This window comes from Haemorhous mexicanus, chromosome 2 (assembly GCF_027477595.1).
Source record: "Haemorhous mexicanus isolate bHaeMex1 chromosome 2, bHaeMex1.pri, whole genome shotgun sequence".
Lineage (NCBI taxonomy): Eukaryota > Metazoa > Chordata > Aves > Passeriformes > Fringillidae > Haemorhous > Haemorhous mexicanus.
This window is the reverse complement of record NC_082342.1, coordinates 19,918,899-20,164,174: the sequence shown is the minus strand read 5'-3', so window position 1 is coordinate 20,164,174 and position 245,276 is coordinate 19,918,899. Positions and strand designations below refer to the sequence as shown.

Genomic DNA, 245,276 nt, shown 5'->3' with positions numbered 1-245,276 from the left:
CCAAGATTACTTCCAACAGAAGAAGGAAAGGTTTTGGCTGTCCTTCCTAATAAGCCAACTGAATTTGTTATTCAGCTTCACTTTGAACACAGAAAAAGTAAAATACCTATACCTTCAATAAGCATGTAATAATAACTACTGTGGTATTAGTAGTCTGCGAAGATCTGCATACACACAGGCAAGTCATTAACATTTGACTACATCTCTTCCACCCTTGAAGACAGAACCAGCACACAACAGATGCTATTTCAATTTTTTGAAAGCTGAAATTGTGAGCAAGATGAAGTGATGCTTTTATCAAAGTATGAAAGTGGGTGGCAATTGATTACTAAATACTAAATTATTAATAACTGTCTAGTAATACATATTTCAGTATCAACTTTGAACCTCTTTTCCCCTCCTCCACTGAATGAGTACCATGTTGCTTGCTCTCCAGGTCTTTGTCATCTAGAAATGCAACTATAAACACAGTGCTTGTATTGATTTTTCTTCTCCTTGACCTCTTACTCAATTTCTGATTGCTGACAATGCTTGACTATGGACTAGAGGTCTCTGATGTAACAAAACATTTTCCAACAGACAAAATCACTTTGGAAATTACAGGCAATTGAACTGCCTTCGAGAATCCAGAAACAATACATGCATACATAACTGCCATTGGCAGAGCACATCACCTGAAATGAAGCAGTTGACCATCTTGCATAGCAGTGCTAATAGAGCTATTTCATCTCAATAACAGACTGAGAATATCTTAGTGATTTGCATCACATCAATTTAAATTAAATTTAAAACACTAAGTGAGCACGTCTTTTGGACACAACATCCATTCATCAGTCTGTGCCATTTTAAGGACAGCAAGCCCTGCTATTTCATCAGTTAATGGTCTTGCACTGTTCAATGCTCATTGGTGCCACTAGCTAATTTTACTCTCCATTTCTGTCTTGCTTATATGAAGTTGCTATGTGTAGCAAGGCAAGTAACAAGTCAAGCAATACTGACATAGCATACATGTAATAGTGCTGGATTAAATATGACTTATTAGAACAATCACAGAGGTATGAAACCTGCTGTGTTTCAAATAAAATAAATACTACAAAAAATAAAGTTTCTGCAATAATGAGGTTGACCCAGCTGAAGTAGCACTGAAACCAATAGTAACAGCCTCTACAGGGGCCAAATTAGGGCAGCTCTTCAGCCAAGCAAAAGCCACATTTGTAGCTTTTCAGGCGCTTTCCTGATGCGCAACCTCCCATCTTTCACACTGCTCAGTGTCGTGTGCTTGGATAGGTCAGGCCTGAGCAGAGTCTGACAAGCCAAGTCAAAGCACTTTTACTGGTGAAAGTCTCTGTGCCTGTCCCTGAAAATCACACTTCAGTTGGTGACCTGGCTCTTAATTGGTTAAAAGGGAACAAAGATAAGATTTATAAGGTCATGGCTTCAGCTTGTAGGCAGTGCTGTACAAAAGCACTGGTCCATGAGGCTAAGACCTCCAGAAATTTTTATGGTTAATGGATACTCTGTTCTCTATCACCAAACCCTGTGTGCCACATGGAAAGCAAAGAGGAAAACATCCCTTCTCTCACTTTCTTAGCAGTCATATCTGTTGACACAATAGATGCCAGCCTATGTGAGTCTAATGTTTAGCGCAAGCAAACCACAAACATCTTACTCATGCTTATCTCCCCAGGAAACCCAAAGCCCCATGCCAGCCTAGCCTGAGTGTTTGCCAAAGACAAATGCCCCTACAAAATGCTAATGTAATCTACTTGTTCTGCCTTTCTACCGTTGCATTTTCCTTGCAATTAGGCAGAGAACATCTGGGATACCCTGATAGAAGACCAGCACTGAAAGTTTAACTCCTTGTCTTCCCTCCTCTTTCTTTCAAAACCTACCCATGCCATTTCCTTTCATGTTTTGATTATTTCTATTACTCTGAGCACTTTCTAAGTAGGAGAACAGACCAAAAAAGCCTGGAGGGGAAAACCCCAACAAATCAAACCAAAACCCAATCCCTAGAGTTTTTTCTGCTTTATTACTTTTACCTAAAAGACTTCAGGAGGGCACTGATGCCACCTGTGATACTCTTATTTCTGCTCTATCAGTCCTTCCATGTTATGATCCAGGCAGGGAGAAAATGGCAAGCACATACAACTTCAAACTGTTAAGGAGCAATACAGATTTTTTCTTTCCTTTCAAAGCAAGTAATTTAAACAAACTATTTTACCAAGTCTGGTGAGTTTGGAGTTTTAGTTTCTTTGTTCAGGGGTTATGGGGCAGCTCGACAGTGAAGAGTGGCTCAAAGTGACTGACACTGCTGTTGTCATCCCTCTCCCACTAAAGATTTTGATAAGCAGAGTACCCAGAAGCCCTGAGATTAAAGAGATTAATTCAAGAACTTAAAAACCTACTTGACAGGGAGGGACACCAGGAAGTTAATCCACCTAATTTGACAAAGAAAAGTTTACACAGAAGTATTTTTAGTATTTGAATAACATAACTCTGCTATTCTCAGATAACTTATAAGGAAAATCTGGTTTTCAGAATAAAAACCACATGGAAGCACAGACAAGCCTGTCAAGATGAACTGCTCATGAGGGCTGTTAACCATGAATATCATTAACCAAGATTTGCACTGGGTTCAATTGACCAAACTGCCCTGTTGAAATTTTATTTTTTTTTTCAAGAGATGCTCTTGACGCTCTACCTAGGTCACTGCAGTCTTCTCTGACCTTGACATCTTTGGGTACTAGCAGGCAATTTCTTTTTCTCAGCTGCAGGGATGCTAATCTTCATTGGAGGTTGATCACCAGCAGAATACCTGCTCGTGCCCTTGGGCTGAGTGACGGGAAATAACAGACAGAAAGTTAAGAGGATCTGGACTGATGGAAACAAATGGAAGTTTAAGATAAAACTTGTTACTGTGATCCACACATGCTGCTTTTTTTCCCTTGCCTGCTTCTAGGTTCTGCATTACAGAGATTGCTGTTGGTAATAGAAGCAGGACTTCAAGGGTTGGATGTGGGCATGTTCTATATATGGCAATGTCCTTACACATTCACTGCCCTGTGAAGAAATTGTAAGAACTAAGGAACTATAAACAGGAGGGACCTACAGCCCTGTCTGCTTCATTTATAGTATAATAATTTTCAAAAAATTTAAAATCTTAGTGTAGTTTGAACTAGAGCTGAAGGGATTTGGTTTTGTTTCTGTGTTTTGTGTCTGCCATGTGGAAGGTCAGCAGAGAGAAATACCATTTCCAGCTGCTGTGCTATGGAGGTACAGCCTCAACACAAAGAGCTTGTGAGCCTTTCTTCAGCATCATCATGTTATCCAGCTCCATCAGTCAAAATCTCACAGTAACCCCACTTGAGCCAGCTTTTTGGACAAAAGCTTTACCTGGGATTTAAATACTGTATTATCCCATTAGCAAGTCCTATCCCATATTCTTTCAAGAAGCTTCAACTCTCCCAATGTTAGAGCCAATCACCTTGTGAAAGGTAAAATGAAGTTAATCAAGATCATGGGGGAAATCAGTCTTATCAGCAATTTGCCAAATCAGGCAAGCCACCTGGGATTTGTTTAAGGCTCAGGTGAATATCACAGCACACAAGCTGATCACACATGTACAAGCACAGTGCCTAGTAAGGGGCAGCTGGTCACATAAGCTGCACCAGCCTACTGCAGCAAAATTTCAGTAGCCTTTGTTATCTGGAAAACATGGGATAAGATCCCCACACTAAATCCTTTGTGTACAGTAATGTCAGAGCCTGCAAAGACTGCACTTCCTGTATGTAACACAGTAGTGCCAAATGTCTGTGTCTCTTGACCTTCAGACACAGGGAGCTCCCTAGATTCACTTCCATGTTGGCTACCTACCTACCTTTTGCCTGTCCAGACCTAGTGGATTTATTTTAACAGGCCAGATAGATTCCTTATGGTGTTTTGATGAGTCAAGAGCAGCAGAGAGCTAACTTAGGATCACCTGAGATGCTGGTAGAGCCACCTTTTATACTGCCAGGGCCACAAAACAATATAAACAAGACAAAAATCGCCTACAGTTCTATAAGGACAGCCTGGACCCTTCCTCACACAGCTCAGAATTTTGTGCACCCTCATGTTGTCTCTGCTTTTAGTTTTGCAAGCGACATGCAGGGCTGTCAATATTTCTCCTCCAGAGTATTCATTACACACTGAACCCATCACATGGTTGGGATCCTGTTCAAGACAAATCTTGGAGCTTGCCTCAGCCTCATAATTTCTCAAACTTCTTTCTCATAAAAATTTAAAGAATATATTTAACTTCAATTTCCCTTTGGGGGTGGACGCGGGGAGGTGAGGACATGACACATAACTGTATGTATATGATTTCAAATTGGTTATAGATATTGTATTTTTCAATGGGTCTTCATAATACCTTGCATTTTCAGTGCAGCCCACGTCATGATGATTATAAAGAACTCCCAGACACAATAATAGGAGAAGCACTGAGAATTGTTTTGCATTTGAAATGAATCCTAAGGGAGGAAACATGATTCATTCTGTAAAACACTGAGCACCTGGCAATAGCCACATCCTCAATCCCAAAGGACAAAGTGTAGTTAGAAGCACCCAGCTCATAAGTGATGTTCTTTACAGAATTATTTTTGGAGTTAGTTTTCCTCACTCCAAGGAAAAAAAACAGTGTTCTTAAAAATCAAATTTTAAATAAAATATTCTTTTTCATGTCCTGGTCACCTTTTGATAGATAGACACTAATCCATATTGGAATAAAAACCACTTTAGTCAGAGCACTGTCTTTTATTTCTTTGTGTTTTGAGTAGCTCCTGCTGGACACAGGAACAGTTTTTCCCAGTGCAGCAGCTCTGCCTGCACAGAGGAGAGGATCTGGAGACAGCTTGTGCATTTTGCTGTGCATTCAGTCTTATTTTAAGACAGCCAAGTAAACAAGCAAGTGCCAGTTCTCTTTAAGCAATGTACATTATCTGTGTCCGCTATGAACAACTTCCCACTAAGGTGAATAAAGATCTGCCTTCCCTCGTTCCCAGCCAAGGTGACGGGACTTGCAGCTTCACTTGCTATATATAGATTTAAATTAGAAGTATTAACTGAGCCTATACAAACATTGACCAAAGGAACAACTAAAATTTGAGACCCCTGGTGACCTTTGATGACAGAACAGATGGTATTGATGACATTAAATATGAGTGGTTTATGTTTCCATTTGCAGAGGTAATTAATCTCCATCTTCTCCCAAATGAGGGAGATACTCCTTTTTTTTAAAGGAATAGCTGGTTACCCTCCACTCTAGTCTTTTGTTCCCAAGAATTTTATTCTGCCTTTATTTTCCTGGGCTTTATGGGTTATATTTTTCTGTATTTCATTGGTTATTTCAAGTCTGCTCACAGGAAAGACAGCTTTAAAACAATTTATTCTTCCAACTTTTTCTTTCTAATTTGCAATTTTTTTTTCCCCTACAGACCTACCACATGTATAAAACAGGCAAGTTAGCAGCAGGAAGGTTTATTTGCTATCAGACTGCATTTGCTCCCCTTTTCAGAGTCAAGCAAGGTACCCAGAAGTAGGAAGAAAACTAACAGCAACAAAAAAACCCTCTCTTGTTTGCTCTGCCCATTAGAGGGTGTTATATCCCTCAGCCCCACCTAGCCCAGCCATGACCACTGCAGTTCAGTTCCCTGCAAGCTTTGCTGACCACACAGCACTCTGTAAGGGCTCACACCTCAGCACCATGACACAGCAAGCAAAAAAATAAATCCAGCTGTTTCCGTCCCGCATCTTCTCATACTCTAAAAATATCACTGAAAGGTTTTGAAGTTTAAAGCATACTAACTGTTCTCTGCTGGCCTTGCTCACATGTGTTATACCTACAATACAATTAAGCTAACTATCATTTTTCAGTTGTTCTCCTAAGCACAAAGCTAAAATGCTCCTTTCATTTCAAAATCACTATAAAGAAAGTAACAGTTTCTGCAATGCATTATGTTTAAAACTAAAGATTCATTCTAGATGTAGATTAAGGTTTATGATTCATCCCATTATAGCTAGTACAGAGCCTCTTAAAGGAAGAGGACAATGTTCGGAACTAAAGCCTCCTTCCTTTATCCCTCCTGTTTTTGTAAGAGCCAGCATTTACACTTAGCTAAAGGGCAAGAGCATCACTGCTCCTGCAGTAAAGTGCTCCCTGGGCCCATCTATCTCCAGCTAATAATTCCGATTTGCCTGGATGTACTTGACTCCAGTAGGAGTGCAATTGACAGAATTGCAACTGCAGAAGGTAGTTCTTAAGGGACTCATCATATTACTCAGAGACAGGCATTTCAAATAGAGAACATATTCTGTCAGAGTGAGGTACACTCATATAGCCTGCTTCAGTGACATGGCAGTACTATGGCCTGCTTTATTTCACAACTCCCAGTTAAAAAGAAAGCAGCACAAAAACTGTTTAATCATTCATGGATTAATTTTACAGAATGCAGAGGCTGTAAACAGTAATTTTGTTTTTGATTTTCATTCTACACCAAGTATAAAGAAAGTGAAAAAGATAGAGGTAATAAAAAAATAAGAAAAATAACCACTTACTGTAAAAGCATCACTCTCTTTTTTCTACTTACTTTGATTCAATGTGCTACAGGTGTCTCACATCCAGAAAACACAGAAATATACCACAACAATCACTTTCACATAATACTTCTCTTCATATTCTTTCTTGAAAGGCTATGGAAAAGCATGACTTAGTAATGCATAACCCTGCCCACCACCACCACCACAAAAACAAACAAACAAAATCTCTCTGTTCTAGCCATTGTATTTGGCACCTCATGATCCAGCTGACATTATGGCAACGCTTCTGGGGGAAGGATTTACATGATTAAACATGTCACAACACAAAAAGATTTATGCTTTTAAGCAAGACCTCAAGAGCCAAGTAAATTTCTTACAAAACACAGTATGATTTCAGTGTATTTTTGGGACGCCAGCAGAAATGTTTTTTAATTGCAGTAAGAAGCCCTAAATATCTCCAAGAAAAAAGGTAGAGAATGAAACTGAATGCATAGGAGCCTCAAGAAAAGAAAAAAAAAATTCCCAGTACTCAGAAACTGCAGGTCTGTTCCCTAAAATTCACTTCACGGTGGCAGGCCAGCACTGTGAGCAGGCTGGACTGGTGCCAGCTCAGGCCTCAGGACTGATCCCTGGCACAGCCACCTGCAGGGCTCACCTTCAGCTGTGCCACTGCTCTGGTTAACAACAGCCCCATTGACATCCAGCAACAAACCACACTTGGTAACAAACAGCCAGGGAGGATTAGCAGCTGCTTTCTACAGTCGCAGGAACGCTTGCCCCTGCTGAGCCCTTCTAGAGTTCCCTAGAGCAAAATGCCCCACAAAGTTCACTCCAGCTTACACACATGAGGCTGGGTGTTGTTTACCTCACCTTCTCTCTGCTCAGGAAGGGCTGAACCTTCCACTGCAGGTCTTTCTTGCACTCCAGCTACCAAATTCACCTGGCTACAGCTCAAGCTCTTGCTTTTCAGTAGCAAAACCTTCTTCAGCTGCTATTTGCATGGGGGCCCAGCTGTAGCTCATCTTCACAGAATCATACAATCATTTAGGATGGAAAATACCCTAATATTGAGAATTTTAATTGAGTCTGACCATTATCTATGTTCCAAAATACACTTCTGAGGTAGGAGAATCTAAGAAATACTGCTTTGATTTAACACCACTGTCAGAGCTGTCATGGCAGGTCTGGGGAAAAGGTCTTTTTAAGAATGCCAGGAGATGATGAACATGCCTGGCACATGCACGGAGTCCCTTGGTCTCCCACTTGCACCTTCCAAACCTGAATTACTGATTTTTCCTCCTTCAATCAAAAGGTTTAGCTATTCTCCTGGAAAACTAATGTTGCCAGACCTGAATTTATGTGATTTTTCCTGAAGATGAGGAAGGGTATTTGCCCCCTTTAACCAAGAATGACACCAACAAAGAACATGTCCAGTGCTCAGCAGCCCTGGGAGTGCTGGGGCATGCACTCTGGTGCATGGGTGTAAGCACCAGCACATTTGAGAACCTAGTCAAAACAGTGTTTGGGCTGAGTCCTGGAAAGAGCTGGAAGCAGCAGTTACCCTTTATGTGTGGGAGGTAATAGAAAGATAGAATGAAGTGTTGACTCATAATGACACTAATGCAAAACCTGCTCCTAGAAACAAACCCTGTTCATTTCTGCTGGCCTTTCTGTGTCTTGATAAGAAATGAGAAAAACAGACCATTTAGTTGATTCTTGTGCAAACAAAAATGCTTTCATCGACCTCACATATTTGCTGACAGGATAACAATTTTCTTAAAATTCAGTTTGAAAATACCCAGCAGTGATGCCTGAAGATTTTTGCTTTTCATATATTTTTCACATACTTATAGTTTTGTAGACTGTTAATACATAGTTATATAGCTTCTAGTACTTTTCCTGCCCTTTCTTTCACATTTTAGAAAAATAAGCTAACCCTGTCTAACATGTTCCTAAAATTTTGTTCAGTCTTATTTTGAAGAAGAGGAATTCTAACAAGGACATTGTTTTGCATTAGAACTTAGAAGACATTACAAGAAAAAGGGCAAAGACATCCCTGGAACAACTCCAAGGTGCAGACCCTAAGGGTAGGTTACCGGGGCAACTGGTCTCTTATTGGATGTATCTGCTAGATATACTAATTAATTAACTTTATAAAATTTGTAGTAAATCAATTGTGCTTGTGCACAGAGCCATATATGTGCATCTGAAAGCTTTCATTAAAGATTTGCTTTTAATATAAGCACTCTTAATAATGTTTGGAAATTTTGGTCTTTGATTTTAGGCAACAGCAGTCCACCAGCCTGTCTCAGACACGTGCTGCTGCCAGCCCCCAAAAGCCTGAGGCTGCCTGCTTCTTCCCTCTAGCACTGCCTGTCCCCTTGCCAGGAAGCTGGGCCCTGCAGATCTCAGGAAAGTTGAACGCTCTCCTGAGTTTCTGGACATCACTTCTTCTGAACCTAGACATAAACATTGAAGCTGCCACATGGTCTGCAGAGCACTGGCTCAGTGGAGCATAAGATTTACTGCTGCCCAATAACAGAGTAACATTTCGACCTGAGTCCTTTAACAGAAATTTCATTAGGGAGAAAGGTCACCTTTCTAATATCCCCTATAAATGCAATAGTACCACAGACAAATCTATTTCTACATCTGAGGAATGGCATTATAACTTCACTTGAATGTCACAGCAACACACACTGTGTGGTAGTGCAAACAATGCAGGTGAAAGCAGAAGAGCTTCCTTCAAACCAAGGCAGTGATTTTCCCTCTGTGGTAACAGTCAATATTTTTTTTTTTGTCCCCCTCTGCCATTCTATCTCATTGTTTTGTGCTGCTCAGCCTTAGCTGTAGAACTGTGGTGGTTTTATTTTGGAGATTCATGTGCAACCTCAGCAAAGTTAAAATAGATGCATTGATTTTTTAGGGTGTGGAGTAGTGGCTGCTTCTGAATGTTTTCCTGTTAGTGGCTTGTGCTGTCTTCTTGCCTGCCCTTTCTGCAGGATGGCAAGCCCCATAGAAGAGGAAAATGGTTTGTTTCCTGTCAAGAGCATACTGTGAACAAAACTCATGTTGACAAAATTGTCTGTTACTATGTTTGGTGACAGCGTTAAATGTATGGTGTTGCAGATTGTTTCCTTTGGTAGCTCATGCATGCATTAAAACAATCAGTTTTTATGTTTCTCTTAAAGTTTGTAGAAGACAAAATAGCTGTAGGAAGATCTGTGTACACAGGCTTATCTGCAGCCTTCGTAACTCCTTGCTCCATTGCTCAGGACCTACCATGGCAATCACAGAATCACAGGCTTAGAGTAAATGACTGAATTTCTTTCCTCTAAAGGTACTCCTCAACATATTTAAAGCTTATTTCTAGTTAGGAGACATTACCATTTCAGGGATGCTATTAATATCTGAGTTGTTCAAACCACCACTAGTGTTAGTATTTCCCATTAGAGGAATGGAGATAGCCAATCCAAACAGTACAGCCAGAGCCAATTGCAATCAACTACAGACATGGAAATGAACCTTTTATCTCCTGAGTCCTTATCCTTGCTCCTTGGGGGCTCTGTTTGGACCTAAGAAGTCAGTAAAACAAGAAAGTTTGGTCTGAATGTATTGTGGCCTGTGAACAGCCCACACAGCCAGCTCCCAGGTGAAAGAGACAGGGCTGCTGCTGCCTATTGCTGCAAGGAGCACCTTCCTTCTACTCTCATCCCTGCTGAGTGTGGGAGATGCTGTTTAGCACAGGCATCTTAGAAAGTGATGCTGTGGGCTGATTTACTGGAGAGCGAAGCCTCTTCATGCTATTCACCCTCATTGGTTTTTATTTTAAACAGATCTTATGTTTGCCTGACAGCCCTCAAACTCCAGCTTAATTGAACTGGCTGAACTTAATACTTTCTGTTCACCGTATTTTCTTTCTGCTTTTCTTGTACATGGAGATAAACTTGGATCCCATACTCATGTATGCAGTTCTTCCTCCCTCACAAAGTTGTTGAGCATCCTTTCAGAAGGCCATTAGATGCCAATTTAATGTTAAAAAGAAGTTATTTAGGAATTGTCCATAATGAGATCACAGTCTCAAAACCTCTATAAAGGCAGATAAATGTCATTTACTTGTCTAGAAATATGGGAAAATGAAGCTCAAGGGTGACAATATTTAGGTGTTTCTGGTCAAGCCTGTTCTGATGGGGCTTTCTCTAGCTGATGAAGGGAATGATATTACAATGTTTTTTATTTTTAATCACAAAAATATTCTATTCTATTCTATTCTATTCTATTCTATTCTATTCTATTCTATTCTATTCTATTCTATTCTATTCCTGGGATTGCTCATCAAGTTACAACCAGGCTTCAAACAGGATTATAGGCAGTGTGTGGGGAATCTTGTTTTAGCTTGTCCTTGCTGTCAAACTGAGTCCAAAGCCTTCAGTGAAATGCTGTTCATCATCTGCAGGGGAAAGTTCCCCCTGAGCATTAGAGAGCTAGGAGAGGAAGCACATAAACACCTCCTCCCAAACACACACTCTACCCCTCAGTGTTCAAAGCTCTTGTATGACTTTATTCTGTATATCAAGGCTTTTAACTAGTAATAATACACAAGGTTGTCACATAAATTAATTAGCCGTCTGGGAGACCTGCATAGGTGCTTTTGATGCAGTAGACGCCAAATTTCAATGGTTTATTGCTAATATAAAAGAAGTGATGATGTTTTCTGTTAAGTTGGTGGCAACTAACTTGGTACTGCATTAATTTACTTCTTAGCTTAGGATAAGCTAAGAAGTAAATTAGTAGTAAGGATATTTTAATAGAAGAATATGCCAGAGCTGGCTAATATGCCAGAGCATATTTGCATTTAATTAACAGTAACATTACTATTTCTATATCTGCCATATGGGAATATAAAAGGATAAAGCTAACTCCCAGAAAAAAGTATACTTTGCAGCATTGACTGCCAGGTACTAACAGCTAGATTAGTTTGATGGATTAAGGTAGCGAAAGAATATGTTATGATCTTAGGCATTGGTTGCAAAAAATAAGATTCTGGGGAATCAGTATTTTTGGCCATTGTTCCTACACCAACCAGGTCCTGTGTCTGGAGCTACATGGGATACATTTTCTTTCCTGGAGCACTTAGCTCTTTTTCCCTAATAAAGTTGGTTACTTTTCCTTTTTTTTTTTCCTTTTTTTTTTTTTTTAAATATGCAAGCACACAATGTTTTCTATAACTTCAATGTCTGTTAGCATCAGAAATAGGGAAAGCAATATATCCTGGGAATTTAATTGTCATGTAGCTCTTAAAAATGGTGTTTTCAGAGAGGAAATATGAATGGAAAACTGAATGAAAATTCTGCAGCCAGAGAGGGGAGGCCAAGGTCACCAAATTTGGGATCGATCCTGCAGGCTGCGTCCCCTGTGAGGGTGGTGTGGGGCAGAGGATCAGGTTCGGACCTCTCAGACCTCTTATCTGCCTGAAGGCAGTTCTTCCAGCTCCTTTCATCCAGCCATTTCGCCCACTATGGCTATGACTTTGTAGTTTCTATTAGAGGATGGTAGCTGCTGTTCACATTCATCAAGATGAAATTTCTGGTGGCAAGCATTTGTCTTGCCATCAGCCCAGATTTCTTTAATCAGCTAAGAAAACCTGCTGGTCTCTTCATGCTACAACTAATGTCATATCTAGGGGGAAGTTATGTACTATACTTTGCACTGAACTACTGCCCTACCACAGCTGAAATGTGAGCTCCTCTGTCTGAGATGCACCCTCTGGAGCTGTCATCTGTGCTTCTGCTGAGCTAATTCACCTAAGTAACAGAAGAATAGCCCTGAATAGGTAGTAAACACAAACCAGTGTCACAGTAGTACAGTGGAGGAGACAAGATGCCCTGGAAGCTGTAAGAGGAGGTACAAGTGGGGACAGGACCTTTTCAGTGGCAGCTACTGCAGATCCACTCAGCCCCAACAACATGACCTTCATATCACTTTCTATGCAGTGCTTTGTTGAAGCAGGGAGATCTTATTCTCTTCTCCTGACAGGGAAGATAGAGCTTCCCATGGGCTGGAGGAACCATCTTTTCAGTTTACTCGGTGGTTGAAATTTTTGAAGCCACATGAACCTGTGTGTGGCTGGCCCTAGGGCTATTTAGTAAACACCTAGCTGTCAGCATGTATCACTGGGTTAAAAGCCAGACAAAAATCACCCCATCTATATATGTAGGCACTTAGAGAGCTGTCAGAACAGATTAATCTTCATTTGTTACCTGCCTAGATATTACGTTTTCAAGCCTTCTTGGAAGACTTTCATTAATTAAAAAGAAAAAAAACAAAGAACCCACAGCATTCATTTATCATGTTTCCCTTCCCTCTTGCTTTAGGGGAAGAGGTGAATGGGCTTTGTGAGTGAAAGCCCAGAGATAGTCAATAGCAAGGAAACCTGCATAGAAAATAGTGTGCATCCCTCAAGTATGTGTGGGGAACAGCCCCAAGGCAGTTGTGCTGACTGGCAAGTCAAGTACTCAGAGAATGCTCTGTTAGCCTTTGGTGGCCAGGTGACTGTGTTAGCCACTTCTTCTCTTGACATTCCAGCAAACTGTCTCTAGCCACATTTACAGCCCTTCATAAATGAGCATAATAGACTATTTGAATTTGAATGGTGGGTGTTTTTCAGGTCAGAAGCATTCTGGTACTTTATTTCTTGCTTTGCATTTAAAACACAACTTGTTTTGTTCTTTGCTTGGTATAGTGGTATAGTAGCAACTATCACAAGATGAAGCCTGTTCTCACCTCTGTCTGACAGACTGTTTATTCACAGTGGAGAATTCCCTAAGTTTGGAGACTCACCTGCTGGTGGGTGTACTGAGTTTGGCTGGGTGTTGTGCTTCGGACTGGGGACTAAAGAAGTTGATAACTCACCAGCAGTGGCTACTGCTGAACTGCCTGCACAGTACCAAAGTCTTTTCTCTTTCTCATTCTGTCCCCACAACTGTGAGTGGGCAAGAAGCTGGGAGATGCACAGCTTAAACAGCTGACCCCACCTGGCCAAAGGATATCCCATACGTATTGTGTCATGGTCAGCAGCAAAAACTCAGGGAAGAGGAAGAAGAGAATAAGTGTGGTGACAAGTAACCACCATGCATGCTGAGGCCATGCTTTCCAGGAAGGAGATAAATGTTTGCCTACCAATGGGAAATAATGAATTAATCCTTACTTTGCTTTGTTTTCACACACGGCTTTTGCTTTCCCTATAAAACTGATCTTAGCTTGCTCCACAAGTTTGTGGGCTGTAGATGACGCAGCATACTAGGTCAAGAAAAATCTGAGTTAAATTGGCTGGGACTATATGAATCAGACTCAGTGGATAATAAAATTTTTCTTCTTTTTAGGAAAATACTTTGGATGTGCCTTTAGACAAACACTAAATTGAACATGTAAAACAGACTGTAAACACTGTAGCAGGGAATCACTCAGAGAGTGCTCTGGGTTAAAGATAAGAGAGATTGACCAATGAAAATATTTAACTCATCTGCACTGTAGCATGTGGTTGGTTTCAGTTTTTACCTCCTTTAAATAATGAGTCTTTGAGGTATCTTTATTTTGTCTTTATTCTTCAGTCAAACAATATCATCACTGATTGAAGAACGAGGCTACTGGTTGAAATACAAGTGCAGTGTGAGACAAATATGGAAGATAACACTTTGCAAATAAATTAATACAGAATAATTGTCTTTGCATAGTTCAGAAGTGAAAAGTAGGAGGCAGCAGTGCGCACGTGCTGTGAACTGACACACACCACCACAAAAACCCAAGTTCCTAGGTGAACTCTTGCAGCTGCAAAGAAAACAAACCAAACCAAAAATACCCCAAACCTTAGAGAGCACTAACTATTAAAAACCAGGCAGAAAAGGAACTAATAAGCATTTTTTCTTTTTCTTTTCTTTTTTTTTTTCCTTAACAGACCATGCTGCAGAAAGAGTGTTTTCTCCACAGACAGAGATGCTTTCAGATAATCTGCCTTGGCATCCCATAGCCTGTCATACCCGACTGTGATGCTCCTTTGTTGCTGCCCATCTGAAGGCCTATTACATTCTGTCCCTGCCGAAGCTGCTCTTCTGAAAATCCTCGTCGATTCTGCTGTGCTTTCCTGGTCAGATACACACAAAAAAAGCAACATACATACATACATATCATCATTCTGTGTAGGATCATCAAATCACACAGGGATTGAGATCATGAAAATCAATCTGAAATTGGCTCATATCCCTTGTAATGCATTATGTCATTTGCCCCATCCTATGTGCTGGACAGTACTGGCTGGGCTAATTGCTTTCCTGCAGATAGAAGTAATGCTCTAGTCAAACCTACAATACTTTAGACTTTTACTGTCCCTGTTATAGCAGAACCCCAAGGGACTTCCCCAGAAGGTGTGACATGTAAGCTATTTATGCAATGTTGTATATAAAACACAAAACAGGGTAAATTTGTGTTGAGCACTATAGCTCTTAACAGCTGTAGTCCATGGGATCTGATCCATGAGACTTACCTGTGCTGTACTACAAGTTGATACCCATCTAGAGCAACAGTAAAAACTGTTGTAATTTAACTCAGTGGAGTAAATAAGAGCAGCAGTGGGTCAGAGAAGGGACTTGATCATTTTTGCAGAGGGGACATTGATTGTAGGCAGGACAGAATGTTTGCCTTGTTGCTATTTCCAGATCTCTCACCTCCTAAGCAATAGGCTTTGCCCATTGCACCTGTGTCTTAACTGTATGACAGTTCCTTACCTTCTGTTAAAACATACTGACCACTTTTGTTCAGTGTCCCTGGTCTCAAAAGCCCTTTGGATCAATGAACCTTTGTTGGAACATAAAATAAGCCTTTTTCTCCCAGAAAATAGCATTGAAGGCCAAAGTGGCAGCTAGGCAGAAGAAGAAAATTTTGCACTCTGCTGCCTTGCAAGAAACTGCTCATCTTGGATTCATCTTTCATTTCTACTAGGTGGGGAAAGCAATTTACAATGGAGAAGGATCAGCCTGTTGTTATCGAATGAGCCATATGAATCGGTAGAGTCCCAGACTGAGGGAGGCTTTTCATCTACCAGACTCTACTCCGACATGGGTAGAATCTATTTTCCAGCTTTGTCTGTTTGTCCTGTGATTAGGTTACAGGTTATGCAGCAATATGGCATTGAGTTATAGTTCCCTTTTCCTTCCCCACCCCTCCACTAGATGAGAATACTAGGTTAGGTACCTGCTGTGATTGAAAACCATCAACATGATCCTCTCTATGAGGGTGAGATCCTGCACTGTGCTGACAACCCTGGCTCAAAAAGCACTTAAACCCTCTGTTAGGCTCAGGGTGTTCAGGAAATTGCAGGAGACGAACTCACATCCACATGAAAGCCCAGCAAAGTGGAAAGGGGACAAAGATCCACAGGACACCAGGGCTGACCAGTCATTTTCCAGAATGAGTCCTCAAGTGGTGAAGTATAGATTAGTAAGAGGGCTTATAGAGGCCCAACACAGGCTCTCAGATCCCACAGCTCTTGGCAGAAAACTCACAGTTTTGGGGGAGGCACACAGAACTGCTGTGCCTCAGAAAGCAACCCCCTCTCACTGCCGCTTAATTTTTTTCTACAGAATACTTACACAGGCAGCAAAACTACTGCCAGGATCTTCATGAGAGAATGTTTTTAGAACAACTCCTATTACTTAATTGAATCTCAGGTTCACTGTGTCTGCCTCTATTTTAATTTAAAAAAACAGGAAAGTATTCTACTGTTCTTTTCTCTTTCCTCCTAGAATTTTTTGCTATGTTGATAAGTATTTCCACAGAAAGTCAAAAAGTAATTAAACCAGGGGAAAAAAGAGAACTGCAAAGAACTGCAAAGAAGAAATAAAAGGAGAGACTAAAGGATAGCCTGGATAGGCTAATAAAAGTTAATCACATATATGGCTTGGACCATATAGTGTGATTTTTACCATCACAAGCCCCACATTTAGTATATGATGGTCTTACAGATAACATGTACGAGATTTGTTTTCAGATGAGTGAAAATGGCCTTAACTGAGACTAAGAAAAGAGATGAAGGCAAGTCTACTCACCTGCCATGTCTCACACTATGTCAAGTTCCGTTTGGCCTGTCTAGCATCACTCTTACCTAAAACTGAGCCCACCAGATCTGTCAAATTTTTGTGCCAACTTTACACTAGTGGTTGTGTTTGCCAAGCCACAGAATAACAAACAGCTATGGATCCATGAACCTTGCTATGCGAGGATGGGGATATCAGTCTGATGGCACTGGGAATGTCAGACACTGGCAACAGAAAGTTAAATGGCTTACTTCAAGTGTGGCATTATCCTAATCACTGTAGATCCCTGCACGGACACGCTTGCGTCATTTGATACTGGTCTCTCAATTCAACTTAAGGTGATTAAGAATCACCCTGAAAGCTCTGATTTATGAGTAACACTGGGTGGCAGTGAGCTGGTTTGGTCTGCCTGAAGGGATAGGGAAGCTACTCAGGAAACACCTCCTGACTGGCAACATGCTGTAACACTGGCTTTCCTTGAGGCAGCAACAGTAACATGGTATTTCACAGGGACTGCAATGGATATGGGTTGGCTATCCAAGTAGTTTGGGCTGAACAGACAGCTAGAAGAGAAGGGAGGTGATCACATCTTCATGCCAACAAAAACTTATCCCACCCCACAATTAAGAGTCCAGATGAAAATTAAATTTTCTATGTGGGGCTTTGTTTTAGTTACATAAAACAAATAAGCCCGTCTGAGTCATAGTGATTTCATGTCTGGTTTATATTAAAGAATGTAACTGGATTTGAAATAAATTTTAAACTTAATTATATTCCATAAATATAAATCTACTTGCGCGGTGTATTAAGTAAATGTAACCTGATTTCATTAAAACAATGCACAGGAGTTTGCATTTATTCACCTGATATTCAAATCTCAGATTTGGTTTAACCAGCTCAGTGGTTAAGACAAACAAAGTGAAGTTTGCTTTATTTTTGCTGAGCCTCACCTAGACATCAGAAAATTCAAGCAAAGACAAGCAGTCAGAACTCTTTTTGCTAACCTGCCTTTGACATTTCTGTGTAAAAGATACTCTTGGATGGCAGAAACTTATGTCAATAATATGCGTGTGGGGCAGGAGAGTAACTGCAGGAGGATTTCCTTTTCTTTCTGTACCTGCTTTACAGCCTCCCTAGCCAAAATAAATGGAACTTCAGAACAAATAAACAGCTTTGCCAAGACAGAGACTTCTTCACAGATAAGCAGTGGTCCCCAAGAATAAAGAAGGCTAGGAAATGAAATAATTTTGGCTGGATGAAAAAAGTAAAGAGACTTCATGCCTTCTCTTGCTAAGTGAAGGGGTTGCTACTTGGGGGTTCATAGACATCCTTAACAGCCTTGTCTTCCTTAGTCTTTCTGCCTGCTATCTGATGTGAGAGAGCAAACCTGATGAAAAATGTTTGCCCTTTGCACCTTCCATCTTCCCATCTCTAGCCTCCAGAGAAAAAACCCTCCCTATTACAAGGAAACTTGGGAAATATTCTTCCCTTCCTTTCCCAATAAATTTCCTTAAAGCCTAAAGGCAGATGATATTACCAGCTTCCCAGGGAAGACAGCTCTGAGCAGCTGAGCTCTGGACTTTACCTGTGGAACCAGGACGGATCTCCTTTGTAACAGCCATCATCCTTGGTGACCGCCAAACTGCCCAAAGCCATTAAGGTTCTCTGCACTGCTGCCATGTCCTTCCCTAGAAAGCCAAACAGTGAAATTAATGTAGGAAATCCTTGCTCAACAAATAGCTTGGCACACTGAAAACCAGTTTTATCTAATGTATTAATTAACTCCCCCAGGTCCCTGAAGATGTGCATTAATAGAATTATAAATGCTATGTTACCATTGCTGAAAGGAAAGTACTGACATGCAAGAGCTCATTAAAGTCAACAAAGGGATGGAGTTAAAGCAAAACTTAATTTTTCAGGCATTTCCAGGTTTTCAGGCCTTTGATTATTTTAATGCCTTCCTCCATACCATTTTAAGTCTGTAGAATCACTTTGACAAAATTTTTTCCCAAGGAGAGATTATTTTGGTATGCAAATAATGGTAATATAGTCAGTAAAGTGTGGCTGAAGGAGAATAGTGTGTTAAATAACAGCTTATTCAGAGTCAGTTTAATCCCTGTGCTAACAGAGCTCACAGAAGTTCTGGGAGCTCCTGTGCAGGTAAATTCTATCAGTCCTTCCCAAATTCAAAGCATCTACTTAAACCTTCCTACTTACTATGATGCTATTCAATTTCATACCTTTAATTTCTCCCATTTGGTCCATTATTTTTCCATGTTCTCCCTCTGCTATCTTACTTCATTCCTCAGTTCAGAAAGTCAGGGCTTGTCTCAGCTTTAGCCAAATAAAAGTTACATAACTCATTACCCAATCCAGACATGCTACCTTTTGGAATACTTTCTAGTGAAAATAAGTTGCAGCAGGTATTTCCATTTGTGTGAGGTAGTAAGTTACTGGAAATCTGCCTTTTGCTTCTCCCTTATGAAATCCTTCCACAAGCATTTCTATTACTCCCCTCACCTCTTTCATTCCAGTTCTTCCTCTTTCCTAAAGTAATGTATCTAGTTAATAGATCTGATTCTGGCTCTTCACATGTGAAAACAAGCAATTCAGAAAAAAAGGAGACACCGGAGACACGATGATAACAGAACTCAGAAATACCTCCAGTGGACCAATATTAATGGGCATCACTGTAGATGAGTTGGAGTGTAGAGGGAAGGGAGCAGTGCACACTCTGTGTTTTTGTAGTGCATCACCCTGATTACAGGCAGATGCAGTCCAGAGCTCTGTAACACAGTGGTTGAAGTGAGGACAGCACACTAAAGCTGAAAACATCTATCAGCTTCCAACTGTGGCTGTCATAGACTATTAAAGTTTATAGAAATCCTATCTGCAGGGGCCCATTTGCTCATAAAATAAATTGTCAGCCCTCCAGAACTGATGTATTTTACTGTATTTAAGGCAGACTGCATCAGAGGGATCCTTGCTGGGGAGGGCAGCCATAGAGCTGACATTCCCCACATGCACGTCCACAGGCGCACCCAGAGGAGCATAAAGCAGGAACCCTGAGAGCTCCCACAGCAGCAGATGTACCATATGCTGTAACAGATGCTACATACAACGTCCTTGGGATGCCTGCTGTATAGCAGGAGAGCAGTGACTGCCTGGGATGAAAAGAGATGCAGAGAAGCATTTAAAAGTGAATCAGCTGAATAATGATGGCAAGCAAAGCAAAAAAACAAAAGGAACAAAAGACAGGCAGTGAAATATGATGATCAGCCTTGCAGAGCCATCTGGCAGCCCCCCCACGCTCTGTGCTCAGCTCTGCTTTATTTGTCACATTTGACAAGTGGGAGATGCTGTAGGGGGAAAACGGAGTAAGTGGGAGCTGAATGACACGTGACAAAGCAAAGCCACAGCTCTGCCCTTCAGAGACTCCTTGCTACATATTATGAGTGCTGTGGGTGAGGGAAGACCTGAATCCAAGTGGTCTTGTGTCACCTGACCTCCTCCAGCAAAGGATACAAAGGGATTGATGGTCAGCATAAAGAAAAAAAAAAAAAAGCAGGGAAAAATTTTAAATTTTCAGTGCAGTCACCTGACAGAAGGGATCACACACCTGAAGCCAGGTTCGACTCTGGTATTGCAGCAAATTGTAGTCAGTGCTTTCCCTCAGCTCCAGTACTTGTTTATTGACAGCCATGTGGGCACCCACCTGGCCCACAGCTTCAGCCTCTCTTCAGGGACCCACACTGATGACTCTCCTCCATGTCAGTGTCCTCTGCAGTGTGCTTTGAATAGCACAGTCTTGTAGAGGAATTTGGCACTGTTTTTAAGACAAGGAGGAAGGGGTCTCTTCTCACTTCTTGTTCCAAGCCTTTCTCTATAGGCAAAACCTATCTGGAAGAACTGCCTCTCCAGGTCCAGAAAGGAGAAGGTTCAAACAAAGATGGAGAACTGCTCTGCAGAGTACTCCTGAAAAGCTTTTTTGTAAATGTTGAAAAAATACTCACTGGCTCACCTGCCTCTTGCCTGCCTGAAAATATATCAAGGAGGGATCTGTAAAAGGCAGAGAACATGTCTTGGGTATGGATCAGGGAAAGCTGCTCAGCACAGTACATTTATGTAAGAAGGGGCCAAAAAAGAGGTGATACTTCCCCTGGATCAAGAAGCCAAAGAGATGAAGAAAAATGCAACAGATGGACTGAGTGAGTTTGAAACAGCCAACAGCAGGTCATATCCTAAAATATTTTCATTGCTAAGAATTTCAAAGCAAAAGCTCATGGAAAATAATTAGTGCCAGGGGAAAGCTGTTTCTCAATAGCACACTTTTCTTTCTCTATAAACATACATTGACATTTCTCTTTCTAAAGAAATAATGGTGTGAAGTGTAGGAATGCTGCAATTATGAAACAGTGAAATAAAGATTGTCCTTTCTGCCCAGCTAAGGCATCCCTGTTCCGACAATTCAGCCCTGAAGCAGCACAGAGGTCAGAGTTACAGTGAGACACAAAGAGCTCCCCCTACTGGAGAGACATACTATGTCATCCCAGCACTGAAAAGAGCAGCAGGAAGAATGAAAAGGGAGTGGGAAAGTGAGGAGTCACAGATTAGCTCTGGGAAGTCTTAAAATAGCAGTGAAGAAAAGCCTCGTATGTCTTCCTCCTAGGTTGAAAATTGTATTTTGACTTCCTGTCCTCTAGGAGTTACTATCTTTTCACCTTATATCTGCTGAGAAAAGGTGATGAGTGACAGGAAATAAGGAGACAGCCACTAGCAGTAAGAGCATTATGTCTTCAAAGCAAGTCCTTTTCCTCGTAAGGATCAATGTACCATATTTTCATATGCATGGTGGGAAGCCATTATGAGTAGCAAAAGACTGTAAAGAATAACATCTGAAATGAGCAATTGTCATCCCTTACAAGTTAGATGGAGTTTCTCTCCCAACAGTCTGCTAGGCTGAGGGGTGGGAAGGTGCTACTTCAGGGAAGTGAAAATCCCTTCATTTAAGATATGTAAAGATAGATTGCATAAAACACTAAAGAATGAACTGGAAGAAACAATTCTGCCCTTGTGCCAAAGGTATGGATTTGTCAAGTAAATCTGGCACTCTGAGACATTTACAGATCCCAGTAACACCATCTGGAAGTACGTCCTTTCCCTCTAACCCATTCATGAAGAGCTCCCTAGTCTTTCATTTCTCCGGCCGTCCTTCAGAGGAGTGATCTCTTCCACATATATTCCGACTGCCTGTGAAAACACAACCCACATTTTTCTCTTGATATATACTACTACACAAAATATGCTGGCCAGCTTTCTCAGTGGATTGTTTCCTCTTTCCACTGTTTGATTCTCATGGAAGATTTTTGACCCTTTCATATGTGTCTTTCACTGCTCTGCAGCTGTCTTTGATCTGAGCGCTTAGCCAAAGCATTGCATCACCTTGTCCAGGGGGATGCAGGATATACAGTGTGTTTGGTTAGAGCACCAGGATGGGATGTACCACCATAGAAACCAGCCCCATGAATTCACAAATGACTCAGCTCTTTAGCAACTAGAACAAGCAGTTTCCATTTCGAGCCTGGGAGGGAGACAGACTTCACCTGCCTTACTGTAAAACCACAGGAGCACTCTGAGTTTTTTTTTGCTGTTGCCATAGTGACCTCTCCTAAAAGACTGTCTCCTTAGAGAGAGAAGGTCAGCCAACATGGCATTAAGCAGTGAGTTTTGTTTCTCATTAGTCATAAATGAACACTAATAAGCTTCACAGAGGCACATATGCTCCTGGGAATGCATTTCTTAGCTCTTCTTAGGATAATTTAAGCTTTGCTTATAATTTGAAGATTTCAATAAAATTTTGTCATCAGAAAATCAGGGCTTTCCATGTTCTTATTAGGAGCTATTTAATTTGAAATAATTAGCAGAGAGAACAGTTATTTTATTAGGCCTGTGAATTTCTATCAGAATGATGGGGTTTTGGATAACACATGAGCTTGGAAAGGTTCTGTTATGCCCTCAGGGTAATATAAATCCCTCAGAGGAAATAATGCAGCACTGGAAGAACATGGTAATGAGGTAAGGCAAACAGAAACAAAGGATAATTACATTAGAGAAGATAAAATGCACATCAAAGCAAAGTAAAATGAAGACTGTAAACTGACTTTCAGTTTATTATTTTTACCTTCCCATAAATCCACTGTCTGGAAAATATCTGTTGTTCTTACTCCGTAGATTTCAGCAGCTTTTAAGAACTGAGATATTTGTTCCATCTGCTTGAAAGCCATTTTTGATTCAGAGATCTTTGCAATAGGCTCATTTCCCTTTGGATGCAAACTGTTTATTAACTTACATAACAGCTGAGAGATAAAGACAGAAACAGAATTAGAAAGCAGGCACCAAACTAGAAGGCAATTTGTGCTCATGAAATGATGTTGCAAAATGCTTTTGACCTGGCCAGTTTCTGTTAGGGACATAATTTCTTCAGTTAAAAACAAAAAAGTGAATTGATAATAATCAAAGTATATTAGAAAAGCATTAAAGCTTTCATTAACTGAGGCAAAAGCATAACCACAGAAATCCTAATCTGCTAGAAACAACAAAGCAATCACTGGTAGAGGTTATATAACAACTGACAGAGAAGAAGCCTAATGCCCAAGCCAAAAATTAAGCAATGTCAATTGAAATGCTGTTAAAGCCACTTTGGCAGAGATTCAATGATTAGCATAGTCTTACAGCTGCTGCAAACAGCAGCATCTGCCTGTTGTTCAATAAATCAATGGAACAAAGTTTTAGCAACAGAATTATTCCCAAGAAGACAGTTATGACACAATCCTGTCCTTCAAATTTGTTATATCTCTTCGCCTTTCCTTTTCAACACTGATTATTTCTTTAAGATAAAAGTATACATCTTGTTTTAAAAAAAGATCTCATTTAACAGCATGAGAGAAAAAGCTGAAGGAATGAGTCATACTTATATATAAAACATGCATGACTCATAAGAATTATAAATATTGTACTGATCTCAGTGCACTAGTAGGATAATTTATATTCTGAGATTAAGACTCTTGGTCAAAAAGAAATAAATCAGATTCTAAGACATATATTTCTGCACTGACCATGAGCTCTGATCAATTTACCTAAATGAGGACAGAACACAGGAGCACTGTGCAAATAAAAACATTAAAGTGGGCAATTGGATAAAACACTCACTGTTCCATCCATCAACCAGGTCTGAAAATGTTGCCTTCCAGGAGGAGGGTGCTCTATCTGTTCTCCACACTGTACAATAATCCAGTTCACCAGTCTAGACTCTAATTCTGCATCGTATTTCTGTTCAATCTTTTCCTGAACTTCTCGGCTTAAGCCATAGCTTGGTCCTCTGTTAGCCATCTCTGGAAACAAGGGAGAACTTACTCAGTGGGCAGAGTCCCAGTCCATACCTTTGAAGTATGCACAGGAAAATTAAAGGATAAAAGAGTGAGCAGCTTGCCCTAAATGTTAGACAGTTGAACAGATGTTCATCAACACTGCAAGTAACTGTATATGCACTGGGTTATAGCTCCAAAGAACAGGGGAGGGATACAAAAGCACAAATCAGCTACATATCTTTTAAAAGGAAGGAAAAAACAGCAGTCCCCCTTGCCCAACCACAGAAACAGAAAAAAAGCAAGATTTAAAACACAATAGGTTTTAAAGAGATGCTTTTACTACATTTACAGAGATTACAATAGGGTTGTCAGATCAACATTACAGCTGCCTGCAAATCCAAAAGCACTTTAAAATTGCCTACCTAATACTTGCTAATAAGAAGAAGGTTGTGCATGGGATCTCAAGCAATCCGATTAAAGACGCAGTCAGAGTCTTCCTCAGCAGAGATGCAAGGATGGATATCCAGAGATCAGCACACTGAAAAGCGAAGATGAATTTAAGAGATGAAGGCTGCCACAATACCCTGCTGCTGCTGCAGCATCATGGTTTGAAGAACAGCGTATTGATTTGATTTTCCTCACACAGAGGGAGGGTCAGAGCAGGGGCGTTGCTAAGAGCCATTAAAGAGACCTGCCTCAGTCACAGCCCAGGGACCCTGTTTATCTCGCCCATCTGTGGTCTGTCTTCATGCATCTTTCCTCAGCCTTGTACTGCTCACCCCACTGGCTCAGATTTACACCACCTAGACTGCATCAACCCAAATTGCATCAGGCATCCCAGTAACAGGCAGAAACACAAATAGAGGCACTCTATTAAATGCATGTGACAGAAATTACCACACATCTAGTTTATTTTTAGTCATAAGCCAGAAACAAACCTTTTTTCTCCCTGTTCTGCACCTCAATAACAGGCTGAGAGTGTGATAAATAATTTTTCCTCTTCACTGTTCAAATGCTGATAAAAAGTTTGAACAAGGGGACAATAGGATGAAAAGTGAAGGAAGAGAAGGCATGTAGCAGAATATTATTATCGCCCTCTCATCAGTCTTTATTAGGCTATCAAATACTGAAATGGTGTCCTGAAAAACAACTCAAACCCCTGAAATTATGGGGAAATCACTGAAAAGTAGCAAAGAACAAGGATTTTACTTTCTGCTGCTATGAGTCAGCTAACCTCCAGTGATAGAAAGGGAGCTATGCTCATGTACAGTCATTTAAATTTCCATTACATCACTCATACAATGTGGAAGGGGAGAGAAGAGTTAAGACGAGACTTTTCTTGTGGTCTGATTTAATCCTATATTAAATAAAATCACTTTGCTTCTTTCCGAGCTGTGCAAGACTGTCAAATATCTTTCATTCATGCTGCATTATCCACCCTAGTAGGAAATAGTTTCCTTTTAGCAAATGATTCATGTTCAGCTTGATATGCAAGGAGGTTGATAAACCCAAGATGGACACATAATAAGTTTGGTGAACAAAAGTCCTGCTGCTGTATTCAGAAAGGAAAAAAAAGGGAGAAAAGCAATACAGTTCCATGTATATCTGTTTCATGAGGGGCTCTTCATCCATTACTTTCTCATTTTAAGATTCTGAATTCTCAGACTCAGACTGCTGCTGATGTTGCTGAGCTTGAATAGACTCAAGAGATGAAAAATTTAATAGATTACTTAATTCACTGTTGTCCTCCACAGGCATTTCATTTAGTGCTTTCTCTTCTCTGCACTGGTAGTTCTAAACCCCTGTGAAGCACTTGATTACATAACTCAGAGCATGCTACGTGACAGGGCCACCACTTGAGCACTTTCCGTCTCAGTGAGCATGAGGCTGAAGGCACAGTGGATGCGCAGGAACCAAGGCTGCAAGCCCAGCCTGGAGATCAGAGAAGGAACAGGCTGCAGCTGTTACAGGAAAAGGTAATATATAAATTTGAAATCCTTTCCCTTCCAGCAGCTGTTAAGGGCTGGGCTTCACACACTTTGGCCAGTGGCACAACCAATAAACTTTATTTTGCACTTTCAGATCTTTTTGTGTTCTTCTGTTTAGAAGGGAGCTACCTAGGGTGCTTGGCAGTTTCTGGTCATCTGGTCACACCAGGGGGCTCAGTGCTCCTTGGCAACAAGATTTTGTGAAAGTCACCTATCTTTGCATCAGCCTCTGTTTCCTAACTTGGGGGCAGGGATGTGTAATTTAACTCTCTGAAGCTGCAGAGCAGAGGTCTCCCCCTTCACAGATGTTGGCTGTGCAATCTGTTCTCAAGGAACCATTCCACACTGGGAAAGCTTGAAAAGCTTGCCCATCAATATAAATTTTCAAGAAGGCTTTGAAAAACTGGGAAACTGCAGAGGATTGGAAAAATGCCAGCTCCTCACCAGTATTTCCCAAAGTACCACTAAACAAATCATAAGCCTGCTTTCTGTGCCATCAATCCTGGGGAAAACAACAAGAATTTTTTTTTTAAGTGATAATGTTGATGCAACTTACTAAATGCTCTGTAATATATTAGAGTTAGCTACTCCATGACATGTTGACTAGGGAACTAAACCAATTCTGAGGCAACATGAGAGATTAAATCTGACTAACTAGTAGATCTTGTAATATGATTGTAACTGAAAAATCATTAATGATGGTGTATATTTTATTCAGTTTGTACAAGAATATGTTCCCAAGCCTGAATTAGTTAATGTTATTAGAAGTAAACAACCTCCCCCCACCCCCTGGGCTCCTAAGAAGATCCCAGCTCATGTTAGTAAGCAAAAAAAGATAAACTTCTTTGAAAGCAGTCTATGTGAAAGCAGACAAAAAGTGTCTAATTGCAGCCAAAGTCCAGCCATCATTGAAAAAGTACTTTTAAAAATGCAGCACTCTGTCCGATGACAAAACAGACGTAAAAAAAAAAATGCAGAGGGTGATGAAGATGTTGGGTAAGACACTATGATTGAAGGGCTAGGCTGAATAAGCCATGGGAGGTGCACCAACAGCAATGGGAATATCATATCAAGTTCTGGCAATTACTCTTCATAAAAAGGAGTGGAGGAGTAAAGTAAATTTAAATAGTGATTCCAGTAACTGGAGGACTGAAAATTAGTTTATCTCACCAAAAACAGAAGTTAAGAAATGGCAAGAACGTGTGTCTACAAGTTAAAGAACAACTGAAGAAGCTCAGGTTCCTTATGTCACACACAGGCAGATTAAAGCCTGATGGTTAGAAATATGATGTGAAAGAAAGAGGCAGGTTTACAGCACAAAGGTACTACCATTAGAACACTTCACCTACTGCTTCTAATAGATTTTGTCCTCTTATTTTTCTTGGCAACACAACACTAAAATTTATGACTAAAAACTAGGGCTGAAGCTTGAATAATTGAAGAAGCATTTCATGACTGCAAGCACCATGACTCCCCTTATGCTCCCAGATAATCACAATATTATCCTATAAATTGAAAAATATCTTTGTAAGCCTGTAAATAAATGCTGCTAAAACCAACAACTGACATTAACTAGCTCACTACCCACATGTAGACCCAGGGTAACTCAGTAGCTTTCAATGTATTCCAAATAGATTACATAAGAAAATGCCTGAGAAAATCATGCCAGCTGCTCTCTATGGAGAGCTGGGGCTACAACTGATCACCTTCTAAGCAGCTTGCCAGCAGAAACAGTTGCCACTTAGCCCTGGAAACCAATTCCTGTGGATATAATTGTCAGCATTCCCAGTACTCAAGATGATCTTGGAGGTAAATTGTGCATTTGAATTCTCAGGACCTCTTAAGTTTTGTGCTGGATTCTCCTTTGAAATAAACCCGGAAGTCTTCATATCAATTGCTTATCTCTCCCCAACTAAAACAGTACCTCATGAGAACTATTTGGTTTGAAAATTAAGAATTGCAATGTACATTCACAGTAAAACAGAAAGCAAGTAGCATCTTTATTTCACTGAAATATAGGTCAAAACAGACAGCAGAATTTACAAACAAAAACCCCCTAAAAGATCAAATCCTCTAACTACATAAATGCTGCTTCTTACAGTTAGGGATTTAGCTTTGCTCTAAGGAACTCTTTCAAGAGATACTGTCCCAAGGACTAGCAAATTCTGGCACACTTTCTGCTAGCAAGCCATAACCAATTAAGCCCCAAACCCGAGGATTCTTGTACGGTTGAGATCTGATCCTAGGCAGGCTTCAGGGAAAGCTTTTCACAGGCTACAGTCTGGGCAGCCCACCTGCATCACTCCAGCCCCTAAGTATGCTACTGTTCAGCAGACCTTTGCCACTGATACAAGCACCTGCTTCCATCCCAGCAAGCAGCAGTGACCTTCTCATGTTGCAAGTGGGAGGCAAGTAGACAGCATGGTGCAGATCAGAAGGCCCAAAAAGAACACAACCTTTCACGTGCTAGCCTAGAAAGATTTCAAATATGTATTTTAATTTCAGAACCGAATGACTGGAAGTTTTAGGAATTGTCATTTGCTTTTCCTTCCAAATATAAATGCAGAGCTAGCTGAAGCTCCTTGCCAGACACAAATCAAGAGACTGTAGCAGGTTGTAAATGTGTCTATCTGTGAGCTGCAATTACTGCATCATAAGGAGGATGCCCATTCCTCTTTAATGGAAAAGAAGCACTGGACCACATAACATACATATGCAGGACTTGAAAGAGAAATACAAGGTCAAGCCTACAACCAGACTGCAGTAAGTCCTGTAATTTAGATTTACATATTACATGACCAAAGCTGTAACGTTTTTCTGTTCTAGGCAAATATATATTGTAGAGAGATGAGGTGCTACAGTCACAAAGCAAATGTGAGCTATAAAAACTGACCAACATGCAGTAAATCTATGAACAGTGCATTTCCAAAATCTCTTAATCTCTGTCTCTCTTTCCCAACAGTAAAATCTTCCCTTAGAAAATTCCCGTAGAAGCAAAGTGCCATTGACAGGGGCATTAAAACCTCATGCTCAGCAAGCTGGCTGCTATTTAATGTAATGGCTGAGTTCCCCCTGCCTTTCTCATCCCTGCTGGGCTTGAGAACAAACTTAGAAGGGTGAGAGTGCACACTAATGTTTGGTATTTCTGTCTGCACTCCTTACACAGCTGATGAATTTCCACCAAGTGTTGGTGAAATTTTACATTCATACACATCTTAATGAATTTGGTCATCAACACAAAGCAGAGAGATTGCTCATCTCAAAGACAGGTCAAACACAGAGCCCTCTTCTATTTCCCTGGAAGTCTTTAGTATAACATAACTGCAGCATTTAAGAAAACTGAAAAAATGTGAAAGGGTAAGGTAGGTCTCTTTGTAACAGCACAACTGAGTAGCTTAGAAAACAAGTTCAAATCTCATTATTCCCCCGGACATGATTTTCCCCCCCACTTGTTTGGATTTTTTTCCTGCCAGAGGAGAAAGAAAGCGCAAGCATAAACCTAATGTAGAAACTCTGACCACAGCACCGGTTCAGAAATTGTTACAACTCTGTGTTGCATCATGACTGGAGCACTGACAACAGCTGAGCAGCTGCAGACAAGTCACCGGTTGAATATTCCTCTCTAAGCACATTTTAATTTGATATGAAAAGTATGGTACCATAAATCTTTTAGTCCCATTGAGTAACAGCATGTCCAAGACAGCATGTAACCAAAATTAACATAAAAATAAAACAGCAGGAGATGGTTCTTCTAAGGCCTATCCAGCCAGGCTTTTTTTGTGAACACTGCCTTTTTTGCATTTAGTGTTGATGCAAGAGAAAACAGCTTAGCTAAACTGAAACTACATGAAACACTTAACACCAATTAAGTTAACCCCCCCCCAAAACCAAAAACCCCAAATCAGATGGTGTGTAATACAAAGCCAAACAAGAGGAGAGACAAAACAAGTAGAATATTTAACAAGATAAATACATGCATCTAAAAACGTGGAAGTACAGTTCAATACAAACAAAGTAAGAGCACTTGTTTATTAGGAAACAAGTTGAGTTAGCTTTAGAAACAGAATATTTCATGCCAATCAAGCTTATTGTTGAGGAACTGTACACTATATGTTCACAGAATGCTTAGCATTAGTCAACAAATCAGCAGTCTGTTAAAAAAAAACCCAAAACAGAACATAATTAATTACAAAGGACTTTAAAAATCTGCATCATGCAGAGCTTTCCAAGTGTGTAATATCCTATTTTAATACAGTATCTCTACAGAGTAATGAAATATTAGTTTTTAAACATTACTAATATTGAAAATAATTACTATGTAGGCATCTACTGACATAGAAAAAAACAATGCCCCAGGCATTAACACAGAGGACAAAACACTACCAATTTGGAATGACACCATAATATGTGAATACCACATTATCTGAGATTGTCAAAACTTCCTGGTAGGTCAACAGCTGCTCAGAGGTAGGATGTAAATCTCCCTAGTTATCACTATCCCTTCTTTCAGGCATCTGAACATGCAAAGTTGCCAATAGTCAAAATTCTGGTAATTTCCAGCATGAACACAGGGAAAATGCTTATGTTTGCAAAGAAAAGTATCAATGGAATTACTACACCAAAGTCAGAGAAAAAGGTCTGTCTGCACAAGGTCTACCTCTTAATATTAAAGCAAATCAGATTTACAAAAACAAAAAGTGAGCACAGAGCGAATGACACTAGCATTCACTGAATTTCAATACACTACCTGTAATATTGTCTTTATGAAGAAAGTACCATCTCTGCCTTTGCATTTAGACTATATGTAACAAACTTTGGGGGTACCTGTACTGTAAATGCTGACACTGATCTCCATTTAGCCAGCAGAGAATGAAAACAGGACTTTTCAGTAATGCTGTGGTTTCAGCAACCAATGCTGCAGTTCTGTATTCCCAACAATTATGACAACCCTGTTTTACACTGAATTCTGCCATATCATGTTATTACAGCAAAATAATGGAGGGGGCAACAACAGAAAACATTAACAGCAAACAAGGAAAAAAAAAACCCCTGAAAACTCTTTAAACAACTGCTCCACTTCACATTTGCTTTCACCTATCTTGCTCTAAGGCATTGCAACAGACACCTTACCTGTAAAATATAAATTATTTAATAAAGGCTAACATGAAGCATGAATACAATGCAACTCTTTCAAGACAAATACACAGCTACAGTTTATGCAGGCACACAAAGCCTTTACCTTGTCTGAAGTACTAAATTGAATATTTACAGGTATAACTCCCTATTAAGAAAAAAACTCAAAACTTTTCAGTCACTGAAATAACTTTAATATATGTGAAGAAAAAGTATATCTATTACAACTGGTAACTCTTGGCATTAATTAAAAGTAATTACTTTGGAATTATTGCAGTCCACTTGTTTCAGCCTCTTCTTCCATTATGAGCCAAACTAATCTAAGATGTGACAAAACTGGATTTAAAAACCTATCATGGCTTAGGGCATGAAGTTTTAAAATAATTTTGATTTGACTGCCCCTTTAAAACCCACAAAATCTGTTTTTTAGGTATTATCAGATACAAGTCATACAAACACATATAAAGATGACAATTGCTTAACAGGACATAAACATGAACACAGCTCCAACTCCAGGAATGCCATTTGCATTAACTTTCTCAAAAGTTAGAAACATATTTCAGAGGTTTTAAAGCTAAAGTGAATTGCATAGTGATAGAAACAGGAGAACAGTCTATGCCAGAAATACTTGGGAATAAGATTTCATGAAATGTTTTAATTTCCTCAAGAAATTATCCCAATCTAGATCATCCTGGGCTGGATAGAGACTATTTATAAGAGCATGTTGTGACAGAACAAGGGGAAGAATGGGTTCAAACTTAGAGAATAGGTTTAGATCAGATAATTAGGGAAAAATTCTTTAATGTGAGGCACTGGAACGAGTTGCTTGTAAGAGCTGTGGATGCCCTATCTCTGGAAGTGTTCAAAGCCAGGTTGGATGGGGCTCTGAGCAATCTGGTCTAGTGGACTATATCCCTGCCCACGGTATGATGGCTGGAACCAGATAATCTTTAAGGCCCCTTCCAATCCAAACCATTCTATGACTGAGTTAGGGAATTGGTACCCTTGAAGTAGAAAATTTGCATCTCAACAAGAGCCATCTTTTTCTACTCTTATATCAAAATTCAGATTTTTTCATCACAGCTTGTTTTTTGCAAGCCTAAATAGGAACTCATCCAAAAATTTGGTTTTGTTGTTGCTGTGTTTTGGGGGGTTTTTTTAACTTTAGTTATTTGTTTGTGGTGGTTTTTTTAAATTAAAATCCACTACCTTGGCAAAGCCCTGTTCAGCACACTTCTACTGACATAGCTAAAACTGAAAATTACAAACTCTCTAGAAATACCTTACCTCCAGCAGCTCTAGTGTTTTAAGGTAACAATAGTGATGCCATTTACTACTTCAAATAATAAACCCAGAAACAATTATATGCTTTTGACTGATGTTATACATTAAGCCTGAACTATTTCTAGCCTCTCTCTCAAGTGTACTAATGGTACTGTATTTCTATACAAAACCCAGGTAACAGTCATATTTGCAATTAAATCCATTTCCTAATAAATTCCATGGATTTACATTTTAAGACTTATTCAACTATCAAGTTCCATTTACAACTTCTCAGGGCTGGACTCATGCAGCTGAAGAAAGTCACTGTGCACCAAGCAATCCACAGCTCTCAAGTCATGGGAAAGAGGCAACAGTGCTCTGTGGCACTGTACTCCCTACTCTGAAGAAGTTACTATTAAAGTCATCTTACTGATCCAGTTTCAGTCTACACCAAGATTATTTATTGTTTCCTTAACAGTAGGCCCACAAATGAATGACAAATGGCAGCCTGGAGAAGATCACACACATCCTCCTGATAAGCACAGATAAAGAGCTCTTAAGGCTTTGAGGCCCTGCTTTCTTCAAAGTCAAATTCTTCCCTATGTAGTACCTCAAGCACACCGTCAGGGTGTGCTTTCCACTGTTTAATAGCATTTCAGAACTAAATAACCATTTATCTGAAATCTGTTTATTGTGTTTCATGGTACTCACTATTCTAATAACTAACTTCAGTAAACACTCAAGCTGTAGTCTGCCTTGCACAGATGGTTTAGACATAAGATACAATGGTGTTACAGCGGAAGGACAGTAACAGGTGTCAAAGATGAAAATAAAGTTTTACTGTACAGGCCAATAGCAACAAAAAGTAATCAACATGTCAGTACAAAATTGTAGGAAATTTGTGAAAAAAATGGGTAAAATGGTGAAGGAGAGGTTCTGAGCACAATAGCAGCACTCCTTCACACTTTGGACTGTGTGCAAATGCAGCAAGAATACAATTCCTGTATTTACGAAACAGAGGTAAGGAAATAGCAGATAAAGCTCAGTTCCTGCTGTGACAGTCACAGGCCTGCCACCATCTGGGTAAGAACAAGGCTTCTGTTACTCAAGGAAAAGAGTCAGGTTTAGAGTTCATGCACTAATGCTACTCTTCAGCTTATGCTACTGTTGACAGCTTGTCAATTAGATCATCAACAGTATTCACAAGGAGCTTTGTATCCTCCTTGTCACTCATCCGATGCTGGCCAATTTTGCGGAGGATAACATCCACGTCCTTGCTCAAAACACGGTTAGCAACTTGCATAGAGATCTCCCAAGGGACATCCCCATCCTTCATGCCATGGATAAGGCGTATGGGACATGTCACAGGAATAGGACTATTCAGCACACAGTGATTTTCTGCTTCTCTGATAAAGTCATAGGTCAAGGAGTAATATCCTTCCTCATTTTGCTTTGTTTGATACTTCCATTCACCCTTTTCTTCTATTTCTTTTTGTGCCTATATAAAAAGAGAGCAAAGAACAGACAAAAGACATTAGGAGTACTTAAGAGTACCTCATCTTATTTCTGTTCTAAAAGCAGTAAGACTCCCCCAAGCACAAAATTTCACCTTGTTGATTTTTATTATCACGGGTGTATTCCTGTTCTCCTCACAGCATCTGAGAGGACAAATCCCCTACCATGTCACAAAAGCTGCTCTCCAAACCTCTCCTGCAAATTAATCTAGTTAAAATTCACCAATGAAAACAAGTTCCTTAGCCAGAATCTATCAGAAAAGAAAAATATGTACAGCCACCATGAACAGTAAATCTCCTTGGCTTCAATCAGTTCACTGATCCTCAAACAAGGGAGAATCCTAGGGAAAAAACATTGTCCAGTGGTCAGTCTTTTCAGTCTTTGCCACAGTAGGTATCTCTAAACACTATATTTCCAGATTGTTAAGTATTTTCAGATTCTGAGTCCTAAATAGTAATACTGACACTACAAAGTACCTTAGAAAAAACCCAAACAAATTGGGAAAATATTTTTATAAGGCACACATTATTTATTGCCATGTAACACATTTACTTTCCTAAAGACTAGACATTATTACCATCAAGGAAGAATCTCAAAAAGGCAGTTCCCACTACCTAAACCTTACAGTCTTTAAAAACACACTAATCTGAAGAATTTCCTTTCTATGCACACCTGTGTCATACGCATCTCATCCAGTGAAACCTCAACTACTTCAGTGGCTACTTCTCCATCCTTCTAAGCACAAGGATCCAATTCCAATGCAAATATAAGATATTCAAAACTGAAATCTAATGGACTGCAAACAGCAGGGATCTGACTTCACATCCTCTAAACCACAATAATATAAGTACATTCTGGCTAGTGCTCACACTAGTCTCTTAAGCTATTTAATACTGTAAGCTTACATTAATCAAACACAGAAAACTTACCCTAAAATTTGCAGGAAAAGTACAGTTTAAATAACATAATTTCTTAAATTCTTGGTAAGATTTTTAGACTGAACTAAAGCCAACCATCAACATTTACCTCAATAGGAAGCCTCTTAAAAGTTGTTACAACGTGATCTGCTGCTACAGCAACTCCAACCAGAGCAGCTACTTTATCTGGACGTGCTATTGCAGCATGAAGCATCAGCCATCCACCCATGCTGGACCCCACGAGAATCTGGAAAACAAAATTTAAAAAAGAGAAGAAAATACAGTGTTCTACAGGAAATGGCTAATAGATTTTTTTCTTCTTGCACAAAATATCCGTTTTCACTTGGTTTAACTATATAAACCTTGGGCATAATCCTGCTGTCCTTACCCAGGCAGAACTGCAGTCACCTCCAATGGAAATTTTGCCTGAGTAAGCACCACAAGATCTGGTATTTATTATTCTGTGTGGCATGGCTGGTTATTGCTGTCTGAGACTGAAACACTGTAAACAAAATGAGAGTTGAAATAATTCAGTATCATATGCATACTTCTATGTTTCCTTCTCAAGATATATGCACATGGTAAAGACTCAGTGCAGCGAAAGAAGTAAACAAAAGCAATTCATAATACAAAATTTGTTTAAACACAATACTAGGTATATCTAAGTTGCAGGAGATTCCAAGTTTCTCACAGCAATTTCTAAAGTAACTGAAGAAATCCAATGATGCTTCTCCTGCTTATTTAAAGCTATTTGATCATATGGATATCTTGTAATCTTCTTGCAAATACTTTAATTAATGCATCAGAATGGTACAGTGACACACTTTCTCATTAACAGGGCTGCACTGCGCAGAAACAATTCCATGTCACCTGTCAAGTGGCACCTCCACCATGAGGCTTTCTCAGACTCTCTAGGACAACGGCCCTGCTCTGAGTAGGAGATTCTAATAAACAGCCTTCAGGAGGTCCTGCCAACCCATGCTTCCATGATTTTGTGACCTACCTGCCTGCAAAAGAGCTCCTATGAATGTGACCTCTCAAATGATTCAGCTTGGAAGTGAGCAGGTGTCAGCCATGCAGCAAAAGCTACTGCTGACCAGAGCTACTATGACATATTTTTGATGAAGGTTCTACCCTGAGAGAAAAACAGCATTCTATATTTAAAAATAAGATATAACCTGTGGTCCATCTGTAAGTTCATCCAGTATAGACAGAACATCTTTTCTCCACTTCCCAATTGTACACTCTTCAAATTTACCATCTGAACTTCCACATCCCGTATAGTCAAATCTGAAAAAATAACCATCAACACAAAAGTCATAGTACTGTCTACAGCAACACAGACACTAAATAAATAGTACTGTATCAGCAGGGAACAAGATACCACAGTGAGTATTTTCTTACTTGGTCCTATTTATCACTAGGACCAGAAGTCACACAAAAACAGTTTCAATACAACAAACACAACTAAGTTATGCAATGTAGCATTCTCTATCATTTGATAGAACATCATAATTTACAAGAATAGGCAAAAAAATTCCCTTACAGACAAAAAAACCCCATCAGACACTTGAATTTTAAAGGTAGTTTTAAAATGTCCAAACTCTTTCAAACACTGAACCCAAACACAATGACTTATGACACATTCAGACAGACAGCATACAATCTCGTCTATCAAAGGACAGCATCATCAAGCAGGGGCATGTTCTTCTAAACCCACAGAAGCCACAGAGTAACTTAATCAGACTTGGCACGTAAGGACAGTGCTTATAGTGGTAACTTAAAAAACCAGAACTCCAGGTCCTTAATTTTTAATTTTTGCGCCTACAGCCTGATTGTAATAGGTAGCACTGGTTATACTACAGAAAAGTAGAGAATTTTCTGAGTTACTTTCAGAATACCTTCCCCTGATTTACCTCAGTCTCTCCACTAACAGAAATCCTACATTTGGAAACAGAAGAAAGATGTCTTATCTTGTATACAAGCTCCCTTAGCACAGGGAGCATCCCAATCCAAATGCCAAAGTTAATGTATTTATGTTAAAACCCCTTCCCACAACTCATGAGACTAGTTTCATTTTCTCAAGACCAATACTCTTCTATGTACCTGATGAAGGCATGACCTAATGATTTGCAGAAATCTTCAAGGGCAGTTGCTTTCTGACCATTCATATTTGAATTGAAGCCTGGAAGGAAAATAACCCCTGGATTTCTTCCTTTTAGTTTCTGATAAGCAATATTTGGTCGATCTGGTCGAGTGAGAAAGCTGACTGATGACTTCAGCCTGCAAACTAGTAAGAGGAGCTATTTAGTACAATCATGATAACCTTGGCAGAAACACAAGTTTTTATAAACCCAGGGTTTGGCAAATATGGACACATTTTGTGAAAATAAGGTATTTTGGCACAAGAGAGATGAAAAAAGCATCTCCTATGTTCTTTAATGACTGACAAGTACTGATGAACCTGAAGGACAGTTTATTGTGATTCATTCTCAAATCATTAAACACCAACCATGTAAATAGTTCACTCAGCAATTAGCAAAGTGGTTGACTGAAAACAAACTCTCAGGCTTCCTAGACTTCATCAGTCACCATGTTTCATACCATCTTGAACATATTTACTCGTTTCACAAAAAAATCTTCCCATTTACTATTCGCTTAGTTTAAACTTTTATTTTCAAAAAGCATAATTTAGAGACTAGTGTACTCTGTGCAATGGAAGTTTACAAGTACATGAGGTGACAAATTTTTCATTAGAATTAAAACTGAAGGATAAAACTGCACCTTTATCAAAGCCCTGGATCCACACGATAGGGGCAAGTTCATTATCAAGAACTGGGAAAGAATCTTGTGCCTTTTTCATCATGATGAGCGTAAAACAACATTAGCATTGTTTAAACCAAATGAAATAAATAACATCAAACAAGGAAATGAACACAGGAATGCTAACTAATTAATAATTCTGATGAATCTCAACAGCTGCTACAGGATTTAATCTAACTTTAGCAGTCAGTTGTACCTCTACTGCAGGTGAGGACAAGTAATTCATAGCGAGCTGTTAATGAGACTTAATCCACTCTATTATCCAACTCAGCAAGATAATTTGTTAAACTGAAATCTTGGTCAAGTCTTGTAAGACTTTGACACTCTTAATTCTTAGATTAGAACATCACTGGCTTTTCAACAGGGAGGCACAGAAATGATGCAACCCAAAAATAAAATGCCAGCGGTGGATAAATAGTACAAAACCCAAGCCCCCACAGTATCACACCACTTAACTGTCCTGCAGCCTTGAGTTCTGTCACAATCAGAGAGATTACATTCATTAGCTTGTTGTTAAACTTGGATGCGCATGAGTAAGTGTGGATACATAACAAATACAGGGTGCAGCTAGCATTCAGAACTTATCTACAGTCCAACAGAAATGGCATCATTTGAACTATAGATTAAAACCATAATACTGCTCCTCAAACAATGAGGTTATTCTTTAACCTACTGAGGCATGAGTTGTTTATAAACGGGAATGACTTCCACAGGAAAGGTATTCAGATGCATCCACACTGTGGCTTTTGATTTGTGTGTGTCTCTCACTGAGCCAGTCACTTATTCAGGGCCAGTAGAGTGCAAGTGCCAATAAGAGGAGATGAACCAAGAAGTGCTAAATTTATTAGAAAAATAACTGGGAATATTTTTCTCGCCCTTAAGCCCTGATAGCCATCTCTGAAGCCACTTGTCTTCCATGCTGCAGCACCCTGAAGGTGTCCTCAAATTACTTTGACATTGGGCAGGGTTCCAACTGCAGCTACAAGACACAACCACTGTCTAAGCTATTTCGCAAACTATTCTTCCATTTAACAAGTTAATGGAAGCACCAGCAGCAATTCCAACCTGAATAATGCAAACCCCTAAAGCAACCACCGCAGCTAACCCTAAAGCAAGCACAGTGCCGTCACCCTCTCAGATTTCTCTTCGGACAAAAAAAAACCATCAGCAGCTACCCAGTAATTTCTCCTCCTGATTTTAGGAAAGACCTTAGTAAGAGCAGAGCAGCATTTCTGAAGGGTGCAAGGCAGGTATTAGTGTTTATAAAAGCAAGTTACAGACAGAAGCTGATAGCTACAGGAAGACCACAGGACCCTTGCCTGATGGTATCTATGGAATTCTCTTAATATTGAAGTCACTGTGAACTTTTATGAACACCAGAAACTGTGATTGAGACCAGTGTTACATTAAACATCGAAGCCAAAGAAGTTCCCTGAACTCTGGGAATATTCCTGCACTGAGATCTCCCTACTCCCAACAGTAGCAGATTAATGCTGCTGTGACAGGTAATTGACTCAACTCCGTCCCACACTTGGTTTCATGCAACCATTCATATTCCAGCAGGAACTGCTGCTTGGCCTGGTCCCAGGGCACCTAAAGACACACTCAAATAAACAGATACTCTGATAATATTACTATTACAAACACAGAGAAAGGGAGAACAACACAGCAACAAAATCCCACTGTATTCAAGCTTTTATGCAGCTACAAAATGTGCTACTACTACCCGTAGTAGCAATTAAGTTTTACTCATTGAGCAACCTTAGATGAGATTCACCTGTCCAATTAAAGGCACTGAATAAACTCAACAGCTCAGATAAGCACGAGTCTTCTGACACATCAAGAAGGGACACTGCGGGACTGGTCAGAGGCCGAGCTCACTCAGAACTGGACGCCAGCAAAGCTTTTCAAGTGCCTGACGAAGCTTTACAGGCAGGCACGTTTCACACCCGATCAAGCGCTGGCGCACGATTCCCAGCTCCTCAAAACCCACCGAGGCAAGAGCTTAGAGCCAACCAAACACACCTAGGAAAGCAGCTGCCCTGCCCTGCGCACAGTCACCGAGCCCGCCCTCCCCCCTCCCCCCCTTCCCCCCCCCCCTCCCCCCCTTCCCCCCCCCCCCCCCCCCCCCCCCCCCCCCCTCCCAGCGAGCCAGGCGGGGACGGGGAGGAGACGCCTGTCAGGAACACCGTGCGAAGGGAATCGAGTTTAAGATGCCCGTTCCCACCAGAAAGCCGCGCCCCGGCCCTTCCCGACGGCGATGGCGCAGAAGGGGAGGAAAGGGTGCCATCCGCAGCTGCACGAGAGCCGCACGGGTGCCGTCACAGTCGGCACCGACAAATATCCTCTCCCCCTCCGACTGGCAACCCTTCTGCTCTGAGCTACCCGCGGCCATTCCCTTACCCAGGAGCGCCCGGGCCGCCCTCAGCGGTGACAGCGATCCCCGCAGGGACGAGGCACGGCCGGCCCGCAGCAGCAGTCCCGCCATGGCGGCCGCTGGCGCACGCGCCGCCCACCTCCCGCGGGAGTGAAGCGACGGCCGGGGTGGGGTGGGCTCCGGTCTGAGGTCAGGACCGAACCTCCCTGGGAAATTGCAAAGTTTTGTCAATAAAAAAAGCCAAACATTGACCGTGCATTTCCCGGCGTGCGTGTTTCCCTCGAGCTAGCCGTGCCCTGTAGCCAAGAAGCCCAAAGGTGTGCAGTGGGAAGAGCACTGCCAGCAGGTCGAGGGAGGTGATCCAGCCCTTGCGCTCAGCCTTGGTGAGGCAGCTCTGGAGTCCTGCGTCCAGGTCTTGGCTCCTGAGTACAGGAGGGACACTGAGCTCCTAGAGCGGGTTCAGTGGCAGGCTATGAGGGCAATTGAAGCGCCACTCTTAGGAGGAGAGGCCAAGCGAAAGGCCTAAGCCTGTTCAGCCTCGAGAAGAGATGGCTGAGAAGGGACCACATTAACGGGTTCACACCTCCTTGTCTTCTCTCAGCCTTAGGTATATGAGCACAGGAGCCAAAACGACATCTTTATGCACATACATCTTTCATGTGGAGGCCATGGCAGCCACAAAGAAAATACATATAGAATCTCCAAATAATTTTGATTGGAAAAGATCTCAAATATCATTGAGTCCAACCTTTGACAAATACTACCACATCAACTAGACCATAGTGTTATGAATGGACTCAAAAGGAGTGAAATTTCCAATTTGAATTTATTAATTCAGGGCATACAGCATAAGCAAAAGCTTCAGCGCTGGACGGCAGGGGAGTCTCCGCTCCACCAACTGCCGCACCCTCATCCCCAAGGACCCCCCCTTTTTAAGTTCTTAATGCTTCCGGACTTCTATGTCATCTTGAAGTATTCTGCGCCTGCGTTGATTGTTGCTAGGGGGTCTTCTCTCGCCTCCTGGTGGTCGATGATGAAGGTCTTGGTTGTCTTCCTCGGTTATGTCCTTTAACCTGATTCCATATTTAGTAAAAAGCTTCGCCTTTTCTTCTATAAAACTTACTTAAAATCTTATGATTATCACGTGATTATGCAAGCAAAAAAAATTGTGCAAGCTATTGTGCAAGCTACATGAATCAAACAGGCACTTAACCACAATTTCTATTTTTGTAACGAACAAGAGGTTTTCATCTGCTTCAATCCCCCCTTTCTCTTTTATCTTCTTGTTCGTCAAACCTAGCTAATGCGTATCGACTTAGTTCTAAGTATTCTCCTCCTTCGGCTTCTCGCAAATTTTTGTATTCTGAGCGTATCACCATAAGGCGAGCTGCTTCTAGCCTCCCTTTAACAATATTCACTATTTTATTAAAAAGGCAAGGTCTAAACGTAAGTCTTAACATTAACAATATTACTGGTCTTGCAATAGTTGACAACAAAGTAGTAAGCCAGGGGGAGTAATTGAACCAAGCTTCATACCAGCTCCGTTGAGCCTCTCTTTCTTTTTTCTTCTGTTCTATCCCTTCTCTAAGTTTTGCCATTGAGTCTCGGATGACCCCACTCTTGTTGACGTATGAGCAACATTCTTCTCGTAAAGCCATGCATAGCTCTCTTTGTTGTAAGAATAGAAGGTTTAGTCCTCGCCTATTTTGTAATGCTACTTCTGCCAGGGAATCTAAGGATTCTGTAAGATCTCTTATGGATTCTTCGATTCTCTTCAAATCTTCATCTACGGATAGTCTAAGTTCCTGAAACCCTTTATGTTGTTGTACTAATGAGGCTACTCCTGTTCCTGTTCCAATTACTCTGACTCCCAATAACATGGCTACCGTGAGAGTAGTGAAGACTTCCTTTTTTACTAAGTGATGTCCTGGCCCCTGATATTGATCATAAACGTAGTCGGGTGAGTGGTAAGTTATCTTGGGCACGATTAACACTTGAACACAGAATTCACTGGTCCTGTTAAATTTTTCTATATTTATACAAGGAGTGACTCCTAAAGTATTGCAAACCCATTTTGTGTTTATTGCCGGGAGTAGCCATTGTGCTGGCTTTGCTAAATCTCTAAGTTTCTCATACTCAGCACACAGATGATGTTTTTCTGGGGGTACTTGTCCTACACATCTCCCCTTCCCTGTGACTTTTGCTAAAGTTATTCCTCTCTGAGTATTCTCTTTCTTCTACAGGCATCTTGCAGGGTTGGTGCCATTTATTCTCTTAGCTTTTGCCGTGATTCTTATTGCCTCATAAAAAGGGGGTTTGAGTGTGTAGCATAGCCAACAGTCTGATGTCAAATTTGGGTGGGTTTCGTTCAGTACTTTAAATGTGGCTTGCAAAATTTTCCACAAATTGTCATCTCCCATTCCTAGTGAACTGGATGTAGGGGTTGGAAGTGTAAAATTTACATCAATGCTGAAATCATCTTCCTGTTCTGTAACCATCTTATTATTTATCACTCGATTTGGTCCCACAGCTTCTGGTGGGTCATTGGGTATAGGACTCTTCTTTATCAGGAAATGTCCCCCTCTGTCTCTTCTTCTTGGCTCGTAAAGTCTAGCCCCCCACATCTTCCCTAGTAACCACACAGAATCATCAGGATTGGTAATATTGATGTAAATGTGATCACAGTTACTGTCTTCTATGCTTTCTTCTGTTTCTATTCCGCCAATCGGACTTGGTGTCGTGCACCCGAAAGGTCCCCACCCAGTGGTGATAAACTTATCAGTGCTACCCCATCCTGAAGAAATAGTTTCACAACCCCAGTAACTACAGTAATAATGCCCAGGATAATTACAATAACTCTTTCCAGGATTTGAGCTTGGGCAAAAGTAATAGTTATTTTGATTCAAACATGGTTCCATAGGTATAATGTCGCACAATGTAAGCAAAAAGCTAGGTTTTTCTGAAGTAATTTTTGTTTCTAAAACTTTCTGATCTTCCCATCTAATTAGGGACCATTTAAAGGGTTCATGGGTCTGAGCACAGGATATCCTAATCACTATACACATCAGTATTAGCTTTGTCCAAACCGGGTGGTCCACATGGTTGGAATAGGACTCATTTGTTGTCTTTTCTTTTTCCCGTTCCCCTTCCCTTAGTGGTGGCTCACCAATCTTGCGGTAGGACTGCCAGCATCTCCTGAACTTCCCATGGAGGGGTCGAGACTTCCGATTGTCTCCACGGTCTATTACCTCTCTGCCTCGCTCGACGACTCGGTTGCTGCGAGCCTCGAGGATGACCATCTTCTCGGCAGCAGGGGTATTCTTCAGGAATCGGATAATTATGATTGTCTCTTCCCCACCTTCTCTCTAGGCTAGCAGCCCAGTTTTGGTATTCTTGCTCCTACTTCTTTTTACTAGCAGCCCAGTTTCTGGCTTTTATTAGTGGGATATCACACCGTATGGTGGGAATACTTCTCCTGCACACCACTTCGAGAATGTCTAGGATGAAGGGAGCTGGTTCGCTTGAGTGATAACAGAACCGCTCGGGGTTTATACCCTTTGAGAAAATCTCCCACCACTGATTTGACCCAAGCTTTATTTCTCCCGAGTCTATTTTATAATTAAGGATTGTAGAAGTTAGTCTCCTTTCATTAGTATAACAGGGGTTGCAAATGCCCCTAGGAACCTGTCCTCTCCGACAATGAGTCCACCACGGTTTAAAACACAGCTTACAAGAAAAGCATAAAAATGGGTAACAATCACAGTCTAAATAATTACATTTGAGTCTTATTTCTTCACATCTAGCTGACTCCCCTCCCCAGGTTTGTCCTTTATATTCGAGGCAAGGAGACTTAAAGTAAGGCTTTCCCAGTTCGTCTTCTAATCTTTTACAATATCTCGGTGATTGCCTGTTTCTTGTTAAGAGGTCTTGAAGATATTGATTGTCCCCTACCCAGACTATGGTCCAAATCATGAAGTTCGCTTTAATTTAATCGTGGTTTCTCCAGGGACACTGCAGACCTTCTAGTTGTCTGGGGGTTTTACTGGTCCTTTGATCCGGCTAGCGTGAGTCCACCCTTTCTCAACAGTTCGGACTGCTGCATCTGTTGTAATAAGTACTTGGTAAGGTCTTTCCCACTTTGGTATCAAGGGGTTTTCTTTCCAGCTTCGGACCAACACCCAATCCCCTGGTTGCACTTGGTGTAAGGTAAAATCTAAGGGGGGTTTTTGTGCAAGCATCCCTTTTTTCCACAAAGTCTTTTTAAATTTGTTTAATTCTGCTAAGTATTTATTCATGCATTGATCATTAATAACTGAATGCTCCTGAGGTCCCTCAAAATTGTATGGCATTCCATACAGCATTTCAAAGGGAGATATCCCCATATCCACTCTAGGTCTGGTCCGTATAGTTAATAGGGCTAAAGGGACACATTTTACCCAGGACATTTTTGTTTCTATTACTAACTTAGTTAGTTGCTTTTTTATTTCTCCATTCATTCTTTCTACTCGTCCTGAACTTTGAGGATGCCATGGAGTATGTTGTTCCCATTTTATTCCAAGGGCCTTGGCTAGGTTCTGGGTTACTTGAGATGTAAAGTGTGGTCTCCAATCTGAATCTATAACTTCTGGGACCCCATATCGAGGAATTATTTCTTCTAGTAATGCTTTCACAACTACTTTAGCAGTTTCCCTCGGGGTCGGGAATGCTTCTACAAAGTGAGTAAGGTGATCTACCAGGACTAACAAATATTTTATCTTTCCTACTTTCGGAAATCAGTACTTACTACTTTCAGTAAAATCTACTTGAATGTGCGAAAAAGGTCTTTTCGCCAAAGGTCGCCCTCTTTCTGGCAACTTCCTTAGGTTTTTCCTATTTGTTTGTAGGCACAAAAGGCAACCTCTAGTTACTTGTTTAGCTATGTCCCAAATCCCCATACTCATATATTTGGTGGCAAAATAATCTACTAATCCTTGTGATCCCCAATGGGTCTTCTGATGAACTCTTTCTAATAATCTATAGGCCATAACTTTCGGTAATACTTCCCTTCCATCAGGTAGAAACTACCTCCCTTCAGAATTTTCGGTTGCTCTGATTTCTAACAGCTTTTTCTTTTCTTCTTCTCTAAATTTTATAATTTGGTCTTGGCTTTTTAAATCAGCGATGTCTTTGTCTCTCTTCAGGGTCAGGATTCGTAGTGCTGCTCGCTTTGCTTCTTGATCTGCTGCATTATTTCCCCTACTCTGCAAATCTAATCCCCGTTGGTGCCCTTTTAGATGGACTACTGCCAACCTTCGGGGTTTCCTTAGTGCTTTTAAAACTTCTGCAATAAGACTCTTGTGAACTAAATCTTTTCCTTGAGAATTGACCAGCCCCCTTTCTTCCCATATTTTTCCAAATGTATGTACTATTCCATAACAATATTTGGAATCTGTAAAGATAGTTCCCTCTTTTCCTTCCAAAAAATTTAATGCGCGCAGTAAGGAGTATAGTTCACATGCTTGGGCCGACCAAGATCTATCTAGTGGCCCTGACTCTAGTATTTGCAACTCAGGTCCCCTAATGATAGCATACTCTGATTTCCTTGTCCCTTCTATAACCCTTGAGGAACCATCTACAAATAACTTTTCTCTTGTGTCTAATTCTTCCTCTTCCAAATCGGGTCTTATTTTTACTTGTTCCTCTATAGTAATTATGCAATCATGTTCTAATGGTTCTGCGCCCCATTCTCCATATAGGAACTCAGCTGGGTTTTGCAGAGCTGTGGTTTCAATTGTTAAATTTGGGGCTTCTATTAGGATCTCTTCGTATTTGAGGAGTCGAGCATCAGATATCCATTTGTCAGCTTTTTGCTGAAGCACCCCCCTTATGTTATGGGGAGACATTACCCTCAATGTACTGTTAAAAGTAATTTTTCGTGCTTCTTCCACTAACAAAGCACATCCTACCACTGCTTGTAAACACGTGGGCCACCCTTTGCTTACAGGATCTAGGAGCTTAGATAGGTACCCAATAGGTTTCTTTTTTCCTGCCCAATCTTGGGTTAATACCCCGAATGCAATTCCTCCACTTACATTTATGAACAACAAAAAGGGTCTGTTTGTGTCTGGGAGACTAAGCACTGGTGCATGCATTAGGCTCTCCTTCAGTATTTGAAGTTTCTCAGTGTCCTCCTGATTCCATTTTAAAATTCCTTCTTGTGTTAATTTTTGATATAAAAAGGCTGCCTTTGCACTGTAATTATCGATCCATTGTCGACAATATCCTGTTAGGCCTAAAATTTGCCGAATTTGCCTCTTATTCTTGGGGATCGGTAATGCCAAAATTGCCTGAATTCTTTCTGGATCAATCCTCTTTTCCCCTTTTGTCAAATAATGTCCTAAGTACTTGACTTCCTCTTCTACAAACTGTAGTTTCGCCTTTGAAACCTTTAATCCTTTTAGGCCCAGAAAATTTAATAATTTAATGCTTTCTTTTCTCACTTCCTCTTCTTGTTTTCCGGCCAAAAGCAAATCATCCACATATTGCACTAATGTGACTCCTGCGTCTGTCTGATAATCTTGTAAAATTTGTTCTAAAGCTTGCCCAAATAAATTAGGAGATTCCGTGAACCCCTGTGGTAATACAGTCCACCTCAATTGTTGTCTCCGCCCAGTATCTGGATCTTCCCACTCGAAGGCAAAATAGTCTCGGCTTTCCTTTGCCAGGGGACATGCCCAAAAGGCATCCTTTAGGTCTACCACACTGTACCACAAGTTATCTGGCCCCACTTTACTCAAGAGTGTATATGGGTTAGCCACTACCGGAAATCGGGCTACTGTGCGTTTGTTTATTTCTCTTAAATCATGCACTAGACGGTAAGTACCATTTGGCTTCCGAACGGGAAGAATGGGCGTATTAAAAGGAGACATGCAGGGTTCCAGTAGCCCTTTGTCTAATAATCTATCGATTTCAGGTTTTAATCCTTTCCGCCCTTCCAGAGATAAAGGGTACTGTTTTATTCTAATCGGAACATCTGGATTCTTAATAGTTACCGTAAAAGGAGTAATTTTTAACTGGCCAACACTCTCAGGAGTGTACCATACTTCGGGATTGATTTTTGCCTCATCCTCCACTCGCAGGGGACAAAGTTTTATTTTAAGTTCTTTTTCTTCCACATCAATCCTAATTCTTAGTTCAATAATCATATCTCGACCCAATAAATTATATTCTGATTCGGGAACCAACAAAAAATCCCCTATCCCTATTTTTAAATCTGTTTCTATTACTACACCCTTAATAATTTTTACTTCAAATGGTTCTCCTTTTGCCCCAATAACGGTTGCAACCTCTTTAGACAAATTACATCCTTTTGGTAAAAACTGAATAGTTGACCTCTCGGCCCCAGTATCTACCAGGAAAGGTATTTCCTGGTGTTGGGGACCCACCTTAAGTTTTATCAAGGGCTCTTTAGGTGTTTTTCGGGTCCCCAATAAATAGAGCCCCTGACCCCTCTAATCCATCAGGAATTCCTTCTCATCTTTAATCCTCACCCTACATTCCTTTTTAAAATGCCCTCTTTTTCCACAATAAAAACAAATCCTCTGACTTGCTGTCTCTTTGGGCTCTCCCTTTCTGGGATTCCCAAACCTCCTCTCTTCTCTTTCATTCCTCCTATTCTCACTTGTTGCTGCCACCATCAGTCTAACTTGCTTCCGATAGTTCTCATCCTCTCTCCTAACATACACTTTCTGTGCTTCCCTTAAAAGTTCATCCAGCCCTCGGTCTTGCCAATCTTCAATCTTTTGTATTTTCTTTTTTATATCTTCCCATGATTTTGAAACAAAATGTACCTTTAAAAGAGCTTGTCCGGCTGGTCCGTTAGGATCCATACCGGAGTATAGCTGGAAGTTTCGTCTTAACCTTTCTAACCAATCTGTGGGTGATTCATCTCTTTTCTGTCTGTTGTTGAAGGCCTTATCTATATTCTGGCCCCTCGGGACTGATTCCCTAATTCCTTGGACTATAATAGTTCTTAAATCCTGCATATGCGTTCGATGGGCTGGGTTTTGATGATCCCATTGCGGATTTTGCAGGGGCCACTTAGTATCCGCGGCGGGACTCTGGGCATGTTGCGCATCCCAAATACGCATTCCCTCCCTCCTAATCATATTTCGTTCTTCAGCCGAAAATAAAATTGTTAAAATCGACTGGAGTTCTTCTCATGTATACATGTTTGGACCCAAAAATTGATCTACCTTATCAGCTACTCCTAAAGGATCTTCTAGTAAATGTCCCATTTCCTTTTTAAATTCTCGAACATCAGTCGAACTCAGGGGAACTGAAATAAATCTTATTCCTGCCTGTGGACCCCCCATCGGCATTTCCCTTAAGGGAAAAAGCCCCGTCTGTTGTTCCTTAGTTCGACTCCTGGTGATTGGACCCCTGTAATCTGGTTGGTCCGAATCACTATCATTACTTTGAGATGGGGGCACCGGTGCATTTAGCACTGGAGGAGGTGGGGGTGGGACATAAGGAGGGGGTACTATTATAATTTCATCTCCTTTTCCCTTCTTCTCCTTTTTCTTATTTAGTTCCCTATTTTCCTCAGTTAACTTAAAGATGTATACTTCTGGTCTAGACACCCAGATTTCTGCATACTCGCTTTCTTCTAGCGAGGTATGTTCTTTAGAGTTTACCCAAATATTTAATGTCTGTCTTACCCAATCTTGCGATGATCCGAAGATAGGCCAATATACATTCTTAGAAATTTCCTTCCCGCCCCAAACTTCTACACAATAGTGTATCATTTTAGCCCTATCTTTGCTTTCAGTTCCTGGGAGGTGTTTCCAGTTACTAAGCAAGTATCCCAAAGGGCTGTCCCTTGGAATGGGGGGGAGCTTACTCTTCCCCTGTCCCATTCTTCCGGAGTGCCTTCTTACACACACGTATCTTTCGCTTCCCCTCTTTCGTGGCTCGAGCCCTCACGGGTCTGCGGGAACCGCACTACTGGAAGGTCCGCAATCACTTGGAAGATCTGGCTACCAGTCCTCCTCTCATTCACACATCACATCACCGCACTCCGGGATCCCAACCCCAACCGGACAGATCCCGTTCCTCCGGAGTGCCCCCGCACTCCGGGATCCCAATTCGCAAATACTCACGCGTCCTGCGTCTTCGTCCGGACCCTGTGCACAGAAGATTAAGGGGTTCACCGGTGTCTCCCTTTTGCTTATGAGTATAGTTTAGGTTCGTCGGATGGGGAGGTGGAGGTCGTCCAGAGGGGCCACCTAATTAGGTTAGGTGGGGCGCCTCCCTCTCTGGAACAACTTATCCAATTCAACTCCCGTATCCGAGTCACGGCACCAATTTGTTATGAATGGACTCAAAAGGAGTGAAATTTCCAATTTGAATTTATTAATTCAGGGCATACAGCATAAGCAAAAGCTTCAGCGCTGGACGGCAGGGGAGTCTCCGCTCCACCAACTGCCGCACCCTCATCCCCAAGGACCCCCCCTTTTTAAGTTCTTAATGCTTCCGGACTTCTATGTCATCTTGAAGTATTCTGCGCCTGCGTTGATTGTTGCTAGGGGGTCTTCTCTCGCCTCCTGGTGGTCGATGATGAAGGTCTTGGTTGTCTTCCTCGGTTATGTCCTTTAACCTGATTCCATATTTAGTAAAAAGCTTCGCCTTTTCTTCTATAAAACTTACTTAAAATCTTATGATTATCACACGATTATTCAAGCAAAAAAAATTGTGCAAGCTATTGTGCAAGCTACATGAATCAAACAGGCACTTAACCACAATTTCTATTTTTGTAACGAACAAGAGGTTTTCATCTGCTTCACATAGCATCACCTGTGGTCACGTCCAGTCATTTCTTGAATACCACTAACGATGTCCCTCCACCACCTCCCTGGGTCCATTCCAATTCTTGACAACCCCTCCTGATGTCCAACCTCCCCTGGCACATGAAAATGACTGCTAGAAAAGGCCAGTGCCTGCAAAGGGAAGGGTGTTTTCCATTCAAGCACCAGGCCAGCACCTGTAGGTCATGGGACACCGCTGAGGAGGTTTTTAAGAGTCAGACTCCATGGCTTGCAATTGCCCAAGAACCTTCAGGGTAAGCAGGTATTTGACTCCCAGGCAGTTAAGCTTGAAGAACTTTTATGATCAGTGCAGACTAATCATAAACGGGGTGCTTACCACCATGCTCTACTTATGTTGTCTTGATATACACCACTACAGAACCCACGCCACTTCATGATGACGATGATGATGGCAAACTTAGTGAAAACAAATCAATCATAAAACCACACTTTTTTCATTTCCACATGAGTTAATACTCCCATTCAGGTCATGTCTAAGTCAAATATTGGGAAAACTTTGAAATTCTTAAACTCAAGCAGTTTCTGGTTTGCAGAAAACAGATTACATTCTTAATTTCACTGCCCTCTGAAGGATTATTTTCCATAGCTCTTTTATGGAAAATACATGGAATAGCTCAATTAAGTGTTACTGAGAAATACTGTGTTGTTTGTATGACTGTATATAACTACGTAAAAGACAAGCATATATGTCTCAGGATAATGCAACAAGAAAATATTTGAAACAAGTATATTTTTAAAAATGTTTATTGAAACGCCTTCATTGCATCATGCAGGATACAAAAATCAGTATTAGAAAACCTTTATAACTATACTTGGGAATAAAATCAAAATACATCAGGAAAAAATAATAACTATAAACAAAAGCAATTTATTTAATAGCATTTTAAATTAAAGATTACAGGCTGTGATCTGCACAGATGATAACAATTATCTTGCAACAACAGTCTCTTCTATGATTCAAGTAGAAACTGATGTTTGTCATGCTAGAACAACCACATCACCTGTACATACCACAAACCTGTTCATTACAGATACAGGGTTTAAAAAGTATAACAAAAATATTCTGCCAGCATACTTCTATTCTGGTTTCAGTTTATTTGTTCAGTTAAAAGCCATTAACTTTTCATCAGAGAAAAAAAAGGTGAATGTGCTTTCTTCTAGTACACAAACCACAGAGTGTGTAAGTTTCAATTATAATCAAACAGAACCTCTTTTAAGTCATAATATGACACTTTCTTGAAGTTCATTTCAATTAAATAATTTATATTTTTGCAATATTACTCAAGGACTTGGAAGTGATTTTAAAATGGGAGACCACTGCACCATCAGTATTTTTGCTGCTTTACGAATCTCAATCCCTACTACTTCAAACTTTCAGAGTTTTTTATTCATACACTGCTTAGTGTAAACTCTTGGAATTCACCTCTCCCTTTTTGTTCTATTTGACAGCATTATTCTGTGCAGATATACATTAAACAACAAAACAATTCCCTGGGACTGAAAGCTTGGCTCCAAAGAATTCAGACAGGTAGAGATTTTGGTGCTGCTTTAAAGGCAGGCAATATTTGAGAGATTTCAATAGAGTGAAAGATTTCGCTTGGCACAGAGTAAGGTTAGAATGACACTGGGACCATATTATATAAAAGAAAATTGCTGTAGAGTCCAGAATCAGCTTATTCTGTTCAACAGGGGGGATTTAAAAAACCCCTCTTTATGAGGAAGTTAATACATGTGTTTCCATTTCTCATCCTTGTGGAAAAAAATGCATCTTTATAAAGCTATCCCTCTCGGGGTTTCTTTTTTTTTACTTGTTGAGCTCCATAGATGCAAACTTTAAACATAGAGTTGTTGCCACAAAGTGTTTGAACACACAGAATATAATAATTTAATTACATTAAAAGCCATTAAGAGTTTTGGCACTGTCCCTTTACAGAAAGTTAGGTACAAGTAACAATATGAAAATGTAAGGGAATCATTTAACTCTTTGGCTCTGTTGTAACACTTAACTACTAAGGCAAGAACTGTGTGTACCTTAGGGATTCTTTTCTGTTTGTATTTCTATAAAATACTTGACTAAAGGTATTAAAAAGTCACCTAATCATCTATAAATGTCAAATTTTGCATATTAAAATATATGCATATTACACTTTTTTGTTTCACTACTAGAATTTTTGCATATCAATGAGAACACGCACACTTGTAAACTGTTCAGTATAAATTTATGAAGACATTCTCTGTATAAGAGAATTTGTAGAAACTTACAATTCAACCAAGATGCTGTAATTAAAATTGCCTGATTATCCATTTTGGAGCATTACGATTCTCTCAAAAGCTTAAGCTCATCCATTCCTATAAAGATCAACTATAACAGGTAACAATCCCCCCTTTTCAATGCATTTGTAACCTCCTCTCAATCTGAAGTTTTGGGTGCACATCATAAGGAGGACATTTCAGGGTATTCACTGGCTTTTCAGCTGTCACTACCTATGGCTAACTTCATTAGGTATGTTATTGCAGGATGCCCTATTGCTCTCTTTTATTATAACATGAAGTGGGTGTAGCCTTCTGCGCCTGTAACAATGACATCCATCCATATCCTCATGGCTTCTGGAGAAGGAGCAACCATGTAGTAGATGCGGTCATGGGTCTTAACACTGAAGGTCAGCAGCGGGTTGGGACTCTCAAATAAAACACAAAGAAGATACCAGAAAAGTGAAATCAAAGCCATTTATTGGTATCAGAAGGGGATTTGCTTACAGGGATATTTATGAATAGGGTTAAGAAAAAAGATAAAGTGCTGTACTGTAAAATAATGAAGCCACAGGGGCTAGCTTCTTAGCTGGACAGCTGGTTCCCCGTAGGGTTAAAGCGCCCCAGGCAAGCAGTCTTAAGGCCAGATACCTCAGCCCTTTGGGGGCTGAGTGACCTAGCCCCAACTACTACACAGCCATGGCCTCTTAGCAAGCTCAGTGATTGTCAGCTCTTAGTGATATCAGCTCTTTTATGGTTTCAGCTCTTTAGCTTGCTAGAGGCTCTGGCTGGCTATGGCTTCTGGAAGGCAGACGAAGGAGAGAGGAGAAGGTGCATTGGCTGTTCCACGATGGTTTATTCTGAGGGTTTTGTGAAGGGTCTGAATGCAGCTCTTCTGACAAAATGGGCCAAAACAGCCCCTTTTATAGAGTTAGGGGAGATTGGAAACTGACCAATTGTAAGGGTTATGGAAACTAGCCTATGGGGTCACAGAGAGATAAGCAGGCCTGGAGGACCAGAGTGAAGACTTCTGGTTCAATTCCTATGACGCAGCAAATACTTATCTCTAAACATTCCTCCACAGAGCTGTAGCTGGCCCTGTGCCTGCTACACTGTACCACTGCATCTTATATTGCAGCAGAGATGCATTTAAAGTGTTTGTAGCCACCATAAACACATTTTACAGCATTTTTCCAGTAGACTATTATACAGTACTACAGGGCTCCAAGCTGTTGTTTCATGCCCAAATAAGTAACTCCCCCACTCTGTCCAGTGGCTTCCACAAACTGCTCACTGTAGCAGGCACAGGGCCAGCTACAGCCCCATGGAGAAATACTTAGAGATAAGAATATGCTGAGTCATAGGAATTGAACCAGAAGTCTTCACTCTGGTCCTCCAGGCCTACTTATCTCTCTGTGACCCCATAGGCTAGTTTCCCTAACCCTTACAATTGGTCAGTTTCCAATCTCCCCTAACTCTATAAAAGGGGCTGTTTTGGCCCATTTTGTTAGAAGAGCTGCATTTGGACCCTTCGCAAACCCCTCAGAATAAACCATCGCGGAACACTCTGATGCCGCCTTCTCCTTTCTCCTTGTCTGCTTTCCTAGAAGCCACGACCAGCCAAAGCCCCTAGAGCAAGCTAAAGAGCTGAAACCATAAAAGAGCTGATATCACTAAGAGCTGACAATCACTGAGCTTGCTAAGGGGCCACAGCTGTGCAGTAGTCCGGCCTAGGGCACTCAGCTCCCGGAGGGCTGAGGTATCTGAAGGGCTGAGGTATCCGGCCTTAAGACTGCTTGCCTGGGGCGCTCTGACCCTATGGGGAATCAGCTATCCGGCTAAGAAGCAAGCCCCTGTGGCTTCAGTATTTTTACAGTTCACAGCTCATTTAAATTACAATTGAGAGGCAGGGTGTGCCATGAACTGCTGGCACAGTTAACTCCCTCCCTGGGACTGAAGTGTGCAGCCAGCCCTTGACTTGTCCAAGTCGCTGATTTCAGTGGTCTTGCCACTGGACTACAGAACTCCTTGCAGCAAAACTACTTTGCAGGTAGACACTTATCTCTGCTTCCATCAGTATGAAAAAAGCTGCCAAAACAGTGCTAATCACTGATTAGCTTCCTCTTCCTTTTCCTCCACCCCAGGGTTTGTTTTTAAGTATTTGTTTGGGTTTTTTTCCCAATGTTAGTTCTCCCTTTAATTTTACAGCCGCTACCATATTTTAGGTACTCTGTGTGATACATGGTTAAAACAGCAATAACAAAGTTTACCTTATATGCATTCTTCAGATGATCATAATAGACTTCTTCAATAGCTTGAAAATATATTACACCTTTTAATTTAGTTTCGTGTTTGTCTAAAACAGAAGAGAGAAATTACTTCAGAACTGAAATGACCACTAAGAAGCAAAAGCTTAATTTGCATTTCCATATATATTCAGCTGATAAGTAACTGATTTAGCAGTTCTGCTTCTGAAATCCCATGGATACCTTCAAATTTTCTTACTAGTTTGTTGATTTTATTGAGAGATGCATTTTTTACTTTGCCTTCTTCTTCACCTAGTTTCTAAAGATAAAAGCTTTTGTAATTTCCTCATCTATTTGCAAGTCACTCCCTTCACTGAGCTGGCTAAATGTTATGGAGGGTATTAGCCCACAGAAGGACAGATGTCTCTCAGATATATCCAGTCTTCCAATTCCATGAAAACCAGCCAGACTTCACACAGTTCACAGGCTAAGGTCTCCAGTTTGCCTTCAAGAGAAAACTGCAATGACAGTCAAATTTTCAATATGATCTGACAGCAAAATCTTTATATTAGAACATAGTTTGTGCATGTACTTTTTTTTTAAAAAATGCTTCTTCACATGTGAACTTAAGAGTCACCATTATAATTTTTCACAAGGAAAAGGAGCAGGGCAGGGAAGCATCCACCCTCCATTTTCCTGCGGTGGAGAGAGAAATTGTTAAGAAGCATCCCAATTGCATGTGAAAGGCAAACTTCCTTTCACTCCCAGCACTTTTTATTAGAGGAATATAACGTTTTCTGCCCCCAAGTCATAGTATCATCTCAACACTGAACAGTCATGCAGAACATCTTTATCAGTCCCATGAGGGATTCTGCTGTCATTTAAACACTTGGGGAACTCAGCTTACATCCTATGTATAGCTGCAAGGAATTCTTAAAAAATATGATGACAGAATGAAATCCCTGAGAGCAAACGATGCAGCTTTGGGAATCTTCCTGCCACCCCCCAGAGGAGCAGTGCTGAAGCACTGAGATACAGGCTTATGAGATCACAGCACACATTATACTAAGATAAACACAGCACTACACAAAGTGTGCTGTCTGTGCACTACTAGTAAGCAGGGGATCCACTCTCTTTTCAAGCCCACCTGGGGCCTTGGTTACCAGACTATTTCAGGTACCCACAAGCTCCCATTGAAAGTGTCTTGGTAGAGTTCCCTGAATGCTTCAGTTCAGAAAGTGCAGGTGCTTCAGTCACCACACTAAGCTGTCAGACTTCAGGCTAAGTTCTTGGTTCAGTGCACTGTCAGAACTAAAGCATTATCTCAGGATATTCACTTAGATTTCAATTACTCTGAATTTGCAGCACCAATATTTATTTTGGAAATCTACTACATATTTAAAGATCTATAGATTTAAAGATCCTCACTCATACAAGCAGCAGCATATTAGTGCAGCTGAGACTCCTCATAAAACTATGCTTGTTGGCTGGAGTCCTTGAGACATTAGCAAAAGTTTTCTGTGGTAATTGAGATTACATAATGGCAACTATAATGCACTCAAAAGTGAAACCATTAAATGTTAACAGAACTACTAAAAAAAGACAAAAAAAGATCAGTACCACATGGGAACACTACTGTGTGTTACAAGCCTTCCTAACCAATAAACCAGATGTTTAGAACAAAATATAGAATGTTTGTCACATTCCTCATTGTATTACTGCAAACTAGTAAGAAATATTCAGTGGGTAAGTAATGAATGAATGTAATGAATTCAATTTTAAGTTCCTTAGAAGGTGCTGGAAAGGAGTTATGTCAGTAAAGTAAATGAAACTGTTTGGGTGGTTTTTGTACTCAGTGTTTTCTTTTGCGTCTTAGCAATAGCCGTCCTGCATATGCCCCTTTCTGGCCTTTCTGAACAATAAATATTCAGAGCACAATGTTATTTTTGTGGCCTCCTCAGAACTGAAACTTCAAAGTCAAACCACGTGTATATTTGCACAGTATTTGGAAAAAAGTATGTTCTTAAATTCCCCATTTCTGGGTTTACCCTAAGATAACAAAGTAATGTAATGCTTATAATGGCTTGAGATATTGTGTAACACAACTTCATGAACAGAAACACTTTTAGACTATTGCGTATTCTTCATCTGAAATTCCTTACACTTTCAAAATAAGGCAAACTCAAAAAGTCTACCATAGTATGTTTAATTTCCTGAAAACCTTTTCTTCACATTAAGCATAGGACTGTGGAAACATTCACTTCAATTTTCACGGTAAGTATAAATTATATTCTGATATGAAGGGTACAAGAAATCATTCAGTCATTGAGGGAAGTATATAATATTTAAATAATATATAATATTTTATTTAAAATAAAATATATGGAACCATTATTCTGTGTACTTGTAACCTGATCATCTTCCATTTTTTCTCTTGCCTATCTGCATCTCCTCCTTTATTTTGTTTTGTATGCTCAATTCTGCCTTACCTGGCATGAGGATTGAATGCTATAGGGAAGGGTTCACATTACCTCTAAGGGAATGGATGAAATGGAAATCTAAGTTTTATCTGGTTTCCCTACTTGTTCTTAACTCAGCTGAGTTTGATAAAAAAATAGAAGAACAGATGTACCCTAGTAGCAATCCTGCAACTTACCTGCATAATAAGTAAAAGTCCTCTTGTTTCTGTCAAAAACAAACCACCGTTTTTTCCATGTTTTAATTTTCCCTCCCATTTTAATCAGAAAGCCTCGGCAGGTTTTCTCAGTGAGAGAAATGTGATAACAGGTCTCTATGTTGTGCCCAGCTGTTTCAATGTGACTTCGTAGGTCGAAGTCTTCCTTTCTAACGGGCAAATAGCGAGTCAAGGGACGGGCCTACAGGAAAGGAAAGAAAATCATATTAAGAGAAGCCTTATCTTCTCCTACACTTTCTGCTGTGAGGACATATCTGAAAACTCCTCATTAGAGTTGAAGAATAAATGTAAGAAAAATAAAGAGCTTTTACTGCAGCTCTAATATTCTTGAAAAGAAAAATCCTTTAAACTTCTAACTTTACAGTGTTGGACAACTTTGTAAAAGCCAGATATACCATCGAAGTTTCTTGAAATCAACAGCTGATAAGCTGGTAAAACAGAGGCCATAGCACAGAAAAGCTGTCATAGAATTAAGACATTAATCAAATTTAAGGGTGTGTTGCTGCCTTAGATGAAGTCCAAGAACTTCATATGTTAAGCAAACTCTTTATTTCTCTAAATACTCACTGTACAGATGTCACTCTTTAATTTTAAGTTACAGCTACAGGCATTTTTATGCAGACTATAATATATAAATAATAAGAACATGTGCTATAGAAGGAAGCATTAATAATAGGAATGAACTGTAATCTCCAGTTAGTTTCACACATATTGTGGTAAACAAAACAGAATTATTTTCTGCTGAACAAATTAACTGTGATAACTAGTTCATATCCCTCTGCAAAAGATAGCAAAGCAGTGCAGAAGATGGTGCCTCCTTCTTGATTGCAGTTCAAGACCCTGCACCAAGCCTGGATGGTGTCAGTTGGGAGAATAAGCAGGAGGAGATAATGATTTGGTACCTCTGCCAAGTGAAGGAATATTCTTGTTTTTTGTGCCTGGAGGGTCTATGCACAATCACCACCCCGTAATTTTAAACACAGAAGACAGGTCTCCCAGAGGAGGCTCCTGCTGCAGCTGAGGCAGAGGTTTCTTTGGAACAGAAGCTAATTTTAGGTGCTTTCAAGGATCTGTGAAAGGACCATCTCCCTCTCTCTCTCTCCCCCTGGACTCCAGAGAAATCAGTGTCCTGAAGAAAATAATCTGCTCCTGCTCCATTCCTCAAGTTAGCATGTTAAATCCCATTGTGAGTCTCAAATCAAAGGGACCCTCCCTCATTGCATTCTTAAGAGCCTCTTGGTGCAATAGGAGCTGTGTTGCTCACAAGAACTCTTAGCACCCTTCTAAAAGTATGCAGTCCTGTATGATATGAGCTGGCACTGGCTCTGGCAAGTGCAAAGATGGAGTTCCTTCCTCTCGTTTACATTTCTAAGTGTCAAAAGGTGCTGGGAAAAATTGGTCTCACTGTACAAAGGAAAGAAAAAAGAAAAAAAATCAGTCATTTTTGACAAATAAGTTTTTGTCTTCCTGCCAGTTCAGTCCTCTTCTCTCTGCCAAGTCAGACAATTAGCAGTCACTGACAGGACGTTCTATTACAACACACACATGCTCTAGTTTGGGATAAAGATATCAGCATTGCATTGTTGTTTATGCCATACTTGAGTTGTCAACAAATTTCTTAGAAGAAAAGGAGGCAAGCAAATAAAATTTAGCATTCCTGATTACATTTTATATGAAAACAAATGAATGAATATATTTAACTAGAAACAGCTGGTGAAACATCAGAAAAGGTAGCACAGATAAAACCAGAAAGATATTCCAATATGATATGGAATCTTCTGCACTCAAATACTTCTATTAAGATGGAGACATTGTCTTGCTCTGGTACACTAGCAATGACTGCCTAGTCATTTGCTGTACCCCATAGATATTATTGGTTTTGGAAGAATAAACAAATAGGTAAGACACTAAGCCTAAAGAAAACTCAAGGTACCTCTAAGCCCAAAGAAGAAGCAAAAATATGTAGGAGGTAATACTTTTTAAATTAACTAATGTTTCTCATGTTGTACAGTCCCATTAACTTCAGAAAAAAAAAATATTTACTCTGTATGGAAGATGTGGAGCTGAAAAAACTTCCTTATTTGTCTTTTTCCTTTCTGTCAAATGTTTGGAAATAATAATTCACATTTCAAGGCATTTTATGTATTAAAAGAAAAAGCAAAACAAAACAAAGACTCCACCAACTCCACACCACTGGTTTATAAAATTAATACACTCACAAATTTCTGTTGTTCTGGCCAAAAAATTCTGCTCTGCCTATATTCAGTAACAAACTTCATAGGATTAATATTCATACTTTATATATAAAATGCTACATAGATACCATGCTGTTATCTAACTTTAAATGAATACTTGGCTCCAAGAGCCCAAACATACTTTTAGCAACACAATTGCACTTTAGAAACACTAAATCTATCTGTTCAGCTGAAAGCAGTTCTGTTTACCATTGGCAGAAATACACTAAGTCCTTTCCTGTATATGAAGGGGAAGTCTTGCACTTCAAAACCATTTCACATCCCCATATCTGACCTGTGCTCTTTGTTTCTCACGTATTTTGACTTCTTTCTCAATTAATTTTTGCCTCTGGCTCGTTTCTTCCTCCAATCTTTTCTCCAGTTGCTCCCTGCGGCGTTTTTCTTCTTCCAGAGCTCGTTTCTTAGCTTCCATCTCCCGTTCCTAAATACCACAGCACACAGAGAACTTCAATTATATGCAAAACTATAGTTGGCAATGTCATTTCTAAGCTAGGGCTAAATACTTTTTTGTCCCTTAAGTAGGCAGAAATATATATCCAGCACACTGGACTGAAATTTGGCGTAAGAATTGCAAATAGAAATGAAGGTTCTTCTTAAGCAGCTCCCCCAGCAGGTATCCAACCAATGCTGAACAAGTTTCTGGGGATTTTGCCATCAGCTTGTCCTGTGAGATAGCAGATACTGCATATGGGCTCAGGGCTGTAGTGTGAGGTGAAGCCAAGGAGGAAGACATGGGTTTTTTGAGTGTTTACTAGGTATAGCTGGGTGGGTTTCTATGTTGCATTAGAAGAATATTATCCAAACTTACATGCCTCCTCTCAGTTACTCAAAATTACACTTACCCTGGTCTCAAGCAGCCGAGTCTTTTCAGCATGTGCTTGTTTGAGAAGTCTCTCCATCTCCTCTATTCTTGCAACATTTGAAGTGCTAGCACTGCAAAAAACCCCAATATTTCTTATTTAAAATAATAGCTGGTATTTAAAGAAATATTTTGCAGTCCAACATAATTTAAGAATGGAGTTAACAGTGTTCGGATCCAATTCAGTGCAGTAGCCACTAACAAAAAAAGAGGTATCTTTGGTGAGTTGATGAATGACTACAGGAGTTCTGTTTCTTCTGTACTTTGAGCACCCACAAATTTTACACATTTCTACAAAAAAAGAGTTTTTCTCACCTTAAACATGGTAGAATATAACTTATTTTAAATTGGTCAGAACAAAGCATCATAAATTGTTTTCCTTTAAAGGCTCATAAGGCTCGAAAATATACTCAAACACCATCTACAACAGTCTGAATTAATTTTACTTAAGGGAATTTCTGTTAAGGAAAATTAACTGCTTATGTTCCAGAATTTATCAACAACATCAGCTCACACTCTTTTCTTCTTTCACCAAAGTTTGCCTTATGAGAAACAGAAAGATCTGTTGTAAAGGGTCCTTTTTGTGGTTTTTGTATTGATTTGGGCTATTTTTTTCTTTGTGTTGCTTGCTTTTGTTTTCCTTCTGGCAATGCCTGCAAGAGTCAGAGGGAAGCACAAGAGCAAGCAGTACCAGTGAAATTCAACAGGTGTTGGAGTTTCCCAGTCCTGGGCTGGAGACTGGACTTACAGGATGGTAAGATCCTGTAAGTCCATCCTCCTTCCAAATGGTTAGAGCAGGAAGTCAGAGAGAGAAAGGTTTCATATCACTGGCACATTAGCTGAATGCACAGAGTTAGTTCCCAGCCTGTCTCCAACTATCAGAGACTTGTTGATTATCCATTTAAAACAGAAATCCTCAAAACCCAAGTCCTAATGTTTTTCCTTTAAGAAAACCAAAACCAACATCAACCAATGCAAAACAGCCCAAGCAGACCAGCCAGCAGAATGACTGCCAGTGGTATTTTCTAAAACTCTTAACACTGCAGTGATAATGACATTAAAGGGGAAATCAGGGTCTTCCCTGCCACAGCAAACAGATGCTAAGTAAAACACTACATGCTAGCCAAAAAAGCTGTCCATGTGTTCACAAGGTATTTATAGTGTTGTGACAAAGCTGTACTTAATCATCAGCTTCTACTTATGCTTGTGAAACTGCTGGGGCAGGACTGTGAGCAGGAATGAAAGCATTACCATAATGTCAGATATAAAAAATGGACTGTGAGGAGAGAATGTTTGCACACAATTTTGAGACTCATCTGGACTTTTAACACAGATCATGGAAATTCCTTCTATCTGAGAAATGGTGTCGGAGCTGACAGCCTCTGAAGATGAGTAAACCAAGCCTTTCAATGTTATCTCTTCATTTTTACTGACTCAGAAAAGGGAGAGGAAAGGGCAACATGACTTTTGGAGGAAGCCTGAGTGTTTTAGCTTAAGCACCTAGTTGGTTAACATGATGGACTTGTGGAACAGTGTACATCATCAATGGCACATGTCCCTGAAAAATTTCCTGTCGGAGGAAATCCCTTCCCTGCAGTGATCAGGTGAGAAGCACTGATTGCTCTTAAGTGATAATGCTGAAGTTTACTGAAGTTTTCCATAGTTTTATTTTCATCTTTCAATAAACAGGTGAGATGTAGTTAAACCTGATTATGAGGAGCTAGACAAATATGATGCCTGACTAATGATCTTACATTTTCTTAACCAATCAGCAGCATTCATACTCTCACAGTGTACATGTACATAGTCTCTTTTTTCATATGACCCTATGACCATTGCAGGATCAGGAGGAAAGAAGATTTACCTGGAAATATTATCTGGTGAGCATGCTGATATGCTCGTCTCCATGCTGTCAGAGCTGTCTAAGCTTAATGTGTCAAAGGCATGGTCCTTGTAACTACGATCTGGGTAATGGAAACTGTTCAAATACACATTGGATTCTGATGCTGTTCGGCTGTAGAATTCCGGCGACTTCTGTCTTTGGTTTTCACAGATGAGCTGATGGTTATACCCTATAAAGTACAGAGAAACGCTGATTTCACACAAAAATTATGTCACAGGAGCATAACTTGTTAGCAGCACAAGCATTTTGAACATCACCTCAGAATTTACTGCACTGTGACCAAGGTACTACAGTATTACAGTTAATTTTACAAGTTAATCACACTGAAATAAAAGCTTTAAATACCTGTTTTATCTATGATGGATTCAAATATATGCATATTAGTATAACTGACTTTTCAATATATGTTCTTCAATGTGTATTATGAAACTCTAATTTGAAAAAATGATGTTTACATTTTAAAATAACAATTAGGCCTAATCTGGAAAGTAATGTAGTTCAATTCAGGAATTTAGAATTTGACACTGACTAAATTAGAGGGAAAAAAAAAAGTCCTGATATTCAATATTCTTAAGTACTTGTCTGGCTGACTTCATTGAATATGAATTTTTTTTTTGTTTGTTTGGGAAACTCTGCCTTCTGGTAACTGCAATTGGACTTTTAGTTTCAGCTGAAATAATACAGGCTGCTTCTTATAGAATCATAGTTACTAGTATAGAGGTACTTTACTGGAGTTTTGAAATTGCAGTTCATCCTATGGAATTGAAGCAGATCCTTATAGCAAAATGATAATGAAGAAAAATAAGGTTCGTGCAAAGGTTCTTTTGTTATTTTTCCACAAAAACATTTTTTTTCTGAAAAGCCATCCTCCTTGAACCCAGGTAACTTTGTTTGACAATGTATCCTTTAAAAATATCTCTTCACAATTGTTTTTATCTCATGTCTCTGTTGCTCTTTGAAAGTAATGCAGACTTTGAGAGAGGTTTTTGAGCTTGCCTAATGAGGAAGAGTTGTCATTTTAACTGCTGAAGTATTGTACAGTGCCCTTTTAAGGTTCCATCTATGTGATTACAAATGCAACTGCACTGCTCATCTTTTCCTTGAGACTTTCTTATAGTTCTGATTGTTAGGTTTGTAATATTCTCTGCACATTTCTGACCCAAATTCTGAGCTGCTGGCAGAGCTGGAGATTAGGAAGGATTAACAGACTACACAAAACCCTCACATTCATACAGGAAGGCAGCTACTGACATTCCACATATTTAAGATAAACAGACATGGGAAAAATGCAGATGAATGTACAAATGCAGCAAGGTCCAGATACAAATTTTTACTAGACACCATTAAGACACTGATGCATGAAATCATGCTTAAAGCGCAATGTTTTTCTGCCTTATTCTGCCTTATTCTCATTCTCATTCCCTATCTGTGCATACCAGGTTACTCTCTGGTATTTTTTGCCATGCCTGAGCTGGGAGAGTCCCAGTTCAGAGAGCCAACAACTGCAGTTATCTGAAAAGTGTGTCTTCAGCTGAATAATTAAAGCATATCATTAAAGAAACTGTGCCCTACAAGCATTTCCAAGGTAGTTTTCTCCTCACTTCCCTCTGTGCCATACAAAGCTTTCTTGGAGATAGTTAAAGCTGGTTTCCAAGGACCTAATAGGACTCACTTGCCATTTAAAAGAATGCTGAATTTCAATCAAAAATTAGTTGCATCAATAAGTAAAAGAGACAAAAGGGACACAAATACACCTCAGCAGTCATAAATAATAGCATCACACAACACGGTGTTACTGATTCACATGTGTGGTTTGCTTTTTCCCCCTTATTTTGGCAAATGCTTCCATTATTGCAGATAAGCAATTAGCTTTCATACTCAGACCTTTGGAATGACTAATTGCTCCTGTGAAATGGCTATCAAAGAGTCATTACAGAAAGAGAAAAAAATAAATTACTGAAAAAACTTTATTCAAATGCATGTTTTTCTGTTGAGCCCTCTACAAATCCTTGCCTACTTGGAAATTTTAATTCCATATTTTGTATTTCACTGAAAAATAAACCCATCTAAAAGACATAGAGCAGCATAGCAGTGCTACAAACACTCTAACCCTTACGATAAAGAACACATTTTTGAAGAAAACATTTACCAGTCAAATTTATGTAATTCTGCAAATATAACTAAACACTGGAAGAAATCAACATTTCTTAGGTTGCCAAATGAGATTCATTCACAGAACCAAAGCATAATTCAGTGTTCTCATTTTATCTTCATGCTATAAGCAGCACAAAGCTCAAAGCTGAGGATCAGCTGTGTACCAGCACCACAAGGCTTCACAACCAACCTACCTCCATTACAGCCACACCTACATACTAGGCAGGCACAACCTGTTGTTTAAGGAATTTTTAGCTGCTCAGGTGCCTATTGACACACCATGCACTTAGAAATATTAGACTCCTTGTAAGATCCAGTACTTAACTAAAATTTCCCACAAGCCAAGATTTTATCAGTTAAGTCTAACCTGATACAAGAGCTAAAATATTTGTTGCATTGGTTTTACTACAGAGTTCCACTGCTCTGCAGCAAACCTGTAAACTTAACAATGTTGACAGCCATACTGTTGAGAAAAATATTGCAAAAACCCATAAAGCCATGTCATCAAAGCAAAATATTCCAAAGGAATTCCTGCAGAATCACAAAATCCAGGTATACCACCACAAAATTATAGTGAGGGAAGAACTAAAGGTGAAAGCTGTTATTACAAGTTGCACTGTCAAGTATGTAAAAAACCCATTAGTATTTTATGAAAATGATCCCATTAAATTTTTCTTTTCTTTTATTCGTATTCTTTCTTCTTCTCTTTTTTTTTTTTTTCCCCACTTTGTAAAGACTGACATTACCATGTCAAGATACATTTGTTGTGTGGAAACATACCAAAGTAGGAAGCCCAAGTCTGTCTACCTTGTCATTGTCACTCACAGAGCTGCAAAGATTTTTAAATTTTCTGCTCTACTTGTGTGGCTACGAGCAAAGAATCAAAAAATTATGCCTGTGCAAAGCCATAGCTCTGCAGATATTAGCATGAGTCAGAGATTTTGTTGTGACAGGTTATTTGACAGCAGGAAAAAAAGAAGTTTTGAAATGCTGTCATTATTTAACAATTATTTAAAAGTTTTTCAAGAGTCTGGGAACTACTTGACAGTGCTGATGCAACTGGTACTTTTGCAAAAACATCATGTGAGAAATACAGCTACGGAACGGGGTATTTTCATACCTTTTCTTTTTTTTCCTGAGTTTGACAAAAAAAGACTGAAAAACAAACAAAAAAGGCTGACTCCTTTGAAAAGTTTCTAGATTGTTTGTACAAATATCCCTTGCTTGCAATATATTGTTTTTTATATACAGAGCTTAGAAAGGACACAAATAATCATCTTATTGGTACCTATTGGTTCTCTGTCACAACAGCTTTGTTCCCAGCACTGTGTCTGGTCTTACAACTTAACTCCCAGCTAACCATTCCTTCTTTCCTTCTGGAGTCCATCCTGCAGTCAGTGGGACTGCATTGGCTAACCCTCCCTCCTTGTGCAACCTTCTGGCACCCAGCACTCCCTGGGAGCTCCAGGCATCCACCTGTGCAAGGTGAGGTCTTGAGATGGTACCAAACAGAAACTTCTTCACTCTGTCCACAGGAGGTCAGGTTATAAATACAGTCTGTCAAAAATACCTCATGAATGGCTACTAAGAAATACCTTTTCCCACTAATGATTTACAACAAATATGTGTTCTCTAAAACATTTAAGTTGCCCTTAACTCAGGCTGTGATTGCTGACTGTGACTGTTTCTTTCAGTAACAATTCTTGAACTCCTATGACTGACTGAACACGGTTTGGTAATCCTAGAATAAGGACTGTTTATTACTTAAAAATCCATGAAAATATTTATTACTGCATCCAGCCTAAAATTTATTCATAGATATTGCTTGTTCCTGCATAAAGAAAATGAGAAGGATCTCCATGTTAAAACCCAAGAGGCTGTTCCTAATTTCCTGATTTCACTTTTAACTTCCTTTTTTTTTCAGCTCAGACTTTTACAGTTACCTTCTTGGACTGAAATAAGAAAAAATGGAGAAAGCATATTAGAGAAAACTCCCTTTGGACCATGACTAGTTTAGTGATAATATTCAGATAATATCTTTAAACCAGCTGAGCTGCTACTGCCTCCAGCCAGCCTTGAATATACTTGTTTTCAGATGTACATGCACACACCAGAACATCTGGTCTAGAAATTTGCTTAATGCTGTTGAGCTCTAAGGAGAACAGGAAGGTACTAACTAACACCATATCTGGAGCACATAATCCTCTTTGGGCAGCAGTGTGCGGGTCACTGCTTGATAGCCAGGGCTCCAGACGGAGTGGATGAAGTGGCATTTATCACGTGAGACCCTGTCTCCCCACTGAACCCAGTTCCAGTGCACTGGGTGCAGCTCTGTGCCCAAGGTATCAGGAAGCCAAGACGCCCATGTCGTTTGCAATAGATCACCTTGGAAAACTGACAGAGTGAAAACTGACCGGAGTAAAAACCTGTCAAGTGGGGAAAGAAACGCAAGGAAAGCAAGTGCTGACTCATGACGCATGACAGGTAGAGGACACTTTTTATCTATTCATCACCTTTTTTTAGGTGAACAACTAACTTTTGGAGCAGGAAGATTAGAGAGCTTGTATTTATCAGTATAATCAGTCTCCATACATTTACAAAGTTCCACTGATTTGTCAGTAAAACTTCTGAAAAGTATTCACTTATTCTGAAAAGGCAAACCTGATCTACCTGATCTACAGGACCACTGACATAGCATCTGACTTTGTTTTCAAAGATGTGTTTAAAGGTACCTGATGAAGTTAATTGTAGTTACTCAGACTCTAGTCCTGTTGACTTTAGTGCAAGAAAAGTAAGGTTTCATAATTTTAATGGATAATGATATTCCATTTCAGTAGTCCTGTGTGGTGCGTTGAAGCAGTACAACATGTTCAGAACATTATTCAAATCTCATTTTTCCACAGAAATGCACTTTCTTTACCTTTGACTTTGAAAAAAGTTTGTTTTCCTTCCATGTGCTGAGGATGTGAAGTGTGAGGGGAAACCAGAAATCCCACCAAGATAAACCCAGTCCCTTTTCTGCTCAAACAACAAAGAAACTTCTGTTAAGGCTTAACCTGTAAGGCTGAATGAAAGGTGCTTAAAGACTGTTTCTCTGGCCCTCCTGTATTGCTGGATAGAAGTACTCTGGGATCTGACCCCATCCACCTGACTTGGATATTCCTGTCCTTGCTGAGTTCTGCACTGCAGTGTGGAAAGAGCCCTGCAAACACTTTTGTGGTGTGTTACCCGGACAAAGGAGCTTTCCCCAACCTAGAAATATGGCACTGCAGGGCAAAAGCAGTTGCACTCTTCAAGTTCCACCAGTAGCAATAAATTCAAGGAGCTTGAGGTTGAACAAAAAGGGAATGAACACTTTAGTAACTACTAAGAGAGGCCACAAATGATCCTTGTGTTCCTATATCCCTCTTCTTAACAATGCTTTGAAAATCCTGTGACAGTTCAAATAAAGCACCTGTCAGCAGCACTGTTTCCCTTTGGCAAAGCTGATGTTTCAGAAAAGGACATCTAGAGCTGTTCTCTTTCCCAGTACAAATTAATCTCTTAAGGCTCTCCTCATAATTTTCTATTTCCATTCAAACTGCTGGATCTTTCAAAAAATAACAGCCAACTAGTATGACAAGCAGTATAGCACCGGATTCCTCAACAGCATATGAAAAGTGCTATGCCACCTGCCCCAATTAATACATCTCCCTCCTTCTCCCCTGCCTCTATTTTTTGTCAGGCCATAATTCAGTTTTTATTCCTGAAGTTTCTCTCTTTCCCACTCTTAAGACAAGAAATCTGACCCTACTCTTAGATTGTCTTAATTGCACAGTGACAAAAAATTAAACATTAGAAGTTATTTATTTTTAAAACTTTTGCCTGTGTTAGGTTTGGTAACACTTTAAAATTGTGCTTTAGGGCACACTCTAACACTCTTTGCAACGATTTTACAGAAATATTTCCAATTTTAAATACTTGATCTCTTATTAGAGTTTAGCCAAAATATCCCTCTTGATTTTCAGACTGAAATAACATCACAATGATGACTCTGAACATAACTGCCAGCTTTGCAAACACATTACATCGAAGACACTTTCCAAGCCAATCATGAAGCCCCTTTTGTATTGTACCTGAAATATGTAAAGATAAGTTAGCCACAACACTGCAGGTTTGTGTAAGGCCTGCTGCATAGCTAAAGCTCAAAACCAACAAATCACAACAGGATCAGCTCTGGAAAGGAGCACGTCATGATCCTTTTCCAGCTTGCTTGTTCCATCCCTGTGTTGAGTCATCTTGGTGCATATGACTGACCTCAGTCACGACCTTTAACAGCTGCAAGTTCTGACAAGTCCTGTAACAATGGGATGGATCTAGCTCAGCTCAGGCTCAGTTAGTGCAGTTCTACACAAGGACCTCTTGCACTGGTATCGATAATGGTGATGCAGATGCTGGAAAGAATATAAACTGACAGATGGCACTGAGGATACCTCTTTTTGAAGATGGGATACTTACGAATGATATATCTCACTAAAGCAAAAAAATATATGTATCAACTCAAGTCAACATGCAGCAGACACAGAATCCCATTGCTTATAAGATCATGTTTCAGAGGTGTATTTTTTTTCGGATCCAGAATTGCTGTGTCCCTATTAACGAACCCAGCCATCTATCAACAATAGAACAGCTCTCTCCCTTTCTGTTTTGTAGCCCAAATATTTAAGACCACCTATAATACCACAGTCACAGCTTCTCAAAGTTATCTCTCTCTGGGGAATTTATCCAGACAAAAACACGTGCCTGTGAAAAACAATTTTTAAGATCCCAACATTTAAAAAAAAGGGAAGAAAAAGAAAGAACATGTAATATATTGCTTCAAAAACATTCACAGAAATTACCCAGTTAACATAATGTGTATTTTCAATGTACTTTTCTTGTTTACAGGATTGTATTTGGTGACCATGTACTTAAAAACTACACATGTAGCCACATCTTACTTTGCCAGTATCAAAAAATCAGTTACATTTAGAGCTTGTTTTTGTCACGAAGAAGTGAACTTTTATTTTGCAGACCTGTTGATCATAGCAACACCAGTTTCAGGCTTATTTTTGAAAAACTGGACACTGATTTTAGAAAGAAATCCAACAATTAAAAGGTCTTACCTTTGTGCATCCTTCTTGACTCTGACTCTTTGGTCATGGTTGCCAGGCAGTGAGGAAGTACGCTGCCACAGCTGTTGCTCTGTCCTAATGGTAAATGTCCCTGCAGGAAATTTTGTAAATACATGCTTAAAACTGTATTTTGAGATTTTTTTTTTTTATCAGCAATGGCAAAATAATGTGCTTTGTCATGGATATCAGTGTCATGTCATAGCAATCAGCCAGCTGTGTACAGTGTCTATTAGGCCAAAATGTTTTTTCAAAGGAGTACCTCCACCTTCCTTGCTGTTTGCTGACTGACCACATCACAAATAAAGAGTATTTCCACTTTATATATAACTTTATCTTTACCATTTAGAGGCATTCAATAGGAAAGAAAACAACAAGTTGTGTCTCTAGAATCAATTTAAACCAGCCCAAAAATATAATCCTTGATACAGAAATTGTGTATTTATGAATAATGTTCTACAGCACAGCATTTCCAGACATCAGAAGAATGGCCAGAAGTAAAGACGGTTTCACATACATTCCCATTTGTTAATAACCCTCAAGTCATTTCATAGTCAACTTCATGTGTGAATTTGGGGGGTTACATAATGCTTAGGGTGCTACCCAGCCTTCCCTGTAACCCAATGCAGGATTTCCTGCAGAGGCTGGAAGGCTGTAAATAGCAGCAGGCACATACTTTGTTTGCAATGTTGCGTCCCAGCGTGGCACTGTTGAAGTGGGGAGACACGGATGGGGTTGTTTTCTTGCGGGGCAGAGTATCGCTCAGGTACATGCCCTCCCTGTGCTGCTTCTTGCGCTCCTCCAGGCTTCTGAAATGCTTCATGGGGAATTTGTTACAGTTTTGACAAAATGAATTGATGCACTTACGCAGTTATACTCTACATGGAAAATACTGACAGTCTGGAAAAAACAAAATCTAACATACAGAGCACCTCCTGCTTCACAGTGCTTTCCAACACATTAAAATCATACTGATTTAAAAAATGCATTAAATTCATGTGCACATTTTATGTACATGTCCCTGTACCTTTCCTTTTGTGTTAAATATTCAAGTCTAGTGTACAAGTGGAACCCAATTATAAAGGAAAACTTTTCCTTAGAAGTTTTTCTAATGAATTGGTGGCTTAAAACCAATACAACTTTTGAAAGGCATTGTTCAAATGTATATGAAGAATTAGTTTAGGATTTCACACATACATTATTGTTGCAAGTCCTCTAAAAGTTACAATGGGTCCTGAATATTAATATTTGTCTCTGCATTATAAGGTGAATTTTTGTTCAGAAACATTTTATAATACATCATGTTAATCTTTAAATGAGCAGTGCGTTTAAATGCAACACTCTACAAGCACAATCAACTTACAATGTATCACACTAAAGTCCTCATGAATAAATCAACTTTGTGGCCATCATATCAAAAGCAAACAAAACAAAATAATCCCAATTTATCAGCTTTGAATCTGTTACCTGTTGTTGCCTGCAGTGTTTCTTAGCTGGCAGAGGTGGAGGTGTATCAGATAAAGGAATAGGATCTACATGAGTAGCCATGCCCTCAGGCCAATGGACTGATGGAAGTTGAGCAATAGAGCGAGGAGAAAGAGAGTGAGGAAACACAAATCCAGAACAGAGAGGTGATCTTAGCTTTATAGAAAAAAGAGAAATTACACACAGAGTTTTCTTTTGGAATTTCTCAAAAGATACAGCACATAAAAGCTGCAGTTTCAGCACTGTGTTTGTTGGAGTGTTTAGCAGGAAAGGAGGTGTACTCTATTGCAACTCTCAAGGCATACTGAGCTACCACAAGCAGCAAACAAATGCCAAATTCTAAATCAGTTTCTGACTTATTGCAATGCAAAAGTACGTGGATTTACAATTATAAGGTTATTCCATTCCTTTAAAAGGGGATTTATTCAAAATTTTACAAAGAATGAGGAAGAGAAAGTAAGCTAGAAAACAGACTGGACAGACTCCATGGAATAGCTAAGATGGGTAGAAGCTATTAATCTCCCACAACTATTCAAGACATACTTTTACCACCTTACAGGGGGAAAAGAAAAAGAAGCTACAAAACAAAATGAACACCTGAACACCACTAATCAAGTTGTCATAAGCTTGTCCACAGACGGTTTCCCAAAGGTGCATTACATTAGTGTTGGGCAGGCAAAGTTTGACGCTTGGTGCTGCTTGGGTCATGAGAATTCATGTTTTTTGGCCTTCAGGTCCCACCTACCCCATCAAAGACACTTTAAAGCTGGAGCAGTCCTTCAGCTTTACTATTAACCTGTTATCTGACTTGGTAACCGGCATAGGCAGTTTGCTTTAGGGTCAGTTTGTTACATGTTGAATTACCAAAAAATAAAAAAGTAAAGAAAATAAAAAGGCAGCCATGAAAGAACAGTGCAAACAAAGGGAAATGTCTCTCAAACAAACCTCTTTATTTTGTGGCTGGCTCGTCAGCACAGCCGTGGAAGGCTCAGTGGCAACTGCTTCAACATCTGAGGGGGTCTGAGTGGAAGGGGATATATTCGTGGAATTGCCATACAGCTCACTAATTTCACTTACACTGATATAGCCCTAAAAGGAGGAATTCAGAAGTTAAAAGGAGCAAAAGCCAAAAAAGACATGCAAGAGTATTAATGTATCCAGTACAATGAAAGTTAGTTTAAAGTGATTCAGCCAAATATTTGTTATCATTGAAATACTTATTCATAAATAAAAGTACCATCAAGATTTTTGAATGTTAAATACTTGGATTCTGAAAATTGTTCTTCATTTAATTCCGGAAACATTTGTGTAATCAAAATGCAAATGTACGTTAAGTGTCCAAAAGATTTTACTAAAAGGCAAATACCCTTTAGAAATTATGTAGCTCTTTCTCAGGAAAGCAGACTGGGTGAAATGGAAGAATAAATCTTATTTCTGAGATTTTTTTTTTTTTTGTCTCTGCATTAAATAACCTGATTTGTTTCTTGCCTAAATATTAGGCTAATTTGAGTAAATCAAATGACTAACAGAACTGGGAAGAACTTCTATAAGGACAAGCTGTTCTCAGAAATTACACTAACACATCTTCCATTTGCATCGCCTGGAAGACACTTCTAACTTTTATGTGTTACCAGAAGAACCTGGTAAGATGCTGTTAGTGTTAGCCTGCAACCATTACAATTTGCTATTTAATTTTTTTTAGATTAAACAGTCATACAGAAAGTGATGGACTGAGGCATGGCAGGAACATCAGTGTTCTGCTGCCTGCTTGGATTTATGGAAGCAGATTTAAGATATGAGGGCAAAACGTGGTTATTGCATGTATTTAGATGTTAACTGCATAAATGTTTTTTAAAAAGTAGAATATGGATTCTAATCCATTGTGCAGAGAATATCAGGCTGTAAAAAGTCAAATGTCCTAATTTCTAATCCATAGAAAACAAGGCTATACAAAAGTAAGAGTAAATCACTGTTGAAGCAATGCCATAAGAAGAGCTAGAAATATGATTATTTTAAAATCAAGATGTAAGGCTGCTTTCACACTGACAGTGTCTGGCAAGGGCTGTGTTTCTATTACTGCACCAACATATACTTCAGCAATTCTGTAAGAGAAGCCACAGACTGCTAGAATATTTCTTCTATTTAGAAATGCCTAAATTTACCAATGATCATAGAAGACAATTGAAAAGAAATACCAACATTACTATCTATTAGAATAATTTTCAATGTATGGTATCAGTTAGTTCAATCATAGAAGACAATCCTGTAAAATTATGTATTATACAGTGAACAAAGCACTCTACAAATAGGAGGCAAATCTTAACTCTCATATTATTTGATGAGCCATAAATTGAGGAAACTGGCTAAGATACTAAAGTTTATCTCTCAAAGCATATGACTACAGTACAGTAAAATAGAATCCAATATGAATTAACATAAAACTTGCTTAACCATCTTGCAGTTTATCAGTAACCAAAACTCAGCAATTCTGCAAGCAATATTGTGTTAATACTAAAGATATAAACACTTTCACCTTTATATGAAGAAGATTCAGTTCTTACTCACAATGCCAGTGAGGATTTAGAAGGGGAATAAAAAACTAAGTAAGGAACAAATGACTGTTCTTTGCACTAGCTCAGACCCCTGTTACATTTAATTAAATAAATGGTTTCAAGTCAGATTAGTGTCATGGTCTGAGCCTGGCGAAATGCCAGTGCTTCCATGAGAAAACCTCTTTTCCTGGTATCTGCTGTGAGATGTGATCAGAGACAGAGAAGAGCAGGCTCTAACTTATGATTGAAAGGAAAAAAAAAAACTTTATTAACATAGAACTACAGGGAAAAAAAAACACACAGAACACGGGATGAAAACCTTCCAAATTTCCTCCTCCTCCCCCCACCAAATTTCTTAATTCCGCTGCCACCCTTTGGATAATCAATTCTCAGTTCTTTGAGAAGAGAGGAGTCCCTCTTGCACTACAGACTTCACCCAGCAAACAGTCGAAACTTCTCGTGTCTCAGTGTCACGTGTGGCACCGCCCGGAGAACATTTTGCCATCGTGACCTCTTCCTTCCATGTCCAGTGCTCTCACCACTGCACATGGACCAGAGCTGCTTCTAGAGTTTTTCCCTTTAAGGATGCTTTGTCCAGTTCCAAAAAAGAGCACAGTCCCTCTCCTTTTGGGACACCTGTCCCCCCCATGTTTCACCCCCTGGGGCTGAGGGGTCTCTCGAACAGAGATCATCTTCCTCTTCTTCTTCATCAAAGACGGAGGGCACCACCACAACCCCCCTCCACCCTTCGTCTCTGTTCACACACCTTCACATCACCGCACTCTCCTGGCTCTGAGCCATTGCCTCCCCCTAGAATGCAGTCTCTGTGTCACAGGAACTCAAGGGTTCTGTCCATAACTATCCAAGAAAAGTCCAGCCAAAAGCCACTCCATCATCTCTTCCCACCTAGAATTCTTCTCAACTTCTCTCAATCTCACCAACTCCAGGAGGAATCAGCATTTGCAAGGTTTCCATCGTCCCAAGAAGGGTTAAAAGTCCCAGGCTCTGCTGGTTTGGTTCATGAACTCCCACGCCTGGCTGCTCTGCTGGGCACCCCCTCCCTTCTCCTTCACTCCAGCCGTGCTATCACAGGCACAGGCTGCTCTCTCTCTCTCCCTCCGGGGGAGGAATGGGGGATGGCTGCCCGAAGCCCTCACAGTGCAATGCTCCTCCACCCTTCGGCCCAGGCCTGGCCTACCTCCCTCCGGCCGCATGGCTCCCCTCCCCCCTGCCCAGCTAGGAGCTGGACAGGGGAAAGGTCTCCTTTGGTCCAGGGCCGGAACTCAAAAGGAACTTCCAGTGGGAGTTCACAGCTTTTAACCCCTGTGTTCTCAGAGGCGTATCCATGCCCTCAGTGGACAAACCAGGCGCCAATATTAAAATCTGGACACCGATTGGCGTGACCACACCATCCCAAAAAAAACTATTTCCTCTCAAACCACGACAATTAGTCATCCAAGTAATATTTTCAATGCTGAACTTTTAAACAATGCTGAACTTTTAAGCATTGATTTTCCTTGCTTATTTAAGAAGTGGAATAAGCATCCTGCTACATTAACTGAGGCAGTGTTATTCTTGCTGTACAGGCTGTGAGTCAGCTCACAATGGATGGCAGAGGGTTACAAACGTGTGCTTTGGTGAAGAGGGCTGGCAAACATTGGACCACAGACTCGACTGATGCATAGCAACCCTATGGTGAAATGAACTGCAGTTTCAGCAGTCTCTGTAAGCCTGTCTTTGGTGCCTGATTTTCAAAAGTGCCAGGACAGTCAGAGAAGAATTAAACCAGACCAAGACAAACATGACATCTGGCAAAGGTGTTTCTTTTGTAGGACAGAGCCTATGGAAACACTGAGGATGAAACAGATAACCCTTACTGTTCCTTCTCTTATTTGCCTTAGAGTAAGTCCTGACTGATGTCATTGTGGTGATCAGACTGACACCATTGAATAATCCATTTATTTTTAAAAAGAGTGTAGCCTCACTTAATGCAGTTGAAGTTTGAAGTATGCGAATAAACAAGCCATCAAGTGTGTGTGAAGAAAACCAACCAGATAGCACCCACTCTCTAGTGAGAGAATGGGCAGATCCATCTCAAAAGGGAAAAATGAAACTTAGACTTGCCAGATGTCCTGGTGGGAGGTCAGATGTCCAGGTCAGAAACACAACCTAGGACACTCAACGTCTAAGCAAGCAAGGAAGGGTGCTCAATCCCACTGACAAGTGAAACTGCACACTGGGAACTTGGAGATCATATAAGCAAGACCCCAGTTCCCAGGTGCTGAAAGGTTGTGGTTGCGAGAGCCCAACTTCCCAGAGTGGCCCATACATCATTATATGTGGCAGACCTCGGTCAGGGCTTCAATACAAGCAGATCCAGCAAGTTTAGTCAGAACTCTTAAGCAGAAGTTAATGAAGCAGCCATATATGCCTGTCAGGGTATTTTAAATGCTAAATTTTCTGCTTCCTCTAACTGTTCAAAAAAGTGAAATAAATAGCTCAATACATATCTTAGAACCACAACAGCTTGAAGTCTTCTAATCAATGCTTTTTAAAAAGAAGAAAATATACATTTGTCATGCTTTAGTAAAGAGCCTTAGAATGAGAGAGGGGAGGCAATAATAAAATCTACAGTGCAAAAATAAGACCAAACTGTATTTGTACTTGAACAGTTATTCCCAGATCTCAATTTTCTTCACTTCAATGAGGTTTAATTGTCTGTTTTGAGAAAATCAGACATACACGCACACTCCACACACATAAAACCAGTAATTTCTCCACAGCAGGAGATAAAAGCAATACCAGTTACATTTGGAAGAATGTCAAGAGAAGCTATTTTTGCTCACAAGTGAATCTTGCCTTCTACGAATAAGTTTAAAAAATGGTATGAAATTACTTTGTAAGATTTGATGACTAGGACTTCACTCAATACTACATACTGAAGTGCTTTTGAGTGAGGCATTATTAAAATGGTAACATCAAAAGCAGAAAAACTCTTTACCTCTTTCAGACTATTGGGACTGACAGGAAATCCCTTTCCTCCAGAAAGTGTGGAATATTTCTTTTCCAGATTACAGAGATTTTCTTTTTCCTGTTAAAACCAGACATTTTATATTAAATACCAACAGCCAAGCAGTGAAAATAAATGTTAGCCATTTCCTTTACTAAGTGAAGAAACACATGGGGATACAAGACTGAAATTACATAGCATAGCTTCAGCTTCATCCTTTTAGAACAGAACTGAACAAAATTGGAGGTACAGAACAAAAAACAAATGAAATGTTTTATTAACAACCACAGCCAAACCAAGTAAGTGCTCCTTCAGCGTTTTGAAAATTATGATTATGCTTAGTGAGCTAAACATGGTTTCTCTCATGATTAAGAGCAGAACATAAAATGGACATGAAGGATTCATGCCAGCTTCTTATTAACCAGACATTAGCTGATGAGAAGCAGCTCATCTCATCTCACAGGGGCTATTAAAACCAAAAATCTGAGCACTCTGTGCAGAGTCCCACTAGCCACACAGGTAACACAGGCTTCCAGCTTTAGCACGTGGGTGGGTGCCTCTGCTTGAGTCCTTGGGAAAGAAGGCACCTCTAAAACACTCTTGATTATCAAATGCCAGTAGTGTTTTCTCTTAAGAATACCTGCTGACTGACTGCATAAGATTTCCTTTTTTTTTTTTTTAAAGGTGAATGGCTCTCACATTATTACCAACTTGCTATCTTCTGCACAACTGATGCTCTTCTTCTGCTCTACATTCTTTTATTCTATGAAATGCTCTTTTATTGCTAAAAATGTTTGAAAGACAAAAAATACTTACCCTTTGCAGCATCATTATTAAGTTGTTTTTCTCTTTTACAAAATGATCTTGTTCTCTTTGTGCTTGTTGGACAATATGATTGGCTTGTTTCTTGAGAGCAGAAATCTTTTCCTAATATAAGAAAATGACAATTTACGTGATTTATTTTTAAATCTCAAGACAACCTACAGCAAAGATCCTATTCATGAAAGTTCACTTATTCATATGCATGACTAAAAAATAAGTTTGTACAAGACAGCTCACTGTTCTGAAGGAGATAATTAAATAAGAATTAGACAGTAAAGAGAAAACTTATTCAAGAGGCAAAAAAATAATTGCATATAGTCTTTGATAATATAGTGACAAGCGTCCATATACTGAACAGAACTGGTTTGGAGATCCAAACTCTGATTTCTGAAAAAAGTGGTATTAATTGATTGAGATAGCACCTTTCAAACTAATTTTTAAAATTACTGTGTTTTCTTAATTTGGTATTCTACTAGTATTTTAACAAACCATTTAACAGCAAAATCAGTAACAAGCCTAAAATAACTGCAGTTTTGTCCAGAGAGTACAAATCTCCTTTCTTAAAGAGGAAAAAAAAAAACAAAAAAAAAGCTTTGGTACTTTTTTTGAGCAAATTAAAAGGTTATATTTTCATATGAAATATGCAAACAGGGCATGAAAAGTTATTAATTTCTTTCTTCTTGGATAAATGCATTATTTGATCTGTGTGGGATGTCACTGGGCCATTCTCTGCTTCTAAAACTCTTTCAAAGAGGAACGTTTTACATTATTTCTTGCAGATGGGCAGGTTGTAGATCCATTTCCTTGCCCTTATGCTCAACAACAAAGAACAAATTAATCGAGTGTTGGTGCTGTTACCTTTCTACTGACAATGCTGCGCTGATATTCAGCTACTTCATGCAGGAGCTGTTGTGTCAGATTTTCCTTCTCTTCATCTAACCTGCTTTCATGTTCAAGCTGCTGAAATTCTAAATCTTCAAAGTGTTTGCTTTCTATGTCCAGAATATCAGCATCCTTAAGGAAAAAAAGAAAAAGGTAATATAAAAAACAATAATAATGCTTTTGCTGACACGACAGTAGAGGTACTTACAAACAAACAAAAAAATCAACCTAAAATTATATATTTCCTACAACATGTCTCACCAGAATCTCAATATTTTTAATGACCTTCTTGCATAATAAGAGAGTAAACAGGGCTAATTATTGTTTTGATGTTGCTTTCTCAATCACTCCTGCTGTGCCTCTTGCTAAGAAGCACCTGCACTGTAAGGGAGCTGTTTTGCAGCACTCAGAACAAGTGCAGCCTCCTGAGCTGGCTGGGCTTTACTGTAGCCTGGCTGGGACATCACCAAAGCCTGAACCCACCTGGTGAGGTTGTCACATGCCAAACTCAGAGGACATCTGCTTTCCAACCAAAAAGGACAAAGTATTGCACCAGTACCCTGGAGAACTGCACATGGAATTAACTGCTGAAAATTGCTCTCTGTGCAGTTAGGGACTCTAGTCATCCACCCTAGCCAATAGGTACAGACAGTACTTCAGAAAAAGTATCAGCCCGCTTTTTATGCATTCCCCTGAAGTGATACCATGTTTTGTTAGAAAAAGAAGAAGTCGAATGCTGCAGAAATGAACCGAGAAATAAGAACACACCTGCCTTCTGCTTAGGGATGATGAGATAAAACTCATGGTGCTTTTCAGCACAAGAAATGAATGCTAATCTTCCCTCCTGCAACATCTGTGCATTCATAATATGAATTCTTGCTTACAAGTTTCAGAGTGCTGAAGAAAAGGGTGTATTCAATAATTGCAGCATTAGTAAATGGTAAGGCTCTCTAAAACAGACACATGACTTGCTACACAAGAAAACCTACATCCTGGAAGAATGCAAACTTTTTCCTTTTCTTATTTCAACCTAAGGCAAAGGTTAGTGGCCAAGATAAGCTACTACTAAGACAGGTCTCTATAAAAGGAATTCAAAAGCAGATTCCAGTGTACCAGAGAAAGACACAGGATGCAGAAACTGAAGAAGCCAAGCTCCTACATGGAATACAAACATCTTCCCCTTACTCTCCAAAGATGTGCTCTTCACTTGTAGGAGATAGTGAAGAGATCAAAAGCAAAGGTGTTGGGTAAAATTTACAGGAAAGCAGTTATCTACAACACAGAACTAGCCAGACATCTTCAGCACCCCCCAAAAAAACCTAAAAGGGCTTTGCCTGGGCCATGAAAGTCAGTAAGTTCAGCCTATTGTACACAACTGTAATTGCTACTGAGGTGATAGAGCAGACTTCAGAGATGGCAACTGATGATGAAAAAGCCAACTGGGGGCATTTAATGTACACTTCCTGCCCAACAAGGAGAGTATATATGTGTTTCAGGTACAAGGAAGCAAGAATTCATCATTGCCCACTCCAACCCAAACTCCAGATTCACCCTGCAGCCAGCAGCTACAGTGAAATTGTCTGCCCACTCCCCTGGGCAAAAATTACTTAAGCTCCAGGGAACCATCAGGGAATTTGTCTCCTTCATGCCTTCCTAATTGTCAGTAAAGTAGCACAACAGAACATGTTGCAGACTCAGTATTTCACACGATGGTTTGGGTTGGAAGGGACCTTAAAGATCACTTCATTCCAAACTTTACATTAGACCAAGTTGCTCAAAGTCCCATCCAAAGTCCCTAGCTTTAACACTTTCACAATTGAGGAGCCTACAAGTATTCTGGGCCATCTGTTCCAGAGCCTTACCAACCTCTGAGTAAAAAATTTCTCCGTAACATCTGATATGAGCCTCCCCTCTTTCAGTTTAAAGTGACTGGGTTATCACTACCTGCTCTTTTAAAAGGTGCCTCTCTAATTTTGTAGAAGACCCCTCTAGGTACTGGAAGGAGCTGTAAGGACTCCCTGGAGCCTTCTCTTTTCCAGGCTGAATGCAGCTCTCTCAGCCATTCCTCACAAGAGCAGTGCTCCAGCCCTCTGCCCATCTTTGTGGCCTCCTCTGAACTCACACAGGTTCATGTCCTTCTTTTGTTTGGAGCAGCAGTTATTTTTGGGGAAGATATTTTCTCTATTTTGGGTAAAATACTTACAATCATTTCATGACTGCTCTCACATTTTGAGATCAGTTTGAGAGCTACTGGGCACTACTTCAGTGATAACTTCTACTGCATTGACCACAGCAGGCACAGCAAACTCCCATTACAACTGGCCTGGAACAATACTCAATAGAACTAACTGGACACAACCACAACCCCACATTTCAAGTTTTGTCCCATTTTCAAATCCAAAATCATTACTAAGACAACTTGCAAGGAACAAAAATAATTTAAAAAATAAAAAATAAAAAATTTAACCAAACAGATTTCTAGAAGCATCTTGGTGCTCAGTAGAAAAAAGAAAGAGATTTACTACCATCCCACAGCAACAAGGCTGCAGCATCTCATTAATTAATACATTCAAGCATGTGACTGCAGAGGAGAAGCTTCCTTTTCTTTTAATATGTATGAGACATTGCATAATCCTCCCCCTTTTTTTTAAGGTAACACACAAAAGTTTTAACTGTCTCAAAACAAGCAAACTTTCTGTAGTAACTGAGAATTTAACATTGTTGTTTCCAAAGCTGGGCCCTTTTTTTTGCTCTTTGAAAAAACAAAATAGAATTCTGCAAGTAAAACAACATCTAAAGAGTATTTCCTATAAAGCAGAAAAGCCCTTTTTTCATTATTGCTATTACAGCCTTTATTCCTGATACAAAGACCCAAGAAACACCCAAGACAGAAAAAAAGATATAACTTTTAGATGGCCTCTTGAGCTTCCCATACTGATGCTTCTAAAATTATTTCCCCCACCTACTAAAGCTAACTATATGTGCTGTACAACCTGCTTAAGGTTAATGAATACTAAGATTTTTTTCAGAGAAACTAAGGGTGCTTTCACTGCCAATATTCTAATTTTTTGCTTACAAATAATACAAACTAAAATCAAGTTGCAATTCGACTTTATGAAAAGTTTATTTATACCAATGTGACACTGTTGAAAATATAAAACAAAATAAAGCTATTTTAGAAAGTGGTAAAATCTTCAAAATTAATTTTTCAAACTACAGTTCAGGCTAACAGCTAAGTTATATATTGAAAAAAAAAGAAGTTATCCATAGCTTCACTGAGATGGTAATTTACTGGCCAATTCCTGTCTTTGTGCACACAGGTAAAGAATGATGTTCCACCATCCATCTAAACATCACAATGGTTTCCACATCACCCAGCAGGTCTAAAGGGCTATTTAGGCAAAGCTTTAGAAACACTCAACACCAAATGATTTCTAATCCACACATTTTCACCTTACTTGTTTGCAATCGTGCACATAATCTATTACAAGCATTCCACAAAAAAACCCGCAAGCCATAACCCTGTTACAATTCTAAGTTGCAAATATGTTCAGACACTGGATACTTGAAAGAGAAAATGTTACACTTAGCTACAAAAAAAAAAAAAAAAAAAAAAAAAAAATCAATCAACAAAATAAAAAAAAATTAGTGCAATCTTGAAACTTGCTACTGACCCTCTTCAGCTGCTGCTGTAACTGTTCCCTCATGGACTCAGGGCAATTATCAAGCTGCGTCTTCTGCTCGGAGTAAAGCTCCTGAAGCCTCTCTAGTTTTTCCCTCTCAGCATCAAGTTTTATTTTTTCCTGAAGCATGAACCAGAAAATAAAGACAATTACCTTCAAACCCAAGCAGTTGTTAGTGATTATGTCCGTGTGTGGCAAAACCTTCCTAAACAGATGAAGCACGCAGGTCAGAGACAGAAACCTCGTTAGTTGAATTGCAGTGGTGGGATGCAAAAGAATCAAAACAAAACATGCATCATTTTAGTGGGGGTGATTAATTCTCTCCCTCATCACTGTGCTTTGGACCTGTGCCTGGATGATGCTGCTAAAGCCCCCTGTCCAAACACTTGTCTCACCTAATGTAAGAAAAAAAATAAATAAGGGAACTGTAGCCATGTCAGTGACGTAACTGATGAAGCTGAGAAGGAGTAGCTTTTAGAATAAAAAAGTAGATGGAAAATGACTGCAGTTTGGTAGTGAGAGAGAAATGGACCTTCCTAGGAGAATCAATTTCATGCCTGTGCAGCTCTGTACAGACAAATACATTTACCAAGCAGTGAAAAGCCGGAATGAGACAGAGCATTATAAAGAAATAACTCTCAGCCAGGAAATCCTGTTGCAGCAGAAACACCAAGTGATCCAGCAAATTTGCTTCAGAACATAGGAACTGCAACCTGTCCATGGGGATCACAGGGGACAGCTTTCCTGGTCTCCTTCAATTAGTTCAACTCAAACAGCAGTAGTCAGAACACTGCTTCTCACCCTCCTTTGGCCTTTTAATTTTTGTAATCAAATACTATGTGATTTACTGTGCAACACTGCTCCAAAGACTGACTGCATATCACTTAAAGCTTGGCTATAGACTGTTATTTATCTATGAACCAAAGTTTGGGAACCAATAAATCAGAGCACAGAGCATTTTTTCAATGTCTTTCACTGGCTGACATGGCAGATGAATTTTCTCCAATTCAGCAATTAATAAATGGAAAAAACAATTTATGCCTGATATGCCAGGCATAAATAATCAAGTCAGTCCCTGAAGCCAGGCTCTCTGCAATATTCTAGCATCACACCTGTAGAGCTCTCTTTTCCTAGTTTTTGTTCTGTGGTAATGCATCTCCTTCCAGATGATCTATAACTCTCCTTAATACTCAAAAATTAGCAGGATTCTGATTACTCCAAGAACAGTTGAGTTCTGTCACAGCATCTACTCATTTCCACTCTTTCCCGTCCCAACTATTATTTAATTTTGAAATAAAATGTGTGGTACAGCAGGTACTGTATGACTGGACATTGCATCACCCTTTGCCATAGAGACGGAATGTCTTTCAGTAGATGGCACTTGCCATTACAAACTGTGGGAAAACTTCCTCTTTGCTATGCCTGACATGTTTCTCAAACCCTCATGCATGGCAGAGGCATAGTAATAAACATTAGCTGCCTACTTTATTTATGGTTTTATCTCTGAGTGAGACCAGGACCTGGGATTCAGTTCTCCCAATATCTAAAAACAACAGGAAGAATTTTTATACAAGTCCAATATCAACCAGAGTCCCAGCTCCATTATGTTCATTTACACGTGCAGCTTCTCAGTTCATACAATCAGATGAACACTATTCTGAACACAAAAACATTTTATTAAGCTTGCAAAAACAGCAACTGAGCCAGCATATTCTATGACTTGAACTTCCTGTAGTAGCCTCTGTCTTACAACAGCAGCAGCAGGCATCAGAAATACAGAGGATGTACCACAAGGGAGCTGCACAATGAGGGAGAAGCATGCAACTCCTGTGATGTCACCTTCAGACCGTTGTTCCCAAGAAGCCCCATTTGCTGAACCATCCTTACTTCCTATACAGAAGGAAAGCTATGAATAAACTGGTAGTTCCCCTCCTCACAAACTCTCTAGTCCATTTAACATTCAGCCCACAGTCTTCCACCTTGTTCCACACTTGCCTTTTCTGCCCACCTAGCCATCCAAAGCAGCAAGGACTTCTCTGACCTTAGCTGCAGTGCCTCTGAAGCTATAAATAACTCTCTAAATATCTATGCATTGCTATAAGCATGCTCATTCATCAACAAGCAAGTCAAACCTCGAGTGTGAGGAGACATCATCAGCAAGGATAAAACTTCCTGAGAATCCTGCCGGAGATACTGTTACATGCCTCAAGAAATTAGAAATGTATTCCTTTGAGATTGAAATCGATACTCATCTGGTCTATTTATAGCATTGGAAGTGCTAATATTCCACCAGACTGGCTCCCTTCAAAATGTGCAGTCTTAACAGGAAATATCACTTTCAGCAATGAGAGGCATTGCATGTTTTGCAGCTGTGGAGTTAAGTTCACTGATGTCTTAGGCTGTGCACTGGTGAAGTCCATTTGATTCACAAGAAGTATTTAAATGAGAAGAGAGAAGTGAATGAGAAATTTTTCATACAGTGTTTTCTATAAGTGAATCAAGACAAGTTCTTCTAGAAGGGGAAAGATTTGTGACCTTGCAAGCAAAGTGCAAGATGCAGCTGAGGCAGGTCTGTGTCTGACTCCATATCTGTTTGCTCCAGAGCAACTGGCGGCACAGCTGAGAACAGAATCCATGCTCCTGTTGCTCATGTTCACTTAACCGCAGGAGCTAGGACTTGGTTAGTACCTCTCTGAAGAAAGCCCCAGTGTGGATGCCAGAGACACATCAGCTGTAGTCTGGCTGAATTCTTAACATCCTATTTCCACAGAAAACAAGTGCAACATCTGGTCTTAGCCTACTGCCCAACTTGGCCTATGGTCTGCCTCTACATGAACCTTATGAGCAAATGTGGGGTCAGCCCAAAAACAAAGCAGAACTGACTTGGGGTTTGATCATGCTTGGGGCAATGCTTGGATCAGTTTTGGAGGACTTCTGGGAATTGTGGAGGATAGCAGTAAAAAGAATTGATGTGTGACACTGTCCCCAAAGGCAGCGACAGGATGTCAGCAGAGGATACACGGTATGAACACTGACCATAAGTGATCAACATGGGTCAGAAAAGGAAACTGGTCTTTAGATCTGGTGAAATTGATTTTAGGGCAAAGAAAGAAAAAACCAAAAAAAGACTATGTATACACAACACAGCTCATAGAAGATCGTGACAGAGAGGAGAGAAAAGGATGGTATTAAAGGCAATCATAGCCCCTATAGGAATGGGAACAGGAAGGAGAAACAAAATTGCTCCAAGTGTGTCTCCAGTGGTTGAAGATGACTTACGCCTGATCAATGTTGCTACTTTAAGCCTTAGTGGTTTTCCATACCCTTTCTGCAGAGAGCTGCTGCTTTTCAATTTGTCTTTCATCCCAGTCTGCTATTGCATGCAGGCTGGCTGGCTAAAATTGTAGACCAACATGTGGCTGCATGGACATATTCTCTGTGGACCAACCTTTCTGCATAAACTCATAGAAACTCTGAAGAAATTAAAGTAGATTGGACAAAATAGAGAAAACTTCTTGAAAATCCAGCTAGAAACTGGGCAAAAACTCCCTAAACAAGTAAGAACCCTATCATTTTATCAGCTCACTGTGAAATGCATTGTATTGCTAGGTGATTTAGGCTTACTTGCCAATGTTCCAAACATCCCTGTCCTCCAAAACAACACAAAAAACCCCCCAGGACCCCCCAAACAAAAAAACCCAAAATCCCCCTCCAAACCCCAAGGTATGTGTTAATTTCAGAGAGAAATTGTAAAGAAGCCTACAAGGCAAATGAAAGAAAAATCCCAACAAGCTGAATGATTCACTTCTAATACCTTCCATGATCTAATCTGAAATACTACAGGATCTTCCTCAGTCCAACTCACCTATAAATCATCACGTTTTAAGGTAGCAACCTCTCATAAACCACACCAGACTTCAGACATGCACATTCAGTCCCTCTCAGTATGGAATTAGCTAGTCTTACTGAGAAATGCAATTACATATAACTGACCAGAAAACCCCACTGAAATAAAACAGTCTCCTGTGCAAACTCTACATGCTTTCTCTATTTTCTGACTACTCTTTCTTGCATTCCTCCATCTCTTTAAGGACAGATGCACGAAACTTGCCACAATTTTATTCTTTGTCACTAAATTCCAGTCAGTTTCATGACAAAAGCTATTAAGAGAAGAAAATAACAGGTATGCCAGGCATATGAAAAGGAGCATAAGAAGAAGGTTGATAAGACAGAACAAGGTGGTTCATATGAAAAGGAGCATAAGAAGAAGGTTGATAAGACAGAACAAGGTGGTTCATATGAAAAGGAGCATAAGAAGAAGGTTGATAAGACGGAACAAGGTGGTTCATAATAGCTCTTTTTTCTTTTCTCTGTATGAATTTATTACATAGCAGTTTGTATTCAGTGATGGCATCTATACAAGAGATCTCAATAATTTTGTTTCAGATGCATGTATTATTCTACTGTTAAAAGGCATTTTAAATCAGAGTAAGCAATCCCTCTGCTTCAAGTAAAAAAAATCCCAATAGGTGCACACATTAACCTGCTCGTAAGACTATTCCAGTATTTTGGAATTTCTAATAGGCTCATTCTCTGACCACTGCAATGTCTTGTCCCAGTGAACAGATGGAGGGACAAAAGAAAGCCTGTGATTCTAGAGCACTGTTCCTTCATGAGTATAAATGAGGAAACAATCATCCAAACCTCAAGAAAAAACCATTCAAGTTAGACAATTCAAAATCTTATAGTCTTCAATATCTAGATGACACTAAGAGGATTCCCATTAGGGGTATAACTCATCCTGATATTTCTCTCATTAATGTTTTAAAAGAAAGCTCATGAATTTAGGTTTTTCTCCGTGAGTCTTTGTAATCCTCTTTGTGGTCATTAGTGATCTCTCTACAGGATATCCTTATGTGGGTATATCCAGCAGATACAAGTATTCCTCTAAATGTATAATCTTGTGCATTGTGTCTTAAGGAGGCAGATAATGTTATGGACATGGTGGCTCATCCTTTTAAAATACTTGCTTACACCTTGCTGAACTGGAATATAACCAGTAAATATTTAAGAGGATATACTATAAGACATAAATTTGTCACATTCTTCAGGATAAAATCCAGCAGTGGGAATTTTGCATCCAGAAGAGGAAGGATTGAGGAGAGAGGTGACCAGTATATTTAACTTTGCTGATGGCTCATCAGACAGCTGCTCTTTACTTGACTCTATTCTTGCAAGTCTTTGCAGTACAAATTCAGCAGAGGCTGAGCTTCAAATGTTTTGGCATGTCTGGGATATTCTGTTAATGACTGAAAAAATACTTCCACAAAAGCATGTGGACAAAATTAAACATATTCAAAAAAGATGAGTTTTCCTCTGCCAGCTGCTCTTGATTTCTGCTCTTGAAGAGGGACAGGAAACCCGGGTTGTTTAAGAAGTTCCAGAGTACATATTTCTCCATGACGTAAGGCAAAGGTCCTCTAGAAGAAAAGGAATAGTCTCCCTCTCTTTTTAAAGAGTCTTAATTTTTGCATAAATACTTATTTTGAAACTGTCTCCCAAAACCCCCATTTAGCTGGGATTACATCCCACAGCACATCTGCTGAATTCACTACTAATTTTCAGTTATTCTTGTTTATTCATGCTTACTGATCTATTTTTTCTTTCCCTGGCTATGCTATTACTTTCAGCCTCATGCTTTACTTGGAGTCACAGGATGTGGGGAATCATTAACCATCCTTCTCCACATATGCTGGACTGCATGTTTTAAGGTGGCACAGATTATTGAGGCACTGTGTGAAAACAAAGTACATTGCAGAGCTGGATGACATCCAATCAGGCAAATACAATTTTCTCCAATTTCCCTATGGACAAACGTCAATCCTGATCTCATGAGTGAAGGTTCATCGGAAGGAAGTCATGAACATAAACAGCACCCTGGGCCTGAGGTGCTGTTGGAAACAACAGCATCATTATTGTACACTAACAGTACTGCCATGGTAACTACAGGGAGCTATGCCCTAGTGGCAGGGAAAAGGGAAAAGCTTCACCTGCTTGCTTGTTTCGGCTACTGCCCAGCTCAGCTCCCTCTCGAGCAAGCTGCGCTCAAAGTAATTTTGTCAAGATCCGTAACTAAGCTCTTTCCCAGAGAGCTTCAAGCTGTATTTGTCAAATTGTGTTAGTAAGGATTTATCAGGGCTCCCTCTGCATAAATGGAACTTGTGATTAATAGCTTAATAGCTGATATTCACATATGTAGGTCATCATCTTTTTCTGTAGAGAAGAAAGGAAGAAGAAGGGAGGAAGAAGGGAGGAAGAAGGGAGGAAGAAGGGAGGAAGAAGGGAGGAAGAAGGGAGGAAGAAGGGAGGAAGAAGGGAGGAAGAAGGGAGGAAGAAGGGAGGAAGAAGGAAGAAGGGAGGAAGAAGGGAGGAAGCTGTTCTCAAGAAGGCCAGACAAGGAGGCAAAGTTGGACTTTTCTCCAAATCCTAGCATGGTTTCCAGCATAGGCCATGTGAAACAGCTCTAGGAGTAGCTATTCCAGCCAGGACAACTGAGTCCTGACAGCACTTGTAGCTCGTAGACCGGCCAGGTACCACATGAGAACTATCCCAAGTCCAGCAGGGGTGCTGAAAGGTTCTGTCATCGTTTTGAAATGGCAATCACCCATAGCTCAGATTTTCAAAACCCAAGAAAACCAATACAAGGTGCTTCACTCCTTTCAATGCGTGTGGTGGCAGAATCACAAAGGCAAGGTAAATGCTTGCACACCTGAGGGTGTGCACTACATCATCTTCCCCACTGGTTCACTTGTCCTCTTCCCCCATTAGTCCTGCCTCATGCTCTGAGAGGGTTGAGCATGGGACTCGGATGAGACCAGCATGCAGCTTAACATATAATGTACAAACCCACTCACAAAATACACCCCTGCTTTACAAGCAAGGGGCTGGGACACAGAGATATTGCAAAGAGCACATCAAAGAGCACACCGACAGCCCAAACCTGAACTCACTCCTGCCTTCTGACTTCCAGTATGTTTTCCAGTCAATTCTTTTGCCTTGCAAGGACTAAAAATTGTGGCTTTAATACTTTGAAAAAGTTGGCAAAACTTTGTGTCATCACCTAAATGAAATGTGCACAGGGCATTTAAAAAAAATAAAAATTAAAAAAATTCTAAATAGTTAGGTCAAAGGTAGTACAAGAGCTTCTATAAACAGTTCATTTCAAGTACATAACATGGCCCAAAAATTAGATTGTTGTTTATTATCTTTCTTTTTAAGAATTTCACAGGTTTTTCAAACAGGTGTATGGGTAAGGATGAGAGTCAAGTAGGTAGGAGTTTCCTGTCAAACAGTGCCAAGATCAGTGGCAAATTCCATGAGATAATCAAGCTGCTCCAGAGACAAGTGCCATCATATACAGCACTAATGCCCCCACCATCGAATGAACTCTCCCTCTCACCTCCAGATAATGAACACCATGTGGTGTATTCAGATATCACTCTCTTAACCCTGGCAGAAATGCAACCACTGTTCAACATAGGGGACCCCAACAGCTTCTTGCCTTGAAGCCCCACCAAAACCATGACCCCAGCTGTCAGTAGGGGTGAAATATTCAGGCAACTAATAGAAACTCTGACCAACCTGTGGACACCGGGAGACTTGTATAAGCAAGACATAACACAAAAAGCACCATCAGCCCAGTGGAAACTCCTGGTCAAAATCCAAGCCTTAATTCTGTTCCAAGTTTCAAATTATTTCAGCAAAAGGGACTACCAATCACTCCTGAGCCCTCTTTTTGTGGGTGGGGGTTGATCCTATATTACTACAGAGCCAAGATATTGACTATCTTGCAGCAGATCTGCATGGCTCGAACTTCAACATCGATACAATAATCAAGCTTTTAAAAATGCTACTGTTTCAAGCCAGCCAGAGCTTTTATTCCTTGACAGGATCAGTGCCATCTGTTTTGCTGGCTGACACTTCTTTCCCCAGAACACTTCACTTCACTTTATATTTTTCTCCCTTTGTAGAAGCCCATCTCCCATTTCTATTTTCAACTTTCTCTTTTATGCAATGCTTTCAGATATATTCCGCCACCCTCCAAAAAAAAACCCTACCCAACTGTGAGTGTATTCCTGCAAAGATCATTTTAGTATTAATTGAGCCATGGCTTGACATTTAGAGCACACATTCACAGCTGGGTTTCTTTGTTTGTTTAAAACAAAGAGGAACACAAAAGAAAACACAACTAAAATTTTGTAGCTGATCTGACTAGTGCCATGCCTCATACTGAAAAAAAGGTTTTGAGTGAACCTGCCTTTTAAACAAAAAGTGCTTTTTATAGGCTGCTTTCCATGTTTCATTTCACCTGAAAATTTAAACTAGACCTGTCATTTGCTACCTACACACTAACAGGTGGCTGCAAGAAAATTTACATTTCGTCCAGATTTTACAGATACATTTTACATTTCATACAGATTTTACAATAACTTCCATTAGTTTAACTGAACTTTCAGGCTACTGGAAAGCCAATACAAAAGAGCTCTTGATTTCTGAATATGTTACTTATTACCGCTTACCAACCAAAACTTCCAGCAGCATTCTTTTGAAGGGCATCTGGTTGCACACCCTGTCTGCTGATACCCACTTTAATTCATCTTTCTGCAAAAATCGAGTATGAAACATGTCCTGTAGGCAACTTAAAATGTGACCACAGGCAACACTGAAAGCTGAAGGATCAGTGAGGGGTACACAAGCACAAAGAAAAGTGCAGACAGGGAAGTTCAGGGAGGTTCAAACTCAAACTGGATGTACACTGTCTCCCCACAGAGTGGAGATGTGGGAGCACCATTCTCCTTTTCAGACACAAGCTTGATAAGCAGAGCCAAAAAACAGAAGCCAGGCTCCTGACAGGGCAGGCAGAAATTGAGGACAGAAAGCTCAGAATAAAACAATGCAAGCTGTAAAATGTGAATTGAATGGGAACTGTGAACGTGCTAAAACATGCAGCTTTTCTAGGAAAAAAATGCAGACGACTTCCAGATATTTCTGGAAAGCTTAAGAAAAGAAGAAAGACTAGCTAGAGCAATTCCACAAGTGACAGATCTAAATTATGAGGTAGAGCACGAAATTTTAAAAGGAAACAACGCTGGCTTAAATCCCTGGAAAAACTTCCTGACCTTGAGGTATTATTGGCCGTGGCAGATCCCCTGTGGAGAAGGGAACTTCATGCCTGAAGAGACCAGCAAAGAGCCTGCTGGAGGGAACCAGCACTACCTCACTTTAGTGATACAACTTCATCTTGCAGGCCCTTTCCATTTCTGCACTTAAAATCTTCTTATACTGCTATCTTATTTTGGAAATATGTGCCTATCTATTTCTTGTGTAGTTGAGAGCAATTAAGTATGTGACTGTGTATCAAAACTAATTAATTTCTGAGACTTAATTACAGAGGGAATATTCTTCAGTACTTAAATTGCCAGTCAGCAAACAAAACAATTTAATGACTTTAAAATTACATACTTGATGGATGTCTTATATTATATATTCTATATGATATTAGATAAAAACTGCACCGTTTTTCATTTTGCTCCTTTGCTGAGAAAATAATTTCTTTTTTTTTCCTCCAAATTATATAAAGGAGGCTACTGGAACAGTTCAATTAATACTGTTCTTTTAAACAACAGATAACCCAAGTATAAGCCCTACATGGGATGTTTTTATTAATAAAAGTAACTTCACAGTAGGTCAGATCTTTCTATTTTAGCTTACTATACTTTGCTTGTCAATCATACCTTGGAAAACAGTACTGTGAAAGGGAAATGATGGTGAAACAATAATTCTTTTCTTCCATATTTATCAAGCAAATTTACTTACAGGCAGTATTTCATCAAATAAGCTCCATTAATATTAACCATATAAAAATATTTTTAAAATCAAGGGTAACAGAGAACACAGCAGGCTACAATAACTGAATTACCTTTGTCTTTTCACCAATAACATTTCTCTCCAGTTCAGCTATTTTCCTGTTTAGATGATCCAATATTTCCTTTTCTTTCAGCAGCTCTGTTGTTTCAGATTTCTGCTCCCCATCCAAAAGGGCACATTCCATATCCAACTAGAAACATAAAACATCTTTCAGAAGCAGTCCAGATTCAGAAGAAATCTTGATACACATTCTTTTCGGGGGGGGGGGGGGGGGGAATGAGTTGGTTCACAAGAGAGAAATATTTTTTAAAAGGGAAAGGGTAAAAAATAACCCCGTAAGTTTTTCTGTCTCAAAAGTTAAAAAGAGGTCATGAATTTGAGAAGTAAAATTGCAACATAAAATAGTGCAAAATAAAGTCCAAACCAACTTTAGCTTGAAGATTCTTTTTTCCAAAATTTTTTGTTTTCTAACTCTTTGTGCTTCCTCCTGTGCCCAGGCTCTGCAGGAAACCCTTCTGGAACAGCTGCTTCTTTCCTGTTGCTGATAACTGGAGCAGGCACAACCCAAATGCCTGGCCAGCTTAGTTTGCAACTGTGAGATTCCAGAAGCCAACAGGGTGCCAACCTACCCTTGCCACTCTAAAGCCAAGGAGGATTGAAAGGAAGTCGTCTCACTTCTTTTTTTCTTTAAACAGTCACAGGAGATACCACCATAAAACTCCCAAGTGACACAAAGTATTTGGATTGAGTGACCATTAAACAAGAAAGATTGTTCCAATTCCACTTCAGAGTGTAATGGTTACAGCTGGGAATGGCTAATCCAAGCATTATAAACATCTCCCAGCTGGAGAAAAATACCCATTGCAGGAGACTGCCAGGTTTGTGATTCTGGTGAAAAAGCACAGAATATGAAGACCATGCACATCCATGAGTTCCCTCATGTTGTACTTGCTGAACCCATCAGACTTCTGCTATGGAGGCACATGTAACAGCCAAGACATTGAAAACCAGAAACATATTTTCATACCTCTCTTGAGGATTCATCCATCTGGTCATTTAAATCTTTGATCTTCTGCTCAAGTTCTTCCAAGTTATTCAGTATTACTATGCGTTCCTCCTCCAGCTGACTAAGCTTCTGCCTTCTCTGCTCTTCACTGGTGCATTCTGGTATCTGCAGTTGCACATCATAAGAGATTCATTAGAAAAAGAAGCAAATGCTGCCTTTTCTGCCCCATTTCATATGGTTTTCATTTTAGACAAGTATGGCACTGTTGGTTTTGAACCCATTACCTATTTCCTATCTACTATATTGCTATTTCTATATTTAGGAGGTGTACAACAGAAACAAACATGATACTTTACTTCCAGGCATTGGAAGTAAATACTATACTTAACAGTAAATACTATTCATTCTAAAGGAATTACTAAAACTTTACCTTTGAGAAAACTTTACGTGCTGTGCTATTTAGGTTGTGAAAATCCAATTTTTTTCTTCTTAAAAAACCACAGACAGATGAAGATGCTTTTTAGGTAAATTTCAGCTGTTCATTTAATACAGGCCAGGAGGTAGGATAGGACATTTTTGTAACCAGCCATTAAGATGGCTGGCTTCTGTAAAATAAGGACAAAAGTTGGTCCCATCTCCCCAGGTAGCACTGAGGAAGTAGCACCCTTAATGCTCCTCTTTTCATTGCCATTTCCTTACTAGATGCCTGTGTCAAGAATTAAACAAGATTAGGAAGAAAATACCTGGGATCTTACACCACCCAACACTAGATCAAACAGTACTGAGTTTGAAATGCATTCTTCACGTTCATCTGACCCCAGGGGTTTGCAATCCACTTCCTCTGGGAAGGCTGCTGGTTCATTATCCCCAACCAGGATTAGAGGTGGGCTGTGTGCAGGGCTTTGCAGTCACCTCTGGGCCACAGAGCCTTGCTCAACAGAGGCTCAGTTCAGCTACTGAATGGCTACTCTGAGAGAAGGCATTTTACCCTGAACAAATCTGAGCTCAGTATTTAAAGACGAGCTGCACTTCATTAATGCAGTTGCTTGCTGGTGCTTTTTTCAGGGCTTAACAGAACTCCCTTTACAGTGAATGAATGAATGGTATTTCTTGATTTAGCAACAGTAGTCCTAGCAGCAAAGCCTCTTTTTGTCCTGTGTCCTGTTTGGATAATGCTGACATAACATCTTTGATTTCAACTTCCTAATAACAATTTTAAATAGGATCTCTGACTTGCATGAAGAAAGCAACTAACAGGAAAGAAACGACAGACCACAACAACTTGTAAGTGAAATGTGTTACCATCTCTTCAACGTGGAAAGAGCAATTCAAGCCATAATAGCATGTTCCTGTTCTACACAATTTCACACCAGAAGACTCGGCAGACAGAGATCCACAGAGATCACCCTTTGGAAATGAAAATGTGTTACTGTCACACCTCTCTCTTCTTCTACACGCACACTACTGACTCTCAAGTTGTGAGTGTAGGAGGGGTTAAATACAATTCACCTGACGCACACAACCATGCTTAAGATCATACAGTGCGTAAATAACAGTAAATAGAAGAAACAAAGTATTTTGAAGGTGTGAACTTGTTAAGCAGAAACCTGCTTTTATGGCTTTGCTTGGTCTCATTTCACTCCTGACTCCAGTTCTTCAGTCCAGTTATTTAACACACTGCCTGCCACTGGGATTTGCTACACTGCTGCTCTGGCACAGGCAGGAGGAGGCTGCTGCTGCACTAGCATGGAAATTGGAATGCTGTTAGCTCCTTTATTAAAGGACAACTTCCTTTTGGTAATGAAACAACAGTGAGAAGCACACAGGAAAGGAGGTGCAGCTTATTAAAGGCAGCAGTTGGGTTGGAGGGGCAGAAGGCTTGCTGCCACTGCATCATCCCCAAGAGACAACAGCTGGTCTGGCAAGAGGCTCAGGTCCAACCCCAGGAAAGAGACAGGACAGTAAATTTGGCTCAGGCAACTCCTCTTCACCTCCCATGTGAGTGTGAGAAAACATACTCCTCTTACAAGAGCCTCAGGTTGGGAAAAACCAGCAGAGCGTCTCTTCCCTCCTACATCTCAGCAGGATGATAAGCAGGGCTCTGGAAACCTTTATTTAAGTAGCTATAATTGTTCAAGCAATTTTTTCTCCCTTGAAATGTCTTAAAACTCTTCCTGAACAGTACATCCCACTAAAAAAACAAACCAACTTCCAATAATATTAGCTTCCACAAGATATGGAATAATTATTTGGTGGCTGCTACATTTTGCTGGCTATATCTTCTACATTTGATGGCTTATAAAGCTGTATGAGTTCTGAGATTAATTCTCATACCTAAGCCAGCCTAATTGTGGCCCTTGCCAGGACAGACAACTCCTAGATGAGGATTTCAAGCCTGGATTACACTGTCTCCTCCTACAGAGCATTACCTTTGGTGTGATGCTTAGGTAGGATGATTCAGTGGCGTCCTTCAAGAAGCTGGGAGCAGCAAAAGGTGGAGGCTTGGTGCTCTCACTGAAGTGCTCCTCAGCCCTTAGCCCCCGCGAGAGCAGGTAAGCAGCTGTGCCACGGCTGTGGCTGCTCAGCTCCGAGAAATCTGAGTCACTCACAGATGATTTCAAGTGGCTTCTGAACCTTGTTTCCAGATTCATCTGGGAGTCTTCAAACACAGAATCCTCATCAGAGAGTTGAAGTTTTTCAAGTTCTTTGTTAATTTTCTGAACATCAGCAACTGTAGTGGCTGCAGCAGGATCGCTGTCTGATTTGGAGTATTCTGCACACAGATTGAGGATTGTCTCGAGCCGCTGTCGTTCCTGGTTCAGAAAAAGATAATAGCGCTGAATGTCACATGTGAGCTAAAGCTGAAGTTAAAAAAAGTTTGTCTGGATTTTTTGTTTTGTTTGGGTTAGGTTTTTGTTTATTTGTTGCTTTGGGTCTGGTTTTTTTTTTTGTTTTAGAGTGAAGGATTAAAGTCCATCTACCACTTAGAGATAATAAACTGTAATAAATAAATTACAGTGCAAGATGAAGAATCAAAATTAATGTGAAAGAAGATTTTAAGAATATTAAAACTTTCTACATTGGAAAGATAAATAAATGTGAAGACATCTTATTTAACTAGCTATTAATTTCTGTGAAATGTACTTTTAAATTTTTTATTGAGGTTTTTGTGTCTACACCACATTTGTATGTACACACGTCCAGTGATCTCACTACGTAAATCACTAATTGTTCCACTTCACACTTACACTATATTCCTACCAAACTGCAAAATATTGCACAGATTTTCCATGAACTCATGCATTCCTGACTTTTTAGATTTTTCATTTTGTTAACTGTGATTCCTCCTTTCGAGAGAATTAGTCCACATTTTGAAAAACACAGTTTTAGGAGCATTAACAGAAAAAAGAGTCATCACATCTAAAATACAGCATCTGTCAAATGCACCGAAGTGGAGGAAATCTTTATTTACCAGTTTACTCAAATTCTCTATGGATTCATACCAACATTTCAAACTTGAGATTCAGAGTGCCATTTTGACTTGATAAGCTTCAGGTTTTGATAAACATTTAATTTCTGAAGGATTTCTAGATCTTTATGACACCTTTAATCAACTGCAAGTTATATTTGTTTTACCTTACTGTATGCATAGCTTCCGGTAACTTCTATTTCAGATGGATTTTTTTAAACCTCTTCATTTTTAAGAGGTAAAGCATTTATGTAATTTCATGTTACTTTTGTTAAAGAAAAAAAGAAAAATTGCTTACCATAAGTCTATTGAAAATTTTGCTGGAAAAAAGACCACTGTTAGAGTTCCATGCTTGGCATTAGTATCTGCACTAATGATCTAATTTCTGATTTCTAAGAAATCCTTTATAGTAGTAGTTAAAAAGAACGCCAAAAAAGTCCTCAGCCTCCCTCCCTGGGAACTACCAGCTCTACCTGGCACTACATTTGCAAGGAGGATTTGCACAGCAGCAACTTCTGCCAGCCCCAACATTTCCTATGCCCCACAGCAAGTGATAACAAGGATCAAGCAAAACAGGGCAGGCAATGCACTGCCTCAGCTTTCCCTGCAGCAAGCCCTTGCATTGTATGAAAACGCAACATTGGTTACCTGCACCCCGAGTTTTATAGGGCTACTGAGAGATTACCTGGCTGTATGCACCACATCTGGCTGTATGCACTGCAATTCAGACCTCTGAACTAGGGAACCTGTCTGAACCCACCCCTTTCCAAGCACTACCCAAACAAGAGAGCTCTTTTGCCTTTGGGTGGCTTATTCCCAGGTTCCCACTGTAGCTTTCCTTGGAATCCTCCTGTATCGAGATAAGCCACTGAAATACCAGAGCCCAGGGCAGGAGCTGAAAACTTCTGTTTTCCATGAAACAGGTCCAGCAGATTCTCAGACATCCTTCAACCCAAAATGGTCGACATAATTACAACTATCCAAAGCCTTCTTCCCTCCAGGCAACTACTGCCAGAGCTTCTTTCCTTACCCTTCCAACACCTCTATCCTCCCTCTTACCAATTCCTAAAGCCCTGTGCAAGTGCTGGCTGGGACGGTCAGTAATTATGCAGTTCTCCCTGTTGTGATGGCATTGGGCCTGTCGTAATGAGTATAGATGGGAAACATGGACATCAGGACACGAGGGAGGTCCCACCCCTCCTGCAAAACAGGCTGTATCGGGTTCCCCCACACCAAGCTTCCATTCCTTGGGCAATAATAGGAAACGACAAATTTCAAAGCAGGCCACTGCTCATTCCAGCCTAAGTGCTCAGGTGAGGCGCTCTGGCAGCAAACTGTCCCTTTGCCGAGCAGTCAGGGAAAAAAGAGATTGTTCCACACTCCCCCCCACCCCATAAGTCTTGGTTGCTCAGAAGAAGCTTAAAAATTGCAGGAAAACCCATCTTCAAAAAATTCCTGATGGGCTTTTAGACACATTACAGAAATACTAATATTTCTCACTTCAATTTTGACATGTGCTGAGAGGCTTATGGATAGGAAGCTCTGTGGTTATTTTATACACTCTATTCTCATCATTTCATCTCAGCCAGCTCGTTCCAGCTCCAGCACACCTGCATGTAACTGTTTCCAGAATGAATTTCTCACTGAAGAAGCAAGCTAAGAAAGCATCCTTTCAATGAAGAACACTGAATGAGTAGGACATGGAAAATCCAGTCAATAATTTTGCAAGAGATACCACAAACATTATTTGGGACACTGAACACAGCAGAGGGGAAAAACTAGGTATGTCAAAAGCAGGAAATGGATTTAAAATTGGCTCTGGTGGGAGGGGGGGATGTTGAATCAAGCCTTGTAAGCTGGTCAGTGTGTTTCCCCATAAAATGTCTTTTCTAACTGATTTAAACATCTCCGTGTATTTTCTTTTAACATTTAAACATTTCCATGTAGTTCTCTTCCACACAACAAAAAGGGGTAAGAAGTCTTGTGCAGCTTCTGCCTGGCTTTGAGAAAACTACATATCACCTATGGTTGGCTACAAATTTAAGTGCTGAAGGACAAGGATGGGATAAGGAGGTAATACCCTTCTTCTGCTATTGATTATCAATGACATTAAGAGACATCCCTGGTACCCTGTAAAAAAATTTCCAAAATAGCAAAGATAAATATCCCACTTTTTTAACAGCAACCACGTGGTGATTCCTAGATTTGTTCATCTGCTACATATCACATTTATGAATTTTACAAATGTGTAGAAGGGCTTGATATCTGGATATCAAGGCAAGCCTCGGTTAATCAGCTGTGGCAAACAGGAAGCTTTTCAGGTAAGTGCCACTAGGAACTGGATAACCTCAAATTTCAATAAAAATACATATGCAGTCTATCCCTTGTGACAAAGACTAACATGAAGTATGGCTAGTCCATGCAGCCAGGTTCCCTTTGCCTGAAGAAGCTGTTGCACTTTTCAGCTGCCAAAGAAAAATGTTTTCTAATGTTGCTCAGACAGACAAACCACCACCTTTCAGCAAAAGCTGGGAACAGCAGCTAGTGAAAAAGGATGGTGGGGAGAGAGGCAGAGAGACTGGAGAAGAGAGCTGCAGAAAACCCCCAAACTTTCTTTCTCACATGTACATTCACTGCCTCATGAAGGAGAGGCTGGAGAAAGCTTTCTCTTTTCGTGCTACATTTCTGAGGAGCTTATTTCAATGATAAACTTGAACTGGGACTGAGAACAGTTCGCCAAGTGTTCTTTCCCTTCCCTCCAGTTTGCACCAGTTTCTCACTCCAGACTAGTTTGTTTTCTCATTGCCAGTCCTTGTTTTGCTATAGCTAGTGCTTCAGCTCCAAAGTTACCAGCAGTAGCACAGCTTTCAGAAGCAGCACCTGTATTTCATTTCCACTCCCAGAGGCAGCTGTGACAGCAGAGACACCTGCACAGAGAAGCAGTGTGGAGAGGCCCAGGTCACAGCAGAAGAGCAGGTGTGCCTCGTCCTTTCCTTCCAAGAGCAGGCACAGAAGAAACGGACTGGTAAAAGCAGGAGAGAGCAGTGGCACAGAGCAGAGATAGCCTGCAGGGAGGAGCTGAGCAGATGACTTTCCAAGAATTAGCTCCTGTACCCAAAGCACGTGTTCTGCTCCTGAGCTGCCAAAACAACAGCATTGTTCAGCCCTTTTGTCGCTACAGTACCTATGCAGATGCTCCTTTTTGAACCACACTGAGGGCAGGAGCCTGAATACCAGAGTTACAGAGCAGTACTTAAGTTCTGTAAATGAGAACTGGTCTCCTGTAATTTATTTCTTCCTGGACCTAAGTGTTAATTTACATAATATATATAGCTGCAAAAATTAAGCATATGTAATCCAGATTTTGGCTTATTAAAGACTCCACAGAAATGTTTTACAACACAATTGAAACTGAATGTTCCTGGAAAGTTATGGAGTCATCAATATTAGTTATATTTGGCAGGGGGTTTTACCCTATTATACAGCACTTATTTAATTACAAAACTAAATTATATTAAGTAGCTATTCTGTAAAACTATAGAGACTGTCAAATACTAGTGGTAGGAAAAACTACCTTGAAGCTACCCTTTGTCTACTTGGCTTGGGCTCCTTTAAGAGTTAAGCACTTACAGTTTTACACCTTGGGTACTTTATGCTTAAAGGGTCTACAGAAAGGAACAGTGCCAATATAGATTTATAAACATGCATATGAGGTTTTCCACAAACCATATGAAGATTTACATAAGCTCCATTAACCATGATTTTAAAACAGTACCATCTTAAAAACCCCAAAATAGTTTCATTTCATTTTCCCTTTGCATATGCACATCTTACTAAATTGCAAGGCATCAATGCAAACCAGGCATAGTGATATTCTGTATTATTCCTTGCTTCTGAATACACTAATGAAATTCAGTGCTCTTCTGACTGTGATGGACTATGGAATAAGCCCCTTGAATTTTATTACTGCTCATTCAGGCACTGATAACTTGAAACCTCTCCCAGTACAAATCCTGGGTCTACTAAAACTTCATTAACAATGTTTATGTATGTTCACAGATCCCTACAGACAGCTGAGCAATGGAAGGCATCATGAACCTACTGCCCATCTAATTTTTAGGTACCTACCGCCACCTAGAGGAAATACACTGTACTGCCTAAAACCAGCGCTATTTAAACAAGGTACTATCAAAGAAAACAGATGACCCTTAATATCTACTAAATTATGTTGCCTGTGCAGTTCCACTCCCAACCCCCGTATCAGCTGAAGAAAAAGAGCGCCTTTTAGTTCCAGCCGCTACAATTGGGCTTTCATCTCACGGGAAAAACAAGAGTGAGGTTTCCTCTTTAAATAATAATTTAAAAAAAAAAAGCTAAATCACATGGAACATTATTAGATCATAGCAGTAACTTTCTTCCTTGTTTACATGGCTTCTGGGCTAGTGTCAGCAATAGCTACTCCAACTTCTACGTGTATACAGCTCGTATAAACATCCCATGGCGGGATGCGATGTCCAGGTAGCTGGGCTGGAGAGGAAGCAGAAGCAGGTTGTGACCCTGCTACCTGCGCCAGGAGCAGCCGTGGCTGCCCCACCTGCTCCCACAGCCCATCAGCCCCCAGCACCAGTGCCAGGGGGATGGCAGGATCAGAACGCCATCTACCCCTGCTCTTCAAGCCACAAAGGAACAGGCTGGCAAAGCAAAAGTGGCACCAGTCTTCAGCTACTTTATGTGAATCCAGCCACAGACAGCAGATCTAAAGAAACAGGTATGGAACACAACCAAATCCTACACAAGTACTTATGTGTCTTTTGTATTTGGTGCACAGAAACAAATTAAAACTTGGACTTTTAAATAATTAATGAAAAAACCAACCTGCATTTTTTTACCATTTGTGCTTTTTTTTTTTTAATCTCTGGTTATTTCTTTGGGCAATGATGGGAGATCATTTGTTTTCATATGCAGGCTGCAGCAGCAGCTCTAAACGCAAACTTCAGGAGGAGCCTCTGACACTTAAAAAGCAAACGAAACACAAGTAAGACTCATAGAATAATTTATATGGAAAAGAAAAAGTGAAAACAAGTGAAAGTAAACAGAAGAGTTCAAGGGCAGAAACTAGGTCAAATTGCAACGAGTGCAAAAAAAATCCGGAAGTGAATATCAGTGATCAATTAGAACACTTTCAAGCCAGTCTGTGCCAGCAGAATAGCTACAGGGGCAGTGCTGGTGCAAAGAAAGACACTCTCCACTTCTTATCTGGGCCACAGAGCACTCTAGTCCCCTGAAAATGGGTGTTACTTTTTCTGATGGACTTAAGTATTCCTACACTGCTGTTCTCCCTACTGTGCTTCAAAAACCCAGTAGGGAAAATCCTAACACTTGTGCACAGAGAGACTACATTTCCCCTGTCATTTACCTACCAGCTACTCAGCCGAAGCTTTTACACAGTACTGAAAGCTCAGAGCACAGAGTTTTGATATCCATTAATGCTTCTTGGGGTTTTTTATTCACACCTTCCCCAACCCCATAAAAAAAGAGAGACCTGAGCAGACATGGATCCTTTGCCCATGTCAGTATACAAGGGCAAACAAAATTGCTCTTTGGAAGCTCTGTCTGGATATATCAAGACCCTGCTTGGACAGATCCTTCATCATCCTTTGGACAGGGATCCATACAGGACAAAGTAAAATAACACCAGAACAGGACAGGCCCTAATATACAAAGAACTGATGTGTGGATTTTTTAATATATATCTTTCTGCTTCTCAGAGATCTACAAACCTGCTTATGGCTTTTTTCATGCTCTCAAACCATTGGAAGGAGGCACTGTCCTGGCATTTCCCTCTTCTGTCAGACAGCTCTAGTAAATGGAGAATGGAGCAGATATGGGAGCAGAATCTTGAGTATAAGATGAACTGAAGCAGGAGGAAAATCCTTCATGTTCAAATACGCAACACACAAAACATCATCTTGTTTTCAAAAGCTTTGGAAAAACAGTAAGCAAATTCTCTTTTTGAAGAATTGGAACCTAAAGGAAGTCTTGGTGAGCAAGAGGAAATACTGAGGGGTGGGAATGTAGCCATTTCATCCAAATATAAAGCCAGAATGATTATCAGCATCACTGAATACTGAAACAACCCAGTATCTTTCATCCCTCATTACAAATAATAATTAAAACAAAACAAAGAAAAAGGGCTGTTCTCTTTGAAATACAAATACGATGCTTTTATGACTGATTATCTCAGGTTTTACAGCATGACTGCCTGCAAAACCTTCTGATAAGAAGCAAAGAAGCAATCACCACTGCACACACAACACACCAGGATGGGAGAAGATTACTGAAAGGAGCAGAGGAATGGCAGGTCAAAGGCAGCAAGAAGAGGGAGAAACATGTTTCCCAAAACCTTTGTCCTAAGCCACCTAGCCAATTCACTCGCAGCTTTGCCCTGGGAAGCCCAGTGCCTGCTCCTGAGAAGCTGCAGCTTCAAGGGGAGCCAGCAGAGGTTTTGGGGAGCAAAACAGGGCAGGGGTGGACTTGCCCTGACACTCATGGAGTGGGGAGGGGGCAGTGCCTGCCCGCCTCTCACACCTGAGCCTCAACACTACAGCCTTTGAGCAGGCAAAGACTTTTTCACATCTTGTAAACAACACTGTGTATCTTATAAACTACAGTGATCAGTGTAATGGGGAGGGGAATGTGGAGGAAAAGGCAGACTTCTGTCTGAGTAACAGGCTCCTCACCAGCTTGCATCAAGGACATAGATGAGATGGGGAAGGGGGAGACATCTTACTGGATTACAGTTTTTTAGCCTGAACCTGCTCACTCGTGTGGTTCAAGATGAGAACGGTGGCCCTGCATAGGCACCAGGTCATTGCTAGTGGTCATTGACAGGCATCCCCTTCTCCCACATTCCCACTACCCCTGCATCCATCTTCCCCATGGCTTTTTACCTCCACCCTGCCCAGAAAGTGAATTTTCCTGCAGGCTTGCTGTCTAGACAGGTTCAAGAGTATCCTATTGCCATTTTGCTCAAATTCATAAGATGTGAATTAAGGCACACAAATGCAAAATTAGTGTCTCAAATTTAAGACTCAAGAATACCAACTGGCCCATCAATGACCTCTGTTTCTATAGGGATGATAAAATATGAATGCATGTTAATAGGGTCAGAGAATCCCAAAGCCACTTTGAAAACGCTTTGGAAGAACTGTTATGTGTTCTTCCAGAGACAGTTTCAATACAAAACTGTTTGAAACACCTGTGTAGGTTCTGAAGACCTTTTTACTTTTCCTACGCAAAAGTTGTTTCAGTATACATAAATTACATTTTACTATCTAGATAATCCCAAGCTGAGGCAGTATGCACTGCTTTACACTGACTGAGACAAAGAGAGAAACTGCCCCCCTCTGCTACTCTCCATCTTGGGAAGGGGAGAAGCAAGGAGGCCTCTACTTTAATGAACATGTTCAGAAAGAAAAAATAAAAACTAAGGAGAAAACACTCTGCTGATGGCTGTTTAGCCCACACCAATGTATACCTGACTCTACAGCACACAAGGCTGAGCAGAATCTCTTTTTTTTTGCTCACTTATCACTAAACAGCGCCATCATCTAAAACAAAAAGTCTGGCAGGATCCCTGCAGTGTAATTTGTGGGTTTTATGTTGTCAGAGTCTGTCTGAAATATCCTCTAATCTGCCTCACAACTGTCATTGAGAGACTGCTCAGAAGACCCCCTTTGTCCCATTCCTGGCCCTACCCGCCAAGCCAGGGGCTTCGAGACCTGATTGCTAAGTTACTGTTTCCACAGGTGCATTTATCTGCATGCTACACTGAACCCAATGAGAAGAAGGGGACACTGTGCCCTTTTTCCAACAATAGCCTTGGAAGCAGTTCCACCTCTTGGCCTGGCTGAACTTCTCCTGAGCTTTTGAGTGGTCTTCACAGAAGATCCCTCTCGTTCGACTACAACCACCGTGACAGACAAACCGAGACGACAGAAGCCTCTCCATCAGAGGAAAACCCGAGACATCTCCATGTGAAAAGGCTTCCCTCACAATCCCCAAGGACTGGGACAAGAGTCCCCAGCCCGGGGGAGGTGCGCGGGGGGAGGCGAGCTGACCAAAGCAAGATGGATGATTGCAGGTGCGGGCATTGGACCACGAAAATCATGCCCCTCGCCCGCTGCGAGGTGGACTGTGTGTACCCCTTTTCCAAATACCATTCTTTTTACCAGAAGACACAATAGATTCAGTTTCGAAATAATCTCCCTTCCCCCCATCGAAAAGTGTATAATTTGAGTCCAGATGGACTGCATCTCTGAGATCTCCCCAACGTAACAGGCGGACCCTCGACTGGACTGGACCTAAGGACTTCGTCTCTACGTTTGGTAGCTATATTCCCTTTTTTCTTTCTCTCTTTCTGTATCTTTCTCTCTCTTAATCCCTCTATTGCATTTTGCTGTGGTCATTCAATAAAGGTGCATTTGTTTTGATTATTGCTGCAAAACCCCCTTGTACCGTGTCAGTTTTTTGCACCCTGAGATCCCTTACGAACCACCATGAAACCTGTCCGTGGGGACAGATCGTGACATATGTATGCAGACATTTTAACACAGCCTGCAGGATAATTGAACACAATTTACATGGACTCCAACATTTATCCAGGGTGTCTGAATGGTACTGTTTATCCAAGCAGCATGCTTTGTAAGCGTCAGCTTCATGGACTGTGATAATAAACAAGGTATCTGCAGCAGGCTGCATTTGAATTTCGAAACAGAGCAGCTTATTCTTTGCTGTACCTTCCTGATGGCTAGATCTGGGATGGGTGTTTTGCAAATGCTAAATATCACAGATAATTAAGAGGAAGAAAAAAAATTACCAGCCGTTCCATCTCCTGCTCCCGAAGTCGCTCTTCCCTCTGCCTCCTGTGATAGTCCATGAGGTCTTCCCTTCCTGAAATCGAGCTAATGCTGTTCTTCCGCTCTTGCATGGATGTTTGCAAAGAATTTGGTGTCTGTCTGTAACTTTCCAGATCTGCGTCATCAAGTTCCATGGAACTGGTGGAAAGGTTTCTTCTGACAGAGAACGACCTGTCAAAATCCACTGGGGAGAAAGAACTACCAGGACTTGTTCCTGAGCGTCCAAGTCTGTCAAAATCATCAGGGAGATATGGGGAAGAAGGTGCTAAAAGCATTTTTTTAGCAATACGAGGGCTTGCAGGAACACTAAGAGTTGAACTGACATAGGGATTACTCCTGGAGACAGAGTTTGCATGTGGTGAAACCCCTGAGCTGCAAGAAGAAAAATTCAGGTAATTATCAGCATCAAAAGCATTCTGAGGTAGATCTTTTTCTCCAAGTTTTTTCCTTTTACTATTACCCAGAGAGCTTCTGGGGGGCAAACTTAATGGCACCAGCTGGTTTTCTGTTGATTTATAAAGTCTGGGCAGGGAACGACTGTACATTCCCATATGACTTAGAGATCCACCAGAGTATTTCCTCGCCTGTGAACCCAGAGTTTCCATCATCCCATCCTTGTACTTTACTGGCTTTATATGAAGGGCCAGACTGTTTTCAGCATTCATCCTCCTGCCTTGCTTTGGGCTGGAAGGCATGCTGGCTGCCCCCGAATTGCTACCAGGTGAAAGCATCAGCTCATTCCCTGAGCTTCCATTCCACATAGTCAGAAGAGAGCCTGAGATCTTCTTTGATTCCAGCATTCCTGGGAAGTAGATGTTATCATAAGATTTATTTCTCTGACTATACTTCGAGTAGTGAAACTTTTCCATGTGTCCAAGGGATTTTTCATTTTCTCTGCTGGCATAAATGTCAAAATCTGTCCTTCCAGAACTATACCCGCTGAGGGATGGAGACATGCCTGATATGGAACCCAAATGCTTTACAGAGATGCTTTTATCTGGAAGATACGGGCTTTCACAGGGGAACTGCTTGCCTCCTTGAATTTTGTTAATAGAGTGTGTATTTTTAACACTGGTAGAAGGATTAGGCTTAATTGGCATAGGTTGTGAAAGTGTTAAATAAGAGCCAGCATAGTCCCCATTTGTTTTAAATTTAAGAGTTGATGCATATTTCTTTGTGTTGAGGTTTTCCATAATATCCTGGAGACCATTTTCAAGGGAATTCACCACAGAACCCTTTCCCAAACTAGCATTTTGTAATTCCATCTGGTTCTGTGAGTGGCTATAGTCTGCCATAATCTTACTGGAATCTGTAAAGAAGACCAAACAAGAAAAAAAAATTTAGCAAGTAAATAGCCTTGTGCATGTGCATGCCTGCAAAATAATGTGAACAATTTTTGCAATAGTTACTGTGCTTGTAGTAAATGCGTCTCAGATCACTAAGCAAAGGAGGAGACGCACAATTTTCCCATCTGTTTCTGCAAACGATGGGAGACTGAAAAAGAAGGGGTAGAGGCACAAAACCATACCAAAATCAGCAACACAACTGGAGAGAGGCTAGACTCTTTCTTTGCTGTCTTATCATTTTCAGGAGCTTGTGGCTCAGCCTTTATATTCCTGAGCCTCTTGAGATATCCATGAAGTAAGGAAGAATTATTGCCCTGATGTTTTATAGCTGAGGAACTGAGGCACAGGGAGAATATGCAACGCAGATAGCAAAGAACCCAACTCAGGTCTCCCAGGGCCAAAGACATAAAGCACTGCTGTGGATCCCCTCTCCCTTTAATCTGTGCAGCTAGAGCATCTGAGCCCCAACACACTAGTGAGCTCAATTTAAAGCTCAGTGGGAGTTTGTCACCTTTTTGCTTAGTGAATGGTCCTGCAAAGCTTAATGGGAAAGTACAAAATCAAGGCACATTTTTCAAGGTGTTTCAGCTCATTGCTCTAAAAATACAAGGCTGCAACTACATCTGCAAAGAGCACTTTGGTTAAAAGATAACCTTAAGGAAGCAGAATGCTAACTTGCATGACTTCATTCAAAACAACAAGACCACATGTCTATTAAAAATACTGCTGGGGGAAAGGTTACAGATTCTAATGATTTTGCAAAAATCTAATTTATACTCAGGAAGAGAGCACAGACCAAAAAAGCTTTTGCTGTGGTGGATGTTATTGTTCAACAATGCATCAAGCTCTAGCATATAGTTCTGAGCTCCCCTTTGTCCAAAGCAAAGAAAGGAATTCAGCTCCTGACAGTGCCAGTTACTGCACGAGATAAATTGGACCCCCGGTAGGTTTACACGTAGACCTCAGCTGATGTAGAAATGACACCGTTAATACTTACAGCAGCTCCTGGTTTGTGCTAGTCTACACTTTAAACTCCTAAAGCACTCCTGAGTGCCAGCAAGAGTTTCTGAAAATAAGGGTCAAATCTGGGATTTACTCTTGTCTCAGTCACATTTTACCTGTGACTTCAGCTTCCTCATGAAAAACTGAATTTTAGCTTATCACTTGGTGGGAAAATCTAATATGTAAAGTGCCCTTAATTTAATATTATTAATTCATAAAAAATATCCCCAGAGGCAGTACTTTAGTCCAAGTACTGCTTCAGGCAATTACATGAACTAAGAGACAGAATTTGGGACTCCTGTCCGCCACCAGAGCTCACATGACCTGGTTTCATTGAGAATCACTAGCTTCAGATCTTGTGGAAGGTGACAATGCATTCTTCACAGTGGTTTCTGGGACCTTCCTTGCTGATAAGGCACAATGCTACGGAATTCACCACTGTCCAGGGCATCAGCAGTGCTCTGCTGCCCAGGCTTACCCTGCGCCACCAGACATGCAACAACAGCTTCTCCTCGGTTATTAAGGAAAACAGCCCTAAGTTTGAGAACAAAGGTAACCATCACTACTAATGGAATTGAATACGCAGAAGATAAAAGGAGCCAGCATTAGGGAACACAAACACAAAAATCAAAGGAAAATACAACACCTTCTTGACCACAGTGGACCTGGTTAAGCTGTTGTTAAGTACAATCTCTGGTAGCAGCCAAAAGCATTAACTTGCACCTTCAAAACTAAACCTCAAGTCTACCACTACACAGAATTTAATATTTTTATGCTGGCTGTAATTATGGGATTTATATTATAAATATAATTTTAATACACTCATTATGATGATACAACTATCTAAGCTGCCTTGGAACCAGTGAGCTCACAGAGTTCTCCATCACACCATCACCACCTTGAGCAGTGAAACAGCAGTTTCTTATATTGTGATATTTTACTTGACTTTTTTTTAGCTATTTTCATAAATTTTGATAACAGCAATGATGAAGTTCAAATGAACAAAAGGATAAATGTGACCCAAGTTCAAAAGAACTCTTGACAGGACAAGAAAACATCATCTGGATAAATCAAGTATTCATTATATTAGTGGTGCTTTACGGAAAAATATGTAGAATTTATTTAAGAGCCCAGATGTAAAGCACAATGTATATGCCTTTTTTACTTAACCTTTCATTGTGGAACTGACCCTAATTTCCACCTCAGTCTCACTTTCTCCTCCCCTCTTCCAAATCTCTCTTAAAACTGAAATCTAATTTCATATGAAAATTGTACTGTCCAAACCTTAGCTAACACAGCTAAGTTGAAATATTTTTGCATAAATTTCACTGGCTCCTCTATAAATAGCTTGGCAGACATATTAATGGGACATTAATAATTGTTCATTACTCCCTTGCAACAGCAGTAGGACACATTTAATCCTTCAAAGACTGAATGCTTTAGTCAAAAAACAAGTTAGCTCATGGAAACTTTCATGCCTGTTCACCACAGTGAAGCAGTGAAGGGTTCATTGTACTTGAAATCCAAGCAAGTACAGTAAGAAAAGGTCACGATACCTTCATGAAGCCACTCCAGTTCAGCTTTTCTCTATTATCCCTTATGCCTCTATTATCCCTCTATTCTCTATTATCCCTTATCCTCTGTGTTTTTGCTTCCAGTGCCACAGTGCCCGCAGTCATACAGTTAAATCCCAACTGGATGACAGCATACATTTAAGTAAATCATAGCTGCTTCCCTCCAACCAGATCCTGTTTGTTTTGTTTATTTTTAGGGTAATGTTTGAGTAGAAACTTGATGAATATGCCATGATGTGTTACACATCTTGGCTCATGCTGTCTTTGTATGCATCTATAGAGACTGAGGATGGGAGCTTCAGCTTGTGATGTGCCCTGAACCCTCCTGCATCCAGGTCAGACCCAGCTTTCACATTCAGCACAAGGGTCCTCAGTTTAGCAAAGTATTTGCTGCCTGGAGCAACAGAAGGAAATTCTTCCTTTTTTCTTTTTTTAATTTTTATTTTCCCTTTCTCATTCCTTTTCTTCCTTTCCTGAGTTGTTTAGCTGGGTGTCACTGGTATCTATTCCAGACAGGCATTAAAGTGATGGGGGAGGGTTGGCTGTCTGCAGCATATCCAGCTGTGTCTAGTTCTGCCTGGTAAACGGAGCTAGACATGGAATAAGAATAAGAACAGAGCACTGATCTTAGCCATGTGTCAGGAGAATTAACGGGCCAAAGTCAATTAGAACTTCTGAAAGATCTCAGTGCATTACAAATAAACTTCATGTTAATTGATTACCTGATCCAACATTCTGGAAGGAAGAGAGGTTACTTCTGTTTGGCATCATATTTCTCTTCTATTGGATGGTTAAAATGACACTAATTTGAGTGAACCAGATAAATTTTTACCTGAAAATAAAGTAAAAAAGGAAAAAAAACAGCATTCTGTTAAGTGTATCCTGGGAAAATTTTTCAAGTGCATAATATACAACACAATTAGCTTTTCTTATGGTATAATTTCCAGAGATAACTCAAAGAGAAATATGTTAAAAGATATTTAGAAAGGATATTCCACGTTTAATAGGGTGATTGTTAAAAAAAAAAGAAGCGCCAAAACCTGTCTGCAGCTGGTTTATCCTTTTAAAAGTACATATAATTAGTTTCCATAACAAGCCATTATCTATGATCCTGACTCTGTACAGGCACTTACTAGTCACACCTCCTGAGTTTTGTCTGTAATCTTGTGGCTTCCTTAAGAAATCATTAACAAGATTGCACTTTGCTGCTGAAGACTTTATTTGGAAAGCCCATAGGCCAAGTTCACCCTGCGCAACACCAGCATCCTGCAATCACAAATAAACCTATTAAAAACCAGGTATGTGATCCAAAACAAAGAAAATCTGCTGGCATGTAATGATTTCTGAGTTTCCAAAGAAGCCAGACTAGAAATGCAAAGGGAAACCTGAAAGTTTATTTAAGATCAAATTTAAAAATTGATAGTTTAATTGATATTTTAATTGATATTAAATATATACAAGAGAGATTTGGTTTAAAAGAAATGCCAAAATTGAATCTCAGCCACTAAAAACTAAAATTAAATCTAAATCCAAATAAAAGACCTCTAGTGAGTTGCTTTATTAACAGATTTATTTATTTTTTATACACATCTGTTTTTAAAAGGTTGAGAAAAAATTTTTTTAATTGCATCAAGTGACAAAATTAATGATGACCATCTGTAAGTCCTCTGGGCTTAGCCCTGGACAAGCAAATAGAAACGTGTCAGAAAAACAAGTAAAGAATGGAGACAGATGTCTGGGCTGTCTAGAGACAAGCCACCTATTTAATTAACTGCAGTCATCACAGCCCCAAGGTTGCAGGTCTGTAGTGCAGATGCTTTCTTTGCCATGCTTTTTCATGTTATTCTCTTGGGAGGACAGGCCTGGGAGAAGGGAGCTGGCTGCTGATCCTTGCGGAGGGAGGCTCCTTCTCTCTGACCTCTGGCTTTTGCCTCTCCTGCTCCCCACAAGCTGCTCTACCAAGAGAGGCCATATCTTTCCCGCTGTTCACCCAGGAATCTCCCTGTGCTAGCCTCACTTTGCAATGCTTTTTCTTTCTCTGTAGAGGTCATTTCTCAGTCCTAAGGAAAGTTTTAACCACACTGTGCATATTCTGCCCCTCACAGCAAGATGCAGGTTCCTTTAAGATCATATAATCTGCTGTTCCCCGAAAATGGCACTACTCTCCAAGGAGGCAGAAAACAGGAAGCCCCCCCAGAGCACTGCAGCTCCTGAAGGGACTCACCCACAAGTCCAGGCTTTCCAGCACAACAGGACTGAAATTCTCCAGAGGGGGTGATGAGGAAGAAGCTGGGCAGCAGAGAGCTTTTCAACCCAATTTTCATCCTCAAAAGGTTATTTTATTGACACAAGACATTTATCATCATTTTTACCTCATTTGTCTTCCAATCCATTGACAAACCCCTTCCCTAGCTCCTTCCAGCTTGCCACATATCCTACAAACTCAAAGCCAGCACAGCATCCCAGACACCCAGCTTTGCTGGAGCGCAGCTGGGGACGGCCCCTGGACCCCCAGCTCAGCTGCAGCCACAGGCAGCTGACCCCAGCAAGAGGTGACAGCGACTCTCCCACTTGTCTGCAGACCAAACACTGAAGGATCAGGACTCAAATCCAGTTAATACTGCCACTATGCTGACACCTTGGCATATTGTTTGTGTTATCTCTTAAAAGTACTGCACTTTGTGCCATGAAGTCCCCACAAGAAGTCCCCAGAAAAGAACAAAAAAATTTAATTTTTCAGGCCATGTTCAACTTAAGACAGAAAACTGTAAAAAAGCCACAGGGGCTTGCTTCTTAGCTAAACAGCTGATTCCCCATAGGGTCAGAGCACCCCAGGCAAGCAGTCTTAAGGCTGGATATCTCAGCCCTCCGGGGGCTAGAAGCCCGAGCCCGAACTACTGCACAATCGTGGCCTCTTAGCAAGCTCAGTGATTGTCAGCTCTTAGTGATATCAGCTCTTTTATGGTTTCAGCTCTTAGCTTGCCAAGGGGCTCTGGCTGATTGTGGCTTTCAGAAGAGCAGACTGGAGAGAGAGAGAAGGCAGCATCGGCTTTTCCACGATGGTTTATTCTGAGGGGTTCGCGAAGGATCCGAATGCAGCTCTTCTGACAAAATGGGCCAAAATGGCCCCTTTTATAGAGTTAGGGGAGATTGGAAACTGACCAATTGTAAGGGTTATGGAAACTAGCCTATGGGGTCACAGAAAGATAAGTAGGCCTGGAGGACCGGAGTGAAGACTTCTGGTTCAATTCCTATGACTTAGCATTTCCTTATCTCTACCCCATTGTTCTCCACGGGGCTGTAGCTGGCCCCATGTCTGCTACAGAAAACTAGTGACACTCAACATTTCACAGATGTCTGCCACAAAGATGTCACCATATCATTGAACAGAAAAACAAAACAGGGACAATTTGGAATTAGAAGACAGAACAAAGGGTTAAAAAACCAGCAAGATTAATTGTATTTCCCGTGTCTCTAATACTAATTTATAGTAAAGATCAACAAAAACCTCATCCTTCCTATCTTGTGAGGTAACAGCTACCACTTAATCAATGTGACAAACATTAAGGAGAGCACATCTGAAAGGGAAGTGTTTCTATGCAATTAAATATTCAATCTTTTATTCAGTTTGGTGAATACCTGGATTTTCTAATAACCTTTTTTAAGGTTAAATATTTATATGGTTTCATTTCAGGTTTGAGAACTCTTTACACATTGTAGCATCCCTTGAACTCTGTCCCCTTGGTCAATCCCCAAGACCTCAGCCCTAGAAACATCAGTGACTACTCACCTTAGAGTTAGTCCTCCTGTGGGGAAAAACAGACTCCCAAATGGACCTTTTGTGTCACAACTTCCCCTGGTTTCTCCTTCCCCGGTCCCCGGACTGGCTTGGCATCCCTGGTGCCACACCCCTTCCCCTGGAGGCCAGCGCCCTCTGCCCCAGCCCTTAGCTCCGCCCCCAACCCCTTCCCCTTAAGCTGCCTGCTCCAGGCGATTCGCTCCCGCCGGGATCAGCTGCTGTGTTACTTCCCTGGAATAAAACCTTGGCTATATTGCTGAGCCAGTTGTTGTAAGTGTTGAGTGGAGGTTTGACTGCATTGCCTGAATGTTAACTCAGCTTGCTTTTCAACAGGAGAGGTTTGTTGGGGACAAGAGTTAGGCAGCAGCACCTACCATTCTAACACCCGCATTTTCTAACACATCTCCTTTCCTAGAGGATGAGAGATCAGAGAAGTCCTCACTTAGTAATAATTAGATTTGAAAGGGAAAAGAGCTTTTTAAAAAACTTTTCACTCTGAGCAAAACCAAGAAACAATTGATGAATTAATGAGCTAATGTAACAAACAGCTCAAAATCCATAGTATATCTGCTCTCATGAAATCATATTCTTTTAGATGAGGTTAGCAGGGCCTCCAGCAAGGCTGACTCTTGTTACAGAGCACATGCCACACTCTGCCTTGTCTAGAACAAAGCAAAATTATTTCAGCTGGGATTTATAAAGTCATATGAAGAGAATGTATACAGAATTACAAATCATGTTTCATCTCTACAGAGCCCAGGCCAAATTAAGTTTTGTTTCACTAACAACCAGAAGAAACAGTGATTCACAACTCAAGCAGTGAGTCAAACAAAGGATTCCAATTTTTAAGATATTCTAACACTGGGTGGCTTTACAGTAAGAACTCCTTTCCCTTGTGAGGTGGTTTAAGCCCAGCTGGCAACTCAGACCCCCCAGCTGCTTGCTAATACCCACCCAGATGGGGGAAGAGAATCATAAAAGAGGGAAAACATATTAAATTAATGATAGTTTGATAGATAAAGCAAAAGTCATGTACAAAGCGAAGGAAAATAAGGAATTAAACCCTTAGGAAACCCTTTTTCTCCCAGCTTTATATGCTGATTATGATGCCATAGGATGCGGGATATCCCTTGGGCCAGCTGTCCCAGCTATGACCCCTTCGAACCTCCCATGCTCCCTCAGCCTCCTCACACCAGTGAGGCACAAGAAAGTGAACAGTCCTTGACTCAACAGAAACACTACATAGCAACAACTGAAAATATCAGTGTGTCATCAACATTATTCTCATACTAAATCCAAAACACAATGCTGTAGCAGCTAGCAGGAAGAAATGAACTGTACCCCAGCCAAAACCAGGACACTTTATTGTAGAAGCCAAAAGCTGCAGTTCAAACAAGCCACAAGGACACTACCTGTGTACACAGCACTTCCCAGCATTTCATCCATAGATTTAGAGAGAAGTTTTCCCAGCACATAAGCTTCTCACCTATTCTTTACTTCTGCCTGGGCTGATACCTACCATCCTTTAGCAGAGTCTGCTCTGGCACCCACTTTGCTCTTATGTTACCAATCAAGAGGGTTGCAGTGCCTCAGGCATCACTACGACCCTTCTCTGACTGATAATAAACCGTTTTAAACAAAACTCTCAAACTTGGCCATCTATCTTTTAAGGCTTTTTTGCTCTTCATTGTTTTTTCATTTTCAGTTTCTCGCTGAACATTAACAGTGGCTCCCTACAGCTCTTGGCACCTCTACTATCTATGACATTTCTGTTCAGAAACTCCTACAGCAGTGTATTGCCACTACTGGAAAACAGATGAAATCCCAACTGATGGAGGGTGAGGACAAAAGCCCCTCAATGGCACCACCTGCACATCATTAGAGTTTCATTTGTTCTGCCACAAGATCTTCAAATGATTAGGGTCTGTTTCAACTATTCCAATAAAAGACACACTGATGTGGAAGCAAGAAAGCCTCTTGAATTTTCACACTCTAAACAAAATTTGGTGAATGAGAGCTGATTGCTTTAGTGTCTGGAGATTTCATTTTCCCACAGTACAGCACACCTACATGCATAAACAGATTGTTCTATCACCAAGATCATTTACCTTTTCCCTGTGTAATCTGAGGACAATTTACTTACTCCTGATTAAATCAAACCTGGTTTTATTCCTGATTTACTCTGCTTGTTTACAAACGAAAGTCTTGATAGGCTCAATAGCAAAGTAAAACTCACTGGAATCTACTGTTTACCTCTGAAACACTTACATGGAAATCCACCTTTCCCCAAGCCCATTGTCATACTAAAACAATATATTCACAGAAAGGCACCTGCATAATTTGGTGGAGGTTCTGTACCCATGAATGGACACATCTTTATGAGACAGCAAAGTCATCTCTGCCAAAAGCTGGACAACTCAGCAAGGCTGTGATCTACAGGCTGCCCTAAACATCCTTCTTCATTTCCTCCTCCTACCCCACAACATAATACACTAGACCCCAAACTATACCTAATTTCTTGCCAGCATCGTCCTGAAATCTGTTCAGTCCCTGTCTTTTCAAGATATAAATCCTGCAACACATAGGTCTTTGCATGCAAGTGAGCACAAGGTCTGCTTACAGGCAGATTGTTTTAGTTCCTAAAACTCACAGCTTGGCACATTCAGCAACACTAAATAAATTAGAAATCAAATATCTGTGAATCATATTTGACTAAGTCACTCCCTTGCAACCCTGCAGATTTCCGGTGTGGAAAAGGGAGTGGCAGAGGAAGTCGCTTTTATGGCTTACCTCTTTCTCTGAGAAATTATCATGTTGATACTGGAGAAGAAGAAGAAATAAAACAGTGCAACGGAAAACACCCTGAGTAAGATTATTCCACTCATAAACCACATATATTTTACTGTAACAAACCACATGACTACTCCAAAAATTGCACTTAAATATGACATTTTTAATTACCCTGTCTTACTGTTATAACATGATTCTCTCCTATTTGATAAGGATTGGTGTTGCAGGCATTGCCACATCAATTGCTCTTTCCAATAGATGGACATAATCATTTTAATCAGGTCACGACACCTGACAATTTTAAATGTCCATAAAAAATAAAAACATTCATTACCATGTAAACACTATGGCTGGGTGACTACAAACTGAGGGTCGAGCCATTTGGTAAGACAATATATTAGACCACCTACTCAAACAGCATTACTTTAGTAGACATCACTGCCCCTCCTTACCTTAGAGTCACACTAACCACCGTTTCATCGGGAGTAGCTCACTGAGAGAAGTTAAAGGAAGAAGGAGGGCTAGTTCTTTTCTGCTCGAACAAAAGCCCCAGACAGGTAGAAACATACTTGAAGAGATTTCTATTAAAACAATGAACTCCTTTCATCATGCAGAAAGACAGGGTTGACAGAGGACAAGTCAAACTCTAGCCATAGTCATCTTTTCTATTTTGGCACCTTTCTGGTAGCTAAGTTCCACAGTCAGTTATCTGACCCAACGACTGTATCATCTCATGACAGTAGTGACAAGCTCCCTGGTATCATTCTGTTGCTATTTCATTAACTCCTTTCCTGTTGAAAAGTTGAGTATGCTCAAAAGATTTGCAAACTGAAACTTTAAACTTTCACACAGACATGGCAAATAGAAAGCTCTACTGGTGGGCTGTGACTGCTTACTGTGCAGACTAAGAAAACCCAAACCAAACAACATAGCTGGTGTACAAATAAATACACTTAAATACTCTAGACCAATATAATTCTTATTCCTGAAGCCAAATCAATACAGACTTTCTTCACCTAAAATTTCAGGAAGGGTTTTGAGTGCAAAACAATTATGTATCCAAATTCATGTCATACAGGAGCAGAAATTCTGTCTGTACAAGAGCAGAAAGACCTTAAAGAGAAATTTCTCTGTTCCCACCCTACTTGACATGACAAACTTGCCTCTAGGGCACCCCTGACAAATACAATGAGAACAAGTAGGTAAGGCCCAAAAAGTGTAAGCAGATAGAAAAATTAATCAAAACAGCTTCATCCCCTCTTATTCTTTTTTTTTTCTTGCATGTCCTTACCATTTTTCTCCTATCTATTGCATTTTCCCACTCTCAGGCAACCTTTGCCCATGATCTGCTTTCCTTTGTGCTGATTTCTTTCACTGCCACTTTGTGCCTGTCACTTCCTTCCATTAATCAGTTCTCTCTAGTGTCCACTTACTCTGACAGCTTCTGTCTCCTGCTTCGCTCATCCATTTCTCCTCAATTTGTCTCCTTCCCGGGATGCTTGTCCCATATTTCCAAATGTCCCCTCTAGCTCTTTAACGCTTCTTCATTTCCCAGCAGTCTCAGGGCAGCAAGCATGCCCCCAGACTAAATGCTTCTCATCACACATGCTTGGCAAACCCTACCATGACAGTGACAGCTCGAGTGGCACCTGCCGTGGCTGCTGTGCTGCCAAGCCATGGATCTGCCTGCACCAACACGGGGCAGCATTTATCAGCAGGTCCCAGGACTGTGTTCCCTCAGGTGAGGAACAGAGGTGCTACACCTGCAGTTACACTATTTACTATAATAAAGGAAGTTAAATGAAGTGGTTCACTTAAAAACAGACTCCACCAGCATGAGACCTGAGCAAGGAAAAAAACCTCCAATCTTGGTCATATTTACACAGTTCACTCTGCACTGTAGTCCCTGGAGGACCTTCTTTCTATGGGGAAAAATCCCCTTGGATTTCTGTGGCATCTTGGATGTGCTCCACCAGTCTAAAACAAATCCTAAATGAACAGCACCTGCTCAAAATCCCCAGAACATCATTTTATAGCTGCTTGTTTAATTCAGTGGGAAACACTGTTTGCCTTGCTGGCAGTTATTACACACCAGATTTAACCATTCATTTTAACAAATTAAAATGGAAATAATACACAGTGAACAGTGTTAATATCTTCATTAACAATCACCAGAACTTGCCAATACAAACTTGGATTATTTCAGCTTTTCTCTGGATCTTCAAGTGGAAAAGACAAAAAAGATCTTCCCATTTAAACATCTTCCCATCTTTCATTCTTCTTATCCAACTCCAGCCTCAAGATGGATCAGCTACCTTTAGGTCACCCAATCTCCACTTCCTCTCTAAACCCAAAATACTTTAAATTTTTCATGATGGGCTTTGTTGCTTCTCAACAATAGTCAACTGATGCCTTTGACTACTTCCAAGGATATGGTTGATAATTGTATCTGATAAGCATAGACAGTAACTGATATGGAAAAAAAATAACCACTCTTCCTGCCCTGGCTGATGGCAAAGATTTCCATTTCCTCAGTAAAAAGAGACACACTAATGAGTCGATTTAGCATTTGTCGAAATGGAAGCAGAATAAATTACTGACATCCCACCCTTTCTATATAATGAACTATATAGAAAGGGTGGGATGTCACTACTTGACAGCCCTAAAGGTATCTCTTTTTCTGTAACCCGCTTAGTTAAGACTACCCCTCCCCATGACAGCAAAGGTAGGCACTCTCCCATCTTCTCATCACTTAATCTCCTTTCTTTCCTACACTGTTTTCTGCTGTGGGAAAGCAAGCCCATCCTCACCCTTTGCAATTCCATTCTATCATGCCTTACTTCCTCCCATCTCTGATCCTTTCCCATATTAATAACTTATTTTTGAGGACATTATCCACAAGAATATGGAGAATACAAAAACTAGAAAGTTCACTAAACATGAAAATCTGCAAAAAAGGTTGCTCCTGTGTCCCTCTTCCTCCAAGAGAGTGAAGGTGTGGCACAAAAATGAAATATTCACCATGTTCTGAGTGGCAACATGTTCACCCAGATGCCCTGAAGATGCAGACACAGAGGATTCGGGCACATGCAGAGTCAAGGCACAGACGAGATGACAAGTTGAAAAGATAAGCATTTGGGGGAAAAAGAAAATGGTGACAAAAGCCATGTGTGTGAGATCAAGCAAGCACTTGGTGCAAGAGCAGAAAGCCATCTCTTAAGTCTTTATGTTAGCGCAGACAGTCTATTTACACTTCTGCACATGGGTAAATTCCTCAGGCAGCTTTGGGGCAGGAGAAGGAGCGGGGATCGTACTTTCCAGCCCGCTGCTCCCTCTGATCGTGGGCAGCGATACCCAAGAAAAGCTCTGATCTCCAGGCTGAACTCACCATCGAGCGCGGGGCTCCGAGCGCCGCCGAATCCCACCCGGCTGCCGACAGGGCTACAAGAGGGGGAACTTAGGAGCTCTGAATCTGTCAGGGGAGGTGGAGTTCAAACCCCCGATTTCCGTCCGCAAGCCGATCCACCGTATCGCCGGGTTCCTGCCGCTAAACTCCAGAGATGCCGAGACGGCATCCATCGCCGGCTCCGCGCCGGGAACCCATCCCCGCCGGGCACGGCAGCCCTCGCACAGCCGCAGGAGCCTTTTTTATAAGCCACCAGCCGAACAAAAGATCACGGACAAAGAGCGTTGTCCCATGTCTTCCCCTCCACCAGGTAGATTATTTACGATGGAAAACTAAACCAAGCAAAGCCAAGCCCCGCCGTTCCTCCATTTCTTCCTCAGACCTCGGACGGATGTCACCGGCGCCCCCGGAGCAGAGGCTTTGTTCGCCAGCGGGGACGCGGCAGAACCGGGGGGAACACCCGGACAAAGAAGGAGAAGCGTCTGGAGACGATAGGGAGGAAGGGAGCCCCGTCTCTATCAGCTGAGGGGTCCCAGCAGGGCCAGGCGGCAAGGGGGACTCCACCAACCTCACCCGTCAGACGTGCCAAGGGACCGAAGGCGGAGGAGTGGATGGGGGTGATGGTGGCACAAACTCCCTTAAAAGTAGCTCAAAAAACGGAGACGGCTCCAAGCAGCTGAGCCGGCGTCAGCCCAGGCTCTGCGTACCCGAGAGGGACCCCCTTCCCCATCCCGCGGGGCCCCGCCGCCTCTTTCCATCCTGGCGGCCCGGGAGGACATCACCCACCCCGCGGGCGCTTCCCCCGCACTCACCGCCGCCTTCCGCCGCCGCTCCCTGCGCATCCCGGTCCCCGCCGCCCGCCCGGCTGCAGGAGCGCCGCCGCCCCTGGGAGCCGCCCCCCGCCGCAGTGCCCGCCCCCCGGCGGAGCCGGGGCACCTCCGCGGGCTGAATGGTTCGCTCCCCTCAGGCCGGGGTCGCGGGAGCGGGGCGGGCAAAGGGCAGCCGCGATGGGGGGGAAGGGACGGAGCTGGGGGTAGACGGGCGAGAACGGGAAATGGGCACAGGGATGTCCCCAGAGGGGCCGCCGTAGAGCTCTTCACGATCCATAAATATGAATCGCCAGGCAATTTCCTGCCCGCGAGATTAGCTGAGCAAACAGGGCGGCGCTGGCAGGGCGCGGGCCCCGTTTTCCGTGCCTGGGGCGCGCTTTACCTGCGCCCGCCCTCCACCTCATTTTCCTCCTCTTTATGCCCGGGGAAGCCGCGTTTCAGAGGGGGCTGCCCTCTGCCCTCCCGATCCCGGAGCGGAGCCAGGTTGCCTCCGTTCCCTGACTGGGGCGACCCTGCCACTCACCCAGCCCGGGGTTGCCTCTGCCTGAAGTGTCCTGAAATTCAAGATTTTCTCTTACCTGAGAAAAACACACCCATGAAAGTGTGTAATACGTAGACACCCTCGTGTGAAGACACACACGGAGGTCCTAAAAGACCCCCGTCCAGTCCCCATGCATCACTGAAGGATGTAGCTGCCACCACTAGCTCTTTGCTGTTTCCAAAGCAGGGAACGGGCTTTGGAAGACCGGCCAGTCCTTGCTGCAGGAATTTTCACACCAGAGCAATACTACAAACCAGCACCAGCTCGGCAAAGCGTGTTTGCAAGAGCAGCGCGTCTGGCCCGTCCCGTGTTTGGCAAGCGGCTGGAGGTGCCAGGACCCACCTTCAGGTGCTTGGAGCTGTTACAAGGGGAAAAGAAAAGGGAGGGGTCGTCCCTCGCCCGGGAATCACTGGGTGCTGGCAGCCCAGGGCATATAACCAAGCTTTGCTTTCTGAGCGCCTGTGCAGCGTCAGGCTTGGTAAGGAAACCCTGGCGGTAAGAGATGGGAGCCAGCCTGGAGGACTCAGGGCAGTGAGCCAAAGTATCCTGCATAGAGATCTTGTTTCGTCCTGTGTGGCCTCATCACTTTACCTTTCCCCATATGTTTCCCAAAGAGGGAATTCGGGGATAGCAGCACTTACCTGCTGTGTAGGGGTCCTGCTGGATGGGTCAAAAGCTCACCCAGCACTCGGCCAGGTAAGCCACTGCAGCGGCTGCTGCCTGTTCCCGTGTGCCACAAGCAAACGGAGTTTGCTGTGATACACTTCCTGCCTTATGTATTTTACTTGGCTAGAACCATAACTTTACTACAATATAAACCTGGTAATAACTCTTTAGTACCTGAAATCTGTATAGTGATACCCACAATACTAGAGAATATTTTTTAAAAGATGCCCTTGACTGTCCTAGTGTCTACTCTGGTTTACTATAAAAAGAGAAGCGTTTAGACTAATTACTCTAAAAGGCCAGAACCTAGATGGTCTCTTCTGTGATGCCTCCACAAACATCCCAGTGTTTCATTTTCTGCTAGCATTGAACCTGGCTCTTCTGTTTTGTTCACTGATCAAGCAAGGCATTTAAAAAACAAATGCTTGTGTGTGTAATAAATGCAGAGTTAAGGGCATGTACACAGTTGGTAGAACAGAAAATTGCTTTTAATCCTGCCACAGACAGAACCAAAAGCAGCCAACCTTCCCATCATCTCACATGATCTTCCTTTTCCTTTTAAGAGGGAAAAACTGTAAGTAATAGTCTGCAAAAATCTCCCTAGGGAACGTGAAGCCTAGAAGTATGGAAAGCTGTAACTCTGCTCTTGCAGTCAAACTGTTGCTCTGAAGGACTTGTGATATGTCAGCTGAAATATTCCTTCACCTAGTTCCTACCCAGTAAATGAGGAGGCAGCAAAGCTGGATAAGGCAGACCATGTTTCCCCTGCTACCTGTATGCTGTGAAAACTTTGTCTAAATCAGTATCATCTGTTTCTTTTCAGCAAAAGAAATAAAAATACAGAATAGGATTTATTTTGAAAATAATAATAAGTACTCAAAATAATTATAAGTACTCAGCCGTAGCTTAGGTTCTAAAGTAACTTGGTAAGTTGTAATGTTTAACAGGCAAGAGTCTGGAAATATAAAACAACAGCAAAAACTCCATCTTACATTTTATTAGTAGGAAACACTTAAAAATTAGGAAACAAGAGAACCTCCATAAACTATAGAGCTGAAAACTCCTGTTGGAGCAAAAGAAGCAATGCTATTTAAAAAATGTCAGGAAAAAGTATATGGAAACTTGCAAGAGAGCTATGAGTCACAGATGGGTTCAACAGTCCATTAACAGTTTTCATGGCAATTGTACTTCAACATCAGTGGTGCTGCATATCACAGAGGCTTTTAAAATTCTCCACCCTTCAGTATGCAAGCATGCCTGATAAAAGTTTGGTTTCCATGGTAATTCATATAAGTAGAAATCCAATGTGGAAATGTTTACAAAAAGGATGCTTTAATCAGGAGCATTGCAAATGGTAATAAAATGCCATTTTGTTACCATACTTCAATGCCATGCTTCTGTAAAATAGGTGAAATCACTTCAGCTGCTTCAGAACTGAAATAATCTCTGAGCAGGCACCCACAGTCACAACCTCTGCGTTACCTGGTCCCTTACCTTCACAGATTTTATTCACATCAAGTGTGGACAAGACTGCATTTCTGTCAAATGAGCCAGAGCCCACAGCCTTTTGTTACCTGCGGGAGGAGAGGCCATTCCCAGTCTGACAAACTTGGTTGAGATAAAGCTTCCCATTGATGACTGGGTGCTGTTACACCCAGCCTTTTCATTGGTGGCAAAACTGGTCTGGTGTCTTCCATTTTCTGCCTTAACTACTCATTTGGATTCATAGTCTGTGATTTGTTACATTCTTTGGTGGGGTGATCCAATTATTTATTAAAACCAGATCAAGAAAATGATCCAGGTGAAACCTATTCCTTCCCAATGCCTCTATGTCTTCTGAAAAAGGTCCCAAATTCCTTGCATTAGAGTGATTGATGAGAAGAGATACAGCTAGATATGGGCAGTTGTGCTTGAGACTGGATCTTTGTTTCTTGAACCAGCATCACCAACACACCAGTGGATTGTTAAGTTGCACACTTTTTGAACAAACCTGTAACAACAACTGAAGTCATAAGGATTCAGTGCTTTCCAGGATGTAACCAGAGCATTTTGAACCACCTGTCCATAGCTTGAAAACCAGACCTTTGGGTGAAACTTCAGAGTAAGCAGTGATTCCTCCGCTGTAACTTCCTCAAAGACATTTTGAGGCAGTGTAGCAGGCTGGATACTAGGCTATGAAAGAATCGATTTTTAAGGCTTGTTGGGAATCTGCAAAATCAAAAGGCAAGTGGAGAATGACTGCATTCATCAGTACCATTCTGGTGAAAAAAAAAAAAAAAATCACACCCTGTACTTACACTGATCATCCTAGTTAAAAATCTAAAAAGCTCTTAATGTAGCATTCAATAGAAATGTGTATCAGTAATAAAAGAAGTTGGGGTTCAAGCAGTGGAGTGTTCTTGTGACTCATCCTGAAACTTTCTTGAACTGTCACACAAAAGCTATCAAGAAGAAACTGCCCGGGGAAAATAAGTTAAATGAGTAATCAAATCTCATGCTTCAGGACACAAGTCAATTGCTGGAAGGCTCAAAACACTCTTCCTTTTGCACAGTTGTACACAATTAGCTAGATTGTAATTGCAAGGCAAAAAAAGTGATTAAATTTTGCTCGTTTTCTGAATCATCAGGCACTAGCTGCTTTTGCAGTTGAATTCAGAGCTTAAGGGACAGGTCTGGTAGGTGGGCTTTGTTGCACTTCTGTGAGTTTTTGCCTAAGTTTACAGTACATTTGGGAGGATTGCTCTTTATGCTGACTACCCAGCCCACAGTATAACTCTGTTGCAGAACTACCATTAAAGGAACACTAATTTAGACAGCTAATTTTCTGTTAATAATCAGTAGTTACCTTAAAAAAATCTCTCTATAATTGCACAACTCATAATGCCTCATTTAAGTAGCAGCAGTGTTGTATCCATAATGGCCTAAAGATAAAAAGAAGACAAGATTTGTCAGAGAGGTAACCATTTTCATTAAGCAGCTGGACCATTTAATGTAATAGAAGAGCATGCTATTTTTTCATTAAATAGGGTATTTTAGTAATCAAAAGAATTTTTGCTACCACAGTATGGACATTGCTTCAAATCACAAGAGCACTCCCCTATTAGCTTGTGTATGGTTCTCTGTCTTCACAGCTGATTAATTGGTTCCCTTTCCTAGAATCAGTGTGGTGGCTTAGGGCTTCATCAGCCAGCTTTGCTACTGCTGCTAAGCTCTCTACAGCTAGTAAAGCGTTTTTTTCCTGTACACAGGTATATTTTGGGTATACGATCTGTGAGAAAACACGTTGAAAACTACAAGCACTAGCTTAACCTTGGTCAGTGCTCCTCACAGATGCCAAAGCAGTAGGAAAGCAGTTGGCACAAGACATGGTGCAAATTCTGTAGCTACATTGGTTTACAATTATAGTCACAGATTAGGACAGCTAGTAGTTTTGTACTCAGTGGCTGGATACATGGGTACCTTCATTCCATAGCTGCCTTCATTCCCCTTCTATTCTTATCTTTTACCCAGCAAGCAATAAGCTGATTCATAAGTCCTTACATGCACCAAAGTCTGGTAACTCATGATTTCCTTCTGATTCCAAGACAGGGAAGTTTTCTATTCTCCTTTGGTCTCTATCAAATCTGGATGCATATATAACAGTAATGTGGGTCGTGTCAGTAAGACAGTACTTCCTTTAGTAGGAAGTGAGATGAAATCTAAAGCAATTTAAGCTATTTGCCCAAGGTTACACAAGAAATCTCAGTGGGGGCATGGTATGGAACAGAAGAACCAAAGTTACTACTTTAATTTCATAGTTAATCTGTGTAAAGATGCATCTCTTTGTGCTGAAATAAATTCTCAATTGCTTTCTTCCTCCTGCAAAAAAGTATTATTTCTCTTCAAGTGAATTTAAATTAATTAATATGGAGTCAAAAGAGGTAAAACAATGTATTTGTACCAAAAAGAAAGATGGCTGCCAAAACTTCTTTCATTCTGTTTGGAGTCATTTGGGCTTTTGTAAAGGAAAAAGCCTTGTCTAATGAAGTTTAGATAAAATAAATTCTCACAACTCATTAATTAAGCTGTTTTTGCTGACAAGTTTTTATATGTGCATTCAGAAGGGTTGCAGAGGTTTTCTTTTCAGCAGATGGCCCCCAAATGTGGAATTATGTACCATTAGCAGCACAAAGGATGACACAATATTGCTACTACTTTTTTTACAGTAGTAGGGGCCGAATGAGGTGCAGACATAGATTTTAGCCTCGGATTTCTGTTTTTTTTTTTATCTCCTAACAGATGCAGGATTAAAAACATCTGAAAAATGTAAATTATAACAATTCTCTCCCTGCACAGCCCTTACTTAAGATTGCCTTAAATGCTTAGACAAAATATGCTGCACCCAAAGACAAACATGCTGAAGATGCGCAAATACCCAAGGTAAAATCAGCCTAAACCAAAATAGAAGTCAAATGACAACCCACCACCACATGGCTTTCCCACTGCACTTGCACCCCCTTCAACCCTAAAAGTATATCAGGATAGTGGAGAATGTCACAGAATGCAATACGTTCATCTCCAAACAGAATATGCAAGGGAAAGGGGAAGATGGTCCAGCACTTCCCCACAGGTTTTCAACAGATGGGTGCCATACAAGACTGGCTCCTGAGGCCAGGATATATATGCCCCGTGCCAGATTCATCTGTATTCTGTTCTTCCCTTTCCTCCTTACGTCAGCCCAAGTTTGGGTTATCCTGGGGAATAGTGGGGGATCACGCACAGCCATCCTACAGGTACAGCTGTTCCCTGTGCTTGCTGTTGGATGTGCCACCTGTCTCACAGGGTGTGTCAAAGGCCAGTAATGGGACTGGGTTCTGGCAGGCTGGGCAGGGGATGAAACTGTGGGAGGGCTCTGGATCACCTTGCTCTTTGTGCAGGCTGCAAACTGCTGGAAGAGCTTTTGGTAAAGAAAGTAAAGCACTTGGGTACTTCAGATTCAGAGTTCTGCAACTCTCCATCTGCCCAGCCGGTGGTCAGTGGGAACTCTGCTCTTTAACCAGAAGCCAAAGCTTTACAGGGCAGCACACCAGCTAATGGTACAAGGTAAACTGAAAAGCAAATAAACACAGATATTTTGGGAATATGAGTAGTTTGAAAATGCTGTTTTACAGGAGCTGAATCATGAAAAGTCTGCTGTCTTATGCACATGTCCATGTCTATGCTGGTCCCCAGAGAGCACTTGTCCTTGTCCTGCCATGCTGCTCCTGGAGCTTGGGCATCCCTTTTCCACAGAGCCCCACATATGCACTTTGCTCCAGGTTGCACTGCTGTGGCCATGACACCACACGTTTCTCATGAAATTCCCACTGACTGATGTAGGATTAGGCCCTCAGGAAGCAATAAAATATGCTTGCTGATCCCACAGTATCACAGGAAATTAACATATGACAATATTTAGCACATTGTTTAAATAAATTCTAATTTTGTACTGTAGTTTAAAGACCACTGTAAAATCTGAGATAAGAAGCTGGAGGTAGTCTGGCTTCTTTGTCATAATGCCTTGTTTACATGTTCCTTTTTTTTTTCTTCTTTGTACTACTGAAACCTTAAAGAACTCAAGGGGAAGTATCTCAGTATTGGTGAGCAAAAAAACCTTCTTTTTGGTTGCAAGCTCCTCAGACAATCCTGTAAACTAGAAACCCATTCTAAACAAAAAGAGAAATGCACTATTTCAGTGATACACTTTGCCAACAGGACATAAATTACTAAGCAATATGAAATGGCGACCCAAAAGTAGCCCATAGAAGCTGGGCGATTAATGTATAAAGAGAGAGGAAGAATGACTTAGAAACAGTTTGTCATTAGTGTATTTTTTTTAAACTTCAGAATTTTAATGGGAGAAAAATGTTTATTTATGCCTCCAATCTCCTCTTTAGTTAACGGAGGCTTCAGGTTCCCCCTCCCCCTTCTTTTCTGGAGAGGCTGCCAAGTTTTCCCAGAGCTAAAAGCAACAACTTTCTGTTAAACATTACTTCATGCTTCTGGTATTAATCTAATAGGAGGCTGAATGGGGAGGAGGGGGAAGCTGCAATGAAAGCTGATTTCCTGCCATGCAATGGGAAATCCATAGAAAATTCAGATCTAACACTAATTTTAACAGCTGGATGACTGCTTTGGCTTTTACTTGCCATAGGAACATACAACTGCATAGGGTTTTTTTGATTATAAAAACAAACCAGATGTCAAACAAAAGGCGAAATTAAAAGGAGGCTTGCATTTGTAAATGCCCCAATTAACACATCCTTTTCCATTACTCTAGAAATATAAACAAATTTTGCAAATTGTCTCTTATTTCTGTTAACATTTCTAATATGAATATTCATGGGAAGAGTAAATATCCAGGAAAATTGTCTTCCTAACAAATATTTACTTGGGAAGTGCTCCAGCGACCACTTTGAAAAGGGCATTAGTGATTTTGAGAATCACACAATAGAGACATTTGAATAAATCTCTTGATGGAGATGAAAAAATCATCACAAAACCAGTAGATTGTGAACACTCAAAATATAAGTGAGAGAAAACTGTTCTGTAGCAGTCCTGGCCGCAGAGAACATACAGCACAGAACTGTTAGCAGCACATCTCTCAGACTTGTCTATTCTATTAATAATTATTTGGAGAGTGATGGCCACAAACGTAATCCTTTATCTTGACTATTTAAAATAATGTCTCTTTTCTTCTTTCAATGCTTGTTGCTCCACCTGTTTCTTACACACCATATGGCTCCAATCACAACATATTGCAGAAGATTTTTTTACATTGATGCAAAGAAAGCTTAATACAGTACACATGCTGAAACTGAATGCTGTTTTGCAGATGAAGCAGGGCTATAGCTTGTGTATGTATATAAGGAAGGACCTTTACCACAGATTATATTGATTATAAAGCTTTACCTGCCCGCTGATGCATGCAATCAACAGAACATGGCAGCTGTTTTTTATGTGCCTAGCTGTAGCCAGCTGTTAGGCTGAAAGCGTTAAGTCATCCTTTTCATCAGTCCTGGGCTTGCATTAGGCTAACTGGAGGTCTCTCAGGAGCAGTGATGCCTGAGAAATCCCAGAAGCTAACACCCAAAACATGAAGTTATGCTATGTGAGCAGTGAGGCTTCTCGAGGGGCAGATAAGAACAGGGCTGGAACATTTGATAGTCTGAAGTACTGATGGGCAGAAGAGAGGAGGAATGAAAGCCTGGAAAACGAGAGAATGAGAAAAGTTCCTGTGGATATCACATTAGAAATAAGTTTTAACAGATGAAGCTGCTTAGGGTGTTGAAAAGGCAGAGACCTCTAAAAAGAAAATTGTTTCCAGTTTTTTTATTTTGTGTTCCTAAACCCCAGGACATTATGCATAGTTTTAAAGTCAACAGGACTCTTGCCATTGCTCTCACTGTACTCCAAAAATTCCAGCTGCTATCAGGTTTTCCTTGTAATGGAAACAAGCTGGCAGAACTTCAAAGTCTTGATAACAGTTTATACAGAGAAAGGACAGGAACAGTTAGTTATACCTCCCTATTAAAAATGTTGATTTCACCTCTCAATTTTTTTGTAGAAGTTGGATAGAATTTGACAATGAAATGGTGCTACTTGTGTCTGGTCAAAGCTCAGGAAGAGAATGTCAAAATGTTGCTGTATTGGAATTTGTTTGAGAAAGGTTATCTGAGAGCTCAACTTCTGTTAAATATGCCATGATCAGGGGCTATGAGCACCATTTCATGGTGCTCATAGCCCCTGGTCATGGCATATTTAACCATATACTCACCAGCCTTGATCTCAGTTGGACAGCTTTACAATGGCTAAGAAACTGAAATGGAAGTTTGAAAAATAGGGATATATGAGTTTCCTATTTCTTTATTGGAAAGCACATGCAATTCTGATAAACACTAAGACAGTATGAACCTTCCAAAGAACATAGGAAAGTAAGTGAAAAAATGAATGAGTGAAAAAATGCTGAGTAAGCAAAAAAACACTTCAAAATAAATTTGCCTTTGATTAACAAATCCAGTTCAAACAATTCCATCTGAGTCTTAATCTTTTCTAAGCTTTTACCTCTGTAGAATTGTAGCTTCAGTTTCAAAGCTGTCCTAACTTTCCATTTTTACTTCTCTGAAAAAAAAGTTTTTCTTTTAAAAGTAGCATAGTCCCTCATTTATTTTCTCCCCGTCTTTTCTTCTTCCCTGATCATATGCAACAGCAGAAATGGTCTTTGTTAGCTTTTTCTGGGCTGCCAAGAAGCCCAAAGATCCAGCTGACAAAAACCTCAAGTCAGCAATTCCAGTGTGAAGAATGTCCTTTTCAGAGCCCCCGTTTCACAGGATCCCTGTCACGGAGCATCTCAGCAACTCCACACAGAAGAGCCTTGCATTGTCCTCCCTTCCAAGGTGAATTATCCTCGCTCTGTTCCTTGTGTTTCAGCGCTGAGCTCTCAGTTCCCCACCCGTTGCTGCCTGAGGTTTGTGCGCTGAGCTCTGGGGGAGGCTGATGCGACAGCAAAACAAAGCTCCCATCACTGCGTTCGAGAAGCGACTGCAAGGCTCAGTGGGCCAGCTCCTGTGCCTCCTAGCCCTCATTACATCTGAAATAGAGCATCCTGTACTCGAGGGAAGCATCTTGAGAAGCTGTATAAGCCTAGACACAGTAGGGTCAGCAAAAGGAGTTAAACACACGTGTGCTGCTGTAATCCTCACCCACTACTGGATCACTGAGTTTGCACCAAATTTTCTAACACAGAAAGGTCAATAGCTTCACAAAAGTTGCTCTTTTACAGTGTGCAGCACTCAGAAAAGGAGAGCTGTGAACAAACTTAAGGGTCTATCTCATGCTTTAGTTGAATAAGGTGAATTTTGATTTATTTTTCTCCCCCAAGGGAATTCAATGATTTTTGAGGAAACAACACAGTAAAGAAAGACTTCACTGGGCTGTGCAGTGATCTGAACTACAGCTTTGCAGTACGGAAGTGGTACATCATGCAATTACAGCACTTCATTTAATATCAAAACAAGCATTTATTTCTCATGCAGTTTTCTTTCCTGAGTCTTTCTTTAGTGGGCACAAATGAACACTGTGCTTTTTGTTCTTTCTCCTCCCCTTTCCTCAGTAATCCTTTGGTATTTACCTCTTCTCATTTTGGATTTCCTGTCTGTACCCTAGGGAAAGGATTTTCCTGTGAGAAACAAATGTCATGTTGCTGATCTGTTTGGATGCCTTTAGTTCAAGTATATCCTCCATGTGAAGCAAAGCTCTCATCTTCCTGGTGCCAGAAGAGTACTGCTCTCAGATTATTTTTTTTTTCCTGAAACATTTCATTTGGAACTAGCTTTATAGAATCAATTTTCTGGTCCCTAGCAGAGCTGCCATTTCCATTTTTAAAATTAATGTGGATGCAACTGTTTTAATAAGTGAAGACCTAAATTGGATTAAATCTCAAATTCAAACCAAACATCATTTTGAAAACATATATGTACATACATACTTTCTGTAGGGTCCTGCATAGCACATATGTTTTGGTTACTGTATTTGATGTTTTGCTCTGAGAGGGGGAGAAAAGCAAGTGTGAGTACTCTGCATTTCTTCTGCAAATATACAGAGAGCAGGGTGCAGTGACTCTAGTATTGTGATATTAAACACACACAGCTGTTCCTGAAATTGCAGAAGGTGGTTCTGCATAAGAGAAGAAATATTCCTGGCAATTCACACCTAATTATTCATGTAAATAAAAGTCACCAGCAGGACAAGAGAAGGAAAGAAAGCTCTGCATTTGAGCAGCAGAAGTCCCAGAAGATGTGTCTGCACAGGTGGTTGAGACCCAAAACTTTCTTCCCGTCAAAGACAGATCAGAGCTTTTCATTTTTTCCAGTGATCAGAGAGACCAAAAAGCCTTTAGCATCTGGACTGAATCATGTCCGAGGCTGCTGAGCCTTGGGTGACTTGCTGACAGGCCTTGGAAGTGCTTGGGAAGAGAGGTGCCACCTCTCTTCTCTGGCTCCAGAGAGGCAAGAAGACATACCACAATCGTGATATGATTACAGAAAAGTAGTTTTTGGAAGCTCCCTGGGGATTATGTTTATGTACATGCATGCTCAAGTGCAAGGTACAAGTCCTATACTGAGCATGTGTCATACCAACAGAAGTGCAAAAGTAGGGCTAAGGAGTGGAGTATATTGCTAAGTGTATTTTCATTTAGCGGTCTTTAGTGTGTTTGGTGCTTAGGATGTTGAAAATGCCTTAGATTTCTTTGCTATCCTCTTGTGGTATGTGATAAGAGCTGCTGGATTGCTGTGATAACAACTGTGGCAAACAACAATCTGTGTCTTTGAATGGTTGTGCTGTACAACTTCAAGCTGTTACAGAGCACTGGGGAGGGTTTTGTGGCTTGTGGTGTATGCAAAATAGGTGATTTGTAGACCTTCTAGGTCTGACCCCTGTGCTTGTGAGGCATTGGATTGGATGACCATTGGATGACCACATATACAGTGTATGATGCCTCACACTATTTTAAGAGAAATTGTTGTATTCTCACTTTGAAAATTGGCTAAAAACTTCTTTACTTCTTTAATGCACATGAAAGAATGTCTAAATGTTGAACAGTGGGTAATGCATTCTGGAAAGCTCAAAAAACGCAGTACTCCTGCCAGTGCATCATCAGAGAGCTAGCTGGGGTTCAGAAGAATGCAGCAGAATCATGTGCAGCCTTGCTTCAGTCTTACATTGAACCCATTTGCTTTAATGTCAGTATAAGAAGAATCTAAATCTACACTTAGTGATCATTCATGGGACTAACGAAAGGCAGATGCAGACAGTGCTTAAATAAAAGTTAGACTGGGTTGCAGGGGAAATTGTGTGGAGCTTGCAGACACTTTCAAACCAGAGGAACTATCTGTGAAAGGCACAGTTCAGAGAGTCTTGAACTTTGTCTCAAAAACCCATAATGTTTGAAATCTCTTAAGGTCAGACATACAAATAGACTTGTCAAAAGCCTAGTTTTTTTCAAATAAAGACACAAGGGACAACCTTTCTGTCACAGCAGACAACCCATTCACATGCTAAATCTAGTCAACAAAACATTGTGCAAAATCCTTCTAGGCAGTAAGGCAGGTGAATAACCAAGGAAAGCTTGTTTAAGTTCAAGGGAGAGACCATGCTGTACACTTTAGTAATCAAAAAATAAAACTGAACTGTGATCATGCTGACCGTACAGTAAAAAAACAAAGCAAACCCCCAAGTGCAGCTCTCACTTTGCCAGTTCAATTCTGTAACAAGTAAATATTGCTATGTGGAAAGCTCCAGTAGAATTGATTTAGGCTAGGTGGGTCTGGTTTGTGTTTTATTCTGACCTAGCCTTTTCTTTCTAATTGATGCTAATTTTTATTTTCCACACTGGAATCTGGAGTTGCTTTTCAAATAAAAGGTTCACTTGTTCAACTACAGTTAAAAGCAGAGATACCTGCTTCTTTGCCACTGTAATAATGAGATCTACCAGAGCATTGCCATCTAATACTTTTGCATAACTTATCACTTGCAGGTGGACAAGAGCTGGAATCTGGTACTGCATTTTTCTGATACAAAGCCTACTGATTTCAGAGCAACTCATTAAACACGAGTTCTCACATATCACCGAGAACTTCAGAGCCGATAACACCTTGCTTTCCTGAAGCTCCAGGTGCCTGACTTCTGAAAACTCAGCTTTTATTCAGTCAGAGAGAAAGTATTTATTTGGCTGTGAGTTTCTTTATGCCTTCTCTGCATGCGGCCCTGTTGTCTTTCTGGTTTCTCTTCCTCACGAACAGAATTCAGCCACCCGCACGTTAACTCAGCCTGTTGTCAAACCCTCCACCTACACAACATTTTTTAAACAGCTTTGTACATACCCTCATTTTTGGGGTGGTGGCTCCTATTGTTTCTGCTATCTATTCCTTAAAGTCTAATTACACTCTGCAGTTGATTCAAATGAACGATGGTTGTTACACCCACTACCCTCAGCAAGTGCCAGCATCACAAGATATGCATTTTTAGTACCCAGGCAAGCCACTGTGTTTATGGTCCTCAGAACTACTCAGCAGGATACTAACCATGTTAACAAGTTTGCTCAGATACACAGGTCTCTTCCCAGAGAACCTCTAGAGCTGCAGACAGTCTTCCTCTACATTCCTACAGTAATGAAACCTCGTATTTAAATACAGTGGCTCCCTTTTTTTTTGACAAAACTAGACTCTGAGTACTACAGAAAAATGGCCTGTTCCACTCTACCTCTTGCTCTATAAATCATTTTCCTATCCCCAGCTAAATCTATTTTCCACTTAAGTATGCCAACAGGCTGTTCTCTTTGCTGAAAGATCTGGATTTTGTCTTATCTGTAGATTCATAACTTTGTGAAATGCAACTCTACACATTTCAAAATTAACCTGTATTGTCAGCTAGCCTTAATGTGGTAAGATATAGCACAGCCAGAATAAAGAGATTTTTACCTTTCAGTCAAAACTGTCTTTTATGGCAATGAGTAGAAGCTGGCTTTATTCTCTGGAAAGCTCTTGACATTGGGACACCCACATTCAAGTTCCTGCTTTATTTATCTTAGTGGATCTGGAGTAAAAACCTCTGGTCCAACTTGGGCAGAACTTTTAAGAGGGATCCTGTATCAGTGCCTGATACCACAAAACAAATATTTAGGAATTAAAACATCCCATTAGCATCCAAAAGCAAACATTAGTGCAACTGAGTTAACAAGAAAAATATATGTGTAAAAAAGAACATTTCAGACAGTTCTCTTTTCACTCCAGCATTGAATAAACAAATTTCAAACTTCCAATACTGTTGAGGAGCAAGCATTGTACTCCAGCAGTAACAGAACTGCAGCACTGGTAGCAATGGGGTTTGGGCAGAAACCTGTTCATAGGGTGTTTCAGACTTTTGGTTGGTTCTTCGGATACGAGTCTCCTAGAAGCCAAATTGTGCCAACTTGTCTCTTCCCAACTTGTCCAGTTTCTTTACTGCCTTTGCTTCCTGGGCAAAAGCTGACACCTGATGGAACAAAGACTGCTGCCCATTGTAGAGCTTCACAAAGCACAGGATAGTGCTCTGAGTGCAGCAGCAAGCTCTCTTCCCTGCAGTGCTGCAGATCCTCCACCCTGATCCTGCCCTTTGCTATCATCCCCTTTAGCATAGCTTCCGGATGCTTAGCTTTATGTTGGACCACTTCCAAGTCTAAGGAACAACCCTTGTATACCTAATGACACCAGCCTGGCCTAGAGCAGGGATGTCCTTTCTCTGACCCATTTGACAGAGGAAATTTATCAGCTTTGGAGCTTTTCCACTTTAAACAGAGACTTGCTTCAATGCCGCTTGCCAGGACCTGCTCCATGGACCACACAAAGGAGCACAGTGTCATGGAAATAAATGAGCCACCTCCTTGGAATTCTTCAGCCTGGCAGTCATGCCCTGGCAAGAGCCTCACCTGGCACCTATTTTTGTTAACCAACAGGTCATAACCTAGAGGCAACATGCTGCTGTGAACAAGCTGTTCATAGGAACAAAGAAAAGCGAATGCATGGGCAGGCTTTGGAAATCCCATGGAAGTTTTACTGATAAATTACAAGCAGTTTGCAAAAACACTTAGATACTTCTGGGAAGTACCCGATCCCGTAACTGCTCCATCCCAGGAAATTGCCTCATCACTAGGCAGAGCAGTCATGCTACCTCTAGCTTTTTGCTCTGTGCACGATGAGTCTCCTTTTCCTGGCAAAATCATGACTTCACATCCGCAGGTGAGGTGAAGAGCCTCTCTGTGTCAATTCTTTAACTGGGAAAGCCAATTATCCTGCACAGTTGCCTCAGGAAGGGGAGGCAGCTCATGCTGAACTGATTCTCCTGCTTACTGGATGAGAGATTGGCACGCAACTCCAAAGAGAACAGCAAATCCCCCAAGTGACAATGCAGGTGCCTGAGCCCAGGCCATGAATCTTGATTTCAGATAATCCCTCATTTCAAAGTTGTGAGCATGCAATCAACTTGGGAGACCACAGGAATTTTTGACACATTTTTGTTCTTGTCAACAGCCCCTTTTCCTGAGTTGTTTGCTCTCTCCAGTAGAGTATGGCTAGTAGCCTCATTTTGGACGCTTGGACCAGGACTTGGAAATGCAGCCCAAGCACTCAATTTTAAAAAGTTAGACATGTTGCAACTCCATGTTCCCATTCTGCTGTTCTCCAAAATAGCATATGTTCCAGAGTAGACCCACAGAGGAATCACACAGGTGACTGACAGCTGGGAATTTTCTAACTTTCAAGCACTCAGTTCTCTTTTAATGAGATTCTAAAAACACACTTCGATATGTTTCTAAAAGAAAGTTTAAAAAACTGTGGAAATTATATTGCATAAAAATTTCAGAACTTAGTGTGAATCCCTAATCTCCAGGGTTAATGGCAAAGTATGTGCCACATCTCTTCCTTAAAGCATGACGTACTAATATTCCTCTCTGAAAAGGTATGTACATTTCCCAACCTAAGTTGAGAGACTCTCAGTGATATTCTTTCTATAATATTCTGCATAAGCCATATGTCCACTTACTGAATAGTCCATGCTTGACTTGTGGAATTCATAACATCCAAAACAGTCAAATGGAACCCTTAATGTATATAAAGTAGCCTTGAATGCACATGTGTGTATCTGCTCTTTCTATAACAATACTGTGCTGCTCAAGGGATGGCTGACAGAGCATGGATGCTTACTATGCTTCTATAATGGGCAGTCTGGGAGAGAACAAGTTTTTGCAATGCTCAAGAGGAGACAACAAAACCAGCTGTTCAACTTAGCTGGCTTGTCAACACATTGTCCCCATAATTAGCTGTGCCCTTTGCAACATCTTATTACACCAGCTGACCTAAGAAACATCAACATCTCCTCGGACCTGAAAACCGTAGAGTCCCGGTCAAGAAGTGGCATGAGCTCACCTTCACAGAGACGTGGTAATCCTCAAGTGTGAATGACTTCTCAAGTTGAGCTGTCGCTCTCCAAAAGCCGGGGTCAGGCCCCAGGACTTCACTGATGAAGACATATTAAACCCTGTCCAGATCAGAGCACACACACTGAGGCTGCTGAAAGCAGAATAACCATACAGTCAGAGCCAAGTCACACTGATATTGTATGGAACCTATTTGGAGGCTTGGCCTCAATTAGCATATAAATGAAGTGGTACATGTAGTCACAGCTTGCCAGAAAATGAGACAAAATAATCTCCCCAGTTTGGCAGCTCTCTAGAACATTTAGTTTGTGAATGAAGAGCCAGGCACACTTTGAAGCCAAGCTGGGTCCACAGTTTAGAGCCAGTTGACTTTATGTGGTAAAAACACGTCTTGAGAAGTCATGAAGGAGACCAATGCTTTTCCTGCTCTTAAAATAAGTTTCTGTTATAGGAAAGTGACTTTACAGATACTCATCATTGTTCCAGAAGACTGATAGCATTTCACCTATTGCATGCACAGGCCCAGATGAGCTGTGATATGGCCCTCCTAGTGCAGGCTTCTGGCCATTAACAATGCTTGATTTTATTCTAAGTAAAGGAGAAGGAATGGAAAGTTCACAGGAAAAATGATACAGAGAGAAGTGACCACGTAGCTGCTGAGCTTAGACACAGACAGATATTTTACTAAGGGATCTTTATTAGGTAAAGAATAAGGACATAAACACAGTTTCAAAGACCTTCAAAACTGGTGCAAAATAGCATAGAGGGAATGAGTAGCTGTGTTTACTTTAATAGCCTATACAAGCCTTTTAATGTATTTGAATTGAGACAGAAAAAAGAAAGCGTGTTTGTGTGCAAATGCCTTTCACATTCATTAGGGTTTAGTTTTTCTTCTTTAAATATTTTCAGTTGTCAGGGGCCCAGCTCAAACGCAAAAGCAGGGGAATGTAAGCACAAAGGTATGCTGATTTTTCCAAGAGCAGTGCAGTCTTATAAATACATAGTCTGGTTTGGGGAGAATTGGATTTCTAGGAGAGAAAGCAAAATAGATTTAAACGTAGGTAAAATTCAAAGGGAAGATCAGCACTGGGCAAGAATGGTGTTTTTCTTCATACTTTAAACTCTATTTTAAATATAGTTCCTTGGGAAAAAAAAATACACTTTCTATTTGCATTAGCAACCATGGTCAAGCCTACTTTGACTACACACATAGCTGCATCTTGTTCCCTATCCTGGGAAAAACGCTTCTCTTCATTAAAGGATAGAAGTCACAAGAAAACCTTAGAAGTCTCTATTAAAATCCTCTTGGCACCCCTTCAACTAACTTACAGTTTCTTTCTACACTGAGTTTGTCCCTTCCCCTAGTTTTCAAGCTTCAGTTTAGTGCTTTCCTACAGTGCTGTAGTAGCTGTACTCTGGAATTGCACAGATGACTCACACTTTGACAGTGCCCTGAGCCTCCTCCTCAGTGGGGTGAGGTGCTGTGCTATGCTTCTGCTCTTCTACCCGTTTGGCCTTGTAGGCACCTGAACATGTAGGTTCCTGTAAAAATCCAGTCATGATCTGGTCCTGGACTTGCTCTAGCAGTCAGGTAGATACTGCTAGATGTCCCCTCTGCTCCTCACAACCAGGAAAGCTGTAAGTAAGTAACCTCTTTTTCCATGGCATGAAATAGTCAAACAACCTTAATGAAAAGCAGAAATGACAGCGTGCTCGAGCACGAGCTGGGAATTTTAACAACTTGCATTACAGAAATATGCGACATCCAACTTGATTCAGTACAAAAAAAAAAAATTAGATTAATATCACAATACAAGAAACATCAAAATATAAGTACCCCTTGAAAAGCCCCCCTTTGCCCTTCTCATTCACATTACTCACCCCTTGGCAATCTGCTTTCCTGGTGAGCCATTTCTGTCACAGCTATTGTGTAAAAGGAGGTTTCTGATCTTGCACTCTGTAATATCCCATTCAAGTTCCAACAGGGGAGAAATATTTCACTGAGGAATTAGCATTTGATTAACCCATCCTCACAAAAATAAAAAAAAAACAACCAAAAACAACAACAACAACAAAAAAAAGAAACAAAAAAAAAAAAGGGAGCAAAGTGGTTCATCAAAAATGAGTATAGCAGAATGAAATAATCCCATGACTCAGGGCTGAACCAAAGTGCTAATGTAGATCTACTAGTAACTTCAACCTGCATCTGTTCATCAAATTAAAGGGCAAAACTACTGTAATCTTGTTAGGTCTTGTATATTTTGACAACACCACCTGAACTGGAAGAGCAACACAATTTTCCAGTTGTCCGCATTCTTTGCTTTCTTGTGGTCAGGAACCTAAAAGCAGCGCTGGCAAAAAGAGAGGGCTGCTTCCAAAAAATTTTGCTATGTAAATACATTTCTTATTCATGCTTCTAGGCACATAACATCACCTCCAGGATCATGAACCTTTTATAACCATGACCTCTATCTTGGAAACTACAGTCTGTTACAAAATGAAGATGCTACCTCTGTCCTGAACTCACCCACAAAAGGTCCTGCAGAGATTAATTTGTGACTCTTTTCTCTGTCTCTCTTCCCCCCCCCCAAAAATGCAAAAAAGCAAAGCAGCATATCTTAGTAGAGCAGGAATAATGATAATTATGTAGAGCTTTTCCTTGTCTTATTATTTTAGCACACAGTCAGATTAGCCACCTTCCTCTGCTTCATCACCTCGATGGCTGCCAGAGCTGCATCCAGCCCCGACACCAGCTCCTGCCTCTGGTGCAACTTCCAATTAGGAAAGTGTACATGGCACTCTACTGGGGAGATGCAAAACATCTGCAGACATCCAGCCTGAGCCTTGGCTTTTTTGGCAGCTGACATTCACCTTCAGGAGTGACCTTGACAGCATCCAAAGTGCACAGGGGGTTACAGCGTGCCTCAGCCTCTCCCACCACCCCTCATGTCTGTTCTGCCTTTCTGTCCTCACATCCAACTCTTGCATGTTCAAGTCCCTAAAAGCGACAGAGGTACTATAGAGAACCCAGGAAAAGCAATGGGGGTGCACATACGTGTGCTGCCTTCTCCCAGCTTCTGGCCATCCCTCTCCTCTAAACTTCTGCGAAAGGGGTGTTCAACCACCTCCCTCTCTACTTCCCCCATATACCAGAGCTACCCATGTTCACTTACATCATTAATGAGTCCATATAATATAGTCAGACCTGTTGGAATATCTTCTAGAGGTGCAGAGAAAAGGAGGTGGAGTGAGAAGACTTATATTAAGAAGATAAATATGTTAGAAGTGTCAGTGTTTAAAGCTGGCTAAAAAAAAATATTCAAAACTGAAAACCTGAAAAACCAACTGAAAAACTGAAATCTTCTACAAGCTAACAAGTTTCTATACAAAAATCATCGATCAACAGAAATAGCCTAAGGAATGTTCCTATGGATTCAAACCCTAAGTTGTCTGCAGGCTTTATGCAGGTGTATCTCCAGTTGAAAATTGAAAAGACTGGTTTTCTGACTGACTCTTTAATAAAGACTAAAACATATTTTTAAATTGATCAGAAGCAGCTATTCCTAGAGGCTGGGAGGCACTGGGAAGGGGTTCTGGTTGCAAGAGAAACACAAGCTAGATAGCCTAAGCAGGCAACACCTCACAGGACCAGAAAAATGCACAATACTAAGGTCCATCCTCACTCTTTTCTTTAGATTTTGCTCTGTTAATGAAGAATGATGACAGATTAAACATCCTCCTCCAGATTATTAATTCCCTTCACCAGTGAAAGGAATATTTAAACTTACAAGCCAAATAGTCTCAAAAAACCATCTGTAAATACTATCTAACAAGGTCAAATAATCAAGTACCTATGCCAAATAAGTCATCAAATACACATAATCCTTTCTAAGGAGAAGAAATGGCTTGATAAAGCTAAGTTTGTTTAGGCAAGTTCTACTGCTTCTTAAAGACACACCCATATTATCAGAAGTGATGACCCTGGAAAGACTGAGACAGTGAATTATTTACTTATGGATATCAGTGACTCAATGAGGAATAGAAGACTGCTTTTTTCTTCAGTGTTAATATTTTCTCCCTCAGCAACATCATATGCCCTTATGGAAACACTCCCCATATATCCCTTCGCCCTATATATCACCGATGGCTGCAGCAGTATTAGCATGAGACTGCAGCACGTGAACCTCTGTGCTCCATGGATCATCAGAATTTGTTTGCAAAATGGCCTATTAAGACAATGCATCACTTTACAAGATGAAGAATCGCATGCTTAATTGCCTTCTCTGAACAAGAAGAGGTAATTGCAATATCCGGCATTGATGATTCCTCTACAGGTAGGTTCAAAAGGAGAAATGAATGTAAGATGTTTTCACTAAGAGACTACAGAAAGGGGTGACTCTGCAATCAGAGCTGTTTTTCTCATATGAAAAAATGATTACTCAACCAGTGCTGACTGTTTAAGAAGGAAAAATGAACTACAAGGAACAAATGAGCAATACGTTTAGCTGAATACTGCTGCACTCCATTGGAGAAGAGCGAACTTTTTACTCTTAATTGCCTAATCATACAATTTACCCCTCAAGTATAGAAAACCACTTGCATGGACCATTCAGAGACGGAGCCATTTGCCTACAGCTGAGACACTGCAGGAGGTTTATTATGCTTGCATACATCAGACATTTCTAAGACATCATGCAAAGTTGTAGAAATAACCAAAGAGGTCTCTTATAGGGTAAAGTTTAATTTTATTGCCTAATATTATAAAGTTGTATTTTCCTCTTGAAGTTCATGGGATCTAGCAGCAAAATTATTTTTATTTCCAAAGGATGCTAAGGGACTTACATAATTATGTATCCTGCTTAGTTTGTATTTAAAATAATTAACCCTAAAATTTAGGAACCACAAGACTGTATTTAAAATAATTAACCCTAAAATTTAGGAGCCACAGAAATAAAACTAACATCCCAAGGAGCTAGACAGTTAAAATCTTTGCAAAGTGTTGAGCCTGTGCCTCTCTATTGCCTGTTCTACTCAAGGTCTCCTTTGGTAGTCATTAGATCTACTACTCACATGTGAAGAGATGTGCAGACATATGTCAGTTGTTTCTTAACTTTCTTTCATGGATTCAAGAAAAGCAGAAAATGGAAGTCTGGTACCAAAAATGAGAGGCTCACAGCTCAGGCTCCAGGTAGGCTTACAGATGAGGCTCCACATTTCTACATTCAGCTGTAGATGAACAATGGAATTCATTAGGGTTTTCTAGATAAGCTGCATGTCAGATATTACAGAAGCTCCAGCAACCATCTCTTATGTTCATGCACAAAGCACAGAGTCCAAAGCTGCTGCTGTTACCGGCTTCAATAGTGGTGTAAACTAGATTTAAGAACCATACTTCTAAATGAAGATGTATCAGCAAACAATTAGGAGATGCTGGAGGGCAGAAGGCAATAAGGATTTATGTGGGAAGGTGGTACTTGCTGATACCAGTCATGAGAGCTGCCTGGAGGCACAGGTCAGGAGCTTTCTGTGCTTTGTGCTCCAGCCAGTTCACACAAGGACCATAAAAGTGACTGCCAGTGCCAAAAAATGTATTTCTTGAACTAGGTTGATGTGGTGGATTGAATCTTGCATGGACATCAGGTGCCCATTAAAACTGCTCTATCACTCCCCTCCTCAGCTGGGCAGGAGAGAGAAAATACAGCAAAAGGTACAGGCTTGCCACAGGGTTTGCCTGCTTTGGGCATCTACCCACTCTGGCATGGCCTGCTCCATAGGCTGCAGGGGAATATCTGCTCCATCCTGGACCTCCATGGGCTGCAGGGGCACAACCTGCCTTGCCATGGTCTGCAGAGAAACCTCTGCTCTGGTGCCTGGAGCACCACCTGCCCTTCCTTCTTCACTGACCTTGGTGTCTGCAGAGACGTTTCCTCTCACATGTTCTCACTTCTTTTCTCTGGCTGTAATTTACTTCCGCACAATAATTCAATAATTTTCCCCTTGCTTACATATGTTGTAACAGAGGCTATTTTACCACTGATGGTATTACTATTTTACCACTGATGGTGATGCCTAAGGTTTTAGCTTTTATATTTTTTAGATTCTGTACTGCTTTAGTGTTTACTTCTGAGCTTCATATTAAGGGATGGTAAGCTCTCTTCACAGAGTAAGTAGACAAAACAATTCCTTCTCTAAACAGGGACCCAAGGACAACTGATCCAAATTTCAAGCCCAGGAGCATAAGCAACAGTGGACTGAAGTGAGAAAAACAAGACAGATGGGACTTCATAGGCTGGAGCTGTAATTGGAGAATTAGCTCCAATATGCTAATGGAGCAGAACTTATAAAAATGTGAGACCCCATGACCGGTCGTCCATTTTGTGACCATTCTGGGTTCACCTGGGCTGTAGCCCTGGCTGGGCTCTTGTGTTGCCCAAAGGTGGATCTATTGAGGTCTCCTAATAAATACCAACTTTATTCTTTAGCTCCATCTAGTCTCTATTCTAGGTCAGCCTTCACAAGGCATCAATGGGCTCAGCCTTGATCCATGGAAGGTCCATCCTGGGGGCATGTGGTTTTGAGTCCATCAGACATGGGGGAGGCTTCTGGCAGCTTCTCAGAGAAGCCCCACCTGTAGCTCTCCTGCTACCAAACCCTTGCCATGCAAACCCAGTACAGATGAGTTCCTGCTACAAGAAGGAAAGAGAAAAGCAGCCAGGGCAGCAGTGGTGAGTGCAGCCATGTGCATGGCAGAGACCCTGGGAACAAAGCACCACAAAGCAGCAAGAGAGTTCCCAGCATCAGGAACCCAAAGGCCCCTGGCTTCCTGTGGAAAATGATAGCCTGTGACAAACACAAACGCCTGTGGCTAGCAGCAATTTCATCAAATACAGTAGCATGGGAAAAGAAAGCTTAAAATAAAGCATGGCTTTAAAAAGAAACTAAACCCGTAGCTTAATTTGTGTTCATTTACCAGACAAGAATATTAAAGGCTTGAAAATGTTTGGACATTACCAAGTATTTGTAAAGCTGTTCATGGCTCCTAAAAGAGTGATCAATATTAACAAGATTATGAATTTTAGGATGTCTAAGTGCCTTTCCTTTCTTTCTTAAATGCTCTTCTGCCAGTCCATTTTGGTCATGTAGTGAAGAACTAGAAATAGCATAATTGGGATTACTACACCAAGCCCAGAGTACAAATAATCTGAAAAAAATATTAAGCAAACCATATATACACACCGTACAAAAATTACTAATGCCACATACATCTGGAAGAAATTAGAGCTAATTGGAAATAATGAACAAACCAAGTAGGGCCAGCTTTGTAGTCACTATTATTTGTGGTGGCTAGAACTGGCAATAGTCAAAAGATACATCCATATTTGTATGCTCCATTTTTTAGCTGTCACTGCAGCTCCACATAATTAATGCTATCACATCCCCCATCATCCAGACATATTGCATAATATGTAAAAATAAATTGCTGTATTTCTTCTCATCCCTATCCTATCCAAAGCACAGATATCTCCTGCATGCAGCATATTATTAAAACTTTGAGGAAGGCAAAAGTTAATAACTGGTTTCTCCATAGGAAAATATTTTATGCTATGAAGGTATTTATTATCTGAAGCCAGGCAGGCTGCAAAGTCTGCTGATGAGAAATAAGCCCTCTGCCATATTCAACTGTTTTGACAACTGTTAAAAACAAGTGATGACACAGTGGAAATACCTAGTCTGAAACAAGATAAGATGAATACCTCACATTAAATACTTTCTTGTACTAACTCCTGTTTTTGCATGTATTTGCACCACCAGCAGAACAGCACTTGATACAGATGAAAGGAGAATTGGACGTGTAACCTTTAGTGAGTCAGATGTGATTCATAGCTCAAACTATAACAATCCTATCTGTACTTGCTTATTTTGCAATAAACAATGGACCTTTTATATTCTAATTAGCATGGGATCCACAGCCTGGGCCACATGCTGGCCGTTCAAGCCTAGGACAGGGAATGAATGAAGGAAACACTTTTGTTGCTGAATAGGGAGGCTCACTAAAAGACATCCCAAAACCCCAGCCAAATCCCCAGCAGGCCAAACACAGGGATCCTCCCACCTTTCCTAGCTCCCAGCCCAAAGCCACTCTGTTTCTCCCAACATCTTTTCTTATTGAGCAGCTAAGTCACGGAACTGGGTCAAGGAGACAGGTCTGAGGCTCCATCTCACTAGTGAAAATCCCTGTGCTCAGCAGTGAGACTCATCCAGCATGACAACAGCTCTCCAGCATCCCTCCAGAATTTTCTCAAGGACACAGCAGATTGGGGAAAAAATGCCTTGAATGAAAAAAAAATCTCAGTGCACAGACTTATGCTTGGAAAGATATTAATACATCAATAGTATGACAGAAAAGGCAACAGGCAACCAAACTGCAATTTCTTTGTAGGTAGCTTGCCAATAGTCTACACAATAGCTTTCATGAAGAGCATACTGAAATGCTGAAAATAAATTTGTTTTCAAAGGCCAGTAGAAAGCCTCTAAGAGAGAATAGGCATAAAAACTACTTTACTGTTCTAATGTATTTACTGTGTGTCATTTTATAGGCAGGTGAAGAATTCTATTCTCAGATAAACCAATCATGTATTTGCAGCCCACCAAACTAAAGCTGAGATTTTTGTACTGTGTGGATATCTTTAAGTCTAGCTTCCAGGCTTGGCTAGCAGAATGAATTCTTTTCCTTTGATACATACCATCAATATCTCATTAATATTATAACATGTCCAAGTTCAAGCAACTGCAGAGTCAAGTACTTGCAGGCAGGCGATTACAGCGCAGAGCTATGATGGAATTTGTCTTTCTAAATGCAATCATGGGATGCCAGTGCACTAAGATGAAACCACACTTAAAACCAAAGCACTTCACACAGCTGCTTCCAGAGCAGGGCAGTGGCTCTTATGATCCTAGAAGGCTACCATAACTAGTTAAAAAAACATGGAAATTCAGTCTATAAGAGCGAAGCAAGTGAAGAAACAACAGAAAATTACACTAGGTTTTTCAATAAAAACTGGTTTTCAGCTGTTCTCATTCACATATTCTAGATTTACATACCCTATAGTGGGATTTCTCTATGGAGCTCACAGCTCCAATGGCAGCACAGATTCGAAAGAAAGCTTATGCAACCCTAAAGTGAATTTCTCAGCCTTGTAGTGTGAAAAGTACCAGTGTTAGATCAACAGCAAAGCACACTAACTTTTCTATTAGGACAGGGTAGGAGAAAGGGCTCCAAGTCAGTGCATTGCATCTGTATGGCAGATCTGTATTAAAGCCCTGCTGAGGGATGTTATCTATTTTACCATCCTTGAATCTCAAGGAATAAATGGAAGAGGAATATTTCTGCCCTGCCTCACAGAGACATGTAGAAGCAGCTCAGTCTCTGTGCCTGTTCTCTCTTTCTTCATGCAATCTGGAGCAATGAGCCTTTCCTTGCATCCCCCTAATTCAAACCCTGGACAAGGGTAATCACATTTCACACTTCATGGTTTAAACTGATCATCATATGGATTAGGAAAGAAACTGTTTCTCACTGCATATGAAATGATCACAAATGTTCATAGCTCTGTAAGTGGTTTGTTTGCTGTAGGTTCAAAAATTGGGTATTTGCCCCAGAGGGAGATGTGGATGCTGGGCATGCATATCTTCTTGCTGCTTTACTTTTCTAGCTCTGTGTCTCTGTGTTTCTGAAACTTGTCCAGAGCAGAAATTAAGAGACGTTTCCTTGCTTTGAGCTGATCATACCTTTTAGATATTCAACACATTGCACTTTCACATACCAATAATGACTTGCTAGGAAATTCCCTTGCTCTGCTAGTTAGAATGCACTGGAAGAATGGCTTTGATCTCTTCAGATGGATTCAATACTCGGGGCAGATTTATCATTTCTGATTAAGATTTAGCATAGTATCCATAAAGACCTTTGGTCACTTTGGGGTGTTTTGATTTTGGAGGGCTTTGGTTGGCACAAAAAGGCACAGATTTTGCATTTTAAAGCTATTTTAAAGAAATAAAAACTTTATAAAGAATTTTTTTTTTTCATAGTCCACCTACAGTCTTCCTGCCCAAGTGACTGTCCTTTACATGTCTGAGAAACCCACAGGGCAAAACAGCTGAGGACCTTAGCAGTTTCCACAATTTTAGTGGGGAATATAACAGCAGTTTCCAGGGCCTGAATCCATATTCAAGACATGTTCCACCTTCAGCAGCAAAGCCCTCTGAAACAGGGCAAGTGACAGGAGTAACTTCCCAGTTCCTTCCCACCAACCAAAAAGCAAGCAGAATATGGCAGGAACGTTCAACAGAGGTAGAAAGCAGGAGGGCAGAGAAATGGAAAAAGAAGAAGGCTTTTCGCCCATTTCAAACAGCTCTGGATTATTCGGTGCTTTGTGTTATCAGCTCTCAAGCAGCAGAGCTGCCATTCCTTCAGAGACCATGTCCAACAGGAGCCACTTGGCTTCATAACCTGCATCTTTAGCCCCTATATCTCACTCCCTCCCCAGCAACTATTGTTCACATCATCTCACTTTGGAAACTCAAAGACTTTCTTTTCATCATCCCCTTTCCAAACAAATGGGCTCTTTCAGCTATCTTTTCCATGGCTGGAGTTTGTTCCCTTTAGGAAGGCTGCACATACATTTCACACAGTAGGTGCCATCTCCATGACAGCATGTGCTGTCTGCACAAGGAAGAGCCACAAGTTTGCCACATAAATCCTACCATGTAATCGATTTTTGTGCCATCATTTCTGGGTCACAGCAAGCAGTAATGCTTTGGGGAGCTTTTCATAACCAAATTACTTCAGATTGCTCTGCTCTGAATAATCTACTCTGACAATGGTTATTGTTTATGCTTGGAGTGCCAATCAACACTGCCGCCCCATTGATGCCAGATAAATAGGCAGGTAAACACAGCCCCTGCCTGAAAGGACTCGCTGCATAGTTTATGTCAACAAGCAGGCAGAGCAGAGTCTAAGTTCAGGAATTAGAAGCATGAGGTTGAAGAAAGGCAGAAGCAAACACTGGCCAAATAGTGAGACCACCACTGGTTAAGGGTTCCTCCCTCCCCCACCACCTCCCAGCATGATCAGAAGCACAAGACCAAGCAGGACCTTGAATTCACCTCATACAGTCATGTTCCCAGCTGAGCACACAGCACCCCTGATAGATGTCACCTACACGGTTTGAACAAAGAATCTGCAACTTGCCTATTCCAGCCACTGTTACTTTTAGCAAAGCCATCTTAATGCCTGATTTGGCCACCATGGACCAGAGAATAGAGCATTGCTTTTGTCTTTGCAAACAACTCATTTGGTTTCTTTCAGCCTTGCTTTCCTTAAATCCCACAACCCATGTCTTTGTCTTCCCTGTATAGGGTCCCAGTCTTTCTTCTTATTCCTTTCAAGCTCTCCAGCTGGATTTTAGAGGGAGCATGTATTTTGCATGTGTTTATAACCTCTGTCAGTTTAACCTTGTGGAATAACTGACAATATATATTACTGATAAATATATTACTGAGAAAAAAAATTATATATATATATATATATCACCTCACTGATATTTTAAGATTTTTTTCTGCAGAACTGTAATGTATTCATTTGTTTTCCACCTTGTGACCAACTGACCAATTATTGCTTGTTACAGTGAAGAAATTCACATTTGTTTTCCCTGGCCTAAATAATCTGTTTTCAAATATTTTTTTAAATTTCTTTCAGTTATTTTGAACCAGAAACTCATTGCCTAGAAATCCCAAGCCCCACTCCAGCCCAAATATTACTTTATCAAACATATTCAATCATGAGTCACTGTTCTATCATCCAAATCTTTAGGGAAAATGCTGACTTTAGACCTCTCTGATGAATATTTTTATTTGGATGATGATCCCAGCTAGTACTTGAAGAGCACTTCTCTGATCTGTTGTTTAATTAGATCGTAGTTCCCTAGACTTATCAAGCAAGACAATACCAACATTTAGATAGAATGTTTGATTAACAGAGGATACATCCACATTTGGCTGTATCATCTTTTAAAGACTGATGTAAACTACTGTGATGTTGAAAAGGGACAATCAAAGACCTTTTTCCTGCAGAATTCTGACAGAAAACTTGCAGATTAAAACAACTTCAGCAAGCATGAATTTACCAAGCAGAAGAGGAAGTGACAAGTATCCCATGTTCCCTCTTAGAAGACACAGCCACATTTTGCCTTCTCTTTCAAAAGCTGATCTCCTAACATCTTCTCTTCCCAAAGCCTCTCTGCAGCAAATGGGGTTAACCATCACTCATCTATTTCCACCAATGCCATGAAAGACAGGTCCCAAGATGCTCTTCATAGGATTATAGAATGATTTGAATTGAAAAGAGTTTTTAAAGATCATCTCGTTCCAGCTCCTCTGCCATTAGCAGGGACACCTTTCACTAGGCAAGGTTGCTCAAACCCCCACCAACCTGGCCTTGAACCCTGTCAATGATGAGGCATCAACATCATCTTAGGGGAACCTCACCACCCTCATCAAAATGGTCATTCTACGAGAGGACCACAGAGATTTGATTTGCTGCTTGTAGTGCATCATACAAAACTCCTTTTTTCCCCTCTTGTTTAAGGAATTTTTGCTCACAGCCCAGCCCACAGTAACTGAAGAGCAAGACACGTTCACAAGGACCAAGGCCTCCTTGCATGCAGTCACTGCTCCTTGGCACACAAGATCCTGCTCCCCTTTCCACATGCACAGCCAGGCCATGTCTGGTGTTTGTGCTGGGTGGAACAAAAACATTTTTGCTTGCTGCACCCTGCAAAAGGCAGAGTGTAAGAATTGCATTCACAAGTGTAAAGGTCTGACTAGTTTCAACAAAGCCAGGATCCAAAAAGACCATAAAAAGAATAAGAAAGGAACAGTACCAAAAATACAGTGCAGCTCAAGTTGAAAAACATCAGCTGATAGTGTCCATAATCAACATGGTCTGCACATGCTTGGTTTTACTTCCCATTTAATTCCAAGGGAAATATAATAGCACAATAAAACCAGAGTTCTAAGAGGTCTGGATCTAAAAGTATTCTTTGATGCACACAAAACATTCCATCACCTGAGTCCCACAGAAACTCAAAATATCCAGATTTCCAGAACTGCTAAGTTAAACTCTTTTGCAGCAATTTTCTGTTTTAGTGTTCACAGTTGTACTATTCTCTTTCACAGTCAAGCATGGCATTACAGAAACTATTTCTTGACTCTAATAGCATCATCCCTCATAAACACTAATTGGTGGATCTTTCACTTTGAGGACCAAAGTAAGCATTGATTTGCATGAGAAAACAATTATCTTTGACTGCAAAAGGCATCTAAAGCAAGAAATCTAGACACACTTGGTCATAACAAAAACTTATAGAACCTTACAGGTTCAAAAAGATTTAAAAACTGCCTATTGCAGGGGGTTTTTTTTAAGAGATTTTAAAACTGCCTACTACCCTGAGATTTTTCCTTTCACTTGTAAACTTCAGTGTTTCATAAATCTTACAATTCTGCTAAAGCCAAATGTTTAACACTGTTACATATTACTCCATAAAATAATATGGTGAGCACATCACGGCCACAGTGTAGGAAACAGGAAATAAAGTAGTAACTTGGTCTGTTTGAGAAGCTTTAAAGAGAGCACAGCTTTTCCACAATGAGAAGTGTCAGCAGCAAAATTGCCCTTTACACTGTACCATTGCTTCAGCAGGATTTCCTGCCATTGCTCAATATTCCTATTCTGGCCATCATCAGGAATAGACGAGCTCTTTTTACTAAAGAACAGGCTTTATGCCATTTCAATATTGGCCACCACAGTGTGGAATACTTGAAGTTCAGTTTTGTTGAGCATTGTCCCAGCACTGTCACATCCTGCCCTCACACAGTCTATAGGATACTTTGGAGCAGGTTTCTTCCCTGTAAGCACAAAGATGAGATTAAGACCAGCTGTAAGGAAGACTCGGTATCAACACCATGGTCATGACCCAGCACTCCACACTGCTGTCACACATGTCACCTGAAAGCAGCCATGGCCAATCCCCATGGCAAGAAGAATTCAGTGCTCTGAAACTGAGCCCTGCAATGTGATGCTTGAGAATCAACTTAGGCAGGACATTTAAACTGCATCTCCTTAGCAGGTCCAGTCAACAGCTCCACCATCTAGTAACAGGAAAGCAGTACTAGGAAAAACCTGCAAAAAATGTGATACATTTCGCATCTGTGAAATGCAGCCTTATAAAAATCACACACTCTTTTGCACTATCTTTTTCATTTTTTACATATTTACACAACTTTTAAACACAGAGGTAGCCTTTAATCTCTGCAATTTAATAGCCACTACATACTCTAAAACAACAATTCCCAGGTTGGGAATTTGCACATCTTGACTTCACATTTGTTGCTAGAGGCACAGTTCTTCCCCCCATGCCATGCTGTTCATCGCTTAGAAAACTGAGCAATCTCAGCTCTGTGTTTATAGTACTTTGAGTCTGTAATACCTTTGGGCTTGCATGCAAATGTCAGTGCCCATCACCATTGCTACACTCTACCATCTCCATTCTCCAACAAACAGGACTTTACTGAGCACATCACTGTGTGACTATCCTACTAAAACTATTTCCATAAAAATGCTAAAAGAGTAGAGCCTAACCCACTACAAAGGTAGAACCTCTGCAACCTCCCAAGGTGGCTTTCCCTGCCTCAAGGGCTCCTCTGCATGGAATCTCTGGGGTCTATGCAAGATTGTAGTTACCTCTAAGTTCTCTCTGGGGAACAGCAGTGTCTTCTTCACTGCATTTCATTGACAAAAATCAATCACTTTGAATACCTTCCTCCCACTATCACACCTAAAGTTGGACAACAGATAAAAAGAGTTTTCAGGCAGAAAAAGACATGCAGATACAGTACCAAGTCTGATTAAACAGCTCTGCATCCTTAGAAAACACGTTATTTTTTTACTTGCATTAACCCCCTTTTTGCTCCTAGTTTAACCTTTTAAATTTCAGTGTTATATGACTCTTCAATACAGACTTTCCTATTTCTAGGTACAACATGACAATCAGCACTTGATTCACACTACTTTGCAATGCCGTAATATGTTTAAAAATAACAGTGTCCTAAAACATTTCCTTTCACACAAAGCCTTATAAGCCATGCCTCCTAGTTTTATTATTAAACTTACATTTCAGATCATGGCAGTTCTGAGTCACATTTTTAAAATGTGGTACATGAAAAATATGCAACATCGGCTGCAACTGGCTACAGACTGGTGCCAGTTTAAAGTATATTTGCAAGACAGGAATAGACAGAGGGAAATAACTGTCCCAAACCCTACTGAAGAATATGTCCTTTCCCAGGCCCTGTGTTTTGCTCAGCCCATAATAATTTTCCAATCTGCTGGAAGCCAGTGATTCTGCAGCCAGGGAGGCTCTACTGACTCCTTCTAAAGCAAGGTATGCTGGTCAGGGACTTCTTTCCCCTCCTGCTTTGTCTCTCACACTTCATTTCCCCATCACAAACATACTTTTAATCTTTTCTTCTCATGGCTTTTCCATCTGACTGTGGCATCCTCCAGGACCAGTGCAGCACAACGGAAGACCTGCATCCATGTTGTCTTTCCTATGTGTCTGAGGACAGTGAGTGTATCAAGTATAAAAAGAGGTGCCCACAAACATGACGATTTTTAAGTTCTCTTGTGTTTCAGGATGCTACTAAAATGAAGTTCTATTCACACTAACACAGGTGGGGGGTTTGATCTGGTACAGCTTGTCAAGGCAGCACCATTTGGGCTTTTTCTTCCAAGAATCTAAAGCAAGTCAAGCTCAGATGTGATGCTGGGCTGCTTTTGTCTTCTCTGCCTGTTCCATGTAGTACAAAAAGCTCCTGACAAAACACTGTGACTGAAGAGGGGGTGTTATTTCAAGTGAAGAGGTTAGCAGCCTAAATGAAATAATTAAAGCACGAGTGTCCTGAAGGCTGTTTAGCAGTTAGATAGCTACTTGAATGAAATGCTTTATGGTGGATAAGCCAGTCAAGAATCAGGTTTTGTTCTTGAAAATCATTGTGATGTTGAAGAGTAATTCAGTCTTAACAAGCAAAAAAGACTCAACAATTCGCAATTCTAAGACCAATAAAAGTCTTTTAGATTCACATTTCTGATTTTAGTCAAGCAAAACCTTGTGGCAAACATTCTTTCCTCACTTTCAAATCCACCTTAAGATATGCAATGCAGTTGGGGTTGAATATACTCTTCAAGAAACCAAATGAAACACAGTGCTCTCTCAAAACACAGTTGATTAGGTATAGACATTTCACTTTCACCAAACAGAGAAAACAAATCACTTTTTTTTTTCTAAATAATTTTTTTCCAGGATCCACATTTTCATAGAATGTGTTTTAGTTTTGATAAAACCACATTTTCTATTTTACAGAAAATCTTTTCATAAAAATTTTTCCCATCATGTTAAGCTATAATGCTGGGAAAACCTACTAAGGAAGTGCCTCCTCCATGGCATCATCAGTTTCTTGTACAATGGACACCAGTGTTTGCTGGGAGCTGGAAGTACAGCAATTTAATCTGTAAGCTGTCTGTATGCTCTTGACAGACAGCTATTGCGTCTGCATCAACACAGCTGTTATTTGATAATCCAAATCCCTCATTATTGTTTCCAAAGGAAAAGCATGTTTCCCTTCTTTCTTCTCATTTCCTTAAAAACAATAAATTTTGGTTTTTTAGGAAAACTAAAATCAAAACCACTCCCTGATTCAAGAATTCAAGTCAATTATGCACAGAGTTATCTCAAATTAACTGTTCTGATGGCATTCATATTCTACTTTACTGCAGAATAAGGAGGTTTTTGTACATTGCACAAGATCTCATTCCCTAAACTCACCCTGGAAGTCTCCTTTTCCACATGAAGGGCTGTTCCTGTGTCCTGCTCTGGGTTAGGATGATCTGAAGGGCAACTGCTGGGTCCCAACTCAGACATTCCCCTCGCAAGTGTCATGCTTCAGCTGGTGCCACCAACCACCATCAGCCACAGCCTCCAGTTGCCTCAGGGAGATTGGAATTGTGCCTGTTCTTCCAAGAGGAAGCCAGAAGGGTGGATGAGGATATAAACAATGACTACCTTGTAATTAGCAACAACACAATTACACACAAGAAATACTGGGTTTGAAGGGGCTACACAACTGCTTCAGAGAAACCCTTGTGCCAGATGAGCTTATATCCCCAGCTCCAATGTATTTGGCTTATTCATATTTTAAATCAGAAAGCAAAGAAGCTTTGGTGTTACAAAGGAGCAAGGATAACACATCATTCAAACAACTTTCAACTTTGCACAGACACTTTAAACCATTCACCCATGAAACAACATCTCAAAGGCAGCTTCTCAGCATAGGCAAGATGCTGAAAGGGAGGCACATTCCATCCCATAAACATTTAAGCCACCAGTAATTAACTTATCAGAGGCCACGAGAGCCCGTTGGTCTGCCAGTGCCTCCTTCAAACAGACAGGCAGTGGGAGTAGGTTTGTTGGTATGCACCAGGCATTTCAGGCATGAATCCCAGACTTGTCCCAATGTACCCCAGAATGTGAGCACAGGCAGCCGGTGGTGAAAGCCTCAGAAACCATCTTTGAGAATGTGGGTGTTGCTCGGAATCAAAACAGAGGCAGCTTGAACAGAGATAACATCAGTACTACAGAAATCTGATAACTGCCTGACTGAATCTTACTAAAAAGCCCACAGGGGCTACAGGAGTGGTTTCATTCCTGTAGCACACCTTGCCTGAGCTAGAGGAATAGATTAGCTCTTGTGAAAAGTCACAAGCCTGCTGCATCCCCACTTTTGCACAGGTACTTGGTTCTTTAACAGTCTCTGAGGGCATGAGAAGATTGACCTTATCAAAATCCCATACCTTGTCCATAGAAAGGATGCAGAAGAAATAGTCAAATTCATTAGCCTTTGGTACAGGCCATAGGGAGTAAAACGAGCCACCATTTTAAGGGGATTTTGTATTCAGCTCTCAGTCCTTCATTCACTCATTCTCCAGCTACCTCAGGACCTAAACCAGAGCAGACTCCTGAACGGTCACACATTTTCAAACTACAAGAGTCATACAGCCAAGTGAAACCAGTCCTCAGCAGACATAGTCATCTTCTCCAAATATCAGCTCACTATCATGCAACAGTGATGTAAAATCCCAGTGCCAGCTATGAGGAAAAATTGCAGCAAAACTTCCAGGGCAATATCTCTAATACAGGTGTGGAGCCTGAGATGCCTCAGCATAACTTGAGATAATCCTGAACCACCTTCAACTTCAACCAAAGTCATTCACTCTTAAAAATATTCAGGTACAAACCTGAGCACCAAAAAGCAAACAAACAAACAAATCAGTGGTCAGTAGTTATGTTTCCCTTGGACATGCAAATACACTTGGTTTTTTTGGAGCTCTTTGCTCTCTGGCTTTCAAAACCATTTGCATGTTAACTGAGAATGTCATTCATATCAAAAATAAAAGAAGTTTTGTAATGCTTCTCATGCTCATAGGTCTGCCAAGTCTTTAATCCACACAACACTTATGGGAACCAATATTCCCCTCCATCCCACCACAAAGTACAAATATTCACAGGAAGTCTGAAAACAAGGTTCCTTAACTTAAAAATCCTTCTCTTTTCACAGAAAACATTTTGAACAGAGATAGCAAGAACAGTCCAAAGCAATGTTCCAGGAAGAGTTTTCCTTTTCCCTGTGAAATTTTTATTTTTCAGTAAAATCCTTTTCTGCAAGGCTCTTCCTACAAGAAAATTTCAACCAGCCATAGTGAAAACAATCCAGGCAGTAATATATAAACCCATGAGGAGACTGTAGCAGGTTTATAATTACTTTATGAAGAACAGATAGCAAGAGAGGGCTGTCCTGTTCCAAACATCTTCAAAGAGCATTTTAGATAATTCATATTTTCATCCCCTCAGCTTGTGAGGTGACTAAGCTTGAAATGTAGTGTGTTCCTAATCAGAGTCTCAGTGGGACCTACCCTCTATGCCTTTCCTCCATGATTCACCTCAAATTGCACTTAATAGAAAAGTTAAACTTTCACTGGGGTTTTTTTGGCCTTTTTTTCCCCATAAATTGGGTTGGTCTGGGTTTTGGTTTTGTGACAGAGAATCATCTGTAAGGATTTTGGCCTGTAATCATTTCTGAAGAGCTAAAAAGTGCTCAACCAGCAAGAGGATCTAGTTCATATTGTCACATCAGCAGCGCTCAAGTAAGCAGTAGGAGCTGTTTAACTACTTACACCTTTTCCCTAACATCTGCCTTGGTCCTGATAGCTCCCTGACTGCCTGTGACTCTTCCTGTTATTCCTGCAGGAGTTCTTCAACATTTTGTTAGATTTTGAAAACGTGGCTATAACTGCATTATGCAACACATACTTCTCCATTGCAGTCCACCTTACACTCTTCACCTCAGCCCAAGCATCAACAGGTTTCATGCCTAACAAATTCACCCTTGTGAATAGGTAAATAAAACTTGCATTCAGCAGAGCTTTCAATCTGATACCACTCCTGTCCAAGAGCTATATTTTATAGGGCACACCTCAAACCTATCACTTGACCAATATCAGATACTAAGTCAATATTTATTCCCTAATACAATGCATATTATTTGGCCAGCTTGTTTTATCTACTTGTATTTTTCAGATGAATTGTTCACAGGAAAGACTATTAAAAAAGAGAAAATTTTTGCAGAAAACAAGAAAATAAGACTTTTTATGAGTCTCAGCTCATAAAGATCACTCAACTCTGATTTTCTGACCTGCTTGGTTTCATTTCAAGTTGTTTTAGACAATTGTAGCTGTCTTGTTCCCAAACTACTTCCCAAGATCCATGACAGTTGATGCTGGCACATCCCTCCACTCCCTCCACCTTTCAATTCAGTTGCAGTCAGAGTCAAAAAGCTTGATGCTAGAGGACTGCTGTGCGCTTGCCTTTTTAACTTGGAGGACATTGGGAATCTGTCACTCTGCCAGTAAACAGACTCATTTGTTATTAACACAGCCCATATTTAGTCATGTGTCTCCCAAGGAAAAAACACATACTTTCTTCTTAACAAAGCCCAATCTCTGGCAGCCAAATCCCTGGGGACTGCTGGATCCTATTTTGCATGACCAAATAAGGTAAAGCAAGAATTTGAAAAATGCAAACCTGGCCTGGGAGTGCCTGAAGCTTTCAGGAGCCATTTTTGAATTTGTTAACCTTTTGTTAAACATCAGAAGGTGCTGCAAGGCCTTAATTTTATCACTTTTTCCTGAATGTTTAATTTTCAATTAAGTACTCTGGAACACAAGTGAGCTTTAAGGAGATTTAGTAAGAGACCATGGCTGAGAGCAGTAACAGGAAATAATACTGGAGAAAACAGTGTTAAACCTCCATTCAAAATAAAAATGGTGCAAATCACTAAAAGATACTGATCAGACATTCTCCAGATTACAGACAAACACTCTTCTGAAATGCACATGAGAGGGAATCCAGCAGGTTACAAACCACACTGCATGTCTCAAGAGGATTTTAATTCTGACTTCCCACTAAATTTCACTACCTTCCTTCTGAAGGAGTAGCCAGAGATGTCAGTTTCTCTCATGGAAAAAAATATTACACATTTAAGGCAGAAGAGATAGGGTGAATAATTTGTGACTACATGTAAACAGCATGTAGAGGCTTCCTTACGGAGGGAATTTTGACTTAATTTTCCTCTGTCCATCTTCCACCACAAATGTATCCTGCCCTCCAGCACTCTGCTTCATGATCTACCACATCTGAGCAGCAGGCAGCTGTTCCACAGGAACCCAGAGATTCAAGATCCCCATTATCATTGTGCATTGCAACTAAAAGCACATGGGGAAAAGAGAGCAGTTTTCTACCATCCCAGCTGAAAAATTTGTATGCAGAAGTTACGTAGCTTTACACAGAGCAAGTGCAAAGTGACACCACGTACTTCATGCAAGCATGGACCAAATTCAAGGGGGTGCAGGAAGCACAGATTTTTCAACCAGCTGGAAGTGACAGCAACAACTCAGAAGAAATTGATTTTTGCTATTTGTTCTAACTTAGTAATGAGAAGTGATTAGGCATAATGGGCCTTATGTGACTGAGAAGCTGTTCTTGACTTCCCTGAGAAGTGAAGACATTGTCATGCCCCAAAGCATTTTGTATTTTTGACCATCAGTGGTCTTCAATAGGATGATTTTTATGCTAACTCAGCACCTCAGCCCACTATCAATTTTTGTGGAAGCATCACACCATTTGTTACCTCAGCACACTACTTGCTAGCCTTCTGCAGAGACTGAGGAAATACCTGTATCCATGCAGAACAAGTAATTGAAAGTCACTAGGGAGAAGCAGTTATTCTCTTCCAAACCTCTGTGTTCTACAGGAGATAAGCAACTGAAACTGTTAATGTGCTAACTAATCTCTTTAAGCATTGTCATATTAGCAGCACTTAGCCTAATTTACCAAATTAAATAGGCGAAAGAGTAGCTTTTAACATTCTCATTCCCAGGAAACAATTCAAACAGAAACATACCAAAGTAGAAAACAAACAAGTTTAAAAATGAGAAAGATTTACCTTTGTATTCAAGGTACAAGAAACACAGGCCAGGTTTAGCCTGGATGACCACATTCAGACTTCTAAAGCTGCAGATCTCACCACACACTTTTGTACCTGAGGTCAAGACTATGGCCCACAGCAAAGAACAAAACAGCAACACTGATCCAGCAGGACCATCTAGGTTTCAAGTGATGGAGGATTGGGCAATCCCAGACAAAAGCATTGACTGGAAGAAACAATCATTGAGAGCAGCCCTGTGGAGGAGGACTTGGGGATTCTCATGGACAAAAAATTGGACATGACCCAGCAATGTGCTCTTGCAGCCCAGAAAGCCAAATACATCCTGGGCTGCATCCAAAGCAGCATGGCCAGCAGGTCAAGGGAGAGGATTCTCCCCTTTTGAGACCCCACCTGGGGTGGGAGCATCCAGCTCTGGGCTCCCCAGCACAGGAAAGGCATTGGAGCCTTTGGAGAAAATCCAGAGGAGGGTCGTGAAGATGATCAGAGGGATGGAGCACCTCCTCTACAAAGACAGGCTGAGAGAGCTGGGGCTGTTTAGTCTGGAGAACAGAAGGCCTCAAGGGACACCTCACTGCAGCCTTCTGGTACCTTATGGAGGCTCATAAAAAGGAGCAAGAAGGAGTTTTTATATGGGCAGACAGCGACAGGACAAGGGGCAATGGTTTAAAGTGAAAGAGGGAAGGTTTAGATTAGACATTAAGAAGGAATTGTTTCCTGTGAGTGGTGAGGCACTGGAACAGGCTGCCTAGGGAAGTTGTCCCATCTACTGAAGTGTTCAAGGCCACCTTGGATGGGGTCCTGAGCAAAAAGGTCTAGTGGGTGACATCCCTGCCCATAGCACAGGTATTGAAACTAAATTATCTTTAAGGTCCCTTCCAGCTGAACCATTCTATGATTCTGTTTTTATAGCAGAAGAGGACTTTGGAGGTTCCTCTTCTGCAGTTGAATCACATTGCTCATCACGTGGGACCACATACAGGACTTCTGCTGGTCATGCCAACACAAGAGCTTTGAAGTAGGTAAGAACACATGGATTTTAAGAACCATGACAGGACTTAAAAATTTTTTTAACAGTCTGAATATCACTCAGGGTTGAAGGACTCAGAGCTAATTTTGCTGCAGATTTCAACCTTGTACCACTTAGTGTGGGATTAGGAAACAGAGATATAAAAATCCTCCCATCCAGTCCTGAATGATGTAGACACCTCCTTCCGGCCACACCAATGCTGGTGTGAAGCAGCAGCACCCACCCAAGGGAGTCAGGGGTAGGCTCCTTACAGGGGTAGGCTCCTCTTCCTGATTCTCGGAGGCTCAGTTCTTGGCTTGCTGCATCCTTACCCAGCAGGGCTGTAGCATGCCAAGTTGGCCAGGACCCAACTCTCCTGCCTGTGGCTAGACTCTGTGGCTCAGTTGTTGACCTGAAGAGAGCAGGGCTCCATGGGGAGGGCTGAAAGCTACCCCATGCCAGTTGGCTGATAGCCAAAGCATCTCCTTTCCAAACCAAAGCCAGAAAATACCATGAAGGCTCTGACTCCAGCTTGAAACTAAATGTAAAATTAAAGAAACTTCCTTTTACTTTTTCCACAAGGTTTCCAAACTGAGGAAGGTCCTTTAAAGCTCTTCCAGGTAAATAATCCAGGTAAAATTTGTACTCTAATGTACTTTGTCTCTAATGTAGTGGAGATCAGTGGTGGAAGTAAGGCTGACCTAAAGATTTTTGTTTAGGTTTTAACTCACAGCAAACCAGGATCAGGACGCTTCTTGTGAACTGAAGGTCCCAGAGATGTTGGAAAGCTTTAGTCGCCTCATTCTGGAAATACTTGGTTTGTTGTTTTTTTATTTTAAAAAAGCTGAGTCTAGCTGAGGAAGACAATCATGCCATAAATATGACTGCATAGCATAATCAACAGGATTCTCTATTTAGTTTAGCTTGGGAAAGAAACACCACATGGAAACACAGATTTTTATATTTAGACTTGGGAGGCCGGAAGATAAAAAGTGGATTTGACTTACCAGGATATCACATCAGGCTGGAGGTACTCTACAGAGCTGGCCAAGATTTCCAGCAGCACTGGGATTTACCAAGTATAAATATGAGGGGCTGTTCTGGAAGAAAGCTTGAGGGGGTAGTAAGGGGAAGAATATCTTCTGATAGTTGATCACATCTGGAACCTTGTCAGATACATGCCATTAGCAACCTCCTGGATATCCACAGAAAACTGCCAAGCCAGTTCTTTGACAATTCTCATGCTACCACATCATATACAACCATCCCCAGGAAAACCACATCAAAACAGAACAATGCCAACACAAACACACACACACATACAACAACAAAAAAAAAAAAAAAAAAAAAACAAAACACCCAAACAAAACAACAATCAAAAAAATAACTCAAACCAATACTTGCCCTACTTCTGCTAACTGAGGTTAATGAAATTAAACAGATCTTTATGTGTGATTACTATCTGTGTGCTCCAGTACAATACAGAACAAAAGGCAACTTCATGCTTAAAATCTTCTTTATAAATTCTGTTTTTTTCATCAGGGTGAAGCACTGGAGCAAGGACACATTTTCAAATGATGTACTGGAAAAAGGGTGTCATGGTCTGAGCCTGGCGAAATGCCAGTGCTTCTATGAGAAAACCTCTTTTCCTGGTATCTGCTGTGAGATGTGATCAGAGACAGAGCAGAGCAGGCTCTAACTTATGATTGAAAGGAAAAAACTTTATTAACATAAAACTACAGGGAAAAAACACACAGAACACAGGATGAAAATCTTCCAAATTTCCTCCTCCTCCCCCCACCAAATTTCTTAATTCCGCTGCCACCCTTTGGATAATAAATTCTCAGTTCTTTGAGAAGAGAGGAGTCCCTCTTGCACTACAGACTTCACCCAGCAAACAGTTGAAACTTCTCGTGTTTCTGTGTCACGTGTGGCACCGCCCAGAGAACATTTTGCCATCGTGACCTCTTCCTTCCATGTCCAGTGCTCTCACCACTGCACATGGACCAGAGCTGCTTCTAGGGTTTTTTCCCTTTAAGGATGCTTTGCCCAGTTCCAAAAAAGAGCACAGTCCCTCTCCTTTTGGGACACCTGTCCCCCCCATGTTTCACCCCCTGGGGCTGAGGGGTCTCTTGAACAGAGATCATCTTCCTCTTCTTCTTCATCGAAGACGGAGGGCACCACCACCACCCTCCTCACCTGGCGTCTCTGTTCACACACCTTCACATCACCGCACTCTCCTGGCTCTGAGCCATTGCCTCCCCCTAGATGCAGTCTCTGTGTCACAGGAACTCAAGGGTTCTGTCCATAGCTATCCAAGAAAAGTCCAGCCAAAAGCCACTCCATCATCTCTTCCCACCTAGAATTCTTCTCAACTTTTCTCAATCTCACTAACTCCAGGAGGAATCAGCATTTGCAAGGTTTCCATCGTCCCAAGAAGGGTTAAAAGTCCCAGGCTCTGCTGGTTTGGTTCATGAACTCCCACGCCTGGCTGCCCTGCTGGGCACCCCCCCCTTCTCCTTTACTCACAGGCACAGGCTGCTCCCTCTCTCTCCCTCCGGGGGGTGGGGGGAATGGGGGATGGCTGCCCGAAGCCCTCGCAGTGCTCTTCCACCCTTTGGCCCAGGCCTGGCCTACCTCACTCCGGCCACATGGCTCCCCTCCCCCCCCCCCCCCCCCCCCCCCCCCCCCCCGCCCAGCTCAGAGCTGGACAGGGGAGAGGTCTCCTCTGGTCCAGGGCCGGAACTCAAAAAGAACTTCCAGTGGGAGTTCACAGTTTTTAACCCCCTGTGTTCTCAGAGGCGTATCCATGCCCTCAGTGGACAAACCAGGTGCCAATATTAAAATCTGGACACCGATTGGCGTGACCACACCATCCCAAAAAAACCATTTCCCCTCAAACCACAACAAAGGGCTACACATAGGTTTGAGGTTCAGGGTGCACTTATATAACAGGCTTGGGACTTGGACTGCCAAAGCTGATTATTTCTTCCTCATACTCACACAGGCTAATGCTCCATATGCTTGGCTGGGGCCTGGACCACAGTGTCCAAGTGCAGGTCTTAAGTTACCCAGTCAAAGCAAACAGATTTAGGGCTTGGCTCATGCACTGTCCAGGCTGAAGTTCAGCTTTTATTGCTTGAGGCCCACCTCCACTCTCTACAGCTCCTTACACTCAGCACTCAGCCCTATGCACTCTTCACTTGTTTGGCCTCCTTTATCCTTGCAGCTGGAGTTTCCAGTGAGTGTCCTGCCTTCCCCCCTTCCTGCCTTCTTGTGCAGAGAAGCCATGAAGATGATCTAAGGGCTGAAGCCCCTCTCCTGTGAGGATAAGCAAAAAGAATTGTGGTTGTTCTTCCTGGGAGAACAAGGCTCTGGGGAAGCTTTAGAGCAGCCTTTCAGTACTTCAAGGGGTCTTAGTAGTACTGGGTTAATGGTTGGACTTGATCATCTTAGAGGTCTCTTCCAGCCTTGATGACTCTCTGATTATAGGAAAGATAAGGACAAACTTTTTAGCAGGGACTGTTGTGATAGGATGAAGGGTGATGGTTTTAAACGAGAAGAAGGCCAATTTAGATCAGCTATAAAGACTAAATTTTTATAATGAGTGTGATTAAACACTGGAGCGTGTTGCCCAGAAAGGTGGTGGATACCTCATTCTTGGAAACATTCAAGGTTAGGCTAGACAGGTCTCTGAGCAACCTGGTCTGGTAAAGAATGTCCCTGCTTATTCCAGGAGTTTTTTTACTAGATGGCCTTTAAAGGTCCATTTATTTTATGATTCAACAAAAAGAAACAATTCCCAGAAACTAACACTAGCCAAGAGATATAAAAGATAGTAGAGAATGAAAATCAGGAAAACAGGGGTAATGAAAGAAAATAGCAAATCCACATCTAAAAGACTGTTTTGTTTAGTTTCTGAAAGAATGCTTCTGGAAAATGATCTTTTGCTTTGGTCTTGGCATACATAATGGCCAACATCCTCTACATTTACCCAAAGAATGCCCTAGGGCAGGTGTTCTCGCAGCTGGAAAATACAGATAGCTGTGAGGTGGGCCTGCAAAGGGGCCTGGAGACCACACCCCTGTTCTGAGGTTGGGAATTCAAAGCTCTATGACAAGAGCTCTATGACAAGGGATAATATAGGTAAAGCCTAGTCCAAGAAGTTTGGGAATCAGTGCTGCAGCTTGAAGCCATACTGATTCTGAGCAGAAAACAGGTAGGCTTCAGTTTGCAGAGCTATCCAGATGAATTGCAATTTTGTACACCAGTTTATAGGCAGAGGAAATTTTTTTTTTTTTTGTTTCCACCCTCCCACTTGTTCTTCCTCCTCCCTAGAAGATTTTATATTCTCAGTAAACTAAGCATGAAATTATTTCAATGTGTGGTTACGCTCAGAGAGGGCAGAGACCCTGATGAAGCACATAGGGTGGGGAATCCATGATTGTCACCATTTCTTTTCACTGTGATTCACTTGCAGGCTATTTCAACAAGACAAATGAACTACTTTCAAGTCACAGCAATTTTTAAATTAAAAAGCTGTTAAAAATAAAAATAAGTATTTTAACATTTAACTGCAAAGATTAAAGAAAATAGTTCTTACTGGTCACCTGAATCTATTTTACAAAGACATCTGAAATGCATTTTATCAGCTGCTGAGCAGCATTTACTTATGAATCTGCTCTAATTGCTTTGGAATGTGCACCCTTTACTGCTGGAACAGCTCAGCCCTGCTAACACTGAGCAAAGTAATACTGGCTCATAGGACATGAGACTTTTATACAGCATTCGTTCTTCATTCTCATGGTAAACAGCATGAAATTTGAAAAGGAAAAGCAGCAAATACTTCGTAAACAATGACTTTTGCAGAGTTGTCCTACATGTTGACAAAACCATCAACTCATCAGCAAAATTAATCATTGCCATGGCTGAAATCATCATAGGTCAGTAATTTAGAACTAAGCTCATCTTCCAACTGGAAATTGCATGGGCAAAAACTTATTCCTGGTGCCCAGTAAATAAGTACTGGAGCCAATATGCAGCCTGGAAGAAGTAGTGTGTCCTGGCCACAAGTAAGCCCTATTATTAGCTTGCAATCTTTCCCTCTCTTAGTAGATCAGCAGTAGAGGTCTTGGTAGATCAAAGAAAATCTACTCAGTCTTGCCTTAATCTTCTAAAACTGAAGCAGAACTCTGGTCTGCATTGCACATGTCCAGGGTCAGGAACAGCCTAACAAAAAAAACCCCAAAAAACAAAAACAAACAAACAAACAAAAAACCACCAAAAAAAGAAAACACCACCAAAAACCACCAAAAACCACCAAAAACAATTGGTTATAGCTCTATCTGTCTTTAAGACAAAGCAGTCCCAAAGACTGAGTCACAACCTGAAAAGTGCAGTGGTTTGAACAGCACTTTACTCTTTGTCTGTCTGTATCACAAAATCCCCACGTACTTTACCCAGCAGAGTTGGAAAAGCAGAAAATAATTGCTATTATGTAAAATTTCTATGTATTATACATTGATGTATAAAACAGAAAATAAAGAACAGTAAAGGACAAATCATCCCAATCCTCCTAGCACTGATACAGAGGTGAACTGCTACATGTAGGAAACAGCTAAGCCAGTCCCACTGGCCTGGGCCAAACTTTATAAATACTTGTAAACTTCACCTGCTTTGAGCTAGTTTCATAGGAAGCAGAAATGTCTTATGCCTATTCCCCCCCCCCCCCACCCTTCAAGCTTGAGTTAACAGAATCCTTGGATAAAGCAGCTTCAGACAAAACCAGGCCAGGCTTGGAAATAAGCAGCCCTGGTGGCTGCTCAGAGCCCAGGGTCCATGCCTTCACAATCAGATCTTGAAGAAGGCTGAAGGTAACACAGGGTTAGATGCTCTCAGCTGAGAGTGCTCTTTTCATTTCTGACTCATTCAACAAGAAAGTTTCTTGAGTTTTCTGCCTGACATTCCATCCAGGTCTTCTCCTGCTCTGTGAAGGCATTGTTTACAGTCCTCTCATCTCTTCTCCAGTTCTGAGCAATTTAAGCAGCCCTCAACCTCCTCAAGAGCTGCTGCCAATTTCTCCTCCTGCTGTCAGTCACAGCCTGCCTCTGCTGACCAGCTACATGCTCCACTCATGCTCTCCTATCACCAGGGAAAGAGTAAATACAGCTATCCCCAGTTCACATTTCCCTTTGTTTTGTTTCCTACAGCCAATTATTTTTTTTAACAGCTAGTTTATTTTCTTATTGGAAAACCATTTTGGCCTTAAGGCAGCATGAACTGTTTTCTCCTGCCAAGAAGGGATCTGACCTAGAGGTGAGAGCTTTGAGGCTGCCAAAGTGATCTTCCTGCACGACCTTTTTAATCCTTGGTCTCCATTGCTTCAGTCAACACCACAAGTGCCTTCTAGTATGACAATCACCATTTGTTGCTTAGGAATTAAACATTGACTAAACACATCATTCTGCATAGGCCATTGAACTGGAAGAATGTTTAGTGAGCTCAGCAGCTAAAGCTTTATTAACCATCTCTGGTGACCTTCTCCTTTGCCTTCTCCAAGGCAAAGGCATAGCTGGGGCTCAAAAACTTTCCAAAGTGCTCTTTCTATAGCCCACAAAGCATTTAAAGCTCTAACACTCCCACACAACAAAGTCTGCCAGCTCATAGATGTTAATTTAACTGTCCCATCACAGCATAAAGTTTTTTGTTCCATTCTTCATGCTGTTCCCATCTCTCTCCAAGCCAGTTTAGCAACACCCACAGCACATCTACTGTTCCTTCTGTCACACCAGTGAATTTAAGTGCTGCACTCCAACTTGAAAGAAAAAGTTTCCTTCCTCAAGCATGCCTGCAATGTTTAACAGTTCTCTAGAGCATAGGTCAGCTAAAGGTGTGTTGAAACAGAACAACGAACAGACAGGACAGCAAACAGAGTTTAACAAACATCAGTAAATACAATAACAGGAGTCCAAAATACCCCTGGGGGAGGATGTTCCCTCCCCACATATCAACATCACAAAGAAGTGTGTCCAGGGTAATAAACAGAAGACATGTTAAGGTACCAGATTCTTACTCTGGCACTTTAAAACAAGCAAGGAGAAAAATGAAATGAGAATTCTTTGCATTTTCTGAATTCTCCTCTTCTTTAACTTGGCACACAAAAGAGAAAGGCACAGGAGAGAAGAGCCCACATTTCCCTCAGACTCAATGCTCTTTATATATCCTGCTCCTATCAGATCAGAAGAAAAAAATTTGGATGAGTATTAGGTGGTCTTTTGTGGTTGTTATTCAATAAAAAGCACCTAAAGTAAGAGAGCAGTTCTACGACCCTGCCGGAACTGGATTCTATCCCATGCGGTGGCATCTTACCAATGCTAGTAATTTAGTAGGATGGTTAAGTGTTTTGAAACTAAAAAGAAGCTTTCAACTCTATTCCTAGACCAATTAGATCTGGAAAAAACCCAATTAGCCCAAATACAGTCTCAACTTGGAGCCAGAAAGCCATACTTCATTAAACTCTCTTGTGGGACACAGTTACACATGCCAGCTACCTTTGAGTTAGGAAAGGAACTGCACCAGCATTAACAATGAGACTTGGTGGACAGAGCAGATTGACTCTGATAGACAGAAATGAGACAGAGATCTAAGCATGAGCTTGAGATAGGCCAGCAGGTAGTGCCTGCTTATTCTTCTCCTGTCCTACCACATCCAGGAGTCTTAAAGAAAAGAAGAATAAGATGTGGTGGCCTTAAATGTTAGAGACGGTATCTCAAAACCTGTGCTTGAGCCTAAGTTTGACCCTGGAGGTCTGAATTCCCCAGGGAGGTGTGTCACCAGAAGAGCCAGGTGAGACAGTGAGACAGCACCCCAGCATTTCACAGAGGGTGTTCTCAAGTCTATATGTGGGAGTTTGGTTTCTGTCTGCTCAGACTAGTGCTTGTGTCAGGCTATAGATTTGCAGTCCTCAGCACTGGAGCAGGAGTGTTCCTCAGGCTTTAACAAATGTAGTGCAACACCCCTGTCATCTTAGCAGGCATAATGATCACCACTGCCATTTGCAGCATATGAGAAGGCAGTCAGTGTTTTCTTCTAAACAAACATAACACAGGTTTTTCAGTTTGCCACTTGCAAAACATTTTGTAGTTTTGGCAAGGCTTGAGACCCATGAAAGGAATCCTACCTATCCATTCCACAGGCACAAAGGATGTGTGACAACAACTAAAGCCATACCAGCCCCCAAAGCAAGGTCCCAGGAACTGCACATCAACAACAACAGAACACATGACAGGCACCCGAGACACACTGGTGAGCCTGGGCATCTGCCAGCCCATGCCCCCAAAGAAGCAGAGGGGACAACATCAAAGACCTGTCTACTAAATATTGCATTTCAGTAGGTATAAGGACAGTGAGAAGGATTTTTCTTCTCATCTTTTCTTAAGTGCTCCAACCAACTACTCACAGAGAGTGGGGCATGAAAACAAGGATTTCAAGCTGATTACTTGTTAGCCATCTACAAAAGCACACAGGTTTAGTGGGTACTCCAATGTTCTCTGGAAGCTTGAGTTTTCAGTTGTTTTCCTCAGTCTCTGCTAAAAACCTTGCTCCAACAGCCTCTTCTGCTCCAAGAATCACAGGATCATAACAGAGCAGTGAAAAAATTCACTGGCCAAGCCTCTTATTTTAGTTTTGGGTAAACAGAATTGCACTATAATCCTGATCTTGAGAAGCCAGTTCCCTGGTACGTTTATTAATGCTGCCTACATTATCCTTCAGCCTTGGAAAGTGGACAAATCTAACCTCAAGACAGGAGGAAGGAACGTGTATAAGGGAAATTAAGCTACTTAAGAGTTCTTGTTCTTGGCAATAAATGCAAGAAGACAAGATTGTAATTATCTAGTTTATTGCCATAAACAAGCAATCTTTTAAGCAGCTTAGTTTTTAGTAAATCTTTCTAGGACATGACAGTCAAATAACTGAGAAAGCAGTCTCCTTTGTGCAAAAAATCCAGGTCATATGAAGATCATAGAATGGCTTGGGGTAGAAGTGACCTTAAAGCACATTTACTTCCAAGTCCTACTGCCACAGGCAGGGACATCTTCCAGCAGACCAGGCTGCTCAAAGCCTCATTGAAACTGGCCTTGAACATTTCCAGGGAGGGGGGAGCCACAGCTTCTCTGGGGGGCCAGAGCCTCACCACCCTCACAGTAAAGAATTTCTCCCCAGCATCTAATGTAAACCTACTGGCTGTTTCTAGTCATTCCCCCCTTGTCCTGTCACCACTTGTTCTTGTAGAAAGTCCCTCTCCATCTTTCTCGTAGAGTCTGTTCAAGCACTAGAAGGTCAAAATTAGGTCACCCCAAGCCTTCTCATTTCCAGGCTGAAATTCTTTCCAGGCCTCAATTCTCTCTCCCAATTTGGCACCACCATAACTTTTTCCGGAACTAGTACTGTGTAAACAAGCAATTACTTGGTAGGAATTTCTAGGATCCTCCAAATTACATAGACTCTGCTAGCGTAAAATCTTCTTGCAGCAGCCTTGCTCTTCCTTTGTGGACGTATTTCAGGAAACCTACACTGAGTTTCAGATTCATTCCAGATCTTAATGCCTGGAAGGATATGTCTGGCTTCAAGTGTTTTTGCCAGCATTGTGCATGCCTGCACAGTGAACGTACCCAGCAGACAGGGGGAACACCAGCCTTGAGAAATACCATATCATTCCCTGTATGTGGTTTGGTGTGCAGCAAAAGAGCCAGTCTGGTAAGACAGCCTGTGTCAGTGGTCCTCAGACAACCCTGCTACTAAGGGCAATTTTCAAGACAGATTGATGGAAGGCTAGAAGGTGATTATTTTTGCAACACACACTTCTTTATTTTTTGTTTTGGCAATGACCAAAGCACATTTTCCAGCACTATCCATTATTACACAGGATAAGTTGGCTACTCCTATTGCTAAAAAGTTCAAGTTATGATTCTTCAAAAAAAAGAAGAAAAACTCTTGGCATTTGAGATATTTAGACTGAAATACTAGCAATTGTTATTTTTCTCAGCAGAAATGCCCGACACATATTTTATTTGCTGCCAGTATAGCCTTCCAAAAGATGCAATCAAATCAAATTCAGCATATTTGCAAATGTGGGACTGCATTTAATGTATCAAATGAACTTTGTACTGGATGCAGTTCAAAGATTGAACTTGGCGTAATAATTTGTTCTGTCTTAAAAAAAAAAACATTCCAAACCAAGAGCTTTATTTTCTGTTTCAAAGGGCAAGTTACAGCACTATCACTGCTGCATACCTTTCCTCCTCCCTTTTCACTGCTCCAGCCTCTCTGGATGTCTGGATGGTTTGTTTTCTTTTTCCTTTCTTGCATTCATGATTTTAGGTTTTGCAATTTCAAGCTGGAAGAAAGCCCAGGAATACCAAAACCCAACCCTTAGCTCAGTTGCTATGAACAAAATGAAAAGTGAATGTTCAGTAAAAATATTAAAGAAAAATATTTTTGCCACCTTTTATTCTCATTTATACAGACCTCACCAAATAAACAATGTGTTCTTCCCTACCCAATCTGCCAAAGGATGACTTTGATGCAGGAAGAAACACCTCCTAGACAGTGCCTTGTTTTCCCTTCCTTTCTTAGAAAGTATTTGCAAGAAGCATCATGATAGAAATAACTCAGCTCTCAATTTCTTCTGTATTTTGCATTCACAAGTGTCCAGTCCAAGAGGAATTTGGTATTAGAGTTGCAAACATACCTGAAGTGGCAAGGTGCTGTCCCACAGTATAAAGTGAGGGGCTGGGGGCACATGGCTAGGCCAGCCATTTGCCTGTACCTCTGCTGAGCCACCCAAACAGCATCTGCACAAACTGTATCAAAACTTTCTCGTGATTATAACAGAGAGGAAACAACAATGGCACCTGCAACTCTGGTCAAACAGAAAATACCATTTCAAACCCAAGCATGAGATACCATCTGGGCTTTGCATATACCAGTCAAGCTTTCATGTCATTTCACTGGAACTTGCAAGTCTTTGCATGAAGACTAACACATTGTCCAGCATTTCCTGAGCCACCAGAACCCTTTTAAAGGTTCCTCCATCTGCCTCACAAAGAGACAGTCTGTGCTGGCATTGTACCATATATTTCCCACTTTATGCAAAGGGGCTAAGCTCCCTTGATGCTCTAGTGCCTAAGGTACTGCCCGTTGCTTCCTTTCATCCACCAAGAAATTGCCCACTCTGTAGTGGCAGTAGAAAATTACCCTTGCACAAATTTTAGATTAGAAGCCAGGCTAAGAAATCATATCTTGCAACAAATGGGGTAGTTTTACTTTTAAACTATAGAGAGCAAAAAATAATTTCAAAGCAGACACAAGAAGAATTCACCTCTCTGAAGTACTACCCAACTTACAGCCGTATGCAATTTCAGCCCACAGATTGTCCTGGAAACTTGAATCCACAAATTTGGCCATATAAGCAGTTCTGCCATGGGCATGCATTCTCACTGGTTGCTGAAAGGAACAATAGTGACTCTGTGGCCAAATTTTTGTTGAACTTGCAGATATAAACCTATACACAGTTATGTGTACAACAGTAGCTCCTCCCTTGAGCAGACTGCACCATCCCAAGAGTACTTCCCCCAAGGTATTTTTATTTCTACTGCAGATAAGAGATATACAAGAAAGAACTAAAACAACAAACCATTTTCTACTCTAAGCAAATTTTGCTTTTAATTTAAACAAATCCCTAAACTGAGGGAAAGTTGATTCTCAGTGTGATTGTATTAACAACTTATCCATATAGCAAGTTACCTGTTAATGATCCTGGTCACACTCACCATCTTTTCCAGAAGAATTCACTTTGTCTTGACTTCAGGCAGTGGCACAATCAGCTGAGTGGATCAAACCCTGATCCCTAAGAAGAGCAGCTGGGCTCACTAACAAGCAGTAGTTAAAATTCACTTGCTTTCTTTTTCCAGCATCTGCTCACCCAAGAGCATGACAAACTGACCCCACTTAGTACATTTAAATTGGAGAGAGACTTTTGGTCAAACGCCCTTCTAGTCTAATGCAAGTGGCCTGGTGTGTCACCGAACTGATGAGAAGAATCAGTGACATTACCATTACTCAGCTCCAGAGCCTGCCAGCATTTTGCTCACCTTCGAGCTAGATGTGGAACGAGAGCTGCTGGCAGCCTACACGAGGTTCCAAGCTGGCTGTCCTTCAGACAGCATACAGGAGTTTATCCTCCACAGCTTAAAAAACTGCATGCAGGTTCAGCAGCATCCCGTAACAGGTAAACAGTAAGACAAATGCAATTCAGGAATGATTTTGTTTGAACAGCTAATCACAGGTCTGTGGCAACAGCAAAACTCAGTATAAAGGGCATGCATATATTTGTCACAGAACATGCTTCTAGTTTTTGCTATCCCATTGCAAGATTCAAAATAACAATTTATTCCATACATAGATGTGCCTTAGCATTGCTAAAGGCACACAGACTAAAAAAAAAAAAAAAAGAACAAAATAAAAAAAAAAAAAACAAACCCATTAAATCCCCTAGGGAAGTAATAAGATGAAATCACGCTCACTCTTGCACCTGAAGTCCCCTCTAAGGTACATAATTTTCATGGCCTGCGGAAACAGTATATGGAGGGGGTGGGGAGTAGAAGCCACAGTGCCACTCCAAGCTATTTAACCATCAACTTTTTACACACTGGCAGCTTATGCCAGTCACTTTAGATTCATGTTCATAGGTATTTTCTGAAAAAACTAGTGGCACACTCCCTGCCTACAGCACATTGCAGACATTACTGACACCAATAGTTAGCTTTGTGTGAGTCACTGCTAATGAAGGCTGGTTTGCAAACACCTGCTTTGAGGTCTGAAACAACAGGTAGTGATTAAGCTCAGAATTTCCAGCTCTAACTTTGGGATTTTTTTTGAAAAAATATCTACAGATAGCTCCCCCTCAGTCACAACTGTCTGAAAACATAAGGGAATCGGGACCATCCATTCTCTCCCTCCCCACCCCCAGTATTCCCACATCTTCAAGACAGGCATGCTGAAAGCAACCCTAAAGAAGGGTGCGTGTGATCTCACTGGTTACAAGCATCCGACATTAGCCCAGGCTCCAGGAATCATTATCAATGTTTTGTTTCCTGATCAAGTATAACAATGGAGCTTCAGCACCTGTGCTACAGCAGTAGCGGCTGCACAGAAGTTGTACTTGCCTTCGGGACAGAACTGGATCCATGATTAGCATGCTTTTGTCCCAGTGCAATCAGGCAAAGATTGTACACACAAGTGCAAGCACACACTGATTTCTAATCACTTTCCACTACTACTTGCACTGAGAAGTTGTCAGCACATCCTAAAAATAAGGATGTTGTCTGGGTCTGCCCACTCAGGGGACACAAATACAGCAAGATGTAGCACCTCAAAAAAATCCCAAACCAACCTTCCATGACACCATTCTGCATCAGACAAGTTACTCAGTTCAAATGATGTTAGATTCACAATGTAATCATCATGTATCAAAACAGTCAGCAGTACAGAACCCACAGCAAAGATGATTAGCTCAAGTTGTACTTTTTATTTTCAGGATTAAAACTCCCAATGACATAAAGATAAAGAGACAGATGTAAACCCCCAATTTATCTGCAGTTCAGATGAGGCATGCTGGTTTCACAAAACTGAATCAGACAAGTGGGTAAAGCACAAACTGCCATAAGAAGACAAACTACACGAAATACTGAGAATTGGCAACTCCTCTTCACCTGGTCTCTTCTGCACCCTTCCACAGTATAAATTAAAAAATAATCCATCTGGAAAATATATTTGACACTGAGAAAAATCAAAAAGTAATCTAAATTATTTTTATATAGGATGTGCTGATCAACATTTCTTTCAAAATTAAGAATACACTGCAGTTCAATGTAGATGGTATGACAGGTCCAACAAAGAGTAAGAGACGTACTATTTAAACGGACAACACACAAGGCATAAATATTCTTGGAATAAAATATAAGCAGATTCAGCACACAGTTCTAAAGTTGACATTCCTATTATAGTCCCTACAATTAACAGTTTACTTGGAAGATTTTTAGAAAAATAAATATGCATATAGAAGTAAACACTTCAATAGAACAGATGAATTGAATTAGTGGGACTGATTATTTTTAATGCAAAAGAGACTGATTTAACAACCTAAACCAAAGAGCTGATAGGACTACCATTAAAGGTGTCATTAAGTAAATCATCATACTCTTACCACTGTTAGTCCTACATACATGTCCTTAGCATAAAATTTATTTGCTTCTCAGCATATGCTCTGGCTCTTCTGCCCATCTGTTGAGCTAAAAACCAAAGCTGGAATAAGAATTTGTCAAAGTAGTAGAAAAAAAACAGCAACTTATTTTTCACTGCCAAAAGAACTTCATTTGGACCTAATCTATACTTCGAATATTTTTTTTGAGTCAGTTCTGTTCCCCACATTAGACAACTTCTCTGTGCTTCAACAAGCATTGAAAAGCTGCCTGAAGTTTTGTCCCAAACAGTGGTCCTCTGACCAAAAAATTTGCTTATTAGGGTTTGGTAATTTTGTGTTCAAGTCAAGATGAAAGTCTTACAAAAACAGCATATGGATGTCATATTAAATACTGCATATTTAAGTAAACCTCAAGTCACACATGCTCAGTAAGACTTCCATAGGCAACCCAATCCCAAATCAAATTATCTTGGTCTGCTAAATGATGCATCAATGAACTCTGACACCTGAGAGAGGTACACAAAGAAATTACTTCCAAAGGCTTAGCCAGAGGAGAATAGATGAGCATGTTGGCAGAAGCTCTACTCCTGTTTGTGCCAAATCCCTGCTCAAAAGTGTTTTTCAACCTTACAGTTAAGGTGCTTTTCAACTCCAACATTCAGTTAAAGTCAGTACCAACAGCAGCAAAGCCCAGCTTGTATTAGGAGCTAAGACACCATTTCCCTATTATTCTTTCCTCCAAAGAGGCTGTTAACAGACTACAAGCATTTTAGCAGTCAGCATTTCTACTCTGAATCACAGAATTGTTAAGGTTGGACAAGACCTCCAAGACCATCAAGTCCATCACTGCTGTCTTCATTACTACAGTATATCCTCAAGTGCCATATCCACACATTTTGAACACTTCCAGAGACTGTGACTTTCCCTATGCAGTTCAATACATTATGACAGTTGTCCCCAAGTAAAAGCCAACAAATTGTCAGTCTGTAAAATCTAGTACTAACTCCTTTTTGTTGTCACCTATGGGACACAGAAAGAGGCTAAAAACTCATAGATGCTCCATAACAGGCATCGACTACTTCCCATCAGGGATACACACAGAGGTCTACTGTATGTCAAAGATACCCTTAAATTGCACATGGCAGCAATCAATGTGAGAAGAGAAATGCTACCAGTGTGCTTGGCATTCAAAGACTGCACACCAGGAAGAGAAACAATAGTCATAAAACAGTATATAGCTAACCTGAATCTTTAATAACAAACCATATATATAATTATTCAAAAATACACAGTTTAGGTGCTTTGCATCAAGCAGCTGCTTGTTTTCTGGTTTCTCCTCTTCCAGCACCTACCAAATGGTCAAGGGGTCAGAACAATTCTTCTGGGGAGGTTTTCTTCCCAGCCTGTTTAAAAGTGAACTCTACTGCTTTAGGGATATACAAGCAAGACTAAAACCACTGTATTCACCAGATGTACATCTACACCAACAGTAAGAACCTCCCGCCTTCTCCTGTGCTCATACCCATCTTTATTCTCCTCAAGCTCACACATCCTGACCTTACAGGCTGTTATTTGCTGACCTCGGGAGCCAGACTTGGCTAAATGCCTCAGTGTGAGCTGCAGTGCTGTCGCTCACCTGCCAGACCTGCTCCACTCTGCTGCCCAGATCTGGGCTAAGCACTGCCACACCTACTGTGCGGGCACTGGATGCAAACTACTGCCCTACTTCCTTGATCCTCCCTTCCTGCCCAGCTCACCTTTTAATTTTGTAATGCTGGAAAATAGAGTCCACAGTCCAAAGTCCAAGCCTAGATGAGCTCAATTTTTGCAAAGCATGAGGAAGTCTGGATATGTTTTGGTGTTGAGTAAGCAAGATAAGCCCATTATATGGATAGCTTTTCTCTGTGTAACATAATACATGAAAGGTAGTTCATATTGCTTGGGAGGGTTCCGGACAACCCAAGGACCAATTCTAAACACCAGCATGAATGCTGCCCACAGTAGCCAAGGGAGATGTCATGTTATAGAAAAATGTTACCTGCCAATTGCCCAACTCACCATTTAAGACTGTCAGGTTCCTTACACTGGATGCACACCACCAAGCTCTGAAATGACACACAAGTCTCTTCTGACAGGCCAAACTTAAGGAAATGTTTTCCCCCCACATACTTAAACCATTAATACTAAAACTATTTTCCAATTCTTTTCCCTCTGCTAGCACTCTTAATACCCAGCATGTTTCAAGAGGCAAGAACTAACAGCCAATACGTTAAGAGAAACTTCTGAGTTTGCACTTAAAAATGTCTAACCAAAGTCCTGAGCCCATCCCATCTCTATTCAAATAAATACAGCAGAAGGACTAATACCAGTCATTACTGTGCACACACAATACAAATATCAGTTAAGCCAAATAAATCTCTCTTGAGGCAGATGTGTATATATATATATATACATACATATATATATATATATACATACATACATATATATATACACATACACACACACACAGAGTACAAAATATCTTACGAGTCAAATACAAACATCATACTCACTTCACCTTGCTTTGTCTTCTGGTTCTGCAGGGGAACCTTGCAAAGGTATTATTTCTGCCTCACTGGCATTTAAGCCAAATTAAAGAATCACAGAATATTCTGGGTTGGAAGCAACCCATAAGGGTCATGAATCTAGCTCTTAAACGAATGGCCCGTACAGGGAGCAAACCCACAGCCTTGGTGCTAACACCCAACTGAGCTCTGAGCACCAAGACAATTTGCACAAGAAAACCAACAAAACCAAATCCACATGGAGTTTCAGTTGGGGCCATGGGTAAAGGAATAGTAAAGTAAACATAAAATTCAGCTAAGGAAAATCCAGGTATTTTAAATAAACTTGCAGACTGAACAGAACTGTTCAAAACAGGTTCTGATGGTTTCATCAACAAGAAAAAAAAATTACCAAACCTAATAAAAAACTTTCTGCTGTGGTTTTAAAAGGAAGTATTAAACTAGAAATTTTAATATAGTTCCCAAACCCTGATTTTCATGACTTGTCCCCCATCACTGAGACACAAGTGGAAAGGAGACTGAGTGACAAGCACTTCCCCTACCCCCAACTCCCTCTGAGAAACGATTCAGTTAAAAAATTCAAGGAACTCTAATGAAAGCCATGCAAATAACAGATAAATCAGATTACAGTCTGCTCTGAACTCGGCCAAGGTTCACATGGAAGGTTTGCAAACCTTTACATTTCTCCTGAGTTGTGACAAGCAAACAAAGAAGGCTGGGATTTTTCACAGCTGTCAGACCATGACGGCAGACAAACAACGAAAGTAATAATAAATCGGGAGATGAATTTTTCCTTTGAATTAAATATGTATATAGACAATCCATTCTATAATAAGCTTAGAGATAAATAGAAATTCATAATCAGTGAATAATTAGTGCACCAACAGTTTCTTCAGGAAGATGATTGAGCAGAGAAGTATCTGCTAATCAGTCCCTTTTGTGCTTTTAAAAAAAATAACAACAATAAATCAGACCATAGGATACTACCAGCTAGTAAATTAAAGTGCTGATAGGAACCAATATATGATTGCATTGGCCCAAACATACATGGTCACACTTCATTGTGAACCAGCACAAAAATAAGCATGACTAAAGAAAGAAGCAGTACTAACACCCACCTGTGCTTGTGTGATTATTGCTTACTCTGTCACAAGCAGGTGAAGGCTGGAAAAATTTCTCCCTTAATAGGTGTGGCTCTCTATCGAAAAGCACAGTTTTCAGGTCTGACTGCAGAATTCACTGTCCCATCACAAATCAGAGTGATCCAATATTTGGGCTTTGAACAGTCCATGTCAGCTCCAGCTCTCTGAATATCGAACAAGCCCCCACTTGGCCCACCTCCTTCCAGACAAGGGCTGCCTGAGTGATAGACTTTCCCCAAAAGAAAATTTGATGAATTAAAAAACCTGAAGTGACCAAGAGGTAAAAGAGAAAGATTATGCTGTATTTTCTAAACGTCCCAGTAATTCAAGAAAATGAATGTTTCCTATGTCACAGGAAACAGGAATTCAGACTTGACTCATAATCCTCAAAATCTGGAGACTGAAATATTCTCCAAATTAATGCCAAAAAAAATATACTTAAGCATAGTTGCAACTAATTTATTGAAGTAATAAAGTAAAATAAAGAGGTCAAGAAGAAAGATTGTGCCAAGCCTTCACCTCTCAGGTCCAAAGGACAGTTTGGATATTTAACGGTGTTAACAGCTTCCTCCTGAACAACAGCAGTGTTGTCTCTTCAAGTAAGTCAGAGGTAGTGTCTAAAACAGCATAATGAACAGAGCAGCAGCCTCCAGCTGAGCCCAGCTATGCCAGAGGTGGCCCAAGAACAATGTTTCCCGGCCAACCTGGTCACAATGCCATGGGATCAGCAGTGATCCCTGGAGTAAGCCCTGGCCATGGGAAGCACGCAGGATGCACGCACACAGGCGCTGGGAGTATGGTCACCAAGGAGATGCGTGTCACAATAGGGTACATCTGCTTCAGAGGCCAGCAGCCCCTGTCAGCAGCAGATGTGTGCACAGCTCAGCCAAACAGAGCACACATACACAGACACAGCAGCACACACACAGCACTCGGCTAACACAGGTCCACACGGCTCCAGGAGAAGGGACATGGTTGTATGTGATGTTTAACCACGTTTCCTCTAGGAAACTTTTTCATAAAGAGATTACAATAGGTTTCACTAGACAAGTAAAACATTAAGCAATAGTTCAAAGATGTCCACTAAGGAGCACATGTGGAACACAGCAATCAGGATTTAAGTTGCAGATTCATCCTCTTCCAAAAGGAGGTCGTTCAATGCAATAACTGTAGCAGCAAAATCAACCAGCTCCACAAAGTCTGATGTAATTATGTTAACACCCATAACACCAGGCTTCTGTGCTTTCACCCAATTCAAAATCATGGGCAGGTTCCTAAAGAAATTGAAATAAAGAAAATTAAGCACTTTAAAAGAGGCACTTTTCTATACATACTCCCCTCATTTCAAACACAACATGCTGTTTACAAAATATATTATCTCATATTTGTGATCAGGGCTGTCACCCTAAATGTAATTGGCTGATGAGTGCTTAACACAGTATATGGTCATTACCTATCAAAAAGACATATTGGTCAGTCATCAATCCCAAGTAGCAGGCATACAAAACCCCTCTATATTCACTAGGTAGTCTGTGCTTCAGGATTTAACACTGCACTACAGTTTTCTCCACTGTGGTTTGTTTGCACCCAAGCACAAGTTAAGTCAAATACTCAATCTCACAGCGGACCAGTGCAACACAAAGCAAGGCCATACTTGGCCCAAGATGCTCCCTTGCCCTCCTCTGCCTCAGGGCAGGCAGGATAAAAGTTGTTGGAGGCAGCAGCACGGCATTTCTCCCAAACTCCCTCCAGACTCACTCAAAGCAATGGGGTCAGGGAAACCAAACCTAGAATGAAGCTGTCAGCTCCATAGGGGTTGAACATCCTGCTATACACCGCTACAACTGGATAAAGGAGAGGTGTGTCAGGAACTGAGTTAAACAGAGTTAGAAATTCTACTGTGAGGAGAAATTTCAAATATTTATTGGACAACAGTGCAAGTCAGGAGTCTGCACCAGCTTTCTTGCACTCTAACATGAAATACCATGCTTTTCAGCAGTTAGACACAAATGGCTAAATATGTTAGCATTATTTAGATTAGTGCTGTAATATGTCTACATTATTTGAGAAGATGGTAGGCTAGCAAATTAGCTAATGGGATGATGAAGAGAAAAAAGCAAACCCAAAAAGCTTAAAACCACTTCACTCCTGCTAAATCAGGACAATTAAAAAAACTTATTGAGAACTATGAGTGAAGGCATAACTACTGCCAAGGGACACACCAGACTTCAGCCAGCTAAGTGTGACTTGTTTCAAGTCTACTTTAGCCAGAGCTGAGAACATTTAAATATTCAAATCCAGGGCAGAATTTCCATACAAGAAAGCAGGCATCTACATAAAACTGCAATGACAGATGTGCATAACAGACTTGTGCAAATGCACACAAGTAATCCCGCTTATGCAAACAGCAGCACCTATCTGCAACTTTCGGTTTAGTTGCAAACAAGTGGTAAGGATGAGGGAAAGAGTCAGACTGAAGGCAGGCTTCCTGCTAACAGTGGCTTAGAGCACAGATCTAAGGAGGCCTTCGAAACAGAGTTGGTCGCCCATTCCACAAATGCAACGATCATTTGGTAATTTGGCCAGGAATTCCGACCGGCCTTGGCGCGGAAGCCCCGCAAGGTCCGGCGCTCGCGGGCCCTCAGCGCCACCTGGTGCCGAGCGCGGCCGACAAAGCCGCAGCCGCCGCGGCCCCGACACAAACCCAACAGCAGCGGAGTTAACTGGGCTTGGGCCGGACTAACGCCTCTGAACACGAACGGGACTGAAAATGCCGAGATTTATCCCTAACCTGTGAGTTTCTTATTTACAGAATCACTGAGTGGCCTGGGTTGGAAAGGACCTTAAATATCATCACATTCCAACAGCCCTTGCCTTTTGCAGGTGCGCCTTCCACTAGCCCAGGTTGCTCAGAGCCCAACCCATAGTAGCCTTGAACACTTCCAGGGAATGGGGCATCCACAAATTCTATAGGCAACCTGAAGCAGGGCCTCACCACCCTCACAGTAAAGATTTCTTTCTAATATCCAAAAGTACTCTTCCAGTTCTGGTAATTTTTAGCAAACTGGCTACAAGGTGGTAATTCCATAAAACAAATGATATGGAACTATCCTGGTCATGCTGTTAATACTAATAAAAATCGCTGGCACTCTGTGCTAATCAAAGCAAAACCCTCTTACAGTGACCTTTCTCATAGGAAAATTAATTGTATAATGGTCAGTGGTATTAAAAAAAGTCAAATGGTGAATCTAATTTTCGGAAAACCTCCCCCAGCTCCTTTAAAATACAAGGTAAAATAGTGCCCTAAGTCATACATCTCTGGCTGTTACTGAAATTACTGAGACATCTGTATGGACAAATGTAAAACTACATGCAAAAATCAGCAATTTTCCTCTGTGGCACAAGCTTTTTCCACCCCCACCTCCCCCTTAAATCCAACTTCAGCCAGTTTGAAATGAATTACTGAAGCCACACATCCATCCTGTATTTTACAAAATCATATCACATTCCAAAAGTTCCAGTTACCAGGAAGCATATATACCCTGTTCCTTTATTATTTGCACTAAGTCTTTATTTTCAATGATTGCAAATATCTCTCATGAGCAACAGTACTGAGCAAAATGGCATGCTTTCAGCAAGCTCAAGCAAACATCTACTAGTTTCTTTCTTGCTCAGTGCCTCTTTCAACACGAGACATGTTAAGTAAAGAACTGAGATAATCAAGACAAGTCCTTACCTATGAACAAGTGTGTTCTTCAGACCACGAATCAGATGCCGTGCAATCGTTTTCACTCTAGGTGTGAGAATTGCTTGAGATACGTGGAAAGTCCCATAACGACTTCGTTCCCCAAGTGTGGTCTCCAGGAACTGCAGGAGTTTGTGCACATTAGTTGTATTAGCCCATGGTGCTGGCATTTTATTACCTGGCCACAGGAAGGGATATTCTTGATACAAAGGGTGGTGGTAAAATATGAGAACCTAAGAGAACACAAAAAAAACCACCCAAACAAGTCAAAATTACTATATTTTTATTTGAACAGGCTGCTGCACTAGTTTATATTCATACAGTACTGTTGCACCTAGCATAGCAGTGAAGAGGACCAAGCAAAAAAGTTGCTCTTGAGTCATGAGTGTCAGTATATTTGTTGCACTACTGCCAAAGGAGATGGAGATCATTTTATTCAGCTTTGAGGACAGGATTGCTTATGGGTCATCAGTTTAAAATCACAGAATCACAGAATTTCTAGGTTGGAAGAGACCTTCAAGATCATCGAGTCCAACCCACGCTCCAACACCTCAACTAGAACACAGCACCAAGCACCACATCCAGTCTTTTTTTAAACAAAGTTGCCTCTGTCATTTAAACAGCTCAGCTTAAAAGCACTGCAACTTCTTAATGCCAGAAAATACTATATCTATACTTGATGGTAAGGATTTTAGCAGCCTTGCCATCTTCTGAATACCTCCTTCTAAGAGGGCAAAGTGTGCTGGGCTGATTGGCACATGACTGACATACTGGCATCGTGCTCACACTTGCTGCATGAGAAACCAAAGCCAGTCCTGCTGTCAGCAAAACCATCAAATCCAAAGTTAGTATTTTTTACCTTGTAAGGTGCTCCTCTACAGCACAAATAGGCAACGTTTTTTACAAACACCCACATTTACACAAGCCTAACACTGACAGCACCAATTGAGAACAATTCCTCAAAATCTCATTTCCAGTTCAATAATTATGTGCTGCTGCTGAAGCCCTTTTCTGTTCTCAGTTTTTGTGTACCTCTGGGAGCAGCTACCACAGAGAAGAGGCATTAACCTCACCTCTGCAGATCAGGATGACTGCAAAGGAGGTAAGAAATTCTGTCCATACCTTAGTCATGCTAAAGCTGATATGCTTCACACTGGCTAGAAAGACAAAAGTTAATAAAATCCTCACCAACACAAGCCTGCATTACGTGCCCTTCCAGAAGAGAAAACCCTTTGTAAGGAGCACAAGGCTTCAAGGACACTATAGTTTAATTATTTAACAAATGTGCTTGGGAGCAGGACAGACTGTCCACACCATAGATGAGGGGATACACAGCTGCATGTAAATGGAGGAAAACATGCACACTGCATAGAGGAGGCCCTAGTGGGCTTGAACTTGACCATCAGAAACATCCTTGGTCCAATATCAGTGAGTGGGAGCTACACTTAGCTTGTCTCTAAAATCTTCACATTTTGGGTTTGAAAAACGTCAAACATCCTTTCCCTACCTGGTGTTTCTTTTCCCACATGTACAGTAACGTCACATATTCTACACATTCAACACAACAAAGTTTGGATTCAAATGCTGAGCAGATCCTGTTGATCAAGAAGTGGTGATGGCTGTCATCCATGGCATAGAAATGATTGAAATCCAAGAAGATTACTTCCTTGGGGTGCTGCTCAAGAAAACTATTAATTTCCTTCAGCCCATCCCATACTTTGATGCCAAACAAGCCATGTATGAAGTATATCTCTTGTCCTATTTCCCCAGGTTTGGAAGATACACGAAGATCAAAGTAGCGGATCCCGCCTTCCAACTGCTCTTTGAAGGTCAAATTTTGAGTCACTGACCATTTCTTCATGATCTTTCTAACCAAGGAAATTCTGGCCAAACGTTTGATGGCTGTTGCTTGGTCTGGTCCCACTGGAGATTTCTCATCGACCCAGTAGCTGAAAGAATCATGTGATCCTAGGAAAAAAGCCAAGAAAAATTAATTTTAGAAAAAGTGACTATCCCATAACACATGTATCCATGTGACCTGAAAACTGAACAAAGTCCTACATGTGTGACCGGGGTGCAGAAGCATTATGCTCATGTGTGAGTCTTTCAGACTATCCTTTACACCTTACTTTTCCCTGACAGTATAACAAGAGTTAAGCATAAGGTCCTCGGTTTGAACTGCTTTCTTTCATGAGCTCCCAATTTCAGTGTTCTCTGAACACCACAAAACAAACATTTGTGGTAAAGGTAAACCTCCTTCTAACCTTCCTTCATTCCTTCTTTCACAAACTGCAAATCAACCCCCAAAGTCTTCCCAGAGCCTGGTACATAACTGATCTAGGATGAGACTCCAGAATAATTTTAAAAATCTGAGACTTTATTTCCACCTGGTATATGCAAACATAACCTTACACACCAAACATCTTGGAACAGGTATCTTTATTCATGTTGTAAATGACCAGATCAGTAGCCAAATTTATAAAAAATTTATAAAAATTTATTAGATCGACAACAAAAATAGAATTGCGGAAAAAACCACCACAGCTAAGACCAGCGTCAACCCCGTGAGTCGGCGCTGGGTGAACCCTGGAATCATCTGACAGAGTGTCAGCATCTCCGATGTGGTTCATCCTGACTGCATCTCGCAGCTGGCATATATACCATTTATTCTGTCTGAGGCAGAAATGACAGCAAACTACTGTATGTCCCTTCATATGTATAACTGGGACTATACAGATTCAAACATATACAAAAGTAAGTCCAGAAATCCAAATGGTTCGTCTGAGCTTTAGGGTAGCTTTCTTTCACGATGCAATCTGTCCAGGTGCAGGCTCTCCTGAGTGTCTGGCATTCCTGGGAAATTGTTGCTTATTGCCCAGTAAGGTCCCATTCATATGTTAACGGACTCGATGCTATCTGAACCCAGAAATACTTGCATAGTCTTTGCTCCTGACCAGAGCAGCAGACAACCTGATTTTATCTGGATGATGTCCGAGACTGTTTGAATAGAAAAGAACTCTGCCTTCAGCTTATGATGGTCAGAAGCAGATGTTGGATCTTTATAATATTTTATACACCTACATAGCATGAATTATCTATATCATATACTACATTCACATAACGGACTGAGGGATCTGCACCTGCACATGCCTTACCAACACATCTCACTTTCACCCAAGATGGCAGATAAATGATTAGTAGTTTGAACAGTGGGCAATGACTGGCTGGACTTAGAGGTGGAACAATAGAACACACCACCAGTTACAGTGTGGATGCGTACCAAGCTCATGTTAAACAAATTCATGAACATGTCTTTTACCTGGCATGCTTTCAAGTGATCAAAGACACAGTTAACAGAAAATTCATCAAAAAAGTACAACCAACAATCAAAATCACCAGTCCCAACCAAAATAATACATATCCAAAAAAGCTCCTATGACACAACCTGTACCTTTCCAGAGAAACTGCCTCTCCAATATAAAATTTTTGCTTATTAGGAAAACCACCAATTGAAAATTCAGTAGTAAATGGGGAAAAAAAACTGAGAAGAAACAAAGCTCCAAAATAAACATTTCAGAGTGAATGAAATATCCCTACCTTAGCCAAGTCAGTAACAGAACAAAGAGTGAAAAGGCAGTGTATCTTGGTCTGTGCTGTACCAGAATAGCATAAAGCAAAGACTAGCAGAATATGATTCACCACAGACTGGGGTTTACCAAGAATTTGTGATCATTTGCACCAGGTACCAGCAATCTAGCCAAGCTGTAGCTTCTCCAGGCTCACCTTCCCTGTGCATCTCCAGCCAACAAAAACACTATTAGGAGCTCTAACAGCACTTTGTTTTCAGGACAGGAGACTGGCCCATTAAGCCAAACCCCACCTGCTATCTGTGGTGAAGTGTAGAGAAAGCATCTTTACCCAAGGAGCTCATTTTCCAGCTGCCCCAGGGTACAATGACCCAGCATCTGGCTTTTACATTCCTGCATGCTTGTCCCTGCTTCTAGGACTATGCTTTTCTCGAATTTCCTCCCCTACCTCAGTCTGCAACTCTTTGAAATCCCTATCTGCCACATTCAATCTCAAAATAACATGAGGCATTCACAGCCTCCTTTATCCAAACCTTTTATTTGTGTACCAGTGCTCACTTGAACACTAATGCATTTTTTGTGATGCAAGATCAGAGCTACAAACAAGATTATGATCTTAACTGGATTATCTTGTTGGCATTTTTAATCCAGATGAAAGAACAGACTAAACATCACTTCTCAACAACCTTAAGTGCACTCTGTTTCCATGGATTTCACCTAGTTCAAAACCAGTGAACAGGTAGTGTGAAGGTTAATTTTTAAGCTTTACAAATGAACACTAAAACTAATTCTGACCAATTCTCCATGAATTTTTCACAGCATTTGTATAAGTGGGTCTCTGTTATGGCTTGCCATTCAGTCTTCTAGACAGAAGTGAGAAGTGCCGAAGATGCCATCTTAAGCAATTTTTTAGTACCTGTCCCAGTAAACTACATCACAAGGTGGCTGTCAGTTTTGGAGCAACTCCTAGATTTTTTTTCCCCCCCCCAATCTCCAAACATGCAACCCCAAACAAAATCCAGAAGCAAACATCTAGTGAAGACATTTCAGAAGCCATATGATGCTTCAAAATGTAGTTTACAGGTATTTGAGTTTCATCTACCTCCCTGTACAGCAGAATGAGTCATTCAAGCTTCTACAATATTTGGAAAGTAGACTTTAATCACAAGGGGCTTGCCCTCTGCCTTGGAATTAGTAGCTCTGCACAAAGAAATCTTTCATTTGGTTGTGTTTTTTGTTCGGTTTTTTCCTAGTTCTTAATTCTATCAATTCTTATTTTTTCTTCTGTTTAGGTCACTGTATAAGACAGTTTAATATTGTAGAATAATGACATAATAAATATTTTCATATTAACTAAGACAGTGCAGCATCCTTGAACCTATAGGAATCACTCGCACCATTATGCTCCTTCAGACTGATAATAAATCTGACTTAAAAAGGAATGAGAATTTTATCTTGCCACTAATACATTGTTGTCACCTCAGAGTTGTCTAAGTAAATCTAAACCAAAAAACAACTAATTTTCCTTATTCTGATAATTCACTTTGCAGCTACAAAAGTCTTTCCTTTTCAGTTTGACACTTACAAGGCACTTTTAAGGATACAAAGAACAAATTTTCTCCCTGCACTATCACAAACCAAATTCTATTTACAGCCTAGCACTAGAAAGCAGTATCAAAAAAGAAAAATAAATCCACAAAAAACCCAAACAAGTCACCACATTGCTACTTTTCCAACACATATTTTAAAAACTGCGCTCCTTAACAGGAAACCGAACTATGTGTGACATGCTTCTAAAGTTAGCAAAGATCCTATTAACTCCTGCCCCATGGCTCTGCTAAAAGTTTAGGAAATGGAGCTTTCCTCCAACATCGAAGTCAACTCGTATACCTAGATATAACCAAGCAGAACACTAGTTGCATTTGCAAAACATATCCTCTTTTTCACTGCTGGAAGCACTTCACCTTCTAGGAGGGCAGGGGAGCATCACCAATTCTGTTGATCATTCCATGATCAATACTGAGGCTGGAAAGACAGCAGAAGTTCAGTTGGGTCTTCAGTGGTCATTTAAAAAGGCCAGTCACCAATATCTAGGCCAAACCTGGACCCACAATGTTTTGACTCTGGTCAAAAAACTGAAACCTTCAGCAACAGCACTGGATACTTGTGGGTCTTCACCTTGCTGTTACCCCACAGCCCCACATCATCCACCAGGCCCTTCTTTAAGATACACTACCAGCTCAAACACTGGCCTTTTAGCCTAGCTTAGGTGTTAGCTGTTAAGTACATGTTAAACACATGTTAAGCTGATTGCATCATTATGTCAAAATAATCCCTGCTCTCCTTTGCTCTATCCCTAAACTCATAAAGTCTTGCCATTCTGTTGCTATGGTAGGAGCCAAGCTGCTTGCTGATACATGTGATACAGCATGATTTCTTTTTTGAAAAAGCATAACCTAAACCAACCCAAATGTGTAAAATTTCAAAGGCATAGGGCAGAGCCTACATGGCAAGAATGGAGCAGACTAGCCCCATTTTGTCAGGAGCTCAGTGTAAGAGCTTGCTAAGCAGATTCTCAATTAATGTCTAACACAAGGACATGTGAAGGTGCTTGGACACTGCCCAACAACAGCAGCAAGACTGGAAGGTCCTGGACAGAGCAAGAACCACAAAACTCTCACAGCAACACACACTGTAAAGTCTTTTCCATGTGTAAAAAATCCCTCACCATCTGTTGTTCCCCACCACACAAATAATGTGCATTGCCACAAATTATGCTGAGTACTTTTCTTGGGGAAAAAAGCAACCTCAAGAATTATTGAAGCAAGACATTTCACATGATAATTACCAACTTAAATATAAATAACACCCTATTCCTATAGTAAAGCTATTCTTAAACCTATTGATTGTGGACAAAGCAACTAACAAAACTAGGTATAAAGTCCAACTCATCTACTGAGAAGTCAAAGGGCAGAGATGAGCTAAGAAAATTTATCTTCATTGTCCTTTAGGTAAGGAGAGGCTAGAAGTCCAGCCTGAACTGCCTCAAAGACATGTTCCTGCACGTGTAGGACATGGAATCACTGTACACAAGACTGGATTAGCATTCAGATAGCAAACCTTACTGAGCTGCTCTAGTGACATAGCATCAGACTGGTGCTCAGCCCTTCCCAAAAACGACTTAGGCACAGGCAATACAGTGAAGAGATCACGATTGCAAATTGCTTTCAATTGGATAAAGATGTGCAGCACAAAGCAGCAAGCATTAAGTTTAATCATGAAAGATATTGCACAAAGACAAAAATTAGGGGACTGCTAATCAGCTGGCAGCTTTATTTCTGTTTCATTTCTTTCATCTGATAAAGACTGGCAGCTTCAAGGTAAGAAGTCACAGGCCCTCAAGTGCCCAGATATTTAACTATCAAAAGCTGTGTTATAGTTAGAATAATATTATATAGATGTCTTCCAGATGCCAGACTTAAAATGATGGACAGATGTCTTAATTTTATCCCAGTAATTGCAACTGTGGATTAAATTTCATTCATATCTTTAAACTTTTTTTTTCTGCTTATCCTAATTCCTCAAGTTATTTTATGTTAAACTACTCACTTTTCAATTCAATTTATATGTTAAATAGATTGTATTTCACAGTTCAGGATGAGTTCTTGTTGAAGCCCTTGTGCTGATTGTTAGACAGCAGCCTTTTATCATCACATCTGCAGTAAAATCTAACTTCCAGTGTGTTTATTTGTCATGTGACTTACAGATAGTCAAAGTAAGTCATGGTGGAGCTGAAACAAATGACACTGATCAACAGAATGTTATCAAGCCTCCAATGTCAACAAATACCAGCTATAGCTGTTCACTCTCATGACCAGTGACAGGACTCAGGAAACAGCACAAAGCTGAGTTGGGAGGCTTACATTGGATACTGGGAAAACATTCTTCATATGGCAGCTGAACACTGGAATAGGGAAGCAGTCGTAGCACCAAGCCTCTCCAAGTTCAAGCAGTGTTTGGACAATGCCCTCAGGCACAGGGTGTGACTCTTGGGGGTGTCCTGTGCATGGCCAGCTGTTGGACTTGATGATCCTGTATGACCCGTCCAACTCAGCATATTCTATGATTCTGTACCATTTGGTAATATCTTTTGTTTCCACATAATACCTCCTGCAAATACTGCAGAGGGACAGGGATTAGCATCATGTCACCAACCCCTTGCAAATTTACCTTCATGGAATATTAAAAATATTATTATACAGCATGTAAAGTGCAGAGATCTTCCAACATAGAACATTACCTGTGCACTGCCAGTCACTTGAAAACAGGACAAAAACTCACGGGGTTTTTTGGATACAAGCAAGTCTCAGCACACTGCAAGCCTCCCTGGTTCAAAAGTTGTGGACTAGTCAGAAGCAGCAGCCCAAGACACTTTCTGCAAACATCTGGCCAACCAAGAAGCAATAAATTAAAGCACAAGGGCAGACAAGTGTGCTGTGAGTAAGCTTAAATAGATCTGAATAAGTTGGATTGATCTTTACATGAACAGAATACTAACAGGATGAAAATTGCAAGAAACAAATGTTTAACATAGCATGAAGCTAAGAAGCAAGGTCAAAAAAACATACCCATCCCTTTAAAAACATTACAGGGTCACTTATGACCAAAGAATCACCCGAGCTGTAGTAATGATGAACTTCTTAGCACAAGCTTAGCTTACTAGACTAAGTACATTCCCCACACATTACAAACCACTGCACATGACACAGCACAGCAGGCATTACACAGCCAAGATGGGCAGAAGAACAGTAACCAAGTTCCAAAAACACAGGATCTAAGTGCTAGCAAGTCAAGGCTATCCCACTGATGTTCTTTTAAACCAGATCTCCTGTGTGTGCCAAAACTGAGGGAAAAACAGGGTAAGCAAAAGTACCTCTCAAAGTCTAGAAGTCCTCAGGATTCAGGTCATTAACAATCCAGATTTTCTTATTAGAAGATTAACATCTTAAAAGTTTATCACTAATGAAAAGCAAATAGTTCATACTAACTTGTCCAGCAAAAGGAGATAGGGCAGAAATAAGAAACACCCTATTGATAATCAATCTAAACACCCTATTGATAATCAATCTAAAATTATAGAGATGAGTATATTTTAAGAAACCTACAAGAATCCTTTAGATATTCTTAATGCAGTCCCATTAAGAAAGACAAATCCTAGTACAGACCAAATCCTCTTAGGAAAACTCTCTCTATCCAAGAACTACCCTGATTTCCCCCACTGCCCCTTTTAGGCAGTGCAATGGGATGCAAGAGCTTAAAGACAACCTAGAACTGTCAGACACAATGTCAGAGTAGTTTGCTTTTCTTTCCAGCCAGAAAAAATCCTTTTGACATTGGTTGGAGTTATTGCCATTGACGGTTAAGGTCACTTAGCAATGATTTCTCATTTATTAACATTCTCAGCTGTCTGCAAGGGGAATGCAAGACAGACACAGCATATCTCTACCATTTCAAAGCCTGACTGGATCCACACGCTTAAAAAGGAAAAAAACCTTTAGCTTAGAGTCCTAAACTCCTCTTTTGTGACCACTCAGAACTGAGTGGACCAAGGGTTCATTCTCTTCTGAGAAAGTTACATAGAAATTTTTATTTCATGGTACTTTCCCCTCTTTTAGCATCTTTGCTGGAAAAGCAGGCAAACAAACTTTCTCAACATGGAAAGAGAACAACAACCATTTATATCAACATTATGACGAGTTTTCTCCATTGGAAGTAAAACTTTGGAATGTTCTGCACTCTTTTACCATTTACATCTCTCCTTGGAGATCAGTAAACAGTCAAGTTGAAGACACTTTACCATACTCATTTACCAGACACACTTAAGTCCCTCTCTAGGATACAGATTTTAATAAGTCACATGAATAAATTTTTACAAGGAAAAAAAAAAACAAATTAAGTAGGATCTTGGTATACTGTCTGAAGAAAATTTTGTGGTATTTCAAGAGTAATTTGGTTTTGGCTGAACAGATGACAGAAGTTCTTTAAAAAGAGAAGCCTTAAGACTGGCTTTTCAGGGCACACAGACCTAGTGTCTGCCAGACCAGTTCCTCACAGAGGGACATACAGAAAGAATACTTGGTTACTTAAGAACAGTGGAACAACTTCCATCAAATGTTCTCACCAGTATAACAGTCCGAATAGTTTAATAGCCTCTCTACAAATATTTGAGAGTTGCTGTTACAATCAAATAGCCTAACAAGGTAATAAAATAACTTGTCTTTTCAGAAAATTCTGCATTTACAAATCATACTCCACATCATTATACTTATGTAGATACTTTCTTCTAGTGGTTACCACGTGATTCATTGGTAGATGCAAACTAAATTGAGAGGGAAAATAAAGCTTGGTGAAGGAGAACATAAATCTTCTATTTCTTCCCTTTGAGCTTCAACCCAACAGATAGCCAGTTCAGATGATTCAATGATCCTTTTAATGAGAACTCCATTAAAAGGATCATTGGAATACTGTTTGGGAGGGAGGATGCAGCCTCAAGGTCACCACCACTCCTCTCAGCACGCACGTCTACAGCCCACACCAACCCATGAACAAATGAACAAGAAAATCATAGCATTAGCAAGTTCAGCAGGTCACCCAAGGTCAGGCAGACAAAGAGAAAATCCACCCAATCCAGTCAGAGCCTAGTGCCAGCTCTCAAACTGGACAGTGCTTGCTGCTGCCTTTTTTTAGAACCATTTTGGCTCTGCTTAGCCAACTCCAAGTCAAGCAGCTCACGGGGCTTTTAGGTAACACCTACACTGTCAGGACAGCAGAGTTGGCCAGTTGGTGGATGGGAAGATGGCATCCTGTACAGAAGATGCTCAGGGCCCCACCACCTCCCAGTGCTGGAACATGGCACATGAGGACAGTCACACTACTGCACTAAGTCAGTCACTTGCAGCAGGACACACCTCTCCATGCCTTCTGTCCCCCCTTTAAGCTGAACCATGGGCTTGGCCAGCAGGGCTGCTCCTTGTTAAGACTGCCTACCAGCTGTATTTGTAAAGCTTTGTTTTCCAGAGCTGATGATTCCATAGTACTTTGATCATTTAAATCAAAATCAGGAAGCTTCTTACTGAGGCGCTTGGGATGAACTTCTCAGGGAAGGGCAGAAACAGTGGCACACTGTACTGTGGCAAGTTTTGGGATAGTCACACTGACATGGTCATGAACAAAATATGGAAAGTTACATTACAAGCTGGCTAGAAAGTCAAGAGTGTGTGCGTTGTTAGGGCGAATTAGGCAGCTTGACTATGCTATAGTTTGGAGCAGCAAAGTTTTACTATTTCAGAAGAAAAAGGACACATCTCTCCTTGGGGATCAGCAAACAGTCAAGTTGAAGACACTTTACCAACTGTTCTGAGTCTCCAATATGGTTTTGTTCTGGCCATATTCAGGTCAACATGATTTTCTCTGTTAAAAAAAAAAGTTTCTGGAATGGTAAACCCCATTTTTTATCTGTCATCTATGGCTACCTACAACACAGCATCCCACAGGAAATTCCTCTGCCATTGTCCAACCTGATGCTGACAGAAAGGGCTCCACATTCCAAATGCTCAGCATGACTTAGAAATGAGATTCTGGCCAGCCGTCCACATGCTTTCTGAGGAAGCAAGAACACAGCAGCTGGGATCACTAGAAGATGATAGAAGAGGCCCTGTACACCACCAGAAGCCACAGGTGGAGAGCTGTCCCAATTCTCCCTGGAAAGGCAGCCTGCCCAGCCTGCACGTTCCAGAGCAGCAGAGCACTGTGCTGAGTGTGACATTTGGCTCTAGGTGTATCAGTGGTTGAAAAACTGACTTCTGATGGCAAAAGCTTAAAAAAAAAAAAAGCAATTTCAAATCAGCCTCAGATAAACCAAGTTTGACCTACAACACTAACATCTTTACGTCAAAATTTTTTAAAAAGAAATCTTACACCCTAGGAGAAAGCCACTGGTGTCAGGTTTGGTTTTTTTTTTTAATTATCACATTTCAAAGCGCTAAAGTAAAACATTTAGCTTTTCCCAGATTTTCCATCTTTTAGCTCTCTTCTTCAGTGACTCCTATCAAACAACTTAGTTCAGATTGAAATTTAAAATTAATTTTTCCCTGACTAAGTTTAGTTTTTACTAATAAACTTTGTTTCAGCCAAACTATGTGAAAGAAAACAATCACTCATTTATTCTACAGCTATTCCACCTACTGTTCTTTCCTGTCCACATCTGCAGCACCATGACACATCAGGTTAACCTCTTTACTCCCTTAGGACACCCACACAGTCCAGCATCCACCCTAGGGCTTGCCCAGCTCTGTGGGAAGCTGTTGTAAGCAGCTCTTCTGACAAGAACCACTTCTCAAAATAAAAAATTCCCTCTAAACTATCATCATCACAAAAACCTTCCCAGAAGGCTAGCCTGGGGAACACACTCATTTGTATTTGGAGGGGGAGAGAAGGAAAGGCAGAGGACAGAACTGACTTTTGATTATCTTTATGTATTAAAGAACACCCATAACTCTTCTGGGTGCTCCTGCAAGCAGCAGTGGATCCCTACCTTAGCCATCATATGTTTTCTCCAGAAGACAAAGAAAGAAAATTAGCAGCATGGAAACACTCATAGCTAGCTATCCTGACCAGAACTGGGAACCAAGCAAGGGATACAGATTGATCCAAAATTCCAAGTATACCTGTTACATCCATATTTAAAGTTGGAATAGTCCAGACAGGATTAAGTAAATGTATTATTACCAAGACCCTAAGGAAAACAGAACTGCCTGCTCTTCTCCTCATGACATTCATCCAGCACCTTGGAGGCTGGACTAACAAAACACTTAAACACTGGCAGGGAACATCTGCTAGACTGCCTTGCTGTCTCAAACCAAAAGGCATGAGCTTATCATGACCTCACACAGAGGAGATTGAGACAGAAAAAGTGTTTCACCTGTTCTAATACAAGTATTCATGCAAAAGTTTGATGAAACAGGAAAATGGTGCCATACCTTCAGATGCAGAGACTTCAGACTCTAGCAACAAGGCAAGATACCTGCCTTTCTAAAAATTTCTGCAGCAGTTCAAATGAAACAGTATAAACTGGACATACCATGGTGCTATCAACTTTTAGGATGCAAGTACAAGCAAGGAACAGTTAGGCTCTCCAGCTAATTCTTTAACTAGCTGATTTACTTTGAAAGCTGATCAGTGAGAGCATTCCAGATTTTTGTGTTCCATTTCTACATGGAGAAATAAAAAAAGTAGCAGATACAGATCAGAAAAAATTACCAAGGAAAATATAAGTATCACAGTTGTGATTTCATAAAATTCTTTACTGTAAATCAGCTTGAGATTAAACAAGCACTATACAAAACCCTGCCAAGGATCACGTCCACAATCAAAATGTTTAAAGGTTCATTTTTAAACCCACATCCAAAGAGGATTACTGGAAAATAATTAAGAGAAAACCCTCTAGACTTTCACACAAGGTCACCACTTGTTGAAGGTGGCTATTTCTGTTGACTATACTGCATGCTTGTGACATTGATGACATTTTAGTTACTTGATACTTGGCAATTTTTCATTGCAAAAGATTCCTCCTCTCATGACATTGCACAGAAAACCTCATCTCTTTTCATTGCAAACGACTATATTGGTTTAGCATTTTGGCTAGAGTTTTTCCCAACAGAAGTAACAGAAAAACCCAAAGGTAGGAACTGATTATACACAAGGGTCTTAACTCTTTCAATGTCTCTCTTCCTTTTCAGCTGAGTTAAATAATCATGTAAATAGCCCATTTACCTCACGAACACCTATCTTCAACATTATTTACTTACTACCACTTGGTTCTAAGGCCTGAGTAAAGAATGACCTTCTCTACCATCAAGTAAGGTGTTTCACACCATTATTTAACAGCTCATGGAATCATAGAGTAATGTAGCTTTAAAAGCACCCCCAGAAGTCACAGCTACATTTTCTACAGCCTTTAGTGAAAACAAGCAGCTCTGAAAGCAAAAGGTTTGCAACAAATTAAGCAGGAGAACCCTATGAAGATCTCTTGGGCAATATACAAGAGAGTTACCCACCCACAGTAGAACAGAATAAATTAAACCTAAGAAGTTTCTTTCGTGTGTGCACTCTCAATTCATTCACTTTAAACAGCCCCATGATACTATCATTTTGTTCTTAAAAAAAAATTAAATGCTGCAATTCCTCAAAGTGCAAAAAGTATAAAACAACAACAGTTTCATTATTTTGAGTGCTGATTTTATTTCAAGTTTAAAAAAGTTTTAAGGTTTCCACTCCTGGAGCTCTCTCTCTATTCCTATGTACAAAGGATGACAAGGAACTTGGTAGGGAAGCAAACAAACTCTCCAAACAAACTCCCCAAATCAAAACCAATATATAATCAGAAAAAGACTGGAAAACACTGCTGAGATCACAGAGTCCAACCCAAGCCCTAACACCACCTTGCCAACTGGACTGTGGCACTGAGTGCTACATCCACTCTTTCTTTAAAGGCCTCCAGGGATAGTGATTCCATCACCTCCTTGGGCAGTCGCATCCAATGTCTAATCACCTTTCCTGTGAAGAAACTCCTTCTAATACTCACTCCCCAGACACAACTTGAGACTATATGTATACTACAACATACATATCCAAAGCACTAGTGACAAGCTAAAGCACTAAAATGAAAACCAAGCCTGCACCAGAGTGTAACATCCAGCATTGGAAGGAGCTACAGTAACCACCCCTAAAGTCTTCCCTATTGACGTTGGCAAGGAGGAGTATTTTTTGCCTATTAGAGACAGAAAATCACCCTAAGTAAGTTTCAGGTCATCTGTTGTCGTCGTCATTTATAAGCTTATATCTGTAAACCAGGGTATAAAAGACATGACATATAATGGTCTGGGTTGGGAGGGAGCATGAAAATCACATAGTTCCAAGCCCTCTGACAACGAGCAGGAAGACTTCCCCCCGAGAGTAGGTTACTCAGAGTCCCATCTCAGCAGACCTTCCATTTGATAAATTGCCACTTGCTGGGTCAACGCAGCCAAGCCATTTTACCCACTCGACTTCAGCTTTACTTAAAGCACCTGTAAACGTTCAGGACGGCCGATAGCGGTCACAGCTACCTTTTCTACAGGCAGTGAAAGCAGCAGGTCAATGGTTAGCGTCTCACAGCGGTATTTACAGAAGATTAAGCCCGCCATTCTCTGCCGCGATGAACAGGGCTCCTCTCAGCCCCAGCACTTTATTACGGGGGACGCGATGCCACGGCCAAGGCGACTCACCCACCACCGCCCGGGCACCCCCGGCCCCGCACACCACGTCCCGCCGCCCTACCCGGGATGGCGAGGTTGGAGAGCGGCAGGGAGCGTAGTGCGGTCGGTAGCGAGCCCATCCAGTCAGCGTTGCCGTCGGCCATAGCGCCCACGGCACCGCCCCACCAGCGGTCCCTCATACCAGGCCCGCGGTGCGGCCGGGCCGCCACAACGTAGCCACCCGCCGCCCTTATGTAACCGGGGTGACGTCACGGAGTATGGCGGCTCACCATTAGCCACCGCCCCGCGCCCCGCCCCCGGCCCCGCGCCCCGGCCCCCAGCCCCGCGCCCCGTCCCCGGCCCCGCGCCCCTCCCCCGGCCCCGCTCCCCCGTGGGGTAGGTGAGCTGGGATTGAGGCATTCATGGAATCCCGGTGGGATGGGCTGGCTGCGGGCAACTGCAGGGCCCACCTCCAATTGCCCATCGCCCTGCTCCAGCAGGGACAGCTCAGGGCACGCGGCTCAGAATGGCGTCCTGACAGGTCTGGTGTGCCTCCAGTATGCCACCCTGTGCGTGCAGTCTGCTCTAGTGCCCGGTTACTGCGCAGGAAGAAAGTTCTTTCTTCTGTTCAGCTGGAGCTTCCTGGGACTCAGTTTCTGCCCATGGCCTCTGGTCCTGTTGCTGGGCACCACCGAGCAGAGCCTGGCTCCATTCTGTTGACTACCTCCCTTCAAATACTGATAGACATTGGCGAGGTCCCCTCTCAGGCTGCTCCAGACAAAGCAGGCCCACTTCCTTCAGCCATTCTACATCAGAGAGACACCAGTCCCCTAAAATTAATCCATTCCCTCCACCATAGCACCTGAGAAGCTACCCCCGATACAGAGGGCCAGCACCTTGGTTTTGTGATGTTGGCTGGTCAGTTAAGTGTGTTATCTGGAGAGATTAACATGCTGTCTGGCAAGAGCCAACATGGCAGCAGAAGGTTTAACGAGCAAGATAGCACAGGGTCAATCCCCCACCACCTGCTCTTCCACAATTCCTTTTCCCTGACAGTCTCTTGACTTGATCTTTCACTGCATTTAGTTATTGGGGAAAGAGTTTTCTCCAAAATAATTTCTGGATTTGTCATGATACACAAAATTGATCTTCTGAGATACTCTTTTCCTCCTTTGCATTCTTATGTGACTGTGAAGGATAATGCTTTGTGAGCAAGTTTTCTTAACCGCTCCTAAAAATACGTACAAACATACTATTTCCCTACTCTTTCCATAGGATATAGAGATGACCAGGTATACAACACTGAGACCTACTCCATCGCATTAGTGAAAAGAAAAGAAAAACCCCACAAATGTAATTCTGAAAGATAATTTTTCACTGTCAAATTACTAAAGGCTGAATACAAAACACCAAAGATATGTATTTTGGAAGTCCTCTGTTTTCTCTGTAAGGAAGTATTTTTTAATTAGGCAGATACTTTTCATTTGATATATTACAGTTTGCATGTTATTCACAATATACTTTAATTGATATATAGTAAAACTGCTGGCTGAATTGTATATTTAAAGTGTACGCAAACTTAATAAAATATATTTGTAAATACACATTAACTATATATTTTCATAGAATTACAACCAGAATTCTATTTCCTTCTACGAGTCAGCATTTTTCTTCTTATGCAAGCCAACAAAGACATTTTGCTTTTAGATCTTTGATACTGAAGAGGCTTAAACCAAGTGTAATTTTTATTATAAATTTTCACAAGGCACTCCTGACCCTCACACTCGAGGAAGAACATGGAGAGTAGGTTCTGCATGCATTTCATTGTCCTGCAACCCTGCTCCCCCTTCCCATTAAGACCACACTTGACCCAATGTAGGAGACAGCAGGGTACACTCTTCAAAGCCGGGAAGAAGTTCGTTTCTTCTGATAAGGGAGCAACAAATTCTTTTTCTCCGAAAGATTTAGGTGTCCTGTGGCTGCTATCTCACTGCAAGTCCTTTCTTTAAAAAAAAGTATCCTACATAGCATAGTTTCTATTTTAACAATTTTTATAACCTAAAACTATATTTACCACACTACTGAAGAGAATTAATACAGCATTACTTTCTAACACAACACATATAATATTCATTTTAATATTTGCGAAAAGCCAATTATAAAATACACATTTTTCACACTGACATTATGTCCATCCTAACCAGGTTCACCCAGCGTCAAAGTCCGGGGTTGACGCTGTCTTGGCTGTGGCGGTTTTATAATATTCTATCTGGTTGTCGATCCAATACATTTATAAAATTATTTTTTTGTAAATTTGGCTGCCGATTTGATCATTTACAACATAAGTGAAGGAGGACATGCATCCATTAAGCATTGTGAGGTGAGTCTTTGTTATGGAGCGGTTTGACAGCTGGCCTGCAAGCAAAGCTGAGTTAATAGAAGAAATAACACTTGATGGTTTTCGGGTGTATCCATAGCAAGGAAGAAGACAAGGCCTTCAGCATGGAAACCGATTAGAAAAGATACATGAGAATTTTTGCAAGCTAGACTACATGCCTAAGTAGATGTGTATACATGCCTTATTAAATTTCTGTAAAAGTTTTGCCAACTATATTGACGCTGATTGCTTTGCACCAATGAATATAATAAGTTATTGTGATGTAGTTAATGACTTAAGATCATGCTTTGTTAAGGGTATATAAACTGGAGAACACGCAGAATAAAAACTTTTTTTTCTTCCTGAACCTTGGTCACGTGTGTGTGTCACGTCCGGCCTAACGGTGACACTTTGTCTCCCTGTTTTTTTAAGATTTTCTAAGCCTTCTGATGTTTACATTCTTGTAGCAAGCTTCCTCACACACTTTCTGTAAATAACTTATTGTTTTGCATTCTTTTATGGAGGAGGAGAAATTTGATAGACTGTTGGTTTGTCCAGTGTCATTGGAGAGGTGGCACTTTCACCCTCTAATCCACTGTCACTTTTGGAAAACTATAAATGTTAGAGTTAGAAAATAAACTTCTCTTTTTCTTTACCTTGAGAGCAGTGGTATGTGCACTTGTGGTGTTTCATATCCTATAGCGACAAGACTTCAGCTGTGAGCATCAGATGTGGTGCAGTGTTATGAGTAAAAAAAGAGTTACCCGTCTTTTTTTTAAAGAAAAGAGTTGCAGAGTTTAAAGTTAAGCTGGGAACTGATTTCTGGCCAAGAGTTCTTTTGTTGGTTAAATGTTGTAATCACCTGTTGAGTATCGTCATTAACCCTCTATTGTGGAGAATTCTTTTTTTCAGTACCACCCTTGCCTGCTGCCAAGAGGATGACAACCCCCCCCCCCCCCCCCCCGGGGAGGGGGGGGAATTTGCATCTCAGGAGACATGCAAATTTATCTCAAAACCCAGAATGCATTGGGACAAGAGCCCCACCAAATCCCAGAAAATACCTCAAAAGAGACGAGCCAAAGCAGAATTGAGAGGTCAGGGTGGTGTTTGGACAGCAGGAGTGGGGTCCGAATCCGGCAGAGACGCTGAGAACCTCAGTCACTCCTCGCCCCAGCTTTACGAAGTCAGTCAGACCTAGGAACCGTGGACTGGTTAACTGAACTGAATCCGGAGTATACTCCCATTGCCCTTGCAAGGGCCGAAGTCTTGTTTCTGCCCTTTAGGAGATAGCGCTGCACATTCCTCTTGTTCTGAGTCACTTTCCCCATCCTGAGCTGGTTATATTTAACAAAGGCATCAAAAAGGAGAAAGTTCTCCTGCCCTGTTTATTTCACACAGATACTTGCCAGCAATAACTAGTAGCAAAACTTTCTAAAAACCCCTTTTCTAAGAAAGAAGAGTATTAAATTACCTGTTGCCTCCACAAAACCTCAACCTCTTTCCATCTACACAAAACTTTGTAAGTTTCTTCTGTAATCAGTACCAAACCTTGCAATCATGATCATTAATTGAGATAGCCACAGGGAACAAATGGCATTAATAATACAATTTTATTTTCCAGAGACTAAACTCACAAATTATGTAGGGTCTTGTCACTTGAGACCGTTCAAATGCTCCACTTCAAGCAAGTGTTTAAGTGGCAAAACAAGTGTTAAGCTGCAAAAATGAATGCCTAAGCAGACAGGGAAAAAACCACATTACTGACATTTTTTCATTCTGTATCAAGACTAGTAGGTTGTTGTATTTTTCCATGTTGCTGGAGCATTCCCATATGAATCACATTCAGCAATGAGGATAGCCTGACTAAAATTTTACTACCAATTTTCCCCCACAGATTATATAGTCACATTTGTGCCTTATGTGGATTTACTGAGAACTCAGCTATTCCCTTTTGCCTGGGTGGAGAGCACAAGCCAACGTCACAGGGAGCCCAGACAATCTAGCAGCTCAAATCCCTCCTGTTTCAAATGCATAGTAAAAAGATTAGCTGTGCAGATCAGGCTGATGCTATTTAAGCACCAAGAGGCATATGGTTTTCACTGTTAGCCAATTCCAAACACACAAATGTGATTTATTTCAATTTTAATATGTGGGCTGCCATATACAGAATATAAATCCAGAACAATGAACTTTTAAAAGAGCTTTAAAGGAACTGAACATAAGCTGATAATATCAGGTGCTACAGGACGCTTAGCCTCTTTCTCCTTACCTCATTGAATACCCTGATAACACATCCCATTCTTAAACAGGCCACATTTACACTTAAAAAGTTTTCTGTTAATGTTTTAAAAATCATCCTTTTCAGCCTAAAGTCTACAGTGCCCTGTAAATTCCAAATCCTTACAATGAAATTTATCAGCAGGCAAGAGATCAGTAAGTTGTTAGAACAGCTTCTGTGTCTTCCATGTATTTGAAATGTCACTTTGCTGCTGATGAGAAGAAAACTGCAGGATTCATTTGCAGAGAGAGAAGCTAATTGCTAAACATTTCATGTAAGTAGACTCTTCCACACTGTTCATTACCATTTTTACCCTGACTGCAATGGAATCATTTAACATCTCAAAACCATCAGACACACTCAATCACAAAGCTCTGCAGACATCACTGCATTGAAAACACCACTTCTTTCAAGTGCACCACAAGCAGTGGTGTTAATTTTCCATTTTACATCAAGTCAGAAAACCACTGTTATTATCACAGGTTTTGCACTTCCTAAGCCCATTACAAATACTTAGATTTCTATAATACAAAATATACCCTGTGTAATATTGATTTCTCCTCCCTTTTCTGCCCATCACTCATAGCCTCAGTGTCAGTTCTATCAATATATATTGCCTGCGTCTCTCTCTCCCTTTGTTTGCTGTGAGCCAAGCCCTGGCGTCTGCGAGCCCTATGTTTGACAATAGCGAGCTATTCAATTCTTCCTTTACACCACACGAGGGTGTTTCAGGCTATGCAGCATGCCAGAATCAATCTGGAAGTCATCCCGTTTGGAAAGGAACCAAGGGGCAAACAGATACATTATTTTTCCACTGGGCAAACTGGTACAGGAGACTTTGAAAGGAAAAAGATGAAGCATCATAAACTAGAAACCAGATGGAAGAGGAATTTCAAAGACATAATCGGATGTTCCTTGAAATCAAATTCTCGTTACTGTGGACTTCCCTGAGCTTTGTCTTGTCTTTAAAGAATTTAAAATATAATATTTTTTCATATTATTTCTATTAAAATCTCCTTAGACGGGATGAAGTAATCATTATCCCTCTACATAGCTTTTCAGGAGCTTTCCATTGCTTTATTGTTCAAAAGTTAATTGCAGAGTCAGGAAGAATTGCTTACTAACATAATAAATAAAACCAAATTTCTCCTTTGTATCTTGCTTCTTCTGGAGTCAAAGCATACACAGATCTTTCTAATGTTTGGCACTTCTGACACGTGGTGGCTCTAAATCCAGCAAAGACCATGCAAAGTAACCAATACCGTGTGCTGGTTAGCAGGTATAATTTCTGTGCACAGCTTTGTCAAGCAAACACAAACACTGAAACAAAGCTGGACAATTCTCAAGGATTTCAACACAGCTGCAAGGAGAACATTCCTGAAAAGAGAAAACTCCATACATCTGTGTTAAGATGGGCCAAACAGCCCATCCCAGGAAATCCCAAGTGACAAAGCCTATTATCAGCCACTGTTATCTAATGAGTCTGGCACTAGGATGGCCAGGGAACCCATACTCTCCCACAGCCTGCTCCCTTCTCCCAGGCACTGCCACACCTCTGCCTGCATTCCAATTACTGGAGCACACCATGCAAATTATATAAATAAACAAGCCAAGTTTAATTAATTTGCAGGACCAAAAGGTGCCTTGTAAGTGAAGCCACTGCACTACTGTTTAAAAAGGATGTGTGATTCAGACTGAGGCAAAAGGTAATTCAGGGGGATTAAGATTTGGGATGGCTGTCAGGTGTGCCAGGAGCGGGCCATCCTCTAAGCTCAGAGCTGTCTTCTCTGTTGTCAGAGAGGTGGAAGACAGGCTGAGGACACCTGTCTGCTCCATGCACCCTATGGGCTTGGGACTGGCAGACTTTCCTGGGCCTTCGTCAGCAGGACCCTGCATCACCTGGATGCAACAGGCAGGAATACAAACCACAGAGTGCTGGGAAAGGTCACTCACTCCACTGCAATGGCCAGGCCTTGCCACTGATTTCACAAGGCACATTAGCAACTGCAAACAAATACTAAGAAAAAATTCATTCCTTTTGTGACTTTTCCCCCTCACCCTGCAGCATTCACCATCTCCTCAGGAGCAGATAAAAATCACTCGTGCATAAAACTTAGCTTTCCAGTGTGTTGCTTTTATGGTTGTATAATGCAGGTATTAAAGACCATATACAGTAGGACCAGCTAATTTCACAGTATGACATTACATGTTACTACGTGACCTCAGATTCTGACTTGGGTCTGCTTTACAGGTTTTATTTTGTCATGGTTTTGCATTTAGCAATTGTCCTGGTTCAGGGCAAATTTGGGAGAGAACCCCCAAAGTGGCCCCCCTAGGAAATCGGATTCTACCACCCCTCCCCCAACCGGTCCAGGAGAAAATACCTCCTTGGAGAAAAGTGGGAAAAAAGTGTTTATTAAACAAGAAAACTTAATATTAAACAATAAAAGCCCTTGCTGCTCCAAAGGAGATGACAAACCCAGAAAGTCCCCTCCCCAGATTCCAGTTCAGCTCACTCAGTCTCTTATCAGTCCCTCCGGCGCTGGAAATGCCATGGCCCAGGCCCAGCCCGGCCCACCGATGCGAGCTGCTGGTGCTCTTATGGTTGTTCAGTCCAGAGCAGGTGTGAACAGGTCCAGAGAAAGGGGAAAAAAGAAAAAAAAAGCACAGTCCAGGGAACTTCTTTGCCTCAGCTAGCTAAACTAACTAAAAAGCAAGAAAAAAAAGAGAGCCCTGTCCCGCCGTCTGTTCATCCGCAGAACCATGCAGTCCAGGAGCAGGAATGTGTAGGAGTGAGTTCAGTGTCTGAAAACAAACTGCGCGCCTCCTCTCCCCCCCTCAATCTTTGAAGCAAGTCTTAAAGGTGCAAAACTTACTATTCAGCATAAACGGAACGAGACGATTGGGGATAAAAGCATCATATAGTCAACCTAGGACAGCAATGTGGTTTTGGCTGGGGTAGAGTTCATTCTCTTCATAGTCTAGTATATAGTAGAGATAATTCATGCTGTGTATGTATATAAAATATTGTGAGATCCAACAAATGTCTTTGACCACCCTGTCTGGGAGCAGAGTCTTATTTCTATTCATCTAGTACCCAGACATCGTTAAGATAATATCAAGCCTGTTAACGTAAGAATGAAACCTTCCCGGTCCATAAGCTCCGATTTCCCAGGAATGTCTGAGCTGTTCACGAGAACTTGCACTTGGAGAGATTAGGTCACCTAGCTCAAGCACCGGCAATACTCTGTTACATGTGAAAGAAGGCTATTCTGAAGAAGCCCAGACAGCCATTTGGACCTCTGGACCGGCTTTTGTACACTTCTGCATCTGTATGGTCCCAGTTATACATGTGAAGGGACACAAAAGAACCTTCCATCATTTCTGCCTCAGGCCGAATAAATGGGATATAAGCCAGCTGCATGAAGCATTCAGGGTGAACCACTAAGAAGACGCTGGCACTCTGTCAGTCAGATCCAGGTTCACCCAGCGCCGACTTCCGGGGTTGACACTGCCTTGGCTGTGGTGGTTTTTTGAAATCCTATTTTCTTCTTGTTGATCTAGTAAATCTTTGTTAATTTTTTTTAATAAATTTGGTTGCTGATCTGATCATTTATAACAATAGTATCTGGTATAAAGATTTATGAACTAGTGTTTTGGATTTATGATGGAAACAGTGTTGGTAATGTAGAGATATTTCCATTACTGCTGAGCAGTGCTTACAAAATGTCAAAACCTTTTCTGCCTCTCACCCCACCACTGAATGGGCTGGGACTACTCAAGGAGTTGTGAGGTGACACAGTTGGGACAGCTGGCCCCAACTGACCACAATGATGTCCCATACCATATCATGCCATGTTTGGAATAAAAAGCTGGAGAAGAAGAAGGAAGAGGGAGACATTCAGAGCAATGGTGTTTTGCTTTCCCAATTCACCATTACATTTGATGGAGTCTGGCTTTCCCATAATTGACTGAACACATGCCTGCCCATAGGAAGCAGTGAATATTTTCCTTGTTTCTCTTTGATAGTGTGCAGCTTTTGCTTTGCCTAATAAACTATCTTTATCTCAGCCCATGATTTTTCTCACTTTTATTCTTCCAGTTCTCTCTGCATCCTACTGGTGAAAGTGATCTCCCACCTGGGGTTAAACCATGAAAAACATTTAGGACTCTCTTAAAAAATCTTTACTACATCCACACAGCAAGCTTTGAATGTTTTCCACTTAGAGAAAAGTTTTTATCTAATACTCCCATAGCCACATTCAAGCACCTGGTAACTAGATCTGGCCAAATAATTCCAGATTTGACAAAACCCAAGTCCAAGCCAATGATTCCAGCTTTCATAGTGGGGCAGCTGCTGCCAAAAATAATCACTGAATCGTAGAATGGTCTGGGTTTAAAGAAATCCTGAAGTTATCATCAAGTTCCAACCCCTCTGCCATAGGCAGGAACATCTTCCACTAGACAAGGTTGCTCAATGCCCCATCCAGCCTGGCCTTGAACACTTCCAGGGATGGGACAGCTGAAGTTCTGAAGTTGCTGCAGTTGAGTAGGGGTTTTGTTTCTTTGTTTGTTTGTTTGGGTTTTTTGTTGTTGTGGGTTTTTTTTTTGGGGGGGGTTGTTTTGTTTTTTTTGTTTTGTTTTTTAAGGCAGGGGTCAGTTTTAAGGTAAATTACAATTCTCAAGTGTGAAAAATGCCAGTCACTTGTTTTTAAAATTTTAAAAGTTTAATAATAATAAAATGGTTATAAAAATAGTAATATAATTAGAGTAAAAAATTTTGAACAATTGAGATTAGGACAATATGAGACAATAAAACAGTCCGGGACCTCTTTCTGGGCAAAACAAGCCTGAGAAAGGACACACGTTAACAGAGGATTAACCCTTAAAAGCAATAGCCCATTGCATATTCATACATCTCATACATGATGCATAAATTCCATTCAAACAAAGGATTCTGTCTGGTCTGTGTCAGCTTCTTCCTCTGAGTCCTAATGGTGTCCTCAGGGCTGAGCAAGGTGGGAAGAAGTTCGTTTCTTCTGATAATGGAGCAATAAATTCTCTTTCTCTGAAAGATTTAGGTGTCCTGTGGCTGCTGTCTGGTGCGAGTACCTAATTCTTTTCTTTAAAAAAATATTCCACATACATAGTTTCTATTTTAACCACAAAAGTTACATTTTACCTACAAAACTACATTTACCATACTACTAAAATGTTAATACAACACTACTAATCAATACAACATAATACATACAGTAAATTTCTGCGTAGAGCCATATAATACGCATTTTTCACATCGAGTAAACGATATATTCCATTCTTATCGCGATGAGGGGCAGATAGAGGCAAACAGAAACATAAACCATCCTACACCAAATTTACCTGCAGAAAACCAGGAGGATGGGGCTGGCACGGGGGGTATTTCCTCCCTCGGGTCCCAAATTGTTGGCTGCCCCTTTCCCTGTTCTCTCTCTGAAGCCGGCAGAGGAGGGCAGGCACCCTCGTTGTGCCCGTCCCTCCGCCCCGGGGTGGGGAGGTACACCGCCGCATTGCCGCCCTGCTGCCGGTGGGATGGGAACGGGAAAGGGACGGGGACGGACGAAAGGGGAGGTCGGGGCAGGAACGGGGAAGGGCCGGGGCAGGACGAGGGGCAGGAGCGGCCCCGCTCGCCGCCGGCCGCGGTGCTGCGGCTCCATCTACTGGTGAGTAGCGGGAGTGCGGCCCGCCCGGGTGTCCCGGTGCAGGGATTTGAGAGGAAAGCCCTCGGGAGAGGCTGGAAGCGCCCCAGCCAGGGCAGCTCTCCCGGACACCGTTACCCTGCGGAGCACCGCTTGCAGAGACTGCAGCAGCAGCCTTCGGGGATGTGCGCAGGAAGCGGTGACATCCATGAGCGCTGCTCACGGTCCGAGGGAACATCTCCAGCCAGAAGCAACCGTGGGGATCAGAAAACCCGAGATAATAAAATAGCCTCCTTCGGTCTATATGCTACAGACAGTCATCGTCGTCTAATGACAAGGAGGAACGTCCTGGCTCTCCACACATCTTGGAATATTGTTATCCATCTGTTTGGTTTTTTGTTTTTGTTGTTTGTTTGTTTGTTTGTGGGTTCTTTCCAATTTGTTTTTAAGGCCAACAACCTGCCTGCTTTTGCAGTGATGGGTAATAAGACAAAAGTTAAACTACTGTGCTTCTACAACACAGACAAGAAATGCTCAAATTAACATCAACCCTTCCATGCATAGAAAGTCGGTATAGTTTTGTAGGAAACTAAGTGTTTTCTGTTCAGCACGGATGGATTTAGAACTGCTTGTACTACAACAAAAATAATACAACAAAATATTCTAAAAAAGGTCTGTTAGATCATTCTTTCCAGTAAACCATTCGTTTAATCTAAAGTCCCAGGAAATACAGTGCTCTGAACCCTGACACTCATTGACCAGTGTTTAGCAGTAAATAAAGCAAATCCCATTCTTAAATCAGAATATCAATTTTAAGCCTGACATAATTGAAATTTAGCTGATTTGCATTAATTACAGAAATACCATTGTGGTAACAATACATTTCTAAACAAGCTTGGAGGGATGGTTTATTGGCTGCCTGAAGGTACTGCAATTGCTGCCAAAAGCAGTGCTCCTCCTGCAGCTCTGGTGCCTTGCACTGGTGATCACACAGATTCTGACCTGGCTGAGAGCTGTGCAGAGGGCCGAGCCAAGCCCACCCTCTGCAACATCATTTATTCATTAGTGCCAATATGAGGAAATCTGTAGCTTGGGCAGGACAGGGGGAAGACTGGATCATCTCTTTCACAGGCTTAAGCCCCTTGGGAAACTACCCCTGAGGTCTTGGAAAATGTGAAGATAGCATGTGATGGAAGCTCATTAAGACCAAAGAAAAATAAAATTCTTACTTTTTTTTTTTCCTTCACGTATACTGTAAATTTAATTCCTGAAAAGCAGACTTAAAAGTAAGTATTATTTTAAAGGCATAGCATTTCCGAAAGGGCTAGAATTTTCCATTAACTTTAGGCTTGCTTCAGTCCTTAAGTCTCTGGACCAAAATTGACTTTCTTGTGACTTCACCGATGACAACTGGGACTTCCTTGCATACACTTGCTCCAGGGCTGGTGATCTTTCATGTCACCAGCCACCCTCAATGATCCAGTGCTGCAATCCTGTGCCAAGAGATGCAGGTTATTTTCTGTCTGATTCTTTCTTTTGGTTTCACAGTGATAGAAAATTATATGTTGGGTTATATTAGTCCACATTAAAAATAAATAATTGCAAGAACAGCTCATGTAGGTCTCAAAATCTTGTGTTCAGCCACTGTTTGCTGTGTAACTGTGATGTCCATATGGTAGAGTTGTCATCTCTATACATTGACTAGATGGACAAGCTTCAACACTCTTCAGTTAGGCTGGCAGACTCATATGTTAATCTGCTACCATGGACGAGACAGCAAATTCTCAGTTCATCACCCAATTCAAATTAAGCATGTGTAATCTCACAGTGACACGTACTATGAATGTAGTGCATACACAGAGATACACAGGATGAAAGGAGTGTCCAAAGAAGTGCTAAGCTTCCAAAATTAATGTCATGTAGGAGCTCTGAATTTTAATATGGGTCATTACTACCAAGCTCCTGTAACCACTGTTCCAAAGGCAGAGCCTTTTAACTGTGCCAGTCTTCTGTGTGCTACGCAAGGGGTTCAGGTGGTGTTACAGGTTTTCTAGTTTATGGCAGAATGGGGGAGTCCCATCCCGTCTACTTTATTGGAGGTGGCGGTGGCTTAAAAGATGGAGGTCTGTTCATACTGAAATAGAAGAGAGAAAATGCACTAACACAGGAAAGTAGCATAAAAGACTGTTGTAAAATGTTCACAGGAGAAGGTGGATTGGCACTAAGTCATTATAAGAGCATCTGACATTAGCTCTTACATACTGTGACTTCCCTGAGTCTGTTCCCAGGACACCTTCTGCTATTAATTTGGCTTTCTCAGCTCCCACCTCACAGTTTTATTTCATTCATGTTTTAAAAGAACTGAACATGGTCCTGATGAACTATTCAAAATCCTTACATGGGCCTTTTCCTCACACTGCTCTCTGAAAGTATAATTAAAGACTCGCAACTTTTTTTTTGGGATTAATTTATAAATAAAGGTCCTGCCTCAAATTAGTTAAAAAAAAAAAATCCTGTTTTTATCTTTGATATACAGGATTTACCGCTGAGTTTTAAGAGAGTTTTTAGAATCATAGGTGATTAATTATAACTATGATTGTTTGAGTATTTTAATAATGTTAGTAAGATTTGAAATAATTGTCTCTTAGATATTGCTTTTATCAGTAGATCTTGGAGTGTTTTAGTAGGGAATCAAACTTTGGTAATAATTACACACTCAATGCTTCTTTGACTGGGATTGAGTTTCGGGTATCCTACTTTCACATATATAATTCAAAACTCAAATAGATCTGCCCTAGAAGTACAATTTCATTAGAACATGTCCTCAAGTAACCATAGAAAATGAGAGAGCAAAAGCAGCTGGCAGGAAGGCTAATAGAAATGGGGGGCTCTGGGGACAAAAATTGACTTTTATTTTTCCCTTACATCCTGAAGTTACACTGCAGCTGTTTTCTTAAAGTTCATTCTAAAGATAATCCAGAGAACAGATGAAAGGACTGAGAGCACTCTACTTTACATACTGCTGTATGAGAAAAATGGCATTAATGATCCATGTACTTAAAGGTCTTGTGTGCTATGAATAATCTCAGATAAAAAGGTGTAAATCCAAACAGTTGAGTTAGAGTTGGTGCTACCCTCTGTGCCACCCCTCCCACTCCTATGGCTCCATTCACTGGTACTCACATCTTTTTCTGGTACTGACACCATTTCCTGATGCCTAAAGCTACCAGAGTGCTACAGAGGAGGAGTAGGACACTTTCCCTGGCACTGTTGGCCAGGGGAAGTGACTGGCTTTGGTGTTCCTTCTGTCACCTGTAAGGGACACATGGAGCTCATCTGAAGGTCCTCAGAGAGGGGGGAAATTGGGACTTGAGGCCTGGGGCTTGCTGCTCCCTGCCCTGCACAGCACTGCTGTCAGTGCAGCCACTCATCACCAGGCTGAGGATCCCAAACTCTGAGCACTGCAGCTCTGATTTATGGACTTAGCCCACTTTTGTTCTGACTGGGTGTTTGAGCTGATTTCAGCCACCCACTGGCTCACTTGACAAGATTATTTAGTCAGCCCAAAGAGCATTTCATCCAAAACCCATTGGCTTTCTCTGTTCCCCTGTGAGCTGCTCTGCAAGAAGATGCATGTCACAGTGCAGACAGGCACATCTGCCCACCTCAGCCCTCCTTCCCAATGGTTTATTTTTCACACCACTGACACCAGACCCTGCCAAAACATCTGGCCAAGGGCTCAGCTGCCTTTTGAGGTGAGCTCTTGTCAGCAGCACAGCATCCCAATCCCATTCCAGCTGCCTCTCCCCCCTGCACTGCTGGGATTCCCGTCCCCTTCACACTTCTGCACAGCCACCTTTGGGGGTGCTACCAGAGGTGCCCTCAGGTCCTGGGTATGGAGAAGAAGAAGAGAAGGAGCACAGTCCTCCTCCAGCTGCCAGAGGGTGCAGCAGTGGCCTGGGTGCCAGAGGGATCTATGGGTGATATGACTCAGTGTCAGCTCCCATTGAGCTGGCATCACCACCCTGTGCAAGGCTGGCCACACTGGTGTGTCACCCAGGCTGGGTCTTACCCGCCATGGCAACCAGTGTTGTGGGCCAGTCCACCACGCTGCATGAGCCATGAGCTTTTCCTGGGACACAAGAGTGTCACTGGCCAAATTTTGCTGCAGGAAGGAAGCATGCACTGGAACTTTGCTTGCAGATAGAGGGAGAAGGCTGGAATACCAAAAGCCTGCAACAACCTGTGATATGAGGATACAGCAGCTGTCGCTCCTCTTTTCATCTCTTTTCCATTATTTTGGAATCTCCTGGTCAAACGGATGTGATGCTCCAGGTTTCGTGCTTCTGCAGTGGCATGCTGAAAGAAGAGGATAATATCTCACCAGTACTGCTCAGCGGGCTGCTGGTAGGAAAGAAATCTTTTCCTCTGGTAACTGAAATTGTCTGGTCTGTGATGCTGTAGGACAGGTTACCTATAAAGATATGGGCACAGAACATTTTTAGTAACTTACTTGGTTTTTTAAAAATGAAGGTTGTTTTGAGCCCTCTGTTATTCACCCAGCTGAAAATTCAAAAGTCAGAAATTTCCAAGATCAGGGTGTAAAAATTAACTTGGCAAGATGCCTACATTTTTGGCCTATGACCTGGTGTTGGATAAAAAAATGTGCTTTTATCAAAAGAAATATTATAAGAAGAAAAGGGAAGGGGAGGGGGAAGATGAAGGGAAGGAGAGAAAGAGAGAGAGAGAGAGAGAAAGAGAGAAAGAAAGAGAGAAAGAGAGAAAGAAAGAGAAAGAAAGAGAGAGAGAGAGAGAGAAAGAAAGAAAGAAAGAAAAAGAAAGAAAGAAAGAAAGAAAGAAAGAAAGAAAGAAAGAAAGAAAGAAAGAAAGAAAGAAAGAAAGAAAGAAAGAAAGAAAGAAAGAAAGAAAGAAAGAAAGAAAGAAAGAAAGAAAGAAAGAAAGAAAGAAAGAAAGAAAGAAAGAAAGAAAGAAAGAAAAAGTTAAGATGTTCCAGCAAGCCAGCATTGAGGCAGCTTTGAGACGCAGAGCTGTCTGGGAGAATGATAAGCTTTTTATCTCTTTGATGGTAATGAGAAACCTAAAGAACCACAGAAGATTTTTGTGTCTGAACCACAAAAGTCATCTATAATCTGTTCATAGACAGTTTTTCCCTTCCTACTGATGGTTAAGATCAGTGCCCCATAAGGACACATTTCTGGTTTTTCTAGCAATCTCAACATTAACAGCTTCTGAAATAATAGGTAAATACTCAACTAGACAATGGCGCAGCATTTCCAGAGCTCCCATGGCACTTCTGATGTGGGGATTCAGTGGTGGAGAATCATTCAAATTTGTACAAAAAGAAATAATGACCTTCAATTATCTTACAAGCCTGCACATGGCTACTTCATTAGGCTCTACTGTGGCTATTTTGGACTCTTTGACTTTCTCTGATGCACACAACAAATGAAACAACAGAGGAACCTGACAGTCTCTGATATAACTGCTGATTTATAAATCCAGACAAAAGCCAGCTTTAAAGACAAAAATCAAGACAAAACCCCAGCTTTAAATTATGTAAATGACTAACCAGACAGAACCAAGAAAATCTCTTTATTGTGAGATGCTTGCTGGTTTTGACTGAAATTGAGAGTTCAAGTGTGCATGTGTGTGCGTGTGTGCGTGCGTGTGTGTGCATTAAAAAAATGTCGTTTCAGGGCACTCTAAAAATTCACTGAGATTTTTGGATATTAATTAAATTCTTTTCTACTTGCTTATTAGGTGTTTGTTTTTATGTGAATAGGTATGACACATATCACATTTGTAAAATGCATAGCATTTTACAAAGTTATATGCGAAAAAAAAAGGGTTGTACACTTAGAGATCTGATAGGACTGTGCTCTACACAGCACATTGATGAGCACTATTTATTCTTATTAACATAATGGCTTTTGTTAGAGCATCCCAGGACCACAATGATAATGGTAATCACTGTTGTAGGAGCCCAGTGGCCCTGTTAGGGCATAGGGATTCATGTGTATGCCTCAGCAGGCTCACTGATGCCTGTGTGCTCTGAAACTGCCCTCAATTACAGCTGCTGGACCAAGGACCCTTCAAGGCCATTATCTCTTAGCTGATGTTCAGGCAGGCACAGGTGTAGGGAAGCAGTGGCAGGGATGTAGGGATGAGTGGAGCAACACACAGTATCCCTTGCAAATAGTAGAGTAATTCAGCATGCTTTTAGAAAAAATTGCAACCAGCAAGCTGTGCAAGAGCAGAAGTGTGAAGCGTTAGAAGCTGTCACAAGGTTGTGGTATAGCTGCATGGTTTTGAGTGCTACCAAAAATACATTCACAAAATGGAAAGCGGCTGCTACATTTGTGCCTCAGCCAAAAGACAACTCCCATGGAAGTACAAGAGCACATTGACAGGTCCTGCCTGTTCCAAAAGCACAAAGGCAAACCAAGATGTTAAAAAAGGAAGTCACTTTGGGCTTTATGCTGCTGAGCAGAGATTTTCTAAAGGGAAAGACTAGTGAAAAAATGTTAACCCTAGGGGTTTTTTAATTGATTTATTGATCTTTAATGAGGCTGTCTTTCAATGTTCTATTAGCCAGCCTTTATTACCTCACATTATCTCATTATTTCACTGCTGCTCTGCAATTTTATTTAGCTTCTCTGGCAATTTATTTAATCTATAAACTACCTTCAGCACTCACTACATTTGCCTAGCAACTATCTCAATTGTGATATTATGAAAATTAATATGTCTAATGAAACCGGGATACTCAAATGTTTTTTCATTCCTCTTTTGCCACTGCAAATCCTTGACAGCTTGGAAACCCAAGCCTTTATCTTCTAATTCAGTGAAACTCAACAGGGAAATTGCTTCTGTGAAGTATTGAAAATCTGGTACACGTTACTCCACATGACTTTGGCCTCTGCTCAGACACAACTTTTCCATGCTTAGTAGTAATTTTTGCATGGTAATGTGGTGACTCTCAACTAGCAACTGAAAATAAGCACCACAGAACTAATCCTCTGAGAGAAGGCATCACAAATTGAGGACCTGAGGACGTGCTGCTGTGGTTTTTGCAAGATGCTCCAGATTACTGTAGGTTTGCAACCCAACATTCACTAAGCTGGTGCCACATTTGCACTTTGGCTTCATAACTCCTCTGTTGCAGTCCTGTGAAGCAAAGGAGGTGCATTGTCTACTCACGTGCTGTTGTCAAAGTCTCGCTGCATGCTGTGGCACTGGTATAGCCTTTTGCCTCTGTGGTAGAAGTTAGCGCTCCTGCTGAAAAGCACAAAGGCTTGTAAAAATTGCTGTAGGGAACCATATAATTTGTTTTTCATTTTCTCCTCTCTTTCTTCCCTGTTTTCTGACTAATGAAGTCAAACAGGTATAGCCCACTACTCGAGATGCTGGCTTTCCTTGGACAGGCATTACAGAAAGCTGTGTATGGTTTGAAAGCTTATCACAAGCTAGAAACCCAAGAGGAGTTTTACTGACATAGGTAAATCAACTTAGACAAAACATTTGAAACATTTTTGTATTTCAGCTTACTTACAGGTGAACCTCAGGAGCTTGAGTGCACTGGCTGGTTTCGACCTGAAACCAGTAGAGCAATGAACAGGCATGCATAAATCAGAATTTAGACAGCTCCAGTGAAATAGAACTGTTTTCCCAACTAACAAGAGGAAGTTTTGAAAAAGTTAGAGTACAAGCATCACACCTGTAATGTCTGATGCCAAATACCAACTTATTTGACATTTTCCTTTAAGCATTTTAAGTGCTAAGATTTCTAGAGCTCAGCTAGGTATTTATCTAATATTCAAACACAGACAGATGGTGGCTAGCATGTAGACCTTCATTTTCCCAAGAGAACTATTTCACATTTTACTAAGAGGAATCCATATTTCTTAACATCTGTCTCATTTTGGAAAAATATCAAGCCATCTGAACAAACTGCGAAGGTGAACTGCAGCTGTAACTGATCACTCAAAGCCGAAGCATCTCTGGCTTAGTGATGGAGCAGTTGTGGCTATGCAAAACCAGGCTACAGTTTTAGCAGCCTTGGTTTTGCTTCCCCTCTTCCTCCTCTTGCCTATATATGTGCACTCTTCGTTCATACCCATTCTCAGCTGTCTCTTAGATTTTCACTTGCAAAATAACAGGACCTGAACCAAACCAGTAGACTAAAACAGAAGCCTTGAAGCTTGGTGTCCTGTCTTGACTGCAGCCCAGAGTATTTGCTCAAGAAGCTGATCTTCAGCACACTGGTGGCACCAGTGTGAGGACCAGCAGTGATCCAGAGAGGAGAAGTGCTAACCCAGGGCTGTCATACCATAACTGGCACACATTGGGACCACTGGTTAAAAGGCAATTGCTTCCCAGGCTACTTACAGAAGAAAAATGGCTCAGATCTGTCTTGCATTACAAGTTTGACCTCATACCACCTCAACCAGGGAAAATGTATAATTCAGCAAGGAGAACCCTCTCTCTTCACATTGTGTATTTATAGCCTTTGTTATGAATTTTTTTTTGAGACGGAAGGGCTTTCAGTCCACTTGGACAAGCAACTTCGCTGTTCTGCTGTCAGCCAGGCAAGTGTCTCTGTTTTGGGGATGGGGAAGACAGTTTGAGAAGCAGCAAATTTTCATTTCAGCACTGCTGCAATCTGTGCTTTCTGCCTTGGCGTATCTCAGTCAAGCCTCTGCAAGACCCTGGGCTTTATGTTGAGTGATTCAGCTCCCAAAGAGCACTCTTTTGGGGCAGGCCAAAGCCTTATGTTTAGTATCTTCCTCCAGTGTTCTGTTTAGGTCTCATATTTAATTAAAGACAGTAGGTATTCTTCATAAACACTATAATAACACTAATTAACTTTGTAAACACTAATAACACTCAATGTCTGTTCAGCTGCCAAAATTAATGAATGTAGCCTAAACAGAGCATTAAAAAAGATAAAATCAAGACAGTATTTTCTCATATATTTATTACTGTACTGTGGTTACACTGACAGTGGTTAGTGTAACCAGTAGTTAGTGGTTAGTGGCCAAAGCACTAGGAAAAGAACTTCAATGGATGTTAAATGCCTTGCTTCCAAAAAAGTAAGATAGTTATTGTGTTTATGTGTCTTTCTTCTACATTGTTGAAGCAATAGAGAAAACAGTTTGATTCAATTGATTACCTTGTGCTGTGGAAGCAGGAGTCAAATTTGCTGGACTTGCGAAATCCAGAGAGGCCACAGATGTCAACTGGTGCTCTAAACACAGTTAACATGGTATCACATTTAATCAATAGGTTCTTCAGAAAATAATGTTAATAAATTACAAAACAACCTAGATCAAAGAGCTTGCAGTAGCTGTTGGGTAAATGCAGAGCAGCAGAAATCCTGCTGTGGGAGTTAAGGCTAAATGCTCAAAGCACATTTCACAACTCTGGTGGAAGGCAGCTGATGTTATCAATGCTGACCCTTTTCCTGCTGGCTGGTTGCAGGCATTGCTTATTTGTGCTTCTGTTCACAGGGTTTGGTTTGACTGCTGTGGAGTGGATTGTGCACTTGAATGTGGTGCTCCCCAGCTAAGCCAGGGCCTTGCCAGAAATCATCCATGACAACAGGCTACAGCCACATCAGCCCATGAGAGATCATCTGCTCTTGTGAGTTTTCCTCTCAATTGCTGAAGGTAGTTCTATGTAATTATCCATATCCATGCTCTGGTAAAACAGAGTTATATAATTAATGAATGGGAATGATGCCCTGCTGTTGGGTCAAGGAAAAGTGATGGCTTTAACTTTTCTATCGCATGCACCTCTCTGTCACAATAGGACAAATTTATTTACAGTTTTATAGGTAAATTATTCAATTTTATAAAAATATGTAAGAATGATATATAATATTCAGCATGCCATTTAACGTTCTGTCCTAACATGGCAGTTTTAGCAAGATTTCTGTCACATCTCTGCTTGGGTAACCTCACAGCTCACAAGTTCCCAAGCAGCAGCACATTGGTGCTGTCAGCATCAGAGCATACTGACCTTTGCCTGTCACACCTCTGACTCTGTGTGCATGACATTTAGGCAGTGGTAAAGTAGAGATCCTACATATATTGAATAAGTAATATTTTGCCCCTTACCTGAGGCTGTCATGACAGCTGATGTAAAGTGTTGAATTACTGAAGTCTATAACAAATCAAAGTAAACATTCAGCATGAGAAAGGTGTTTATTCTGCTTTAGGAAAGTGGGTGATTGAAAGGTTCAGGAGCAAGAAAGTGCATCACACCTAAATTCAAATAATCTTTTCATGTGTAACTCAGCCAAGTAGTCTGGAAAGAAACATGAAATACCTGAGGTAACTGTGCTGAGAAATCCCTAGAGAAACAAATGCTTTGAGGAAAAAACTTTGGAGCCCCTGGCACCTCAACTTAAAAACCAGAAATGAATCACATGGGTTTATTCCATATAAAGAGGTGCACCATATTAGCACAGGTGCTGAAACAACATTTATGACCTGGTGGTGGCACCTGCACAGTTTCATCCATGAGGCACTTCAGAGGCTGCAACTCTGAGAGGAAATTTCAGAGACATTCTGCACTGAAAAGTGCTCACTGAGTCCTCAGAGAAGAGGAGGGGGAATTATTCCTTCTAATTAAAAACTGTTAACCACACAGGCAAGCTCAGCAGAGACACCATCCTGCCCATGCAGCATGTATGTCCTAGAAGTCTGTTTTCTTTCCTATTTTTTCCCAGCAGGAGAGGCAAAGTACTTCCTGAGTAGGCCAGGAGGACGGATAATGTCCCCCCAAAAAGGTCCATGAAGGAAGTGGTCTATTAAAGCTCACACACTTCATTAGAAAAATATATCTGGGAAGGCAATCAGAAAATACCTATGTCTGGTCAGGCACGTGTGGAGAGCATTGGGTGGACTGCAGACTGGATCTTAGCATAGGCAGGTGACCATCCACTCTCCAGCTGCTTTTTTGTGCTAACACTTGTACCTCCTGTGACTGCTTCTCTTTAATTTGCATTTCAGTTTAGCCTTGCCTGCACTAACAGGGATTTCACAGTAGCTGGCTGACATAAAGGACTCCTTACCAAAGATGCAACAGGTCTAAAACCAGAGCAGTGAGGCTCTTTGAGATGTACCTGGCTCCCAGAGGGTTCTGCAGAGTGTGCAAGGCAAGGCAGGGTGGTGGCCTGATGCAAGCTGCTAGGCTACCTTTGAGAGTTCACCTTGCAGAGGCCAGCAGAGGAAAAAGTCTCCCTCTCTCGGGGTCTCCCAATATCTGGGATGGTTTTCTGGTGCCCAGTGGGGTATTGGTTGAGCCCCCAGGGCCTGCTACAACCTGCACTTGTCAAAGTTTTTCACAAAACCCATACTTTTTTCATGCCATCTACTTACAGCATTTCTCTGACAAACTCATGTAATCCCCTGCCACATGCTGCCTCCCATGCAGAGCAGAGCAGAGCAGAGCAGAGCAGAGCAAACTGCTCCAGGAGAGATGTTTCCAAAGGGCTTTAGCTGAGGTGTGGAGTGAACATTTACCTGCAATGAGCTGATAATAAGACAAATTTGCAGGGGGAGACCAGGGATTTACCAAATTTACACAAATTAAGAAACATATCAGTTCTTCAACATGGCAAAAATATTGAGGATCTTGGCTCTGTGCTTAAACAGAAGGTAGAGCCATTAGCAGGGCTGTTATTTTTGTTATTAGTTCAGTACTGAAAGAGCTATATTCAAATGCCAGCTGAAGCATCAGAAATAACATTAAGTGCCTCTCAAGGCCAAAGTTTAATTATGCTTGGTCTTAATTATAATAGATTACATCACCAAAATATTGGTTTGTAGCATTTTCTCTGAAGTCAAAGCTGCAGAAAGGGGTTCCTTACTACCCATTTAGAGTAGTAAATGCTACAACCACTTTAGGAATTTATAAACATACCTCAAACACAACCCAAATTATTTTATTCTCTAATTTATCCTACCGTCTGAAACCGTGGTGGTAAAAACTTCAGCTGAGGCTTCATTATTGTCTGTGATGGGAGAAAAAAGAGAAAGATTAAAGCAGTCCTTAAAAGTAGTTATAAAGGCTGAAAATTTAGTTTGGGCTTGTGTCATACTGTGCACCTTCGCAGAAGGGATGGCTGAGAATTAATGTAATTCTTTCTGTCACATCTAAATACTTTAACATTTTTATACAGAGTGGCTCTATCTTAGCATTAGCATAGTCTCCTGGCAAGAACAGAGACTGCTTTAACTGACAGCTCTTTGGTAGGAATACACTTCAGAAAACTGCAAATTGGACTAAATGAGTAATTTTTGAGAAAAAAATTATCCCTCCCCTCTGAAGCTATGTTTCCAGAGGAGTAAGCTGTGGCTTTTGCTGCAGTCTTACTTTGTGGAAAAACATATCAATAGGAATATACACAGCCACAAGAGAACCCAGCTGAGCGGAAAGTAGTTGCCATGATAGGTGACGTGCCCCTTGATGCTGCTAAGGGGTCAGCAGCTCAGCTGCATTTTCTGTGCAGCAGGGAGCACACATAATTTAAAAAAATAAAAAAGGTATAAATAGGTATTTGCACCTAAGAGGAGACATGCACAAGAGAGTGCTAAAGGAAATCTGTCTCACCAGTGACCCTGCATCCTCAGAGGTGCTGAAAACTGTACCGCCAAGTCTCCTGCTTTTACAAAAAAACAGGACAGTATTTCTCCCCACTTCCCTAATCATGTAGCTAATTCTTACAGTACAGATTATAAGGGAGTTTCTCCACTATCCACAGAGGTGCAGCCTTTTGCATGTTTTACTGAAGGTGAATAACGTAGCCCTGAGTCAGAGGATTTGATTTCCCAGGGAACCATGAATGCTCCATGAGAAACACATGATTATAATAGTTCACGAGTGCCATGTGGCTATGTTAGAGTGTTTTTGAGTAGGGGAAGTACAGCAAGATTCTGCCTAAACAAACAAGTGTCTTCTCTTTGTGCAGAAGTTTCTTAGCTCATTCAGAAGCTTGAGCAAAGATTTGAGCCAAAAAAACCTGCCAGAGAGTTCAAACTGTGTGATGAACTTGTACAACAAAGATTTTACACTGTTGGTATTTCTTCAGTATTTTAAGTAACAAGCAAAAACATGTGTTTGGTGTTCTTAACATGTTAGATGTGTCCTATCTAAGAAAAACCTACTGAGGGAAACAAATATTTCTTGTGATGAAATATTCTTTGTTTCATTTCCCAGGAAGGGAAACAGACACACACATGAGAATGTCCTATGAATCTTATGGGTCCCTTGCAGCATCAGAGGTGATCTCAACTCATAGAAACCTTCGCTCTCTTGCAAGTCTTCTTGTACCACAGAAATTTCTTGGGGAGAGAAAAAAAAAAAAAAAAGAAAAGACTCTCTTTTTACACTCCAAACTCTTAAGTCAGAGCTGTGCAAAATATTGGTACTGGAAAACAGGTTCATATAGCCGCAGGTTTCTTTGCTGAGACACTGTCAAAGATTTGGCAAGAATGGTGTGGTCATGCCAAACCGTAGTTCCCATCTCTGGCAGGGGACTCTGGTCACAGCCTTTTGTCAGCTGTTTCCTTTGAGGGGGGAGGCCTGGTGTTCTCCCCTTCAGCCACATAGGCACCTACAGGTTCCCTGGGGCAGAAGTGGATAAGAGTCATGGCTTTCCCTGGGAACCACTCCTGCAGCTGTGCTGTTTCCCTGTGGACAGGTTGCTTTACCTCCAGGCTCGCTCTGTCCATATACCATAGGAGGCTTGGCTTGGGAAATGCCTTCCTCACGATACAGCTCACATTAGGTTGTGGGGCAGCACAAGGCAATTGTTAGATTACACACACACACACACACACACACACACACACACAGAGACACATATGTATGTATGTTAGGTGAGCCTCTGACATTTCCCTCCTAGCTGCTAGCTTCCAAATGCCTGTATGGACAATACTTGCTTACTCCCCGTCCTGCTCTGGAAGGAAGCACTTGCTTTCTCTTTATTGTGTTTCTTGTTGTTCCAAAGATCTGTGTTTGTACTCTGTTTAATTTCTCAGCACACAGTAGATGGGCAGGACCTCAAAGACAAGGCTAGATGAAGGGTTGGGCACTAACAGGATGAGAGGTCTCATCCTCATGCTGCCTGGACATTCCCAAGTATGTTTATTTAGCAGGTTATGACACTGTTAAGTACTAAACGCTGTTATAAGAGAAATGGCCTTGTTCTTTTCAACAGAAGAAATGAGCATGTGTTACTCATGCAGCACAAACCTGTCTTGCTCCCTCATTCAAAGAAAATGGTTTCCACATTAAGTTGGAAGCAAGCTTAATGTATTGAAGCCAGCAGAAGTCAATCATTCAGTATGAAGTCTAAAGCTATCCAGTTGAAAGTCTGCCCCTGCCATGGTAAACAGCACCTGAGTTTGTAGTGTAATTGCTTTCTCCTATTTTCCTCTTCATTATTCCCTTATTTTTCAGGCACTTTTAGGTCATAATATTTTTTCAATTCTTCCTATGAATAAATAGAAATCTGATATCCTTACTAGATTTAAGTCCTGCAAAAAAAGGCAGAAAAGAGAAGTAAAGAAGTCGGCATTTTTTTGGTGATGAAGAACAGACAGAGGCTCTTTGGGGGAGAAAAGCCTACAATGTCCAACACCACACCCAGAAACAGGTCACCAGGAAAATGATACCAGTTTGCAGAACCAACTGACTCGTGGATTGGGTGAAGTGGGTGGTTATGGATAGTACAAGGTTCTGCCTGCCCACGAGCTCTATTTCCAAGGAAAACCTTTTTGATTTGAGATACTTGCTGATTAAAAAATGTTTAACTTGGAGAGATGGAACAGGAAGCAAAGCACCATAGCTAATAGCCAGAGAGGTTTACTAGTCAGTCATATGAGCCATAAATAAGTTTTATACCAAGCATGGCCAGTGCAGTTCAGTAGGCTTTTAGGTTTTGCCATTACCAAAACTGAAACAGAGGCCCACACAACAGAGAAGTCCTTGGAAGTCCCTGGTTTGTCCTCGCTGCTGTGGGGGTGGCAGTTGCTCAGAGGAAAGGGAGTGAGCACCTTGTGTTAACTCAATGCCTTGCCTGCTGCCCTGTGAGCTCAGTCAGTTTGGAGGATGCCTCCTATGCCTGATTCAGCTCAGCTTGCCTGTCCTTGCTGGGGTGGCATGGTGGCAGTCACAGGCATCACTCTTTGTCCAAAATTGCTCACCTCCTGGCTGAGCCCTCCTCCAGGCTAGTGAAAATCTCAGGGTAAGCTGGAAAGCAAACATAAATGTATTAGCGAAATGGACACTGCAGATCACAATAACAGCTTCTAATAACACTTAACAGCATTGTATCATAAGAGTGGAAATTAAATCCTACCTCCAGCCACACATCAAGCAAGATAAAAGTGTTTACAGCTGCAATTTGAGGTCAAGGAAGTGGTTTACAAGACTGTATTAGCAGCTATTGCCACAGGATCCAGGATGCATTTCACTGCCTCAACTAGGCTTGGGTGGCTTTGCTGGGGAAACAAACTGAAAACATCCTGCAGTCACAGCTCCAGCAGCAGAGCCACACTTCCCAGGTCCCATAAAATCACACATACCCCAGTTCCTGGTTCCTCTGTGTGCTTGCCAAATGTATCTCCATAGGCTTTAGCCATCCCCCAAATGTTGATTGATTTTGGATGCCAGCTACCCAGATGCTGTTGCCTAAACAGATGTGTGACAGTGTCCCCACAGATGCTTCCTGCCTTGCCAGGAAGCCCAGAGCTTGCCCTAACAGCAGAGCAGCAAGGCACTGATGACCACATCCACATGAAAAAAAACCCGTTTTTTTTTCTGGTTTTGCAGCATTTTGCTTCTGGGCACAGCTGATTGTATATATATAGCTGTATATATTGTTTGTATATATTGTATATATTGATTGTATATACATAGCTGTAAAGCTATCAGGTACCCTAAGCCTCTCTAAACTACATTTCCAAATTAACCATTGGGATGCCTGGTTTGAGGCAATATTGACTGACTTGTTAAATAAGGACTATTGAAACTGTGTTAATATATAACAAATCTCAAAAGCCTCAGATAAATCGGGCTTCTGGCCCTTCCTGAGCCCTGAAACTGGGCTGGAAACAAGTGCTCTCCCTGAATTACTTAGGAGTTCCAAAATTCTTTATCTTTCCAACCTAAACCTCACTTTAATCTCTACCATTAAAATAATTTTCTCTTTTTCTTACCCTGTTAATTGGTATAGGACCACCTCAGTTAATTACAATCCCCCCTGAAGTGAACTATCCAGGTTTCCCTGTTTTATACAGCTAATCCACCAAGGACTCTCCTGACTTTATTTTCAATTTCCATTTTTCTGCCTGATGTTACTCATGTTACTCATGCCTGGGCATGACTTATATTCAGTTGTCATGGCCTTATGGTTTTCTGGACTTATGATCCTTTTTTTGAGTGGAATTTTCTGGTTTTTTTAATCTCTTCTGGGTTTTGAGTTTTTCTGCTTTTTTGGAGGGTGGGGTGGGGCAGGGGTTATAGATTCTTCCTATCAGGAAATGAGTGTCCTAAGATTTCCTTCTTTCTTCTTTGCCAAAACTGTACAGATGGTAGTGGAGCTGGCAGAAGACAGACAGACTTTTGCAGATACAGGGAAAAGTCTGGTAAACTGGATCCTCTAATCACTGCAGAAGTTGCCTGGGAGGCTAAATGATGACTGGTCTAGTGCATGCTCTTCCTTTTGTCTTTTTCATGAGTATGGGCATGCTTTGTCGCACCTGTATTGAGCACTGTCCTCTGCTTTCTCAGATGTGTTTGTTGGGTAGCTGTTCTGGCAGGCAGCTCTCACATATAGCTCTGAATGGTCTAATAGATATTTTCCAATTAACATCTCAGCCCCTATTTACACTTTGACATTCATTTGTCTTGCTAGGATATTTACCAGTGCTTTGGATCTAGCAGAAATTCAATATTTGGTTCAGTATCTGCTCCTGAGTCTTACAAAAAAGAGAAATCAGTATTTGGCAAAGTTAGACATGAAAAGGCCATACCTTTTCACAGCAACTTGTATCCAAAAGAACTCTATTCTAGAAGAGAAATATTTTAAAGTATTTCGATCCAAAAGCACCCTCTTAAAAAAAGCTATCTTGATTGAATGTCTGTTTTTACCCAACATACCAAAATCTCAACTTCATTGAGAGATCATTTCATACCTTCTCCATCCTCCCTGGTCCAATTCTCAGCCCCATTGGGCCACCTCAAGCAGCTGTGAGGGAAAACTATTTGGCACTCCTCAGACTTGGCCTGCCTCTGCTGTGTTTAGCCCTGCCTGAAGTATTTTTCAGAGGGATCCTGCATGAGGAGTTTCCCACAGGCACCCTCTCCTCCTCCTGTCCCTTTCAGCTCTGTGCTGCAATAGCTGCCTGCCCCCCCTGCCCTACTTTTAAGCCACCCAGCCTGAAGGGTTCAATTGCATGAGTATTTGGGTGACAGGGGAGATGCTGGCTTGCCAAGATGGGAGAACCTCCCCAGGTTTCCACTGGCCTTTTTCCCTATCCGTGCTGGATCTAACTGCCAGAACACAAATATTAATTTCTTTTCTCTCTGGTCAGCACAAGGAACAAGAGAGGTGCTGCCGTCTGAAAGAGCTCTTTGTCCCCAGATGTCACCTCTAGAGAATGCTGGATTATCCCAGGCAGTGTGTCTGCCAGTGCTGTGCAGGGATGTGGGCTAGCTCAGGGCACAAGAGAATACATGGAGAAAAGCTGGGATGGTGCAATCATAAGTGGCATGACTTCAGCAAATGGTAACAGGAAAGAGTGAGATAAAAATAGTTTCACCTGCAAAATTCAGACACGAAAGGGCTAGGAGCACAAAAGCACATTCCCTTGGAGTGGTGGACTTTACTTAGGTAAGGTCTGAGAGACTTTCCTCAGCACCCACTGCAAACTCAAGGCTCTCAGGGAGCCAGCTCTGCCCTTGGGACCCCTCCGAGAGAGGCTGGTGGCGTAGCACCCAGGTCCAAAGCTAGCCAGCACTTACTGGGAAATGCAGAGTCTTCACCACCAAGAATCACAGCTGTTTCCTCTAGTTTGCCTCTCTACTCTGCTGTACTGATATTTTGATGTGGGTTCATGCACAGCTAAACATGTATTTCTTAGTAATACAGAGAAAAAGCTAAATAAAGCAACCTCTTAGTAAGAGACACACAAATCTTGGCAAGAGTATCAACAGTGATGGAAGAGAGTCCAAGTATATTTGTGTCCTTGAATGATTACCCAGGTAACACTGTTGCTATATGAGAAATGTTGATTTTAAAAAGTGTCTGAATCGTGCAAATGCAAGAGGAGGTTTCAGATCATTAACTTCTATTTTTATTTCTTTTACATCAGTGACCAACAACCCTCAGACACATTTTGCTTTTTTTCAGACACTCCCTTTGAATTCAGAGCATCAGCCTTAAATGGCCATGCCATCCTCAAACTGTGGGCTTCCTTGGACGATCAGCTACAGTCAAGGGACTGTTGACAGGCCCAATGTTTAACACTCATTTACTTTCAAAGCTTTGGAAATATGTTTTCCTGACCAACTGATCTCTCAAGAGAAAATAAAGCCTGGTTTTTAAGTGGGTAGCAATTTTCTGATTCAGTTGTACCTTAGTGATAGTAGAGCAATTCCTAAGCCACTTGAAATGGAACAAGGCAAGTAACTTAAGATGGGAAAGGCTTACAAAAGGAAATGCCAGCCCACATGTTTGTAGTACACAGGCTCTGCCACTCCTGGCCAATTTGAGACCCTCACCAGGATCCTCATTTCCTCATTTTGGCAGCAGTTGAGTGTCACATGCATTTGAGGATGTGATTTTGCTACAGCCGTAGTCCCAAACTGCTTACAAAATTATGGCCATGATTTCCTGACCACAGACAGCATGGTCATTGGGACATGGAGATCTTGTTGACCAGTGTGCTTCCCTGTAAAACACAGAATCCCAACATAAGCCTACATATCAGGGTAAGATTCTTGCCATGTGCATGTGTCCTAGTGTGACGTTAGGATGCTGGTATCCCCATTCATGTGTGTTATTTATGCTGGATATTATGTTCTGTGCCTTCAAGACTGGCTCTGCAGAGTGAAAGTTTTGTTTTGGGCCTCTTATCAGCCACTCGGCGGGACATACAGATAGTACAGTACATAGTGCTGTTTTTTGCTTTTTGCCCTGCTTTTTGCCCTGCTTTTTGCTTTGCTCTTGCTTCTGCTTTGCTTCTGCTTTGCTTCTGCTTGCTTTTGCTTCTTTCCTCTTCTCATTAGTTAATTTAGCTAAACAGTCCAAATTCCTTCCTGGACTGTTTCCGCTTTCCTGTTTGGACCTACCCAAACTTGCTCCAGACTGGGACCTGGGAAACACCGAGAGTTTGCATCTTGTGGCTGCAGCAGCTGCCCCAGCACCAGAGGGACTGATAACAGAGCGAACACTCCCAGGAGAGACTTTCTGAATTTGTCATCTTTTTCAGAGTGGTGAAAGAGTGGTGTCATCTGGTATTGTTCATTTTGTGTGCTGGGGGGTGCTGTGCCTGTTAAATAAACAGGTTCTTTCTACTTCTCTCCAAGGAATTCTTCCCGAACCAGTTGGGGGGAGGGGCCGTGTGGGTTTGCTTTCTGGAGGGGCCCCCCTTTTGGGGATTCTCTCCCAAATTTACCCTAAACCAGGACAGCACGACAGTGAGATTGATATATGTGCAATGAATCTACTATTTTTTCTTGCCAGAAATTGAAGGAAGGGGCTCAAATTCTTCTAAGAATTGAGTAAACTCCAGGGTTTACTACCATTTACTAACATTTTATGTCGTTGCAGCTGAAAAAAATGACAAGCCTAATATGTTGACATTTAAAAAAACCACAGTATCTGTCAAAAGTTATTGGCTAAAGAACCAGGCAGGAGTGTCACCTTTCCAAGTGCAAGGCATCAGGCAGTTGGCATAAGCCCCTTACCAAATACTCTCACAGTGGTGCTGCTCTTCTGGACTTTCTCTGGGTGGTACAGCACGTGGCAGTAAAAGACTCTGCCATCATCAGTGATTTTTGTGGGGAAAACCTTTAGGGCATTGTTCAAATCCAGGAGGACTTTTTGTCCGTACAGCATCCTGCTGTTCCTGTACACAGCAGGACTGGAGGGCTCCTTGGTCACAAGTTCCTCTTTCCTCCCATTTTCATCCTGCGTACAGAAAAACCAACAAAATTGTGAAGTTCAAGGACACACACAGAGTGAAATATTTTTGTAAGCCAGCTCTATTCCCTCTATGAAAATCTTCCCTCACACATTGTGTAGCAGTAAGTGGACATTTGCAACATCTGGGATTTTCTTCCCAAATGTATTCTCTCTCAGAATTTCAATACCAAGAGCAGTTGTCATCTTTACAATAAAATATGGAGCAAATAGCTGTGTCTTGTGAGTTCTGATCTCTGTAGCCTGTAGAGAGAGCAATAGAAGTGCTTTCTCACTGTTCCAGTCTTTAAATTATGCTGAGCATACAGCATACATGTTAGATGCAACTGAAATTTCAAGGAAAACTTTGCTCTTTTAGAATTTTAAGTAGAAAACCCTGATAATAATAACTAAAATTTATCTCTCTTCTTGTCTGTGTGGCAGCCACCCTTGGTTATAAGTACAGAGAGAATGTCCTGGACACCTGTGCCTCAGTACATATTTGCAAGCTTTACTCTGTACGATGCATGGCAACCCACATATATCATTGTGTTTTGGGGGATTTTTCCCCCTTTCCTCTGCTACTTTGTTGAGTGAACCGGCAAAACAGATGTAGTAAAGGTAAGGGTGTTCTCTACAAAAAGATTTAAAATTTTAATATTAAGAATGACCTGCAGGAGGGAGATCTAGGTAGATAATGAACCAGGACAGAAGGTTAAAAAACCTAAACTATTTGAAAATCACCTTTAAGGAAATCCTCAACAGTTACAGCTTCTCAGTGACAACATATATGAATGAACAGGAAAAGCTCAAGGGCACTGCTCACTGATACTTATCTTTATACACTGAAATGAATGCTAAAAGGTTGCATTAAAACATGCATATAAATATGTATCCAGAAGGTGATATAAAGTACAAAAATACAGCAAGCTTTGTATCTGACAGAAAATTGCTTAAAAACAGTTTTTCATGTGGTTAGCTTGATAACTGGGTTTGCATGTCTTCAGTGGCCTCTGTGACACAGAGGTTCACAAAACCAAAAACATTAGCCAGTACCTTTCTTTTCTTTGTCAAAGCAGCCTGATATCTCACTATCCTACACAGTAATCATGTATTTTTCAGATACTAAAGCTTCACTACAAAAAAACTCGCTGGAAATCCAATACAAGAAATATTTTTGTTTTGTTATATTAGCCACTTTCCCTAGACCTGCTCTGTATGTGCTCCTGAAAAATTCAAAGCAATTAAGATGGAATTTTTCCTCATTGCTTCTTTAACAGCTATTATTTGCAGTGTATATTTTGCAACCCTATGGTTATACTTTTCCCCTTTATTATCACAGTCCAATATGACTGGTAAGTTTTTTATCAGATTCTGCAGGCAGGACACAGTGGAGTAGAACATTTTCATTTCAATCTGCAAAAATACCCTGTAGTTTTTTCTGAACTTTATATCTGAGATGAAAAATACTTACCACTAGCCATTTCAAAGGATAAGTGGACAAATTTTCTGAGGTCTCATCCTCAAGGCATAGAATTTCTAAAGTCTGCTTTAACCACACTTTTTTTCAGGTAGTGCATCTCCTCTTTATCATTGGAACAGCAACAACAAAACCCGAGAGGGAAAATCAGAAACATGATGTTCATTGTGCTTTGAAAACCAATGCTGACTAGTCTTCTATTCAAGGAACAGGCACTTTTTGGTTTAGAAGGGAACTGTATTTTTCAACCATTACCCCTAGACACATTTTTTAAGTGAAAGCCCTGCATCTGATTCTAGTTGCAGTTTCATGACTCAAATCACAGCATTACCAGAACTTCTTGGCAATTCTTAAAAAAGCTTTTCTTAACTGCAGGATCACAATGTCTCCTTTCAGAGCTGAGAATAATTGGAAGCTACAATTTATATCTTACAATTCTTTTTTTTCTGTGGCAATAAACCTTCACATCAATTTTGTGCACCTTTATTTCCTTTTCTCTGAAGATACCTGCAGATATCTTCTTTTCACTAAGCAAGCTATTCAGCATGTCAGGTTAAGACTAACCCTGTTTTCCCTTTTGTTATTCTCCAACCTGCCCATTACCACCAAACTTGTCACTCTTTCCTTTCTTATCCATTTCAAAAGCCATTTCTCCACCTCCTACCCTACCCATTCTCAAACCAGGGCTCCATCCAGCTGTGGAGGCTGGCCAGAGTGGTACAGTGAACAGTGCACTGCTGTGATCCAGATGTTTGGTCTGTGGGTGTGCATGTGTGTATTTACGCAGGAACAGCAGTGGTGATGGGTGGGAGATGCATAGACCTTTCTGACCATTGACCGCGGCACATCCTGCCATCCTCCCTTGCCCTCAGACCTGCCTTCCCTCCTCCTTGGAGGCAAGACATCAGCACACAACACAGGGAAACTCCTCAGCTCTGCTTGCCTGGTAGCTCTGGCTTGCATGTTGAGATAGAAGAGGTATGCGTTTAATTTATTTCTTATCTTGAGGGGAGTGAGAATATCCAGCTGTCCCAGACTGCCATGTTGTTTGTCAGTGGGGACTTTCTGGTGGCTGAAACTTCCTTTGTACCTGGCAACCCAAGCACAGAGCAATGGTGTCAGCATGTAGCCTGTGCCTCACAGATGTGAAGAAAGGCAGTGCCCTGAACTGTGCCTGGGAGAGCCTGCAGTAGAAGCAGCTTCCCTCCACTGTCCCTGAGAGTGAAGGACCTGGGGAGCCAGCTTTCACAGCAGGACAGAGAGCACAGAAGCCCTAACAGGGCTGGGCAGAGAGGATAATGAAAGGACAAAGCAAGTAAATCTATAGTTTCTCCAGGAACAAAACTATAGAGAGATTTTGCTGGGACAAAACACCATGCAAAAGTGCTGTGCAGAGTACTAGTGTGGAGATGAGCAGTCATCCCAGAGTTCAGTCTGGAAACAGCTTCTGCCTACTCTCACAGTCACATGTCCCAGCTGCTTGCTTCCCCCTCCCATCTCTGACTCCCATCTCTGATAGTGGGGCCCTGGAAAATGTTAAGATAGACTCTGACATGTTAAGCTTTGCGTTGCACCTGCGTAAGTGGTATGATAAATGATATAATTGTTAGATGTGATGATTGTTTAGTAATTAAATATAATTATTGTATAATCATAAAATGAATCATGAGAAACTATGTGCTCCTAATCTAAGGAGGCTATGCTTGGCTGAAATCTATGTATACAACAGAACAATATAAGTTTAATAATTAACATGAAAGTTATATAACAGTAGAATATAAAAACATATTTATCCCACACCCATGTCGGAGTCAGATTTGGGTTTGTACCCCTGACACCCAGAGCTCTTCAATAAAAGTACCTGCATATAATCATTTTTTGTGATTATGTCTTCCTGAACGCTAACATCTCCATTAACAGCCTGCTGGCTAAAGTCCTCTGTCTTCGTCTGTCTGTCCTATGAAGGCCTGTGGCTCTGGTGAGCTTTTTATAAGTTGAGTGCATTGGATTCACTTCACTTTGATGTAAATGAAAACTGTACTTCATCATAGATTGTCACCTTTATCCATCCCACTCACTCATAGGCTGGATTAAGGTTTTTTGCCTTCCTTTGAGTCAGAGTGGTTTATTGCAAAAGATCTGGTTACCTTAAAACACAAACCTGCAAAAGGTGGCAAACTTAATTTTTTAGTTCTCTCTAGCAAGCAGTCATCAGTAGCACAGCTTGCTACATCTTGTAGTTACTGAAAAAAGCCACAGTCATGCTGATATGAACAAGGGCTGCCCGAACTGTAGACAGCAATGACATTGAACCTGTCCGTATCAACCAAGGGCAGGAGAAGAAAAGCAATGCCTCATTAGCTCAATTACTATACTAAGAAAGAGAGAAACTTTGCATGAAGAACAGAAGCATGGGAGGGTTTAACAGGTCTACCAGCACAGTTTGTACCTCATTGCACTCTTTTTGATCCTACCCTGTGGAGTACAAGGAAATTCCAAAAGGGTAGCCTACCACAACACACCCCCATACAGTGGGCAGAGTGGCAGCTTCAGCTTTGGCACAATTATTCAGCATGTACTGTTTAAACACACCCATCCTCTGTGAACTGGGCAGAGGTGCTGGTTCTTTGCCTCTGTGTGTTCATCAGGGCAGGCAGGATTGCCCCAGATGTGTCTCCAGGATAACAGCACCAAAATTCTTGCAGTCACTGCCATGCAGGGGCCATCAGTGTTAAATATCCCTGAATATGAGTTCTCCACAGGACCTCTTCTTGCTACAGGAGAAACATGGTCCAGCGTGGGAACTACCAGTCTGGCCTTGTGATGTAGGTAAAAGGGCAGTGGGAGCACACCAAAATACCCCTAAAATAACCTGCACTCACCCTGCTCCTAACTCTTGAATGTCTGCAGTGTCTACAGCCTTGGGCCCAAACAGAATGAGCATGTTGGCCTTGCAGCTCAGAACTGAAACAGTGCCAGGCTTGCTCTTTACTTCACCGAATCCTTCTTGAGTTGTTAGCAGAAACCTGGGTCAGAAAGAGGTTTCTGAGGTCATCAAATCCAGTTTCCTGTGTGCACAACAACTGGCTTGCTCAACACTCGTGCCAAGTTCCATCTTCACAGCATTTTGGGCTTTTGCCCTCACTGCTGACGCTAAATAGCTGCTCCCAAAGTTACTATACTGACAGTTGTCACTGTTTTTTAATTTGTTGTCAAATCCATTCTCATCTGATTTAAATAAATTTGTTCCTTTACCAGGATAATTTATATATCCTCCCTGGAGTTCACACTCTCCCCTGAGGCTCACTTACCGAGAACAGTCTTTCTGCTTTCCAGCTTCCTTTTGCCTGACAGAAGCAGCCAAATCTGCATTCCTGTAATTCTCCTACGCAATTCCCCACTTTGCTGTAGTGTATTTTTGGTGGTGGTGATGCCTTAAGTTTTAACTTTTATATTTTTCAGATTCTGTGCTACTTTAGTGTGTAGTTCTGAATATTAAGGCTTGGTAAACTCTCTTCACAGAGTAGGTAGACAAAACAATTCCTTTTCTAGCTTGGGACCAAGGACAATCAATACTAGTTTCAGGCCCAAGAGCGTAAACAACGTGGACTGAAGAGAAAAAACAAGAAGGATGGGACTTCAGAACCTTAAGCTATAATTGGACAATTAACTTGAATATGCAAATGGACCAAAACCTATAGAAATGTGAGACCTCGTGACTGGTCGTCCATTTTGTGACCATTTTGGGTTCATCTTGGCAGTAGCCTTGTCTGTGCTCTTGTAGTGCCCAAGGTGTATCTTGGATCCTTGTTGAGGCCTTTTAATAAATACCTACTTTATTCTTTAACTCTGTCTATCCTCGGTTCTAGGTCAGCCTTCACAAGGTGTCAGTGGGGACACTCATCCTTCCATGGAGCTAACACCCAGCATGTTCTGCAGATGCCAGCCCTCAGCCTCAATCAGACAAAGGTGTTTTCTCTTTCTGGTGTCCAGTGCTGCATGCCCACAGCAGCAGCAGCACATGATTTGAAGATCCAACATCCTTAGTCCCACCATATCCTGAGCTGCTCATCCAGTCTCCTCCACAATGTTTCTCCAAACTGAAAATGCAGAAACTGCCCAGCTCACCACCTTTTTTTACTTTACTATCAAACTTTTTATTCCACCAAACAATTAAGGTTTCCTAATAATAAGTTGGATAAAAGAGCTAAAGAGTGCCCGGTAAATAGGAAACTGTAAAAGCAACATTCAGTGGCACTACTGTGAATCCCAAACAAGTCACCATCACCAACCAAGAATTATTCATCTATCCTGATATTCTCCCCCACCTCATTAGGAAACAGCAAAATCTCATTTGCAATCACTTGCCTTCGGCCTTGACAGTAAGTTGAATTTTTGCGGCCTTTGTTGCATATGGGTAAGTAGCAAAAGTGCATTCATACTGCCCAGTAAGGGACACGTTAATATTTTCCAGATGCAGCACCCACCAATTGCATTCAGACGCGGCATTTGGATTGGTGGAAGACAAGGACCCTGTCATCCCCAGTGCAGCACACCCTTGTGCTGAAGAACACTGAAAAGTTTCAAGGAGCCTCAGAAAACTGTAAGTAATGGGTGCCATAGGTGGGTTGATATACAGATATTTTGGCAGAGGAGCTGCTGTCAGTCTTGGACCACTGTGTCTGTATGATGTGGGTGCTGTGCAGTTTTGGGAACATGCATATCAGGGAGATGTCAGTACCTGGCAGAGCATGGACCACTTCTGTCTGGGTAACGACAACTGCAGTCTGGCCTTAAAAAAAAACCAGGATCGTTTTCAGTGCAAGTAATGTTTAAACAAAGCTTTTCCTAATCCATCTTTGATTTGGTGCCTTAGTCACAGACAGCTATGAAGACCCCACAACTGTAACCACAGGCTTCCCAGCAAATCTCCACCAGTGCAGACTGCAGAAAGAAAACTGGGAGAGCAAATGCATGTGTGTCTGGAAGAGGCCAGGGAGGTCCTGTCACCCTTCTTGGAGAGAAATGAGATCTCTGAGGGTCTCTGTGAAAATGAAAATCTTTCAAGTAATATAAATAAAGCAGAAGCTGGAGACTGTTATTCCCCAGTTCTTTTTGCAAGAACAAATGAACTATCCCCGCTGGCTAATTCCCTGTACCATCCCCCTGCCCACTGCCTTTGTGGCTTCAGCAGAGAAAACCATTCTCTGTGTTATTAAACAGCTCCTACATGTCCTAAACCAGTGTCTGTCTCAGTGTCAAAGTGAGCTGCTCTGGTGTGTGTGTTTTCTTCCTCTGTTAATTTCATAAAGCAGGTGGCAGTCCTTAGTGTGCCATATAAAGGAGTAATGGATCGATGAAATGAAGAGGCATTCAGCAGGAGCCTGTTCCACTTGGTTTAGCTGCTGCTGTAGTAGAATTGATTTATATCCCTTTCTCCCTCCTATGAGTAAAAGTCTGGCAGTCCCCAAACCCCTGAATGCAGGGCACTGACAAACTCAAGGAGATGAAGAATTTATGGAGGGGGTTGTTGCAGTGAGATGAGTAATCAGTCACTTCCATAGAGCCGTACACAAAAAGTTCCCTCTACACTGGTTCTTTTCCAAAAGAACGTGCAGGTCCACAAAAAAAATGAGTTGTGCAGTTGTCCTTAGGTACAGACTTGTTGTCCTCCATTTACATTCCATTTTATCACCCTCTCTGTGTATCATAACATCCCTGTATATTTACTTTGGGAATTTGCCCTGCAGTCCTGCCAGCTGCAAGTGCCCACGGCTCACCTTCTTTCCCTGAAACAGCTGGGTACCAATTCCTTTGCTTTGACATTGGCTCTGCTGTGTGGTACATGGCTCTGGGGCACCTGAGCCAGGGGGAGCTCTGCCAGGGCTCAGGAATCCTCAGTGGGGCTGCAGTGTGCCCCACACCCCCAGCTCAGCCAGGAAGGAGCCAGGCAGGGACTCTGTGCACCCTCAGCTCTGGCTTGATGGAGAGAAGGCACAATGGCAGAGTGAAACATCCTCCCAGAGCTGGCTCCAATTTGTTACCTGTACACTGAAGGGTGTCATGGACACTTGGAGACTAGATGTGTGGAGAACAAAGCTACTCAATGGCCATGGCCAACATTAATCTCTGCTGTTTCAGTGTTGAACATGCTCTGCCCATCTTTTATTCTAAAAGATGTGATGATGTTAGGGTAAATAAAAATAAGCCTGAATGACAAGTCACACAGCCTTGTGCTGTGAGAAAAATTACTAAAACTATTTTTGTCAGTCCAAGGAGCTTATTATAGGAAATGCTCTCTGATTTCACCACAAGTTTTGCATCAGTAAAAGTTAAGGGAAAAGCAATTAAGAATCTTGCAATCAGACTATCAAGCATAAGACACACAGCCTTTTTTCTCTCATATTCATGCTGATGCTGCCTTAGGTCTAAGGATCATATGAAGAATGCCTATGAAGAACCACTTGAGTAATTTATATTAAGTTGAAAAAGTTATATATGCAGAAACAACATTTTAATTTGCTTTATTTCTTAGTAGCCTAGCGCAGTAGATTATTTTAACTGAAAACATTTTGTGCAAAAGTGTTCTTAACTTTTTGCTATCATCTCAATATAAGTAATCTCATTTTATGTCAACTTTATTTTTCAAAATCAAATAGTGTCCATTAGTGCATACCTGTGCTCCAGCTGAAATTTCTTAGAGTAACTCCCAGAGATTTAGGTGTCTGATCTCCACAAAGGGCATAGAGGCCTCCACTTTCACCTTTGAATGACTTCAATGAGGATTTCTTCTCAGAGGAAAAAACCCCTCCAATTCCTATTTTTATGTAATTACTATTTCTTTCTTACATGTGCATGTTTTGAGGCTTCTATTCTTTTCTTTGCACTTGAGATTTTCTATTTTCTGAATACATGTACAAATTTATTCTAAGAACCAGTTTGCCTCATTGATATATCAAAAAAGAACAGCCTACGCCAGATTGTGAGATGCATCCTTCCATGCTAGTCAAATACATCCAGTTTTTCCCTTCATAACTGGAAAATTGGGTATCCTACATAGTTGTTGTTCCTAGCTGGTAATAAGTATTCCTGCATTTATCATGGTCAGAATTTTGAGGGGGCAGGGAAGGTATTGATTGCACTGTGCTAGAGATGACTGCTGGGGATACTTCTCCTCAGAGACACCTTTAGCTCGCAGGCAGTTGCAGCCAGGCACTCAGAATGGACCCATACGAAGTAGGAATTCGGTTTACCTCTAGTGAAAAAAGTTCAGGCGATGGTGAAGAGAAAAGGAGCGGGTTCTGCCGGAGAGTTAAATCCAGAGTTTATTCCAAGGTGACACAGTTCTGATTCTCAGTACAGTTCCTACAGACCTGGACCACATGGCCTCAATGCCTTTTAAGCTCACCGGGAGGTGGGAGGGAGAGGATAGGTAAGCCACCAACCAGGTGGGAGGGGGAGGGTCTCAGGGGACAATGACACCTGGAGAGGCCAATGACTCCAGGTCTGAAAAGCATCTTTTGAACTTCTGCGAATCACATGATGCCCTAGCTGGAATGTGAAACTGGACAGACAGCCATTAGGAAGAGGGCAGGGGGGAAACAAGGAGAAAGCAGAGCTTCACACCACAACAGGAGGGGGTTTGTAAACATCATACTTTTTCTTGGTTTTCCTCAGATTGCTTTTGGTTTAAATTCCCTCTAACAAAGGTGCAGCCCTCCTTATTCAGCTTTTCTGAGTGTTTTACTTGAATGACAAACTTGTTTCTCTAGATGTTAGCACATGGGGCTAAGTGGAGAAGAGGAAGGGAAGAATTTGTGTAAGGGGTTGCACCTGTGCTATTTACTCTTGCCTTGAAATGTTTCAATTCTTCCTCTTTCTGCATACACAGGTATGTAAGACAGAGACAGTGAGGTATTTTTTATTTTCCCATTGAAAGCAGTTTTCCTTTTGGCCCATTTGAGAGGAGCACACATTACCCTACTTCAAGTGAGCTCATCCCAGTGATTATTCCAGCAGGTTAGGCATATTGAATTAAGTAATCTGCTCAGCACAAGGCATTTACTCCTTACTTGTTGCACATTATAACTAGGGTTATTAAAAAGTTGTCAAGAAATAGAAAGCTACAGTTCACCCTAGTGAGACCCACTAATCCCAGCCTGTCCCTCACCACCCGCCATCATAAACTGAGTCAAGGTGTCTTCCTCTGACACTCTTACCTGTGACACTGGGCACTGAGAGCAAACAAAAGAGAGAGAAAAGCCACCTTGCTTTCATCTTCACTTAATGAAGTTCTGGTGAATATGTAGCTGTCTTGGTGCTCCCTCAGAAAAGGAAGCTGAAGTGGCCTGCCCTGTGCATACAGGCAGATGTGCAGCACACTCACTCAGCATGACTTCAAAGAAATGCTTCATTAAACCAAAAGCCTCAGTTTCCTGCCAGAGTGATAAAATAAGTGCATCTTGTGAAACCTTTAAGACAAAAACATTACCTATATTTTAGCCCATGTTGAAAACAATTATTTTTTCCTTTGTCTTTTCAGATTAACTCAGAGTAAGAAGTTTCCTTGTTTACATTCTCAAAAATATGCCAGGTACCTAAGTTTGAATACGTAATTTTTGGGGATATGGTTTAGGGGTGATTACGGTGGTGCCAGGTTAGGTGTTGGAATTCTTCTTGAAGGTCTCTTCCAACACTGATGATTCTGTATGCTCTGTGTACTATAAGGTAGATAGCATACAAAAAAAGCTGATTTTCTTTCTTCCTTAATTTCCTTCATGTGCTAGTCTCACATATACTATTTCTATACTCTCTGCACTCAGTATCTTTTAAAAACACAGCAAAACACCATAAACAATCTCCAGAAATAAATACAGATTGAAATAAGGGTTTCTACATTCACTTTTTCCCCTCCTTTTTCTTCCTAAGATGAACACCAATTATTTGCCGCAGTTTGATGAATTCCAGTATCATATGTGACAATGTCCCTTGGTGTGGTTAATATCCTTCAGCTCTCAGTTTTGGTAATGGCAGCTCCCTCAGGTAGAGGGGCATGATTCCTGGCAGTCCTGTCACCTGTCTTTATTGCAAGTTACCTGTACATCCTTCTGAGCTGTCCTGGAAGTACACTACCTTTCCATGAGCTAGGCACAGACCTGCCAGCAAAACATCTCATTGCAGGCAAGTCATGCAAATTTGCTGCTGTTGGCAACTTTACAGAAAGAAACAGGTTTGAGTACTTGCTCATCACTCTTCTTTCCCCTGAGCCAAAGAGCAGGGCAGGACACCTCACATACACAGCATGGATATGTGTTTTGTGCTGGCTCTTCACGGTGTGGATGTTTGGCAGCACGGACAGGCAGGATGCTTGTTGCCCCTGATAGCTCCATCCTCGGGGGCCGAAGGACAACCTACCATTTGGACTTTGTGACAGAGCCTATTACAGCCCATTCCTTGGGGAAGAGAAAGCAAGTGTCACAGTCCCTTAAACAGGCACCTCTCTCTACCAGCAGTGCCCTCCCTCAGGAGGGCACTGAGCTGAGTCCTGACATGTCTTTTCCTGACTGCCAACTTTTGCTAACCATGGAGCTCCCCATACCTCCAGAATGCAAGGTACAAAGTAAAAGGTGAAAAAGGACTCTGCTCATTTTCCTATTTGATGACCTGCCAGTGTTAACAACATCTCTAGCCATATCCCTAATTTGTGCATGTGCAAACTTTTGACATCACATTTAAATTGGGTCCAGCTGGAATTAGTAGTGCTGGGCTATGTCAGGACTCCACACCTTTTGGAGAATAAATGCTGCTGCACAGTCTTCTTTTTGTTTGCACTGCTCTTCTACCTGAGGAAATGTACTAAGAGCACTTGTAGGAAATGCACTGGATTCCCAGGTTACTGCTAAAGGAATTTTCCCTGAGGAATAAATCTCTGCTTCTCATTCAGAAATCTGACAGAGAAAGATCTGTCCCAGCTGATCAAGAAGCCCTGAAGCTGAGAATGAACAGAATATTCAAGTCATGGTAACTGACAGCCACAGAGGGGAGTAAAAATACTAAAGGGATATGTTCTGGTTTCCACTTCAGAGCAAAGACCACAAAGAACACAGAGATTACCTGCAGATACTAGAGTCCAAGAAAATCTGACTTCAGTCTAAAATTTGGATTTTCATTTATGATTGCAATTACCTTAGCTTGTCCTGCTGATCAGGTCATGTAAGCTTTGTACCATGAGAGAATGTATTTTGTCTTGAATGAGATTTTTTTTATTGATCTGAAAAGCACATCATAAATTGACAAGACAGACCAAGTGCTGTGTGGCGTATTCAAGAGACAAAGAAATCCCTGAGCAGCTTGTTTGAGTTTCTAGATCACTGTATCTTGCCCTTAGAATTTGTTTGCCCCCATAAAATAATACCCTCAAAATATACTGCTGCCATGTTTAATTGTGTTGGCTGAATGTAGCCACCCACCTCTGTTGCTGTGCTTGGTGATTAAAGACAGACAAGAAAGAAACCTCCCAGCATGATGGAATTTTGTTCAGTTCGGAGCTGTGTTTTGCCCCCATTCCTACCTTAAGCCCAGGTTCTGAAATAGTCATCTGGCTGCCGACATTCACGTGTGTGAACAGCATAGCCCTGCCTCTGCAAATGACAGCAAAACCCATCCTGAGACACTCCACTTATCTCACATACTGGCAGGGAGACATCTCTTCCCTGGAGCCATACATGAAGTCCTGGTCACAGCAAATTATTATGAGAGTTTCTTCCCCCTCTACCCCTTTCCTGGAAAGTTACAGGCAGCTTTGCAAAGGCCATGGTTGGATGTTACATGCCAGGTTACGGATGGTGAGGATGCGAGGAAGTACTGAAACAAATCCAGGAATAGTGGACCTTGTTGGCAGCTGGAGGGAGGACGCACCTGTATTTGGCTTTTCCTTGGTGGAGAAGCTACAGGGATGATTGTCTCAGATCTGGGATGTGCAGGTTTTTCCTGCCATTCCAGAGACACCCAGAAATCACTGCAACATTGGGAGGTTTCAGAGGGAAAGAAGCTGTGCCCAAGCAAGTGACACACCTTGTCAGAGGATGTGTGAACCACAGTGTTTTCTTTTAGGATGGACAAGCATTTGACCTGGTTGATAGTTCCCTGTGTCCCAGGTGGTGTCAGGAACAGATGAACTCTGAATATCATCGAGGATGGATCCTTGGCAGTGCACTGCAGCAAGGGGCTGTGCCCACTGCAAAGGAGCACCTCATGCAGCATTAACTATTTTCCATTCTGGTGGCAGTAGAGGATGGCAGTGGGAGATCCTTTAATAATTTTCTGCAGATCTTTTCACCACTGGAGGAAGCATTTTAAATGTTACAAATTACTCTTTCCATGGCAGTCACCCTATTACGCGTCATGCTCACAAAATCCTCCCCTGCAATACATTTCTTCTGCCTCGATTACAGTAAGCTGTACCTAAGGAGGAAGCACAGCTACAGTCAGTCCCACAGAAAAAGAAATCTTGAACTCCACAGACAAATTCAATTATTCATAAAGAGGCACTTTTTAGAAATGCTAGTGCGCGAGCGTTCCTGCCAGAGGCGAGCATGATTACCCGTGCAGACTGGTGTCCTCTAAACATTGCCTAAAGAAAGCACAGGTCCCCGGTAGAAAAGAGAGGAAGACTTTGAAGCAGGAATTTCATTAAAGACTAAACAAACCTTTCAGGTTCTCTTGGTACAGAAACTCCCACTTCATCACTATATTTTGGTTTTGAACCTCTTTGAAACCAGCACTAATGACTCCACAGCCAACAGGCCCCTTTGACCACAGCGCCTCATGGGGGGTTTGGATGAGTGGGTGGCATGGGCTGGGGGGCCAGCTTTGCAGGGACAGGAAACTGAATTGGCACTGGGACACCCACTAGGCTCTTTCAGTGACCCTCTGCTTCCTCTGTCACCTGTTCCCACTCCTAGCTCCGGTGCCTCTCTCCTGCTCGCAGCACTGCCACTTTTGCATGTGGGGGACAAGAGGGAAGAGGGTCTCTTCCTCTGCTTCCTCCTTGTACTCCTCCTTCCTGACAGCTGCACGTGCACACCTACATCCTGTGTATGGCACAATCAAGCCCCAGTTCCAGCCAGGGTCTGGAGGCAGCATGGCAAGGCATACACACTTCCCTCTCACCAGCAGTTTCTCCATCTGAAAGATGTTTAATACTCTGAGTGAATTTTTGCTCTCTATTACACTCACAGGTCAGAGTATGGGAGAAAACCAAGAACAGCTCAGGCCTAGGTGCCTTCTGGCTTCAACTTTCTAGTTACTTTTTCTAATTAGAAGGCCTAACTTACAGGTCACGTTTCAGAGAAAGAGAGCATATGTTTGGGGATAAACAGAGGAGAATGAGCTCCCTCACCTCTGCCATTCCAGCCACAGGTTCCTGTGGTCCTCTGCTCCCATTTAATACCATTTCTGACCAATGATGTTCTGTTGGGATAAGCTGTTGAGCATTTTGTTGTGCAAAGTGCAGGTTGCTGAAAAAGCAGAGTATAAGAAGCACAACCAATGAGCAAAACAAAACAAATAACAGGCGCATTGACCCAAAAATTACCCACTAATAAAATACCAATGTGTGAAATCCAGCTGGATATTTCCATCAAAATTAAGGACTCTACACAGCCATTATTTCTAAAATGAAAATGAAGGCACACATGAGACCAGCCCCGCTTTCTTTGGTACTTTCTCTTTTCTAGAGACAGCAAAAGCTGTGATTCCCCACTGTTTCCAGCAACATCAGCTAAAGATGCACATCTTGTGCATCTCATCTTCCAGGTTTTGTAAGAAAATGTTTCAAAGTAGATTAAGAACTGTGTAACAAAATGTAATGGCACCCATAGCTTTGAAAAAGGCATTTGTTTGGAAAGACTAATCTGCTGCCAGTGCTGGGGAACACCTGCTCATTTGAGACTACATGGTTAAGGTTCCACTGAAGCCTCCCAGAAGAACCATGTCATCCCCTGGTCACTTTGGCAGCAGCTTGAGAAACTTGGAGCAGCTTTTGTGAATCACTCCAGCAAGAGGAGTCTGCTTGTGAAAGAATTTTTCTCAGATGCACCTTGTGGGGCTTTATTTTGAGTGGTGCATGACTGAGGCAGTCAATAAGACAAGCAACAGACCATCTGGTCAGAACTGAAAAGTTTATGTTCACTTCTGAAATGATGTAAACCTAGATGGTCTGTACAGCTCATTTTACCATACAGACTATCTCCAATGTGTTGTGTTCCTCAACTAATTTAAATTCATCCATACTATTGTATGAAAATACCTTCTTGAAGGCACACAGCCACTGGGCTAGGGCACAACATGGCACACTGGTTAGAATTCACCACTGAAGAAACACATCAAACAGAAAAGATTAAAGGTGTTAACAAATAGAAAGATTAAAGGTGTGAAAGTTAACTTCAGGTGCAGTAGCAGCAACAATTTGAGGGCAGCAGAGCTGTCTATATCAGAAAAGAAATAAAATAATTTACAACAATAAAAGGCCAAGTTTACAGTGACACTGAGAACCATAACTTGGATATTCTTTCTTTGACAGAACATTTTGGAAGCATCAGGTGTTAATGAATTTGTTTGCATGCCATATCTTTGTAGCCCGTAAGTACCTTTCATGTTATCAGCGTGTCAAAAGCAACCACAGGAAAATGAGGTATTACTCCCATCACATCCATCATCTATTAAATTGTCCACCGAACTGTAATTTCCTGTCTCTTTAGAAAAGTTGGTGAAGTACAAATCAAAAAAGCAAAGCAGAGGTTGTTTCTCATGTTAACCCTGGCTCTCCAGAAAAGAAAGTGTATCTCAGTGGAACCTGTGTTAGGACTCTTTTGGTGCTTTAGCCTGGAGCCTTTGCATAGCAGGATACCTCACCTTGTCCTGGGAAGATCAGGGTCATCTCCAGGAAGCTCTGCAGAGCTGAGTGTTCCTTATATGAACACAGTGTGGGATAAAGTGTGGTAATCACATATTCTCTGAACAGAAAGAGACATAGTTCTCCCAGGATTTTCCGGGGAAACTGTGAGAAACTTAGAGAGAAGAATTAGAACAATTGTTATCTCTGTTTCTGTAACTGTTGTTTATAGATGTGGTTCTCCGGAATGTGCTATTCATAGTGCACCAACAGTGTGAGAGGTTTTCACTTTGAGACCAATCAGGTCTCAGCTTAGTGAGTCAGACTATAAAAGTTGCACCTTCTTCCTAATAAAGGTTCTATTTCGCCTTCTGATGACTGGAACCATTCATTCCATCCCTGACTCAACAGCATCAATGGAGCATTCCTGAATCAGGGCATCTTAATAGAGTTAGCAACCTGCAGTCAGGTAGGATAAACACAGCACAGCAGCAGCTAGAAGGCAAAATGGAGAGTAGGAAACTTCTTGGATATTTCTGCATAATATTATTTTCTACACCATAAGCAGAACATGTAGCTACTGCAGATGTGAATTGTTTTGTTTCACTCTGTGCTCAAAGGCATAATGTGAACGTGCCCTGAGGAGCTCACAAGGAGTTTTCAGAGCGGCAGCATGCAGAGTCCCTCCAGAGCACTCCTGGCCAAGTAGCTAAAGAAAACGATGGAAAATTAAGATAGGTTTTAACACAAACTCCTTCTTTCAACATTCAATATGACTTATTAAAGTTTCGACCACCACTAAAATTAAGAAAGACTTCTACTTTTAGATTGATTTGTAAGGGCCATGTAAAATACCTGTTCAGTTTCTAGATGAATCGGTCACCTCCAAAATAATACTAGCCACTGCGCTGCTTCTTTCAGTGAAATTTCATATCTCAGCTAATGAGGATTTAAAAAGTCACTACTCACATATTTTGTGCATAAAACAGAGAAAGGATGACCAAGTAATGAAATCTATCCCTGAGTGCCACCTGAACTGGAGTTTTAGTTGTGAACAAAGGGTAGGTTAGTAGACATCACCTCTAACCCTCCTCCCAGTCTGACCCCTTGTCCTCAATACTATTTCCATCCCAGTCACTGATGTGTTACCTAACCATTCCCAAGAGCCTGCTTGTGACCCACTGGCACACAGGCACCACTCGAATGAACACTGCTCTTCCTCTGCCTGAAATGAGGCTATGCTTTAACTTCTCCACAGCTGATTAAGCTTAGCAATGCTGCTAATGGCAATGAAATCATTTGAGACCTCTAGCAGAGCAGTTAACTTCTATTTTGCGTGATTGCCTCCATTTTCAAAATGAATATATAGTGGCTCAGTGGGTTTAACTGTCCAAGTTGATGGGTAGCTCCTGGGTGCTTCCAGACTGTGTCCCAAAAAGAGTATGACTCTGTAGACAAGGAAAGCCACTCGTGTTACCCAAGCCTTCTTTCCCAAAAGGCTGAAGCCACCTTCTGCCCCTTGGAAAATCAATGATTTCAGTAAATGAATTTCAGTCTGTTACTGTAATTGGATTGAAAAAATAGAGCCAGCATCGTGCAAACTTATGAAAGTCAGTAAGCTGGAGAATTGCACTGTGATCAAACACAAATCAAATAGTCTATTTGACGTTTTAATTACAAATAAGAAAAAAAATCACTCATTACAGAACTGAACAAAGTTGTCTTCTGTGAATCAGACTCTTCAGAGAACTCTTTCCTCCCCTGTCCTCAGCTCAGCTATATGGCAGCTGCAGCACCAAATGTCATGCAAACTATGGCAGCTGTGGCCATTACTGGTCATCCCTTCTCCCTATTAAATTGCACTGACTCACATAGTAAAGAGCATGTCAAGGAGGAATGAAAAAAGCCCACCACAGAACAGCATGAAAAACACAAGTTTAGAAGCCACAGATCTGTTTGCAGGAGGCTGGATCAAAATTGCTTCAGGCTCCTTTCAGTTATTTACCTGGATACACCAGAGACACGTTTGGCTCACAGTGTTTCTGCCACAACTTGGCTGTGGTCTTTCAAGATGCAAGAGCAAGTACTGAGCCTGAAGATCAGTACAGCTGACCAGCTGCTCTGAGTACAGATACAAATTTAGAAGTCTGATTTAATATCTGGTTCAAACAGAAATGCTCATGGCCAAATTGGAAATACAACTAATCTGTCCTTATAAGATTGGGGCTGTAATCTCATAACACCCTCAGATACTGGACTTCCCTGAGAGACTTCCTGCTTTGTACTGGCTCTCATTCCCAAGAAGATGAAGTTCAAAGAAAATTCATATATGGTTCAGTGGCTTGTACAATAGAAGCCTTTAACAACCTATATATGAAACAAAAAGGGAAAGAAGCAGTCTATTAATGTGGTCCATTCACCCAGAAGGCAAATTTTATTATACCAGTGTGAATGCTGCCCAGATCTGAAAACACTGTGAGCAACAAGTGTATGCCTTGGGATACTAGGGAGGATTGCTTAACTTTTCCTGAACAGAAAAAGTACATGCTCAGCTTTATGACATTGGTACACTTGTTGGCCACAGGAAAGAGCTAGGATTTTTTTTTTCAGGGAAGTAATCAGCTGTTTCAAAAAGGACAAAATATTGAACAGAGCAAGTATATTATCTATCTTATTATTAGAATTATTACCTGGGAAAAATAGTGACCAAAAATAGCTTAGGTGCAGTGAGTCTGACTTTGGCAACATATGAAGAATTAGATCTCTTGACAGGCTCTCCAGCATGTTTTTCTGCAATGTTCCATTTTCAGTTACCATTTTCAGCAGTATTTCTTGATGGCTGACTTTTTCTTCTCTCAACAGAATCATGTTTTGCCAGCCCTGGACTTACTCTGGGTAGAACAGCTCCAGTAGGCAGTCTGTTCCTCTGGAGAGGAGGTTCCCAGACTTGGGAGTTACCTCTGCAAGACCTCACCCACCACCCCCCAACAGGCAGGGATGACCTTCTGTTTTGTCTTATTTAACCCCCCACACCAATTCTCAGACAAAAACTTCACCATCCATCATCTGTGCAAAACAACACAAGTTCCTTACCAAGAGCAACGATTGGACCTGCAGTGCACCTAAAAACTTGACATTTACTGCTTTGCATTTTTGAGGAAGCAAGATTTAGCAACCCACATTAAACACCACAGAGAAGCCTGTATGCTTTTTCCTGGTTCCCCATGCTGTGTACTTTCTCTTTGGGAAACTGCCAAAGCCTGTCTCAGGAGGTTGGTTTTTTGCTCCAAGAGACCAAAATCAATCAATCAGTGACTTGGTTCAGTCAGAAGAGAAGATTAGGACTCTCAAGGCAGATTATAAACACAATCCCCTCAATTAACTTCTCTGGGATGGGCTAGAGGCAGTTAGATCCTCATTAAGTTAATTATTAACACGAATGGTCAGTGTGCATATTTTTTTATGACAACTTGTATTAATTTCAAGCCCAATGCAGAAACCCAGTGAGAGGTTAAGAAGCAGGGCCACTGCTCTGCCTGCCAGGCCATGCTTCATGGAGCACATTTGTCCCCTGTCTTGTGTAAACAGCCACCTTCCCTGGTCAGCAATGCCAGGGCTTTTCCCAGTCTCCTTGGTTTCCAGGTATTTGGGACTCTGAGCCCTGCATGTCTCTCCTGAGTGCATTAAAGAGATGTCATTATTGGAGAGACCTCTGAATTATGCAGCTGGTGTTGGGGGTGCTTTTTTAAGCCACTGCTTTGCAGGCCAAGGCTGTGCTCCTTCTGTGATTTGGGGAGAAGGGCTGGTTAGGGCACCTCTGGCATTGCCTTTCAGAGCCTCCCACAGCTCTCATGTCAGAGACCTGCCCTGCCATCCCAATCCCCACCCTCTGCATGGAGCATCAGTTGAAGTGCCTAGGTAGTTTAATCCATAACTACATAGCTCTC

The 245,276-nt window shown here is 41.2% G+C and overlaps 6 protein-coding genes across 26 annotated transcripts; all 6 read right to left on the bottom strand.

Moving 5' to 3' along the window:
* Positions 1-14,162: 14,162 nt before the first annotated feature.
* Positions 14,163-24,572, bottom strand: TAGLN3 (transgelin 3). Of its 2 annotated transcripts, XM_059837793.1 has the most exons (5): positions 24,457-24,572; positions 23,877-24,058; positions 22,849-23,023; positions 18,253-18,355; positions 14,163-14,719 (listed from the first exon to the last, which is right to left on the bottom strand). In XM_059837793.1, the coding sequence occupies exons 2-5, from the start codon at positions 24,054-24,056 to the stop codon at positions 14,578-14,580; spliced, it is 600 nt and encodes a 199-aa protein (XP_059693776.1). In that variant the 5' UTR covers positions 24,057-24,058; positions 24,457-24,572; the 3' UTR covers positions 14,163-14,577. The 2 variants fall into 2 exon arrangements, with proteins under 2 accessions (XP_059693776.1, XP_059693783.1); XM_059837800.1 differs by lacking the exon at positions 24,457-24,572 and having other exon boundaries at positions 23,877-24,078.
* A 3,419-nt stretch (positions 24,573-27,991) lies between these two features.
* On the bottom strand, positions 27,992-41,708 carry ABHD10 (abhydrolase domain containing 10, depalmitoylase). Its single transcript, XM_059870307.1, has 7 exons — positions 41,587-41,708; positions 41,006-41,123; positions 40,077-40,335; positions 36,957-37,140; positions 36,029-36,140; positions 34,960-35,097; positions 27,992-33,916 (listed from the first exon to the last, which is right to left on the bottom strand). Exons 1-7 carry the CDS (start codon positions 41,706-41,708, stop codon positions 33,575-33,577), a joined length of 1,275 nt encoding a protein of 424 aa, XP_059726290.1. The 3' UTR covers positions 27,992-33,574.
* On the bottom strand, positions 40,858-50,511 carry LOC132322993 (endogenous retrovirus group S71 member 1 Env polyprotein-like). Its single transcript, XM_059837773.1, has 2 exons — positions 49,191-50,511; positions 40,858-44,152 (listed from the first exon to the last, which is right to left on the bottom strand). The coding sequence occupies exon 2, from the start codon at positions 43,347-43,349 to the stop codon at positions 42,288-42,290; it is 1,062 nt and encodes a 353-aa protein (XP_059693756.1). The 5' UTR covers positions 43,350-44,152; positions 49,191-50,511; the 3' UTR covers positions 40,858-42,287.
* A 133-nt stretch (positions 50,512-50,644) lies between these two features.
* On the bottom strand, positions 50,645-138,308 carry PHLDB2 (pleckstrin homology like domain family B member 2). 20 transcript variants are annotated; one of them, XM_059837644.1, is made up of 21 exons: positions 138,007-138,308; positions 136,115-136,258; positions 109,827-109,936; positions 105,143-106,491; positions 95,225-95,608; positions 94,098-94,202; positions 92,817-92,960; positions 91,842-91,979; positions 81,854-81,982; positions 78,156-78,311; positions 77,292-77,402; positions 76,467-76,556; positions 71,859-72,002; positions 70,105-70,245; positions 69,423-69,522; positions 62,086-62,293; positions 60,205-60,295; positions 59,637-59,783; positions 57,069-57,288; positions 54,437-54,522; positions 50,645-52,596 (listed from the first exon to the last, which is right to left on the bottom strand). In XM_059837644.1, the coding sequence occupies exons 3-21, from the start codon at positions 109,873-109,875 to the stop codon at positions 52,456-52,458; spliced, it is 3,933 nt and encodes a 1,310-aa protein (XP_059693627.1). In that variant the 5' UTR covers positions 109,876-109,936; positions 136,115-136,258; positions 138,007-138,308; the 3' UTR covers positions 50,645-52,455. The 20 variants fall into 20 exon arrangements, with proteins under 20 accessions (XP_059693627.1, XP_059693613.1, XP_059693634.1 ...); XM_059837630.1 differs by lacking the exons at positions 136,115-136,258; positions 138,007-138,308 and adding exons at positions 110,238-110,370; positions 119,082-119,903; XM_059837651.1 differs by lacking the exon at positions 136,115-136,258.
* A 34,066-nt stretch (positions 138,309-172,374) lies between these two features.
* On the bottom strand, positions 172,375-195,669 carry PLCXD2 (phosphatidylinositol specific phospholipase C X domain containing 2). Its single transcript, XM_059837785.1, has 4 exons — positions 195,487-195,669; positions 182,031-182,491; positions 180,515-180,756; positions 172,375-178,052 (listed from the first exon to the last, which is right to left on the bottom strand). The coding sequence occupies exons 1-4, from the start codon at positions 195,602-195,604 to the stop codon at positions 177,896-177,898; spliced, it is 978 nt and encodes a 325-aa protein (XP_059693768.1). The 5' UTR covers positions 195,605-195,669; the 3' UTR covers positions 172,375-177,895.
* A 9,097-nt stretch (positions 195,670-204,766) lies between these two features.
* On the bottom strand, positions 204,767-235,749 carry CD96 (CD96 molecule). The gene is given in 17 exon segments (XM_059837608.1): positions 204,767-207,819; positions 207,821-207,871; positions 208,921-209,000; positions 209,003-209,049; positions 210,122-210,211; positions 212,959-213,036; positions 214,931-215,005; positions 217,730-217,777; positions 218,931-219,141; positions 219,477-219,568; positions 220,978-221,019; positions 225,742-225,964; positions 227,430-227,522; positions 227,524-227,540; positions 231,804-231,967; positions 231,969-232,227; positions 235,655-235,749. Coding segments are annotated over 17 exon segments (1,671 nt in total). The 5' UTR covers positions 235,713-235,749; the 3' UTR covers positions 204,767-207,776.
* Between the last annotated feature and the right edge of the window lie 9,527 nt (positions 235,750-245,276).

Excerpts from the sequence above, each read along its gene's own strand:
- TAGLN3 (XM_059837793.1), bottom strand. The coding sequence starts at position 24,056 with ATGGCTAACAGAGGACCAAGCTATGGCTTAAGCCGAGAAGTTCAGGAA. Across the intron at positions 23,024-23,876 it reads CCTGGTTGATGGATGGAACA|CTGTTATGTAAGTTAATAAA; the intron begins GTGAGTGTTTTA and ends TTTATCTCTCAG. Across the intron at positions 14,720-18,252 it reads GATCCGTCCTGGTTCCACAG|GAAAGCACAGCAGAATCGAC; the intron begins GTAAAGTCCAGA and ends GTATCTGACCAG.
- LOC132322993 (XM_059837773.1), bottom strand. The coding sequence starts at position 43,349 with ATGGTCATCCTCGAGGCTCGCAGCAACCGAGTCGTCGAGCGAGGCAGA.
- PLCXD2 (XM_059837785.1), bottom strand. The coding sequence starts at position 195,604 with ATGAGGGACCGCTGGTGGGGCGGTGCCGTGGGCGCTATGGCCGACGGC. Across the intron at positions 182,492-195,486 it reads CTCCAACCTCGCCATCCCGG|GATCACATGATTCTTTCAGC; the intron begins GTAGGGCGGCGG and ends CTTTTTTCCTAG. Across the intron at positions 180,757-182,030 it reads TGTGGGAAAAGAAACACCAG|GTTCTCATATTTTACCACCA; the intron begins GTAGGGAAAGGA and ends GTGTTCTCTTAG.
- PHLDB2 (XM_059837644.1), bottom strand. The coding sequence starts at position 109,875 with ATGATGCCAAACAGAAGTAACCTCTCTTCCTTCCAGAATGTTGGATCA. Across the intron at positions 70,246-71,858 it reads GCCAGCCACAAAATAAAGAG|CATTTCAGAAGCCTGGAGGA; the intron begins GTTTGTTTGAGA and ends TTCCCCATGAAG. Across the intron at positions 62,294-69,422 it reads GTCAAGAAGGATGCACAAAG|GGTATAACCATCAGCTCATC; the intron begins GTAAGACCTTTT and ends TGTACTTTATAG.
- ABHD10 (XM_059870307.1), bottom strand. The coding sequence starts at position 41,708 with ATGGCTTTACGAGAAGAATGTTGCTCATACGTCAACAAGAGTGGGGTC. Across the intron at positions 40,336-41,005 it reads TACTTCAAGATGACATAGAA|CTCGAGGGAAACACGCACGC; the intron begins GTCCGGAAGCAT and ends GGGCACGGCTAG. Across the intron at positions 33,917-34,959 it reads TTAAGAGGCTTCCTATTGAG|GCACAAAAAGAAATAGAAGA; the intron begins GTAAATGTTGAT and ends CTTTTTATATAG.